General features: G+C 47.0%; 4 protein-coding genes across 5 annotated transcripts; 2 read left to right on the top strand and 2 right to left on the bottom strand.

The window, feature by feature from the left end:
* The first annotated feature begins 161,536 nt into the window (after positions 1-161,536).
* Positions 161,537-172,951, top strand: LOC8027408 (neurofilament heavy polypeptide). Its single transcript, XM_002408103.5, has 2 exons — positions 161,537-164,090; positions 171,976-172,951. The coding sequence occupies exons 1-2, from the start codon at positions 162,072-162,074 to the stop codon at positions 172,072-172,074; spliced, it is 2,118 nt and encodes a 705-aa protein (XP_002408147.4). The 5' UTR covers positions 161,537-162,071; the 3' UTR covers positions 172,075-172,951.
* On the bottom strand, positions 172,821-213,058 carry LOC8027401 (nucleolar protein 8). Its single transcript, XM_029982510.4, has 14 exons — positions 212,456-213,058; positions 202,584-202,662; positions 200,066-200,135; positions 198,831-198,965; positions 193,511-193,843; positions 192,226-192,453; positions 186,478-186,571; positions 183,438-183,558; positions 183,214-183,297; positions 182,211-182,389; positions 178,393-178,600; positions 175,990-176,087; positions 173,982-174,064; positions 172,821-173,026 (listed from the first exon to the last, which is right to left on the bottom strand). Exons 1-14 carry the CDS (start codon positions 212,640-212,642, stop codon positions 172,928-172,930), a joined length of 1,998 nt encoding a protein of 665 aa, XP_029838370.3. The 5' UTR covers positions 212,643-213,058; the 3' UTR covers positions 172,821-172,927.
* An 85-nt stretch (positions 213,059-213,143) lies between these two features.
* LOC8027409 (solute carrier family 41 member 1) lies at positions 213,144-264,520 on the top strand. Of its 2 annotated transcripts, XM_029982511.4 has the most exons (12): positions 213,146-213,514; positions 213,805-213,849; positions 215,599-216,039; positions 233,298-233,405; positions 236,173-236,244; positions 238,453-238,597; positions 241,548-241,694; positions 243,385-243,532; positions 249,140-249,213; positions 252,674-252,808; positions 256,160-256,308; positions 258,660-264,520. In XM_029982511.4, the coding sequence occupies exons 3-12, from the start codon at positions 215,632-215,634 to the stop codon at positions 258,843-258,845; spliced, it is 1,572 nt and encodes a 523-aa protein (XP_029838371.3). In that variant the 5' UTR covers positions 213,146-213,514; positions 213,805-213,849; positions 215,599-215,631; the 3' UTR covers positions 258,846-264,520. The 2 variants fall into 2 exon arrangements, with proteins under 2 accessions (XP_029838372.3, XP_029838371.3); XM_029982512.4 differs by lacking the exon at positions 213,805-213,849 and having other exon boundaries at positions 213,144-213,514.
* Positions 264,521-269,212: 4,692 nt separating this feature from the next.
* LOC8027403 (prostaglandin reductase 3) lies at positions 269,213-272,785 on the bottom strand. Its single transcript, XM_002408106.5, has one exon. The coding sequence runs from the start codon at positions 272,463-272,465 to the stop codon at positions 271,302-271,304; it is 1,164 nt and encodes a 387-aa protein (XP_002408150.3). The 5' UTR covers positions 272,466-272,785; the 3' UTR covers positions 269,213-271,301.
* Between the last annotated feature and the right edge of the window lie 15,573 nt (positions 272,786-288,358).

Here is a 288,358-nt window from a genome sequence, read left to right as displayed (position 1 = left end):
TGTTTTGTTCACTGAACTGGACTGGTCTGCAATTTCTTCTAACCTTTTTTCGCCCAAAACATATATTATTTTCTACGCAAGGTCAACTAATTGCGGGAGGGTATCGTATTTACTCGAGTAATAGCCGCACTATTTATGGACGAGGCCCTTGTGTCTACTTTCCCACAGAACACATATACAGCCAGTCATTTCGTTGCGCAAAAATAACATAGCGAATGATTAGATCAAGAACACGAGTCTCCATACAAATGCAACCTTCACAGATGGTTATCATCGCGCGAAGACGTTATCTCTGTCCTGTAAACCGCTTGAATCACGCTGTTGATCGCGGTGATTGGCAATTCGCGTGCTCCGCGGAAGAGCGAACCCTCAGGTTTTCCTCACAAACAGTGCGGCTATTACTCGAGTAAATATGGTATTTACGGTATTCTTTTTCCTACCTCTGCGGAAGAAGGAATCGGAAATTAACTTTGAGAATTTTACCTACTTTACCGTTAAGTGAACCGTGTAGCCAGATGATAGCTAAAGCAGGGCGTCGATTAAATGTTTTACCGGATTAATCGCCACCCTTTGATCGATAAACTAATCGATTAATCGGTTTCGTCCATTTCCATGCTGATAATATTAAAGCTAATCTTCCCCCCTTTGTTGAATATGTAGTAAAGGGTGTAATATACAATTTTGATTAGCAATCAACCTCAATGTGTAGTGAAGATCGTGTTCAAAGGCACTAACACTCGCAGAATATTGTTTCAGCTGCATGGAGAAGTTCACTGATATTCTCCGGCAAGAGCGACCTTTTTTGATAGTTTCAGTTACTCTCTGCTGCGCTAAACAGACTCTCTAGCGGCGTTGAAGTGACAGGGACACGTGCAACTTTCTGCAATTATCAGGAGTTATAAATCTTGCCCCTAAAGTTTACTTTATTCTAAATTTTGACCTGAAGTTTTATATTCACACAGGTGTATTCGTCGACGTGTGCGTGGTGAAAGCCCGTAATTTTAACTTTCTTTTGGTTCGTCAATTTTTCGCCAATCCGTAAAAAATAATAATGACAATTAAAGCGTTCATCGATTAATCGTTAGTTTAATCGATCAACTGCACAACCAGCTAGTGTCCTTTAACTAAAACCATGAAAAGCGTTATGATATTCTTCGTCTTTATTATTGTTCTTGCTTGTTCCGCTGCTCACCCTTAAAGCTTCCTCGGAACCCCGCAAAGTTATTTAGCGGTTTATCATCAGTGATACAAATGCACGGCTTATGGCAGAAGAAGTCGGAGCCGGCCAATCGCAGCAGACGTCGATGCCCCGGTTCCTTGGTCCCGCTTGGTCGCTCCGTGCAGATCAAGGCCTCTGAACTCGACGCTAGGCAGGCTTCCATCAAGTTTCTTTCCACTGAGCGTTTCCTGATTTCTAAGCATAATGACAAAGTAATACGAGATGCTCCGACAGAAACACAGGGCAAGCTAAGATTATCGTCTACGAGGTACGATAATTATCGCATCTTTCTTGACTTGCATTGTTCAGATTTTTACTTGGTCTCAGAACACGAGCTCGTTGCGTATCTGAAGTGTGGGAGATCCGCTATCTTTAAGCAGAGTCGAAATATAAATATGTCAAGTTTCCACCCGCACTCGTACAACAACCTACATCGCAGTCAACCAACACTGGTATGCCATCCCACAGAAATAAATTCTGCAAAGAAGTAATATTGCAACAGTGGGAAAATGTTCACTGCACCGGCCTTACTGCTCACCTCGCGTATAATGTCTAGTTACACACAATTCACGTAGTACGTGTCCTACATGTTGTACCAAATGGAGCGCGTGTTTAGTTCGCAAAACACACCCATATTTGTTTCAATTTTTCCATCTCTAGACATTATCTCAGCATTCTTTACTTATCTTCACCTGACTACCTCGTGCTGCAAAATGTTGGTATGAAGCTAACCTTTATTTTGTTAGCTTTGTGTACATTAATGCATTTTATTCCGTTCATTTTGTTTGTTTCTTTTTTTTTTCGTTCAAAGTCTATTGTTGTTCTTCACGTTCGACAAGGACGTTTGAACCAGCTTCCGTGACTTCCCAGGGTTGGATAATTGCGGCTGACCTTGTCAGGCTGTCGGAACAAAATTTCAATCAAAGTCACTTCGAAGCGGAATTAAAACGCCCACCCGTCAATCGCGATGAAGGGAGGAACGCTCTCCGTGAGGTCAAGAAGCGGGCGTTGTATGCCACAAGAAGGATTTGTGTTTCGTTCTGAAGGGCTCAAATCATCTCAGGTTCGTGAGTTCCTCGTCATCAGCCTGTCCATTGGTCGATATTGTCAGGAATAAAAAATAACAAACAAATGCAAGACAAAAGCAACAAAAAAAAACGCTTAATGAGGCGAATATGTGCCGTAAACGAAATACAACAAAGAGCCGCATATATTCTGCGACGGAAACAAAAGGGCGACTGTCCTAAGGCAGCGCGTTACCGCTGCTTTTCTACACACAGTTTGCGTTCCGACATGTTCTAAACCAGAAAGCACGATGGCAGCTGATAATTGACTGAAACTTTCTAGAAGGGCAAAGTCTGAGATAATAATGGAGCCGAGTGGGATTAAACTCAGCGTGAAAGCGGGGTTTGTTGCTAGCTCCACTGCCCACGCTACAATAGCACCGAATATCACCAGTTCACTGTCGGAATCCTTGGTCAAGTGGTAGCGCACCGCAGTTCGGAGCACGCTACCAAACCAATGGACCCTGGATTCAACCCCTCGCCCCCCCCCCCCCCCCCCCCTTTCATTCCCCTGCATTTTGTTATCTGCATGAGCATCGTACCGGCGTGAGGTCGTGCGTCACTACTGCGTGATGCAAACTGAAGACTCCGGGCTACCGGTCGTACTGGGGCTGTAATATGTACACTTGGCGAAAAAGTCGGCTAGGAATTCGGCTGCCATTATTGGCCGGCGCCGCGCTTGAGCTTGGCGCCGGTCAATCATGGCGGTCAAATTTCTCGATTTCCAACCAATTTCTACAAGTGTTCAGATTAGAGCTTTAGCACTGGCTAAATTTTTCATCCGCAACGGAAACACCAGACTCCCATTGGGGCTCACTGACTTCCCGCTGCATAAACATACATACAACACATACAACACAATTACTTTACATTGACCATTGGTCAGGCAGATGACGAACGCTTTGAAGCACGAATATAAAGCTAAGCTAGCGACAGCGCGACTTTCTACATCGTTCGAAAGACAAGCACTGCTGTATAGCCTTTGTCGGTTCTAGAAAATATATCTTTGGAGCCGGCGTTGTGCGCCCAAGCCCTTATAACGGAAAAAAACTAATTCAATTTAAATGGAGCTTTGTTGTCATTATTTTTTTTTGGGGGGGGGGGGGGGGGTGTGTCATATGTTAGTCAATGTTTGCAATAACCAGTTGCTGCCGGGGTCGTGTGCAGGGGCTGCTGGGGTCGTGTGTGAAGACACTTCAGATGGTTAAGGAAAGTTTAAAAGAAATAAAATATATTTTTTTATAAATATTATCGTGCAATTTTGCCACATTTTGAGAGATCAGCTGCGTTTCTGCGTTAATAAGAACACTAAAATGATGGCTAAGCATATATTTTTCGTATCTTCGTAAACCCCATTTAGAGGTGCTCATTTCGATTTATTTTCACTATTTTAAAAAAGTAGTTTGTTGGTAAAAAATATTTCAATATGTCTCTAAAACCTGTTTACTTGACATGTTCCGTAGCTTTCTTCTTCTTTTCTTTTTGAATAGAAGCTTTTAGTCGTAATATTTATTATTCTGTGCACATCTTGCAAACCTTTCGTAAAATATATAATAGAAAGCATTACTACGTGCATTCTTCGTTTTGAAATAAACACCTGTGCAAAACACCATAGTGAAACCTTGGCGAAATCCACACTTCGAGCTTCGAAATTTAATATCTCCAGAAGAAACTTATCAAGGGTCTATAGCTGAATTCTCCCCCCAAGAACATGACTTCCACATATATTTTTACATAACTATAAAAAGATATGAACCGGACCGTCACTGTACGATCTGACATGGGAACACCCTGCAGTCGGTCGCAACTGGTGAATAACCCGTCGAGAGAGCACGGCAGCGCATCGCATGCTACTCGTGAAACTGCGATCCTTGGTATTGGTTGGGCACTGCATCATGCCGATATCGTACCGCATGCCAATCTTATCATGCTGCTTATGCTATGTCATTCATACCACTGAGTCATGTCGTCGGTACAGCCCCCCTGTTTTCGGCTTATAGATGATGCTAAATAAACATTGGTTGTTGTTGCGTTCACGAAGCCAGCTTTGTCGGACTGACTTTCTTATCGGCCGAGAGGCAGCTGATACATGGTGTCAGGAGTGGGGTCAAAAATTGCTAGTAACGGTTCCTTGCCTAGTGCTTCGCACAGCGACGTCCATTCTTGTGCGTGGTTTTCTGTCCTTTCGAAGACAGTGTCCTTACGTATTAAACTTCGTAGAAGCATTGTTTTCTCGCTGAGCGCAGGTAAATATTTTCCAAAATAATTTTCCACCCCCAACATCCGCTGTACGCCGAGCTTATCGGTTGGTGCTGGTATCTCGCGCAGACAACTCACCAACCTATGACTGGGGCGGATTCCGGCCTCGCTTATGACGTCCCCCAGGAAAGAAATTTCCTGCACGCCGAACTTGCACTTCGTCAAGTTGAACGTCAAGCCCGCTCGTTCTGCTTCCCGGAGAGCGACCTTGAGGCGCTCGTCATGCTCGTGTTTAGAGCTTCATCACACCAAAATGCCGTCTATATAAACCCTTACCCCTGGTAATGGGTCAAATATCTCGCTCAACGTTTTCTCGAATACAGTACTTCGGGTGCTGACCAGATTCCAAACGGGAGCCGAAGGAAACGGTAGCGACCGAACGGGGTGCCGAGCGTACAGATCTTTGACGCAGCCTCGTCCAATGGAATCTGATGAAACCCCGAGTTAGCGTCAAGCCGGGGAAAAACCCGGCCCCGTGAAGCTCAGCCTCGATATCTTCGCGCTGTGGCATCTGGTAGTGTTCACGCTTCAAACACGCGTTAATATTTCTAAAGTTCATGCATAGCCTATGGCTGCCGTCCTTTTTCTTCACAATAACAAGGGGGCTTACCCAGCCAGTGTGTTCATCCACTTTCCTGATGATGTTTGCCTTCTCCATGCGCTGCAGTTCTTCCCGCAGGGGCTCCCGCAGTGCCAGGGGCACGCGTCGTGCAGGCTGGACCACTGGCACGGCTTCGTCAGGTAGTACCACTCGGTACTGTCGTTTTACACAGCCGGTGCCTTGGAACAGGTGGGAGAATTCTTCTGTCACCGGAACGGTGCTGCTCGTGCTTACAGATTTCACCGTTCGGGACACCAGTCCCAGGAGCTCACTCGCCAGTAGTCCGAGAATGGCCTGACTTCTTTTAACGATGAAAAGTCGACGCGGCAGTAATGCTGGTTGACCGTAACCTCCTGTGTTGTGATGCCGCTGTATTTGATGACATTCCCGCTGTACGAGTGCAAGAACGCGTGGCTTGGTCTTAAAAACGGCCTAGGGTGCAGTCTCTTGTACACCGACAGGGGCAACAGGTTGGCTTGGGAGTCGGTGTCTACCTTCAGCGAGACCACTTGTTCCGCTAGCTGGGCCTTGACAGTCCAGTCCCGCTCGTTCTCGATGCCGCAAACACCCACGTCCAAGATGTCGAAGTCCTCGTCGTCGTGCTTCACCTCACTGACTTGTATGTTGCAACAAGCTGCGAAGTGGTTGCGTCCCTGACAGGCGTGACAAGTCTTCCCAAAAGCGGGGCATTTCCTCTTTTCGTGTCTCCTGTTGCACTTGAAGTACTGTTAAATCTGTGCTCAACGTGACGGCAAACGCTCCCGCTAATAATATAGAGCTCTATAGTACCGGCTACGAAAAGTATATTCTTCGCCATAAGTAGAAGAAAACTCGTCGCGCAACGGTAGGTCGAGCAATACACATCAAGAATAGTTCGCGTTTTAAGGCCGTTACAAGGAACATGATCATCTATTCCAAGCAATTTAAAAGACAGAATACCCGTACTTGCTTTCAGGCAATTACAAAGCAAATAAAGAAATGCTCGAAGCATTTTAAGCGCGTCTGTGTTAGCCAGTCGTTCGTGACGAGAGCTTAGGACGGGCAGTTTTGGCGAAAGGGGCCGCAACGTTGCAAATAACACGGTACAAAAAAATACATGCTATATTAAAATATTTATTTTTGATAGAGCAAACAGTAAAACCCCTAAAAACACCGATTATGTTAATAGGCAGTTTTGCCTATTAACATAACCTATTAACCTATTTATTAAGTTTTGCCTATTAACAAGGCTACCGTTGGCTACCGTGCACACTAAAAAAAAACGTGTTGTCACACATACGACACCCCTAAACTTCAGTTGGACGTACAGCGCATTGACGTTCAACCGACGCTACCAAATTTCATGAGCGGCTTGATAGCCGACTTGAATGGGTTAAAACAGCGCTTAATAACGCGCTTAACTTAAGAAAATAGCTTAAGTGTAACTGATTGTAAAAAAAGTAATCGGGGTTTTCTTGGCCTACTGCAAAACCTGTTTTCTTTTTTTCTGTACTCTTTGATGCTTACTTTAGCTGTTTAATATCCTATATCTCACCGTCATCAAGCCTCTCGTAAAAGTTGGGGCCATCAGTTTGATGTCAGTGCGCTGCACGGCGAACTGAATTTTTTGGGGTGTCGTATATGTGACAAGGGGTGTATGGACTACAACCTTTTTTTTAGGGTGTGAGCACGGCAACGCTCCTGGCGCGGGCTGAAAATTGTGCTTCAAAGGCGCAGCGCTAGCTTCCGGTTGTAATGGTACACCGCGCGTTACCCTGCGGTAACAAACTTTCTATAAATTACCATAGAGCAGTTTGATCACGCGTTGCAATACACTAAAACCGAAACGGTGAGCAGCTTGTTGTGAGCCTGCGATACGAAGTCAAAAACATTGTGTACGCTGCTCTTCCAAAGCTTGACGGTCACCGTGCGCAGCTCACTCTTCAAAGCACTAATGGCCAGGCAAAGCGCAAACATGATATCTTCATCACCCTCAAAAATACTCTGCCACAAACAGTGACGTGGCTGGTGCCTAAAACGCGCTCGCCAACCACAAAGGTTCGCAAGTTGAGGTTTCTTGAACTTTTAAATGTCAGCATGCTCGTTTTCCTAATATGCATCAACATCTCCGTCACCTGCAATATGATCCCTCCCTTACCGCTTCGCATTTGTAGACAAATCAATTATATTTAGCGCGCTGACCAGCGTCAGCGAGCAGGCGCACGGGAAATCATAGAAAATCTATCCCCGTCTCTTCCGACGTCTTGGAACTACCGCCCCGACACCTATAGAGCGTGGGAGTTGCGAATACCTACGTCATGTAATGACTCTCGAGGTCACCTACGTTCGCTGGCTGAACCGCCTCAAGCTTACCAAATTCCCTGGGCTCGAAGCCATTCTCAGCAGTGATCCGATGACCATCTCGTCATTAGCTTGTATGCATATAAATCTACTATTACCGGCGAGATGTTTCGGCGGCGCCCTCGTATGGTTACCTTTCGTGACATCATTCCCTTGCGAACAACAAGTTGGATGGCGTTTGTAATTAGCATGGCGCAAGCTTGAAATCATAGCGTTCTTGAACCAACACTGTCAACACCGTCAAAATTGAAGTCCTCACGTTCCTCTAATTTCCGTCCATGAGAACTCCTTTGCTGACGTCATAGTCAGCATTCGGCCAATTGTGGAAGGCCGACCACCACGACGCTTTCGATGGCGCAGGTCGCTAATAGTCGCTGACATGTAAGAAACACATTGCATGGCGAGTCCCGACCATATCATTATTGTTGCGCAGCCAATGAGGTTGCGGCATTAGCCGATAACAACACCGAAGAACCAATTACGAAACAAGCAGCGTGAACATGGTAAGCCACGCCCTGCGTTTCTTAACCTGCATGTGACTCTGCAGAGCACAAGTTCGTCTGCTTCTTGCACAGGGGTTGCGATGATGTCAGAACGCCGAGCTTTTATTGGCAGATTTGTAAAAAATAGTGGGTAGACCTCAAGGCATCTAACATTGAGGTCTTTCCACTATCCCTTCAATCAAAGCCAGTCAGAGCCCGGCGTCTTTCTGAGGTCACCGCAACTCCTGCGCAAGAAGCAGACGACTTGATCTCCGCAGAGCCAACCTTACCAGGTCCGGCATCGAGGGCCTCTATACGGTGCAATCTGCTGTCTTTCCGCGCTTCCAATGCTCTCATGAACCAATGAAGCTCACAGTCCCTCACTAGACCTTAGACAATCCTCACAAAGATAGGATTACGTATATAATAATAAACAACCTAAGTATGTGTGCCAAGGGAGAGTATTTTTTTTTATTTATTTCCCAAAATACTCATTTGTAACAGCTGATGTAACGACCACTCTAGAAATTATTGGGTGGTGAAAGCTCTCGCCCTTTTGAAGATGATCACACGTATATTCCATCCATACGTTGCAAGTTGTCTAGACATCCAGGCGGCCGCTACCCGTGCTGTGTTGTCGTCACAGCCCAAGTGGTCGGGGCTTACGGAGGTCCTTGGGAGCAGACGCGGCGATATTGCGCAGCTGCCTTCCTGTCCGATGGACGATCGGACGGCCGTGCCATCGGCGCAGAGAGCCTATTTCCGTCGCCTCCGTCACGGCGGTCACGGCCGACCTTCGGGGCGCGCAGCCGCCCCTCGGAAGATCCGACAGTTGCGTCATCGGACCGAAGCGGCCGGGTCGTGCTCTTCGATCGAAAATTCCTTTGTAGAACAAGGCGGCTCTTAGACGGGCTTCGGTAATCCTCCTTTTACTATTCTTAAAGTCCGGCGTCACTCCTGGGGACCTTTTTAGCGCTCGTCAGCTGCGCCGCATGCTATAAATATATACCGTATAAAGTTGGAATAAAACTAAACCAAAAAGAGCGACCGTGCGTTTCCCGTTGCGATACATTGATGTCTCGTTAATATGAACACCTCCGTTTTTCCGAGAAGACGTCCATAATACGAGTTGTTCATATGAACGAGACAAAAATACACGCAGTTTGCCCCGAAAATGCGGGGGCCGAATTGTATTTGATCCCAAAAGGGCAAACGGCTCACCGAAAAGCACAACGAAATTCAGACTGAAAAACAAGTTCACGCCACGTTTGACTAAAATAACGACGAACGCCATCTGAAATCCCGAGCGGTGAACAACATTGTTCGATGCTTCAATTAACCGTTCGAAGACAGTAAATTTTCTTTTTAAAGCTTCCATTTTTTTTTTCTTGCAGATTAACGTATTGTATGAATGAGTGTGTATCAAATTCAACTCCTTCTGCTGCAAATTCAACGTAAAAACGTTTAAAACATGACGACGAAAAAATAAGACACAATTTCAGTGTGCCACGTATACCCGAAAACGCCACGAGTACTCGGAAGTAAAAGTACGCTGAATTTGCATGACCGATACATCATATATTCAGCAGAACTTAAAGATTGTTTTGAAATATATAATATTAAAGAGCATTTAATTAAATTGTCTGGCGTATGTTCAGGTCATCAGGGCAGATGTCGTTAAATCAGAAAAAGACAGTTTGCATGCCACTTATACACAAGGAATTTCCTGCATTGCATAATTACAATTTAGAGGAAGCACGTCTGTCCGAAGTGACCGAATGCAAGTATTTGGGTGTAACATTAACAAGTGATCTTCGGGGGGACATGCGCATTAGTGATATGAACAAAATAAAGAAAATGCTATAGGAAAACTTTGGTCGCTAAGGGCATTGCTAAAAATGGGAACACCTGAAAACAAACTGCTAGCTTTTAAAACGTTAGTAATTCTACGTTATAATATGCCAGGGAAGTATGGGGACTTCAACCCAAGAAACAAATCAGTATTGAAAGTAGAAATGATACAGAAGCTTGCACTTTGTTTTATTTTTTCACAGTTTTGGAGGTTCTATTCACCTACGCAACTTTATACCAAGGCAGGTAGCACCACTCTGGAAAGCAGGCGCAGGAACAAACAGTTCCAACACTTTACGTGGTTCTTGACAGAACACTTCTGACGGATAAACACAAACTCATTAGACCTCATATCTCTCGAATCACACAAAATAAACACATTAGAAGAATTAAGGAATACAAATTCTGGAAAGAATGTTTTATTATTTCTCACCCCGAACAACAAGAGATTTGAAAGCTTTGCCAGAAAACACTCTTGTAGCAAACACTGTATCGGAGTTTGAGAGGAGTATTAATATGTAAGAAACAGGGTTTCTTACATATTAACGACGAAAGGGTTTATATTATTCCAGTTATTACTGTTGCATACCTGGGCAGTATTTCATGTTGTTTCGTTTTAAAATGCGTTGGAATGACCGGAATGATTATACATATTTCTTCCGGTATGTAAAGAAAAAAAAATATTTTGATGTTTTCCGCGTGCGTGTTAGGAATGAACAGTGTTGTTTTCTGTTACTTTTTCTGTCTTTACTCCTATCATAGTACCCGCTGTGGGGCTAATCCACGTCTGAACTAATAGTATTTTCAAATAAAAAAAAAGAAAAAGGGAACCTGCTAGTAGCTATACTTCATCTCAGCTTAAGTCCAGACGCAGCCGACGCTGCAAGCTAAGGGGACCAATCAAGCAGCGTCAAAACCGCAAGTCACGGGGCCTTTTCTCTTAATGATTGGTTCAGCGATCCTAGAACACGTACAGAAATATGACGAACACCATGACGGTGCACTTTTGACGCTGTCTAATGGGTCCCATCAGCTCGCAGAATCGTCTGCATCTAGCCTTAAGGCGAAACGAGTCATATAGGGCGTGGGCATTGAATTTTCCAGTTTCTCCTTTCCTTTCTTTCTTTCTTTCTTCCCTTCTTTCTTTCTTTCTTGCTCTCTTTCTTTCTTTCTTTCTTTCTCTCTTTCTTTCTTTCTTTTCTTCTTTTTCTTTCTTTCTTTCTTATTAACTCGATAAAAAATAGCAAATTGACTGATGCTTTAGCGGTGCCAGCTACGGTCACTGACAGCTTAAATGGCCCATTCACACCTGCTGATTCGCGGGCGCATCCGCGCAGGCGGAAAGTAGACTCTGAAGCCTGGCGGCGAAACCGACTCGTCGCTGGCAGAAAATCCGGATCTGTCCGGGACCCATATCCAGATTTTCCGCCGTCGGTCAGTCGATTTCGCCAAACGGCTATAAAAATCCACTTTCCGTCTGCGCGGATCCTCAAGTGTGAACGCGCCGCAAGAGACGCCAGACCTGGCCAGTTCTGAACACCTTCTTATTACTCCGCAGCCAATGAGAGTGCGGCGTTAAACGATAGGAAGGCCGAACAACGAATCACCAAGTAAGAATTGTGAGCATAGTGAACATAGTATAGCCCTGCGTTTTTTAATCTGCTAGGGATTGTAGTGCTTAGCACTTGAGATGAAATGTTCTGCGTTCTCGAGAGTGCACAGACGTTGCCGAAGCCGAGCATTGTGCAACAACGCCCTATACATAGGCGGCCGTGTTAAAAACAAAATGTAGCCAACAGACCCCGCCGAGATAAATAAAGCTTTCCCGTACCCTGGTGAGTTATGCGATAGGCGAGAAAGGTCGCCTTGCCGCGTGCATCAACTCCAATGGGGTTTCTTAAGCTGGCTTACTTCCTTGTTTCTTTTTTCTCTCCGCCGATTGCTTTGCGTAACTCATCCGCTGCCTCTAACACCGCGGACTACAGAAGGAGGTACACGTTCCATCAAGTACTTCTCCCTCGATCTCCGTTCCTTTGCAGTCAATACGATAAAAACGTCGTTCCACGTACGAAAACTGAGTAAGCGCGCGGGGTAGAAAAAAAGTTGTCTGAGGTTTCGCATAGTATTTTATTGCAGTTGACACCAGCGCGCCGGAGCTTCAAATTCTTTTAGTTTTAAGCTTTAAGGTGAGCCTCTTAAGGTTACCCGCTGCCACCGTTAGCGGTGCCGACTGGCTGTGGCGTTCCGACAGGATCAAACCGGAGCTTGGAAAGCGTTCTGATTTGAGGCGAAAACCTCCGGGCCACCTCCAAACCGGTTGCGTTCTCGAACACGTTCGCGAACCAAGGGAGTTCGGGTGAGCGTGTTCGAGAACTCCAACCGGAATTCGCTCTCCCTTCCCCATGATCTCTTGATTGCGCACGTGACTCGGAGGACGGCGTAAGCGTTGAGAGGCACCGCGAAATTCAATCCGATCCTTTTTTTTTTTTTTTAACTAGTACACGCGAGCAAATACGGCTTTATGTTCTTAGTTGTATAAGCGACAATGACTTCCCACTATGAATGTATCCAAGTCCAAAAAATTGTTGCACGGCCGCCTTTAAATGCGTGCTCTCGGTACTGTTCCCACGAAAATTTACCGGCACATGACTCTTATTTTACAGACTGACGTCACAGCGGCGTGCCTACTCGTACTAAATTTTTACGGGAATAAACAAAAAGGGGAAAAATACTGCGACAGCCGAGGCCCTGCACACAGTTACACTGCATGCCGCGTATAAATTTACCGACCTAAAGCCGCGCTCACGCTGCTGATATACATCATAGGACAGACAGCTTTCAGGCACAATCCGAGGCGTGATTCTTCCTAGTATATCGGCTTTGACTTTGACTTTGACTTTGATTTTGACTTTGACGATACATGCTTCGAAGATGCCCGAGGCATGTTTCCAGTTAATTCGGTCACCGTGTCTGCTGCAGGGAGCACAGCGTCTCTCCTACAATGTACGAGCACTTTATTTAGCACGGAGGGCGTCGATGAGACACTGTGACGACGCATGACGTCACGTGACGTGGTCTAGTGACGTGACGCGACACAAAATTCCCGCTAAATTTTAGTGGAAATTTTTTTTCCCCGCATGTCCCTGGATTCGTTGCGAAACCTCGTCAGGAGCGGCTATCGCCACAAAACGTGTCTCAGACCTATCTGTATTCGGGAATTGAGCACGCAGTCTCGCCGACAGCGAGTACTTTGCAGCGGGAGCTGTATTTCTATAGGCGGGACCTAGCGCGCGGAAGCTTACCCTTGTGCGGTAAACACCGAAAGGAAAGAGTAGAACGTATACACGGTCGAATAAAGCCGGCTCATTCTTCGTGCGTCTGGACAAAGATCGCTATGCAATGTGCCAAAGAATTTCAATCATTCTCACGTCGCCTCCCGAAGAGACCCGCCGGGAACCTTGAAGAAAATCCCTCCGGCTTGAGAAACCAGTCGCTGAAGCCAAACGCCTTCCTCTTTTTTTACTTCACAGACCGAGGACTTCGCGTTTCGAAGTGACCGAGAGTCACATATTTTAGGAATCGCTGTTGGCACGCGAGGAGGTTTTCGCCGCTGAGCGCTAGCTTGGGAAGATGTTTTGATCTGGGGTATACTATAGAGGTAAACATGCTCCAGTCATCAAATCAAAGGTAAACTCATTCTATTTTAACTCATTTCATCTCTCCTGAAACGACCATTCCACCTGCTATGGAACGATATGCTGATTAATCTTATTATTTAATCTTGACAACGCTGACTTTCTTTTCATACTGCCTCGATTGCCACTTGAGCGTTATGTTGAACGCCTCTGGTATGCGAAACACGTCCTCTCCGAGACCTACAGATACAAACACAAAGCGCAATTACTTTTTATTTATTTTATTCACCCACTCATACATTGGAATTTACAACCCGCATTGTTTTATTACTTTCTTAAATTAACCTAACATATTTAAAATTTCTCTCCCTTTCGAGAACGTTGAAACCTCAAGGGGGCGATTTTATAATTTGTGTCTTTCTATGTTGTTTCTAAATGGAAGTAGTTCTCCATTACCGTTTTTTATGTTTTATCCTTTCACGTATTCGTACCTATAGGTACGAATAGTAGACATCTTAGACTTTATAAAGTCTAAGATGTCTACTTATTTTGCTTAATAGCGCGGCTTTACCGCGATCATCATTGGGGTTTTTAGTTTTGCTGTTCAAGCTTCAAATGAAAATACCTCTGAATACATTTAAACCATGAAGCTCCGCGATTTTTATGTTGGCTGTTTTGGTCAGTGACGAGCAACATCTTCACATGGAAAAGAAAAAAACAATATAAAAAGTACCTTAAAACTTTTTACGAACTTGTCCTTCAATACAAAAATGGCGATTTTTTTTTTCAAATGTATACTAAACGCGACAGAAAAATGTTTTACAGAACCACTTTCTCATACTTCTGCAAATACACGTGCCTAAAACCACTCCTTTAAAAAAAACAAAAAAACTGGTTATTTCCCTTTCTTAAACATAAAATCAAGTAGTTTACTATCCTTGGTTTCAGCTTAGGTCCGAGCGTGGCCGTTATTATAAGCCGAAGGTCCAATCAAAAAGCGCAAAAAGCGCAACGTCATGGCGCTCTCCCGTCTTAATAGGACGACCCAGCGGAAGAGCATGCACTAAGACGGCGAACACCGTTCGTCCAATTAACTGCGGAGAGCACGCCATGACGGTGCGCCTTTCTCGCTGTTAGATTGGCCCTTCGGCTCATAACATCGGCCACGCTCGGACCTAAGGTGACACGAAGTATAGGGAGACTGCATTTCACTCTGGTCATTTGCGTTAGACAGCGCCCCTACAGCGCCATATCCTCCCCTTGCGGTGTGGTTGTACGCTTGCGTCCGTCAACGCGTCCGTAGTCCGCGCCAAAGCGCTGTAGGAATCGGCTTCCCCCATCACCCGGCCAGGCCTGGCACACTCCGTTGCTTCGGAGTCAAGTTGGACGATACAGTCCCGTGGTCGCGCAACGATTGTAGAAGAGGAGGAAGCAGACCTACGAAAATATGGCAATGGGGAAGGCTGTGCGCTACGTCCCCGGCTGCAAGAACCGCAGTTCACAGTAGAAATACCGGTCTTTTTTTTCGTTTCCCTCGGGAAACACACATGCAAGTATACAACTTTTATTATCTCCTGTTTTTGTTCTGACTCGATGACTTTCAAGTAAATGATGGGGTGTATCATTCCAGCTGCTGGGAATGGGCAGTTCGCTGCGGGTCTGTAGCACTTGATGCCGTTTTCATAAAGCATGGATCGGAGCCTTTGCATAAAAACGTGTGTGCTCCGAGGACAATAATGTGTTTTGTTGGATGCCAGAACGGAGTTCGAGAAATAAAGCATACATGATTTCGTAAAATTACACAGGTTTTCTGTTATGTACCGGCGCCGCCGGCAGGTGGACTAAGCAGCCGATGCCGCGAGCCTCGTGACAATCGCGTGCTAGCGAGAGCTCGGGCACTTGTTCCTGTACCGAGAACCGCGAAGGACGCACCGTCCACACTGCAAAGCTGACAGTATAAAGCTTGTATTTATCAATTGGAGACGAGTGAGAAAAACGAACCTGCGGCTTTGGAGAAGATGGCGACTCACGGCACCATGGAAGCGTTCTCGGGAAAGGGCTGGTCATTTTGGGCGGAGCGGCTCATCTACTACTGCAGGCCAACAGCATCAGGGATGGCACCAAGAAGCGGGCCGTTCTGCTAACTCTGTGTGGTCCCTCCATATTTGAAACAATGGAGGCATTGGGTGGTTCCCAAATCTCCGAGTGAGTTGACTTTCGAGGAGATCGTGAATTTGCTCCAAGCACGCGCACTTTGATCCCCGGCCGGCAGAACTGTTCAGCCGTTGCAAGTTCCGACGGCGAGATCAACAGCCCGAAGAGTCAGTGACCGCTTACGTCGCTGCTCTTAAAGGGATACTTCAACGAAATTTGAAATATTCCCGTCGTGTTCAAAAATAGGTTGAATATGATCCACAATATCCGTAAATGACAATCGCACGTTTGAATTTTGAGCCTGGTGGCTGTATTTTTCGCTATAAACGGCCCACTCTGGCAAGTGCTCGGAGAAGGCCCAGCGGAGACCACGTGACATCCAACGCAATCGTGACGTAGGTCGTCTCAAGACGAGCAAAGCTACGGCGAGGCTGACGTCGCGAGGATGGCCTAGTCGTTCCAACCACCGAAGCGGCTGCTTTTGTACGAATTTTGAGTGACGGGTTAATCTTCTACAATCTTGTAGAGGGACAATAGCGACTTCTGCGACACACAAAAGGCATTCTCGGGAAGAGGGGAGTTCCTCCTGCCCCTCTTCTCTCGTTGTGGCCGGAGACGAGACAACCTCCGTCACTAGCTGCCAAGGTTCCTAGACGGGCATTACAAGTGAGGCGTTAGCGACATCCACCAGGTGCTCTTTGCTAGTCGTTTAATTCGTTTTAAAATTCCTTTTCGTGACTTTTTTAACAAGATATTGGTATGTTCGATGTGATGCTGCTTTTTTGAACACATATAAACCAAAAAATGAGCGCCGAAATTTCGTTGTAGTATCCCTTTAAGAAACTTGCAGCAGACTGCAATTTTGGGAACGTTACAGTGACTCCGACGACTAGAACAGCCAGCCCTCCCGCCTCAGCGCCAGCGGCTGAGGCAGCCGACGGCACAGTCAGCAAGCACGGTCACAACAGCGGTTCCAAGCAACGCGACGATGTTACCCATGGAAATAATGTTGCGCGATCGTTCTGTTTGCGGTCTTCAAAATGAAAATCTCCAGCAGCGGTTATTTGCGGAGCGGGACCTTACGTTTCTCAAGGGGTTCGACATTACTGTACGAGCCGAGAGCGCCAAAGACCACCAGCGGCAAATAAAAGCAGATTTTCAAGAAATAAACAAAGCGGAAAAAACGCGTCCGGCACACCGTAGCCAGGAGAAGACGACGCCATCATCCATGCCCTGCTATCGCTGCAAAGAACTCCACAATCCTAGTTCTTGCAAGTTCCGGACATCACAGTGTCGGTACTGCAAAAAGACAGGACACATCGCGAAAGCTTTCTTCAAGGGAGAGAAAAATGCCCAAAACTCCGTACAGGCACTCGACCGAGAGGAAAATCATGGCCCCTTTACGAAACCGTCAGGCACGCTGGATGACGTGTACGCCGTAACACCGCGGCAGGAGCCGTCAAAGAAGGTTATGATAAGCCTGGAAGTTCAGGCTGTTCCTCTCAGATTTGAAGTGGACTCGGGAGCGGCGTTTCTCTGATCAGCGAACAAACGTTCCGAGCAGCGTGGCCAAGGAACCCTCCGGAATTTACAAACGATAACATCGCTCTGCGTACCTAATCTGGGGAAGGCATCGAATCTCTGGGAACAATTCACGTCATGGTCCAGTTCAAGAAACTGGAAGTGAACTTGCCTCTTCTTGTGATGAAGCACCCCGGATGTAACCTTCTTGGGCGGAATTGGTTTCCAGCCCTGGGAATTGGCCTCAGCGGCGTGAACCCTGCAGGTGCTGTTGGACGGCAGCCTGACAGACACCATCGAAAGGTACGGGTCAGTTTTTGACGGAAACCTGAATGGCTACAACGGCCCAGCGGTAAGCCTAGAACTGAAAGACAACGCGTCACCCAAGTTTCTACGAGTTCGCACTGTGCCATTCGCGCTCAAACCAGCGGTGGAAGCCAAGCTGCAACGTCTCACTAAACAAGGCATCCTTGAACAGACTCAGCACTCGAATTGGGCAACACCCGTTGTAGTAGTAAGGAAGAAAAACGGCAGCATCAAACTTTGTGGTGACTACCGCAGCACCAACGCTGTGACGCTCAAGGCGCCATATCCACTGCCGACAGTGACAGAGGTGCTCGTAAAGCTGCAGGGAGGGAGAATTTTCTCCAACATCGACCTGGCTCAAACACACCAGCAGTTCCGAGTCACTGAGAACACAGCTGACGTTCTTACCATCAACACGATAAGGGGCCTGTATTGTGTCAAGCGACTTCCTTTCGGCGTCTCAGCGTCACCAGCCATTTTCCAGAAATGCACGGAGACATCACTTGCAGGGATATTTGGTGTCAGCGTATATCTGGACGACATCATTGTCAGCGGTGCCACAACCGCGGAACACACCCAGCGCCTGAACCTTTTCCTATCAAGACTCCAAGAAGCTGGCCTGCGAGCAAACCGTGAGAAGTGCCTATTTGGCGTTCCTGAGGTGACGTACCTGGGCCACACGATCGATGCGGTTGATGTTCATCCAACCAACGACAAGATCAAGGCGTTCAGCGAGTTGCCAGAACCAACGTCAAAAGCCACGTAGCAGTCGTTCCTCGGAATGCTCGCATTCTACGACAGGTTCTTAGAAAACCGAGCGACTGTAGCCTGCGATCTGTACAGACTACTAGCCAAGAACGTCCCCTGGCACTGGGAAGAGCGCCATGCCCTCGCTTTCTGAAAGTTGAAAGAGGTGGTACTTCGCAAGACAACGTTGGCTCACTACGATGAGTCAAAACCACTGCTTCTGTCCTGTGATGCGTCACCATATGGCGTCGGCGCAGTTCTTGTGCAGGTCGACCACAAGGGCAGGGAAGCTCCGATCGCATTCGCGTCAAGAACTTGAGGGGATACCGAGAAAAATTACTCACAGCTTGATCGAGAAGGGTTAGCTGTAGTATTTGGGGCGACGCACTTCCATCAATACATCGCCGGACGAAGTTTCGTTATTATCACCGATCACCAACCACTGCTCGGTATCTTGGGACCGCAAAAGCCGGTACCACAAGTCTTGTCACTCCGAATGCGGCGATAGTCCGTCAAACTATCGGCGTACGATTACGAACTCGTGTACAGGCCTGGAAAACGACACCAGAACGGGGATGTTCTAAGCCGTCTACCCCTACCTGGCAGTGACGACGAGCCTTGCTCACCAGGAGACGTCCCGATGATTGAAGCCTTGACAAGTTCTCCGCTGACAGCAGAGAAGGTAGCAGCCATGACATGCGCGGATCCGATTCTGTTCCGCGTCTACGAGGCTCCACAGCAAGACAAGCTTCATGAGCTCACGGAGGAGGACCTTACCACGAACAGAAAAAAAGGCGCAGAGATGTCCACCCAAAGAGGATGTTTAATATGGGGATCCCGGGTGGTCATACCAGCCTTAGCACGTCCTGAAGCCATGAACTTAGTGCATGCTAGGCACAAGGGAATTGTGGTCATGAAGTCATCTGCACGCAGCTATGTGTGGTGGCCTGGCATCGACCGCGACATAGGGGAAGCTGTTCGCAGCTGCCTCAGCTGCCAAGACTCCAGGAAGATACCAAGCAAGGCACCACTTCCTACGTGGGACCCCGCATCACTTCCTTGGGACACGCTACATTTGGACTTTGCAGGCCCTCTGGAAGGAAACATGTTTCTGGTCGCTGTAGATGCCTACACGAAGTGGCTAGAAGTGCGAAGCATGACAAATTCCACATCTGCAGCGGTCATCAAAGAACTCCGAGGTATGTTCGCAACTTTTGGACTGCCTCGCAAAATTGTTTCCGACAACGGAGGCGTCTTCGTATCCAAGGAGATAACGGACTCTTATGACAAGAATGACGTGAAGTTTGTGACCAGCGCTCCGTACCATCCAGTGCCAAATGGCCAAGTCGAGCGCATGATTTACGAACTAGAGCGAAGTTTGACGAGAGAGAAAACGGGATCGCTGTCACTTAGAACTGCTAGATTCCTGTACAAACAACACAACTCAGTTTCCAGCTCGACAGGAAAAACACCAGCATTCTTGATGTTCAACAGGGAGCTTACTACCAACATCAGTGGACTCCGTCCTCATCCAGAAAGTGGTCACAAGGAACGAGCTACGGAAAAGACACCGCCGTCTAGGGTGTTCCACGAGGGACAGGCAATCTATGTACTGAGCTTCAGAGGAACGTCCAAAATGGATCCAAGGAAAGTTAACCAAAGAACTTGGAAGTCGCTCCTGGCTGGTGGAGACGGCAACTGGATCGACCGGCCGTCACGTGGATCAAATCAGGCGTTGATTTACGACATCGACACCATCGGCTGAGTGGTCTGTTCCTGCTCATGTTTCGGACTCTCAACAGGATCACCCTACCGAGAGATCGTCGTTCCAAGATAATTCCGAGACGACACCGAAACCTACGACAGACGCCGGAAGCGGAAGAAGGGAGCAACCTCCTATACTCTGTTTCACCTCATGATGTACCGCAGGAAAGGCTACAAGCGCGAGCTCTCGGCTCTAGGGAACATCTCGGCGGCACAGGCTCTCGTGCACCAAGGGCAGCTGCCAACGCTACGAGCTCGCGCTTCTAGCCTTCGCTGCGGTACAACATAAGGTGAAACGGAGTATAGAAATAGGCACCCTCCAGAATGCTATGGGAGCTACATCTGAGGGGGAAGAGGTGTCATGTGCCGACGCCACCGGCAGGTGAACTAAGCAGCCGATGCCGCGAGCACGGCCATTCGATCCCTACTGCAAAGACACCCTAAGTGCAAACCTGCACCACCTCGTGTGGGAGTGCGGTCTCTTCGCCGACGAAAAAAAGAAGGCGCTTAGTCTTCTACCACCTGCATCGAGGCCGTCCAACCTGGAAGGCAGGGCCCGGCCTGAGGGAGACTCGGCCAGAATCGCACTGATCCTGGACTCATTGCTCCTGTACTTAGAGAACACGGGCCTGGAGTCGACGTTCTGAGCACGGCCGTTCCTTCACGCCAAAGACTTCCTCAGAACCTGTTCCCTCCTCGAACCACGCCTAGGGCGACCGTTCGAATGTTTCTTCCAATAAACGTTTACTACCTACCTACCTCGAGTCCTAATCGAGTGGCCGTGCCGCGAGCCTCGTGACAATCGCGTGCCGGCGAGAGCTCGGGCACTTGTTCCTGGACCGGGAACCGCGATGGACTCACAGTCCACACTCTAAAGCTGACAGTAAAGCTTGTACCTAACATTTTTTTTTTTTGTTCCGATTTTATCCAGTTTCCGTTTCTAGTGTGTAAAAAGAAAAATGAATATATGCCTGAATTATAGCTGTATCAAAGCTTTATAGCTCGTCGGCATCTACTGGTTATATTACTTTTAGGATATTTATCTATCCACAGATTTCTAAATTTGACGAGATCCAATGAGCTTTAAGCACTTTATTTCTACAGAGCGTACAGAAAGACGCTTCTTTAATTTAATAAAAAAAAATAACTCGTTATTTTTTTTTTTTTTTTTTCTGGCGAAATAAAGTGCCACACATCGACGAAACGGATCTTGGCGCGTCCACTGGACGCCATAGAATACCTAGTCGAGTGCTTTGAGCCGCAACGTCCACGACGATAGATGGTGCTCCCCACCCCTCCCAATTCAAAGGGAAATACCGCAACACTGCGGTCCGCCCACCCGTTTGAACTACCAGAAACATGTCCGCGCCAATGCTGTTGTATTTCCCAGGATTTGGATGGTACTCCCCCTAGTAAAGTATTTAATAAAATCCCAACCTTTAGTTTTTTTAATTACTCTACTGCTTTAGCGAAATGGATTCAGCACAATTTAAACTGACCGCATAACTTATTCTTATCTCAGCGCATAACTTCTTAACTTACCGCGCTAGGATCTACTACAGGGGTGCCTGAAGTTGTTGGAAGCTTTCCCTAAAATTGTGGAAAGATTTGCTCACCTGAGTAAATCAAGAAAAATTAAAAAGTAAGTTATCCCCTGTACCTTTTTATGTAAACAAAAAAATATTATGTGTTACTGTGGCGCTGATTTGGGCGAAATGAAGTGAAGAATAGGTAAGTCAATTCTATTTTCTTTTCATTTCACAAATGTTTCAATCGTATTAAGCGCCAGAATAGCCCACAAAGATTTTCTGATGATTTTGAGGTAAAAAGCTTAGCAATATTTATTCATATTTCTTTTTTTTTTTTTTTTTTGCTTTGGATATTTTATGTATTCATACTCTCAATTAATGAATGCACCAGCTTCGAGCACCTCTGTAGGAAATCCCAGCGCGATAAGTTAAGAAATCGATTTATACGATCAGTTTAAAGTGCGCTAAATCCATTTCGCCCCCGCTGTAGATTGATCCTGCTGACAAAAACCTGGGGCACAGAATGACTTCGGAATGAGCTGGGCACATACTATGGATGTGCGGCTTCATGCGACGTCATGAGGACACATGACTTGGACGTCACACGGCGGCATGGTGCCACGTGACATCACGGTGTCACATAACATCGTGGTGTAACAGAGTCACGTGACCTCGTCACGTCACGTGATGTTATGGTGTCACGCGACGTCATGTCACGTGATGTCATGGTGTCACGCCACTTTATGGCGTCACGGCATCACATGGAGTCTTGATGTCACATGATACCATGGCGTCACGTGACCTCGTGACGTCATGGTGTCACGTTGCATCATGTCACGGCGTCACATAGTTACAGTGTCACGTGATATCCTGGCGTTAGTGTCCTCGTGTAGTCATGGTGTCACGCGACGTCATAATGTCCCGTGACGTCATGGTGTCACGTTACATTATGATGTCACGCGACGTCATAATGTCCCGTGACGTCATGGTGTCACGTTACATTATGATGTCACGGCATCACATAGACACTTTTGTCATGGTGTCGGTGTCACATGATATCGGGGCGACAGGGAGTCATGTGAGCTCGTGACGTCATGGTGTCACTATACGAATGACGTGACATCCTTGTGTCATTTGACATCATGATGCCACAGCCCTTCGTGGCGGCTCTTCATGACCGTTTTCTCATAGAATACAGCTGTAGAACATATAATGTGTTAATATGTTTTAGCATATCAGTCGGTGTCAGAAATCGTACAGTTGCATACTGTTGTGGCCTGCATGTTGGCCTGAGTTCACCTTTGTTTAACTTTATTGTCATGCGATCATTAAACCGCTGAGCAGCAGCGGTGGTGGCTCGAAGCATGCACTAATCGACTTGTGCATTTACTGCATCCCTTTTGTTTATTTTTTTCTTTGCCACTACTGCCGATGCTGCTGCTGCTGCTGCCTTGTATTGCCTTATATTGTTATTTGCATTGCTCATTTCTTTTGTTTATTATTTTGTTTGTCACTACTGCCGATGCTGCTGCTGCTGCTGCTAGCTTGTATTGCCTTGTAATGTTATTTGCATTGTCATCGTTTTGATCTCTGAGTCGAAGGAAATGGCCAAGCTATACTTTGTCTCACCCTAGGATGGACTCAAGGTAAAAGCTACGGGCCACCACATCCAATCACAAGCCACTTAGAAATTCCGCGGTATTTCGCTTCGATGCACGTGTCGGAGCCTCCGTCTAGGATCACTAATGGGTATGGGTGGATACTGGTTCAAAATTAACAGCACTGAGTGACTCATCAATTTTACATCGCACAAAAGGCCACGACATATAGACTCTTTGCAGTGTCGAAGCTATAGAAATGATGCAGCGCTTTTTTATTCGGAGCATTATTCGTCCACCTGTAATCAATGTTAAGCGTGTAACGTGAATGGACCTGGCGGCCCGTGGCTTTGGCCTTTAGTCCATCGTAGGATGAGACAAAGTATAGTCAACGAACTAAAAGATGAAATGAAAAAAAAAAGTTTAAGGTATTTAAGGAATCTTTAGAAAGACTACCTAACTGAGCCCCGTCACATTCACATCAAGTTAAAGGGGATTAACGACGGGGTGAGTTTTATGAACAAGAGTGGTGAAGACATTAAAAAAAAACTTGACGCTGTCGTTGGCGAAAACACCGCCCTTAGGAAGGAGAATATGAAACTAGGCGGGGGGAAAAGTGCGATGCGATGGCCGTATCGCTCCAAGAAAATGATTTAAGACTGGTCCAGCGCGAGCAATATTCGTGGCGTCATAACATCGAAATTAAAGGTATTCCTATCACCGAAGAAAAAAACGTCACTGAACTGGTATTTAAGCTGGGAGAACTGATCGGGGAGCCGATTACTGACTCCGATATCGAAGTATGCCAGTACCGACCAGAGAAATGACATTGAGCAACGTAGTTGCCCAGTTTCAGCACCGGCAGAAACGCAAAAAAGAATCGCTTCCCAAGATCTCCGCCTGACTGAGCAGTCACCCATTGTGTCTACACTTACGTCCTTTTCCGAAAAGATTGCTCGGCATGACGATGTCGAGGAAGAGCGAACACCAATGGGGGCTTGTCTGGGTGAAAAATATCAAGATCCTAGCAAGGAAGGCGGTTGGAACCCCTGTCATTACAATTTTCAACAAAGGTCTTTACAATCTCACCTTTACAATCTCACCTTTACAATCTTATATTAACTCACCTTTACAATCTTATATTGTCAGCCAGTACACTTCCTGAAATAGCTGAATGTTCCTTCCAAGAACATGGCTTTCACATAAAGTTATTACAAAAATATCAAAAATATGACCCGGACAGTCATTGTATTATATAACTGGAAACGCCCAGTGGGTGGTTTTGTTTCACAGCAAGAAATGAAAGTTTGTCAAATATTGTAAAGTTTGGGTGTAAATAACAATCAAATAAATAAGAACGTGTTTGTAGAAACTGAGAAGCTTTACGGCACGTCAACTTAAGGGTACAAATTTTCCTACATTCTCAGAAACTGTCATGCGTCGTGTCACAGAACTTGACACATTAATGTTACTGACTGGTTTTGAGTGTCTTGCTTTTCAATCGGTGTCTTTCGTTTAGAACTCGCACTATTTTAGAGCGCAGCTCTTAGGCGCCCGTTTCCGGCCTAAGCGGCGTCGCCGTCGGCGTCGGCATAACCAAGGTCACTCCAAGGTCACGTGACCCCAAGGTCACGTGACCCCCCCCCCCTCCCCGAGGTCACGTGCCCCCTCCCCCCCCCCCCCGAAGTCACGTGACACCTCCCCGAGGACACGTGAGCCCCTCCCCCCGTCGGCGTCGGCGTAACCGCGAGTAACCCTCGTAACCCTCGTGAGGGTTACGAGGGTTACTCTCACAAAGGTTACCCTCACGAAGGATCACGAAGGCTACGAGGGTTAGTTGCCCTCAAAAGGATTACCCTCACGAGGGTCACGAGGGTTATGAGAGTTACCCTCATGAGAGTTACCTCACGAGGGTCACGAGAGTTACGCCTCACGAGGGTCACGAGAGTTACCCTCAAGGGTTACTAGGGTTACCCTCACGAGGGTCACGATGGTTACCCAGGTCACGTGACCCCCCCCTCCCAATGTCACGTGACCCCCTCCCCCCGAGGTTACGTGACCCCCGTTGACGTCATCGCCACTAATGACGTCATCTGTGACGTCACTGATGACGTCACCGGCATCCGCATCGACATCTTCATCATCACTGATGACGTCATTAGTGACGTCAGTGATGGCGTCACCGGCATCCGCATCGTCATCATCACTGATGACGTCATCAGTGACGTTATCAGTAACGTCACTGATGACGTCATCGGCATCGTCACGTGACACCCCATGGTCACGTGAACCCCACAAGGTCACTTGAGCCACCCCACAGTGCCCTTCCCTCCCTCCTCAAGAGCTGCGCTCTAATTCGGCGTTACAGGGAGTTGTAAACGGCTTTCATTTTTTTTACGTTTAAGCAAACATTGATTGGGTGAAAAGGCGTGAAACAAAAAAAAGTAGATAAAGAGAAAACAAAAATTCCGGGGACACCTCAGCACTTTTTATGAGTTGTGAATGCGAAAGCATGAATGTCGTTATTCCGCTCCCTTAGTTCGTCTGCGGTGTACTGGCGTGGACGGCCACGTCTAGCTACTGCCGAGAATGCGGCCACCCACGATATGGATGCCTCAGGCGCCTCCATGTTCCTCGGCGCCGTGAAGAGCATAAGCGGCCGCAGCACCCCCTTCTCTTTGTCTTTCTCTCACTCTCTCCGTCAACGCCCGACACGAAATTGGCGGACGAGCGCGCGATCTCCTGAAACGGCCGCCAATGCCTGTCTAGGAGCCAAGGAGGTTAGAAGTACTGGGAGGGGGCACGTTGCAATATTGGTGAAGCCTAGTCATAAAAAGTTTAAACGATGTTGTGGCCAACGTGACCGTAGATGTCTCTGGCAATTGGTGCGCGTGACATGTCACGTGTGAGACGGATGGTTGATTGTAGGAGGATTCCTTGCAGGCTTGCGCGCGCTCCGTCCGGTAGGTTTTATCAGATCAAAGGCTAGACTGTGGTGTATTCTAGTACCCCATAGCTAGACGAAGGCTAGCTACGGTCACGTGATGTGGTCACGTTACCCTGGTAAGTGAGGAGAGTAAAGAGGAAAATGAGAAAGAGGCGAGGCGTCAAGGGAGCATGGCTTGTGGAGGCTACGCGGCTGGCGTCATGCCCTCTCCTACCTTTCTATCCTCCTTGCTACGAGCCGTTTCGCTCAGTCAATGGGAGAACGGGCATTTCTTTCGCGTTCCTTCGCGGTTGCAGGCGCTTCCGGCTCCGCTCCATGAAATAGTTAATGCTTTCCCATTAAAAACGCAAACTGCTAAAGTATCTTTTTTTGTATAAAGGCGGTAATCGAAATGATATAAGCAATTATCGTCCCATTTCTATCCTGTCTGTTTTCTCGAAGTCCATAAAACAAATTGTGCATTCTCGACTTTCAAGCTTTTTTTTTTTTTTTCAGTTTGGCTTACTGACTGACTCGCACTTTGGTTTTAGAAAGTGTAGATCTACAGAAACGGCTCTGCTTGTACAGAGAAAAGATAATATTAAAAAAAAATTGACAATAAACCCTTGACGTCAGGAATATTCATAGACCGTTAGCAAGACGTTTGATAGGATGGATCACAAAATTCTTCTAGATAAATCAGAATGTTATGCAATTCGGGGTAGTGCGTTATCACGCATAACATTATATTTACAATACCGACCCCAATATGTTCAAATTTGCAATTATAAATGCACTGAGGAATGATTTACACAGGAGTTCCCTTAGTGCAAAATTTTAGGGCCTCTGTTGTTTCTTATATACGTCAAAGATATTGTAAGTATTGAACCTTCCGCTCAATTTATTATTTATGCGGACGACACCGGCAAATATTTTTCTGGATCAAGAAAATACTTACTTTTAAAGCAAACAACTTTTTAAATCAATTAAAATCGTGGATAGATATTAACTCCCTTGTAATCAACACTGCGAAAACTACGGCAGTTTTGTTCCAATGCCGGGGATCTCGTGTTAGATTATCATGCGATTAGCTTTTCCGATCATCCACGATAAAGTGTGTTGATAATATCAAAACTCTGGGTGTAATATATCTTGAAATCCTCAGGTAACATATATTTATAAGAACGCGTGAAAAGTCGTGGGAATAATGAATAATTTTAGACATATTCTTCCAGCAAACATTAAAAAAGCTAATTTATAATGCACTTCTTATTCACTTAGCTGCTACGCTCATCTAGCTTGGGGAACGACCACAAATGGAAACTTGAACAAGTTACGACTACTACAGAAAAAAGCTATAAAAAAAAGCTCTTAGCCCCAGAGAAGGGAAACAAGGGGTACAAAAGGACAAACACGAATCTCCAAACACAGCTAGCTGACTGCATGGTGCGCGACCGAAAAAATCAGCCTGGTCCTGATATCGAACCAGTGGCGTCTCCATTTCCAGTGGAGCGCTCTACCAACTGAGCTAACCAGGAGTTATGCGTCAATAGAGCAAAAGGGTTTCATCAGCTGCCACCACTCTTACACCAACAAGGGTAAACGGCCTGCATTTTAAGGTTATAATATTAATGTAACTAATGCAAATGTGCAAGCGAGCTGGACAAAAATGACGATAATAATCATTGGAGAAGGGGAACAAGGGGGACAAAGGAACACCAGTCACCTAGCTGTGTTTGAAGATTTCTGTTTGTCCTTTGTCCCCTTTGTTTCCCATCTCTTGGGATTACTATCGCCATTCTTGTCCAACTCGCTTGCGCCTTTGCATTAATTGCATTATCATTATAACCTTAAAATGCAAGCCGGTCACCCTTCTTGGTGTTACACTGGTGGCAGCTGATAAAACCCGTTTGCTCTACTGACGTCTAACTCCTGGTTAGCTCATTTGGTAAAGCGCTCCACCAAAAATGGAGAGGTCCCTAGTTCGATAACAGGACCAAGCGGATTTTTTTGGCCGCGCACCAGTCACCTAGCTGTGTTTGGAGATTTGTGTTTGTCCTTTTCCCCTTGTTCCCCTTCTCCAGCAATTATTATCGCAATAATATTTCACGTCGTGCACCACGAATTGGCCACGGCGAGTCAGCGTGGAGGCATACACCTCTATACATTGTTTCACCTTTCGATGGACTACAAAGAACGCTATACGAGCCACCGGGGCCAATTCACAGCTCGGAGGGTGTCAGGTGCCCTTCCGGTTCGGCGGAGCGACACGGGGAGCGACGTCACGTGTCAAGCTGCAACCTATGGATTGTATCGTGTAGCTCGTAGCGTCCACCGAGGTACATCGTAAGGTGAAACGTAGCATTTCTGACTATGGCGAGAGGCTAAAGAGCTATTCTCAGTGTGTGTATGTATGTGTCTGTGTGTCTGTCTGTGTGTGTGTCTGTCTGTCTGTGTGTGTGTTTCTGTGTGTGTGTGCTTCTGTGTGTGTGTTTCTCTGTGTGTGTGTTTCTTACTGCTCAGCGATATTCCTCGAAGAAGGAGAATGCGAAAATAGACATTAAAGTATGAACAGAAATTTACGGCTGTCGGTGAGTTTGTTTCGCTGTGGTGAAATCTGGAGGCGCCAAAAGGCGAGGCCGTGACGAGTGCGACACTGCGTCGCCGGTCGCCGGGACGCCATTCGCCTAGAGCACTGGGCGCTTCTAAAGGGAATTTGTTTGTCTATGTCTGTGCGCATTCTCTAAAAACAGCAAGTCGCCCGTTGCTTTCTATGTTTTTTTTTTTTTTAGAGCGCAGCTCTTAGGCGCCCGTTTCCGGCTTGAGCGGCGTCGCCGTCGCTGTCGCCGTCGCCGTCGGCATAACCAAGGTCACCCCAAGGTCACGTGACCCCCCACGTCACCCCAAGGTCATGTGACCCCCGAGGTCACGTGACCCCACCCAAAGTCACGTGACCCACCAGGTCACGTGACCCCCGAGATCACGTGGCCCCCCTCCCCGAGGTCACGCGACCCCCTCCCCCCCCGAAGTCATGCGACACCCCCCCCCCCCCGAGGTCACGTGACCCCCTCCCCCCGAGGTCAGGTGACCCCCCGGAGCATATTAAAGAATGAGGGGAGGAGGAGAAGGAGGAGGAGGAGGGGTCTACCCTACTCTCAGTACCCTTCCCTCCTCCTCCTCAAGAGCTGCGCTCCAATTCGGCGTTACAGAGAGTTGTAAGCGGCTTTCACTTTTTTTTAGTCGTTTTTCGACCGGCCTTTGCTTTCTTCAACTCAGTCGTTCGAGGAAGTCGTTCGAGCGTGCGGTGTGGATAGCCTGCCATTTTGATATGGCAGACTACCCACACTGCTGAACTCACAGGTGTTTGAGTTCAATATTCAAGATCACAAAACGAAATTAGGCGTATATTTGTTTTTGTGTCTTCGTTTCTGCACACATAATTTGTTTTAATGCTGTTCAACTCACCTTTTCTTCTTAACAACTGAAAGCTGTGGATTTTTTAATCGGTTTTAACTGCTTCGCGCTCGGTGAGGCTGGAAACCTATTGCAAAGGCATCACTAAACCAGAACCGAACCGGAACAAAATGCAAAGCTACTGAACCCGAATCCGAACCAAACCGGAAATATGACAGGTTCGATTCCCTGCTTTTAACCCAGCCGACCTTCTGCTGCTTGCGTAGAACGCAAATAAAGGATTGGATTGAATATGTTAAGAAATCTCAAGAATCGTACAGCAAACGTATAGTTTACGTTTTGAGGCAGGATCTATTATATGGTGCTACACTATTTTGTGCTGGTGCCATATGCCGATTGCACTTTGTCAACAGTTTTCTGTTCTTGCCGCAGTGCATAGACATTCTGGCAGGTATACGCGGCGTCGCGACTAACAGCGGACTATCACCGTTTCACTCAAGTTCAGACGCAGCCGAGGCTACAAGCGCGGGCTTCCGGGCTTTCAGCGTCCCTGCAGGCACGCGCGCCCGTGCGGTGCAAGCACAGTTCAAGGCCACATGCTCGCGGTTGTAGCATCGACTACGCCTGGACTTAGGCTGAAACGAAGTTAGCCGTGCTGTTGCGCAAGTATTCAGAGCACAGAGCAAGAGAGCGTCTTCTTGCGCCACGCACGAGCTAGACATTTTTATCCTTATCAAACAAACAACGCTAACCATGTGTCTGTGGAGGAGGGTATACGGTCCGTTTGTGAAGAAAATTTGTGATTTCAGTTTTTGAAGTCTGTTGCGACTCGCGAGCCTTTTACGCTTGATTGCGCGATCAGTGTCTGCAGTGCCACGTGCCACGATGCGCTTTGTGCGACTCCCTTCGGGTGAAATGAATGGTGCTTTGAGGAAGCTTTTGCATACTTTTACAGTCGTCTCGGCATTTAATAACGTCAGCAGCTTTATGCTGCTTTTTTCAGTAAGACAATGTAGCTGTCATTGGTCATTATTTTTCACACGTTTAGGAATTAGAGGAATGGTGTAGTGGAGTTTAGCCCCATACCAGGAGTGGGAACGGGCCCGATGCCTCCATTCCTATGCGGAGAGCAATTCGTCTGCTTCTTACGCAGGAGTTGTCCTGACGTCAGAGCGACGCCGAGCTCCGATTGTCTTTGATTGAAAGGATAGTGGGTAGACCTCAATGCCTCGAGGTCCACCCACTATTTTTTTTTTTTTAAGCAGCCAATGAGAGTTTGCCGTTTTGACCTAATCGCAACCCCTGTGCAAGAAGCAGACGAACTTGCACCCTGCATGGGATCTGATAGTAATGGAATCGTAGGAAACTCTAATCTTCAGGGAATTGAATTGGAATGGAATGGGGTGTGTGCCCATTCCGAAAACACACTGTCCTAAATGCAATGAGCATGCAAAAAGAAAACAAAAGTGCACGGTGCATGGCAACAAACCTAAGGCCGCGGTCACGATGCTAATATATATATATATATATAGAGATATACATATATATACATGGTACAAAAAACATTCTGCAGACATTGTCAGGCGCTTGTTTCTTACTCGCATGGCGGTCCCGTCCACTGATCTCTATGCCTATTTGCTGGATCGCGTTCGCCCGCTCCGCAAATCGGCCATTGGCGGCCATCTTTTTGGTAAATTATATAACCTCTAGCCACACCATTGTGTAGTATGGTGGCGCAATCTGCCGCACGTTAGATAGGGTACACAGCTGGTGCGACCACTGTCATCCATCCATGGCAGACAGTGTTGTGCCAGTTGCGGTGGCAGGCTGCCATAAAAATAGCCGTGGGTGATATTTCGTGCTTGATTGAAATTGTTCGACGAAACATTGTTGAAGCCCGGCGTGAAAGGTAGCCCTATTTTTGAGGACCAGGCGAAAGTTTCACGAAATCACAGCACCGGGCAAAAGCAACACAGCTCGTATCGAAAGCGAATGTGGGCGATAGCGGGACGCACACACGCTTTTGCTTATCTCCGGCTCCTCTTGTGTCTTATAGCACTATTGCGCCTTCGGCAAAGGGACCTCCCTCATCGATAGGCTGTGAACATCTGCTGGCTCGCCTGTGGATAACAGCAGGCTCGTCAAGCGCGTCAATTAGTACGATTGACAAACAGCTGATTTCGCACGACACTGACGACACTGACGACGCCCTGCCTGCGCTCTCTCGGTCGAGTGGAGGACGCTCTGGGCCTCTGCTTTTGACCAGTATGATCGGGAGAAAACAACAATTCACCTCGTTCAAATGCATTTTATTTAGAACGTCGCAGGCGAATATATGGTACAAAAAGTATATAAATCGCTCGCGGGCACATCGGCGCACAAGTTTGTAGAGAAACCCCGGTAAATATATACAGTTGCGAGAATTCCCCAAATAATCGCTAGCACAACCACGGCGACTCTCGATCCGTATCCAAGCGTTTGGGAGCACAAGGCTTCACCGCCAACGAAGTCACACCACCACCTATCAACCATGTCGAACTGCGGAGGGGCCCGTTCCCGCTACGGCGTCTGCTTTCGATGCGAGCTGCGTTGCTTTCCCCCGGTGCTGCGCTTTCGTAAATCTTTCCCCGGGTCCTCAAAGATGAGGCTACCGTTCACGCCGGGTTTCAAGAATCTGCTTCGTCGAACAACTTCAATCAAGCACGAAATAACACCTACGGTACACTGTACTAGACCCACGGCTACTTTTATGCCAGCCTGCCGCCACAGCGCTGTCCGCCATTTTACTATGATGGCTAGAGATACTATAACTCTACGAAAAAGATGGCCGACCGTGGCCGCATTCCCGTTCATAGGCGGAGCTGGTCAAACGCGATCCAGCAAATAGACACAGGGACCAGTGGTCCCGTCATATTGGTCGTACAGACACTGTATGCACACATGTTCGAAGGATCCATATGTGTACGAAGCAAGGATACTTAGGAAAGATGCATGAGGCGTGTCCACGGGTGATGCCGTCATCGCTTCTGCAGCCAACATCGTGTCCCTTGTACGGCGATGCAACTGCGGCTCTAAGAAGTGACGCAAGATAAATTGATCCTCGTGAACGAGTGAGTGCAAGGAACAGTAAAAAAATCAATGTGATGTGCGGGGGTGCCTCCTTTATGGTGCAATAAATAAAACTTACAACAAAAAAAAACAATTTCAAAAGGGCTTCCGAGTATTTCTTCAAATTTCCCTTACTATAGATACTTCCATTACGTAACCGAAACTTGATAGTTTGATTCTACTAGGTCCTAAAACATATAAATGACAAATTTCAATGCGATAGAACAATTATTAATAAATAAATAAATAAATAAAATCTGCGCTCGAACTTTGAACATTTTTTTAAAATAAAGAAAAGCGCATTTGAATATTAGTATAGATATGTAGTGACACCCTTTCGTGGCGGCGAAATTGTTTTTTTTTTATTATTATTAGATTTTGTGGGATACGAAAGCTGCCGAAGACTGCAATGGACAGAAGATGGCCACAGGGGCCTATACTTCTCAAAATAAAATCCGCTACCAAAATATTTGATGAACCGCGCACACAAAAAATGCCTCCAACTTATTCCCGCTTTTGGGGTCGTCGAGAGTACTTGAAACGCGCGTCCCACTATTTTGCCATTATGTCCGCTGCTGGCTTTTTGGTTCGTAAAAGATGAAGTTTCCGAGCTAATAAAACATCCTATAAACCAAAATCAAATTTTAGACAATTTTGTTTTTAACTGCACCTTCCCTTAAAATTAAATGTGTGGTTTTACTTAGGTTTTTACTAAGCGTCATTGAAAGCCACTAAATAAAGTTTAAAAAAACAAAAAACGCCCAAGTGGCGCGCAAAAAAAGAAAAAAGAAAGAAAAAAAAGCCGCTCGTGCCGCAGGCGGATAAGTCTGGCGGAGCGATAATGCTGATGGTAAGAAATGCGAAAAACGGCGAGGACCCCTAGAAAATAAATCAATATTCCGAGCCACGGATGGGCAGTATTTGAAATACAAGAATTTGAAGTACGTATTTCAAATACTTTGTGTATTTTGCATTTGTATTTAACTACAAAGTGGGTAATGTATTTGACGTGTGTATTCAAATACTGAAACGTGGGTATTTCAAATACAGTAGAATCTCGATAAACGGAAATCGCTTAAACGGAATTGCCGCTTAAACGGAAGAGTAGCCGTAAGTTGGTTGGTTATGTATTCAGATAAGGTAAAAAAACTTTCGGTAATCAGAATAAAAATTTGCGCTTCACTGTGTAAACGGAAGAGAAATCAAAAGTTCTGCGAACTGTGAAGTATTAAACTCCTCGTTAGAAAAATTGTCTAGATGGTGTGATGACTGGAAAATGTCACTAAATTTATCAAAGAATGTATGTATGTCAATTACTCGAAAAAAGGAGCCTATTATTTTTAATTATTCGATTGGGAACCGTAACCTTCAGAGAGTAAGTTCATATTGTTACGTTTTTAATTTACAAGAGGACGTCCATAGCCAAATTAGAGCAGATTAGAAGTGTCCCGCGCCGTCTGCACGCGCTTCGTCGTCGTCCTCGGTGGGTTCTAGCACGCGCCTCGGCAGAACAGCTACACTATTTCCCCTCTGAGTTTTTTTAGTGATGTTCCTTCGTAGGTTGGTTCATTCTGCTTAACAACCTGGAGGAAGACGACGAGGATTTGAGCTGACGTTACTGCGTTGTGCTCTGCGATTTCTCCTTCGTTTCTTCGAGTTCAGCGCCCCACCGGGGCCACGGCCTCCGCTATTCGATTGCCGTCACCTCCTGGTTCATCATGCGGTCGTAGGACCATTCATTGGAAACACCGTCGGCATCTACAGGTCCACCGAAAATTCGGTGGCCAGGTTAGGCTTAGCTTGGCCCCGCCAAGCGAGGCCACGCCGAACAAAGGCGCCATGGCCTCTCTGCCCTCAGCGGCCGAGGCTACATGTAGTGCCACTTCATCGACCTTCACCACGTCGGGGGCGTTCACAACATTAGCCACCGTCGCCACCACCGACATTTCGTCGTCAGCTGAAATGGACTGCTCAGGCCTGCCGGCCAAGTCGATCACTCTTCCGGTCGACCCATCAGCCTTGCTACCGCAACCGATACCACACGAGAGTGTCCATCAGCCCATCCCGCTTTCCACGCATCAGCCTAAAGCCTACACCGCTCCTCCGCGCTCCGAATCCTTTCGGGTCAAGATCAAGCCTACTCTGCGCTTCGACATCACCTCGGTTCCCTCAAGGAACGTCCAATCTGCCATCGATTCGGCTCTAGGAACATCTGGCTACCGAGGTTTCGTGCTACACAAGCCCTCGAACAGTATAACTGTTCCCTTGGCTTCTCTTCATGATGTAAAGAAACTCTGTGTGATCGACAAGATACCGCTCAGTGCGACGCATCATGTCCCTGTGCAAGCGTACTTCGCATCCGGCCCAAATATTCTTCGATGTGTGGTCTACCGTCTCGACAAGAATGAGGGCCCTGAGGAGGTCCTCGACAACCTCTACACTGCCTCTCACAAGGTGCTGCAGGCCAGGTGCTTGGGCACCAACGGTACCTTTCTGCTAACTCTTGAAGGCCCGGGCTCACTTCCCACGCACTTTTATTACCACGGGTCCGTCGTCACCCCTAAGCCTTTCCAGCCGCGACGTATGTATTGCTACAACTGTCTTCGTGAAGGCCACATCCAGAAGGCGTGCCCTAATCCTACTGCAGTTCAGACCTCCCCTGAAGGAGCAGCCGCCCCCAAGTGCGCCCTATGCAAGTCTGATGACCACGAAATTACGTCACCCCTCTGTCCACGTAAACGTCGTGTACCGCGTCGTCAGCCGCCTCCTGGCACCATGGCTAACCGATTTGCCCTCCTCGCTACAGAAGACGACGAAGAATTCCCACCGCTAACATCCGATTCATCGGTCCCATGTACGTACGCACAGAAGGCTCGTGCACTGACGTCACGGAAAGCATCTCGCCAAACCGTCTCGCCGTCGCTACCGAAGATAGCCGACTCCGACGAGTTCGCTTCACTTGATCAGGCGATAGAAAAAACGAAACAACACCTCGCAGAGCTGACGCGCCTCAGGCGTCAGCGGCAACCCCATACGGCGGCCTCCGCTCCGCTGACTGTTCCAGCATCACAGCTCTCGACAACCGCTAACCCCAAGCCCGCGGCCGCCCCGGTGGCTGCGATAATGACTCTCCTTCATCAGCTGATGGCCATGATCGCATCAGCTTTCAACCTTCCCAATGGCCATTAATACATCATCCATCGTGGTGCAATGGAACTGCCGAGGTTTGACCTCTAAAGTAACTGAAATTAACCTTCGCATAAAAGAAGGCAAGCTGTTTCCCTGGGCCTTTCTCCTCCAGGAGCATAATGCCTTATGTCGCATATCTGGTTTCTGTGGCTACCATACTCCTTCGATTCCGGACCGCCGTCACATAGATAATAGCCTCTACCCTGGCAAAGCTGCGGTTTATGTAAGCTCCTCAGTACCCCACACGTCTCTGAATCTACAGAAATGGCGCAACACTCGCCAAGAGGTCGTTGCTGCCCTCACCCAACCTGCCCGCACCCCTGTGATTCTCGTGTCATATTACGGCCGGCCCTCCTCATCATCCCCCAACCTAGGCTGGCTTCGTCATCTCCGAGCTGCACACCCCAGCGTTCCTATCCTTGTGGGCGGTGATTTCAATGGCGCCCACTCCGCCTGGGGTTACTCTGCAGACAGCCCACGGGGTACTCATATAAACGACACGTTTTCGGACCGTAACTTCCTCCTCCTCAACCTGCCAGGCACCCATACCCGACCACGCGCTGGCTTGTCGTCACCCGACCTCACATGGTGGCTTGGACCAAGCAATCCACGCTGGCACGTTGAACCCGATACCTGGGGCAGTGATCACGCTCCGATTTTTATCCACCTCGCTGAAACGCAACTTCGCAAGTTACGGCGCTTCGTTCGCACCACGTCGTGGGATGCCGTACGCGCCGATGATCGCACAACGACGTTCACCCCAGCGACGGCGTTACAAACGCTGTCTACGGTACTGTCGGCACACACAACCAAAACAACGGTTGACGAAGACCAACCAAATCCAGATACCTACCTCCTCAATCTATGGGCGCACCGTAGGCAAGCGGACCTTTACGTATCACGGAACCCGGATGACAGCTCAGCCCTGGTCGCGTTACACAAGGTTACAGCCAAAGCTCGCCAATATGGAAAACAACTTTGCCGTTCCCGTTGGTTGGATTGGTGTGACTGCCTCTCTTCAACCCGGGGGAACAGACATCTGTGGCGAGTATTCCACGCCATGGAAAAGTCCCCCACAGTTAAAGACTATGCCGAGAGCATCCGCCTAGCCATGGCACTGGACGAGGACGCGTTTGCCCAGCAAGCGGCAGCTCACTTCTTCCCGCATCACGACCGTCCTGCCATTCCGCCACCTCCCAATCCGGTTGAAGATTCGGAGGACCCCGCTGCATCTGATTTCACTTTGGCCGAACTTATCTCTGCCATAGAGAAGGTCAAAGCCAACACCGCTCCGGGACACGACGGTCTGCCGTATGCAGTTTTTCGGAATCTGGAAGGTGCTGCCTTAGAATCACTCCTCGAAACTTTTAATGAAGTGTGGCGCACAGGCTTCATCCCACCTGACTGGAAGCACTCGATCGTCGTACCCATTCCGAAAACCGGTCAACCACCCACTAGCCTCTCTGCTTTACGCCCAATTTCTCTCACACCCACAATCTGCAAACTGTACGAACGCCTCGTTGCAGCCCGTTTATCGTGGTGGCTCGAGGAACGTCACTGCTACCCCGACGCCCAGATTGGATTCCGTCCGCACTTTGGTACCGAAGACGGCCTCGACATCTTTGCTAGCGACGTCATCCAGTGCTCGCCACACAGCCACGTTGTACGCACGGTTCTGGCAACGGACATCTCGAAGGCCTACGACAACGTTATGCACCATGCTATTTTAGACTCTATGGCAACGCTCGGTGTCCCACACCGCCTCTGCCTTACCATTTACTCCCTTCTCTCGAATCGCACCTTTGGCATACGCATTAGGGGGCACTCTGTGGGCCATTTTGTCTCCAATCGCGGTGTTCCCCAAGGCTCGGTCCTGGCACCGACTCTTTTCAACATTGCTTTCATCCCAATGGTGAAAGCATTATCCTCACTTTCAGATATTGGCGTCATGGCCTATGCGGATGACATCACCTTGTGGTCTCGACAGCCGTCCTTAACAAGGCAACAGACTGCCCTTCAAGTGGCCCTTGACACCATGGCCCACCACCTTCAACCACTCGGGCTTACACTGTCGCCTACCAAGACATGCTACGTGCATATAGGCAACAAAGCAGGCCGACGCAGACTCACCACTACACCCATGACTTTTAGTATTGACTCCCAACCTATCCCAGAAGTGGACCGCGTCCGTATACTCGGCCTTTTGCTCCATGCTTCTGGCTCGGGCACCCCCTGGCTTGCTGACATCCGTAAGTCGTCCCGTACCACTCTCGGACTCATCCGCCGCATCGCGCGCCGAGCTGGCGGTGCCCGCTCACATACAGCGCGTCAACTTGTTCGTGCTATTTTTCAGCCCCGAATATTGTACCAAGCTCAGTTTCACAGACTTACTCAAAAGCAGTGGTCATCGCTTGAGGCCCTTAACCGCGAGGCCATGAGAGTTATTACTGGACTACCTCGCATCACGCCCATTCCCGTGCTGCAGGAACACGCACAACTTAACACACTAACAGAGCTCATTGAACAGCGGGAGACGAACCGGGCACGCAAGCGTAGCCTCGCTCTTCATCGACGTCCCTCACTGCCACCCTGGGCCTACTGCCAGGTCACCACTAACAGACCCACCACGAACAAGACTCCTCCTCTTCCTGACATTTACCCCGGCGTGTGCACTGTTTACTCCGACGCATCACTTGAGGGGTTCTGTGGGACCACGGCGTTCCACAGCCCTTCCCACCCTTCCATTACTGATCAACATAGGTATTCGATAAATCACCCATCCTCACTTGCACTGGAGCTGCAAGCAATCCTCGATGCCTTACGCTGCCTGCCCTCTGCCCCCAGTTTCTGCTCAGTCAACATTTACACGGACTCCCTCGCCGCCATTAAACATTTAAAGCTTACCCGCGGCACCCTGAAGGTAGCTCAGGAAATTCATACCTTCTGCTCGTCTTATCCCACCTCAGTCCGCATTCATTGGGTGCGCGGCCACAACGGCGATTCAAACAACGAGCTAGCAGATTCCCTTGCACGCGCTCCAACCGCTACTTCCTCTTCTCCTACCCCTTTCCCTCCTGACCCACTCCTGGCTCACATCTCCAGCTCTCACCTCCTCCGCATGCGAACACGTGCTCTCATTCCCCCGTGTTCACATCCCCTCCCTCGTAACCTCACCCGAGAGGAGGAGACTTCCCTGCGGAGGATCCGAGCAGGCGTGGCGCTCACCCCCGCGGTCCGTCACCGCTGGAGAGATCGGACGTTACCAGCGACGGGTCATTGTCCACACTGCAGTGCTCCCGCTGATGCATGTGACATAAAACATCTCTTGTGGTCGTGCCCCGAAACAGTCCCTGTGCGCGATCGCCTGCTCAGAGAAGTGGGCCTTCGCAGCAATCGTCCCTCGGACTATGATGAATGGACTACAAACGATTCATACACTGACTCATTGTGCGCGTACCTGCGCGAAACCGGGTTGCATGCCTACCTATAATCTTTACTTCCCTAACCCTATCCCCCTTTCCTGATGCCCCGTGGCAAAACTGACGCAATAAAAAAAACAAAAAAACCTCGCCACGTTCCATTAAAGATAGACAATTTTTTTGCAGGTGTCGTTGCCGATGCTCATTGCGACAGTTCCTCCGCAACACTAAAATCCAGCACACTGGCGCTTTTTGAAGTTGATGCCCGGACACTTGTCACTTGGCCGCCGCTGGCTAATGTTTTCGTCACCCCTGGTGACATGTCTAATCAGTACTCTGATGCCGGCACATATCACGTCGGGTGGAAAGCATCACTGCACATTTGCGCATTTTGAAAAGCAACACCGAAAATGAAATGCGCCGGTCAGGCCAAAGTCCAGAAGATAGAACGTTATGGTTAACGTTGCTTCTCACGACCTCATCCGCCGAATGTTCAGATCGACAGTCAGAAAAACATTCAAGTCCAGCGCGCACTTACGCGCCTCGATGCCTTGAATCTTTGGGATGCAAATGTGGCCGTAGGCCAACGCAGGATCTTCATTGTACGGCCACAGAACAGTCGTGGGGAACATGGCGAAGTGGTCACTTGTTTGTGGCGGTTCCGGCATGAAGATTTGCGGCGTCACGCAATCCAGCCGCCTTCCATTGGCTCCGTGAGACGCCGGCGCTGACCGCATTGCAGAGGATAATCTTCCCGAGAGAAGCTTTCCGGGTAACTTGAGGCGCCATGCCAGAAATCCCACTTCTGACGCCAAATGTTACGTTTTTAATTTACAAAAGGACGTCCATAACCAAATCAGACCCAATTCGAAGTGTGTCACGCGCCGTCTGCACGCGCTTCGTCGTCGTCCTCGGTGGGTTCTCGCACGCGCCTCGGCAGCACCGCTACACTATTTCCCCTCTGAGTTTTTTAGTGATGTTTCTTCGTAGGTTGGTTCATTCTGCTTAACAACCTCGCCGCGTTCCATTAAAGACAGTTCTTTTTGCAGGTGTCGTTGCCGATGCTCATCTGTGAGAGTTCCTCCGCAACACCAAAATCCAGCAGATTGGCGCTTTTTGAAGTTCATGCCCGCGCACTTGTCACTTGGCCGCCGCTTGCTCCTGTTTGCGTCACACCTGGTGACACGTCTGATCAGAACTCCGTTGCCGGCACAAATCATATCGGTGCAAAGCATCACTGCACATTTGTGCATTTTGAAAACCAACACCGAAAACGAAAATTGCCGGTAAGGCCAAAGTCCAGGAGAAGATAAAACGTTATGTTTACGTTGCTGCTGATGACCTCATACGCCGAATGTCCAGATCGACAGTCAGAAAAACATTCAAGTCCAGCGCGCACTTACGCGCCTCAATGTCTTGAAGCTTTGGGTAGCAAATGTGGCCATAGGCCCACGCAGGATGTCCATTGCACGGCCATATAATAGTCGTGGGGAACACGGCGAAATGGTCACATGTTCGTGGCGGTTCCGGCATGAATATTTGCGGCTTCAGGCAATCCAGCCGCCATCCATTGGCTCCATGAGATGCCGGCGCAGACCACATTGCAGAGGATGTTCTTCCCGAAAGGAGGCTTTCCGGGTAACTTGAGGCGCCATGCCAGAACTCCCACTTCTGACGCCAAATGTTACGTTTTTAATTTACAAAAGGACGTCCATAACCGATTCAGAGCCAATTCGAAGTGTGTCACGCGCCGTCTGCACGCGCTTCGTCGTCGTCCTCGGTGGGTTCTCGCACGCGCCTCGGCAGCACCGCTACAATATAAATATCTGGGGTTGACAATAAGGTCTGATCTGAAATGGAATGCTCATATCAATCAAACCGCTAGTAAAGCAGTGCGTAAGCTTGGTTTCTTGTGTAGGTATATGAGGCAGGCCTCCTGTGATACAAAACTACTACTGTATAAAACTCTTGTTCGGCCAGTGCTGGAATATGCTAGCGTCATTTGGGATCCACATACCTCATCTTGTATTTTAGAACTTGAGCGAATTCAAAGATTAGCAGTGCACTTTGTGTATAACATGTACTCCTCATATGTATCTCCATCAAAACTCTGTAATGACGCAGGCCTGGAAACTCTGCAGGAAAGAAGGAGAATAAACCGCCTTACATTTTTTTTACCTTATTGCCAACGACGAGCTTGGAATAGAGAAAGATAAATATAGAACTTTTTTTTGCCCAAGGTCTACCAGATATACACATAGCAAAACAATAAAGCCATATAAATATAAAAACGATACATTTAAGTTCTCCTTTCCTCGTACAATCATCGATTGGAACAGCCTACCACCTGACGTTGTAAATGCTACCACATATTCCGATTTTTGTTTTCTGTTGTCGCAGCAAGTGCATCCTGCTTGAAAGTATTTCACTGTACCACTCCTGTTACGATCTCGCAAGAGATTGACAGTATCAATAAAGAAAGAAAGAAAGAAAATAGAACTTCTGGCTGACCCATTGCCAAGAGCACCAACCTTTTCCGGTTCCAGCTTTCTTTTTTCTTTCTTTTCTAGCCTCGTAAGCCTCGTTGGCCTCGCCTCGTTGGTAGTCGGCGCAACGAATGCAACACTGCTGTTCTTGATCAAGTCGTTCGGACTCTGTTCGAGTCGCCTAGGTTACAGCCGCATCATTCCTGCCGTCGTGGTGCCTATCGTGCTTCATTGCCACGTTGGTGTCTTCCAACTTCGGTGGCTTGTAAGCGCTTGCGAAGTTGAGGCCTCACCTCCGTTGTTTCAATGGCGACACAGAAGCGGGCACACCATGCGCTGACGTTGGAAAAGAAGATAGACGTCAATCTTGACTTCGAAAGCGGCTCATATTTGAAGACGGCGCTTGCGACGAAGCACGGCGTCCCGAAAAGCAACTTAACGAGGATCCTGCACGACAAGGACAAGCTACGAGATGCCTTCGAAACTTCGAAACTCGGGCCCCAAAGGAAGCGTCTGCGACACGGCGACCACGAAGAACTGGAGAAGTGTCTGGTTTTGTGGCTTAGGAGAGCCCGGAGCCAGAGCATTCCCATCAACGGGCCACTAATCCGTGTCAAAGCAGAAGAGTTTGTTCTTCAGCTCGGGATAACGGACTTCTTGTGCAGTGAAGGCTGGCTGACAGGGTTTAAAGAAAGAAATGACCTCGTTTTTCGCACCATTGCGGGACAAGCTGCCGCAATGGTGCTGCCGCAATAGCCAGAATCGGAGGTGTTTCTCCAAAGTCTAAGTGACATGGACAAAAAGATTCTGAAGATGAAGATGCAAGGACTCCAACAAAAGAAAATTGATGCATTTTTCAGTCCACAGTGATTAATTGCTGCCTAATAAACTTGTGAATGCTATGTAAAAACCTCATGTAGTTTCCTTGCTTTCTAATAAACTATGAGTTACATTCACCTCATAGTGTTTAGACATCCATAAAATAGTATTAAGAGAGTTTGCACACATAAATCGGCACTTTTTTACATCTCTCTTAGTAAACGGAACTCCTGTTAAATGGAACAAATTTTTTCGGTCCCTTGGAGTTCCGTTAAATAAAATTTTGTGGACGAAAATACATCCCTCAAATTTATTGTCACGATAATCCTTGTTTTTATGCATGTGGTTGTAAGACATAGTCTCCATACTTTATTCGGCCATCGGGCTTTTTTCTTTTTCTCCTCCGGCTTTATTCTAAAGGCACTGTCCAGAGCAGGAAGAAAACTACGTACTGCACCGAATGCAGTGTCTCTCAATCAAGCACAAGCCTTTAGTGACTTTGTGATTACGGTGCCAGTCCAGGGCAAGAATAGTGACGAAATCGACGTTCACAGGCAGCCTGGCTAAATAAGTGCCTGTGACAACTTGTGATGCTTTCCAGCCTGACTTCCATCCATATGTTTGCCTGGAACATTGTAAATGCACGGGTCGTCCAGATTTTCATAGCTGGTGCGAGTTGCAACAATAAAAAATTCTCTAGCTAGTGCTGCATGTATTGGTCGTCTCGGTTCTTTGTTGGTCTATACCAGAATGTAATCGACAAAAAAAGCTGCTTGAAGCTCTGTACTTTTTTTACCTATTACGTCCAAGCTAATTACATTTTTTTGTGATTATATTTCTATTACGTTACTAGAGCCTCGCACGCTAACTCCCGAGTGTTCGATGCAAAATTAAAATGAGATACCCAGAAACCCATTGCAGGTGCCCTGAAGTCGCTGACGCAAATTTTGAGGAATGTATTTGGAAAAGTATTTGGAGGAGACCGAGTACATTTGGTTGTATCTGTATCTTGTATTTAAATGCTTTTTTTGGGAATGTAACTATACTTTTAATTAAATACATTTTTCACGAAGTATTTTGTATTTGTATTTCGATACATATTTGCATGTATTTTGCCCATCCCTGTTCCGAGCCAAAAAAAAAAAAAAAAGCAAAACAAAAAAATATTGCACCTATTTCTTTTTTTTTTTTTTTTTTTCTGAAGTCGATTTGAGTTTGTTTTACGCCAAGTCCGATCGCAAGTCATATACTAAGGTCCGCTGCAGCCAGTCAAGAAGCGCCAAAAGTGCATAGTCATGGCGCTCGTTGTTTTCGTGCGTCCGTTGTCGGCGGCTCGGCCAATCACGCACAGGGAAGATGACAGGATCATGCGGCACTCGGAGTGTGCCCATCAAGTTTCTAATTGGAACTCTCTTTGATTCTCGCTAAATAAAATGGTATTTATTCGAATATATTTTAAAACATAAATATCTTAAACGCAATTTGCCTGAAAGATATATATGGGCTCCTTGACGGTAACTAGACTGCGGGGTAGCAATGTCATTCCTGCGCGATGCGAACCTTTTATGCAAAACGTTTGGCCGGTGTTCGCGAAAACAGCGAAGAAAATCCTAGCAACGAACTAATCGTGGCCGCCAATGGACAAACTCAGTATGAGGTCCATTGGCTCTACATTCCAGGTCCGCGTAACCCATCGAGGTCCCGCGTAGGTATGTACGAAATTCCCACTTTTTCCCTGCCGCCGCCCCCCCCCCCCCCCCCCCCCCCACACACACACACACAAAGAAACGAGCGATAGCAATGCTACCACTCCAGATAAAAGTGAGTTTGCAGTATAGAGTATGCGGAGGCCGTGTGGTAGACTTAACAGTGTTTTCTAGGTGAAAGGGCTGTTTGGATCGTGAAAAATACTGTCTGCCTTTTGAACGTCTCGAGTGTCAGGGAAAACGAAATTTCTATGTGTTTTACGCGAATGTAAAATCGCCGTCTGACGGATAGTCAAATATACATCCTAAGAGTTGTCGACAGTACTATCTAACGCTCGAACCTCGTCTTGCGTTCACTTCCCTTTTCTTTCTTTTACTGTAAACCGGTTCAAGAACTTCTCGAGTCTAATCTAATCTTATAAAACGACGCTCTAGTTACGGACAAACGCTATCATTCCATCCTACATGTCACGAGAACACGAGAATAATCGAGTTCACCAAAGTAACCTACAGGTCGAGAGTAAACGCAAATCATTCATAGCTTGACGGGTGTACTATACGTTTCGATCGGCGAAAGCATTTTGATCTTTTTTAGAAGCGAGGAGGCCGATTTGAAAATCCCCTCTTCGTCCACACAACGCGTATATACATAGTAACCACTATTAATACGCAGTCGTTCATCTTCCCCTATTTATTTCTTTAATTATTTATTGCGGCTTCACCTGTACACAGTCGTTTTTTTCTGCCGTTCGAGTTAAGGAAGCAGAGAGCTGCCGATCAGTTATCGACAATGCGATCGGACCAGGCGTGCATCCAAGTACCGCCGGCCATCCAGACACCGCGTTCCAACTATCCTGTTCTGAAGACGACTTTCCTGCCTAGAGGCGTTAATTATTGCAGACGCCGCGATCGAAACCAGACCGTTTGTTCCTTTTTTCTTTTTTGTTTCTTTCTTTATTGATAGTGGTCTTGCGCGACGTTCCGCAAGGATTAATGGAGGCCAGCTCCGGACTGCTGTCACGCAGCGGCTCCGGCGAGCCGAATGAGAAATCGGGGAAATTGGTAAAGCAGACGTGCCTCCCGTATCGGTGGCTCGTATAGACCATTCCGATGTTCGTCTCCGCTGCCATCTTTGTCTACTAGGCTGTGAGGAACGCGCTTTGAGCACGCGCAGCAGCTTTCTTCCGCAGAATACCAGATGCCACGTACGCCTCCACAGCTCACTGGCTCGGCACTTCTGACCTTTGTGATAAGTGCTGCGTTTACACTAATGCCACACTATAGCGCCATCGAAGTAAGGAAGAACCAATCACACGCGCCCAGTTCCTCTGGTTCTTCTCTTCTACCCAATCATAATCGTCATATATCGATTCGATGTGCTATACGATGCGACCAAATACACATATAGCCTTTGGAAGGTCTGCTTTCTGGTCGGAATTAACGCGAGGGAGGGGGGAAAACTTCTCGTTTGCTGGTTGGGTTGCTTTACCAATAACGGAGCGGTGCGCGTGAGTTGCACCGGCTTTTCCTATGGGAACCGGCTCTTCATAAGGGGAGCCCCTGCGTCTACTTTCACGCACAACACTCGGAGAGCCAATCACCGGAACTTACAGAGGCAGCTCAGTGAAGGAAGATGTCGAAACATATGTTTAGACCGAAAAACGCAGTCTGAGCTGTGAGATTAAGCAATGCAAAACGTCACGCTTGCATTGCTTAATGTCACAACTCAGGCGTTTTTGTTCTATGTTTTGGCATCGTCATTCGCTGAGCTGCCGCCGTAAGTTTCGCTGATTGGCTCTCCGAGTGTTGTGCGGAAAAGTAGACGCACGGGATTCTTTTAGAGTGAACGTCTGGCTTCGAGATATGTTCTTTTGTTCTAATACTAAAGACGTAAGGAAAAAAACCGTGACAGTGCAGGGGAGGGTGGATGTTGATCAGGTGGGAAATTACTTGAGACTGGGAAAAGATTGGGAACTTGGTAGAAGAAAAAGGACTCAGGAAAAGGAAAGTCTTCAACTCAGCTGCTGGTTTATTAGCCACAAACCTAACTTCGACCATCGACGTCCAAGCACCATCCTTCGTTACAACGCTTCCCCTTATCTTTGTTATACAGATTGAATCGTTCCGCGGTGATCCCATTTCCGAACTGGGAACTTCGAGTCTTGAAGAATACAACCTCATCGATAAGCATTGCACCCTATCTAAACAAAAACCGATCTTCTCCCGAATAAAACCTTTGGCTGAAAAACAAAACAAAAACAAAAAACATTTTGCAATTATGTAAAAAAAAACATTCTCAAGTTTAACTGTTTGAACCCTAGCAGATTGAATCATTTGAACCTGAGCGGCGGTGAACCCCGATCCAAACTGGAAACTTCGGTACCTATTAGTTATTATTTATGCGTCTGTACATTTCGGAAGTATTACCAAGAAGTTAACTGGTTTTAGTTGTGTTCATGTCTTTTCGTCTTCATTTTTTTATAAGCATAATTGCGATTTTTTTTTTTGAGGGGGGGGGGGCAATTAATCAATTCCGGAGAAGTTAGGTTTATATTGCAATTAAATGCAAAAGTGCAAGCGACTGGACAAGAATGACGAAAATAATCCCCGGAAAGAACACAAGGGGGACAAAGGACAAACACAAATTTCCAAACACGGCTAGGTGACTGGTGAGCGACCGAAAAAATCCGTCTGGTCCTGGTATCGAACCAGGGACCTCTTCATTTCCAATGGTAAGGTCGAAGTTCGTCAAAGTTCGGTCTTTGTTTAGATAAAGTGCCATACTCATCCCTGTGGTTGTATCGTTCGAGAACCGAAGTTCACACTTTGAAAGTGTGGTCACCGTACTAAGTGTCAAATATATGCATAACAAAGATCGGGTGAAGCGTCATAACAAATGATGGTGCTGTGACGTCGGTGGCCGAAGTTAGGTTTGTGTCTATATAAGGAATTGAAGAAATAAACTAGTGGCCGAGTTTTAGACGTTCCTTTTCCTGAGTCCTTTTTCTTCTACAAAGTTTCCAATATTTTACCACAGTTTCGGGTAATTCTCAACATTATCGAGGGAAGCAAGGCTGATCCGGTATTATCTTGTATTCCTTTTTTCATTATACTTTTTGTTCGTGTATTAGGCACAGCGCGGTCTGCATTAGGCGACTCCTTAAACGTGGTTTTCCTTATGTGTTTTGATACCGTTATTGATAAGTTACATTGTAACATGAGTGGCAAAAAGGAAGCCACGACGTCATCTTGTTCCGTCGTCAAGATTTCGCTTTGAATGATGTTTTGGGAAAATCACCGCATAAGTTAGACGCCTATCCATGCAATTACGCTAGGTTTGTTAGAAAACATGACATAACCATAGCCAAAGGTTCGACGGAAACCCTTCTTTAGCGCCATTGGTCTCAAACTCTCTTGAGTGTTGGGGGCAGATAGCCCATACCAGAGACGTCGAGGGCCAGCGTAAATCGGGGAAGGGGGGACGGGGCGTTAAGAGATTTTAAAGAGAAGATATCTTGTGTTCTATACTTTTTGTAAACTCAATTTGTTTTAGTGACATCGTTACATTTGATTTGTCTATATCACCACTTTGAGCCCTGACATGATGTGATAACAATAATTACATTTCCACCGCCACGCCAACGTGCTGGCATTTTTTATAGAACAAGAAAACAACTGCACAGTGCTTATCGTTGCTCAATTCACTCAGGAAATGAACCAACGTCAACATATCTTTAAACAAAACAAAAAAGATCGCTTAATTCGACAGTTTTTGCTTTTCTGGCGATTTTTATTACAAGACTATAAACAAATACTTGGATTTTAATAACATTTTTAAGACAATAATTTTAAGCTTGTAGCACCTTCATTCTTGGCAGTTGCTCCTGCCGGTCGAGAATGCGCGCAGCCGAGATGCGTTCTTCAACGAAGAGCTCACGCTTGCAGCCTAGTAGCGGAATTGTTGAACATTACAAAAAGCTTGGAAGCAAAAAATAAAGCAAAAAAAAGGAAAATGAAAACAGATGAGTATAAGCTATGTGAACATGTTAAAAGAGCAGATCTACTTGTCGAACGAAAATAAATACGGAAGATGAGATCGCCAGGGCGAATGCCATTTCTAGCTCTCGAGACATGGGAACCGGGACTCGCCGCCGGTTGCCTGCGGACCGCGTGTTTGAGACTCCTGCGCCGATAAAAAAAAAACCATGTAGCCAGGCCACATGGTACCCATTCTAATGAAACACATCTCCTTCTCCTAGAAATTTGGCAGGGGTCTCCTTCCTAATTCAGTAAACGTACTCTCTGTCGTATGCAGCTCTGAGCCTTATTTGGTGAAGTGCACCCCCGAAAGTAAGATATCTAAAAAGCTGGCCAAAGCCAAGTTTGTCGTTGAAAGCTCTCAGAGTTGTTTTGGAAGGCGAACAAGATTTCGCTAACGATAGCGAGAGCTGGCCGAGCAACTAATCTTGCCCCATCCGGTTGGGTTTTACTGCTGTCAGCGTTGGCCAGTAACCGAACTTCATACCGGTCGGCCAAATAGGTTTTTACTAAACCCTACGTGACAGTCGCATCTCTGCTTCTTGAGGACGTTCAAACTTAGTGCCCCCACATTTCGTTATAATGAGCGCGTGAACTTGGAAGACTGTGCGATCACATTGTTAAATATAGGTCCCACTTAAAGGGAGCACTAAACCACTTTCTGTGATCGTCTATTATGGTCATAACTCAGTCTATGGGCTAGCATCCTACAAATAGCCAAACATTACATTCATGCCTGGCCTATTTTTCACACTGATTACCTCGGAGCTATTGCATACACCTACCTCTTTTGTCAGCGCCATTCAACTGTGTACGAATTCCGGGAAGGTTTATATTGTTACTGAGGAAGCGAGGACGCATGGCTAAAAACAGCAAAAGGTTTGCTCTGGCAAACGTGAGCCTCCACATGGAGACGATGTCGACGGCGGCGATGATGCTGTCACAGTTAGGGTTCAGCTGTAGTGCGAGGCTTTCAATCTGCAGCTGCCTTAGGCTAATTTTGTAGACTAGTGTTTGCTTGTAAGCTAGTTCACTACCGCCCAATGTTGTCTCTATTCTCTATTGAAGCCTTTGCGCATACTTAGGAACGATATTGGCCAAGGATCAGTCGGCTAATGAAAAGTGCAGGTGTCAATATAGTTATAGGATATTTTATTAGAAATAACAAACGCATGCACGATTTCGGTTGATGTTTTTTTGTTTGTTTGTTTTTTATTTTGTGGGTTTTGTTGAGGAAGAAAAATTAAGACTGCAGAATTAGCTGCATCGATGTGTTTTTTGTTTTTATAGCCTGGATGGTTGGTTCGGCAGCTGGTATTCTGGTCTCAATCCTCACTCCTTGCCGTTATGACCTGGATATGAGTTTCGTCCAGCGGGCGTTTGTGTAATTAACTATATTGTCTAAAACAGGTGGACACGCAGCATATAAAACGGAGGTGATGACGCCCTGCATGTCTGCATCGAAGTGAAAATTGCTTGAAGATATCCATGATATCAGTGTACAACAACAATGGCACCTTTACACCAGCTTATTTAGTAATGTTTTCGTTCAACGAGCATGCGTAGATTAATCCGGGCAAACCCGTGATATTGCACCTTCTTACCGGGACGGGGGCGCTCGCCAACGCGCTGTTACAACACAGTATTTTCTGTACCGTTTCTGCGGACATGGCTGCTAGCTGCACGCATGCGCAGTAGCGGCGTCTTCTTTGCGTATGGCGTAGCGGGTGAATAGAAAGAGCCTACGACAACTTCCTTTTAATATAGCGGAAAGCCACATACAGCTCGACGACTCTGACGCCACTTATTGCAGCACGCGCAGGTTCCTCCCGGCCTCCCATTGAAATCAGGGCTCGGTCACAACGCCCCCAAGGCGCTCGAGAGCCAGCAGCAAAAAGGCGACATCGAAAACCGTTGGCTCTGATTGCTTCCGTGTTCCTTTTTTGTACACCTTTAACTCGAGCGTTCGCAGCGACCGGGCCGGAGATTTGCGACTTTCATTTGTCTAAAAGCAGCCTCGTCACGACCATAGCAGACGCCGCCGGCGATGGGGGTCAATGAAAGTAACCCAAGCGCAGCGTCCAGCCGACTGCAACAGCGCAGATGTGGACACCACACCCACCGGGGGGTGTACGCAAGTAAACATCGGCCCACGGAACCAGTAGCCGTTCCGTTATTTCATCCTCGTAGAAAAGAACGAAGAAAAACGAGCGGCAAAAGTGAACGGAAGAACGAGACAGCGAGAGGAAGCCGAACGCAAACGGGCTTGCGCTAAGGAACGAGTGTTTCCATAGCCTAGATCCCGGGGCTACGAATAAGGAAAAAAACAACGTCGGGAGATCGTCATTACACCTTTCGCTCGCAGACGGAAGCAATACAAGCCGGTCTCGTGCCGCAATCCGGCGCGGGTGGCTCGCCAGGGCTTGGCTTGGCTTCACTTGGCTCGATAGGCCTGTAGTAACCCGCCAAGTGGGCTTCGCTATTGTTCTGTTCGTAATGGAGTGCGTCCGTGCTTCGGCTTCATGCAATAGGTGGGACAAGACGACTTCGGGCTAGAACGCGAACTTCCTCGCAGAAAGACACTTGGTCGGCAAGAATGGGACTTTTGGTTGCGGCTAATAACAGATTGGGTCCTGCGGCACGAGAAGCTTTAAATGTCATAAGAACAAACAAATATCTTCCGTACCTGGATAGCAAAACGGGCAGCGCTGTTCTGGTCTCCAGCTCGGTAGCGCGGCGAAAACTCGAAGCGCTGTACCAAAGGTTCCCTAGCTGGCTTCACGCCTTCGCAAGGCAAATCCCGGCTACCCGAATACACACATCATGCAGTAGATGTGTACCCGTTCCACAAGCAGAGATGAAGAAAGCTACCACAACCATACACTGTATCTGAATTCTCCCACCTGGCCGCTCGGGAACTTTTGAACCCCAAGAAAGCAAGGGGAAGGGTTCAAAATAATTTCCTGCTCTCGTCCAGTATCTCAGTGGCTTCGCTGGACGGCTCTATGTTCGAAGGCACAGGGCGCAAGCTGATATGGCGCTCCTTTCGTTAACTCGTTACCGCGGCCACCCGTCGCCTGAAGATCCACCTGGACTAAACATCCATCAGGCCACGCGACAGGCAAGACGGAATCTCAATGGAGACGGAAGATTTAATCAGAACGGAATATCCGTCAAACCTGAAGATACAACTGGGCTGGACATCTATCGGGTCACATGACACGCGAGACGAAATAGCAGCAGAGAAAGAAGATCTCATCGAAACGGAATGTCCGTCGAAACCGAAGATAGAACTGAACTGGACATTCGTCAAGTCACGTGACAGGCGAGTTGGAATATCAGTGGAGACGGAAGGTCTAATCGGAACGAAATGCCCATCAAACCTGAATTTTAAACTGGACGCAACCTTTACGAGGTCACGTGACAAGCGAGACGAAACATTTGATCGGAACGGAATGTCCGTCCGTCGAACCCGAATATTCAACTGAACTGAATATCCATCAGGGCCCCATCAGATCAGACGAGACGGAACGTCTAGTCGGAATGAAATGGCAGCCAAACCTGAATATCCAACTGGACTGGATATCCACTAGGTCAGGTGGCGGGCGAGGCGGAATAAATGGCGATAATAAGCTGCACGGGACTATATAGGCGTTACATGCACCGGCTAACCCAAAACCACTTAGAGTAATCGGAGCACGTGTGAACAACCCATAGCGTCATCACTCTCGCGCAAACTCAGGAATTGGGCCTAAGCCCGACGCCCTGCGTCCTTCGACGCATTGGCTGGACACGAGGACCCACCAAACACTGACGGAGCAGCGTGTCCAACCCGTGCCTGCGCTCGATCTCACTGGGTTGACGCCGAAATGCAAGTGCACGGGCTTTGAGCTTGATGGCTAACCCCGGGTAACTCGCGGCGCTGGCTCCAGCGGCTATAGCACAGATGAAGTGCCGGTCCGGTTTTGCCACGTGTTTTCCGCGATGACCAGGGCAATAAGACGCGCCGCGGGGCGCCCGTGCGCAGCGCAGCATTTGCATAACTGCACTCGTCGCCACTATGCAGGCAGGTTCCCAGCAGCACTGCTTCTTAAAAAAGTAACGGGCCGCAGCGAGGCGTGACCGCGGGGGGGAGGTGAAAGGATCGGCGCTGCTCTTGTCCCGACCACTTGGCGAACCCATTACGAACGCCTTTTCATTTGCATAGATGTCTCGGAAAGAGACGGCGTGTCATCGAGTTCGGCCGGGCGTGAAGTTTGCGGGTGCAGTGCTCCGAATCCTGCTGGGCGTTGGCCGACTCACGTCCACGGTACAGAACGGGGCACGCGCGCCCGCCGCGTTGCCTCGCTGATGTAATTTGTCGACGTCTTGTCGTATATCGTTATGCACCCGCGGTTAGCTGTTTGCTTTGGCCAGATGAGGACGTAACGCGTTGCGAGAACACGTCCTTCCTTCAACATCTTCTTGCACTGTATATATTAAACAAGACTAGTATAAACTATAGGTGGAAAAACTGCGGCTCTTCGCGGGATTAGGTGTGGCTCGCGAAACCTTGGCTAAAAAACTGCCCCCCTCCCCCCCAAGCTCAGAAGGAAATAGTTATAATGCCTTTTGGACGGCTATGCCTCGTGTCAACATACGCATACTGTAAGGCACCCTTCTCAACAATAAAGACGGTAAAATAAACACCGCGTTCCACCCTGTTGGACAAGCAGCCAACTGAGCTGTCCGAGGTTACAAAGACATCGTTCGAGCAATTTAGAGCCGAACTTCAAAGATTACGGACCGGAAGCGCCTTCACCCCGGCGTGGATAAGTCGCTTTAGACTCAATGTTGACCCCATATGCCAGACCTGCAAGGAAAGGGCCGACGCCGAACATCTCCTCCTGCACTGCACTGATCACGAAGAAGAGCGCACCAACCTCCGTGATGCCTTTTCCCGCTTAGTGCTACCTAGTACCAACCTGGAGGAACTCCTGCGTCCAAGAGCGTCACCAGCTACTACAGAAAATGTACTCAAGAGTGTAGTCAGCTTCCTGAGGAGCGCGGAACTTCTCGAGATCCTCTAAGACTTCCTAGAGGTCTGGGTTGCTTGCGGCTCCTGGGGCACCCGTAGATTTTACATCCAGAGTTTTTCAGGAGTTCCAGGAGTCGCGATTCTGTACCGAAAGCCGTAGGAAAGTTAACACTCTGAAACGATCCCCTTCCCCCCTCCTTACGCTTCCCCTCTCTTGGTAACCAAGAGAGCGGAAGCGTGCTTTCCTGACCCTTCCCCTCTTCCTCCCTCCGCGCACTCCTTCTACACCACCTGTTTCTGCTCCTCTCTTTTTTGGCCTTTCCGCCCCTCTCCGGTCCGTGCGCTTTCTCACACCACCTGTTTTTCTCCTCCCGTTCTTTCCAGCTGGGTTCGTAGCTCAGTCAGTGGCGCAATGGAATTTCACGCCGGTCGCCAGCGTTCGATTCCCGGCGCCGGTTGCCATTTCTTTCAAGATCGCATAGCGGATACGGACTGACCGACATACACATTTCGTGCTAACGCGGCTCCTGAGGTTGGTTGGCCCTATAAAACTACTGCTTTAGAATTTGTAGTTCTCTCAGAGCGCAGCTCTTAGGCGCCCGTTGCTGGCTTGAGCGGCGTCGCCGTCGGCGTCGGCGTAACCGCGCGTTGCTTTATGAGACGTTTGCCCGCTAAAGGTAGCAGGAAACTTTCCCAATAAATTTAGCGGGGAAATTTTTCCTCTAAATTTAGCGCTAATATTTTTCCGCTAAATATAGCGAGGAAGATTTTACGCTAAATATAGCGGGAAATCTTTCCGTTAAATTTAGCGGGAAATTTTTCCCGTTAAATTCAGAGGAAAACTCTCCCCGCTAAATTTCTCGGAAACTTTTCCCCGCCAAATTTAGACGGCAAATTGACGTCACGTGACTTCAACACCAATTCAGTTTCCCCGCTATATTTAGCGGATATATTTTCGCTAAATTTCCCTCAAAATATACCGAGGAATTTCGCGAAAGTTTCCCGCTAAGTTTAGCGGGGACGTTAACAGGGGGGCGGAGCAGGAGAGGAAGAGGGAAGGGTACGAAGGGGAAGGAGGGGCATACCCTCCCCTCCGTACCCTTCCCTCCTGCTTCTCAAGAGCTGTGCTCTAATACACAGAGAATTGTAGGACTTCTTTAATTTTGTTTCTTTCAGTTTTGTAAGTGTCGTAAACCTGTTCCTCTGTGTTGGAACGAAATAATAATGTCGTACCTATTGGCGAAGAACCAACAACTATCAATGCTTGTCGATAGTGAAACTGTAAGGCCATCTTACAATATCTCATAAGGAACGCTTACGGTGACATTGTATAGGCCTGCATACTTACTCCGCCTGGTGGTGCACGTCCCTCATAAGCGGCACTAGAAATACATAAGCGAAGACCTGGTCAAACTTTGCTGGTTCAGACGTGGTCATATCTGAACGTGCAAATATTTCTTGGGATAACCAAATGTAAGAGCATACAACAAAAGGGTCATCTGGTGCGAATTTCTCAATAATACACATGTAATAATGCATATGCAGGAGTACAAACATGTTATTCCTACCGAAAGACCCAATGTAAGTTTCCGCTATTTGGATTATGGAACTGAAAATCTATCTGGATTCTATCTGAAATTTTAGTTCTTCCGAAGATATTCCTTTGTCTGCAATCTGGATTTCAGGTTTCAGGAAAGAATTCCAGTTAGATTTTCATTTCCATGATCAACATATTGAATGTTATACTTGGTTTTTCGGTAAGAATATTTATTGATTTTGCGAAGGGTTTTGATAGAGTACCACGCAAACGATTAATTTCAAAATTTTATCAACTTCAAGTTGACCCATGCACAGTTCAATGGATATTGACCTTTTTTGCCAACGTTATTAAATCAGTTAAGATAAACAACGCTGTCTCCTCCCATGTACCCGCGATCTCTGGAGTGTTTCAGGCGACCGTCCTCGGGCGTTTAATATTTTAATACATATAAATGGCCTCCCACAAACATTGAATCCCCCATCCGGTCGATGACTGTGCGCTCTATCGTAAAATTGAATTTCCAACTAATCAGGTAACTTTTCAAACTGACCTCAATAAAATCAGCGAATGCTGCGCTTCTTGGCAAATGCAAATTAACTGAGGTAAATGTCGTCTATTCAGAGTTACAAATAAAAAAGAACAGAATTTCCAACATTCAATTGTAAACCAAGATATTGAAAGTGTAACCTTGCATAAATATTAAGGAGTTCATTTCACCCACAATTTGTCCTGGAAAATGCATATGCAGCGCACAATCAGTGATGTAGCTACACTCTAAAAAAAGCCCGTGCGTCCACTTTCCCGCAAAACACTCGGCGAGCCAATCACCGTAACTTACGGAGGCAGCTCAGCGAATGACAATGCCGAAATATATGTTTAGACCAAAAAACAGAGTCTGAGTTGTGACATTAAGCAATGCAAAACGTCACGCTTGCATTGCTTAATGTCACAACTCAGACTGTGTTTTTTGGTCTAAACATATGTTTCGGCATTGTCATTCGCTGAGCTGCCTCCGTAAGTTGCGGTGATTGGCTCTCCGAGTGTTGTGCGGGAAAGCAGTCGCACGGGCTTTTTTTAGAGTGTAAGACTGCAAATTTCTTGCATAATTATAATTTCTTGTAATTTTTACAATTATTCTTCCTGAACTATAATATGCTTGCATAATTTAGGATCACATCCAAAACTATTTAATGCTACAACAAGAAGCTTTTCAAAACAAAGCTGCACGTTTCATCCGTCACAAGTAGACGTGCACCCCAAACAAGCGTCACAGATGTGAAGAAAAACTTGGGACTAGTATCCTTACAAAACCGACGAAAAATTGCTCCCTTATGTTCTTTTCCTAACATGTATTACAGTGAATCCCTTTTTAAAACAAACTGCTTCATACCTACTCGGTTCATATCTGCCAGGGTTGATCATTCATGCAAAGTCAAACCAATGAAATCACTAACTTATTTTTGTTTCTCCCCTGGCCATTTTCATAAAGAACTGCAAAGTCTCATTGAAAATGTTGTCACTCTTTCAGATCCTATTTTGTTTAAACTAATTTGTGAAGAGCTTATTTGTTTACGTAATGTTTTCCTGATGATTTCTGTATTTGGAATAATTATTTTTGATATGCTTGTGATGCACTGAGTTCTGAAAAAAATGTATATATTTGCCCTTGAGTGTTTCATAATTTATAACATTTAACGTCGTTATATTTTTAATACTGACAGTTCACTTTTTCAAATTATTGTACATATACATATTTACTATATAACACATATATTACTCATATTTTTGCTTAGGCGAATGTATATGTCATAGTAGATAATGAATATTATCACGACTTCTCAAAATTTCTTACTGTTGCCCTCGTGTAATGCATGAATGTAATACATGCCTTTGGGGTAAGATGTATGATATGAATGAATGCATGAATACGAGAAAAAATTAGAGAAAAACCATTCAAAATGTCGCGCGAATTTCGTAAAATAAAAGGATAGTTCCCCCCACACAATTTAAACAAAACACAACGCGGGCTGGTTTTTATCGCACAGACATCTGAAATCTGCCTTTCACAAACTCATATATTCTATATTTCTGCAGTAACGAACTTCGTTTCTCAAAGATTCCATGAAGCGATTTTCGCTGCTCCGTGCGATTTTCGGCGCATTTTACGCGTGTGTTGTTTAGGCCTTAGAAGATAATATTGGTTTCGTGAAAGCTGAAACATATGTGGGCTGTGACGGTTCAGTGAAAAGAAGGCTCGCTCTGCAGCTTCAGAGATTAGCAGCACGATTGCTCACTTCGGATTTGACGTGAACGGGCGTAATCGCTAATGCTTGATGAACGTCAAAGACTATGTCAAAGGTCCTTACGGCGCTGGATACACTTCTCCAGTACAACCAAGAAATAGGACGCCATTAAATCAGTCAGACTTCCTGTGCTATAAAAACATGCATGCCCCGGACCGACTGCGTTGTCCCTCTACTGAGGTGGGAAATAAGTCGCCATGTTTCTGTGCAACCGTAACATCCCGGAGTATGGCTACTGACAGGAAATATATTACTTTATATTTTACTGCACGTGCGAATTAAATACAAAGCAAAATAATGTGAGTAACCTCCAAATTTATTTCGACTTTTGACTTCACAATAGCAGTCTGACTGTGCGAGTACAAAGAGGCCAATACATCGCCCCAGCAGTTTGTCATTTCTGTACCACAACTGAAGTGGCATTGCGGTGAGAACAGTCATAACTCACGGCGTCAAAGGCAGGGAACAATGCCGCACTAACTCACACCCTCGTTGGTGGCCCCAGGCTCCGACAGTGACGATAAATTTACGAGGTGGCTCGTCCCGTTAAGAGTCGAAGAGAAAACGCAATGTCGTAACCCAACGATATGGGCAACAACGCCTACTGGTGACAGGTGGAGTGCAGCTAAGGTTCAGACCAGTGGAACTAAATTATCGCTATAGGCATCCCTTGGAGTTCGCAGATGTTTACAGGCGCTAACTGTACACACCCTATCGTGTTTTAATTTATCATGATGCTAATTAGGTGCGGAGACCATTCAAGTCCACTCTGATGGCGAACCCCCTAACAACGGTCAGCCTTATCAATACAAAGAAATTAAAAAACGATTATACCGAGACTATCAAAGTGTGTGCTGTGGCATCAAGCGAAAAGGTGGCAAGAATATGTACTGTTATTATTATCTCTTCGGTCTTCCCGACATAAAGTTTGATTGTTTGAACCACACGCACTCCTTACAAAAAAACAATAACTAAAATTGGGTAAGTTTCAATAAAAGAAAGCCTATAGCAAACTGCGCGTGAGTAATGGGCATAAATTACCCGGCTAGTTTGAGGACCATATGACACCTGGCAGACGTGATAGTGTCTACAAAACGTGACTGCTGTTGCCTCAGAGCTCAGTGCGCGGCTCTCGCTCACATCTGCAAAGGGTAATGCGATTGACGATTCCTCTGTTGAAGTGATAGCGTAGAAAAAGAACTAAATCGAAAATATTCTAAATTACACTTCCCGTTTCACCGCCGAAGCTTCCAAACATGAATGTGTCTAAGGCGTGGATATGACTTAAAACGCTATTTTCCGAAGCACTGTGTTCCGAAGATTGCGTAATTTCAGGGCCAATATAAACGCAGAAGCCTTAAATTAACAACAGCTAGGACGCATGTCTGTGCTCTGATATACGAGTTCCCGCTTTCGTTCCGTTCATCTTTATTTGAAGATGAACCAAAAAAGGTGTTACAACACCGGCTGTCTATTTAAATTCATCTAAAACGCTTTGGGTTCGACATAATTGTGGAAGAATGAGAGCAGGGATTATAATGTAAAATGTTATAGAATTTCGTATTTCCGTCGTTGTCCTCGGAGTCTCAAAGAGAATACTATAAAGCACCATCTTCACTGGTTTCATTTGCGTCATATGGTAGCTTTAGAAAACGTCCAGCCAATCGGCAGTCAGATAGTCATCTGAGCAGTACAAGTCGTCGCCAGCACCTTCTCTTTTTTTCGGGGGATTGGCAGCCGAGTGGGCTTGCGCAGACTAAACTCACTGGATCCTGGGAAAGTAGAGCCATTGCCTTCCCTACCTGCCAGCCGGACACAAACGGATACTGACATACAGGCGACCAAAACTTCGCAAGGCGATTGGCTAATCTGTCTACGTTGCCTTGGAAATCGCCATTTCGGTTCATTCAAATCTTCGAAGATTCCAGAGGGTCGTTCTAAACGCAGTCGCGCCAAGATCACCATGGAGCATCATCGTACTGGAAGCGTTCCTGGCCTATATAAGCGTCTTTGGCACTGTGTATGCAATCAACTTATCAATCATACCCATCTCCCCGGATATCTTACAATTATATTGTTCTTTTCGCGTATTTCAAAACAGTAAAATAATTGTTCAGTTCCTTCGAGCACCGACACCGCATGTGGTGGTGGTACGAAGATGTGCGCTTGTTTCGCCGGTGTGTGGATAGCAAAATCTCGGTATAGAAGAAACGTCTCCATAAAGCTACCCGTCACCAGGGAATTTAGATCGGCTCACCAAGAACGGAGGGGTCGAGGAGAAAGTGCTAATTTCACGGACCAAGATGGTAACCGTATACGGGGAGCTTGGTGCTACTTTCCCAGGATCCAGTGACTCGAGGAGCGCACACCAGCTCGGAGCACGTGGAGTTCGCGCTGCAGAACCCAGGGATCCTGGGCCCAATCCCCACCACTGCCCGTTTCGATCTGGATGAGCATCGAACCGGATTTCGGTCGTGTATCATTACTGCGTGGTGCACGTTAAAGACCCCAGGCTAGCGGTTCTACTGCACTGGCTAAATTTCTCATCTACGGCTGAGAGACAAGTCGGCCGTTGAGACACACAAAGTTCAGGCTGTATAAACATAGACACACCAATTTACTTTTATCAGCGCGCTTTCACGTGTGCATGCGGGTTAAACACCGGGATTTATCGATTTTTTTGCGGGCGCCGTTATTTTGGTGTCTGGTGAAGAGCGGGCGCCAATGGCGATCGTTGTAACTCGAAAATGCGACTTTCTAAGCTTTGGGTATATACGGCGTCGGGAAACGCGGGCGGCAGCGTTTTGCTTTGTCGCGAACTGGCTTAACGTTTCGGGAGGACCGAGAAACGGTTTTCTCTTATTTCAGATAAAGCTTCGGATAACTGGCCACAATTACTTTAAGCCCCGGGATGGCCAAAGTATCGTCAACTTTGAAGTGTAGTGGAGCGCGTGCCATTTGCAACACAGCGCCCGCTAACCAGTGCATATATGGACAGAAAAAAAAAAATACATAAAGAAGGCAGCAATAAAAATAGGCAGCCGTTTGGAAGGTTTGCTGGAGCCACAGCCTCTATACAGGGTTTTTCTTTTTACATTTTTTTTTTTTTAAATTGGTGACACTTACATGGGTACTATTTGCACTGCGTATTTAACGGGCTCGGCGGACGTTAGGCGGAGCAATATTTGTCACGATCCGTCGACGAATTAACTGAAATTGCTTAATGAAGTTCTTAAGTATTGGTTTTATGAGTCATGTTCTAATTGCAGTTTTAAAGCCAATGGTCTTCGAGATATTTAGCGATACGTTTTTTAAATGATAGTCGGCAATTCAAAAAGTGCGGGCGCGAAGCGCGCCTTATTTCACGCACCCGCGCCGGTCGTCTCTTTATCTCGGCAGCGCGTGGTCAGTGTTGGGTAAAGTACACCTAAAAAGTACTTCAAATTAAGTACAAGGTAAATAAGAGGTTATGTACTTCAAGTAAAGTAATAAGTACACCGGGCGCAATGTACTTGAAGTAAAGTATACTACATACAATTTACTTGCAAAGTAATGTACAAGTACTTTTTAACAATCTTTCATGATGCCCTTTCATTCCCCTTTACAGTGTGTGTGCGTGTGCGGGCGTGCATGCGTGCGTGTGCGTGCGTGCGTGCGTGTGCGAGCGTGCGCGTGTGTGTTTGTACTTAATTACTATGCATTGACCCTGGGGTAATCGGGCGTGCATCAGTTGTTCTGGGAAAGCGTCCAATATTCGTTATCAGCTAATCACAACAGTGGTCTATCGTCATCAATAGTGAGCCGACAAACTTCGAATGGAGTGCTGCAGGCCCAGAATCTGTGACCCATCCCGGCTCACGCATCCTGCCAGCATCATCCGGATCTCTGCGCCCGAGACGGCCGCCTCAGCCACATGGTATACCATGGTGATTCTCTCTCTCTAGACAAGAGAGAAATGTTATACCCGATTTCGGATATTGTGCTGCTAGAATACGACGATCGGGACACCGAAGCCTAGCTCAGGCGGAGAGCGCGCGCAACGACTCGAAGCATCCGAACTGCCGGCCGGACTAGAATGAGTACGAAGATACAGGGATACAACATACAAGTACATAGTCATAAAGTGTGCTTTAAGTAAAATACAAGTTTGTTTAACCTACTTAAAGTAGTACCGGGTGTTAGTGAGAAATCCACACCCGGCCTTTTCGCACCGCAAAAATAAACTAGACATAGCGGAGAACTCAAACTCCGTCAGGACGTAGCCCCCGCCGTTCGAGCAAGATGCCAAAGTTTCAGCACCAACCGTTATCTTATTCAAAAGCTATAAGCGATTTTCTGAAAATTTCAATGGAAAAATGGCGGCCGGCGGAGCTCTCGAATACATGGAGCTCTATGGCGCCACAAACCGAAAGTGGGCGAAAATGGGCCCTATTTTTCCACTGAAAATGTCAAAAAATCACTTATAACTTTTTAATAAAAAAACGGTTGGTGCTGAAACTTTGGCATCTTGCTCGAATGGCTGGGGCTACGTTCTGACGGAGTTGGAGCTCTCCGCAATGTCTAGTTTATTTTTGCCGTGCAAAAAGCCAGGTTCGAATTTCTCACAAACACCCGGTACTTTAAGTACAATGTACTTAAGGTACTTTCGAACAATGCGCGTGGTTGGTGGAAGTGCCAAGATAACGACAAAGTGCCAGTCACTTTTCTCCGCTTTATTAAAGGGGCGATGCAACAATTTTTGTACTTTGCACCATATACCGCATACGGATTCCTGACGCTAATGACCTATGAAACACGCGTTCGTTTTTCACCCCACGCAATAGAATTCCCAGAAAAAAAATTGAAGAAAAACGAGCAGCGTTCGCCCCCTCAACTCGCAGACACAATAAGCGGCCACGTGGTCAGAAGCCGATTATATGGCGCCAGTGTTGATCATAGCCACGCGCTGCGGTTGGCAAAGCACAGGATACGCGCTGAGTTCCAGACATTCTTACGGCTCGGCTATTGTCGTCGTTGCAGCGATTGGACGCGGGCCACTACCCGAATGGTTCTCGAGCTGGTAATTATCACGAGCCCAAATCGAGTGCCCACGCAATGCTCGGGTCCAATCTATGAACCGCATTCAAATATCGTCCTTGGAGTGTACTGCGATCCCCACGTTACGTCATCAAATTTCGCAAAGGAGAGATTGAATGAAAGTGCTCGCTTTTGTCCTTGAAATTACACCGCAACAAAGGAGTTTCTTGGCCAGTGGCGTTGCGTGCGAGTTTTTTTGGGTCCCCTAGTGCCAGCAAGCTCGTGTAAAGTGAAAAACATTCCAATGGAATATCGTTGCACCGCTCCTTTAAGGGCGCCCCACCTTAAATAATCAGGAGCGCTTCTAAGCCCACACTTTTTTGAACTGCCGATAAGTATTCGAAAACCGATGAGTGAATGCCTCAAAGATCATTCCCTAGCTTTTTGCAAAATGTATAAATTTGTCTAGTCATTATAATTGATTGGCCTTAAAACTGCAATCGGAACATGACTCATAAAACCAAGATTTAATAATGTTAATTGGAAATTTTCCGTTAATTAGCCGATGGATCGTGATGAACAACATGGCCCTATCTAACGGCCGCCGAGCCCGTTAAATACACAGTGAGCGCAGCATGTAAGGGTTACCCACGTTGTTTTTGTTGTTGTTCTTTATAATTGTGTTACATATAAAAAAAAAACTATATAAGCTAAGGCTTCCAGTATAACCACACTTGAGCCATCGCGGTGCTCAAAATGATTTTTGCTATCATATCTAAAGCTATTACCTGAAATCGCAAGAGAAACAGATTTCCGGCATCCAGAAATGCTTAAAACTCTCCGAGACAGTGCAGAACGATATCGCTAGAGCTTCTCTAAGATATAAAAAATAACCTTTAGAAAAATGAAAAAAAAAAATCGTGACGACGGGCGATTGGGCTTGCTCTGCATCAAGCACTAAAATAGTAGCGCCCCCCCCCCCCCCCCCAAAAAAAAAAATGGCATGCGCAGTGCGACGCTCTAAGCTTTTTTTAGTGACTCTATACGCGTTTTCCCTTCAAGAAAAAAACAAGTTTTACGCATAGTTCATACGCCACGCGAAGTAGTTCTTACAAGATTGGGTTATCGGAGGAAGAAGCTATGCTTTCGGCTTATGGATTGTGTCCGTCTTGATAATATAAGATAAGATGTATCTTTAATCTAAAATGAGCCTACGTATATCTGAATTCTCCACATAAAGAGGGAAATCAGTAATGCTCCGTTATGAGCCGGACTTTTTTTACTGCGGTTCTTGAGGTGAAAACGAGTATAGGTTTTACAAGAGTCGCTGAACTCTGAGTGGTGGAAATTGATTTCTGTAACATGCGATGCTCTCGGGGCGTATCTACGTGTATCACAAGGGACGCGCATGTGTTCGTGGAACAAAACATTATATAGTAAATCGTAAGCCCAGGTACTGCAGAAACGTAGAATACCTTAAACAATCAAATTTGAGAAGTACTTTTTTTTTTTAATGCTAGCAGTCGCGGTTAGTCCCGAAAGAAAGTCAAGCATCATATTCTATTTGCATGTGTAACACCTTACAACCAAAGTGTCTCCACATTTTTTTTTCTTGGTGTTACGCCAGTGTAAATTTATTTCATTATGACTACCCCTGCCTTTTGGAACACATTTGCACCGTCTTTTTCGCTCTTCACTTCTTTCTTTCTTTTTTTTTTTTTACAAATAAGTAAGTCTGAATCTAATCGATTCCTCATTTACCGCAGCTGTCCTCATTAACTTTATTTCAATTAACTATTTTAAGCGGAGACAAAGATCATATTGACTTTCTTTATTTTATTGTATCGGAATCTTCTGGTATCAGGTTCTGCTGGCTTCAGGCCAACCCGTGCCCCCAGCCGAGATAATGTCAAAAGAGCAACTCGTTTTTTTTTTTGTTTTTTTTTTTAATTTTAGTTTAAACAGATATTTATCATGTGTTTGGTTATTTTGCATTTCTCTGGGGGTTAATTATATTCATATGTAGTGGGAGACATTCATTGAATAAATTTCTGTTTACTTAATTCTTCGTGCGCGACACACGGACCACGGAAACAGAAGAAACTTTTCGGTCACTCAACCAGCCGAAGAAGATTACACTAACTAGTTTTCAGCGGTTTTCAAACCTTTCTACAGCGCTGTGGCTCTTCAACGAATAAACATCACGGGTGGTAACGTCATCCTGTATTTCCTTCGAAGATATGCCCTATTTAGTCTGCGTTCTTTTCTTTTCGATACATGAACGACTTCCTTTTTATCTTACGATTACTTACCAAGTAATTCCTTAATATACCTTTCGAAAGGTATTGCTAAAACAGTTGAGCCTCTTAAGCAGTTATCCCCCACTGCAAAAAACAATATCAACCGGAACTTTTTTTTTTTCTTAAAATATCAAAATGTAAAATCGTTACACCTTTTTGCTTAATTATTGAAGGATCGCTACGGTAGTTCGAACTTACAAATGAGACGACGCGAATTCCAGTTTTACTCGATTAACCAATTCATAAATGAACCAAAACAGACTTATACCCCCCCTTTATATATTTATATATATATATAATTCAGCACATTGAGTGCGCGCGCACTATTGTAAGGTATTGACTCCTATAAAAAATAACCCGATGATTCTGCTTCCATTCTTCCACGTAACCTAGCACAAACCCTTGTATAAACCCGAAAAAAAAGAAATAGCCATCAAAGAGAAGGCTCTGTAGGGAATGCCTAATTAGTGAAGCTCCCCGAGTGCCATATTTAGTCGTACTATTCCAGATCATCGAACAGAACCAAACAACTCCAGGGAAAGACAGCAGCGAAAGCAAACAAGCACTGCGCAGAATGCCTAATTCCCGAGTCTCTCTTAATTTCTTCAGATATATCTATCTGGTCGTGATCCTCGTGCAACGTGCTCCCACGAGAGCACGTCTCGACTTTCCGTTTTCCCTCGGTCGGTCGGGTGGCCTCTCCCTCCTTCCCGCTTCACGCGCTGTTCGCGTTAGTTTCGCCGGCCGCTTTCGCTCTTGCGAGGGAGAGAGCAGCAGCAGCCTTCCTCGCAGAAAGAGGGCCAAGTGAGAGAGAGAGGGCGACTGCAGCTTGTGTGGCTTGGCGGCGACCACTACGCAGGAACCAGAACGGTGCTTGACGTTCAACGGTGCGTCCGTCCGCTGTTTGCGGGAACGGCCGAAAGCGTGCGCGTGCGAAAGTTCGCCACCGCGTTCGTGTCGGAGGTGTGAAGGATCCTGTGCGACATCCTGCGCGACGCTCGCTCGTTCCGCCGCTCCGGTGGTCCGAACTGGAATAGCACCAGCGGGGGTGTCAAGACACACCGCGTCGAAGAAAGGGAGTTTCCGATCGGAGTATACGGACGCATTCGCGGGGTGAGTACGCGCGTTTTGCGCCATTATCAGTCTCTCCCGATGTTCGCGCAAGAGGAAGAGGTGTATTCGCGGATGAGATGTACGGTTTATTCGACGTTTAAATTGTTTTGTAAGAACGTGCTGGAGGAGGCTTACGATAGGTGTGTGTGTGCGTGTGTTTGTGTGACGTAAGAGCGAAATTAGGAGAACACACTGACAAGCTTTATTTGGGGTTTTAAATAATTTATCAAAATCCAACAACAACAACAAAAAGCGAAAGAGCCGGGTTCGTGTTTGCGATGATTATTTTTTTTTTTTTTTTGTATAGCTAAAGCCAGGGCCACATTGCTCATAGATCATACAAAGGACAGTCTGCAAGCGCCAGTCACCGCAATATCCGTGGTTCGAATACCGCCATGCGGCATTCTAAGCAAAGATATTGCGGTGACTCGCGTTGCATGCAGACTGTCTTTTGTATGATGTATAAGCAGTGTGACGCGGCATATAGCTAGCTTATAGCAAACACTTTTTACTTATATCTTTTAAAATTTTCGCGCAAGGAAGTGCCCAATGAACACGCTTTTTATTGTCTTTGTTCGTACGCGTTTGCGTCCGTAATTTCTGCACTTGCAATAGACCCTTTCCGAAAATCAGCCTACCCACCCTGTGCAGAGCCCAACCCGACGCTCTAAAGACCGCACTACACAACTTCTCCGCACCAGAAAATGCGAACGTTTTCGAAAGCATAGAGCAAAAAGAAGAAAACATATTGGTCCTTTTACGTCCCCAACGATTCCCAAAATCGAGGGTGCTTGATTTAGCCAAGCACACCGTAGCCAAGCATGATCTCCTATCACCGCCATTGGAGCGGCAATATTGGAGCTTTTGGGACTGCCATAATCCAGGCAGGTTTCTTAAAGGCACTCTCCGGTGATATGTGGAAGTTACTAAGATTTTGCGCTGGTCACGTAGAGTCGGCTGAAATATAGTGAGATGTGATATTTATCTTATTAAAAGGCGCCTCAATATTTGTTCAATCAATTATGAACATCAATACGCAACTGCATGCCAAATGTCCCAGGTATCCATGGCTGGTCGTGTCGTGACGTCACATCCGGCATGCTTATGTCATAGTCGGGTGCGATAACTTGTTCCAGGTTTTGATCGACATGGTTGATGGTGCGTACAAAGGTCATCGTCGAAGAACTCAGCTGCCCTCAATATTGTGAATATTGTATTCCTCAAAACGGATGTTGTTTTACTGAGACAGAAGTCCGAAGAGCTGTCGTGGGATCTATTTGCGTGATGTTACGTCAGAGCTTCCGCTGTTGCCAACGAGAACGCCGTGTGTATTGCGGGTGAAACCTGAGCAGTTGGGCTCTATTGAAAATTGAATTAATCGTGCGGAGGAGCACGAAAAGTTCGGGTATTGTGCGAAATATATTCCTAACAACAAGGAAAATATAATTTCGATGTTTTATGAAGCACAAAATTTTACCGGGTAATCCCTTTAAAAACGCAGGATCATTCCAAACGTATCTAAGATTTTTGGCCAGACGTGATGTACGGTGCGCATTCATGAGCAACTCGTGAGGTTTCGTGAATTTCTTTATGAACTTTCCTCGACCTTGTTGCACGAGAGTCACGCTGGTAAAACTTTTCCAGTTCGCGGTTGGTCAGATTAGACCGCGTAAAGCAAATATTAAAATAACCCCAAAAACAAAAAGAAAAAACAAAAAAAAATATATTCGCGCAGCACCCCATTACATTTCGGCGCCAAATTATGATACACCAAAACATTACCCAAAATTTTAAAGTCCCCATATCAGAGGTCCGTTTAAGAATTCCATCCCTCTCTCTCTCTCTCTCTCTCTGTGCGTGTGTGTGCGTTGGCATTATTACGTCGGAGTCACGCATGAACAACACGGCTGAGAAGTTTCATCAGTTTGCCGCCATAAAGACACTGAGAAATAGGGGTTGTAGTACTTACACTCCTCGTCCCATATATACAACACCCCAAAAACCATAGTTCGACGTTCGGTCGTCAAACCGACCATACGAACTTTCACGAGCTGCTTGGTAGTTGAGTGATACAACTTATTAAAATAGCTAATGTACGCTTTTAAGACTACAGGAAGACACTCAAGGTGTTGTTGGCCCTGCTGCAAAAACAGTGTTATATATATATATATATATATATATATATATATATATATATATATATATATATATATATATATATATATATATATATATATATATATATATATATATACGTGCATAGCTATTGAATAAGTTACGTCACGCAAGTATTAAGCCGCCCGTAAAAGTTGGTATCGTCAGTTCGACGTGCGTGGACTGAACGTCGAGATGTAGTTTTCGCATGTTACTTGAGACAAGGGGTGTAAGTACTACACGCCCGGTTTCTGAGAGTGCATAGCCACCGAGAGTTTAAGAAACGCAAGGCGTGGCGAGCCTCGAGCATCCTATTGTCGCTCCGCAACCAATGGAATTGCGGCACTAGCCGAAAATAACGCAAAGAAAAAAAAATTACAAAGCAAGAATCGTGGATATAACAAAGCCAATCTTCGTACGTCTTCCCCGGCACTAGACAGCACCTGCTGCGGCTCATAGCTTTCGCAGTGGGCTTTAATGCAGGGTCAATATAATATTTCTATCACACAATGACTCGATTGGCCGCAACTGCGTGCGCGCACTACTTTTCCTCGGTTTCTTTTTTTTATTTTTATTTTTATTTCACGTTTTGGGATCAAGAGGTGAGCAGCAACTTGAGCGATCAATTTCGCTTAGTCGAGATCGGCGTGTTCGACCTTCGGGTGAATGCGCGCAGCCGAGTCGGAAAGAAATTCAGCCTGCCAGCCGTAGTTTCGTCTGTGCGTGAAGAAAACCACAACGCGCTGCTATAGAAATCTGACTAAATGCTTACCTTCACACCCCGGATTTCTTTCGTCTTTTTTTTTTTTTTCGTTTATACGTTGGCATTTTTTTGGTCATTGAGATCCTTCTGTTCTCGAGGAGTTTGTTCTTGCACCCTTCTACGCGGTAAGAAATCCTGTGACTCTACTTTCCCGCAAAACTGTTGTGAGAGCCAATCGCGGGGCACTCTACGGAAGGAGCTCGAGGAATGACGGGGCTGAAAATATGTTTACGCTGCAATCGTGTGCCGTGCACAAGATTGCAACGTATTAAAATAGCGAAAGAAGCCAAGTGAAACGCACACTCATTAGTAAATAATGACAAAAATAAAGGTATACATACACGTATATACACTTCATCTTTATAAAAGAAGCATACTGAGAGCTTTTGGATTGTCCCGACTCTAGTTCGATTTATTTTATTGACTTGGCAGGCGCGCACACGTATTGCACCAGGTTTCTTTGTTGTTGTTTTACACCTGGACAAGCCTGGGATTTCCAGTATGAGCCTCATATTTTTTTAGTGGACATCATTATTTTTTTATGATTATAAGCCATTATAGTGCAAGATTGAGACTTTCTTGTCCCCTCTAAGCTTGCCATTATAAAATGTCTAATGATAAAAAGCTATTTACTTTTAGTGTGTCCGAAAACAACCGTGCAGTCTTTTGTACAGTAGACATCATGCGTTAGATAACGCTCATTTTCAATTGAGAGATCAGGCAATATAGCAAGAGTCTAAAAAAATACTATTATAAAATATGATAATTACTCGAACAAGGTTTACAACGCCGCAATTATCACAATGTGTCAACGTTTCTTGTGTGTAGAATCAGGACATGCGATCCCGCAACTTCATACGGAATTCAGACGCAACAAATCAGCATCTCTTGATGCATTAAACATCATGTTAATTTATGTACTTATTTTATTGTGCCTTCAGGGCCGAACCATTTCAGAGAGGAATTCAGGACAACGGAGAGGGCTAGAAAGATAGAACAATGACGCCTAAGGGCTACATCGAGAAGGAGTGAAATATACTATAGACCTGCGGTCCACTGACGCTCAAAATTCCTTTTCCTTATCTCCTACATGCAGTTGGCCGTCGGTCACAGCAATTTCAATGGCATCTCGTAGGGCTCACCAAGCCGGATGCGCCAGGAACATGCCGGTTTTTCTCTGTATCTCTGCTTTTGTCCAAACTGGAAAGGTACCAGATAAATAGTAGAGGACAATTACGGTACAGGGGGCATGGGTTGAGCTTGGTGTTCCCCATGCCAGATATGCCTATCAGGGCCCACTTTTGTTCAGATAGCTTTATGGTTAAAGTATGAAAACAATGCCCTCGTAAAAAATCAGTACCAAAATTTGCACTAACTTTGTACTTTTATTAAACAAAAACTGCACACTTAAAATATACATTTTAGTTTTAATATACTTTTCGTGTGCTGCGTATTTTAGTGGTGTGATCCGCCCGTCGACCCAGCCCGGCAACTGAGGTGTGCGTGTCCTTTGCCAAGTTTCCTTCGCGAAGTGTTCAATAAAATTGCAAAATCGGCTTACATTTAGCATATAGTTATATTACGTTTTACCAAAACGAATGAACTTTGTATAAAAACAACATAAAAATAAACGGCGACTATTTTGAATAGTACATCCCCAGTTCTCCTTGGCGTGTTATCCCAACTGCATATAAAAAGCCGCCTCAAAAGTGAGGACAAGTGGATCCTTTGCCTTGGTGGCGTTTCTTAATCTTCGGGAGGTCAGAAGCATAAACTAGTCGCGCAAAGGGTCCCCGTAGAGCTGCCAACACTTCGTAAAATCACCCGCTCCATGCCACTTTATCGCGTTCGCTCCCCGCAGTGTCCCGTTGCGGTTCTTCGCACAAAGCGGAATTTCGTATTATCCGGAGTCGTTGTCGTGGCTCGCTTCTGGGTCGACCGCTTCGTTTCATTAGCGGTGTACCTAACTCGTCTGCTCTCTCTCTAACTTTCTCTCTCTCTCTCTCCACCTTTCCCTGCTTTTTTTTCTCTCCCTCTCCGCCTTTCTCTGTTTCTTTCTTTCTCTCGCTCTGCATGTAGAAGCGCACGTAACCGTTCTAAACGCCGGGATGACGCGTTCTTGAGAGGCCTCTTTTGTGGGAATGCCAGACGCCGTCTCCGGCCGTTGTCTGCATTCTCTCGTCGTAAAGGGCAACTTCACAACTATGCGCACTTATACCTGGTCATGACGTGGCGATTCAGCGGTGCGAAAACGAACGTGAATTAGAAATACCGGCAGTCATCACAAATGTCTTCCTTCTTTTATTTTTTTTTTAGGAATACAATTGAGTTACTAATTGATCGTAGATGCAAAGAGTGTAGGAGTCAAGAAGAATTCCCAAATAGAAGGCGTTTGTTTCGAAGTTGTCGGTTCTCCTATGAATTGTTTTGCTTTCCTTGCCTTGTTGCGTGAGACGAACACTATTTACTCTTGCAAATATTGTTCCGTTTGACGTCGTCACCCGATTGAGGTTGTGCACGTATTCAGCTAAGCGTATGGGGCTTAGCTGCATACATGTGATACTTCTTTGACACAATTCTGCCCAGGCAGTTGTAAGGAGGTCCTCGTAGCTGTCCTCGTAGCTAAGAAGGAGGTCCTCGCAACAACTGTCCTCGTAGCTAAGAAATAAAATATGTAGTAACTCTGTATATCGTTGTTTTCTAGTTGTTTTCTCTGTTTTGGGACATCTTTGCTTTGTCGAAACTGCAGGCTCGGCTGATGCTCGGCAGAATTACGTGTGCGGTTTCGAAACAGGTAGTCGCACGCGCAACTGCTGCCACAACGCGTTACAATGCAAGACTGAGGCAGTTTTAGGAGCCCTGTGAACAAAGAGAAAAAAAAAACGCAGAAAAACGTACACAAAAGAAATCCGTTCTTGAACTTTTTTTGCGACCCCAAGAATCTTTCAGCTCGTGAAGAACGGTTTCGCATCAAGCACTATCGCCCCCTGGTTCACTAGAAAGGCAACTAGGCGATGAAGAACTCTTTCGCATCAAAAAAAGAAGCTTAAAAAAAAAAAACCTTATAGGTTTTTTTTTGTGTTTTTTTTTTTTTTTTTGCGAAAACCTTTTTTTAGGGGTTGCTTAAAATATTGTTTTAGGGTGCAACATATGAGCAAGCCGAAGAACCCTTAAAGCCAGGGTCACACTGCTCATCATCATATACAAAAGACAGTCTCCAAACACTAGTCAGCGCAATATCCGTAGGTCGAATGACGTGTGCCAAGTTTCTCCTTGAACTCATAGCCGTGCGGCATTCGAAGCTCAGATCTCGTGGTGACTCGCGTTCGAATCTGTATGCAGACTGTCTTTTGTATGACGTATAAGCAGTGTGACCCCGGCTTAAAAATTTCTTTACAACCAGTTTTTTTTTTTCGTTTTTAGGGTTGGTTCACGTTTGTAACGGTTACGTTCGCGTGTAACCGAAACGACCAAAACACCGCAACAACCGTGACTCATGGATTGCTTCGCGGAGCTACCCCTTGCATCACTTGCCATGCTGTGTACGGCAAACACTTGACACGGTGACTTTGTCGTTCCGGTCGTTTCGGTTGCTTGCGAACGCAACCAACGGAGATGTGTGAACCAGCCTTTAGAGTGTGCATTGTTTGGGTTGGTGTTCGACCCCGAAAACTAAAAAAGCGTTGTTTCGGTGGCTTGGCATTGTTTCCGTGCTGCGTACGCACTAAAAATGCACTTCTGAGTTTGAGAGAATCGCGCTTCGGGTCACTGACAGCTTAAATGAGCGCACGGTGTTGAATCGGTCCGTTCGCGCGATTCGCTTCCCGATTTGTTCTTCGCCATCCTTATTGGCTAATGCCGCATTCTGATTGGCTGAGGAGCGATAATGAGATGCACGGGACTTGCCACGTCCCGCATGTCTTCGGCTGTCGGTGACTCTACAGCCGTTACAAGACCGTGGTCTTCCCGGAGCAGTCACAGCCAACTTTATTACGGCCGCTGATGCCGCTCCGTCTCGTGTCTTCCGTTTCGGCCAAGGTTCCACTTGTTCGGACATAGACAAAACGACGGCAATTCGGCTGTAAGGAATGGAGGCTCCGCGATCATAAGTCCACCAAACAGCCTTCGAAGCGCCGCAGTCGACGGGGGTTTAACGGGCACAGCCGAGCTCGGCAAACACTCCTCGGGAGCGACCATGCGCGCGCAAAGCGGCACACGAATTCTTCACGTTGATTGTTTCACGCACGACCGAAGAGCCGTCAAGCAACGCGAGGAATGTTCTATCCCCTGTTTGTTTGTTAGGTAGGTGTTGTTTCTTTGTTTTTTTTTTCAGATACACGACGTTTTTCGTTGCACAATCCACCGAGCACGTACTGAAGCTCCCTGTTTTCTAGTATACACGAGCCAACGAGCATATGGTGTGTGTGTGTGTGTGTGTGTGTGTGTGTGTGTGTGTGTGTGTGTGTGTGTGTGTGTGTGTGTGTGTGTGTGTGTGTGTGTGCGTGTGTGCGCGCGCGCGTCGCTGGTGTCAGTGTGTCAGTGCTGAGGATAAGGACCGACCAGGGGCGTAGCCAGGGGGGAGGGGGGTACTTACGGGGCTACAGTCGCACCCCCTCCCCCAAATCTAGCCGACCCTATAATATGTATACATATGCATTTCGACCTCACCTCCCCCTCTCCACACCACAAGCGATGGAGATCCCAGCCGCCTCACCCCCCCCCCCCTCCCCCCCCCCAAAAAAAAAAAAAAATTCCTGGCAACGCCACTGGGACCGACCATAGGAACCGTATTCTGAAAAAATGACTGGTGGAGAAGCTAACGGCACCGTAATATCCGAAGTGTTAATTCCGCTTGAATTATGCCGAGGTTGCCTCGATTCTCTTTGAGTACTTCACTACCGCACCACTGAGAAGATATTTATTTATTTATTGATCCTTTGGGAGGGAGGATGGCACAAGGCCGCTGGGGGGGTAAGGGGGTTGAGGGAGGGGGGGGGGGAGTGTCTGGTTTTTTCGAAATTGGCATCAGTTCCGCCGTCTTTGGTCTTCGGTGTCTTCTGCAGCACCTAAGTCATGCAGGCCATCCTGGAGCAATCGAAAGGAAAGAGTAAGTCAGCCTACACCATCCTGGTCAGACCGCTAACGCTACCAAAAGTGGCGAGAAGGTGTCTATTGGCTGGTTGATCGAAGAGGTGTTGAACGAGGGTTGCATGGTCGGAATGAGGGATGTGTACGATCGTGTCCCGGCCGGTCGTGAATGCGGAGCAATCCCATATAAGATGAAGGAGGTCTGCTTTTGCTGTCTTCTGGCAGTGAGGGCAGCTTAGGGGAATATTGAGGTCGATAGGGAGCCATTTTTGAATAATATGTGGTGTGTATGCAGCGTTAGTCATGATTTTGTTAAGAAATACTTCTTGTGCGCGCGTGTATTTGTCGGTGGGGGAGAAAAGGGTTTCGGGTGTCGCCCTCTGGAGGCGATCCTTACTATCTTTGCGGATACGTGTGCGTAGATAGTGCAGAAAACTCCGAGGCGTCATCAAGGTCAAATAGGGATTTGCGAAGGGGATCTGTGAGGAGGGTGGGGTTGTAGTTACGTTGCTCCCACGTGCCTGTGTGGCGGCTGCATGTGCTGCAGCGTTTCCTCCTGGGACCCCGGTATGGGCTGGCGTCCAGAGGATCTGAACATCCGCGCCCAAGTCTTGAAGCATCCGAAGGCGTTTACGGATTTCAACAGCGGTAGCATCTTCGGTCGTTGGTGTTGACAGTTCTTCTAGAGCTGCGACGGAGTCCGTGTAGATTCGGTATGTACGCGTTAGCGTCTGTTCTCTTTGAAGATCAGGGAGGTTGGGAATCGAGCAGGTCCCTCCCCATATTGCTAATAGTTCAGCCTGCAGGGCGGTGCCTTGCGGTAGAGTGCATGTATGAGCGCCTGTGAGCTCTGGTCGAGAGGTGCAATGCCACGCTAGTCCGGCTCGGTCCGCCAAAAAACTGGCGTCAGTGTAAATGTGAATGTGTCCATTATTTTCAGCGTTGTGGTGCTGGTAGGCCATGCGGTTACGGAGGTCGGAGTTTTGTGTAGGTATCGCTTTGATGGGTTTTAGGCTGATGACGGGACTATCCCACGGCGAAGCTTCATCAGGGCCGCTCCAGGCAACGTGACGCTGAAGGTCCCATGCTAGGGTGCTTCGCCCTTGTAAGGTATTTTCTAATCTAGAGGTAAATTGGCTACGTGCTTCAGCCATAATGACATCTATGGGAGGTATTGGCACCGTGGCCAAGAGCCTGTCGTTGCGTACGTGTTTGGGCAGACCGGCGATGGTGCGCAGCGTGGCCCTGTGCAGGCGTTCTATGTCTCGTAGCAGGGTTGGGGTGCAGTCGTAGGCTGGTGTACCGTATAGTATCCGGCCAACAGCCGTAGCACGCGCCAGTGTTTGACAAGATTGCTGCCGGGCTCCACCATATTTATTGGAGACCCGTCTAATGGTGTGTAGCAGTGGGGACCAGTGTTTGCGCAGATGTTTAGTCCACGCTTTAGGGCTATTACAGCTGGCGATCTGAATCCCTAGGATGCGAATCTGGCCATTGCTAGACTGGATGTCCTGCGAGCCGACGTGGAGGGTAATTTGGTGAACGGGGTTCGTCACGTGCTTGCCATCTACACTGAGCAGTTCTGTTTTTTCCGGGGATAGCTGTAGACCTAGCTCCTCGAGAGTTTGCGAGACGCTGAGGACCGCCGCCTGTAGTTCGATCTGCATTGTTTGACTGTCCGGGTAATCCGCTGCTTCAGTCCAAATTGTAACATCGTCTGCATATATAGTAAAACGGGCAGCAGTGTCACGTTCCAGCCGCTGGGCCACCCGTGTCATTGCTAGATTGAACAGCAAAGGTCCGAGGATGGACCCCTGGGGGACCCCCCTATCCAAGAAATAGGTTTTCGGAGTCCATCCCGAGGCCTTTCCATTGAGTTGAATAGGTCGCTGTTGGAGGAACGAGCGAATCCAGTCTTGGGCACGTTGGCTTGGGTAGCGCTGCGCTAATTCTTGGAGTATGGCCTCCTGTGAAACGTTATCAAAAGCCTTACGCATGTCTAAGGCTAAGATATAGTCGGGAAGCGCTTTCCTACTTCGGCGGTTAATGACACGGCGTAAGAGCCACAGACAATTGTGCGTCCCCATGTTAGGCCGGAAACCTGCTTGAGCCGGGTGCAAGCCGGGTTGTACATATTCGAGGTAGTGTTGAATGCGGGTATGGATCATTCGCTCCATAAGTTTGCAAACGGTAGAAGTCAGGGATATGGGGCGCAAATTACTCGGTGTAGACGGGTCCTTTCCGGGTTTAGGGATTGGGTAGATCAAAGCTAGTTTAATACTATCTGGGACTTGCGCAGATGCCCAGGATTCGTTGAGAATTTCAAGGAGCTGACGCAAAGTCGTTTCGCTCAGGTTGCGGAGTTCTTGCCAAGTTATACGGTCATGCCCCGGTGCTGAGCGAGCCTTCCCTTGTCTGAGAGCTGCCATGAGCTCGCCGAGAGAAAAAGGCCGTTCAAGAGGTTCATGTGGCGTTGAGATGGTGATTTCGGGGAGAGGTGGAGGGGGGTTGGTTTGTGCGTGCGGAAAAAAAGTGCGAATAACCTGGTCTTCCACTGCGATGGGATCGTTTCGAAGAAAGAGTTCATCGAGAGGAGAGGCACCTTTCTTCCGCCCTAGCATAGAGCGTACGATGCCCCAGAGATGTCGTAGGCCCGGTTCATGGCTGAGTTTAGAGCAGGTGTCCTGCCAGCGTGATGTTTCGAGCTGGCATTGATATTGGATGAGGACCTTATAGTGGTCCTTTAGGCGCATGAGGTCTTTGTGTCGCTTGCCTCCGTGTCTGTACTTCATAGTAAGACACTGTGCCCTTTTCCACAGGTTGGCGAGATGTGCATCTATGGGCCCAACCGTGTCGTCGCAAGTAATCTCTTCAGAGGCCGTGATTCTGGTCTGCTCTAGGACGGAGGCGAAGGTCGAAAAATCGTTAAAATCTGTAGTAAGATGACTCCGAAAAAGTTCCCAATTTTTAATCCGGCGGGTGATTTTTACTCTGAATTTCTTTCGGTTCAAAGTGATAAAGATTGGAAAATGATCGCTACCCCAGGTGGCAGTCGCGAGCTCCCAGTGACGGATGAGTTTCGTTGTTGACAACGTGAGGTCCGGAGAGGTATCTTGTTGTTTAGCATGAAGGCCAATCCGCGTGTAGGTGCCCGGGATGTTCCCAATATCGAGTTCTGTGAGTTCAATAGCGTCAGCCAGAGTTTTACCTCTGGTGTCCGCGTTTGGGTACCCCCAGTGTTGATGGCGGGCGTTGAAGTCGCCGCCAATTAGAAGAGGGGTCCCGTTTGCGTGCACCTGCAAGTTCTTAAGCCACGCAAAGTCGTCGTCTGCATGCTTACCCGTAAAAGGGCGATAATAGACGGATGCAATGATGAGAGGTTGTTGTCCAGGAGGACGCACTTTAGCAGCAACGATCTCACGCACCTCTGTGCAAAGGTTTGGTAAGTCTAAGGCTGCAGCTGTGCAGTCAGCGCGTATTAAGAGCGCTGCTTGGCCCTTTGCTAACGGCTGCGAGTGTCCCTTGTATAAGTGCGTGATGGATGGTTTCTGGAATACTGTATAGCCAGGAAGTGTACAGCTGCCTCGAGTCTCCTGCAGTAAAATGGCCAGAGGTCGTAGTCGCCGTATGTTCTCGCGTAGCAAGGCTCCTGTCTGACCAAAGCTCCGGCAATTCCATTGTATACAGATCGGTGAGAAACCTATTGCGCTTCGGAAGGTCGCCGTCGTTTGGGCTCATCATTCATCGTTAAAATATTTTTTTGGATTTCCGCTAGCATGTCTTGCATCTTTTTTTGAAGGACAGTGGTAACAGTATGGAATTCATCGCGGAGACTCCGTTCGAGACGATGATTCTCCGCTTGGCGCTCGCCCCGGATGATGTTGAGCACGCTCGTATACTTGGAGTGCTCGTCTAATAAAGGGATTGTAGGGGCCTGTTTTGAAGTTGTGTGGTGCGACTGAGAGCTTGCTGTGGATTTTCTACCTCGAGAGCGGGAGCGACTGTGAGCCCGAGACCGGGACCCGGCACCGGAGGCTGGTTGTGTAGCTTTGTTCACGTCAGGCGCCGGTGTTGGGACGCCCATGACCTTGAGGTGGGCCAGCACCTGCTCCATTTGGTCATGCAGCCGTTTGTTTTCCTCATGGAGGCGCTTATTCTCTTGCCGCATGTCATTCATCATTTGAAGAATCTCAGGAGGTAGAGAGGATGCCGGCTTGGGGGGCGGCGGGCCACTGACTTCGGCCCATGTTACGTTACGTTTTTCAGGTGGGGCCCGTGGGGTTGGCGGCTTTGATTGGAGAAGTCGGCTAGGGCAGGCAGAATTTAGAGAGAGATGTCCAGGGACGCAACACGCGGCACAGAATGGTTCCTCGTCACATGACTCAGTGGTCGGGTGACGGCGTCCACAGTCCCTACACACAGTCTCCGCTGGGCAAAAACGTGCGATGTGGCCGAGGCCGTGGCAATTGTAGCAGGCGACTAGTTTGGGACGGTACGGATAGACGTGGACCACCTCAAAATCAATTACCATCCTAGGTGGGAGCTCGGGAGCGTCGAAAGTGAGGAGGAGCATTCCTGTTTTCCCCAGTATTCGCATATCCAGAATGGTTGCACTCTCGCACCGCAGGTGCTGTTGTAGATACTCTAAGGTGTGCTCGGGGCGCACCCTGATAACACCCCGGCAACCGTAGGGACGGGTAGCAGGTGGACGTTCTATCTGAACCTCGTAAGTCTGAAATTGACCGTTAAGCTTACTGACTAGCCGAGAAAGTCCTAGGAGAGCTTGGGCATGCGCGTCATCTCTTACGGTGATTCGGATACTGTTTGCTCGAGTGTCGTAACGGTAGATAGCCATGAGGGCAATGTCTTGTGTGGGAGCTGTACTTTCAATAGCATGAGTTATGGCCTGTTTAGGCAAATCATGAACGTTTACTTTGTTGAGCGGTCTGACAGTCAGGATATGTGGAGGGCGACTCACCCTCTCCAGTCGTAGCTGCTCCGGCTTGGGCGGCTTGCGCTTCTTCGTCACGGTCTTCCATCCCTCGTCCTCCATCGTCACGGCGACGTTATCTTCAAGAGCCATTTCAGCGTCCGGAAGCTGAAGAACCGGTGGCCTGAGCGTAGACGCAGTCGCTTGCGGGGCATCGGTCAGCATTGCAGAGGCATGGATCGCCTTCGAGGAGAAACAGTCGAAGCGGCGAGCCACTTGAAGCCGGTAGGTTTAGTTGACTAGGCGGGCTGTGCCCGGCGACAGGCGTAATGGTACTAGGCCTACCCAGGGCGCGGGAGGCCCAGAGCGGCTCGGGGGGAAAGGACGTCCGACTTGCCGATGCTGGAGCCGTCAGCGTTTCGGGGACCAGCCGGGTTTCTGGGGGTGATAATTTCTCCAGTACCTTCTCCAGTCCAAGCTACAATTATATATAGATAGGATTCTTGAGAGCGATGAAAAGGTGACTAAACGCTGAGACACTTCGTCGTCGTCCCCGAGAAGATATTAATCAAAATATTTGGTCCTTCCAACGTATTAGAATTTAGAAAAATATCAGTCCCATAAAGTAATGTCTTATACGATCTCGTATAATCATATATGTTTATTGACACATCCACATAAGTTTCTACGTTAGGTGCTAACATTAAATTATTCTTCGTACAACCCGGCATTTTCTTCCTTTTTTTTTTCATTTCAGTGAGGAGTTTAGGTTTCATTTGAGCGACGTATACAAAAAGATGCCGCAACCACACTAGTTGCGGAACGATAATTATGAGGCTCGGAGGTCGCCCTGGGTTTCTTTAACTGTCTGTCGGTGAGTTGACAGGCGGCGTTGCTCCGACATCACATAATACAGACCAATAAAAGTAGCAAAAACGTTGATACTTGGATTATTCTAAAGTACCAAAAGCTTTCATACTTTTTGACGGAAAAAAAATTTAAACTATCAAAACCTTCGAACTGGCACCTTTTTTATTCTTTTTTTTTTTTATCTTGAAACGTTATTATTTTATGGGGCGATTTGATGGGACGTACTTCCGGCTTGCCGGACGCCATGTCCATGAACTTTTGCCATCAGTCGTTACATGCGCGGAGGCAGCGTTTTCTAGCTCGGTCGAGTTTTTATTTTCTGCGTCGTGATCGACAGCGTCTGCTAATTTATTCGGCAACAAAAACAAAATCTGATACTTGATTTTTTTTTTTTTTATGCGCAAGAATTTTTATTTGGACATAAGACGAGTTGGCCATTGAGAAGTCGACCCGTCGGCGGCCAAAATGGCCGGGAAGGGGGGGGGGGGGGGGGGTACCCCGATAGAAATAGACTAAAGTAAGCTTGAGCTCATTCGGCCCCAATACGTCCTCGATACTGAGTTCGGTCGTCGATGGAGCCACTCGCCACGCTTCAGCGACACCCCAGAAACCGGCGCCGACAACTAAGCGTCCGCGTGTAAACAAACGGCGAAAGTGGGGGCTACTGTTCGCACCAACATGGCGGAACGCGGCCTACCGGAAGCGAAATGGCGTTTCGTGAAACCGACGGTGGCGCCAGGTCGGCGATTGGGGTCGAGCCCGACACCGAGCGTCGTTCTGCGCGTTCACTGAGCGCGAGTTCTACTACACCAAACGCAGACGCAGCGCTCGATCGTGTCCACTCTCTGCCTGCGCTCGATTGTGATAGGATGACGTCAGACTTCGAGTACACAGGCCAACTCACGTTTCGGCTTCTAGCTCCCTGATCCGTCCTTCGGAGTGCGCATGCGCAGAGCGGATCTTGCGTTGGGGAAGCTCTCGAGAGATCTCGGACCGAGCGAGAGCACCAGTTTCAAGATGGCGGTTACCTGGACTGGCGCAGCGCAAGCGGCGTGGTGTTCGCGAAGTTCAGCGTTACGTGAAGTTACGCGGTGTTCAGGTCGGCAATTCTTTACTATATACACAGCTGAAAGAGTGCGTATAGCGAAAATGTTCGCCGCTCGCAATGTGCGTGAACGCTGCGATCCGCTCAGCCGCTAAACCTTCTCGCGCAAAGCGCTTGACCAGGCAGCTGTGGCTTGGCTTAATTTTAAATGAAGTCCTTGGAAGCGTTTTCACTTTCTATATTTCGTTCGAGGACCACGATGGCGCCGTAAGCGCGCGAAATCCTACGGCTCTGGCAAATTAAATCAAGAAGATCGTGCGAGATGTTCCCTCGGCCACGTTTACGGAACGCACCACTAAACTCGGTCCGAGGACCGAGCATGGTAGTTTTTAGCGTACGCTATATACTATTGCGTACTGGGCATGTGCTGTAGCCGTTAGCGAGAAAAAAAAAAGTTACGAAATACGTCACTCGTTACTTGCAATATAAAAGAACGCGTTACCATTACCGCTAAAAAGTTACGCACGTTACTTGTGCCTCACTTTTTTTTATAAATTAACGATAACGACCTCTTTTCTTTTTTTCTTTTTTTTTTTTTTGCGACAGCGTTTTTTGAGCTTGGGACTAAGGGCGTGGGCGTTGACTTTTTTTTTTCTAAGGTGGGACTTTTTTCGTCAAGAAACGACAGGCAAAGGTTTGAAAATATGTAGAATGAGTGAAATAATTAATGAGTTGTCGCTTATACTTTGTTTCAGCTCAAGTCCAGACGCAGCCGACGCTGCGAGCTTATGGGACCGATCAAGCAGCCTCGAAACCGCTAATTCTTGGGTCCTTTCTGTTTATCATTGGTTCAGCGATGATAGAACGCGTACAGAAACGTGACGAACGCCATGGTGGTGCCCTTTTGACGCATGTCTGATTGGTCCCATCAGCTTTCAACCGCTGGCTCCGTCTGAACTCGGGGTAAAACAAAGTGTAGAAACACGAAACACATTTAAGTGTAACGTCTTGGGAAGAAGAAGTAACGAGTAACGTAACTACGTTACCCGTTAATCTTTTGAAAACGTAACGAGTATGTTACTACGTTACCGAAAAAAGTACCGCATTACCGGTAACTCCGGTATTTAACGCCTTACCGCCAACACTGGTACTGCGTGAGGTAGAGCCTGCAGCTCTGTACTCAAGCTGTCCAATAAAATGCACGCAAAGCGCCATGTATGCGCTGCGTAGCTTAGACTGTCGCTGACTACAGCGTTTGATCAGGGTTCGTTAAAGGGATATACTGACAAGGTATTTACGCTAGTTAAGGTTTTTATTTGTACGTGACATATGAGAGCCCAACTACCCAGAAAACGATTCGCGGCTAGAAATTCGTTTTCTTTCCGCCCGAAAACCGCCGATCGAGAACTGGCTGGTTTGAGTCGCGCTCACTCTCTTCTCCGTGGTCACGTGCCGTTTTCTATGGTTTAGAGACAAGCACCAAGGATAATCAAAGCACAAGGGGCACCGAATGCACACACTCAATATTAAAAATAGAAAAGAAATATGATACCCATTTTTTGTGGCTTTTAAAGAACTGCAAATACATTGATTAGAAAAAAAGTCGCACAACCACGTGACTTCCGCCACATGTCTCCTCCTTTATATTTCTTCTTCCTCTCCAGTCGAGTTTAAGGGAAAATAAGCGCCAAAAAACACGGACAAAGGGTAGATTGACAACGACACAGGGCGCACTCTCAACTGAATTTATTAGGAAAAAAACACAAACTTATATACCAATGGGAGCACACTATCAGACACCACACGTCACGTTAGTCTCCGCCCAGACCACGTTTCAAATATTCAAACTCATTCGTAGACAGAGCCAATGATGTATCGCTAATGCATTTTTTACCCCTTCTCCTAATCTCAAATGCCTCGTGAAGCTCGCGTGACACTTTGTTTCTGTACCTCGCCAATATTTTAGTGCTGTCACATGATGGGTCGCAAGTGCATCTTTTGCAATGTACAGCCAAATGCCCTGACGGTGTAGTTCTAGTTGAAGCGGCGTGCTCGCGGACCCGATCATTAACACACCTTCCAGTCTGCCCTACATAGCTTAAACCACACGTCATTGGTATTTCATAAACGACGGCGGTTGCGCAATCAGTGTACTTATTCCTGTGCTTGGTATGGCACGGGTCAGTTATCGGTCGAGTTTAAGATTCCGTTTCAAACAATTGCGTTTTTTTTTTAATTAAAAATTGTACGTGACGTTTAGCAGACTCTTTTATTGGTTAGACTGCAGGCACCTTATAAATCACCTGGCAGAACATTAAATACAATTAATATTGGGGGGCTGTCAGTGTTCCTTTAACGTTTCTTGTTTCAAAAGATCGTGATGGGATGACGAAGACGGTAAAAACTCTCGTTTTACCATCTTCTCCCGTGTAATGCGCTACTTTTATTAGCTCGACATGTGTGAATCCCGCTAAAATAATGTATTCCAAATCTTGTAAAACTATATATATATATAGTTTTACATGATTTGGAATACATTATCTTATTATGTGTATGTGTGTGTAAGGGAAAGACTGTTTCGTAGGATGACGAAAAGTATTTACAAGAAATTAATTCCTAGCTCTGGAATTTGTTTCATTCCAATATGCCGTCTCGCTGTTGCTCTCATCTTTGTAACAACTTCCATTTTGATTTAATTGTTCGTCCTCAAACCGAGATGATTAATTAACTAGATAATGGGAGCCCGCTTTTCGCTGTTTTCGGCTCTGGAGCGAAACACTTTTAGCCTCAAGTTTTCACGGTCTAACACTCAAAGGAAAGATACTAAGCAAAAACAAACAACACAAATTCTGGCGCACATACCGCTTTTGATTCGAACTGTTCAGCGAAATGCACTCATCTATCCATGGAACTTTGCTCAGATTAGGCTAGTGTCACTGTATTCAGTGACACTAGTTCAGGCTCAGGTCAAGAGTGCTACCAAAAGATAGAAGCGGCCCGAATTCGAACAAACGAAATAAATTCGTAGTTTAATCGACGCAGTTTCCACGCTCGATTAGGCCGGCGAACGGCAACAGACATAAACACGCGTTTTGCACGGCTGGATTGTCCTTGCTGGTTTGCGACGTCGGCTGTGCTCGAGCTGTATTTATTTATGCCACACCCCAGACAGCTTTTGAGACCGGAGCCAGAGAGGGTTATACGATGGTGTTCAAGAGAAACCCAGTGCTTATTACGCTTGCGACGCCTGCACGCTCCAATTAGAGAGTACTCAAGTGCACTTCACCCATCTACTTTTAAGGCACCGAAGTTCTGGTACTTGCGCATGACGTATAACTTATAAGCCTACAGAATTCAACATAAGCTACCGCGGCCGCCATTTTTTTTTTTTTTTTTTTGCATTCCAGTTTAATTTTTTGCTACTTTTTTTTTTCATTTTACAAAACAACTGTCTCACAGAACCAGCCCTATTGTGAATCTTATCAGTACGCAGGCGACATCAGGCAGCGCAGTCATTCATTGCCTCAACAAGAACCATCTCTCGTCACTGTGTTGCGCACCTGGGCTGATTCATGAATACGCAACAAAGCACAATCGGTATCTCCAAAATTTAGTAGCGGAGGCTCCTTGAAAACGGCACGGTCAATTAACTGAAACGGACCGTGTGCCAATGGTAATTATGCACGTGCCCTACGGAAGTATATAATATACTATTGGCTGTCATTGCCCAATCGACCTGCTATACCTAAGGACGTTTAATGGTACTCCACTAAATATCTACACGGCACGTGTAATCCAGGTGGTGCTGGCTAACCATCGGACATGTTTGGTTCTAGCGCACGTTCCACGTTAAAGCTGACGTCTTACACGAACAAAAGATGGCTCGACAAAGCCTCGCTTTGTCCTTATCGTCATCTTTTCCTTAAGAGGTTCAGCGATCATCCATCTTGCTAAAAAAGAGCCAGGAGTCGACGCGAAGGAAAACAGATCGTAAAAGATGTGCCTGACGTTGTTCTTTTTTTTCGTGAGCACTTCCGCGAGACGTGGATATATTTTCAACAGCGCAGTCTTTCACTTGGCTGCGTCGCGTTTCTATCGTTGTTTGTTATGATGCGGGCTCAATTTTGCGCGAAATTCCCCCCCGCCACGCAGGCGGTGCCCGATCGGGGTTGCTTGTTGTGGAAAATTGGCCCCGTATGGGTGCATCGAGCGTGCAGGAACGACGCAGGATTAAAAAAAAATAAGCGACGTCTCGTACCGCTCGTACGAACCAGCTTCGAGAAAGGAGCAGAAAGAACAAAACAAATCATGACGTTAGCGGGAAACACTCAGCAGGGCACACGTTCGCACACGGGCACTGACGGGAGCGTTTAAGGCAAAGGAAGAAAAACGAGTCTATATTAAAAAAAAAAAGTGCTCACTTTTTCTTCGTATTTGTTTGTGCCGCGGTGAAGGACGTTCGCTGGTCTCACGAAACAGCTGGGCTGGCTTAACGACCCGTTAATGTCCTCGGTCATGCGTCACGCGGGGACTTGAAAGTAACACAACACACGCGGCTCTCAAAACGAAGCATCTATTGTACCATTAGTGAGGAGTTCTTTACTGGAACTACTCTACTCGGATCACGGCGTGGACTCGATACTTTGTGCGTGCTCAGGCGCAGACGCCAGGAAATTCAGCTTCAGTTGCTGTAAACAAACCGAGGTTTGTGTGTACGATTGAAACTCACTAATTCGCTCCATGTCACTCACCCTTACGCTTTTTTTTTTCTTCACTGTCAAACGAGATTTCAGTGCGAAATTGCAATCTACGAAAGTCGAGAAGATTTAGAAAGTAGTAGGGTACGTTGTTGGGCTAGTTGGTTCATCTTAGTAAAAGAATGTCAAATAGAAGGCCGGTTTGGGGAGTGGGATCGAGAAAAGAGTCTGCGCCCGGGCAGCAAGTTCGTTTACTGGCAGGTCAATCGATTGCACTTCACAATACTCGCCTCGCGCCAGTGAACGCGCAAACCTAATTGTGGAATTTAATTTATGCCCACACGCGTGTACCCGATAACCAGGGTGCGGGCAGGCTAACTTTATTGAATGAGGACTTACTTACCGGGCAGTGCAGTCATGCCGGAACACGATAGGGGCCGGCACCCTTTTATGTTTCCCGAGCGCAGCATGATACAGCATAATATGCGAAATTTTTGTTTTTCTCGCCCATTCGCGCGTTTCGTTTCTTGAAGTATCATTTTTCACGTGCGGCAAAATAGTTTTATTGCTCACTAATCGCTCTGCACACACACGGGCCGATTTACCCTGTGTAGAAGTCACTCTCTCTAGTTGGCGTTGCTTAACATTCGTCTCCCCCTCTTTCTCTAACACTTAGTCGTTAAAAAATCAAATTAATTTAGAGATTTTACGTGCCAAACTAACGAAGGGACCCTGGTACGCCCCCCCCCCCCCCCCCCCCCCCCCCCCCCGGAGACAAGGAGTAATTTCGTCCACCTGGTGATCTCTTGACGTGCAACCGAAATCTCGATTACCCGGCGCCTTCTCCGCAATACACCTCCGTCAGAATGAGGGCACCTCGGCTGGAATTCGAACCCGCCACCTAGAAATCCATATGCAGATGTCGCTAAAAACAAAATGCAGGGTGCTTCACCGAACATCGGCCAAAGTTTTTGTGGAAAAATTACGCATCGCACGGAAAAAAAATCGGTACCGTATCAAGGCTCGATCACACTCTTGCAACCGAGTACGACCGAGAGACACAAGACCGGTTTTTAATCCTTTTACGGCGTCTTAGAACCAGCTCCGCAGCAGCGCACCTGGTCCTAAGACGTCGCAAGAGGCTTAAAAACCGGTTTTGTCTCTCTCGGTCTTACTCGATTGCAAGAGTGTGAACAATCCTTTAGTCGATATCAAGAGGCATATTTATGGCAGCGTATAGCGCTTAGGATAATTAAAATGTTACCGTGTTTTACGTAATTATTTTTTTCATTATTTCGCTTAAATAAACATATAGTTCCAATTAGAAACTTTCTGGCATCTTCGAAAACCACATAATCAATTCTAGCTCAGGAAACTGCATCCAAATTCAACGCTCTTGCGCGTTTTTTTTTTTTTTTTTATTTGCATTTTTGTTCTTTAATCTTCCCAGCGGCTCCAAGTCTCTCATTAAGTGGTTTTCGATGACGCTCGGCATTCTTCTGATTGGAACCATACGTTAATTTTTATTCATCTGACATTTAATGATGAAAAACTACTTAGAAACGCAATTTTTCTAAGCGCATCTCTTCTTCGGCAACGACTGTTACGGCGGCACCAATAGTTTTTCTGTGCGATACGTATTTTTGGCGGTAAAAGTTGGCCAATAGGGAGTTTTAGTAGAGCGTGTTTCCCCCTCCGCTATCCCTCCGGCACGAAGAAACGGCCACTGCGCCTGCGCGCCGATGGCCTTGGCTGTAGAGTTCCGGGTAGCGGAGGGGGAAACACGGTCTACTAAAACTCGCTAATATTTCCTCAAACACGTACCCGGTATAGGAATTACATATGCTTAGATTGCGTCACATCTTTTGTTTACATTGCTTTCTCTCGCAAACACACAAACCGTGGCAATATTGTTGTTGTTGTTGTTGTTTCTCGTCTGTCTGTCTTTTTATATTTGTTTCCTGCAACCTATCTCGGTTGCTCTGTTTTCTGAGCCGCGCGTTTTGCTAGTGAAAATAGCTGGAAATCCGGATAGCATCGCACCAGTTGCCTCCTCGGAATGGAGCGGCCCTAAATACGTCGCATTTTAAATATTTCCCGCGGCCTGTTTCTAAAGACACGGCCTCCTTCTCCGTCATTTCATTCGACAGAAAAAGAAAAAACAAATTACCATTCCGGCCGTCTGTGCCCAGCTCGTAACCCGCACATTGCTCCGCCGTATAAAGGCCTCTCTCGACACTCGGAGCAGCGCGTGTGATGTTTCCGTGTTCATTGGCGAATTTAAAGAAATATCGTGGTTTAATTCCACGTCGAATTTCTGGACGGTGGAAAAGCCTTTTCCCGCAATATTTCGGATAATGCTTCGGATGACAGGGAACAATGATTTTATGCACCAAGATTTGCTGAAGTGCCGTTCCTCCGAAGCGTGTATAGACCTGTCCATCGCTTATCACCCGGGCGAAAAATGCTGAGTCACTGAGCTGTTGACGCGCATGCGCAGCGTTCGATATACCGCACAGCGCATGCTCAGAAGGCGTTCCACAGCCCAGCAGACAGAGATGGCATGCAGCGCGCAGAAGGCGATATTTCCGAATGTCTGGATGGATGAATGAATCGATCCTAACGGCTAAAAACGCAGTCTGAGTTGCTACATTAAGCAATGCAACACGTTCCGCTTGCGTTGCTTAATGTCACAACTCAGACTGCGTTTTTTGGTCTAAACATCTGTGCTGGCATCGTCATTCCCTGAGCTGCCTCCGTGAGTTGCGGTGATTGGCTCTCCAAGGGTGTTGTGCGTGAAAGTAGACGCAAAGACTTTTTTTAGTAGTATCGCCGAACTCAGACCGGAGCCCCCCTCGGCCGCTTTCGCATTTTCCGAAGGGCGCCTCGACCCCATTCCGAAACTAGGAAGAAAAATAAAAATGGCGGACTCGTGCGGCACGTCATCGCTCATCGGCCGCCGCATTCCTCGCTCTCGCGCACGCGGAGTATAAGCGGGGCTGACCCCTGGCCCCTTTCATTCAGCCTCCCTCCGCTCGGGCGGCATTAAGTCCGGAGCGAGTGGAAAGCGGACGCCGAACAGGATGGGCGGCTGGTGATTCCGGCGTCGAGTGATTTTTCCAGGTCGCTTCCACTAATCAGCTGTCCGGGACTGGTTCCCCGTGACTACCGTGAACGGAGAGCGCGCGGTCGCACGGACAAGAACTGACGGTCAATCGAACGGATCCCTTTTGAGAAAACCCCATCGAGCAACATTGGCGGTCGCCATTTCTAGGTGGCGCAAGCTACCGCCTGCTACAAAGAGTATCATCATTAACATCCATCCATCCATCCATCCCAAGGGCGCCAAACCGTGTGACTGGATCCGAGTCCTTGCCAAACGCTGACGCAAATATATATATATATATATATATATATTTTTTTTTTAACGAGTTGAGTTGAGTTTATGCCGACCGTGACGCAGCCGCGTCCAACAAGTAAACGGAGTACGTGTCCCAGCAATGGCAGACCCGCGGGTAATTGGCTCAGCAGCCGCTAGACGGCGCGCGCTTTTGAAAACCTTTCACTTCACTGCCAGCTTATGCGGGAGGCAAGTCGCCTGCTTTTTGCGCAGGAGTTGCGGCGACGTGTCAGAACGATGCCGAGTTCTGATTGGCTTTGATGGAAAGGAGAGTGGGCAGACGTTGAATGCCAGATGCCTGAAAGCCTACCCCTTTTCTCTTCTTTTCAATCAACCAATAAGAGATTGGCGTTCTGACGTAATCGCAACCCCTGCGCAAGAAGGAGACGAACTTGAGCTGCACGTAATACAGGGGTGGAACGGCTGCGCCATTTGCGCCATTTTGCGCCAGACGCATTTGTCTGCGCCATCCTGCGCCATTTCGCGGAAACTGCGCCACAGCTAATACCTTGTGCCATTATGCACCAAATCGCACAACGCGCGCCAAAGAAATTTTTTTATTTTGCCTTGGTTTCGGTTTCTATCGACTCGATTGGCAACAATGAGCGCGTTTAGCTTGGTCGGCCTTGCAATTCTTTGTTCTGTTTGTTCTCCCTGTGTATCCCGAGTCGGAAGCGTGTGAAAAAACTCAGGGATCGGATTCGAAGCGCTATAGCTGCGACTGGATTGTTATTCTTCAACTATCAGTGGTTAAGCAAGTCGGCCGAGGTGATGTCGAGTCGTTAGGCGTCATATTGTCTGAGGCTCTGCGGCCCGGGATCCGGGCGTCGGCCAGTTGAAAACAAATGAGCAAAAGATTCCTTTTGGTACTTCATTGTTAGAAGTTGGAACCGCATTCCCGCAAGATGAATTGTGATTTGATAGAACTGAAACGCGGTCCGATCCGAAACCTTGCCGGCCAGCAGCTCTTACCCGAGTGGTAGGTCTACTCAGCGTACATTAACCTTGCTTTTGCTGATCGCTTTGAATACGATAACTCCGCTAATCGTAGTCTGCTGCTTGGATATTGAGTTGCACAATAGGATAAATTCGAAATTTGTTGCCCTGTTCCTCCACGCAACTGCACGTCCGTCGCTTACGCACGTCAAAAGGTTCGCACGTATAATTACTATGTCGAGCACGTGTGGGTTGTGCGATAAGCAGTGCTGGTTTGCATTTTGAGCAGCTGAAAGCCACTCAGAAAATATCAAGGACACCATCTTCAGAAACATAGGGTACTTGCTTTTTGGTTCTCATTAAAGGGATACTACAACGAAATTTCGGCGCTCATTTTTTGGTCTATATGTGTTCAAAAGAGCAGCATCACATCGAACATACCTATTGATATCTTGATAAAAGAGCCACGAAAAGGAATTTTAAAACGAATTAAACGATTAGCAAAGAGCACCTGGTGGATGTCACTAACGCCTCGTTTGTAATGCTCGTCTAGGAACCTTGACAGCTAGTGACGGAGGTTGTCTCGTCTCCAGCCACGACGAGAGAGGGGGGGAGGGAGGAACTCCCCTCTTCCCGAGAATCCCTTTTGTCTGTCGCAGAAGTCGCTATTGTCCCCCTAGAAGATTATAGAAGATTAACCCGTCACTCAAAATTCGTACAAAAGCAGCCGCTTCGGTGGCTGGAACGACTAGGCCATCTTCTCGACGTCAGCCTCGCCGTAGCTTTGCTCGTCTTGAGACGACCTACGTCACGATTGCGTTGAATGCCACGTGGTCTCCGCTGGGCCTTCTCCGAGCGCTTGCCAGAGTGGGCCGTTTATAACGAAAAATACAGCCACCAGGATCAAAATACAAACGTGCGAAAACGAAAAATACAGCCACCAGGATCAAAATACAAACGTGCGATTGTCATTTATGGATATTGTGGATCATGTTCAACCTATTTTTGAACACGACGGCAATATTTCAAATTTCGTTGAAGTATCCCTTTAAGGCTCCCTAAGTTTCAAGTTTTCGCATCTGTTACACTGTTATCCCGTTACCTAGGTCCCTACCCACTCATGTTCATCTGTGCTGCTAAGCACAATCGAAATTTCTCCCGTGCTCGTCTAAGACACAGGCCGAAGTGCAATGAAAACTGATCTGAGCTGCTCCTAGCCTGCTCCAAAATGTAGTTTTAGCTGCTCCCAACCTGCTCCAAAACAGTGGATTCAGCTGCTCCCCTGGCTGCTCCCAAATCCCAAATACATTTCATGAGTTCCACCCCTGGTAATAAAATACCGCGGATTCGCCCACCTCGTTCAAGTGCCCACTATTAGCATTTCGGGAATTCTGCAAACTATATACGTTAATACCCGTGCCACACGGGCAACTCGAATGCCATTTACAACGGATGACATTTGTGTGATCAGCGAATCAGCTCGCAATCTGTCGCGCGTGGAATGGGCTACGCCCGGAGTGTCGCGCGCTGATTGGCTGTCCGCTCAAATGTCATTCGTTGTAAATGGCATTCGAGTTGCCCGTGTGGCACGAGTATAAACGCCTGATTCGACCAGAATTAAGCGCCCATATCGATGCGGAGGGCAAGTTCGTCTGCTTCTTGCGCAGGGGGTAGTCGTGACGTCAGAACGCCGAGCCCTGATTGGCTGATCGCGACCCCCTACCTGAGCGTCGTCTGCTCCTTTGCAACGTCGTCTGCTCGCAACATCGTCTGCGTCTGTCTTACGTTTCCTGCGACTTTCGGAAGTGCAGAGGCCAGATTCACGAAACGATCTTACGCCAAAAATGTGCGTAAGACAAAACTTAAGAACAAATTTGTATTCACGAAGCGTAATTTTCGTAAGTTTTGCGCAGGTTACGGCGAAATCTTACGACAGCTCCGAAGCTGTGTTACTCTTTCTTACGATCAAATCAGCATCGCCGACAGCGTCGCGGTCGCGACGACCCACGGACGTTTATTTTTCTACGTGAGCTTCTGACGCGTCCTGACTTCAAGCAGCAAGATAAAAATTACTCGAAACAGAGCACGACGAACAAGAACGCTGGATCGACAAACACCGGGGAAAAGCTCCAACGGCCACGATTCCGCCGAACGCGACCAAACGAGCTGGGCAGTTAGGCCTAGCAGGCACTCCGCGACTCGGCGACCGCCTCCCCACGACCGGCTGACGTGCTGAATGGAATATGCCCGCGCGACCCTTGTGAACCCTTCCCGTTCTATACTTTGATCGCTGACCTCAATTTAAGATTAAGAGGTCAATTTCTTCCTCTTGTTATCTCCTTGTTTGCCGAGGCAACGGTGACTCTCGCCGGTGACAAAGCGGTGAATCTCCGACAGACGCAGGAAAGGTAAAGCAGCCATCGCTTTGACTAGCAGACGTAAAGCAGACGACGTTAACTGCGCCAACCCGCCAGCGCCGTTAAAGAGTGAGGGGTCTCGCCGCACACGAATGGAGGGAAAAAGTATTTGGGAGGGAACTTGCGGACACTCACTCTCGGTTTTAAGCAAACAAACCTCGGCGCCCCGGGACACCTCGCCAGTGAGTCCTTTGACTTCCCTCCTTGATGCGCGTCTGCTACTTGTTAGACAAAAACAACGTACCGCTCGAGTTATTTTGTCTGCCCTCACTTAAAGGCGAAGTCGAGTTCGCTCCGAAAGTCGCAGGAAAGGTAAGACAGACGCAGACGATGTTGCCAGCAGACGACGTTGCAAAGGAGCAGACGACGCTGAGAAAGGGGGTAGCGATCAGCCAATCAGGGCTCGGCGTTTTGACGTCACGACTACTTCCTTTCTCATGCGCAGAAGACGAAAATGAGCCCACTTGCGAGGCGTATAGATTGACCCAGTTTTCACTGAGAGGGGGCTGGGCGCTCCTCCGGTATTTTGCGGTAGTCATCGACAGTTCAAGAAATGCAAGGTGTAACCTGTTATATGATCACGCTTCTGGCTTAGTGATTGGTTCTTGGGCCTTTTTACGATTTAATACCACCCTCTCATTGGCTGAGTAGCGATAAAACGATCCTCGGGATTCGCCTCGCATTTCTTAAGCTGTCAGTGACCCTGAGCAGCTTAAGAAGGGCGTAGTCAGTCCCGCCCATCTTCTATTATCGGCCCGCAGCCAATGAAAGGGCGGCACTATCCGATTAGAACGCCCGAGAAATCATCACGAAGCAGACTGTATAATAAGTAACGCCCTGCATTTCTTATTAAGCTGTCGGTGACAAAAAGAGTGAAGCCGGAGTCTCCGCGCGGGGAACCAGCTGTCAAATCACCAGCAAACTTTCCTGCCTAAATCAGCCGTCGTTCCGGCGCTTCCTGCTTATTTATTTCGAGAGCGCATTATAGGATATTCCGTGTTTTCGAAGTTTAGTGTTCGTCAAATTCAAACCTTTTTTTTAGGAGTTGTTTGTTGTTGTTCTTGTTGTTGTTGCTGTTGTTGCTCTTTCGCTTTTTAATTTTTTGAAATTTGGAACTTAATTTTGCAGACTTTTTTGTTTTGTTTTTATGTAAAAAGCGATATTTGGGTGTAAACGTGTGCTAGCTTCAAAAGAACGAGCTTATATCAATTAATATATCTTCAACTGGATTTGGCGTTTGCGCCACTGCCATTGGCAATACCACTTTGTCCCACGACAAAAGTAGCAAACGAGGGTTTCTTAGAAAAATGTCCAAACATTAAAATCAATAAGTTCCTGGATATAGTCGCTAGGAAGCTCGTAATAATACCATCATATCGGAGAACCTACCCCGCGGCTGCTCTTGGTAGAGAGAGAAGAATTCTAGCAGTGGTGGGTTCAACTTCCCGCCCCCTTTTTTCCCTTCTATGAAATTTCTATGGCTCACCACAACTTTCATTTTTACAAAACCACAACCCATGCTTCCTCTCAGAAGCACTATGGTTCAAACGGGGAACCGGCAAAGTGGTTTTCGGCGTGACCCAAAAAAACATCTTGTCCTGATGAACCTTGACGAGATAAGCGGTAAAATTATATTTGTCATTGGTCCGATATTTGAAAGAAAACTGGGGTAACATTTTCTCAAGACATCGACACTGAGCGCTGTTCAAAATTAGTTGTAAAATAGTCTTTGTGTGTGTGTGTGTGTGTGTGTGGAGGGAAAAAGGAGGGTGTACATTTAAATACAAAATTCATCAGAAAAATCCGAATTGACAAAAAAAAATTACCGGCGGGTGTTTTTCGGACCTTTTTGAACCGTCTACCTGTGGGCTGTACCCAGATATGGTTGAGTTTGGCGCAGAATGGCCATCGTTGCTGTCGCTCCAACCAAAAAGCTCCTCATCCATCCATTAACGGCAGCTGGCGTTCTGAAACTTTTTATAAAATCACTTGTCGAATCAAAAATAACGTGAAAACAACCTTTTTTTTTATGTATATATAGCACTTCTTTTATCCTCGTTCAGCCTTATTCATTTAGTCTTTGCAATGTTTTATCAGTATTTATTTTCTTAAACGCTGAAGCTTAGTGTTCCCTGCGCATTCGTCGAAGAACAAACACTGTCCCACCACAGTTGCCTCGTAAATAAATTAATTAAATGGACATTTATGAAAGCCTACTCAAATTGATCAGTCAGCGTCTAATGGGAGCACGGGACCTTGTGCTCGAGCTCCCTCGAGCAACTGATATCCCCCGCGGAGAAACGCCCGAAGATTAAGCGCACATTCCTCTTCAATTAAATTAAGGAAAGAGGAACGCAGGATTGGGATCTATCGGATGGTCAGAGGAATGCTTTATCGCGTAAACGATCGCATAAAATGGACTGTAAGGGTCTCTCTCTTGTAATGAATTCGGCGCGCCGGAGCGGACGAGCCCGCACATCCAACGTGGCCCCGCGTGCGAGGCTGCCATATAATGCAAGAAGAGGTTCTCGGTGCTTATCGCTTATCGCATTTTTCGCCGCATCAAGGCTGGACGCGAAGCCGTTCCCAATCCGCGCGTCCTTCGCTCTTGGACCGGACACCTTGGCGACGTTTTCTGCGGCACGCAACGCCGAACCAGGCCTTGATCGACGATTGGAACATCCCCCCTCCACCTGGATACGTGCATGTGGTCGATCATCGCGCTAACAAGGGCGTTTGCAGGATCGGAGATCGCAGCTCGCTCCTGCCTGACCTTTTAGCACGTCAGCAGTCGCACTCGCTTAAGCCAAGGCAACACTTTCTAGATAAAGATAGCAAACCCGTAGTGCTGAATGTTCGGCGCCACCTGCAAGAGGCCAACACAGGGCACGGATTGGACACGAGAGCTACGTCATCGTTCGGCTGAGACTCGTGTTTATTAAGTAAGGACACGAGTTCGAGCCGTACGACGACGTGGGCAGGGCACAGATTGGACACGAGGGATATGTCATCGTTCGGTCAAATCTCGTGCCCAGTAAGTGACGACACGATTTCGAGCCGAACGATGACATACCCATGGCACAGACTGGACACGAGGGCTACGTCATCGTTCGGCCCGGACCCGTGTCCAATAAGTAAGGGCACGAGTTCGAGCCGAGCGACAACGTAGGCAGGGCACAGATTGGACACGAGGAATACGTCATCGTTCGGCCGAAGATCGTGTCTAATAAGTGAGGAAACGAGTTCGAGCCGAACGATGACATAGCCAGAGGCCAGAGCACAGATTGGACACGAGGTCTGCGACATCGTTCTGCCGGGACTCGTGTTCAAAAACTGAAGACACGAGTTGGAGCTGAACAATGACGTAGGCAGGGCATAGATTGGGCAGGAGGTCTACGTCATCGTTCGACCGGGACTCGTGTCCAGTAAGTAAGGACACGAGTTCAAGCTGAACGATGACGTAGCCAGGACACAGATTGGACACAAGGGCTACATCACCGTAAGGCCAGGACTCGTATTCAATCAGTGAAGAGGCGAGATCGAGCCGAACGATGACGTAATCTTCGTGTCCAATCTGTGCCCTGCATTGGCCTCTTGTACGTGACGCCGAACATTCAGCACTATAGCTATACTTCGTCCCACCTCAGGTCCGAGCGCGGCCGATGTTATGAGCCGAAGGGCCAATCAGATAGCGCAAAAAGCACAACGTCATGACGTGCTCTCTGCGCTTGATAGGACTAGCCGGCGGAGGAGAACGCACAGAGAGACGGCGTATACCGGCTGGTCCTATCAACTGCAAAGAGCACGCCATGACGTTGTGCCTCTTTCGCAATTTGATTGGCCCTTAGGCTCACTACGACGGCCGCGCTCGGACCTAAGCTGAAACGAAGTATAGGAAGTACTTCCAGGTCCCCGGAGCGACTGAACTGCGGCTCCCGATCGGCGTATTGGGCCCGTTGCATGTCGGTGTGTGGCTTTCAATATCAAAGGGGTCGCAGCAGAAGCTACACAAGGCCGCTGAAAATAGAACTAAGTCCTCTTATTCCGAAGTCTGTGGTAAGCCATGCCGGTACCGTGAACGAAACAAGAACTGATTAGTTGCTTTACTCGATCCGTGTGGGTCCATGTGCGCGTGAATGTGAAGCGCCATGCTGAAACTGCTACCTTATATTATGTCTATATGTCAAAGCCGTCTGCCTTTTCATTTATCTGTAATCGTCTCGCACCTCTCAGAAATTGGTCTCGTAGGCACCGGGAGAAGGCAAATGCGGAATTTGATATTTGAATAGCGCACGTACACACGTGAGAGCTCGTTCACTCGCATTCACTAATGACTTTCGTTTTCGAATGCATTTGGTCCGTTGCAACGAATTCAAGTGACGCATGTACGCGTTTATCTATACGCATACAAAAACGACCAATGTCGTAATTGAACTTGGCAATAGACTCTCACCTCCTACAATGTTAATCTGACCACTCTAATCCAAAGTGTAAGCTCGTTCATAAATGTGCATATGTGACTCCCATCAGATAAGTACGCAACACGAATGTTGCGTGTTTCTGACAAAACTCGTATTTCGCAAAAAAATCTCCGCTAAAACTTCGAGAGGGTCGTCTAAGCTGAGACTTACAACGGTTTCTATTCGAGTAAAATTATCACGATTTCTAAACTTCTATTTTTATTATGATGACAGGAACACATAATTTATACCGGAGATGAACGGACGACAAGAAGAGAACAAACACACACGTCTGAATATGTAACCAGCTCGGCATGTTTATTAGCTTTGTCTTCAAAGACAGGTAACTCTCGAATTCGAGGAAGATGCAGACTGCGTGGCCAGGTGAAGCTTTCGTCGTGTATACAGCAGCAATTTCCACGGAGGAAGCGGGGATAATTTTAAGGTTTCCTCGAGTGGGACGCGGCGTTACTACGCAGTTAAAGAACAAAGACGGGTAGAAGAAATTGCGCGATGCCACGAAGTAGATGGCCCAAGGGCGATCCGCGAGCATTTTTTTTTTTTTTTAAGAAACAAGCGGCGTCAGCATGCACACGTACCCGAACGAAATCGCCACGACAGCCCACACGCAGGCGTGACCTTGAGCTGGCACCGTCAAGCACGGAGACCGCGCGCGGGGATCACGAGGCATCCGACGCCTTTTTGGAAACCGCGTGCCTCCGTCTGAGACTCGTAAGGAAAGTGATGCACTCTCTGTTGTGAACAACGTAAGAATGACACGAAAAACGTAAACGAAATAATGCTGGCAACTTGATTATCACGAAGGCTACCTTAACGGTTCACCCCGCGAGAGACATGGTTCTTCTCCAAGGCGCCTTGGAACACAAGCTGGACGCAATGCGGAGCTCAAGTTCGGCTGCCTCTTGCACATGGACTGAGATAATGTCAGCATGCCAAGCTCTTATTAACTGATTGAAAAAACAAAACAAAAACACCTGTGGGTAGACTACAAGGCATCTAGCATTGAGGTCTGTCTACTGGTACTGGTATACTGTCTACTATCCTTTCAATCAAATGCGACCGGTCAGAGCTTGGCGTCGTTCTGACGTCGCCGCAACTCCTGCGCAGAAAGCAGACGACTCGCTCTCTGCATTTCTCTTCAGACGACTTGCTCTCTGCACATGGGGTTACAGAATCAAACTGTCCATTTTTCTTCCGCGTTCAAATTAATGATAAGGCAATATGCGTGCAGGCATTTCTGAGATGGCATAACCTGCCAAGTTAATGCTGCGACAGCACCCGGCAAAGCACGAAGGCCGATACATATGGGTATCGGGCACTCCATTAAAATTACTTTACTGGTCAGCTTTCAAGATTTTTGTTGTTGTTGTTCTGGGCAACAGATGCTGTGAATCTTTAGGATTTTGCCTGTTCCTATTCCTATTTTTACATATTTATGAGAACGAGAGGCTGACCAATGTCCGTGTATATGAAAATATGTATAAAGCCATGTTTTGTTAACATGAGCTCCGTTAATATGGATACCCCTCTGTATGGACACCCTTTTGGGACACAAACTGGGAAAATACGTGCATTTATGTCTCATTATTATGGACTACTCAGATTACGGATGATTCTTTTGGGGGGAACGGAGGTGTCCATACTGGCGGGACATCATGTACGTATAGCGCGCGGCACTGTTAACGCAAACAAACAATCGCCGGTTTTCGGTTTTTTCCGTTTTTTTTTTTCCTTTGTAATTTAGACGATAACGTTTGAACTGTACTAGTATGGTGGGAATGTCTTATTTCGGCTACTACCCTAAGCGGTAAAAGTTTGGTGCACGTCGATATTCCTTCCAAGTAAAAAACGAGAAATCGCCGATATCGTGTTCGCGCTCTAAGACTTGTACGGCCCGCATTACGAGTAATCAAATTACTTGTAACCGATCACTTTTGGAAGAGATCGTGTAGGTCGTTTGAATACATTTATTAGGAACTAATCGCAAGAGTACTCTAATAACGTCTGGAGGTACTAAAATTACTCTTCACCGTTACTGTCCCCCCTCCTCTTGTACACACAAATGTCGCCATTAGAAATGGGGGGGGGGGGGGGGGGGGGCTTTCTAATGGCGACATTTTGTCTGTACAGGTTTCCTGCCTAGAAACCCTCGAACCAAGTTTCCGACAGGGGGTTGGTTTACCTACACTAGCGGATTAAGTTATTAGCTTATAATCTGGTGATTCTAATACAAAAATGGACAGCATGAAAGAACCGTTTTAAAACTGGTAGGAAAAACTGTCGTTTAGAAAATCCGAGGCCAACCGGAAAAAAAGTAACTGTTACTTTTTCAACTTCAAGTACTCAAGTAATCTAATTTGATACTTTTTAACTAAATGTAGTTGGAATTGGAATGGGTCACTTCTTTTCGAGTAACGCGTACAACACAAGGACTGACCCTAGCTGTGTAGAATGCTTAAAGAAAAACTGGGGGCGGTTCTGTATTTGAGGGAAAGCACTTAAATCGTCTTCATTGAGCCTCCAGGATCACAAGTATTGAAATTGTTTTTCTTCTTCTTTTTTTTTCAATTTGGTGCATTGTGGCTACAGAAAATCCCTTTCAAAAGTACCGCTGAAGCCGCTCCTTCTCGGAGCGTGACGTCAAATACAGAGTTTTCGGAATCTCTGCTCTCGCGCATCTTCAGGGCCTGTCAAAGCGATGCACGCGCACTCTCGCTATTTTTCAGAGGCCAGAGAAAGACCTCACGACCGGTGTCAGTTGGGGGGAATATCCCTGGCAAGCTTGCAATTGCACGCGCGCTGCTACACAAGCGACACGCGCTTGGGTGCCCGAAAGATATGTTTATGGCGTAAGGACTGGTCGGATGTTTTTCGTGTTTACTCGCGTTTAATTACATCTTCAAAAAAAAAATAAATAAACCGATATTCAGACTCATGGGATAAAAATACGCCAGAATTCACCTTTAACTCGTTTTATATTTTTTTTTTTTCAAAAAGTTTTTTTAGCTTTTTTTTAAGTTGATAGTTTATGAGATTTGCGACACTTGGCGACCTAAACCCAAGTTTTCAATTGCAGAACGTTGGAGCAGCGATCCACTGATACCGCGTGATGCATGCTCCCGTAACGAATGTCGCGCGGTTAGGTATTCGGTCCGAATACGCCTTTCCGCCGATAAAGGCATACAAGGTACGGTACTCCGAGCAGATGCGTGCGACCTTATGGCGTTCTGCTGAGGACGACCCATCAAAGCCAGTCTAATGATGCGTGAGCCGAGGGGCGCAACGTGCTACGTTCGCGGCGGCGGACTGGCTAGGATGACTCGTAGCGTCCACTGCGGTCCATCGTAAGGCAAAAAACACAAAGTATATATATATATATATATATATATATATATATATATATATATATATATATATATATAATATATATATATTATATATATATATATATATATATATATATATATATATATATATATCACTGGTCGACGCGTGCCAAAAATCGTGCGCCGGTTTCCCGTACGGCTAGTGAAGGCGACACCATTGGCGTCTGACCTTGCGTCTCTTCTTCTGGCACGGCTCCGTGCTATATGGAACCGGAATGTCCGTCGTGCCGCGCTTATCGCTCCCCGAATGGATGTCACGTAAAAAAAAAAATACCGATAACGAAAACTCGAATTCGAGTGCCTTCCTGGGAAGACCTTAAAGCTGTCGACGACACCATTACGCGAATTTCGTTCCAAATTGCTTATCCGTGTGAGAATTTTTTTTTCCTTTTTTTTCATTCGCATACTCAACGAGTCGAAGCGACGTCACCTAGCTTGATCAAATCCTGTGCACTAGAATTTCAACGTCATCACATTGAGATCGAGCAAAGATAAGCGGATTGGATACGAGTGCCGCGTGAGTGCTCGGCTCGGCTTCGTGTTCAATCAGGCGCGTCGAAGGACGCTCGGCATCGGGCTCGGGTTCAATTGACGAATCGCCATCCGCCATCCGACTGCGATGACGTTCCATGGAGGAATAGGGGGGCATCGCTGGCCTTCATTGTTCTCGATGGTATTGCTCGAAGCTACTACGCCCTCTTTCTATTTCATACAGCACGCAAAGCAGCCAAATGCTGCTGTTGCGAGAGCGTGGCTTTATCTAGCGTTTCATTTACACTAAAGCCCGCGAGCACGAAGCACCGTACTGAAACCACGAGATCGCACCAGCAGCTTTACCGGTTGGTTTCGGAGGGCCGGCGCATCGCTGCGCCAACTTTAGCCAAGGTTGGACGCCGCACGCCGCCGCGGTCCCTGCAAGAGCGACGCATGGTCGCCTCTCGCAATACCAGGAGGATCAAAATGGGATATTTATTGCGATTGCGACAGGCAGTTCCGCGAACAGATCATACTCCGTTAGTCTATGCCTCTAGCCGCATGCTAAAAGTCACCTCTTAAATAAAGAGGCCGTGTGCTCGATTTTTGATGTCACTTAGCGGAGGCCAAAGCGAAAGGCAGATTGAACACGAGGGCCGCGTCACCCTTCGGCCGGATGCCCTCACTGGTGGAGCAAGAGGCCCAAACAGAATGCTGACCCATCATCCACTCTGTGCCCCGCAGTGGCCTACGGTAGGTGACGTGAAAAGTCTAGCACTATACGGCCTTGAGCAGGTGTCGCTCTGTCGCATGTCGAGCCAGTCCGCCGAGCGAGATCGACGCCGCTCGCTTGTGGGACGGCTAGTGTGCCTAGATTTGAGTCTGCTTCCGGCTGCTCGATTGAAGTCACGTGGTTCATGGGCCTCGTATGCGATACAGGGTACGGGGAAGAGGCGAAAGCTTCGATCAAATCGGTGCGCAAGTCCGTCTGCTCCTTGCGCACCTCGTGCGTTTGTTTACCCCCCAAACGCGCCCACGTGCTTTTGTTTACTCCCAACCTCAACCACACGAACTTGGTTGCTTCGTCATCGCGCGTTCTTAATGCGTCATCTATGTTGCCGTTTGATTGCCGGGCCCCTACTGGCGTTTCAATGGGCCAGACACATTTTAGAATACCTGGTCGCCGTATACTTCGTTTCCCCTGAAAATACAGCTCCGCCTCATTTTTTTTTTTTATGCACTTCTTTTTTTAGAATAACCCAGGAAGGCCACACGTCAAATATGACGACGCAGTTTTATCTAAATATTTTTTTTTTTAAACTGTGCGGCACACTTTGCAATTCTCCAAGCTGCCGAAATCGGCTGACTCGACCGGGCGAATTGAGGTGCAACCAACAGCGCAGTCGAGGCTACGGCGTGGGCGTAGCCAACATTGAGAGAAACGTCAACACCATTGCCCCTTTTTGTTTGTTTTTACTTCTCCGAGCAAGCGTGACTGGTGACCTCAGCAACGTTTCCTATCGGCGCTCAGCAGTGTCCATGCGATTGGCGTTACGCCAATCACATGGACACTGCTGACCCATGGCGCCTGCGCAGCGCCATGGGTTTCCCCGGGAATTGAAATTATGGGAGGGGGGGGGGGGGGGGGGGGGGGGGTCTTAATTTTTAGGGGGTTGGGGGATTGAGAATAGAGGAGTCGTTGCGAATTAAGGGGGTGTCTTCAGAAAACCAAGGGGGGGGGGGGGGGGGAGGATGTAGGGAAATCACTGCGCAGCGCGCTTCTTGGGAGCCGTCCCGTCGCATAGTCCCGCCATTATAAGGCCGTCTCCCGCGTCACGGCCGCCGCCGTCGTCGTCTCACCGTTTGTGATTATTCTCTCCCGGAGTTTCGTCCACACTACGGACACTACGTGCGCAGACTTATGCCGCAGTTGTGCAGACTTCGTCGAATGTCGTAGACACCAAAACGCAGTGAAGAGTGCGGTGCAGACCAAACTTCCGCCTTGCACACGCCCGCCCCAATCCCGCCCGTCGTTGCAATAGGATCACGTGACATCTCGTACACGTGATAGCCATGTTCTTGGCGGCCCGATGCCAATGTTACCGGATGGACCCGAAGTTTCGGCTTCGATTTCTGCTCGTGTTTAAAATTATATTGAAACATGTATATCCTATCGTTTGCGAACCAAATGACGTAGTGTCTAAGTTTTACTAGTGATTTTTAATGCGAAATTACTAATTATCCCGAATTCTTCGGAATGGAACGGAGTTGCCCTTTAAGTCCAGACGCAGCCGACGCTACGAGCTGACGGGACTAACCGGACCGCGTGAGAAGCGCACAATCATGGTGTTTGTCACGCGACGCTATCATCGCTGAACCAATCATAAACAGAAAAGGCCCGGTGACTTGCGCTTTTGACGCTGCTTGATTGGTCCCAGTAGCTCGTAACTTCGGCTGCGTCTGGACTTGGGCTGAGACAAAGCATATTGTGCATATATTTGAGTACGTTTCCAGCTGCTCGATAGTGGTCACGTCGTTTATGCGCCTCGTTTGCCATACAAGGGGCGAGGAGGGGGGCGAAAGCGGACGGTCAAATACTTTACTATAAATGAATGCATTCTACTCCGGTCATTTACGTTGCGCAGAGTGCCTGCAGCATTAAATCCTCCCCTAGCGGTGGGGACAGGCCGCTTCGGGGAGGAACGCATGCTCGTCGGGCTATCCATGTTGTCGCGCTGCGCCGATGAAGAGGGCATGCCACCGACACGCCGAGATACCGGATTCGCCGAGACAGTAAAGACGGGTGTCTCCGCTGTCTCGAAGGCTGTCCGTGGCGATAGATGGCGGCAGCCACCCCTCCCATTTAAAAGAGGGAAGACGACCGAGACTGCGCGCGTCCAGCCGTTCCAACCACGCAAAAGCTGTCGGCTCCAAGGCCGTTAGAGTTTTGCGCTTCGATCGTCTGCAAGCGTAGCTCCGCCTCTCTGTCCGCTATCCTCCTCGCCACTCCACAAAGCACGCATGTGCACATGCGCCCCACATGCGCAGGAGGCAAGTAACGTTGCCGGAGGCGTACGACATGAAACTGCGAGAGATTTCCGAGGCCCTCTATTGTAGGACGGCCGGACGCCCGTGCGATCGGCGCAGCTCGCCCATACCTCTGGAAGTCCGACACAGCGCCCGTCGTATATTCCCCGGTTGCGGGCCGGGCCGTTGCGGTAATTCGGCGGAAGCGGAAATTGCCACGAACGGCCTGCTTTCCGAAAACGGGGTTAATAAGAGGTTGTGGATCGGCTTTGGGGCGCCTGCGATACAGATCGTGGTCTGTTCCGACGGGGCTTTCTCTCCTTTTCTCGCTTTCTCTCTTTCAATTAGAAATGGATTAATGAAGTCAGGTTTACCGCGCGATCGAACGAGACACAGCGAGGGAGGAAGGAGCTCCACGAGGAAAGACCTTCTCGTGTGAGTTCAGAGAAGGGCGCGGCTGCGCTGCGGCCATGCGTGCATATATCGGCATACTTCACATCATAATACGGTCGTGCATGTGGATGGCGACGTTGCGAGACCAAACAAACAACAACATAGTGGGAGAGATGTCCAGGGAGATTCGCGACTAAGACCTGGGCTAATTGGATGCGAAAAGTTTGGGGAGGGCTTGGCGGCAAAGGGTTGATCCAGATACAAGATTTTTTTTTTTTTTTTGGCGATCATTAATTGCGATTATAAATTGCGCGGATGCTAATGCGGCCCGACGTGCAATTATCTCCTCGCCAATTAGCCCACAAGCTTCTGGGGTGTCTTGGCTGCGTCGTCTCGGGCCGCAGTGCAGCTCACTGCGAAATGCCTGCAAAGATAGTACCGACATCTTGCGGGCAAAATAGGCGCGCTTGGCAGTGCGTGGAAAACATTCGCTGGTGGCGAGTGCACTGCACTATAGCCACTCATATATCCTTAGAAATGTAGGACGTGGTGAGTCTGGAAAACAACTCTTAGATAGCTTTCAAGCCTGCGCGTCACGTGACATGGCGTCACGTCTCGGAGGCTTGCCTGATTGGATGCGAGTGCCGCGTCAGCGTTCGCGTGTGACTCGTTTCCTATCATAGTCCCACGCGAACGCCGACGCGGCACTGGCATCCAATGAGGCAGGCCTCCGGTACGTGACGTGATGTCACGTGACTCGCAGGCTTGAAAGCTATCTAGTAGGTGTTGGTGTGGAGCATCTTACAATCGCTCAGGAGTCACTGAGATTGTGACATTATAGTCAATAAGGATGCCCTAGAACCAGTGGCGTCGCTAGGGTCAGCGGCACCCGGGGCGGTGGCCCGCGGATACACCACCCCCCACCTTTCCCCCCGCTTGTAGCCCGCCGCGACACCCCCCGGAGCGCTGCACCAGGGCCGGTCCGCCCCGCCTCCCCCCCCCCCCCCCCCCCCCCGCACCCCCCTTGTGACGCCACTGCCTAGGAGTCGACTAATTACGAAGCAAGAATGGTGGCAAACCACGCACTGCATGTGTTTAGTTGTTTATCTAACGTTATTCTGAGCTCTGTCATTCCCGTGGAGATCCTTCTGTTGCTGACTGTGATTGGCTCTCCCCGATCGCTCTGCAGAAAAGTTAGCATAGCTTTTTCGTGTTTTTCTTGTTTCTTTTTTTTTTTTTTTGTTGTTTCTTTTTAGAGTGTATATGTTTCCACAAACCAAATGCGTGCTTGTTTCTTCGCCAGTTTAATTGTTTGCATCTGATATTGTGTGACCGCCCTAGGTTCAAATCAAAGGAAAATGCGGCCCAGTTAGCTTGAGAACGTCTCGAAGCTTTGGCCTATGAAGCTGCTCCAATTACTAAAATAGAATATGAAAAAAAAAACAAAAAAACGTTTCGTTTTTGAACGACAACGGACATTATGAAGACAGGTAATACATTTCTAGAACAGCTTTATACGTGGACAGTCCAGAACTCTTTAGTGATAAATAGTAATAAAACAAAAGCTGTTGTTTTCAGGGCAAAGGGGGTAAAAATGAGCGGAAATCAGCTTCTCTCCTTAGACTCATGTGGTATAGAAATTCTGCAGAATGTCAAAGTTCTTGGTGTTATGTTTAATGAATACATGCGATGGGATGAAACAGTTCAGATGATAGCGAAAAGAACTATCGAAGGGGGTAGGTATAATTTATAGACCTTTTCTTCAACGGCGCCGCCATCTTGAGAATTGCGGCGCCGACGACGCCGTCTAGCGACTTAGAAAAAGAAATACCGGCTAGCTCTGGCAGCACAGCTATCTGGGTGGGCAATGGTGTGGGTATGGGGGGTACTTGGCTAGACTTGGCTATGGTGGGATGCAATAACTTGGTTGGAGCTTGTCCGGTTGAATCCAGCTGGCTACTCCCAGGCCATTACCTTGCCTCCTCGAGAGAACGGGGTGTTTTGATTGAGTTTCCACAGCGAAGTATATATGAGCAGTTTAATGTAGTCTATAGAGGTAAGCTCTCGACATTTGATAGCTCCATCTTGAGTGGTGGCATGTAGACATTTTCATACCTTTCACCTACCATGGGGCGTGCAGTGATAAGCTAATTAGACCACCTGCACCGGGAATTAAAATCGGTCCTCTTGTCGTAGACGAAGTGGTCGTGAGCTTAAACGTGACGTTGATTCTGATACGAATCTCTCGCGATTCAAGCTCGCAATCGACTGACTTCATAAATAAGGATTCTTAGGGAAAATGCGAAGCTCGATAACATTGCAGCCACACTCGCGCTGCAGCTTCTTGTGCTCATGGCACACTTGCTGCTATTGTTCTTATGCTTTTTAAAATTATTTATCCATCGACCACGCAGTGGTAGCCAGACAACCGTAGATTTTCGGAAATTGCAGCACGGTAAAAAGGAGTACTCGGAACTAACTCATGCACGTCGTACGTTTTTAAGCCTTTCGCCCGTACCCTTGGCGGTTGCATACCCTGTGTCAGCGGGCAATCCAAAAATGCACCAGGTCGAGGGTACGTCAGTCACTGGTTGGTTTGAGGTTATGCGAAAAAGGTCTATAAGCATAGCAGAACCTTACCCCAGTCTGTACTACGACTTCTTTATAATTCCTTATTCTATTCTTGTTTTAATTACTGTTTCTTGGTACGGGGAACTACAACTTCTGCAAATATTCATCGTATTCACATACTTCAGAAAAAAGTAATTCGTATTTTGTGTAATGAAGCACATGACAACCACACGCCACCGTTATTTAAAAAATTAGGAATTGTTCCAATCACGAATTATTATGAGTATAAACTTGCCCTAGCATATAAAGCAGCGACAAACCACCCGGGAAACAGTCTTCTTTCTCTTCCCTCCATTCACAAAGCACCTCGTATGCCACCCGCCATGCCGACGCCTGGACGGTCCCGCGCTCGAGAACAAACTACGGAAATCACATGGTGAGAGACCAGCTACCCAAAGTGTTAAACAATTTTTTATCGCGGAATATTACAATTGAGAACTGTTTCAACAAACGCATTCTATCTTTACTAGTTTCGTGAGAAATCTGATTGTATACTCTTGAGAGCGGTTTTGTTTTGAGTGCCTCTTCTGCTGTTGCTGTTGGGGGAGGAGAGGAGACTGTCAGGCAGTTTTGTACTGCTTTTTTCCCTCCTCCCTCTCTTCTTGTATGAAGATGAATAAAAAAACTTGAAACTTGAAAAAAAAAAAGAAATCGCAAAATCAATGACGCTGATGTAAATCTCCCTGTTAAGCATACGTCCAAGAGTTGCAAAGTTTTCGTTGTCTTAAGAACTCCCCAAACAGGACCCGTTTTTTGCAGTTCACAGCATTTGCTGTGCCAGAGTGGAGGTTTTCCTCCGTACGGATCCGCTTTCTGAGTTTTTTTTGCAGCGTCAGCTGTACTGGGCTTGTTGTATGGGCTAGTGTCGTTGCCGAAAACGAACGGAGCATGCGCGTGTTTATCCAACACCGGTTTATCGCAGGTGACTTTGCTACCGGGAGAGGGCAAGTACAGCAGTGACACTTTCGCCCTTCCGCTGATAATAGTCGCGGTTGAGACACAGTGCGTGTGACCCATCGCTATTGCGCTGGGGTTATGTGATCGTGCTCTTCGCCACCTGCTCTTTCTCGAATTCGGTCGCCCGTTCCCTCGGCGCTCTAGAAGCCTTTGCGCGCAGAAATGGGACGGCCGAAGCGTACGCCTGAGCGAGCAGCGGCTGCTCGACGGACGAAACGCGCCAGTGAAGGAGAACGTCGTGGATGCGTGGGCGACGACGGTCTCACCCTTGGTGTTAGGATGGAACGTATTCGACGTCAAGATCGTGCTATGCGTGACAGTGGAGCGGCACGTAAAAGAGAACGATACCGAGCGAGGAATGGACACGCTGATGGATGCGATCCAGCAGTTTGTGCAAGCCGTCCGCGGGAACGCGTTTCGAGCTAGCTGTCCTACGTCTTATCGGTTCTGGTTTAAACTTCCAGGGAATCAGGACACCATATAATCGAAATGTCACAACAGCTTACGCCGTCCATTTGCATCACGTCACGTAATCGACCGCGTATGTTTTTGTATTTTTTGTATTTGTTGGGGAAGTTATTTTTTGCTTCCTTTATTGGACAGAGGCTTAGAGCGTGCTCATCCCGTGGGTCCGAACAGCCAGTGACACGCTCTACCGGTTCTCGTCAAGACCTCCGCCGTTGTCAGTCCCATACCTCTTGGAAACAAAAAAGGGAGGAGACGACAGCGAAGAGGCGAGGAGTAAAGCCATGCTGTTTGTGTCTGAAAACAAAGCGCGTGCCACAACGTTTTTTTATTTTTTTTTTTATTTAATTATTTATTTTAGCAGCGTGCACATTTTTGTTGCCACGCACAACATTTGCTGTGTTCTGTTTGGAGAGCCCTACTAAACGTGCCACCCTCTGGTTTTTGCCGTGAACATTTTCGCTCCCCTCTTAATAGCGAGTTTTAGTAGACCGTGTTTCCCGCTCCGCTGAGCCCCTCCGCTACCCGGAACTCTACAGCCAAGGCCGTCGGCGCGCAGGCGCAGTGGCGGTTTCTTCGTAGCGGAGGGCTAGCGGAGCGGAAAACACGGTCTACTAAAACTCCCTACTCTCAGACGTTAATGCGCTTTGTGCGACGCAAACGCGTTCACGATAAAATCTGTATGCAAGAGGGGTTTGTGAGAGCACTCCCTTACACGGATGTCCAGTGGACTCACGGAGCGAGAATACTGGTTTGTTGGAATGTAAAAGAAAAATAAATACCAATACGTAATTATTCGCAGGCACGGCAATCCTAATCTATATTGTATCAAGTTCCTTAAAGGTCCCCTGAAGCAAAAAAAAAATGTTCTTTTTCTTAACAGTCTGGTTCGGAGTCTTGAAACAGGCCTGTAAAAAAAAAAAAAAAAATATTATGCGAAAAAGAATTTAGCGCAATATTGAATGCGAGAGGTTTATTTGGAATTCTGCGCGCGAAGCCCGTGACGTCACGGGTCATTCCGGAATGACCATCTCGGTCGTGAAGGCGAAGCCGATCCACTTCTCCACGCGCCCGAAATGCCGAGAGAGAAAACAAGTGGAAAGAAGGTGACTGCCGACTAAATTGCGTCTCGCGCCGTCAATATTGCTCTAAATATCTTTTTTCGCGTAAAAGTCATCTTTTGACACGCGCGTGTCCCTACCAGAATGTTAAAAAAAAAAAAAAAAAAAATTCTTTTTAGGGGTGTTTTGAGGCGATCGCTCTCGCGTTCCGTGCGCAATAGACCCTTTTCAAAAGTTCATCGAGCAACATTGGCACTCATCGGGAAGGAGGAGTCGTAAGCTCAATCTTTTCAAGAAGAATGAATAGGTTGACTCTTTCCTCCTTCAGTGGCAGACCCTCACACACTTGGATGTAGTTCCGCGGAGGTGCCGCTCCCACGGTCTAGAGTGTTTGGCAACCAGGAAATCAAAACCTGAGTCAGCCGTTTCGCGTTATCGATGTCAAACAAGGCGTTGGCGTTTCTCCATTAGATTACGCCACATTGTCTGCTACTATGCCAGGTTCACACATCTGCATCGGTTGCGCTCCCGGCAACCAAAACCACAACAACAGGGACGCCAGGACAATTGTGACTAATGACTGCTCCACGAGGCTACTTGCATTGCTTGTCATGCTGCGCATGACGAACACTTCTACATGTAAAGGCTGTCCAAACAGGACACAGCAAATGCCCCTCCTCCCCCCCCCCCCCCCACACACACACACACAAAAAAATCAAACACGTTAAAAAAAACAAAAAAAAAACGTGAACGTTGCGGCGTTTTTAGTAAGGTGTCAACCACGCAAACAGCACGGCTTTCCTTTTTCCCTTCTCGCTGCCGCCTCTTCCGCTTTCTTGTTTTCGGGCACTTTTTCTTGTTTTTCCCATAGAGTCCCATGTATTTCGTGGTGTTAATCAATGGCCGCCGGTGGCGACACTCGGCCCCAGCTGCCGAGGCCGCGATCCGCGATCCAGCCTAATACAATAGAGATCAGTGAGCAGTAGGTCTATTTGGGCTCGTGACAGTCCATTCTTCGACAAGCGCCTCGAGGTCGAACCGTGTCGCCACCGTGCGGCCAAAATCGGAAACGCGCGAAAGCGGGGATACCGCCGTGCGTCGTCTGCTACGGGCACGCAAAAAAGCATGGATCTCGACGACGCAAGCCCGTTTCAGGCTGAGCTTGACATTCCTTATTAAATGTTTTATGTTTTTGTTGCCGTTTCTTCTTACTAAAGGTTGTGTTGTATCGTTTCCCATGGATAAAAATTCAGTAAAGCGATTATTATTAAGTCGGAAGCTTCCATAATCTTAGTGTGTTGGTTTGTATACAATCGCTGGTCCCACATATTTTTGTTATCTCGCACAAACCGTGGCTTTCATAAAGCACTGAATCTTGAGTGGGTATGTGATTTGAGTAGAAAATTAACCAGGCTGATCGCTATCCTTTAATAGGCTAATCAATCAATGAATCCGTATGTTGATTTTTCGCCGGTCATAATGCGTGAAAGAGGTTAAAACTACACATTTTTTTACTGGTTTTACTATGCCATAAATGACATATTGCATTCCCATTCTAAACTTCACATTGTGAGTCCTACATAAATATGAACGCGGGAATTAAGCCTCTTAAAATGAAGTATTTTTTTAGTTATTATTTATATTTAAACAGTGTAATCACCCTCGGCGAAATGACAAGCACGCTGAAGTGGTTCACCGTGCAAGCCTGTGCCGCAAAAGAAATAAAGACATAAAAAATATTGAAGCAGGCATTTTTTACTCCTTGTTGACTTTCTCCAGCACAAAATTCCAATTATCCGGCAAAAAAAAAATTGCAATTAAAGCATTACTTGAATGATCTGAAAGTTAATCGATGAACTGCCCAGTCCCGATATACGTTAGGTGAGGGCGGAGGGTGATCGGAAAGTCCCGTGAAGGTCGTTAGCCATCATCAGTAAAAGAGTATCGCTGCGGCCGATGCTGTCTCTGTCGTGGTGCGCGTCGCTTGTTTGGGTTGCAAAGTCTACTGTGTTTAAATACAAGATTATGTAGGAGCAGAGGCTCGGTAAATCACACTCTACATATTTATTTACGATATTTACACTGTCCTTTCTGACTACTTCATCGAGGGGCCCTTCGCCGTTCAAGCGCTAGATCGCTGCCGAGAGCTGCCGCTACAATTATATAGCCAGAAATTTATAGTATTAGCCTCTTGACATCCGCGGCCCTCACCAAGAAAATTGAAGCGGGTGAACCCACACTACCGAGAAAAGCTTTTAATAGCAGGAACATTGCTGCGTTGCTCGGTTGCACCCGTTTATTACAGTCACGGCAGATATATTAGAGCAGTTGGTTTCAGTTGTCCTGCCAACCGTGCAGTTTGCAGATCGAAGAGACGCTCTCTCCTCATCGCAACGCACTAGATTTGTTCAGACTCCAAAAAAAACTTACACACACTATCGCACAGTAAAAGGGCAGAGGAACTAAATAGCATGGTAATTTCCAATACAGCGCTAACTTATCTTCATTTTAAATATGTATATTGCTGCAAAAGCTATAGAAGTTAAAAAATCATAGAAGCTGCGATTTCACAGCTTCTATGATTATGTTATCTGGGTTGGAATTTATTATTGTTTTTAATTCCCACGTTGATGAACCGATACATCCATTTTAAAAGAAACAAATATTTAACATAAATATTCCAGTTCAGCTGGAGACAGGCATCAGTCGTGGTGATCCATGCTTTCCAACGTCTCCGTAGAGCAGACGACGCACCCACAGAAGCGATTATATAAGTTTAGGCTGCACGCTAGCAACACGATTCGATCTTCACTGAAGCACCGAACAGTACTGCATCCTTTTCCGCAAGAATTGTTTTCCCACCGATAGTATGCGACAAAATAAACGGAAGAATTTACGCCGTCTCGCGCGCGAACGTGGAGAGCCTATGGGGCGGCCGTTCTCGTATCCCCGCTTTGATGATGATGATAGCGCGACCGTAGCGCCACCTCTAGGTCGATCTCGAGGCCAGCGCAAGTCCAGACTCAGCCGACGCTACACACGCGAGCATGTTGCCCTGAACAGTGCTTGCACTGCACGAGCGCGCGTGCTTCCACTGCACGGCGCTCGCGCTTGTAGCTTCGCTCACGGAGTATAGTGGCTCGCACCCAATCGCTGCGATGAAGGGAATAGCCGAACCGTAACAATCTGTGGAACTCAGCACGTGCCCTACCGTGCTTTGCAATAAATAGCCTGCTATATATTGACAAAACCTGGCAGATCGCCACGAGAAGCGGCCACCGAAATGGAAAAGGTGGAGCGGCAGAAAACGGATGAGAGGAGAGCCACGTGACTGGCGCCCCGCTGCGGCGAGACGCCGAAACATACTTCTCCCGAGCGTACAAGTGTGTTTCGGGCCCTCGCCGCTGCAAAAGCTGCACGCTGACGTCCAGGTTTTCCCAGAGCCGTATATTCTGAGCGTTTTGCCAATAGGAGGAGCACAATCACCCAATACGAGCTTAGCGTTCGGACATCATCGCGACCCCTGCGCAAGAAGCAGACGACTTGCTACCCCCATAGGCCTTTATTTTTTTACAGTCACCGACCTCTTAAGAACCGTAGGGCGTGTGAGACATCTCATTATCGCTCCGCAGCCAATGAGATCGCGGCATTAGCCGAACATAATAGGCCACGCCCCGAGAGTGGCCTATTATGTTCGGCTAAAGCCGCGCCGTGGTTTAATCCTACAAAAGACGGGCTGTTCGCTGCGGACATAATGACGTAATAAGCTGTGCCTCAAGCATCTTCGAAGCTTCATATATATGCTTAGAACATGTCTGCAGACCGTATTTTGCATGATGCAGTGCGACTGCTACTTTATGTTTTTTTTTGTTGTTGTTGTTGTTGTTTTTTTTGCGGAGGATGCGCAGATTGTGTCCCGTCTAAAATTTGCGGTGATGTCACAAAGTTAAGATGTCCCAGACCCATTACCATTGCCACCGGCAGACACGTCTTTCCCAGAATCACTTCTTCGACCCAATGGCCGACTTCACACGCGTGAACTTCCTCGGCTACCGAACAATGTACACGCGCGTCAGCGATGTCTAAATTCTCCGTGAACTGCACGAAAAAAGAGAAAGGCGGCAATCGTTTCCCCTCACGAACCTCGATAGCCGCCGCGCCAACACGAATCGCGAAACGCGCTCTCCTAACGGTCGGCGCAGCGACTCCGAAAGTCAGCAGCTGGCGGCACCCAAGCACCCGCGAGCTGACAGTGCGGGGGAAGGTATGCGTGCTCGCTGGCCCAGTCACACGTCTACCTTTCGCCGCGTGATCACGCTCCCGCCCGTAACCGCGCGCAGAGAGCGAGGAGATGAAAGGGTAGCTGCTGACTGGTCCAGCCAAGGCTTAGCTTCCACCGCAACGTCCGCTCAGGCGTCAACGGAGCCCAGTGGCACCTTGCACGAGTTTCCCGAGTTCGCTATCGTTCTCGCGTCATGACGACCTCCCACTCCCGCCAGTTCCGTTCGTCGGCTCACGCCGCGCGCGCACGGAGCAGCCGAAAAAGAAAACGATCGCCTTTCGAAAGAAACCACTGTAATCCGGCCAAATACTCCCGGCAGACACCCGGTGACCCCGTTCGCCGATGATCGCACGTCGCTGCGCTGGATACCTCGCTAATACCCGTCATCAACGTCCGCCAACTGAGCGTCGTTTCGGCTCCAGCACGAGAAACTGCTGGCGGTTCTACTCCGTTCCCCCGTGCGATGGACCACAGCGGACCCTATACGAAATATATATCTCAGACAGTCCAGCTCTGCGAACTGCAAAAGTCTCGTGACAATCACGTGACATTGGATCGACTGCGGTGGCACGTAGCGTATTCTGCGGTCCGAAACGAAGTAGTCCGCCCGCGGTTGTGCTTGCAATTGCAAACGCAATGTACCCAACGATTGACCAGTATAAGTCAGTGGTGCAAAACCTTCGTACGCAATGTACGCATAGAACGGATAACCAGTGCCGCGATGGTGACTATAGCTCGGCAAAGTGATCAGGCCCCCTTCCGTATTATGACGCCCATGCCAATTGAATCGATGGATATACCTTGATCAAGGCCAGGATTCTCGGACATTTGCTTTAGTTCTCCGGGGTGCCCCTAGACGGCGCGATGAGCAGAGTAAGTGGCGGAGAGTGGAAACGGCGGGCCGCTCCCCGGCTGCTCCGCTCTCCCTTTCGGGTGCCGTCACCGTGGTCAACTCGGTGGCTCGTTACAACAGTGGCGTATCGTTACGCTGGTCGTCTGCTTGAGCACATTGCTACATCCATTTTACCCTCTTCGAGAGGAAGAGGCTCTGAAGCAATAAAACGCACACGTTCTTTCGCTTGTGTTTTTATTTATAATTTTTGTAATGAAGGCTCTTCCTGCTTGCTAAAGATGTGTGTCTCGTCAATGTGTATTGAACCTAAAATATTAAATAGGTAAGAAATATTACTAAAACGGGATAATAATTTTCTTTGCTCCTAAAGTGAGAGCTCTCCGGCATAGAGGAAAGGCACAAAGTGTGAGATCTTCCGCGGTTCCGTGCCCTTTCCCCTTTCCTCTTTCTTATTGGAACTATGTAGGCGCTGTTTTGTAACGTAAAATTTAAGGCTGTTGTAATTGCAGCAGAGTGCACAACTGACTGCGATTACGGCGTCTCTGGAGATACAGTGTATGTTTGTTTTCACGTTGGTCAACAGTCACCACATCCCAGTGACGTACCTGGAGAAGAGATTTCTGAGCCCCTTTCCTTCCGTTTGACTACAACCCCCCCCCCCCCCCCCCCCCCCCAAGAAAAAATGCCTGGCTACGCTACTGCCAAACACTGCATAATATTTTAGTCGCGGTTTCCACTACAGTGTGTTTTCACCCACAGTCGAAACTCTATTTTTTTGGCTCAGCATCTGCATGCTTGAAAAGAATTTTTCGACTTTTATATGCGATTTTTTCCCCCACAAAGAAAATTTTCATGACCCGGCAACCCTGCAACCCATCACGAAATATAAGCAGTAATATCGCATTCACAGTGGCGGTTGAGGCGCTTTTGCGAAGCGGTTGCGAATACCGTTCGAAAAGCGGCGTCGTTCACATACACCGAGCCGCTTTTGGCGGTTACTCGGTAGTTATCCATTTCTTCGAGAGTTTACCAGACTTCCATCGGGCAACCTTGTTTTAGAATCCAAAATCCAGTTTAGTTTTCGATCCAAATCCAAAATATTTTCTCGGAAAGTCCCGCACACGCCGCACACGGCAGAGCTCGCATAGCAGCATTCTTTTTGCGCGCATCCGGACCTCGAAGATACCCGAACAACTATTTTTTTTTTCGATGTGGACTCTTCTTTTGTGAATAGGCTGACCTCAATCTCTAAATTAAAAAGCCAGCTTTGTCCTCCCGCTTCCCCGCGTCGCCCGCTTGCCATCTTCGGAGTGGTGTGCGTCTGTGTGCTTCGTGGCGAGTCTTTAGGGAGTTTTCGTAGATCGTTTTCGCCGTCCCGCAAGGCCCTCCGCAACCCGCTACGATAGCGGGAACTCCACAGTCAAGGCTATCGGCGCGCAGGCGCAGTAGCAACTGCTTCGTTGCGGAACGCTTAGCGGAGGGGGCAGCGCGGTCTACGAAAACTCCCTATTAGTCAGAACCTTCTAATTATTTAGCGAGTTGGTTGTAGTTTGGAGCGGATATGTCTTCGTCGGTCTGATGCTGTTGCACCCGTGTGTTTGTGTTTGTGCCTCATGGCGTGTGGATTGTGTTTTGAGGCGGATATATCCTCGTCGGAGTGAGGTATCATGGGTTGGATATGGTGTTTGTTTGACATAAAGCTCAAATAAAACGTTTACGGATTACCTTCTCATCATCTGGTACATACTTGTTTTATTTCTTAAGTTGACCGACTGATTGAGACGTGAGTGAGACGCTAGAGTAGTAGACCCCACCAACGTAACCAAATTGGGTGCTACGTGATTATGCATTTGACATCTGCTTCACCCTTCGTATTGACAGCTTTCCGAGTTTTGCGCGAGCAACGAGGCGGTCATAGAAACCTGTCACTTTGGGCGATCGGAGCCGTATCTTCAGTTTGCGGGGAAATTCAAAACGCGGCGACAAGTGTTTTCTCTTTCTCTTTTTTTTTTTTTTTTGGGGGGGGGGGGGGGGGGGGGATTGAAGTTTTGGGCTATCTGATCCGAGCAAAGCCCTTTTGAAGGACCGACCGTGTATTATTTTTACTTATTATCGCTGCGAACTCGTTACCTGCGTGAAAATTACATCGCATCGTTGATTTTGTTGCTTCATCGGAAGTTTCGCAAAAGGCGGAAGTCATGTTGCCTCAAAGGCGAACACGCCAGTCGAACGTCACATGAGCGCCGAGCTGCGATTGGCTAGTCATCTCGCTGCTGGCAAAGGCGGCTGAGAAAGTCGGTCCCGAAGCGGTTGGCCAAAAGCGGCTCCAGCCGCTTTTGCGGTCGAAAACGGGCCCGTCCGCTTTGCGGTTGGTGAACCGCTGCCAGTGTAAATGCGACATAAGCGATCGATTTCTGCTGATTCAGACTTGATTCAAATTTAATTAAAAAAAGCTCAAGACGGTGCATAACAATGTCTTGGGGTTATGGTGACTCTGGAGATCGGGATACAGGAACTTTTATTTACCTTCCCGCATAGGCGTTCACGGGCTAAAATCTCTAAATATTAGCAACGTCGGTGCAATAAGCCTATCCTACATAAAGAACAAAAACATTGCTTTGGTGAATACCGTTACAACCGCAGCGAGAGCTATGAAATTTGTACGTCTATTATTGTTTACGAGCATACAGTCGAAAACTCGCAGTGTGCTCCAGGGAGTTACAGAAACGTTCACAAAGAAAAAAAAGAAAAGAAAAACACACAAGTCGAACATCTTTCACAGTTACGACAGCTGATCCGGCAACAGTTGCAGGAACTTTTTCTTCTTCCAATGTAAAAATCGACAAATGAAATAACAGCAAGTCGGACTAAACAAGCTTACGACAATCTTATATTTCATGAAAGGCGATAGGTTGCCGTGCAGTTAAAGTGAGTTCACGTATATTGAAATATTCTCTTTTTAAATGAGTATTGTTTCTACTTAATTTTTGCTTCTCAGCTCTTTCTGGTGCTATTTACCTGTGCGACAATCCCGCTACTATGCCAGAGGCGTGGGCTCCTTGCTCACGGGCGCACCTCGGCTACACAAACTTTCGCTCAGGAGGAACAACTTTAAAGATAAAGAGCTCGAGTCATTAGCAATTAGCATTGAAACAGATGTATGTTACGGAAATTATCATGAAAGCGAAAAGCGTAAAATGAAGAAACAATTTTAGACACACTAAATTTGAATAATTATTGAATATTCACCGATTAATTAGCGAATAATTACCAAAATGCAGTCTGATCACCATGATCACCTAATGGTAAACTCTGCTCGTAGATTTTAAGCGATCCGAAAAAGATCCGCGCTCGTGCGTTTAGAGTAGTGTAAGCTAGCTCGCGTTTGCATGAACAAAAAAATAACGAACAAAGACCTTCAAAACCACTTCAAATCTACGAGCGGAATTCGACACGTGTATGGCATCCAAGTCATGCTAATTGCGGCCGGTCCTTCTTGTTCACCATCGAAACCGAAACAGACCGAGAAAGAACTTTATGATGAAAAACACGTGATTGTCTGCCGTTGACGCAGGAAAGTGACGCTGCAGGGCCCAATTGATATATTGCATTCGGATTACCGCCCTTAGCGTGTCTAATGTTAAACTGATGCTTGAGCCACCAGATGGCACTGTGAAATTTTCGAAAGGGTCTGCAGTGCCACAGGGCAACGACAGTATGCTTGTTCTCTTGCTGCATTGAAAATGCGAGTACATCTACGGAGCGGTGGCATTTTAGTTTTTGGTTACGCCGTGTAAACAAAGCAAAGCTAAAGATAAGCGCCACTGGCCCTTTGAGTTGAATGACTATTTCTCCAGGAAACATTTTTGAGTTGTCGCACTTTGTTGTGCCCAGATGCACTCAGGCTCCCCCCGACCCTACGTTGTTCCTCGACCTTTCTGTGATGAACGATGGGCCCCCACACTCGAACGAGTCTGTAACCTCAGTCTCATTTTATGGGTTATGTTATGCAATTCTGTAAACGTTCACCCGAAAGGGATAAGGGGCGAGATTAAAGGCGGACCTACAAAAAGCTTTTCCTAAGGAAAATCGTCCTCGTTATCTCTACAGCGGGGGACTCCTTTTCGTTGCTGCATCTTGGGGTGGGATAAGCCGGGATAAGCTCATTATCCGGGGTTAAGGGGGGTGGGGGGGGGGGGGGGGGGGCAGGGCTAGACGACGGCGATTTTGTGCCTTCGAGAAATCTTGCTACGTACCTCGAGTCGGCAGCCGAAATTTTTCCTCCGTAGACGCCTCGCCTGTTGGTTTCCCACTGCAGTGCAGGTTTTCTACTGGACATTTTGGCTATCATTTTCAATGCATTCGAACGTGGAAGTAAATACATCGCATGAACGTTACCCTGATTATTTGCAAACTAAAAATGTGGCACTATACTGTTGCAACCCAATCAATTTCATCATCGATCATTTTTTGGTATGATTCCATGGTGAATGTATGTTCATCGTGATTCCACAGACGTGCGTCGTTTCAGAGGCAGAAATAGGTCGTTGTGTTTATTTTCTGGAAATACTCGCTCCTTTGACGCTCGAGTGCGTAAGGACAATACACTCGAGGGAGTGCGTAATACTTTACAATTGTCGTTGGCGGCAATCAAATGTCTGAGGGAAGTGCACAACTTATTTGCACCATATTGGATCGCCTCTGAGCAGCTTTTGTTGGCTTTCGGATATCGTGGATATTGCTCACCGTGAGCCTGGAATGGCTGGTCGTCCTTTTATTTCGCACAGCACAAAGACGTTTTTCAAGCGTCATTAAAAACTGAAAAATACAACAATTGCAAAGAAAATGTAAAAAATGAACTTGCGAAATTTTTTTTTTATTGTTTTTTTTTCGTTTCCGCGCCAATACACAGAATAGTGACCGAGCAACGAATTTCCGCAAAACATTGCTCCTTGGAGAGAGGACTCCAGGGTATGTGGTAGTGAACCTGTCATTGAGTTTGTGGAGCTAACAGGCGACCTTTGAATGTAGCCCTCCTCACAAACAATGCCCGGGATATTTCCATTTTCTTGCCACGCTATTGAAAGGCATGAAGCTGGGAAAATTCATGTGCACAAACGCGCTGCTTGTAAGCGTGAGTACCTGGTTTATAGCGCAGGTCAATTTAGATGTAAATAGTTCAAACAGTGTGCACAAACATTCGCGTCCTGGTGGAAGACATGGAAGCATGGCGAAAAGCAGTTTGCTGAAAATTCGTCTCCATTGCATTGTACCGGTGTGAAAAAGTATTACATATTTTTGTTTTATTTCCGGGTGAAAATAATAACAGCGTTGAGAAACGGAACACTGCGTTTTAGTAACGTCGAAAGGACAAAACAAAAACAGGACAAACTATACGAGGCGTTTTGCGTCGCTCAGCTTCTCCTGGTTCCTTTTCCGGAGCCTTTAGAAACGGGATCAAAAATTATCAACCTACTGAAACGACTTACCACATTACAGCAGTTCATTTCCATTTCGGCAAGCCCTTTTCAAGAGTCTTGCATAGTTCAGCTTGTACTGTCCCTGTTTCCATTTTCGGTTTCTTTCAATAAAGTGAGCATGCAGCAACTGGACCAACTTACCATTCATAATTTGCGGAGAAGAAGCGGAAATGCGACAAAATAAATTGGTGTTTGCAAAAAAAAAAAAGAAAAATGTGTGTTGGAGAGGTGAGTGTCGGAAACATGGCGAATGATTACAGCAGCGATGACAATCAGGAAATAAATTTAAGCTTTACTCATTCGGCCTTTTTGGCCTTCGATGATCCCGTACCAGTCGATGCTTCTTTATGTCGCCCACTTATCCGGCAAGCGAAGTCGATCGAAATGTCCTTGAGCATGTCGAGAAAACAAGTATACCATTTCCCGCACTACCGTAGCAAGGCGGTGGTAAGAGAGAATGTTGTTGCACAAACACGAGTGGTACTCGCGCTGTCGAAAGAGGCCTATGCACGATCTTTTTCGTATCCCTGATGATATTATTATAAGCATTCGAAGATGGCAATTGCATCGAATTATCATACACTGACCTCACCTTACCGGTATAAAAAAAAAGGGGGGGGGGGTTGTTTTGGGAAGGTGATAATATTTATTCTAACTCAGGAGAGCTGCGGATCATAATAAAGTCGACTCGCTCATACCTGGAAAGCCTGTGGGGCCGGATCTATAGATATGAGTAAAATGTTTTATACAGGTTACAGGCTACTGAGAATTTATGATAGTGCAAACGATAGGCCGTCGTGATACCCATCTTACGACGGTGCCGTCTTCATTAGAAGCCAGAATTTCGGTTTGCTTGTTCCACCCTCCTGACGCCAGTGTTGTCCAATATTGGCTAAATCCGGTAAAGCGTTGATCGCACAGGCCTGTACTAAAATTTAAAGGGCCTCTATCAAGTTATTAAACAGTCACCAAGCAGAGGTAAAGACGAATAAATAAGCAAAATAGTCCAAAATAGGATGAACAACTTATGAGAGGATATATATGTTTCTAAGAGCAATGAAGGGATTAGGGAAAGCCACTTGATTGATATGTTTCGGAAGGAACTATCGACGACCCGAACCCTTTATTGCGCGAGCCAATCCTTCCGCAGACACGGCTCCAGCAGCAGCGCGACCCCTGCAGCTGCCCCGGCCCCTCGATCTTCACCGACCGAGCGGCCTCGCGCCTGCAGAAAGCGTTCGGTCGCGCTGGCTTCCTCGCGAATTGAGCGTGCCTGCAAGGCGAACACCAGACATGTACAAATTACTCAAAAAAGGTAGTTAAGTTAAGTTATTGAGTATCGATGCCAGAAGTAATTGGAGTAGAGTAGAAATTACGCATTGGTAATAGTAATTGAGTAAACTACTAACTAATGTAAAAAAAGAAGCGAGTTACTTTGAAGTTACTTTCGAAGTTACTTTTTATATATGTGTGGTAGCAAAATGAACGGAAGTTTTGATCCGTGAAAAATCCTGCGAACCTAAAATTAATACAGTAATTTTATGGTTTGCGTTTTCACCAAAATAGTTTATTTGCTCGCAGACGCAATTGTCTTTCAAAGTTCTTATCGTGGAGTTTTCCCCTTTTCCTCCTAAAGACATCCCCAGTCAAGCTAAAAAGACGTTCCACCGTGGCGCTGGATAGAACGGCAGCGTTGAATTTGAAAAACAGACTGTGCAGGGTCGGGTATGCGAGTGTCAGCATCTTTGGTGTCTATGACGAAACATGTGAAGTTTGTCTCCGCTAGAGGGTCTTTTATAACAAACTCGCCTCCTTTTTTTCTTTTTCTTCGGCAAGTTGAGATTGTTATGACTGGTTCCTCTTTATTCCCACGACGCTCGGGGAGTACGCTGAGTGAGCGCACCTGACCGTCATGGGGTAAAGTCTCGCGCCACGACGTTGAGATCATCCGGATGACTGCGCGTCTCGTTCCAGTCCTAATTAATGCTACGCTACAAAAAAAAAAAGAAAAAAGTTTTTTTCGAAACGAAGTATGTTTCGCCACTGACGCCGGGTCCAACAAAATGTTCTCCCAATGGTGACTCGCAATCCTCGCCGGCGATTACGGTATCTTGACACGCCTGACAAATAAATCGTCCTCACCAAAGAGGAGGTCTCCCTGGCGTGGAAGTTCGGAAGGACGCGAAGGATTACGCGAACAAGCATCCTCGCTCGTAGAGTTGCAGGTCGAAGCGGGAACGTGCTTGCTCAAATGAACGGATTATCTGTGTCTGCGTTTGTGCGCGGGGGAGTCCGGCTTCGCAAGGGAGTATGCGCTGACGACGAGGCGACCATGGGAACAGTCGCCCAGGTGCAAGGTCATCCCAGTGGCGTCTCCAGTGGAACCCCCAAACCGCTTGAGGCACTCACTAAAAGCAAGCAACACGCAAAAAAAAAAAAAAAAAATCCTTGGAGCGTTTTTTTTTTTTTTTTTTTTTTTTTTTTTTTTACGGTTGCAGCTGAAGGCGCGGCGCCTGCGTGCGTTGACCGGATTAGGTTAATACCCGACCAAGGCAGGACCAACTTGAATAGGGGGGAGACCTGTCTATCGCGCGCCCCTCCTATGGGAGAGCTACTGGAGCTCTAGTTGGCGTTGCGGCTACGAGGCGGCGCGCAAAGCCCTCCCATCGATTTGAACTGGAAAGGCTGCGCGATTCACGGTGCGATACTGAAACCGGTGATTTTGTGCAGCTTATGTGCGCAAATATGTCATTTTATTGAATTCACAGAGTAATAATTTAAAAAAAAAAATATATATATAGCTTTTTTCACTAATTACAAAACAAATTTTATGCGTGCTTTTTTATAGAAGTCCTACAGCTTCAACACAATTCGGGAAGTCGGTTTTTCCTCTTATGACCTACTTTGCCTGGTGCTCCTCCATCATGTTTGATGCAATGATCGTCAGAAAAGGCCTCGTAAACTTCCTGACGACGACTGCAGCCAGGGCCGGTTCTGTGATCTTGTCAGTCGTTGACTCCACAGGCAAATAGCAGGTTGCTCGCAATTGCCGGCAGAACCCTTTTAGTAAACGTCAGCAGTGGCTTCCTCAGTGCAAATAACCACGTCTGGGCAGAATTGGCTGCGCTCTCAAACGTAATCAGAAAGTTGACGAAGCGGGGGCTGGGGTTGCGCGGTACCCCACGGTCCAGGTTGTATGCTATCGTAACGGTTGTCCTGTTGTGTAGAGGGGACTTGAGCTGGTGCAAGCACTTTTCGCTGACAATGTTGTCTTCAGCCGCTCTCACGAGGAAACCTCCGATGTGTGCCTCCGCGCTGGTTTGCAGTCCTGGAGCTGGAAAACCTACCAAAAATTTTGTTTTGCGTTTTTTACTAGTTTAAATTTGTTATAAGCCATAAAATGGTTCCTTATCTGGGAACGTTTTAAGTTCTTTTAAGAAGGGTTGCAAAATATTCTTCATATTTCGTGGCGGAGCAGCAGGCTGCAGTCCTGGCTTTTGCAGCAGTGCACCGATATCGAACTGTGCCGCTCCTTTGTGGAATGCCCGTAAAAACCTACAAGGATAATAAACGATGATGAAAAGAATTTTGTGCAGAAAGGAGAGGGCGCCTTAGGCATCCGTTCAGCCCCACCGCAGAGAAGGGCGACTCTTCTCTGTGTGAAAAGAACTTGGACGTTAAAACGTACTTGACTCCTTGGTCCAACAGATTGCGTGTGCACAATGCAGTAGACAACGTTCTGATTGCTAAGGCCTCGCGCGTCTCGGACGTTAGAAATACGCTGAACAACGGTGCCGTTCTCTTCCAGTTGTCCACGCACTCGAAGAATCTGTTTTCAAGCGAAAATATAGAGGGGTCCATCGACTCCACCTCGGCCCCTCTGAGGCAGTATTCCTTTCGTTCACCGGGCTCGCCGTCCGTAGCAAATAAAAATCTTGTGTCGCCATGTATAACTGTTACAATTATCCTAAAAAATGAATTGCACGCAAAAAATAAAAAAAATAAAAAAAATAGCATTTTTTTTTTTGTTGTTTTTTCGATGGTGGTGCGGGCGTCGCCGGGTGTTTTCAAGTCAGCTTTGAATTGCACTGTTTGTCGATCGGATAAATCTCGAACACGGAACATCGTTGGCACCGCTCTGGGTTTTTTCTTTTTTTTCAAATTTACATTCTCCTCATCGTCATCTGCTGTAAAATTTTGAGAGCATAGGACAGTGCCCCCGCTATCACTTGGGCGCCATTGGGAGTTCTTTTCACATTTAAAAGAAAAGAACGAAAAAAAACAAAAACATTGAAACATGTCCTGAATGCCGTTTTTTTTCTTCTAATACAATATGACGCTATTATTTTTATTTTTCCAAATGACTGAGATGAAAAAAAAAGTCGAGACTTACCCGCTCTTGAGATTCTTTTAAGCCATTCTGCGGATACTTGGTGATGGAAATTTGTGAAATAGAAATCATTCGCCCTTTTGTTGTGCGAGGTACACAGCGGCACGCAACAGTGCACCAATTACCCGCAGTTCGAGTCGACACTTAAATGTTCGTATCGTAACACACAGATTCCAGAGGCGTAGCCACCTCGCTTCGGTGTTTCCCAAGGCGTCCCGGACTGGATCCGGGAGGAAAGGTAGGGGGGCTCCGAGCGCCACCACGAGCGTTCGTGAGGAATGCGCGTACTACTGAGCCGGCGCTGAGCCTCCGTTCAGTAGACAGGTCTCCCCCTTATTTAAGTTGGTCCTGGACCAAGGCTTGTTAAGCATCTCTTCCTGCGTTCGTGCGCGCCAGTGTTATGTTTTGGCTGCTCGTCGCCACCATGGCCCAAGGACGCCTGTGATGCAGTTTCTACGGCTGCCGAATAGAAGTGCGTAGGAACGGAATGTGAGGGGGCCCCTTGTTCGGGAATGCCACTTCATTTGCCGGCAACTTATTTACTTCTGTGCTCAAACGTTTGTGATCAGCAAAATTAGTACTACATTTCGAAAGTAGTACTAATTTTGCTGCCTGTATGCTATGGAATAACGGGAAGCGGAAACGATCTGCTAAAACTCCCTACTGTCTCTATGCTGTGAAATAAAGTAGTACTAATTTTGCTGCCTGTATGCTGTGAAACACGTGAAACTATCGTAAAACCAAGGTTTGACTCGGCTCGGGGTTCTAGTCTTTGGGCAGGACGATTGCGCGTATGTCGAAAAAATGGTCTTTCTGATATATTTCGCGCCTTTTCTTGGCAGAGTAACCTTTCTTAAATGACCAGATTCTAATTTATTTCTGCCGAAATCACGTTTGCACTCGGCGGGACGCCATTTTACACACATGAAACTATCGTAAAACCAAGGTTTGACTCGGCTCCGGGTTCTAGTCTTTGGGCAGGACGATTGCGCGTATGTCGAAAAAATGGTCTTTCTGATATAATTCGCGCCTTTTCTTGGCAGAGTAACCTTTCTTAAATGACCAGATTCTAATTTATTTCTGCCGAAATCACGTTTGCACTCGGCGGGACGCCATTTTACACACATGAAACTATCGTAAAACCAAGGTTTGACTCGGCTCCGGGTTCTAGTCTTTGGGCAGGACGATTGCGCGTATGTCGAAAAAATGGTCTTTCTGATATAATTCGCGCCTTTTCTTGGCAGAGTAACCTTTCTTAAATGACCAGATTCTAATTTATTTCTGCCGAAATCACGTTTGCACTCGGCGGGACGCCATTTTACACACATGAAACTATCGTAAAACCAAGGTTTGACTCGGCTCCGGGTTCTAGTCTTTGGGCAGGACGATTGCGCGTATGTCGAAAAAATGGTCTTTCTGATATAATTCGCGCCTTTTCTTGGCAGAGTAACCTTTCTTAAATGACCAGATTCTAATTTATTTCTGCCGAAATCACGTTTGCACTCGGCGGGACGCCATTTTACACACATGAAACAATCGTAAAACCAAGGTTTGACTCGGCTCCGGGTTCTAGTCTTTGGGCAGGACGATTGCGCGTATGTCGAAAAAATGGTCTTTCTGATATAATTCGCGCCTTTTCTTGGCAGAGTAACCTTTCTTAAATGACCAGATTCTAATTCATTTATGCCGAAATCACGTTTGCACTCGGCGGGACGCCATTTTACACACATGAAACTATCCTAAAACCAAGGTTTGACTCGGCTCGGGGTTCTAGTCTTTGGGCAGGACGATTGCGCGTATGTCGAAAAAGTGGTCTTTCTGATATAATTCGCGCCTTTTCTTGGCAGATTAACCGTTCTTAAATGACCAGATTCTAATTCATTTATGCCGAAATCACGTTTGCACTCGGCGGGACGCCATTTTACACACATGAAACTATCCTAAAACCAAGGTTTGACTCGGCTCGGGGTTCTAGCCTTTGGGCAGGACGATTCCGCGTATGTCGAAGACGTGGTCCTTCCGATATAATTCAGGGGTTTCTTGGCTGTTGGAACTTTTTTTTTTATGACCCTACTCTAATTTATTTACACAGAAATTGCGTTTGCACTCGGCGGGACGCCATTTTACACACATGAAACTATCCTAAAACCAAGGTTTGACTCGGCTCGGGGTTCTAGCCTTTGGGCAGGACGATTCCGCGTATGTCGAAGACGTGGTCCTTCCGATATAATTCAGGGGTTTCTTGGCTGTTGGAACTTTTTTTTTATGACCCTACTCTAATTTATTTACACAGAAATTGCGTTTGCACTCGGCGGGACGCCATTTTACACACATGAAACTATCGTAAAACCAAGGTTTGACTCGGCTCGGGGTTCTAGCCTTTGGGCAGGACGATTCCGCGTATGTCGAAGACGTGGTCCTTCCGATATAATTCAGGGGTTTCTTGGCTGTTGGAACTTTTTTTTTATGACCCTACTCTAATTTATTTACACAGAAATCACGTTTGCACTCGGCGGGACGCCATTTTACACACATGAAACTATCGTAAAACCAAGGTTTGACTCGGCTCGGGGTTCTAGCCTTTGGGCAGGACGATTCCGCGTATGTCGAAGACGTGGTCCTTCCGATATAATTCAGGGGTTTCTTGGCTGTTGGAACTTTTTTTTTATGACCCTACTCTAATTTATTTACACAGAAATTGCGTTTGCACTCGGCGGGACGCCATTTTACACACATGAAACTATCCTAAAACCAAGGTTTGACTCGGCTCGGGGTTCTAGCCTTTGGGCAGGACGATTCCGCGTATGTCGAAGACGTGGTCCTTCCGATATAATTCAGGGGTTTCTTGGCTGTTGGAACTTTTTTTTTATGACCCTACTCTAATTTATTTACACAGAAATTGCGTTTGCACTCGTCGTGACACTCTTGTGCAACATGGAACTATCGTATATCTAGGGTGTATACTTTCTGGTGTTTATTTATGACGAAAATCGGCGGGTGTTTATCAGTGTTTATTTATTTCTAGAATACCAGTGGTTTTCGCTGAATTCTCTCGTGCAGGTGCTAAAACGGAGATTATCGGAGGAAAAATTCCGAACGTAAACAACCACTGAAGACGAAGAACAGTTCAAATTTTATTTACATCTTTTAGAGAATCTCTTTCACATAATTCTCCCGTTCTGACTTGTATAGGACAAGGGCATTGAGGAGGTTGTCATCTCAAGAGAACAAGAGCCCCGGCTGTAGCTGGCCTCTCGGTCCACTAATAGTAATCTTCAAGGTCGATGACCCAGGAGGGTCGCTGGCCTTAAGGAACAGTAGAAGAAAGCTACTGTTCTCAAAGAGTCCAAGAACACGTAGGTCACAAAAGAAAGACAGGCAAAATGCATGATTCCGGGCAAGATAATGTGTTTGACGAAAGTTCGTGTTGGACTTTTTAAGTGAAAAAAAAAAAAAAAACGACAAAAACATTGCTAGAGAAAAGTTATATGGAAACCGGGGCATTTTTGTTTTGAACGATTTTTTTATTTCCGTCGCCGGCGGATGTTTATCGGTTAAAACTACAGGATTTATCAGTGAAAAAAAAAAGAAAAAAAAAAGAGACCAGCGTTTGCTCGAAAATATGTAAAAACCGGTGTTTTTGGGCTTTAACCGATTTCATACTTTCGACACCGGCGAATGCGAATCGGTGTTTTTCGGTTAAAACCGGAAAATATATAGCCTACGGTATATTCAAGGTTTGACACAGCTAGGAGTTCTAGCCTTTGGGTATAGGAATGCGCGTTCATCGTAAAACTGGGATTTCAGATCCATATCTCGCCTTTTTAGCTGTCTTACCGAGGTTTGAACCCCACGAGGGGTTCAAACCTTGTGCGGTATCTGCGTGTTTTGCCACTTTCCACGCAGCGGCCACGTGTAAGACGGTGGTACATTTTAATGGAACTAAGATACAGATAAAATAACTATTAATTCTAAACCCGGGCTCAAACCTTGAGTACTGTGACTGTGGTATTATAGGCTTTGTTTATGTAAAAGTGATGGTTAAGAAGTTTTTTTCTCATGTGTTAATTCGGCTCACCACAATCTTCAATATGCTATTTGCAAGCCGTAAACAGGTTGCGCAGCATTCCCTTTAAATATTCGGAGCAATGGCGGTCTACTTTAAAGTTAATTAAACTAAAAATGAAAGTTACTAAAAGATAGCTGAGTCCCTTGGCAACCTGTTACTGATGAGTGCAATCCAGTATGGGAGGACGTTTTCTGTAGAACAACGATCTTTCATTAAAACTCGGTCTTTTTCTTCGGGTCTTGCCATAGACGCAATGTAAATATTTTTGATCGTCATTTGGCTGTGTATAACGTGATCGTACGATTTCTAAATTTTTCCCAAAAAGTTCGGACACCGCACCTAACACAACCTTAATGAGTGCAAAGCGATTATTGGCCGAGTTTTTGAGTAAGTGAATATAAACGGCTTTCGCCCATTGAGTTACGGTGGCCCCCGCTTTTGGTAGCCGATAGATGGCGCAAGTTGTAGGGACGCGCTGATGTCCACCAATCTTGGGGTTCGTTCTGGGCGGGAGGCGGCGGCCGAATAAATGGCTGTTCGAACGCCCAGGTGGCACTTGCCGGTCGGGTCAAACTGGCGGGCAAGCGTCGTAGAAGGTTGTCTGGAGGATTAGAAACGGTTAGTCTACGCCGTTAATCTACGTCAGATTAGTTGTAACTTGTAACCACCTTATTTTCCCGGACATAATCGGCAGACTTGCATTCTTCGAATAATATTATTGTACCCGCAGTAGTATGTCTTTTAAAGTACGCTGCTGGGCTAGTTGGTGCAGAATTAGGTACAAATAAAATAATGCAAAAAAGACAAAGGCAAGAAAGTAATACCCATGTTGAATTAACCTGACACTGGGGTAGAGAAGAAACATCAAAACGTAGAAGGAACAAAAAATATGCAGGACGACGTCTCAAACTCCGCTAACTCGTTTATTTAGTCCACCTCCTTATATATTCTCAATCTCAAGGTCATTTCCACCAACACAAAAGGACGAAGTCTACACAGTTTAAGCGCCACAGTATCCATCACACAATGCTCGCCTCCAGTCTTACCATTTTTGCGAGAGAGTAGACAGGACAGGCGATATTGATAAGACCTATCCAAATACTTTTTTTTTTTTTAAATCGTTCGAACGTTTGCTTTTTTAAGTATGTCAAATCTCCTCAGGTTTGACATACGAAAAGTAGTCAGAGTCGTGGCATATGCCGCCCCACATTAGCGTTAATGACGTGAGAACTCGAACGACTACATATATTATATACGCACGTACATACATGTTTATTTCTGATCTATTTTGCACAGAGAAATATTGCTGACCTACGAAAGCAGCGTTCTGCTTGCATGTAGGGACAGGCCTCAAGGCAGTCGGCAACGAAGGAAACTGCTTTGCTGTCAACCTCCCATGCGAAAAACCCAATAAATAGCATTTTTATCGTAACGAATTTTCGTGTGGTAATTAACCTTAGCGATGAATTCCGAGTCGTACGTGTCCGTATGCAGGACGATGATGATGATGATGATTGGAGGTTTAGTGGCACAGGGACATGCGACTAAGGCCATAAATTTGTATATGTACTTCTAACGCTGATTACATCGAGAGTGCACTTTTTGTTTAATTTTAATGGCGTCGAATATGCACCGCGTACGGACTAAAATTCTTAAATGTATTTGTCTTGCCATCTGAAAACTTGTGACTCCGTTGTGCGATGCTAAAGGCCGGTTCACACATACAGCGGAGCGCTAAGTTAGCGCTACGTGAGCGCTCCAAGGAGCGCTCATGTGGCGCTTCCTGGCGCGTGATGTAGCGCTCTGTTAGCGCTTCAGAAGCGCTTTATTAGCGCTCTGTTCAGAAGCGCTCTGTTAGCGCTCTCACGCCCCTTGCGCCGTGCTTGCTGCTGCGGAATAGCGCGTGCACGGCGATTCCTTGGTTGTTCTATTTCCTTTGGCATTGAAAGAAGAGGAAGTAAAAGCCGCTCTCCAAGCAAAGGGTCCGGCAGGCGACCCAGAGTCATGGACTCTGGGCGACTAATTGATTGGGTACGACCTCATCGCTTTCTAATCGATATGCGTGACCCTGCTTTCAAAGACACACATGCACTTAAAAATAATCGCCTTCGAAAGAGCTCTGTGTCTCGGTCCCTCAGTCTATGAACAAGGTTCGCCGGGTACCCGTCGGTATCTCGGTGGCGAAAGATTTCGCGCACCCAGAAGGCTCTTCTGGGAGTTAAGCCATCTACACAGATATGCACTAATCGCGTATGTAAGAGCACTTGTCGCATTTCTATTTTAGCCTCCCACATGTCCGCCATGGTGCTGTTGATGCACACCCAACCACAGGAAGCGAAACCGCAGTGCACCTGCTAATCCGCAGCACCGCGGTACAAGAAGCGCTAATGACGCGCTAACACGGCGCTACTGAAGCGCTAACAAGGCGCTACTGGAGCGCTAACAAAGCGCTACTAAAGCGCTAACCACGCGCTATATTAGAACGAAGTCACGCGCTAGGAAGCGCAAGGAGCGCTCACGTAGCGCTAACTTAGCGCTCCGCTGTATGTGTGAACAGGCCTTGATTTTGACACGGCAGCTCCGAGTGTTCGCCGCGCCATTTAGTCGCAAGCGCATGGAAATTGTGATGAATGCAGACTCAATATAATTTCAAGTGGCACTTAGCTAACAGTTCGGTATGCAGCTAGTGGCCTACTCTACACTCTAAAAAAAGCCCGTGCGTCTGCTTTCCCAGGCAACACTCGGAGAGCCAATCACTGCAACTTACGGAGGCAGCTCGGCGTATGACGATGCCGAAACAAATGTTTAGACCAACAAACACAGTCTGAGTTGTGACATTAAGCAATGCAAGCGTGGCGTTTTGCATAGCTTAATGTCACAACTCAGACTACGTTTTTTGGTCTAAACATATGTTTCGGCATCGTCATTTGCTGAGCTGCCTCCGTAAGTTGCGGTGATTGGCTCTCCGAGTGTTGTGCGGGAAAGCAGACGCACGGGCTTTTTTAGAGTGTATAGTCGACAATTGGAAGATCTTCACTCTAGTGCACCACGCGGAATGCACAAGGCCTTCAAAGCTATCCTGGAGTTTCTGCAGAAGACTTGCCTTGTGGAACGTCTGTGAAGCGCCATCCCTGGCATGCCGTATTTACTCGAGTAATAGCCACACTATTTATGAACACGGCCCTTGCGTCTACTTTCCCGCAGAACACAACTACAGCCAATCATCGCGTTGCGCATAAATAACATAGCGAATAACTATATCGAGAACACGATTCTCCATACAAATGCAATCTTCGCAGATGGTATCTTCGCGCCAAGACGTTATCTCTGTCCTGTAAACCGCTGGAATCATGCTGTCAATTGCGGTGATTGGGAAAAGAGAGCCCTCAGTTTTTTTTCATAAACAGTGCGGCTATTACTCGAGTAAATACGGTATGCGCCGAATCAATTGCATCCGCTTAAAGTATACACCTTGAACTTTCTGCCATAGCAATAATTCAGACCCACACCCTCCCCAAAATGTCCACCCATTTTTGTTAAGCATTCTCAAGCTCTCCGTCCCCTACACTCTAAAAAAAAAAAAATAGCCCGCGCGTTTACTTTTCCGGACAACACTCGGAGAGCCAGTCACCTCAACTTACGGAGGCAGCTCAGCGAATGACGATGCCGAAACATATATTTTTAGACCAAAAAACGCAGTCTGAGTTGTGACATTAAGCAATGCAACCGTGACGTTTTGCATTGCTTAATGTCACAGTTCAAACTGCGTTTTTTGGTCTAAACATATGTTTCGGCATCGTCATTCGCTGAGCTGCCTCCGCAAGTTGAGGTGACTGGCTCTCCGAGCGTTGTCCGGGAAAGTAGACGCGCGGGCTTTTTTTAGAGTGTAACTGGGTAGCCACTTGCACCCGTATGCAGTAGGCCCACACCTCTCTCGGCTATCTTTTTTTTTTTTTTTTTTTTGGATTACTGGAACAACAAGAAACGTAGCTAACAGTTTGTGCATGTTCAGGAGATCAGAGACTCAGTTGGCGTCAATGGCTATTGGCGGTACGCATGGCATATACTATTCAGCCGTTCGTGAAGGGGTATACTTACACGAGGGAGGAATCCCGGGGATTTCTCCCCTGCGCGCGCATCACGCCACGAAAACATATCTTTTGCAATGCGGCGCTATGACGTCAGCTACTCGGCGGAGGGAGGGAGGGGTGTACAAGTGGCACAAACAGCCCCGCTTTGGCAGCGGATCCGTTTCTTTTTAATAACACTTTGTCGTGTAACTATTTGGTCTCAAATGTAGAGTTTGCTCAATTTGTCTGTGGTGGTGTCGAGTGGGGAAACCGCTCAAATGGACTGCGAACGCTGACATCCCTCTCCCCGGTGCTCTGCCGTAGTGAACGGCGAAGCTAGGGAAGAAATTGCGCCTGCTGTCGACGTCACGGACATCCCTGCGCGGAAGTTCTCCCTGGTGTGAATACTCCCCAAGGTGCTCCTGGTCGGCAGTACATTTGACTGCCCCTCCCTCATCCATTTCCACAGAGGAGGACCGATGCCTGTAAAACTTTGAACCTATATTTTTTTGTGAGGTTTTGTTGTTTTTGGTTTAGCTCGTTATGAACGCTATGAGCTGCCTGTGCTCATAAGGAAGTTTTTGAACCGTCATGCTTTGGTACAACCTCTAGGGCTCACGGAGCTCTGGACCATGCATCCGTTCCTCTACACTCTAAAAAAAAACCGTGCGTCCACTTTCCCGCACAACACTCGGAGAGCCAATCACCGCAACTTGCGGAGGCAGCTCAGCGAATGTCAATGCCGAAACATATGTTTAGACCAAAACACGCAGTCTGAGAGCGGTTTTGCATTGCTTAATGTCCCAACTCAGAGTGCGTCTTTTGGTCTAAACATATGTTTCGGCATCGTCATTCGCTGCGCTGTCCCGTAAGTTGCGGGGATTGGTTCTTCGAGTGCCGTGCGAAAAAATAAACGCGCGGTATTTTTTTTTTTTTTTTAGAGTGATATAGCGCTTGCGCAAAAGGACTGCACTCATAACACCACCGTAAGCTAAACATGCTCTTTAGACTCCGATTCTAGTTTTATGAGGACCGTCTTTAAAGGGGCCATGAAACGATTTTTCTACATTCGCTAAATACTACTCCGAATCACTCCCTAACGTTAATGACCGAATAAACTTCCCTTATTTGTTTCTTTCTAAACAGTGGCAGTCGGCCACTAAATGCGAAGGAATATGAGCATCGTTCATCCCCTCAACTCGGAGCCAGAACGAGCGGCAACGTGGAATGGTGCCCATCATATGCCACCGTAGAACACGCGTGCTGAGCTCTAAGCACTGTTAGAGTTCGGCTATTCTCATTACCTCAGCGCTTGGGCACGAGCCACTGCCCGAGTGTTCACCGAGGCATTGATTGTTCCGAGCCGTAGTCGAGTGCTCACGCAATTCTCGTGCCCATTCTATGAGCCACTCTCGATTGTCGTCAGGCGGGTGGTTTCGATCCCACAATTACGCCATCAAGCTTCGCGAAGGCAAGACTGAAAGAAATAGTCTTATTTTATCCTCGCAATTTCACCGCGACCAAAAAGCTTCTGAATCAGCGGCGCTCCGTGCGAGTATAGACGCTTTGCACACGAGCTATATTGCAGCCGCCATTACTGACCTTCTCTTGTCTTACCGAGATACCAAGCCACCGAAGCGCGTTTTGAGGAGCCTCCACAAAGGCCATTGCTGGGGAGAAGGACACAGATGGATCTAAAATGGCAATAACATGGCCTGCTGGGGCAATGATGGAGGGAAGTGATTAAAATAAAAGGAAACAAAAACTGAAGGTCACTTATGGCGGCGCCCATGAACAGCTGCTGAAAAGCGTCTATACTCGGGCCAGACTATAGGACCAGTGCGCCTCTGCAAAGTCATGAACATCCAACCCGCGATATCATTTCATCGCCCCTTTAAAGGGGCCATGAAATTAATTTTGGGCTGGGATAAATGATTGGAATCTTACTAATCGCGTATCGTTTAGTGGGCCAAAAGGAAGAGGGTAGAAAGTCAAAAGCCGGCTTTTCGGTACGAAAATGAGAAAATGTAGCAGCGAACTATTTCGTACCTTCTTTCCTTCAAAAACTTTCCGTATTTTCACTGTAATGCATCCGCTCTACCCAAAGCACGTCAGCCTACCCCAGCTCACGCATTGGACACGAGCACTGCGTCACTCGGACGTATGCGCTCGCCAACAATCATTCCGTCGACGAATAGACTTATTCCAAACCTCGAAGCGTCTCATCGCGGCGTAATGCCACGTTATGCATCCTGGGAATCAGTGGGCAGCAAAATTCGTACGCGCTCCGCTCCTAACCCACACGTTCCCAGAATGCAACGAGCGCGGTGACGGATTAATGGAAGTAGTCTATTGAATGAGCGTTCGTGGCCAAAGAGTTCCGTGACGGCACTTTCCATCGCTTGCGAATCACGTTGCACGGTGTGCTTGAAAAGGACGGTGGAAGCTTGGAGTCATCTAGAGTCATCGTACTGGTGCCCAAGCCCGGTCACGACCGCGTGATTTCTCATTTCGCTTTTGATTTGAGGAGGAAAGCTAAGGAGGAAGAAGTTGATAATCATTTCGTGGCCTCTTTATAACACAATTGTTGATTTCCTTCTTCCTTCTTTCCTTCACAATGCGAGTAAATAATTTAATGTGACTCTGCTGACAGGTTTCCTATTGGGCAGGAGATCGAACTATAGGGGGAGCTTCATCGAGCTTGTTGTCCCCACAGCCCGGTGTTTACTAACACAGAATAACAAAGAAATTGAACCTCGCCGAGCACGGTCTGGACACGAGCGCTTCACTCTTACCAGTGCTTTGGTTGCACGAGGAACGGCCATTCGAATCGTCACCATCGATATCGCTGATCAAAAACAAACAAGAAAATTCGGTTTGTTGTCCCCAGACTTGTACCGTACGCGTTACAAGTAATCGGATTACTTGTAATCGATTGCTTTTTGGAGTAATTTTGTAATCAGTTGATTACTTTTATTAGGCAGTAATCACAAGAGTTATCTGATTACTTTTTGAAGTAATACATTACTTCTCACCTTTACTAATTTTTCACGGGACCCCCCCCCCCCCCCCCCCCCTCCCCCACACACCTTTTTTTTTTTTTCTGAGATGACAAGAATAAATTTGGCACCTCTTTTCGAACGGAAAAAAAAGAAAGATTTTTGCGGAGCTGTAGGAAACGAGGTCAACCCCTTTGCACAAACAATTTCTGTGGAATGTTTTTTTTTTTTTTTAACTGGAATTGGGGGTGGGAAGCCTCAGGGAAGCCCCAGTGCGTCACAAAGGCCATTCGGGGCGAAGCTTGAGAGAGCAGAATGTAGCTTTGTAAGTCCTTCGTTTAAACTAGCCCCCTTACGCACACGTACACCGAAATAATAATAAAAAAACAATCCTGCTTACGGTACCTACTCGCAGCCCGTAGAAAAACCAGAACCCAAGAATATCTAAAATGAATGCAAAATATAACAAAGCCAGTTAAAATACACGCCAAGGTCCCGTATTTTCCCTACGTGGTGTTTGTGACAAGCAAGGTTTCGAGTTGAGAAGTGGTCGGGGCGATCTCTTCCGCTAATGGATACTACGCATGATCCGTTTCAAATCCTGGAGCTGCTGCTCTTTTGTATAACATGCGAGTTCATCCATATGGGAATAATATCTCGAGAAGCGCGTGTGTGTGCGAACGAAAGTAAGGGCCTCTTGGTTGCCAGTACAAGAAAATATATAGAGAAAGAAAACAAAATACCTTTTATTTGAAACCAGAGACTCCAAGAGGGTGCAACTACCACCGAAAAGGGAACCCATTTTTTCTTCAATACTTGTGAAAATGTGAAATATAAGTTGGGAGTAGTTCATTGTTATGAGCGCGAAGGATGTAAGTCTACACAGAATATAGTAATCGGAAAAGTAACGGTTAATGTCCAATTACTTTTTCTGTCGAGTAATCAAGTAATCTAACCAAATACTTTTTAGCAAGAGTAATAATAATTGTAATCGATTACTTTTTTTTTTTTTTTGTTTTTTTGTAACGTGTACAAGACTGGTTGTCCCCACAGCTGAAGCGTGCCGCCAGAGGCGTGACTGCTCGATCTCCTCCACAATACTCCTGGGCATGTGAGAGTACAAAAGAATGAAAAACAAAAATGGCCAACGTGCAGGCGAGCTCGTGCGCATTAATCATGATGTTTAAACCATGACAATGGGAAGGAAACTTGGAGATATATTTGCGGCCACAAGAAGAAAGGTGACAGACAAGCGTCTCAAACTCAGCTAACAAAATTTGTTTCTAACCACGCCTTTACAGCCCTCTTTCAAGGTCGTCCACAATGTCGAAAACACACACTACACACTTTGTTTTCAAGGTAACTCAATAGACGTAATGCTTAGAGTGCCTTCATACACACGCGCGCTTTTGCTTGAGTGGAGACATCTCAGCCATTTTTCCGCCGTTGGCTTCGGCGCTGGTAAGGTGTACTAGGTAAGGTGCGCTAGGGTGTACTACCCTAGCGCTGGCGTAGTTCTGAAGAATCCTTCAATCGCACAAGCACTCGCGCAGAGAAAGCGCTTTCGAAAACCTGGCTCCCACGCCCGTGCCTTTGACAGCACTCAAAGCCAAATTTCGAGCTCAAGTCTACGTCCGCCATACTGGTTGCGGCAAGAAACTGGCGACCGGCGGGGCGACGAGCACGTACATGCGCAAGAAGAGCGTAAAACAATACTAACTATTAGCTCGCAGGTGTGGGTGAGGATCTATGACGGTTTGCGGTAGGCCTCGATTGTTGCCAACAGCAGCGTAGACTTTCTATTTTTCCGGGGGGGGGGGGGGGGGGGGGGGGGGTCCAAGGGGGAGGGGGGTGTGCTGAGCGTTACCTTTTCGCCAGAACTGGACATTGAAGCAAACGAAAGCCTACTGGTATTCTATTTCCCATGTATTTTGTCAATAAAGGCAACGTGGGCGTTATTTTGTTTACATGCCACTACTAGAAGCTCGTCACATGGCACGTGAACAGCGTCTCGGTAAGAATCAAGGCTCGGGTCCGGGGAGGGGGGGGGGGGGGGGGGGGGGGGGGCACCAGCCTCGATTTTTTCCCGAAGTCTACGCCTATGGTTGCCAACAACGCTACAATATTTACAAACAGCGTAGGAATGTCGACACAACAAAGTGTGCAGCGCACAGAGTGTTTGTTGCCAGACGTTCGAACAATTTCGCATATGGTCGTCACACACAAAGGCATGAACCCCAACAGAAGGCCCAGGAGGGAACCCCGACCGAAACAGTTCAAACTAACCTAACCGCTCATTCACACTGGAAGCGGATCCGCGTTCGCAAAGCGGTTGCGAACGCGGTTGTATAAAGATCCACTTGATGTCATCAAGTGCGCGTGCAATTGCACTGGATCTTTATACAACCGCGTTCGCAACCGCTTTACGAAAGCGAATCCGCTTCCAGTGCGAATGAGCGGTAAGTCCTTTAATACACAGATACACAAAGGAATAGAAGACAAATGTCAGTTGATAACGCAAAACTTCCCCCATAAAAACGATGCAAAAAAATCACATTAGTGATTTAAAATTTCAGTTTATTCGTTCAGCAGACAACACTAACAAAAGGCCCAGCAGGGAACCTGACCGAATTTCACGGTTCTCCAAAATGCTATGTTAATGTCACGGTCCTACGAAAAGCTATGTTAATGTCAGGCTCCTCCTAAAATCTATGTTAATGCTTGGGCCTTACTAAAAGCACGTCATTGAACATTTCAACAACTAGGGTGTGTCTTTGTGCAACGCTGGCAAATGATGGACAAAATCATGTTGTTAAACTAGCTGTTTTCGTTTGAACAATGGTTTAACAGCTGGTTTTCGCATAATATATAGTGTGCCTTTCGAGCTACTCTACAATAACATCGAAAGAGTTCACAGGTTCAGACATCAACCCTCTCATCCGGGCACCCTATCAGCTCGTTGAACGCAGATAGCAAAACCTACTACACTGTATTTGAGAGCGGTGCGTCTTGGCTGTAAAAATAGCAAGGTCATATAGACACAGTGCCACCGAAATGTCAAGAATACTCCATACTAGTCTACGACTCTGTGTAAAATCACCCCAGAAGGCGTGTTTCTCGCCGTAGCCGGCGGATTCCACAAGGATGATTAGAACGCGAGCACACAGCCATCCGCGGCCTCTAGACAATGGCACGGAGACCTGCGCGGCAGGGGTCGATCCCGAAATAGAGCGAGAGCTATGTGAGTGACGCCCGACCGTAAAACGAAAAAAAATCTGACATTGAGCGCAAGGTGGACGCCCTTTGTCCAAGAAGCATTCCAGAAGAAAACAGTAAAATCTTCGTTGCGTAGCAAAAAAAAAAAAAAAAAGGCAAATAATACATTTATCTGAAGGAGTCAGGTACAAGCAAAACAATGCATCAAACGACTTCGGAATGATGTAGGCTAACGACCCCGCCAGTCGCCTTTATTGTATTCTCTTTTCTCTCCATAAATATCGGGGCGTTAACGGAACACTTGCAAAGAGAGCAGCGAAAGAAAACAAACCCAGAGAAAAGAAATGGCGTTAATGAACTGTTTCCCAACAACGCGAGCAAGCAGGTCACCATCGCCCGAGGGCGGAGTTCTGAGAGTTCTCGGAGATTGTGAAGTGCGGATCTCATCCGTGAGAGGTCTCTTCTGGCGTACGCCTGTCATCTGTTTACGTGCCGTCCTCTCGAACAGAAGAAGTGACGTCTTGCAATTACGGTTGTCTCGTGTTTCTGGGAAACTCTCGGCGCACCAACGTGCGCAATTGCACATCTGTCAAAAAAAAAAAAAAAAGAAGAAGAGAGATTTGTATTGTTTCGTCGAAATACATTTTGTTCGACGACTTCAGAGACACGCGTTTCATGGACACATCTTTCGTCGGCACTGTAACTTTTTGTGGAAACTTGTTTTGAGGGTACATGCTTTTGGCGAAGTTTCGTTCACAACATATTTCCTTTTGACTAAGTAGATTGAATTGGATTACTTGCTCCATTGCGTTCGCCGGAAGTATATTGGAACTATAGCAGAGCCATATCAGGCGGCTCCGCTAGAGCAAAAATACATTTGAGAGGCATAATTTTATGCTTTCAAACAGACCGCCCCACCGCAGTCACCACTCGCCTCGCACCGCTCGGAAAAAAAAATTAAATACACTTTTAGGCCCCAGCTGGCATCAAGATTCGTCGGAACGGCCTAGGGTTCGCCAACCTAGGCTACCTGTCATCTGGATGCCGGTGGCGAAGGCGATGCGCGCGGGAAGACTTTTTCGACAAAACGTCGCAAGCTGTATACGATTAAACAAACGAGGGAACCTTTCGATGAAACGATCTGTCAATAAAACCTCGAAGGGGGCTATGAAACATCGCGTCGATAAAACGTCCTTCGACGAACTGACTGCCACAAAACAAAAAAGGCGGAAAAAAAAGAAAGCGGCGAAGTTTGGTCAAAGAAAATACGGTTGGCACAGACACGAGCGGGGCGTCAAACAGCATCCAACGCCCAACCACGATAAAACCGATTTGCAATCGTCAACACAAAAAAAAAACACCTTTCTATCGCAAACAGAGGCAAAAGAAAAATAAACCGGAAGGAGGTGTGCGCCGCTCCCGCGTGCGAGGAAACATGGACGGCAAAACATAAACTGCAATTACAGGCCGGCGTATGGCAACAACGCAGCACACGCTCGCCAACGCAAAAACCAGAAGCCACTACCGGCCTACCGTGCTATCGCGAGTTCCACATCGCTCGCTGACTCGCGCACACCGGCGATCTAAGGTCCATTAGAAAGAGCCTTCATCAACGAACAGCAGACCGAGCCCCTCCTTCGTCGGTCTTTATTTTACAAACTTTCTTTCTTATTTTTCTTTTTTTTTTTATTTCGCGCTTGTTGCGATTTTTGACTGTCACGTTTACTCACTCGTAAGCTCAAAACAAAACAGAAAAAAAAAAAAAAAACACCGAATGATTGCGTGGTGCAAAGGACAAGCAACATGCGGCTGCCTGCACACAGGTTTATATACAACATTGGGTTTGTGTACACATTTAAGGTGGGAGTGTTTTAGTCTAAATCGGGTGGGCAGTGAAGCGGAAAAGGCGGTACGAGGCAGCAGAGAGAACCGACGCTCCGCTTCTGTAACACCGCGCGTCCTTGAATGTAATCGATGTTTCTTTAGTGCCGCCGCGCGCGGCATATTTCGGCTCAAAAAAACTCGCCGGCCGGCTTCACGGCGCGCCGCCGCGTTCGAAGGACTTCCAGCGCGGATCAACGAGAGACAAGGAGGAAGAAGAAACAAAATAAGAAAAGAAACGAAAGAAAAAAAAGAAAAAGGACACACATTCCCTCGCGGCGGTTTTCCGAGTTTTGTAATTAGGTTACCTCGCCAAGCCGACGAGTCGACTGACTCTCTCCCGTAGCCTCTGTGTCCCGACTGCCATGCGCGGAGTGCGAGTGCGCGGTAAAAATACCAAGGGTACAAAAAGGGCCCAAGCGGGAGAGCAAAGCGGTACGAGCGAGCGTTCCAGCAATGTGCCGTTGGGTTGCCGACGTTGCGAAAGAAGCCCAGGCCGTCGCTTCTGGTTTTTCATTCGACCCAGAGGTTAGCGGGCGAAACGTGAAAGCAACGAGGGAGACCCCAGAGGGGATGAAGAAACAAAAATGTAGATGGAAAGAAGAAAGGGTGTCGGAGCGAGAAGAAGCGAGACCGAAACTAAAGTGGCGAGGGAAAGTGGAAGTCTACTTGCGCTTGGACGGAGGAAAAAAAATATTACCAGCAGAAGACGGGGCGAAGGTTGTTTCTAAACTTGTTCCACTACCGCTGACTCGCTAGCCGTCCGTCCGTCGATGTACGGGTGGTGGGTGGATCAAGTGGAACGCCAGGAAAACGGGGAGCAGTGTTGCGACGAGCTAAGAGAAAGAAGAGCAAGAACCTGCAGCGACGGCCGAGTACGTCGGATTTAATATGCCGTGTGACGGCTGCACACGGAACCACTCCAGGACAAAAATGGCGGCATTTGGACGCGGGATGCAGTGCCCTTTTCTGGGCTGCACACTTCTCCGATTTCCCCCTCGTCATGCTGGCACTAAACAATGAACGACGTCGCGGTCCCGCCAAAGGCTCCTCCTGCCTTGCGGCCCGCTCCCGTCGAATCCTGATGTGGCAGGCTGTGCGGAGGACCCCGTTGTGGGAGGCAGGCCGTTTCGTGTCTCCCTCTCGGCAGGAATGCGCCCCAAATACGCGCGGGTCTTCGAAGGGCGAGCGAACGGAGTGGAACGTAGGTCCAAGGTGAAGCTTGTGGTCGGAAGGTGCTGAGGAAACCTGTTTGTCAGAGCCACTTCATTTATCTTTTTACGAGAAGTCATCAAATGGACAAGCGCCTGGAGCCACGTTAAATGAGTTGCGTTGCTCGGGGCTAGAAGTGAAGGTATTCCACGCGAAGAGCACTGATAAGATTCACGGTTCCCGTTTATTCCAAGCACCGAAAATCGTTCTTACGCAATCGAACGAGACACGCGTTTCACGAGCGAGTGTTGCGCCGCCATTGGCTTCTAAAGCCCGCTCATTTCGGTGCTGCGCCGCCATTGCTTCCAAGGGCAGCACGGGTCACCGGCCTCCTGTATTGGCGCCTCCACTTATAAGTAGAATCGAATGAAGCGCTACTCATAAGAACCCAGGGACCCTGCGTTCAATCTCCACCCCTGCCCGTTTCGACCGGGATAAACGTCGCACCGGCGTGCGGTCCTCTGTCACCACTGCATGATGCACGGTATAATACGACTTACGGGCTGAATTTCTCATCTGCAGCGAATACAGCAGACGCCCAGTGGGGCTCACTAACATCCCGCAGGTACATTCGTCAAGACAGGCACGTAGCCAGGATTTTGTTTCGGGGGGGGGGGGGGGGGGGGGGGGGGGGGGCGTTTATGACAAAATGTTATATGAGGGGGAGCGGGGAGAGGAGATCCCAGCAAACTGGAAGATTTCGGGGGAGGGGGGGGCGGTGCCTGGCTACGTGTCTGCGTCAAGATTAGTTTTTGCAAGAATCGCGCAAAGCTGGTCTCGAACTTTATATAGTTGCAGCCCTGATTCTACGTGATACGCACTAACTGGACGCCCACAGTCGGCGAGACCGGCTAGTCATCTGCAGACCGTAACCTCGCAACATCGCGTACTGCATGATGTCGAGCCCCGCCCGAGGTCGACGTCAACAGCTTCCGCCCCTGTCAAAGGAACCACACCGCTGCCATTCCGGGAATGCCCGCACGTCTGACCTCCGAGGCGTCGCCGCCGTTCAGGGGCGAAGCCCTCTACGACAAGGCGGACAACGCCCGCGTGAATGTAGCCGCATCGTCCGCGTCATCTCATTGTGCCAGACGTAAATCGTCCCGGCAGTGCATGCGGGAAGAAGATCGGATAATTAGGGTTGCACTTTACTCCTCCAGGCGGCGCAGCAAAAGCGGCCAACATCTGTTGTGTTTCATGCACGCAAATCGGGAACTTCAGGGTCCCTGACTTGCCTGAATATTTCCAAAACACAAGAACCAACATCACTGAAATTGTATCCGAAATACTAGGTAAAAAAATTGGTTTCCTTGCGAAGTTATTGAATTTACAATGTTGGGTCTTCGCCGTGTTTTTCATACCAAAGAGCTCTTCTGGCAACAACGAAAAGGCGACGCCAGTGGAAGGCATGAATTCACTCTTTAGGTTGTATATTTTGTTCTAAACTGATAAGGAGCAGTTTCGTGGAGTCCAACGAATGCTTTGGAAGCTCGCTCCCCGCGCACCAGGACGAAACAAATACTTGGCATAGTCTACCTTCCACTGACGTCACGGCACTGAAAAGTACGGATATATCTGAATGTTGGGTTCTACCACAATTTCATTTGCCGATTTCACAGTAACTATTATGACGAAAATAATCACTGGAGAAGAGGAAAAAGGGGCACAAAGGACAAACACAAATTTCCGAACACAGCTAGGTGGCAGGTACGCGACCGAAAAAATCCGCCTGGTCCTATAGTCAGTTACAAGTGAAGAAGGTAGCGGCAAATGCCCCTCAAAGGGAATCAGATATCCCTCCGCCACCTCCGCATCCAATAGCGTCCCACCGTTTCCGTGACGTCGCGGCCAACGCGCGAGGAGGGTCTTGCCTTTCTGTACATATTTGCTTTATCTTTCTACTTTGGCTTAGCATTGTGGAAGCCACGAGAGGGAGATTAGAGTTCTCCCCCACCGACGGAAACAAATACGACTTTCGGGGATTAGCTTCCCCCCGATGGATACAAAGGCTGCTTTCAGGGGCTCGGTTCCCTCTCCGACGAATACAAAGGTCGCTTTCTTAAAAAGTGGGATCGGAGACAAGTGGGAATCCATTGAAGCGGAACAAGGAGCGTTTCCAGTGAACTCTTCTTTCGACCGCGGAGAGATTTGAAACGGGCGCATCACACTTGTGGGAGGAGCTTCTCCTACCTTCTTGACTTGTAACCGACTATTCGCGACTCCAGCAAAACGGACGCCGCCAAGCGGGAAAACCGGGAACCAGCCGGTCCAGGTCGCTCCGCGCCCCTCCGCGTCTCTGGTGGCTTTCGCGGAGACGGGTTGTCGGCGCGGTGGCGAACAATGTAATTTGACGAAGGTCCGAATATTTCTTAAGTTTGCCTGAGTGATCATTAGTGTGGTGAAGCCTCAGTAGATTGTTTCCTTCCATCACCTGTTTGAAAGCCCGTTTACTCCACAGCACACGGTCGCGTGCTTTCGATTTCTTGGATGGGGAGGAATCACGGAAAACTTTTTGATTTCTTGTCTGTCTCGAATCACATTCAAAGTGACGACTTCTTGGTAACTGATACTGGAGGGAACATCAATGTTGCAGTCAAGTGAATGGGAACGTTCGATAGCTCCTTTTCTTGAGTTTGGTTGCGTTCGGTTAGCTTCAAGTTTGAGCCACCCACGCCGGTCGGTGCGTTGGCTATTCATCTTGGCTGCTTTTCGCCGAAAAAGCCTCTGGACCACACTGAAGGAGTTGGGCTGATTTCGCTATCACTTGATTCAGGAAAACTTGCTCACTGCGAATTATGAATGAGGGAAATTATCTGTTTTCAAAAGGTGGGAGACGAGTCTCGCAACGTTAGATGCTGTCACGGCATTTTGACCTATCGCGCCTCCAATATGTATACTACGAGGACGTCGAAGCCAGCAGCAATATACGTCTACATTGGTCAGGTTGACCGGCCACAGAAAAATACTAATTTTCTCCGTTCAATGCAGAGAGGTTCTGCGCGGATCTTCAATGAAGACTCTCTTCAGTTTGTCCCCGTGCTGCCGGCTATAGAACCATTTGGCTAAGTTTAAGTAGTATGTCTCCGTCTGTCAAATATACTTTTATTCAGCTGCTCACCTAATAGCTAGTCAACTAAGCTCATATTTCAACCCGAAGGAAGGATATACTAATATCGCTTTAGTGGGACCCCCCCCCCCCCCCCCCCCATAGTACGTAATATAATACATAACCCGCTCGTCAAAATGACTTCTCGATTGCTACTAAAACCTGAATTGAAATACGAGTATAAGCTGCTTAGTGGGGCGCCGGCGGGTTAACAGGGTTCTTGGCTCAAGAAGCGGTTGCTTAATTTTCGTAATTTTCCTGCAGCCTGTGTTGTTGGCCGAGCAGACGACTGGAGCTGTTTCGTAAACGCGGATACGCACAAAAGCTCGATTTCGCGGACAGATAAGTCGCGTGGTCGAGGCATGCGAGTTAGCTGAAAAGTTACTCTCTGTGGAAAAATTCTATAGTCATTGCCGCTTTCCTTAGATGATCAAAACTGATTAATATATTACCGTATCTCCGGAGCCCATAGTTCTGGTTTTGAGCGAAATCTCCGAAACGAAAGTTTGACACGAAAAGAACAAAAAAACACCGGCAAAACAAAACTATGCTTTGCAAGTTTATCTGCACCGGCTACACTTAACCGTCTCAGTTCAAATACCTATAAAATTGGGCATTAAACAAAAAAAAAATCTGTTAAATTGAACGCGCCACCTGTTAAGGGGGCCCGGCCGAGCCGCCGCGACCTGGACTCAGCCGCCATGTTTGTTTGGTGGGGGCGCCCCCTATAGGTCGCTGGAGTCGCGAATAGTATCGAACCAGAGACCTCTCTATTTCCAGTGGAGCGCTCCACCAACGGAGCTAATCAGGTGTTGGGCGTCAGTAGAGCAAACGGGTTGTATCATTTTGTTCTTAGCCCGAGACTGAGGCAGGAAAAGAGGAAAGTTTCAAAGTAGAAGAAAAATGAACAGTCGAGGACACGCCTCTACTTCCTACCTCTACTATACCAGCTCGACTGCGCACTCACTACATTATCATGGGTTTTATCGGCTGCCACCAGTCTAACACAAACAAGGGTGAACGGCTTGCATTTTTAAGGTTATGATGATAATGCAATTAAAGGCGAAGGTCCAAGCGAGCTGGACAAGAATGACGAAAATAATCCCATGAGAAAGGGAACAAGGGGGACAAAAGACAAAAACAAGTCTCCAAACACAGCTAGGTCCCTGGTTCAATAGCAGAACCAGGCGTATTTGTTCGGTCGCGCACCAGTCACCTGTGTTTGGAAATTGGTGTTTGTCCTTTGTCCCCCTTGTTTCCCCTCTCTAGGGATTATTTTCGTCATCCTTGTCCAGCTCGCTTGCACCTTTGCCTTTAATCGCATTATCATCATAACCTTAAAAATGCAAGTTGTTCACCCTTGTTGGTGTTAGACTGGTGGCAGATGTTAAAACCCGTTTGCTCTACTGACGTCTAACATCCTGGTTAGCTCAGTTGGTGGAATGCTTAATCGGAAATGGAGAGGTCCGTGGTTCGATACCAGAACCAGGCGTATTTGTTCGGTCGCGCACCAGTTGCCTTGCTCTGTTTGGAAATTGGTGTTTGTCCTTTGTCTCCCTTGTTGCCCTTTTCCAGGGATTATTTTCGTGGTTCTTTACCAGCTGGCTTGCACCTTGCCATTAATTGCATTATCATGATAACTATTGTGAATTTCGCGATTTTAAATAGTATACCGGAAATGGTAAACGCCGGCGATTCAGAAAATGTAATCAGTGGGGGTAGCTCAAGAAATCGCCGGAGTACCCTTTTAAAATAGTCGGCACAACCCCTGCTAGCAACCGAATATTCTTGGTAGGAAGATCCAGACTCCCGAGGACAGTAAGTCGTCATAGTCATCATCGCAAAAATTGTCACCATAGAGGTGATCGGTTTTTGACCGGCGCCCGAGAAAACGGACGGGCGAGACGGATCCACGCGCTTCGAAATTTCTCATCGTTTGGAAACCCGTGGGTCGTCGTCTCGCAGTTCAGCACGCTGCTGGCGCAACCCTCTGCCGCGCAATAGCACGGCATCCTGCACGCAAACGTGATGGATAAACACACAAGCAACACGGCTGTACCAAAGCAATCGCGCGCCGCGTGAGGCAGCGCGATTGTGTCACTGCGTTCACGGGGCTGGGGTGTCTATACGAGTACGTTGCACTGTCGAGGGTGGCGCCACTGCGGGAGGAGCAACACGTCACGATCCCCCAACAATGCTTCGGTGCAAGTGGGAAATCGTTTTATACGTTTCAAGATTACTTTTCTCGCGTTTACAAACCAATGATAGATGTTTCTCGGGTGCTGATGCGGCCTGGTATATACCTAAGCACTAAAATGAGCCCTAAAATTTCGTTTCGGTACCCCTTTAATGTTGCTCCGTTCACCCCTAAGCTGACAGCGAGGTGGGGGCTACGTACTCGCGACACCACTCGATCGCCTCCCTCTCATCACCCGAACCCCGCTCTCTGCGCGTGGGTACGGGGCGGGAGTTTGATGGCCTGGCAAAAGATAAGACTAACTGGTCGAACGAGCATTTTTACCTTCTCCGTAATGGTGCATTTACACTGGGGAATCCGCGGGCGGACCCGCACCTGCGGCCGGCGAGCGGATTTTGGAGCCGGGTGCCGAAATCGACTCGTCGGTGGCGGAAAATCGGGATATGGGTCCCGGACCGATCCCGATTTTCAGCCAGCGACGAGCGGATTTCGCCACCCGGCTCCAAATTTCGCTCGTCGCTGGCGCGGATCCACCCGCGGATTCGCAAGTTTGTACGCACCATAAGCATTTTCAGACAATCCACCATAACTCCTCTATTGGCTCGAAATCAACTTTTAGGCTGTTGGGTATACACACAATGAAATAAACACAGCGCAAAAGCACTACTAGAAGGAGACAACAGGACAAGTAGTAGAACACCGTGCTTGTCATGTCTATACTTCGTTTCAGCTTCCGTCCGAGCGCAGCCATAGGCTGAGGGACGGTTCGCAACTTCGAGAAGAGCATTCCTACGCACCACAAAGTAGTCCGCAAAAGCTTTTTTTTTTTCTCTAAATAACTGTTTTGTGCGTAAACAGTGCACAATATTCCAGATATCTACTGCTGATAATCATTTGCAACTAAAGGAACTAAATATCAGAAGTTTATGGTTTTATTAATATATGTAAATGCATGTGGTTTGGTGAAAGCACATACATCCGCTGGCAACACGGCTGCAGCGCTGAGTTTTTCTGTGTTATTTCGTTCCCGTAATGGCCGAATAATGTGCTTCGCTGCTTTCCTCACCGAGTCGCTTCAAAACTTCCTTTTGCAAAGGTACATTTGGGCGTCAGGCGCGAGAAGTCGTGATGAATGTCTGCTTTCAAATTCGGCAGGAGACACCGGCCGCATCGTACCGCGAATGCGTTTTAAACAAGAAAAGCGTCCGGGCCACTACAATTCACCGATACGCGGCGAACTCAGGGCGCCCCTTTTCCTGCCGATAACATTGAACGCTGAGAAGCTGGTGAAGTGAAAAGGACTGCGCCTCGAGCCCTGGTATATCCAGACAATACAAGGAAACAACGACGGCCGAGTCATCGGGCACCTTGCAACATGTACTTACATCTCGAAACTATGCCGAACAGGTGGAAAGCTCGGACGCAGACGGCAGCGGCCAGCCTACGTACTGACATCCCCTGTGACTAAATTTCAGAACGTGAAAGGGCATTTTTTTAAACCTGTAGCAGACGAAATACTCGGCGAGCGCGGGCGGGGCGGACGACCAGCGGCGCAGTGATACAAAGGTGCAGGCGAGATCGCGTGACCTATTGCCGGCGTCTGATTGGCTCCGGCCACACGTAGCTTTGGCTGCGCTCGGACGGAAGCTGAAACGAAGTATAGTCCTTCTACAAGTCCGTGTTCTTTTTGCGCTGTGTTTATTCCCTCTATCGGCATTACGCGATCATTGAGGCACTGACACAGTACCAAGGATTGCTTACTCACTCGAGGCGGTCTTCGGACGTATATTTATATCTGAAAACAAAAGAAGCCTACTTAAACAGCAGCCTACCCTACGGCAACCCCGCGAAGCACGCCTGTAGTCATTCAGCCGCCAGCCAGGGCCATTGGGCGTTCGCGCAACTGGGAACGGCAATACATATACTCACCTTGAACAAAGCTCACCCTGAAAAATAGTGCGCATTGATGGCCCCCAGTCTGCCGCGGTGGTGGGTTTTATGGACGCCTGTGACCTTCTGCTCGTGCTGGGAGACAAGAGGGTCTCTTCAAGCAGAACCGCAGAAGGTAATGCGTTCTTTTTTTTTTTTTTTTGATACAATCACCGTTGGTGTGGCACGTAAGCAGCGACAGGCGTCTTCAATGCTGTCCAAGATACTCTTTTCGCCATGTGCGGAGGGCGTTCGTTGCAGGGAATGTCAGATCCCAGTTCATCGAACCCCTCAATGAATGAAAGTAACATCGAGATCATGGAGATCGAGTTTTAATGGGCCTTGCTTTTTCATTTCAGTTTTAAGAAGACAGTACTTATTCACAAACATCAGAGCCCTAAGGTTTCTTTTGGTTTTGTTCGTGTTTTACGAGCTTATTGGGTGTTTGCTTTGTCCATACAAATGCCAACTGCAGCAATTTTCCAGGTCAAGTTGGTTTTCGCAATAGAAAGTCACTGGCAGATACGCCCAAACTTCATGCGATGATGCCCCAATTCGACGAAATGACAAACACTCGATTGGTTAAACATGTCGTTAAATGAAAAGCTGTCAAGTTTTAGTGAACCCTCGGCGCCGTTCCTTCTTTGAGACGTATTCATCGAGTCCCGAATTTCCGTCGGCTGTGCGGCAATCGGGATTATATGGGCGGTCTACACCAGGGTCTACACAAACAACACGGAATGACTTAAAGACAGCAACCTACATTTTTAGCCCATGCCGGAAACGTCATAACCCAATCGTAGGATAGACACATAAATCCGAATGGCGGGACGTCACTCGAGCCCCCAAATAAGCTGCGCTTCAGAGTAACGGCCCTTCAACCATGGATGGGTGGATGCTAACGGCTGTACCCTTTATAACGAGCGGTAGCTTGCGCCACCTGGCTATCTTGTTGCCTCAAATCATCATTGCCAGTGATGTTATCCTTTATTTGAAATCGTAGTGCACCTGTTGTTTTTGTTGTCTATTTGTCCTCCAGAAATGTTCAATACAGGCCGCGACAGGACGAAACGAAATCGCCTTTTTGTATCGAAACAGTCGTCAATGGCGCCCATTCTGCACTAAGCACCAAGCTGGCGGCGCCCACAAGAAGATCGAAGAATGGGGCGCCAATTCTTAGTGGCTCCAGGTGTCACGTATCATCTTCGTTGTCATTTACCTTCTTAGCCGTGAAACAAGCCAGCCGTATGCACGTATGCGTACATGTGATTAGCCAAGCAAGCTTCGCCGCACGACTTGGCCTATAGGGTTCGACACGCTCATGCCCAGACAAACAGCCCAGTCACGTGGGATGCGCGTCCTTGCGACGCGGCCGTCGCGGCGTCCGTGGCTTCCGCGTTGACGTTAAGTACCGTAACGCGGAAGATGACTTCCGACGACCCCGGAAGCGGTCGGCGACAGGCCACTTCCGCGCCGGGGCGCGTGCGCCGGACCCTGTCGTGCACGCGCCGACGACACGTGTTTTTGGCGGGTGGATGTTCGAGTGGGTGCCGAGTGTTAAAGCCAAACGTGTCCGTATTCTCTGTGCGCACGCGTGTGTATGCACCAACACGCGGCGCTGGCGTCACGTCGCTGCGGTGGCGCTGCTGTTGGCAGAGCGCATGCGCAGACGGTCCACTTCACGCGGTTCCTGCGCACGCGCAGTGCCCACACCTCGTAAGGGCTTGTTTGGAAATAGCGCGTTGGCCTATGCGGAGAGCAAGTTCGCCTGCTCCTCTGGCAGGGGTTGTGGTGACGTCAGAACGACGAACTCTGATTGGCTCTGATTGGAAGGATAGTGGGTAGACCTCAAAGCAGGCTGCCTCGAGGTCTACCCACTATCCTGCAATCAGAGCCAATCAGAGCTCGGTGTTGTGACGTCATCACAACCCCTGCAAAAGAAGCAGACGAACTTGCTTCCGCATAGGTATTGTACACGATTACGTTGTTTGTTTACGCGGCGAGCAAGCGTTCCGAAACGCGTCTTCGGCGTATCGGAACGCAACGAGGGGCACGTCAATCAGGGGCCAATGTTGAGAACGCGCAGGCAACAACCGATGACGAGGCAGCCGAGCGCGCGCCGCCATTTAAAGAGACCGCGGGAAAAAAGATAAGCACGTGGGCGCATTTGGCAGGTAAACGAAGGCGTGAGGGGCGCGAAGAGCAAACGAACTTACAACGCCGTATGGATGTGTGCACTGTGTTCAATGTTTTTACTGGACTTACTGAACAGATCAGCATGACTTTTCACACGCTATGCTCAGTGCCACAGACTACAGTGCAGACATTTGTACTTTTTAGGCCTCAAGTTTTTTTAACATATTTTCAGCCTCGTCATCTTATTGGCTCTCTCAACGGCGTTGCGGGAAACTAGACGCAGCACGTTTCTTAGGGTGTGCGTATGCGCCTGTGGATATACGCGCGGGGATATGTGATGCCAAATTGCCGGCGGAATTTGTCGTTCCTCGGGACGTCCCTTGCCTCTGCGCCGTGTCGGACGACAGATCCGCTGATTTATTAGAATGCATAAAGCTCTAGTTTTATAGGCATTGGTACTCAAAATTAACGTATTGTGTACCAACAGTACACAATGGGCAGTGCCAAAGGGAAGAGAAACACACGCCTTGAGGCCTCTATAATGCGATGGAGAAGCAAGTGTCAAGGGGTACTAAATCGCTGGGGCTTCAGGCATCTCTTCATAAACTCGCTGACTATACTTCGTTTCATCTTAGGTCCGAGCGCGGCCGATGTTATGAGCCGAAGGGCCAACCAAAGAGCGCAAAAAGCGCAACGTCATGGCGTGCTCTCTACGCTTGATAGGACTAGCCGGCGGAGGCGCACGCACAGAGAGACGGCGAATACCGGCTAGTCCTATCAACTGCAGAGTGCACGCCATGCCATTGTGCCTCTTTCGATGTTTGATTGGCCCTACGGCTCATAACATCGGCTACGCTCGGACCCAAGCTGAAACAAAGTATAGACGTTCTGTATACCTTCCACACAATCAGCCAAATTAAAAATAAAAAAAAATAAAACCCTGAACTTTCAAGCTGTTGGAGCGGAATGCGATAACACAAATTTCAGACTCATCTCCTGTTTTGTTCGCGTAATCTGGAAATCTGGCAACATTGTAAAAGACAATGTTGCTTCTTCACGAAATTTTTTCTCATTAGTGTTCTGCCTTAAGTAACAAAATATCGTTACTCGTAAGTTCGTCAAAAACTAACGCGCTACTGAGATTTGTTAGCATTCTGAAATGGAATATTTGTACCGCTACTTTCTAGGAATAACGAACAATACTTTTGCTTTAGATTTCGGTAATATTATTTCGCGGTGAAAATCACGATTGAATACTACGACAGCAATTAAACTTTTACATAGTGGTCTTAGTGTTTATTATCCTTTTTTTAATAAATTTGAATATAATGGTCTTTTAGTTCGAATTGTATAGACTTCGCTTTTGTTTGCTGAAGGAGTGGCCTTATGAGCGATTTTGAGAAATTTCTCACTAAACAATTTTAAAATGACGCCGAAGGAAAGAAAAAAAAATATTACGGCTTTTCGACGCAGTTTACAGGATGCGATTAATTTGATTTCCAATTTTAGACAAGACAGATCATAATCTAAGTAACGAGTACCGTAACTTTGTAGGCGGTACTGTAAAATATTAGTGAAACTACTTGACTCGTTAGTAATTTAGAAAGGCAACGATTACGTTACTGCGTTACCAGTAGCGTCGTTACACTCTCAGAAATAAGGGGTGTAATATGTACACCCCTTGTCCTATATAATACGCCCCAAAACTTCAGTTCGACGTACAGCGATGCCGTCGAACCGAAGGTACCCAATTTCACGAGCGGTTTGATAGCCGAGTGGTACAACATAATAAAATAGCTAATGTACGTGTTACTATCTACAAAAAACAATAATAATAATTTCCCCTCTTTTCTTGTTAATTTTTTATACGTACTTTAGCTGTTTAATAAGTTACATGGCACCGTTATCAAGCCCCTCGTAAAAGTTAGGGCCGTCAGTTCGACGGCAGTGCGCTGTAGTTTTGGTGTGCCTTATGTATGGGACAGATGGGTGTAATACTACACCTTTCCTTGAGGGTGTACTTCCAGCTCTCCAATCGAGGTGTCAACACGGCTTGTCAGGGAACTGTGCAACGTTTTCAGCTAATCTAATTTTTCGCGACTTCAGTTTGTCATAGTTTACTTTCGAAATCCGATATTTTAAAGTCGGACAGTGAGCTGGGTGAGTTGGTAGACAATAGACATAGTGAGAAAAATCTGTCCCTTTTCTGTGTCTTCACTGTTTTTCTTATTATGTCCACATATTTTTGTCGGCACTGATTGAAGTTAATCGTCGACGGAGCCAATGCTGAGCCTTTGTATTTTTCAATGAAAATATTTATTATTTGTTGTTGCTCCCCAACCAGAGAGACTTCTCTCAAATGTTCACCTTCAAATAACAACTTTGATTGATACTCAAACAGAAGAGAAGCCGTAAGAAGTGGTGAAAAAACAGTGGGTGCACAGCCGAGCTGGTGGATGTTGATCATGATGTAGAAAACCCGAGACTGTGGTAAAAGCAGGGAAACTTGGTCGAAGAAGAAAGACATGTAGGGGAAAAGAGACGTTCTTTTCCCCTGTCTTTCTTCTTCGACCAAGTTTCCCTGCTTTTACCACAGTCTCGGGTTTTCTACATCATGATTAAGAAGTAGTGTCAAGATGGTCCCTTTCATGAGACCCAGATAGACAACTAGGCTTTTCCTCAACGCCACCGGCCGTTGGAAAACAGACGTTCTACAGCCGCGACAATGGAGCACAATTTGTTTAGACTGCGCGACGTCGTAGTAAATTTCCCCACTGATAGCCACTAATTGGTCCACCTTGCCGCTATGACAATTAAAGTATACTCCCCGCAAATAAAAACGTCGCGCCAGACAAGCGTGTGATTATAGTCTACATTTGGGGCTGGAGGCTGCAATCCTTATAAACTTAATTACCTACGCTCAGCGCGCAAGGTCAAAGTACATGATAGAAAAAAAAAATATATTTTTTTTTTTCGCCTCGCCTAGAATTTTTGTAAAATGCAATGAAGACGCGATAGCACTCGATGGGGCTTTTAACGAGCAGTACTTCCTATCGAAAGAAGGGAAATATAGCCGCTAAATTTAGAGGAGAAATTGTGACGTCACCTTAAATTACACTGTAGTCACGAGAGATTGAGGCGTCATGCAGCACCACAATGGCACGTGACATGTGACGTCATGCGATGAGACCAACACGAGCAAAAGGGCCCCGTGTAAGGTTCGCCGTCTTTTTAAAAGCTCGCGAGGGCTCCCTCTAGACGTGCCTAGAGCGACAAGGACCGAAGCGGATCGGTATACTTTGTTCCCGCAACTTGGTCCACTGACGCCGCCCTCTCTGAACGCCGATTGGCGGCATCTACACACAAACGCCATCAAATGAAATCGATAGTCGGTGCCACCGAATTCCACACGACACGCGGTCCGCGAAGCGTACGTCCTTGAGGTGTGCGAAGCGCGTAATGGAGGCAAGAGCGCGGCGTGTTTGGAGTCAACCGTGCGTTGTGCAGTCGACTCGACACGCTTCGCCGCAAATCGCTTTTCTTTTCCTTTTCACATTTATGTCGCCTCGTCGCTTCATCGAGCCTGACTAAAATAGCGTACAGCCCGCTCGGTTTCGGGCAAGGTATACAATTCGCAGTCAGTGTTCTCTGGAGTTCGTTCTCCGGGCATAAGGAGTAGTTTTCGACGCCGTTTTCATCCCATGAAACACTACACATGATTTAAGGCGGGTGAATAATATCGTTTGAAAGGTTAAAAGCGCGAAATGAAACACGGACGAGATCAGAAACACGTACGACAAGGACAGACGGTTTTCATGGATCACTTGCACAAAAAAAAATATTAGAGTACGCTCTGTACACATGACAACACGCACCAGAAAGGCATGTCTAATGCTTCACAGGATGGTGGGTTCTCGTACAACACACTGGAACACTTTTTTTTTGTTGTATGATTTGGGACTGTAGGAGGAGTACATTGTTCGCAGGAAACTACTTCTAACCTTTCTCAATCATACTGGACCGAACAGGAGACTATTACAAGCAGATGTATTACCTTGATCTTAGATCCGCAAGACACAAACAGGAAGACTACGAGGCGGTATTTTCTTTCGAATTTAATCGGCGCGCCCTCTGTCAAACCGGGTGCGAAGAATGTCCCGCCAAGAGCGCCTGCATCACACGTCGTACAAAACGATATAGATGACATTACGTCCCATTCCTTATTCCTGTGGTCACGAGGTATACCAAAAGCTTAACAATATTAGACACTAGATCGTGCCCTCTGCTGCTTATGTATCTTTCTTGCCGAATGATCCTTGGATTTAAATGAAAACAAATGCTCACAGAAAGCAACGTGTGATACACCAACCGTAATCATAAAAACTTTTTCGATGATGACTTCTAGCTGAAGTTATTGTATTTAAATAATTTATAGACAATCCGGTATGATTTCCGCAATTTATATCATGATTTAAATCACTATATAAATCGTATTGATTTTTATTCTCCACCCTGGGTACAACTATTTTTAGTGCGGCTGGTCAGAAATATATTCTGGCGGCTTTTCTCGCACCACTCTAAAAGTCAAATTTGGGGGTTTTACGTGCCAAACCAACGACGGACATCTGGCATGCCCCAGCGGAGGACTGAGGATTAATTTGGACCACCTGGGGATCTTGTGACGTGCAACCGAAAGCTCGGTTACATGGTGCCTCCTCCGCAATAAGCCTCCGTCAGATTGCGGGCACCTCGGCCGGGATTCGAACCCGCCACGTGGGGATCCGTAGGCCAGCGCTCTCGCCTCGGAGCCACCGAGGCGGCTTTCGCACCATTCTCATGTCACACACGTCCCCGTCTTCGTTGCTTGCACAGAAACAACTGACCTTCCGCGTGTTGTATTTACACTTCGTAGCCATCCTTTTTCCTGGCTCGGCGGATCGCGTGAGCGTGGTTCGGGTCCCCGACGTTCGCGAACAGCCTCGGATATCAAAGCGGCCAATTATCTAACGGCGGCGTAATTTAATGAAATAAGTTTCCGCGAGGCGTCGGCTCTCTCTCTAGAGTGATGGTGGTCCGCGTTCCTTAGAGGCGCAATACTGTCAAGGCTGTTATCGGTCGTCAAGGTGAGGCTTCAATTATAGACCGCGGCGTCCAGTCAGGTCTATAATTGGCACGACACGTTCGCGCGAATCAACCGATCGCCATGATCAACTTTAATCACCCGGCGTCTCACACTGAGTGCCTCTCCGTGGCTGCCGGGGGGTGCGCAGTGAGAAAGACTGATCTGTCTATTCCTACCCTTCGCAATTTTAGTAGAATTAATTGTAGTCTTAATTTTTAATTACAATTGGATGAAAACACATTTCGACACTCTCCGGTTCAATAGGGACTTTAGGTGGATCCAAAGCAAAAGCTTTCAGTTATTGCTAGCGGGAGGTCCTGGTGTTATCTCGAGTGAGGGTTGTGCCCGCGTGGCCTGCAGTCCACTGCGCACGATCGAAGGTATACCGTGTCCTTAACGCGTACTCCTGACGAGGTCAATGTCCGCCCACCGTTTCATGCTAGGGTGTTTTAGCGAACGCGAGTTCCGGCAACACGTCAAGCGTCGAAATACGGACAATTTAAAAGAAAAAACATTATACGTCCGCACTCCTGCGCTCAGATGTCGAGAAAGTGAAGGACGCTATTCATGTGCATGTTCATTTTGGCACACGCTAGCTCGATTCAACGAAGAACGCGTCCACCCTGTAATAATTGTGTTGCGTATGTGCAGCCGGAAGTTATACCCCATTCACACGGTAGCGTAAAGGTACCTTTAGCTAAGGTCCCTTCAGTAGAAGGAGCTGGACATCGTTATCACACGGCGCATAAAGGTCCCTTTAACCGAGGGTGGGTCTATGTCAAAGGGAGCTCTCCAACCGGATCCATTTACAGCTACAGGGAGTAACCTCAGACCCACGAACACAAAATAAAAATGACATATTAAATTTTTGCTCGCGCTCTAGAGATCAGAGATCCCAGAGATCCTGGATTCAATACCCCTCACAAGAAACAGGTCCCAACAGTCTTTTTTTAATTTTTCTAGGCTTCTTACTGACTTTCCAGGATCCTACCGAATCTTTAAAAACGCACTTTCTTTTTCTTATTGTCAAAAAACATTCAAAAGAAAATATAATATTTTTGTACTTGTTTATAAAAAAATAAAAAACAAATTGTAATGGCTATTTTTAAGGTTATTTTCTAAAATAGTATGAGAACAACCAGTAATATTCTGTAAAAAAGATTCAATAAAAAATTGAGAAACATTTTTTTACATTATTTTTATATTATTTTATTTAAAAAAATATTAATGTTTTATTATTTTTTAAATATTGAGGATATCTTTTTTTTTATAAATATGAAGAGAGTTTCGAAGAATAACAGCTCACATTTGTTTTGAAAATATTCAAAGAGAAAAGACATTTTCTACAGATTTTTCCCTTATGACATATTTGTAAGAGTTCTAAAAATGATCGTAAGTTGCTTTACACTTCTTTTTCCTTTAATCTGGGATTCTTTTGTTTTTAATCAGAGGACAAAGACAAATTAAGAAGGACCTTTTTCATTCCCTTTCGTGTCTCTGTTTAATGAAACATTCTGATGACACAACACTCCTAACACACGTTGAAAAATGGCTTCATCTCGACATTTGTCTATAGGAAAATTCTTATTTTTATGGCAGTCTATATCGTTATGTCCGACGTAACAAAGAAATTAAGTAATAATAATAATAATAATAATATTAATAAATTAAAGTTATGTCCGACGTAACATAAAAGTTCGCTGTGCCTAGCGTTACGTCCGGACACACCGCTAAAACGCGTTAACCTAACACTCCTCTCTTTCTCGTTCTCGCCCGTAAACACTGAAAAGCGAAAACGTTTCGTTTAGGAGCTGCTTTGGTGGATGTTGTTTTAGCGAATGCGCCGAATTATTATTAGTTATACCAGTTTCTTCTAGTAAGAGATAGAGTCCACGAACTTCGAAACACTGTGTTCCCCTTGACAGACTCCTGAGAAGGAAATCGGACATTTGGAACTTTTATAAGTGCTGAGGTGATCACAGGCCAAATGATTACCTTCAATATGTAGGCTATATAAGGCTCTGGAGCAGTTAACGGGACTGTGATTCTGGTGTTGAGTTTTTCATGGTGTTTATATATAGTAGATTATAAATATATATTAAAACGATTCGAGTGTATTTCTTCTTTTATGTTATTCTGCGTTTCCGTTAAAAAGCATGAAACAGAATTTATGTTAGAAGGAATCCCAAAAACTTTCAGTGGCCAATTTTAACCAGGAATTAAGTAAGTTGTCGAAATGAACTCTGGGAAACATAAAAAAGTTTTAAAAAAAAGTTACAATACGATTTTAGAAAATTTTCAACAGAAGTTTAGAAGAATTTAACTACAGAATTTCGTAAGGAACCCACCCCTGCTTGTTTCGATCTCGATGAGCATCGTACCGGCGTGCGGTTGTGTATCACTAGTCTGTGATGCACGTTAAAGGTCCCAGGCTAGCGGTCGTACTGCACTGGTTAAACTGCTTATCTACAGCTGATAGAAAGGTCGCCGTTGCAGCAGACTAACTTCAGACTGTATGAACATATCTTTTTTTTTTTCGTCTTTAATTTTACGTTGTTGAAACGGATCCCGAGCAGTGAAGACGAATCCGTTACGTCAGTGGACGCTATTTTGGAACTAAGATCAACGTCTTTCTCGTCTCTGAAGAGAGCGTGGAACAATCTTAAACGCATAATGTATCCTCCAAAGCCGTTATCGGGCATTCCATCTTCTATATTTTTTGTTCGAGTATTATCCCATACGATTACATACGCGCTGACAATACTGTAGTGTGATCCTAACAGAAAAGGGAAACTAGTGGTACCAGTGTTTTGTATGAACGGTGCGTGCACGATTGCTCACATTGTAGTTTTCTTCGATATTCAACCACTCCTGCAAAATCCCCACCATGAGCTGAGAATATAACTACATAAGTCGTAATTAACTAAATAGATGCATCTATGTCTCGGCTGGTTTTAGGGCATACTCTTTTCGAGTTTTATTAGTGAAGAGCCCCGTATGCCCGCGGATATCCACACGGTATCCGCAGTGACACAGACAAACGTTTATAAGATAAGAAGAAAAAAAAAGATTTTTACGAATGCTGATACGCTTTTGCAGCGGAGAGAGGTTGGATCCAAATCCCCAAATTTGCACATCTGATGGGAACACGCTTCAGATGCATAAGGCTGCAGCAATACTCGAGTCAACTCCCTGATGTATGAGAGCAGATCTTGCAAAGGAGCGGATTGCGCAATCGAGCACACGGGACTGTTCCGAACATAGAATGGGATCTTCCGATCCCATTCTATGTTGTCTCTTCCGGTGGACAACGATCTCTTCATTTGCAACGCTTTACTAAAAGCGCTGTTCAAGCCTAGAGTGAAGAACAAGAAGTTGCGAATTGGGGGGAGAGAGGGGGGGGGGGGGGGGGGGGGCGCGGGCAGGCCGCGACTATAAAGCCTGCGTACGCGGGTGCAGTGCAGTTAAAGCGCGAGACACATGGACGGCAGAATCGTCCGATCCGACGTCCGATCCGACAGTCCGAACGCAGCTCCGATTTGCCGCACGCGACAGTTTGAGACACACGCTTGTTCCGACCTTGCATGTGACACGACGATCCGTTCGGCTTCGCCCAAGAGATCCAAGCGCTCCAGCGGGGGTCCGCGTTCCTGTACAGATTGTCCCAGATTGACGGTTCAGCTCGCACGAGCGAAATTACGAGCTAGTTCTCAATAGCGCGTGTATTCCTTGCTGGGGCCATCTTTCTCGAATGGGTCAGCGGGATTCACGGGTCCGGCTTCCCCTCGCCCGTCCCGTTATCGTGTTCGTCCCGCCAGACCCAGTACGTCATCATGACGTTCGTGCTAGCTGCCCGATGGTCCGTCCGCCGTGCGAAACTATCTGGCACGTTGGACGCAAGCCGGATCGCCGATCCGACGTCTGAAGCGACCAAATTTTTCGGATCAGGCAGTCGTACTGCCGGATTGGACGTCGGATCGGATGCATTTTTCGCGCATGTGTCTCGCGTTTTACTGAAGTCACTCTCCCCATGAATTATTAGTCATAAAGGCTCAGATTTTCGAGTAGGTCGGGCCCTACGCCGTATGAACATCGACACCATTATATGCTTGAATGCGTCATATTGAAATAAAGGGCGGTTCTTCGCAACAAAACCCATTCAAAGCGCTCAGCTACATGGATCCGACGACATCAAAAACAGCGCCGCGGCGACTTTGCTGGCGGTCGCAAAAGTCAAAGTGCGATTTATCCCCTTTTATAACCGACAACTGCTCAGTCGTCGACCAATATGTCGAAATTAGAGGCTCGTTTTCAACATTTAAGTTCACTTTGCGCCAACAGCACCATGTTTCATTTGTTTCGTTTTTGTTTCTGATTGAATCTGCCAACATCTTGGCAGGCTAGTAATTGTACTTAAAGCGGGTAAATTAAAGGAAATGTAGAAAACAGCGATTGCAAGCGCACTCCTGCTACTAAAGTGCAGATGTAAAATTTCTACAGGATTCCACAGTCGCTAAAGCGCGTGGAATTTCTACTGAATATAATCCATTCTAGATTGGTGCCTTGGGCGTCCAATAATTAAAAAAAAAAAATCAAGTGATCTAGCAACATTCCATTCCACGCAAAGGTGTGTTAAGCGAAATTACCCGAATAATTCACGCAAGAACAGTAAACATGGCAATGTTTACTTCGCTTCGAACGTTGGAATCGAAAAAGAAAATAAAAAAAAAATAAAAACAACTATTAGCTTATTAAGATGCTGAAGAAGCGTTATTCATAAAAATCTGTTCTTCGCTGTTCCTTTTTTGTTTTCTGCCATAAAGCTTTTTTTTTTTTTTTTTTTTTTTGCCGTTTTGTATTGGCCTTTCTTCTTAACGAAATGATATACGCGCTGGACTACATATAGCTTTTTCCAGCCATCACTGGCCTATTGGAAATAAGAGAAATGTTTAAAATGTGAACACACGAGAAACGATTATTATTCTATACTCCGTCTCACTAAAACCGTGCAGTACAGCCAAAGCTACAGGGGAGAGAGCGTATGCCAACCTGTTCAAGAAGAGGGAAAGAAGGGCTGGGATTCCCCCGTTCCTCCTTTCCTTCCTCTTGAACAGGTCGGGACACACTCTCTCCCCTGTAGCTTTGACTGTAATGCACGGTTTCAGTGAGACGGAGTATAATGGAACCAAAAACCCGAAGTAAAATAAAATAATTCCGCTTGAGACGAAACGCTGAGTAGTTTTGCGAACTTCAGTCTAATTGGAGAATTGTAGCGTTGGTAAAACGACTTCCTCGAGTGCTTGGGAAATGCTGTTTACGTCACATACAGAGCGCAAAGCAAGCGGTCATGAGGAAAAAAAGGCTGTTTACAGAAAAAGGTGAATCGCGCAAGGCGCCGTCGCAAATAGCCAGCCGTTTGTAAAACGTTTACGAAAAAAAAAATATATATATACGGGCGCATTACACCTTGGAAAACACGATATTTTAGACCCAGATATGGCAAGCGCTCCTTGTCACGTTCCCGATCTGGTATACCAATTTGGCTCGTAGATGCATAAACGGTGGGTCTCTCAACGGATTTTCCGGACCTCCAGTCTCGAGGCGACGTGCGTGATACCTTGCGCTACTTCCGTCACCGAGAGAGCATCTTCTGTTTCCTCCCTCTCCTCCCTCCCTACACCTCACGCACTGCTCTTCTTCTTATTATCTTTATTATTTATCCCAGAAACAAAGCGAAAACAATCAGAAGACAGGTCTCATTGTTATGTAATGCGCGTCTCCTACTCGAAGACACGCTGGAGTGTCGGAAGAAGGAACGCTCGCATAGTGTGCCCCCTCTTTTCCGTCTCTGTTCCGTCGTTATCCTCCTCGCCGATTCACACACCTTTAGCCTCTTTTCTGTTTCGCGGTTGCCTTCGCGGACAAGAGTCAATCCATTTACGTTCTGCTCCGCAGAGGACGCGACGGAGAGAGCAGCCGGGGGAGGCAGCGACTGCAAAGCCCCGCCAGCGGCGTCGATAAGAAATCTGGACCAGGCAAGAACGAAAGGACCAGTTCCACGGGGGAGGAAAAAAGCGCTCCGTCGTCGTCGAGAGAAAAACGCGAGACTCGCGAAAGGGTACTCCGAAAAGGAGTCGGCATCGGAGGTTGCAATCGCCGCCGGCTTCCTTCCTTTCTTCCTGGCCAATGTCGACTGCGTCAGCCGGGCACGAGGCACGAAACCAACAAAGGTGCTGACTCCTTGCGACCAGAAGAAGCGGGGAGAATTCATTTTCTGTGTCAACGCCGGCCAGCGTTTCCGGTCGGCAACGAACCATCGCAACGGTAATTTCGAGGCGACAGCTACCGCGAGACCTCGCGTCAAAGTCCCGTCCCTGCAAGCGATGTGGACGTGACAGGTCCGGAGAGCACGAGGCGACCGGCTCCGCAGGACCGATCCGTCTTCCTGGATTCTCCCTTTGCCGCTTAGAGTGAAGTGTCGGGTGCCGCCATGCCTCAACGCGACGTCGCCATGTTTGAGCTGGGCCTGCGGGACTACGGTTCCAGCTGGACGCGGCTGCAAGAGGCGCTTAAGGTCCAGCAGCAATTGTACGGCCCTCCCAAGCAAGCCCGCCCGTCACAGGACCCCAATGTCCACAGCGAAAAACCCGTAAAAGAGCGCGAACAAGAGCACGCCGCTGAGGATAAGTCTCCCGTGCCGGTGACGTCTTCGTCGGACCTTTCGGACCATTCAGGAGAAGGCTCGACAAGGACCGGGGGCAACAAGACGTCTGCGAAGAAGTCGAGGGGAGGACTGATGGGCCTCATCACGAGGAAGAAGGACAGTGCCAGCAAGAAAAAAAGTGCAAAGAGGAACTCGAAGTCACCGGAAAGGACGGTCAAGGAGTCGGTGGAGAAAGCCACCTCAGCAACGCTATCGTCCGAGGAGGACACAGAAGTGGCAAGGGGAGTTGATATCGAGCACTCTGTGGAACAAGATGGCAAGTCGTTCAAGAGGATGAGTAGCAAAGATAAGACGGCAGCTCAGGCGCCTGATGCAAGCATCCCTACCGATGAGGCCGCGGTTATGAAGAAAGAAAAGTCCAGAAGTCTCAAGACACGAGAGGAGTACGACCAGAGGAAGACAAACGGAAAACACGAGAGAGAGGACTATCTCCCTGATGGGAACACGGTTCCCCCGACGCAGGGAAGAGACTATACAGACTTTTCTTCGAGCAACAGCCGAAAGACTTCTAGGGGAGATTCTCCCCCTGACGGCAGACCAAGCTATCCCGTCCAACAGAAAGAACAGCATCACAGGAGCAACGGGAAACTTCACCACGAGGAAGCCCCGAGGAGCAGGAGACAAGGCAGCCCTGTTTATGACAAGGATGTGCAGCGGAGATACGGGAGAGATTCTTCTAGAGACGATTCGTTAAAAGAACCACAGAGCAACGGTATCTCAGATCACAATGACCAGTCACCCTACTATCGCAGAAACGGCGAGGCGACGGGGGAATTCTCTCTGAGGCAACCGGTTACCCCAGTGTATTACCAGGAGCAGTCAACACATCCTCGGGCTAAACGGGAATCTTCGAGACAGCAGCAGTTCTCGAGAGAACCTGACTTCGGCAGCTTGGCGTACCACAGTTCAAGCTCAGAACGTTCTCGACAACGCCCCAGAGAACCGTTGCCAAGGGACAAGGAAGCCAGCAGCACGGACAAACAGGCGCAGCATAGATCAAGCAGGGAAAATTCAAGGCAGGAACCCGCCAGAGAAAAAGAGGCAACGAACCCTACGTACCCCAGGGACCAACAGAGGCATTACAAGAACAGCAGAGAGTACCCGAGGGAAGAGCCGCCGAGAGAAAAAGAAGCCGGTAGCTTCCATGCCCCCAAGGAGCCCGCCCCGACGTACAACAAAACGAACAAGGACATCCAGACAGCCTGTTCTACCAGAGAAAGGGGACCGGTGAGCCCGAGGTACCGCGAGGAAGAATTTAAGTATCCCAGGTCGAACAACGATAGATCTTCGTGGGAAAGCCCGCCCAGAAACGGTGACGTCCCCGTGCCCAGCTCCCCCAAAAGCCGGCCGCGGTACTCGCGAGAGTTCACGGACGAGGACGACGATTTCATGCTCGTCGAGAATCGTCAGTTCGTCCCAACGACGGGTCAGTCTTCGAGGAGGCCACCTGTAACAAAACCAGCGACGAACGGCGAAGCCGCCAGGCCGAACTCCTGGTCGTCGCCGACCCTCGGCTGCACTCGCTGCGGCGACAAGGTGTACCCGAAGGAGATGGTGACGCCCAAGCCCGGAGTCCTGCTGCACAGCGGCTGCTTTAAGTGCCGCGAGTGCGGGGTCAAGTTGACACTGCAGACGTTCTTCACTAACCAGAGGGACACGAGAGACGTCGACGTGTACTGCCGGACGCACGTGCCGCGGTTGGGTCCCGGCACGGTGGACGGCAACGCCCTCAGCATCCTCACCAGCAAGAACAGCAAAGAAATCAAGTTCTCCCGCTACGGCAAGGTGAGAGCGACACATTTCCATATGTTCATCGTTGTTTCGGTGCCCGGCGAAAAACGCTAGCATGCCGTAATTTCCAGTCCGCGAACTAAGAATCTTCAAAAGTTTATATTCCGCGCTTTGCGGACTATCAATGCTACGGACCAGTGACCAGTGCAGACCATAAAATGATTTGTTTTCCAGAATTGTTCATTGTCGTTGCGGTTGTCGAGATCACATTAGTTCACGCTAAACATTAGTCAGCACAAAAAAAAAAAAAGTGGAGGATGGGTGTTGCTTTTGTCCTCGACGCTCCCGCGTGTGACGCCCAAAGTATATCTGCACCCAAGCGAAAAATATGAATCAAGCTTGATCTTGATGGCACAAATACGCACTTCTTGCGGTTGTAAAATCATTGGGGGTGTGCGAATATCGTTTCGAATCGTACAGCGCAATGTCATAGCCAGCTTCAACACTGTAAAGAGAGCCGATGTACAGTGACTCGATCTCCTTTGGAGTGTGAACGTTATAAATTGTGAAGCCCTACAACCTAGGGGTATCAAACACGCGGGCCGCAAGTATACGGAGACTCTAGTTAGGGTGGGCGCAACTCAAATCCTGGATAGCGCTTGCAATTTAATGGCGGCGCCTGAGGGAAAGCATTGGAAAAGGACATGCGCCAATGTTGCCTGCACGAGAGCAGATGCCCACTCTGTTGCCCCATGTGCCTTTCCTCCTCTCGCCTCCCGTTGCAAGCAACGAACGCCTTGACGTAGCCTTTCTCGCTTCCTTCTCGCCCCGGGAATTGCAAACGTCGAGAGGAGAAGGCAGGGTTGCCAATCAAGCAGCAACGTCCAAGATGCCGGAATTTACCATTTGCCGCCTTAAACAAATACTTAAAGGGATGCTGAACCTAAATCTGGATTCCACAAAGGACGGCGGGAAAAGCGTGCAACGGGATGCTACAAACATAAAAGCATCACTGATATAACGATATATCGAACGGACAACAATATTTTCCAAAAAAAAAAAAGGAGGCGCATTTGACAGATATGTACACGTCTTGTTTCTCCGAGGAGAGGGAACGGCCTCGCGTCTTCTCCGCCTCGCCGCCTTGAGGGGGCGAAACGAAGAGAGGAGGAAACAAGATATCTTGACGTCACGCGCCTCGTCGGCCTCGTTCAATCTCGACCTTTTTTTTTTTTTTTCAAGAAATACGGCCGTCGATTCGAAATATCGCCTTGCGAGTAGTGTTGTAGGGATTGTAGCGTCCCGCCTACAGCTCCTGCATTGTTTTCTGAAATCCAAATTTCGGTTCACCATCCCTTTAACCTATCGGAACAAAACTGGTGGTTGTGGAAAAGTAATCATTTATACCTTGCGTAAATGATTCAAGCAGATTAATGGGCTCTTATGACCTAAGTGAGGAAATAAAAGGACCCTTTGCTCCGTAGACTCCCAGGAGAATTAAGCAATTAATTGGCGTCCACGTCCCGAGATCCCCGATCTTGCAGTTGCGCCCATTCTCACTAGAGCCTCCCAACCCGCAAGAGTCCCTTGGCTGAGAGCTCCCGCTTCTATACCTCGAGAGCTGCATTCGTCATAAATATTGACCTCCTGTCGAAACGTAGCTCTGCTCTTATGACATTCTAAGATATTTAGCACTAATCTGTTTTCCTTCAGATCGAGGATTTCGTCTTACCGTTATGACATAAGCATTTTGTGATAATTATGCTATGCAAATTGTCAGGAAAACAAGAACTAACGTATGAAAAGAATTTCTATCCCGAAATATTGAACTCGGATACTCCCCGAGTGAAATCAGCTAGAACCACTAAATATTTAGTGGGACTAAATTGAGCGGCAGAGTAATGATTCTGTGTTTGGCTTCTAGTTCCACTGAAACAATTTCAGCGCGTTGGCTGGATGGTGGTATTTTACAAAAAAGCAAATAGCACGAGATTCTCTCCGTAGTAAATCCGGGTGTCGCTGAAAGACTCGGCTGCTTTACAACGTGAAACACTATAGGTTTTTTTTTTTTTTTCCTAACATATATTTATTAATTCCCCTCGACATATTGGGGGTAGGCTACACGGGCCACACACTCATATGAATTTGAGACCCCCTGCCCTACACGATTTTCACCATCATTCTCACACCCCTAAAAGCATCACTACAGGTAAATAGGCGACGTGGAGTCTTTCAGGGACGCACGGTAGCGGTGCCTCGAAAATGGGGGAAAAGAGCGTTTACGATCATTTTTGTTTCTGGTAAAACAAGACGACTTATAAACTCAATAAGATATCTATGAAAAGAATGCATTTGCGGTGCTTTATTGGTCAGCATGGAGGGCTATTTGTCGGGGAACTGACGACTAGTCACATTAACAGGAGTAAAACATCGATGAAGTAAACATCTAGAGCGGAGACAAATTTGACGTCGTACCGAAGCTCTTATCTCTTTCAGTAATAACACTTTTTTCCCTTTTCTGCCAAAATTTGTCTTGCACTATAGATCGAATGAGAACGTAAGGGGACACATCACGACGTGCCTTGCCCAGCGTTCCAACAATTTTATTCGAGTCCATTTGACTTTGCGCGGCTCAAACGGTTAGCTGTATGCGAATAGGGGGTACTTTTAGCAGACCGTTACCGTTTTCCGCGTACGCTAAACCGCCCATGTTGGTTTTAATCCTGCATCTCAACTACTGCATATTTTATTGTGAAATTTTATGTATTCAATGGTTACACCCTTGGGATTAACTTTCTGTCGCTTTTTTACTAAAGCATTTTTTTATATTTTAGTAACGGAGTTTCAAATCTTAGGCCGAGTTCGTATTAATGTACCTCTTCTCGGCAACAAAAAAAAAATATGATGCTAATTTAAATTGGCACGTGTATTCAGATGTTACTGCGTTTAAACTAAACCCAAAATACATAAGTTTTCACAGGCAACCATGCAAGAAAAAAAAAAAAATATATATATATATATATAAACGAATATGTGCAGATGAATGAACTGACTTGATCCAATGAATTAAAGAATCCAAGTTTTCAGGAACCCGCCGAAAGCCAAAAAATGGCGGAGCCAGGATATGAACTCTGGGCCTCCCAATGTCCGGTCGGGTGTGCTAACCACTACACCACTCCACCTTAGCTTTCTGGCGTTTCCTACCTGTCTTATTAATGCACAAGAAACGAAATGTGTCCAATCGGAGGCGTTCTGGAAACACACGCCGCCGCGTGGAACGCGGTACGACGCTTAGTGTCACGTGGTACGTGCTCGTTTGTGCTCCAGAAATCCTCCCACTGTTTGTCTCGCCCCGTGTACATGTAGTCTTCTTTGTTTATGAGCTTTTAGAGACACGGTATCATCATCATCTGCGAGAATCAAGAGCCACGTTATTGAATATACAACACGGGCACTTCACGTCATCGTACGTGGTCTCCGAGGGGGATATAAACGAATATGTGCAGATGAATGAACCGTTCGTTCATTCATATTCGTTTATATCCCCCTCGGAGACCACGTACGATGACGTGAAGTGCCCGTGTTGTATATATATATATATATATATATATATATATATATATATATATATATATAATGTTTTTGTCGTAAACCAAAATATGATAACTTTTTTTTTTTTACATTACAATGTAAAATTTTTTTGCAATGTAATTTTTCGAACTTTTAGGTTGGAACTGTTGGCAAGATATTTTACTGTAAGCTGTAAAAGTTCTGGTGTAATCAGATAGATAGTTTCTTAGTAAAAGTACATTAAAGTTATGAAAATAGAAAAAAAAAAAAAAAAGTCATTTTGAGCAAAACACAATTTTATGTCTGCACACAAAGGCAAATGGGCAAAGGGAGCTGATTGTGCGCCATATTGAGGTGGCTCGTTCGCGCTCGTCGCTTCCTGGTTTTGTTTCTCAGACCGCATATAATTTGTTTACACCCAAACTGCAAAATTATTTTTTTGCTCGGTTTACCCAACAATGCGTCCCTCAGTCGCGGTATCACCCGGGGGGCGCGGGCATAAAAGCACGCTTCAAAGGCTCCAGTCGTGCGGTACGCGGAACACGGTAACAGTTTGCTAAAAGTCCCTATTGAAGCAGTTCTGTTTCGTGGTGTCGTGCACCGTCAGGTGAGCCAAACGGAGAGGCATACTCATGACGACCTCGAGCGTGTAACTCGGAGCCAACTAACCTACTTTATTAATTCTGCACGCCAAATATCAATATGATCGACGCTGGCAAAGACCTTGTTCAGAGCACGTGCGTTGAATTAGTCCATATCCACGCGGTTGCGTACATTTAATCGGAGATCATTTGACTTTCAAAGAGAAGTCTAGAGCGGTTGAACCAAAAGCGGTGCTTATCAATTTATTCACTCATTCATCCACTTTTACAGTGCGAGCGAGCATTTGGATACGGCCCACATTTTTGGTGAACCGACAGAGGCAAAAAAGTGTAGCGAAAAGAAACTTGCACAATGCATCTAGAACGATGAAGCATTAATGTGTGTGCGAAGAAACCATCAAATTTCTACAACGCTATTTTTTTTTTTTTTTTTGATAATGCGTATTGCATTACTAATCATGAAACGCTCCGATGCGATCCATGATTTCGGGCGGTACGTTCCAAAATAAAAGTTGTCTTTGGAAGGTATGCACATCTCACTCCATGAAGACGTGAAATCACAAAGTCTCCGATCACCGTACCAAAGTACTCTACCTTCCAGTGACAAAGTGCAATTGAGCAAATCAGCAGGCACGAGAGAACACGAAAACCTCGAGACGTATGCTGCTCAGTCATGCGGGTACAACGGAGATCGACGGGACGTTGAAAGAACGGTCAACAAAGCAGCCCTTGCTCTTTCACAACTATCTTTACTTGAAGTTGAAGGGTAGTGGAGCAATCACTCTTCCAGAAACGTTTGGCGGGAATTGGATTTAAAAATACGAAAGAGGTTAGACAAAAAGGACGGACAGGACAAACATCTTTCGTGAAAAGCTTGCGAGGGAAAAACGAAACGCTGTAGTAGGCGATAGAGTTCCTGTATAGGCTCCCTACCAGAGTTGCACATTTGTTTTCCCCGCGCCGCCACGCCGCTATTCGCCGAGATCCATCACGTGAGGAGCAAAGCATCCGGCGCCGTGTAAGAGAGCCACCTTTACGGTCGCTCCGCCGACGTTTCTCTTGCCCCGGCGTATGTTTCCCTGCTCTCCGCCTCCTTTTCCTCCTCTCCTGTTTTCCATGCGCGGCGGCGCGCGCGGCGCCGCTATTCGCCAAATTTAGCCACGTGAGGAGCAAAGCATCCAGCTCGTGCGGGAAAGCCGGCGCTACGGCCACGCGCCGAGGCTGAATGCGCAACTCTGCTACCGTAGGTAGCTATACAGGAACTCTAGTAGGCGACGAAAAGGAGCGCGCTCTATTGGTTGGAGCTGGTTTTTGCGCTCATTTTGAACGACCTTGAGCGCAACGAGAGACACAGTATTCGCCACGTTGTCTGTTCGGCAGCCGCTGCCCAAGCCAGTTTTAATTTGAAAACAAAACTTTTGAGCCAGTATGCAGCTGAAGAACGAATGCAAGTGTTTTCTATGATGCAGTTGTTGTTAAAAGAAGTTGATACAAAAAATTGTCCAATCGGCAAGCAACATGCGGTTCTCTTCGATTCCACTCACTATTTCCATAATTCCCCGCGGCTCCCATTGGTGGCGTTAGCGTTTCAAAAATCGCAGATCGATTGCGCCGGGGTGAACCAAATCCAGAAACTAACCAAAACAGAACCATACGATACATGCTCTGCTGCAATACATTTTGCCCCAGAGCCATACCACAGGACAAATAATGACGGTTTCGTATTTTCAGCGTTTTGTCTGATGTCGCTACGTAGAACAAAATATTTATGTTCATCCGCCTTTATTACCATCAAATATCTGAAAGGTTATGTAAATGTGTGAGCAGTGATGCTATAAAGTGAGCAGAAGTGCAACAGCAGGAGTATAAGAAACATTTACTGCAGATGGTTGCTTGGGCCTTTCCAATTTGACATCCTCGGAGAGGCATCATCCCTATCAACTCTCATTTTTGCTAATACAGCATAAGATGACAATAAACACCGAATAATCAGGAAAACTTTTGAAGTTTATTTCTAACAATCCGTCAACAATGTATCCAGTGTAGTTTTTTCGGTGTTTTTCTTTAAATACCCCGAACCCTAAGATACCGGTTTAGAGCACCAACTGACATTCTTGAAGCAGACGCAAACATATGTTAGCCCATCACATGAACGTGAAAATATGATAGCATCCTTAATGCCCGTTGATATCTGATAATGATTGAGGGTTCCTTTCTGATACTGAAGCATGTTACCGATAATCTTCTGTAGTAAGAATAGATAGGACCAAGAACATACAGCCTTCTTTAGAAATCAGGCTCAGGTCAGTCGGAGTAGGTTCAATTTACAATGGGTGTTTAAAAATGAAGCCTATCACAACACTTCAGTTAAGATAGAGTTTTTCTGTCCCTCCGTCTTTTACATTAGGTAGTTAATTTAGCCTGTAAATATAATTCCTGTAAAATTCCGGCAAAAAATCAGCATACCCGCTAAAACGTCTATCAATAAAAAATACCCCCCCCCCCCCACACACACACACACATACACCTCAGTTTCTTGTACTACAAAAACAACCACCCGCAAATATTATGAAAACCTACATTGGTACTTTAAAAGTAACATTGTGCTTTAGCGCCGTTAGAACCAGAGTTGAGCCAAAGTTTGCTGCCCTTGCGATTGCCCGCTGCACTAATGTATTAATTCAAATAGAGTACCACACTTTTTTCTCCTTTCTCGGCACAGCTTTTTAAATCAGAGATCAAACTACACTTTACATTTTCTGAGCGAGAGCTAAAATGAATAAGAATTAAATTAGTCTCTCTACCTGCACCACCAAACGGTATAACAGGTTTAAACCAATTAAGAATAAATATATAGGGTCGAATAGGACCAAAAAGAAAATTTGGATGTAAAAGCCAATCCACCTACAGTCGAGACCAAAGAAGGTCATAATTTCCGAACCAATCGCGCTAACCCATGCGCTCCCCCACGTCAGCCACTGCTCCTAGCACTCCGGTGCAAAGCGGTGAAGCTCGACGCGCGCACGCTGGTACGAGACCATGAACGTTGAGGCGAGCGGCGCACGTGCTACGGTAAATTGTAGCCACGGCATGGAGGCATGTGGCAGACACGATAATCGAGTGATATCATTGAAAGTAAAATACCTTGGTTCTGTCTCGTTACAGTAGCCGCCATCCATATATTTTGCACATTTTTGCTCGCGACTCTTAGCTCCCGACATCGCCGACATTGTCTGGAAATTCAGCCCATGACGGAGTCAGAGCAGTTGACGAGCAACCTCTACACTTCATTTCATCCTAAGTCAAAGCGCAGGCGACGCTACGAGCCAATGGGACCAATTAAACAGCATCAAAAGTGTGACATCATGACATTCGTCACCTATCTGTGCAAGCTCTTTCATACACTAAACAAATCAAGCGCAGAGAATGCCCCTAGACCTGCACTCTTAGTATGTCTTTGCGATAGTATGTTTTTGAGCTTTCAACTGTGTTTTGACCTAAGGTGAAACAAACTATACGGTGGTAGGGCAGATGCTCTGAAGTACATATTTGTACCATTTTCGTTTCCTTCTGCTTTTCTGAATGTCAGAATCGACCAATAATAAAATATATTTATTTTGCGCTATGTTTAAGGATTGCCTCGGCGCAGGTGTGGTGCAATTCTTAGCAAAAATGGCATTTGGCGCAAAATGTAGCAGACTCTCGTTTGTGGTGCAGTTTGGCGGCGCAGCGCTGAAATCACTGAAATCATATGTTTTGGATTCCAGGTAAGCGACGAGCAAGCACTGCTCAGCTCCAAGGTCATAGCACAGAAGGAAGAGACAGAGGGTCCCAGGGGAGATCCAACAGGACTGCGCTACATGTGAGAACTGCAGCGATCATCGTCGTTGGTTGTGTCGATCCCTCTGCAACAGACTGCGCAAGTATTTCGTGGAGCCTCTTCGGACTGAATCGGTCGCCCACAAGATCCAACACAAGTGTCACAATGCGGACCAGTCCATGTGTAGTGCCAGCACCGTGTAAAGTGCTTGTTTATGTGCGTCCCAGTGTTCTGTGAAGATTGCATCATTTGCAAGTAGACAAGTGTGGACGGAGAGCGTGGGCAGAGGCATAAGCAAATCGAGTCTTTTATGTGGATAATCAATGTCTTTTTGTGTAGCTTCGTGTAAAATTTGCGTCGTGTGTTGTTGGGGGTATTTCATCAGCCACAAAAGTTTTGTGTATAGATGAGAGAGCTTTATACGATAGCAAATGTACAAAGGAGAAGTTCCCGTAAGTGCATCCCCCACCACTGTCAAAAGAAGATTTTGACGGGTGGTGTTCTTAGAGAAAAATTATGTTATCTCTGTTGACCGTGGTTGCAAAATGCTTCATTTAAGTCTTACTAGAGTAAACAAGAGACAAAAACATGCGCAATGCCCCAAGCATATCCGATCGAGAGAAATACTAACATCTCAGACCACGACAGAAATGAACACCCACGTTTTATGTCATAGCATTCTTAGCAACTCTAGAAAAAGGGTATATGCGGTAAATTTAAAGCTATTTGCTAGCTCCCAGAGAATGTGACAGGAAGCAGCTTTTTAGTAGACAGTGAGAAGACTTCTAAACATTTGTGTAAAAATAATCGGCACTGCACCCATGTGCACTTTATTTAACCAGGCTCCTCGGACAATGAATGGAGTGTGCAATGAACAACCGGTTCCAGCAATAAAAGGTTCATTTCTTTTTGAGTTTCCCAAGTCTCCAGTTTGCTTTCTTCTTGCCAAATTTGCGTTCTGCTGCCCTCCTTGCCAACTTCCGCTTTGACATCATTATCTGGAACATGGGAAATGCAAAGTCAAATAGAAAACTGTATTAAAACTGTTTTCCATTTGTGCCTGGCACCTAAACAGGTGCAACGAAGGGAAGTTAAAAAAACACAAATATGATCAAGCATTTGGTTATGAGAACAATAATGTATCGCTGTCATAACCATTACACACTTTTGTCACATCACATGTACCGGTTACGACACCAACGCACGCCTTCAACCAATGCTCCGAGCGCACAATCCCTCGTACGATCCCGCACGTCGTGTCACAAAACTTTTGAAATCCAACTTCGCACAGCGTGGCATCCCGCTCTACGCTTCAAGAGACCAGGTCCCTCGGAACACTTTTAGGGTTCCCCGAGGACCCTAACTTTCTCTGCCGTCCCCATTCTAAAGTGTAATCCTTCGCCAATTTCCTCACAACGCAATCAAATCCGAGCCACAAACCGAGGCATCGTCGTGAGCCAAGCAACCCCACCTTTGTGCCTGCTCTGTGCAGTGTCGTAAACGAGGTTTCTAAGTGCGCAGGTCTTTATCCTAACGATAACACCAAAAAGGTGATGTTTGCCTCTTGGCCATCCTTGGAGATAGCTACAGGTTAAGGCTGGTTCACACACTCACGTTCAAGTAGACTTGAGTATGTTGCATTCGCTTGCGAAGAGAGAACACACAAGTACACTGGTGCCTTTGATCCATAACTAGACCGAAGGTTCTCCAGCATCCGCAAGATCGAATCTATGCACTATCTATGAGAAATGGTTGCTTATAACATTGTCGGAATTACTTCGAGCCCACTGCGAAAGAATGATGCGTAAAAGATAATGAAAATACACCCGCCAATCGAAAGGGTTCCAGGGGCCAATGTCTGTTCAGCGGTTCAGAGAAAGCACGTCGCACGTGAGCCGTTATGCCGGTCTACGGCTAAGCTGTGGCACTGGAACGGTCGCGCGAGTAACTCACAGGTAGCAGCTTTGCCTTGGTGGCCTGCCAGTTCTCTCGGATGGTGTCCGGGTCGCTGCGGCAGCGGAAGAACCGGGCGCCTTCTGCAAAGCACGTCCACGCAAGAGAGCATGAAAGTTAACTGCCCGGAAGCCTCGGAACGGCTACCGACACCTTCCCGAGATGCCTAGCTTCTTTAAGAGTTTAACGAAAAGCATTTTTTGTGTCATCAAGTACCCGCATGCCAAACTTGAACCTCCGCGTCACATCAAATTGGAAGTGAAAATTGCCACTTGAGCAATTAACTGCAAAACAGGTGACAAAAAAAGTTATTTGTTTACTTTCATTTGAAAATTGCCACACTATGTGACATTACTGTAACGGGGAAAGGAAATGGCTCGCTGAAACTCCCAACCTTTAGGAAATATGCCGGCTTCTTAAAAAGAGCATATTTTTCTAAATGAAGTGCCTGCTTGCTTTGCATTGGCTATTTGCACACAGGCAGGAGTAGGACACTTTCTTTTTCAGTTGTAGAAGGCAACATGATGTCTGGAAAAAAACTGTGACAGGCTGGCGCAACCCAGGTCTTAACGGAATACCGACGTGTCACTGCAAAAGAAAAGTCCTCACAGACTCTACTTTTCACAACCTGCAGTCAATAGTATACTCTAAAAACCTTTATCTTTGCGGCCCCAATTTTTTGTGGATCGGGGTAGAGGAGCGATCCCTAAATCAAAGAACCCCTCCTGGCTAAGGCCAGGAGGGGTTCTTCGACAACGAAAATTTTGAGAACACCTTCTCGAGACGATGAAAACATTTGCGTGCCTTGAAAGTTTGCACAATTTTCAAATTCGCAAAAATTCGGGGCTCATAAACATTAATGCCAAATGCCACAATTTCAGGACACAAGAAGCAAAGCAGCAAGCAGAGAATTCACAGCAGCATCAAAGAAAACTCTTTGCTGTCACAAACTTGCACTAATGACCAGACGTTTCGGTCCCTCCTCTGCACAACTCCGTTTCTAGGTTTTGAGATCGCAACTCAATGGCGGTACAACAATGACAGCACTACACAAGCAGCGTGAACTCCTAGTTATCCTTTCATATATTTAATAAAGAAGCTTGAAGTCACTCCTCGGCAGCATTAATTGGGATACAGAGGACCCCATAATCATAGTTCATTAGCTCGCTAGGACGTTTACTCTGTACCAGAACCCCAAACATGGAAAGTAAACTCTGACCATGCAAACAATTCTTTGCTATCCATGGACAGGGCAAGGCAGAAATAAAGATATTAAGCGGCAGTATTTCTTTAAACACAGAATGCAGCAGAGCAGCGGGGAATAACTTAATAAAGAACTCTAAGTTGCCTTCGCGGAAAAACTTGAGCCCAGCTTTTTGTTTCTTTTGGTAAACTTATCCAAGTTACCTTAATTATACCAAAGTTATCAAAATACAGTCATGTCCCATTAATATGGACACCGTTAATATGGATACCACGCTAATATGGACACCACTTTCGGGGTCAAACAGGGAAAATACACCCATATTTGTCTCGTTATTATGGACAACTCAGATTAGGGACGATTTTTTGGGGGAACAGAGATGCCTATATTAATGAAAAATCACTGTACCTTTCACCTGCTATGCCTGTATCATACCTGTTGCCCTTAGTAAATGTTCCATTCAGCTGGAGTTTATCAGTCAAAAAACAGACCACTACTAATATAAAACCTCTGACATAACAGTGCTATGCAAATTCCACTTTGAGGCAAAATAATGTGCATCTAAAGCACAGTAACCTGCAATGACACTGTTCAATAATCACCCTATAGCCAGCAGGGCAAACATACTGCAATGGCGGAAGTGTGCAAACCCAAGAGGAGAAACACCTTGCTTCCCGCTGCTTAAAGACGACGGTAGGTAGCTCGTGCAAGCCGGACCAAATGGGACAATTCTCTAGTTCTCTGACAGACGGGTTCAGCTGTAACACGTCCATCAGCACACGGAGCAGTGCCAAGGTAACTTACCGAGCAGCCTCCGATCTCCGGGAACAAAAAAAAAGAGCGGCCGATCCACTTCTGTGGCAAACCGCTCGTCGTCCACCTCCTTGATCACTGCATCATTGCTGCAAGAAGAAAAGGAAGGGGACTACTGCTTTAAAGGGGCAGTGCAACGGTTTTAAAGTTGAAAGAATTTCCAGTTTATATTTTTTATATTGTTTATACAAGCCCAAGTGACCAAAAACGCGTCACCTTTCCCCAAAAAACGACTATTCTGCTACGTTATCGCAAGGCAAAAAAACGAATTATTTGCCGATCTGCAGCCGCCAGTGGCGGCTACGGGAACTAAAATGACAGTGTCTCTGGGGGATACGCGGAAGTCAACAAACCCTGTCCCCCTCCGCTGCTACACTCGCCGTCAGCCTCGTGGCGAAGTGTCCTTTGTGTCGATCGCTCGCCGCGACCTTCGACGAGGCTAATCCTTTGAAAGTCGACAATCGCAGAGGAAGCGGCTGGGGTCTCTGAAGAGAGGGCCCAAGGGAAAACCACGTGAACCCCCAGAGACGTCACTTGAAAGTCGGCGTGGAGTTGAGAGACACTTCGACCTTCGATTTGTTCCATTTTTTTAAAATAAGAACTAGCGCTCGCAAGAAAATGCGGCTTTCGGTTTTTCGTTCCATAGGTGACGCAGATTAATTTACGCAGTTAATTGGCCAAAGTCTGAAAATTGTTGCACAGCCCCTTTAAAGGCTGGCCGTTCCTCGGCGAGTCTATTACTTGGTGATGTGCATGCCATCATTCCTCACATCAGTCAAAATGACTCAAATAAAACAATGCTGAACCAAGTGGTGGACTGCCCCTGACCCGTTATTGAACGTCGAAAGATTGATCAGTCCTTAGAAGGGTAAATCTGTGAAATTTAAGTATGGTCAAGGGGAAGCAGACAGATAGCTCTTTCAGATGCAAGGTAGAATTAATGTGCAAGGAAGTGAGCGAATTAAGAAGGAACACTGGTCTTGGACCTTTCTTTCCTACTATTTTTTAGCCAAGCCCAATAAAACAGCACAGGCTCGTTCACATTTCTGTGCTGATTTCAAATATCTGTTACTTTTTTCAAATTGGTAGGTTAGTTGTCAGGATAATTATAATTAACAAGACTGTTTCCAGAAACAATAGCAAAAAAACATTTTTAAAAAGGAATGTTTTAACATGTCGTCAGATACTACAAATTATGAAGAATACAATGTTGGGAGCACTTTTTAGATTGAACCATTATTAGTGACTTTTCAGCACATTGAAGTTCAGTGCTCAATGCGTGGCTACCAAGCAATAGAACAATAGCTTTGTTCGATTTACCTGCACTGGTGCAAAAAGTCATATCTCGGTACACATACCGGAATTCCTTACACCTTTATGCACCGTGCAGGAGGTGCAGGTAAATCGAACAAAGCTAATAGTTCAGTTAAAACTTTTTTTAGACCTATGTCGAAAAATCTGCTTCCAACATTACATGCTTTGCACATCTAACTACATGTTGCTAAACAAGTTATATTTCAGTCTGCCCTAGATGCTGAGATATTCCTCCTAAAAATTTATGACGAGTCCAAAATTTGTGTTTTGAGAAAGTGTTGTTTTAGCATCAGCTTCAGTGCAACTTCAACTCACATAGACATTATATATAAATGATATGTCTCAAATATTAATCTTCAAAATAAGAAACTTTGCAGATCAAAAGAAAAATACCTGTAAATTTAGAAATCACCATTTTCCAATTTTTTAGCGATTGTTTGACTCTATGGAGACATGTCTACCCTTAACAAATAAAAAAAAGATTGGCCATCCCGTTTTTCTGGCTAAATATTTGTGGCAAGAAACTACCAAAATGTCCCACACCGCATTGAATTCATGCAATGTCCAACAAGACTCCCCGCAGCCGCCATGCTCCAGTTAATATAGAATGCGCTCGAGTTCAAAACCGATTAAATTTGGAGGGAAATGCTGGGTCACGCCTCCAAGGTGATAAGCGGACAGCCAGCACATAATTTTACCGCAAATCAGCGTAGCTAGAAATATGATAAACATAAGAGAAAAAAAAAAGAACTGCAACCGGCGAGTTAAATTTTCTATTCACCGATGCCACCTAGCCAACAGCACCAGAGGCATGCAGCCGATTTCATATAAAGAACCTTGGAAAACAGCAGTCAGAAGATGCATATATGCGCACCATATTCACCAATGTATGATCGTACAACGAGGCATAAAAAAAATGGAAACACCCAATTTTGCATGCTGCCCTTAGCCCATTTTGGAGGTTGAACAACAGCAAATGTGTTCGATCTACACACGCCTTTGACCTTATCCAAGAAATTCCTGAAGGGCATCGCTGAAGCACTGGGGCGACCCAGACACCAGAAGAGCCCCGCCACTCACCTCTGAGGTAGTGGCTGCCTGCCCGCCTTTGCCGCAAATGCCGCTCCCTCCGTGCCGACGCCGTCTTCCTCCTCTTCCGAAGAGTCGTGCTCAAAGGGCGTTTGCTCCCACGGATTTACCTTGAGTCTGGACTTGTCCACAGACTTCACGGTGTCTCTGTACTCCTCCTCTTCCATGCCCTTCGCCCTTTCGTTCTCCGCAAAAGGGTCTTGCAAGGAAAACAGTCGAATGAGAGGTTACTACGTGACTATTTCCTATTGTTGCAATGTGGCAGTCAGTGTCATTGCTTAGCATATCGGAGGCACCCTGTGCGGAACTTTACCCTTTCGGCTAGACGTCAACCGCGCCGGCTCGTATTGCCATTGACTGTACCGCAGGCAACCATTGAGATGAAAAGAAGACTACAGTGAAAGCTCGTTAATTCAAACCCCATTTATTCCACATTTTTTTAACAATTCAAACAAACTCTCGTGGTCCTACCCCGCTGCATAAAGATCTATATATAAAAAAAATTTATTCGCTCACGAAATAGTTTTGGCACCGATAATTCAAACTGCGTGCCGTGCTATGGCACCGCCGTGCGTGGCTTAGGGAACTGCCGATGGCAGCCTTCGCAACCGAGTCATAGGTGGCATGGCCATCGTAACTCACATACAGAGCCTGTATTACAGAGTTTCCAAAAGCTCGATCGGGATCATGTGGCTTAAGGGTCGCAATTGCAATACGAGCTGCAAGGAGGGGGGACGAACACGTAAATTGTCTGGGAGTGTCTCCACTCTCCACCTTTCTGCCTGCTTTCCTCCTCGCCATGCGACAACGCAGCGCATGCATACTTGCGACCGATCGGCAAGGGAGGCCTCCAGCATTAAATTGCAAACGCTTCACATTGTTTGAGATGTACCCTCTCTTTAATCTAAGCTCTCTACTATCCCACCTTTTTTTTTTCTTTTTTTGTCATCTCAGTTTACTGTTTTTTTTTTTTTCTTCGAGTCTTTGTCTGGTGTGCGGGTTCGAGCACATCTGTCTGAGCCATATCAATATCCGACTGCAAGCTGTGTCGCCGTGCCACCTTCACCTTCGCGATGTCATTGGTTCGTGGAAAGTACCGTGCCAAAAACGTTTAAAGAAAAAGTAGAAATTCTGTGCAGACTCGATACAGTCGATCCTCATTATTTCAAACTAAGAAGCAGGTCCCATCTTATGCGTCTCCATGGGAGGAAACTCCCAATAATTCAAACTTTGCTTTCTTCAAACAAGTATTCGGCCCCCTCGAGTTTGAATTAACGAGATTCAACTGTACTGGGAGTGCGAGCAAGTTTGAGATCGCAAGGCAGTATGAGATCCCCAAGAGCATGTTGTCAACGTACCGTATTTACTAGAGTAATAGCCGCACTATTTATGAACAAGGCCCTTGCGTCTACTTTCGCACAGAACAGATATAGAGCCAATCATTGCGCTGCGCAGAAGTAACATAGCGAATAACCAGATCCAGAACACGATGCTCCATAGAAATAGAATCTTCACAGATGGTGTCTTCGCACGAAAACGTTATCTCTGTCCACTAAACAGCTGGAATCATGCTGTCCATCGCGGTGATTGGCAATCTGCGTGCTCCGCAAAAAAGTGAACCCTTAGGTTTTCTTCATGAACAGTGCGGCTATTCCTCGAGTAAATACGGTACGTTCGAAACAAGAAGAAAGTCTAAGATGCCTACAAAGCTGAAGCTTTTCCTTCTGAGCAATTGTCCCACTAATTGTGGACAATTGCTCACCTCACAAGGTTCACATAGAGCCGAAGGCTATTAAATTAACTTTCCTTGCACCAAATACGGCTGCAGTTCTGCGAACGACGAACCAGGGTGTCGTAAAGAATACAGTCATTCTACAGGCGCCACATGCTCGAACGGCTGATTTTGCACACAAGGAACCAGAACTACTACTCCGTGACACTCCTCACTGCGATGCAGGTGCTGGTGTAGTTCTGGAATCAAGTTTCAGCAGCAACAATCGCCAATTGTCTTCGCCACTGTGGCTTTAGCGTTGCAAGCACGGAGGCGACAGGTGACTCCGTACAGCACATGGCGGTTTCTGCGAATGTGCTTGAGGTGCTGGAAGGCGTTAGTTGTCGACGCGGACGGCAGTGTGTGGTGCCCTGAGATACAAGGGTTGCCGGTGAAGAACCCACTGAGGAAGACAAGAATGACGAGGAAGACGAGGAAACACCAGCCCGGCCAAGCGCGTCGCAGGTTATGGAGGCGCCCATTGTTGCGATCTTCTTCTTCGGTTACAAAGAAGGTGAAGACACGTTCCGCTACATTCGCGCACTTGAACATGGGTTGATGCAAGTCACCTACCAAAAGAAGACGCAGAAAGTGATGACTGATGTTTTAATAAAGTTGTCAGTTTCTGGCGTTTCCCACTGCTTTAGATGCAGATATGTGTCTTTTTTCTTCGACTTTCGTTGGTTTGAACTTAGTTTAATTTACATTTTTTTAACGTCCCCTTGAAATTCGAATTATTGAGCTTTTACTGTATTCAGTTATACTCCACGAGCACGGAGCTCTGGTGTCTATTTCAGCAGGAGATGTCGCGTCCTAATTTCAGAATTTGCCGAAAAACGTTGGTGCAAACCAGGCTTCGATAAACGTGAAGTGTTAGCTGCCTTTTGACCGAAGGCAGTAACAAATAAAGAAATAGCTTTGGTGGAGTAACTAAGACAAATCTGTACAAGGTACTCAAATTCCTGGACTGAATCTCAAGAACAACCTTAACCAGACACTCGTAACCATTAGGCTAATGCACCATGTACAAAGGCCCAAACGATTAAAACTCTCGAAGGTTAGTTCTAGATATTCAATAGATTTAAGTGACTGCGACATAATCCGAATTAATCCCTCGGTTGCTAATCACGAGTGTTTCTTATGCCGTCCATTTAGGGCCAGAATGCCCGACCAGGAGTCCGGCTTGTGTTTCGGTTTCAGAGCTTGTTTTCTGTGCCCTCTGGCAGATGGTGGCACTACCACTATTGCTCCACCCCATGTTATTTTAATGTTTGCTCCAAATTCCCAACAAGCAAAAATTTTATTATCTCAGGAAAAAAAAAAAAGAAATTGACGTCTAGTCTATGTACTACGTGTGTAGGGAGAGGTAATACAGCCTTAAAATTCAAATTCATTGTGAAGATACACTTTAGCTGAAGACTGAAGAATAAATACAAAATAGTTAATTTGGAAGTTATGAGTTTTTTCCGCAATGAGTCGTGCCACCTCTCTGATGACTCGAAAACTTTATTTAAAATCAACAATTTGCACGAAAATTTTAGAAGCCTTCTACATAGTCTCCAGATGTTGTCTGCTGCTCTCCATCTCCCTGCACGGTTCCAACATCGTACAGTGAGGAAGTACCAAATGGACGCATCAGATGGCCAGGAATTGTAGCGAGAGCAACTGACAACAACTGGAGGCAAAGTGCAAGTTTTCTTTCATTCCAGCGCAAACTGCCGATTTTAAAGAATGAGTCGTGGTATGTTTCACGAACACAAAAATTAGCATGCAACGGGTTAGGAGCAATTCAAATTACCCGAAAGACGCAAACAGACTCAAACTTGTGGCTAACGCATAAACGGTAAAAGCCAAGGGGTGGGCACGCAATTATACACAAACACGCGAGATACGGGTGCCGATGACGCAGACTGCAGTGCAATCGTGCTTGGGACCTCTCGGTCTCCGGCATAAGCTTTTGCTCCGCGTGCTCTAAACTGCAGCGTCGCGACATGCTCGGCCGAGGTTCTCAACGAGATGCCTACGTTCCCGGACTCACCGATTACGCCGTTTCCCAGCTTCCGCTCGAACAGGTGGGAGAAGCTGAACCCTTCCGCCCCCTGGGCCCGTCCCACGTCCAGGGCGCTTTTGAGGGCGCCGCTCACCTCGTAGAACTGCTCTCCGGACACCTCGGGGGGCGGAGCCGTCTCGGGCACCTGCTCCGCCCCTTTCTTCTTCCTGCGGGAGGGCGGGGAACGCCAGTCACTCGGTGGCTCCCTCCCCCAGTAATTTCGAAGATTCGACTGAGTACGCCAAAAGCAAAGCTTCTAGGGAACCGGGGAAACGTGAGCCTCGGTGTTTCAACGAGACTTCATCGCCTTCTAGGGCCCGCTTCGGAAAGCCAACTTCTCCCAGCAACTTGACGTCGCAACGCCGGCAACACGGGCCGCCCGCGTTCGCATGCAGCAACCGAACTGCCACCATTTGCATGATCAACATTGTTAAATTTTATTTTTCTTGGACCATTTAGGTATGCAGTTACACATTATAAAAGAGTTTTAATACCTATAAATGGCATTGAGAGTACTAATTCGTCTTTTCAAAACGATTTATTCCCAAAATATATCCATTTTCATACCAGAACAAAGCCTTTAGTTGTCGTCGTCACCGCCACGGGAGTGTCACGTGAAAATATTGCGTCCCCGATTGCTGTTGCCACTTCAAACGACTCCGAGTTGTTCGAGTTAATCGTCCGTTTCGAGCCGGACGCGACCTCAGCAATTTGTGTCGCAGCGCCAAAATCTAGGGACAGCCAGGGAACAACTTGCCAGCAATACCGAAATGGCTGGGAAAGCTGCCCTGTCTGAAGCGGGCCTAATAGAAACACCAAGACGCTCATCTTCGACTAGAACCACGCCCCAAGCACTGTTCGTGTTCATGTTGGCGATTCGTTCGTTGGACCCACCGCTTGCATCCCATTTTTTTTGCTCTTTCGCCACGTATATTGTGTAAATACCAATGCACCGTGAAACATTCAAAAACCGCAGACAAGAAAGTCATACTTGGGCTTTGGCAAGGCATCCGACTTGACCACAAACTTGGAAGACGCCTCTTTCGCCGGGTCGAAGCGCAGCCGAGACGTGTCCCTGGAAAAGGAGCGGCATTCGTACAGGCATGCAAAAGCGGCTTTGCAGAATACGACACTACTTTTCCTTTCAGATATTGTTGGCTGAATCTGTTCCGGTAGTAGAGGCACTCTAGTCCAGCGAGAAGGGCAGTCTCTTACTTGAAGACTGGTTTCGGACGAGTCTTGGGTCCCTCCCCCAACTGGCCGCCCAGAACGTCCCGCAAGATGTTCAGGTTCCGGGATCGCTCATCACCCACCTCCGCAGAGTTGACTTCTTCGTCTTTGGTGGACCGGAAAAAATGCGAGACAGCGCTCGTCACTTCTTGTTCGGGAAACAGAAGTTGCTGGTACGCTCCGGGGCAACAAATTTCCCCAAAACTGCCGTCGGGCTAGCAGCAGGACAGGAAAGCAGCAGAAGGTAAAACGAAAACCTAGCCCAGCAGGGTTCAAACCCTGCGCCTCCGCGTAGCAGCTGCTTGCACTGCAAACTTGACCGCGCACATGGCGACATGTCTCTAAATGGAGATCTTGTCAGCATCAGCCTCACGCCACTACCACGCTAGAAGTAACAACAAATATCAGCTGATTGTTACGAATAACTAAGAGAACTAGATCAATAAAACAAATTCTGTAAGGAAACTAAATGGCTAGAAAACAGCTGTACAACACAGAACTCTATTTGGAGTACCGTATTTACTTGCATAATGAACGCACCCCCCAAGTCGGCTCTCAAAATTTTGACCCCCTCCCCCCACGCGCGCGAAATGAACGCACTTTTTTATCCTGGTGCAGCGAGGTCGCGAATGCATGGGCAGTGTGGGCGAACAAAACACCTTGCAAAAGGCGTTAAAAAATTCGCAAAGATCCAACGGAAGCAAGAAAAAAAAAAACATGGAAAGGAGCTTTTTCTTTTTTTGTACAGCACAGTCTGGATTTTAGGGTTCGCGCGCCGCCGCGCGCAAGGAGGTAAGAAAGAGGAGCGGAGAAGCCCTCTAAGCAAACGAAACAACTTGCGAAAGGCGGCAAAAAAAAAAAAAAAAAAAAAAAAACACGGAACTAAAAAAAAAAAGAAAAGAAAAAAAAGAGGAGCTTTTTTTTCTTTTTTCTTACAGCGCAGTTTGGTTACGGGGGGGGGGTCGTGCATCGCGCGCACGGAGATAAGATAACCGGAGAGCCCTCGTCTAAGCAAACAAAACAACTTGCGAAAAGCGGCAAAAAAAAAAAAAAAACACACAAAAAAAACAAGGAACTAAGGGGAAAAGAAAACAAAGAGGAGTTGTTTTTCTTCTTTTTTTTTTTTACACAGCTTAGTTTGGTTACGGGGTCGGGCGCCGAGCGCAAAGAGATAAGAAGTTACTTCGATTTTTCAGGATAAAAGGTCCGTTCATTATGCTGCGAGTAAATACGGACGCAAAAATTTTACTTCGCGTAATGAACGCCCCCCCCCCCCCTAACTTTGCATCGATTTTTCGGAAAAAAAGTGCGTTCATTCTGCGAGTAAATACATACCGTATTTACTCGCAGAATGAACGCACTTTTTTTCCGAAAAATCGATGAGAACGTCCAATGTCAAGGAGTCCTGTAACCTAAACTTATGACACTGTGCTACTAGAGTATAGACCACTTACAACATAACCGCTTATAGTGCAGGACCGGGTATAACGCGGCTTTTTTAAACCACCGGTTCGCCTCCCATAGAACTCCATGTAATTACATACCGCTTAAAATGAAGGCGCGCGAAGGGAAATACCGGTTATAGTGCGGTTTCTGGAACAGCCTGCCGACCGCAGCGACCAACTGACGCAGCGAGCACGCTTCCCTGTGCGACACTAGATAACGGCGCGAGTTGCAAGCGGCACTCGCGGGGCAAGGAGGTTGCTCGAAGAAGCGGGGAGAAGCGAAGAGAGAGGCTTCAGTTGCCATAGCGATGAAGGGACGCACGCACGTGTCGTTCACGTGCGTGCTGCGCGTCCCTCTGCTCTGTGCGTTGGAAACAACCGCAACGACAGACCAATCGCAGGTCGAGGAGAAGTGTTCGTGCGCGTTGCATGCCGGTCGCGGGCCGGCCGGCCGGCTGCTTCTATCCGCAAACACGGCGTCGGTTGCGATCGTCGACATAGACAGTGTGGTGGACGCTCATCGTTCGCCGTAAAAGCGCTATCCTTGACTGTGAATTTTCGTTGTGTGTCGCTATGATAACCCAGCACGTACTAGGAGGAAAGATCCACCTATCCGTGCGGCGATGTTGGTGACACTCTCAAGACGGCAGAAACGCCCGTGTCATTGTGTTTGTTTACTTCGACTACAGTGGTGCTTTCTAAGCATTTGTGTTTTCGAACATCGCCCGGATTTCTTATTTGGAGCATTTCATGCCCGTGCTCAAGTTGATGGTATTACGGGCACGTACCGTAGAAGGGATGCGAATTTTCACGCGTTTTCATCGCCGGAGAAAAGTGATTAGGGTTAGCAATCCTGAATGCTCACAACGACCGTCCGCAACCCGCGACGCCGTTAAAAGGCTGCGCCAGGCAAAAGTCGCTCATTTCTTTCAAAATGTGTGACACACTTGAGAGAGAAGTGTACTAGTCTGGTGAAATAAAGACTTTCCTCAAACTAAGCTTTATTTTTCATCTAACATAAAATAAATTGTTTTCAAAGGTAAGTTGTCTCATGGCATGTATTTTGGCCTGAAAAATTGATGTTTTCGTTATAGCGTGGAACCGCTTATAGTGCGGATTTTCGCGACTCCCGCGACATACGTCATACGCGGTATACACTGTACTAGGTGGCTACCCTCGCATTTCTTAACGCCCAATGAAATTAAACTCGCGCATTTTTTTTTGCCGGGGTTTGCAGCGCAACACGGTGAAAAGAGGGTTGGCATCAGGAGGCAACAGGTCCAAAGCAAACAAACATAACCACTTCTGGCAGTAAACTTGTCATGTCTTGTTTCTGTCACGCTAATACACTCGCTCAAATCGCTCTGACCGGCCTAGACCAGTCCAGAAAGTTTACTGGGAGTACAACCGGTGCAGCACAGCTTATTTTTGATACACTAGGCTACATTCAAAAGTCTAATCAGATGGCGCACGCCAGGAGTACAACAGTGCAGGTGTAACTAAGTCAAGTGAAAGTAACGTCGGTAGGAACCTACAAAACTTATCCCTCAAAGAAAGAAAAAGGACACAGCTTCACCCACCGTGAGAGTCGTCACCATCCTCGTCACTCTCTAGAAAGCGTTCGTTCAGCCTGAACCTCTCGTCCGTTCCAATCCTTGATTGGAGGGCCAGCACCTGAATGGAAAGATATTGCCGGCTCTGTCATATTCGGTACTAAACACACGCGCGCACTCGCATGCGCCACATTCCCCACCGTGCAACGGACGAACGCGGCTACGCAAACACCGTGTCAGTGGTTGGCTTGCACTTGGTACCATTCAGTTTGTAGAACATTAAGGTGTGCATTTCTGGCTGTTCAGTGCGGTGACGATCATGGTGAACTATAACAATATCCGCGGCACAGGACATTGTCCCGAATGAAAATGAGCGAAGAAATTTAAGACCGAAAATAAATGTTTGATTGGAGGACTTTGTGCTTGCAACTCAAACAAATTAAACTATTGTGCATCCCACGATGGCAACGAAGGGGCAACCAACCCGAAGCGGTGTGCTACCACTTTTTTTATACATGCAGTGTGTTTAGTAATGCTCTAAACCAGGACACTTGAGACAGACAAGAATGAACTAGAATTTTCTGCAGAAGATACGAGAAAAAAAAACTGGGCTGGCAGGGTTTCGAGATTTCGGTTCAGGTGTCAAAAGACCCCCGGGTGGTTCAAATTGGTCCTTAGCTGAAGTATGCCAGTTGCCCATTTTTGGTTTGGCACGTAAAACTGACAAATTTGTTTGACAGAGATGAGACGGAGGGAGGTCCCTCAGCTACAATTCAATGTTCAAACACTCTGCGGAAAATCGGGAAGTGATCCCAAACTCCGCACAAAGTAACAAACATTAATTTTAGGAATTGGTCGTCCTTCAAGACGACAAATTTTTGAAACAACCTTATTGCAGCAATATAATTGGCCAATGCAGGCGCAACTACAAACTCTTGTTTACATCCCCAGACAGGAACTCAGTATGCTCCCTGGGAGCAATTCGAAATTAAATCCCCATGTCAAACTATGGACAGAGCCCCCGTTGGAATGATCTGCTGGCTCAGTGTATGCATCAGTGACTCCAGTCTTTTTTAGAAGTGCTGTATCATCTGAAATTGTTATGAAATCATTCTATCCTCTTGGACTGGCCACTGCAAGGCCCACTCACAATGTTCCTAAATGTTTTTCCTTTTATGTCTATGTATGCCAATATTCAACAGGTATTCAACAGGTATACCTAGGGCCCCTGCTTGGGCCCTTGAAGAAAGACTAAACCTAGGAAAAAGAAAATATTTTTTTTCCCCTACCTGGTTAGGACAAGCAACCTCAAAATTAATGTTTGTCTAAAAAATTTTTTGTTCCCTACCTTAGGCTCGTCTCAAAATTAATGCCTGTCGAAAAAAATAATAATTTTTTTCGCTTAATGTATATGCTACAATACATATTTTTTGATTTGCGGGCGAAACTGAAACTGTACCCCTGTGGGATGATGATGATAGTGTTTGTAACCAACCAGTGTGTGCTCTGAGGTCCAGTGAACTCGGAGCACACACAAGTTGGGTACAAACGCTATCATCACCATCCCACAAGGGTAGACGGTAGTTTCGGTTTTGCCCACAAATAAAAAAATTTGTATTGTAGCATATACATCGGGAAAAAAAAATTTTTTTTTTCAACAGACATTACATTTTTAAAATTGCATGTCCTTCCCAGGTAGAAAATTTTTTTTTTCCCTTGGTTCAGTGTTTTTTTAAAGGGCAACTCCGCTCAATTTCGGAAATTTTGGGATGAGTGATTTCACACTAAAAAGCACTAATAAAAGAAACCACATCATTTGCTTTGCAAAAAAATGGTATACATATTGTTAAATTTTCCTTAAAAACATGAGCAGAAATCGAAACCGAAACCTTGGCTCCGTCTGGCAGCATTGGCCTTGGGCCGCCAAAAACATGGCTATCACGTGGTACGAGATGTCACATGATTTTCTGCGCAACGACGGGCAGGATCGGGGCGGGCTGGCGGGCCACATTTGGAGCGGTCGTGTGTCAGGTGCAACTGTCATCTGCACTGCACTCTTCCCCTTGTTTTGGTGTCTACCACATTTGACGTCTGCACAACTGCGGCATCAGTCTGCGCACGTAGTGTGAACGAAACTCCAAGTAACGATAAACACAAACAATGAGACTATGAACGGCAGTTGTGGCGCAGGAAAGGGCGGGACGACGGACGGCTCCCAAGCAGCATGTTGTGCAGGTGTGTTACGGCAATTGTGTGGACACCGCTAAGCGTCGAGAGGAAATGTTGCTGACGACACCCGTTACGCTTGTCTGGAGAAATAAAAACAAACAAAATGGGGCAATAGTGAAGGCGTTTAGCTCAATGTTGGCTACGACAATGCCGTAGCCTTGACTGCACTGTTGATCGCACCTCAATTTGCCCACTAATGCTGGAGAGGAGACAACCTCCTTTCCAGCATTTGCTCTGCTAAAGTGGAAAGGGATGAAAGAAATATCCCCTGAACTCCTAACTTGTCACTTACTATAGTTACTCTCGAAGCGAATATTGCATCATTCGAAACTGATATAAGAAAATTCGAATGTCACACAATCCTAAAATATTGCATGATTAATGTTTCCTTTGAGAACAGTTTATTTTGTGACATACATCCGCACCAAGCACTTAAAGGGACACTGACACCCCCCCAAAAAATTTTTTTATTTTTTGCCAGGGGCTTCATTATGGTGTCGGAGGACTACCCAATTAATATTTTGCAACAGAGTAGCGTATTTTTTTAATAAAGCCAAAAGACGCAACTCCTCGAAACCGAAACCGAAACCCGACGGAGGTCGGAGAAGTGGAGAGAAGAGAGTGAGTGGCGGAAGTCACGCGGCTACACCCGACCGTGCGTTTTTTTTTTTTTTTTCCCTCCTCTCCGGTAGCAGACGACAGGACATGCGGCGCGCGATGCGGCGTGCGGGAACTGCTCGCCGTGCGATTTTTTTGCAGTTATGTTTGTTCCGCTCGTTGTTCTGTACTCCAAGATGAGTTGTTTTGTACATTGAGGAGTTGGAGATGAGTAGTGAGTGCCCGTGGTGAATTTCCATGATCGGCTCCGAAAAGAATACACCCAAGATGTTGCGTGAACAGCTGGCTCACATTTCCTGCATCCGAAAAAAAGTGGCATTGTGCGACAGAGTTTCCGAAAGATCAACGGGATCGGGACCAACGGCTGGCTGCAATTCCTGTAGAACATATACGGGCACCTCGGAAAGCGGACGTTACCTGATTTATATGCTCCTTGCATTTTGTGGAAAGTGATTAGATTGAGCTCGCAGGTGTCAAAACGGAAATCCCATACCATTTAATTCAGCGAAGTATCGTCCACAACATTAGTTTGTTATTTTTTTGCTTGTTTCTTCAGTGATGATTGTAAAAATATATCTATATATATATGTAAACATCAAAAAATGTTTGAAAAAAAAAAAAAAAAGTTTCACGGGGGATCGAACCCGGTCCTACCGCGTGTGAACCGGACGTCTTTTCGACTGAGCTACTGGGGCATCGCCTTTCTGGTGAATCTCTTTCCTTAGTAATAATGCAGCCGGTAAACTGTAAGTTGGAAAGTTTGCTGTCGATTTTTCTCTAGCAAAAGCGCTCCCGGGTCGAAGTCGGGAAGCACCACGCTTTGGGGACATTCGCACCTAGTAAAGAAATCGTACGCGTGCATATTGAACTCGAAGTAGACACGTCGTGCTTGACGTTTGCGGGAGCGATGTCTTCAGCCACGAGAAGGGAGCGACGGCTCGGCGACGTCTTCGTACAAATCGGCTTGGTGGCCGGGCGTGTCGTACGGGATGAATACCAATTCTTCTGATCAGTCCCAAATTTCTCTTTTAACGGTAGACAGAATTCGCCGGTACCGCGAACGACAGTTCTGAAATAGAGGTCCCACGCCCGTCGTCCGCTGCCATCACCGTCCCCGCGAGTCCCACGATGATACGCGAAACGACGAACGCACAGAATGCTTCCGGTTGTCTGTGGAACGTTTTTTTTCAATCAACGTATTTACAGCTTTTTAGAAGCCACAAAAAATGGGTTTCATATTTTTTTCTATTTTTAATATTGCGTGTGTGCCTTCAGTGACCCACGACTTCGATTAAATTTGGTGGTCGCATCGATACCTTAGAAAACGGCCCGTGACCGCGAAAAAGAGAGTGAGCGAGACTCGAACCGGCCAGTTCTTGGTCGGCGGTTTTCGGGCGGAAAGAAACCGAATTTCGAGCCGCAAATTCTGTTCTGGGTAGTTGAGCTCTCATATGTCACGTACAACTAAAAACCTCAGCGAGCATAAATACCCTGTCAGTGTCCCTTTAAAAAATGTATTGTTTTTTTTAGTTCAGTGCTTTTAGAAGCAATTCCGAGACAAACATATCCTCCTATTTCGAGTCGATGTGCCGAAATATCAAAACTGCTCCCATCTCAAAGTTTGTCTAAAACGTAATTATGGCATTAATATACTATATATTTTTTTTTTTTTAGCGAAGTTTCGTTTTGTGACATTTGTCCTATGCAGGCAGTTAAATATATAAGTATTTTTGTGAGTTCTGTGTCTCTGTAAAGCTTTACAAACGAAATGAAACAAAACGAACGGGGACTACCGATGGGCCTGGGGTCTGGGACAGTATCACGGAATTCAGTGGGTTACTGGTTTTATTTGTGTTGCTTGGCAAGTTTTGTGCTTCCACATGTGCTTTTCTTTTTTACCTCAACTTTTGGGATCATCTTTGGGAGCTAGACTTGCTGCACCGTCACCAGGACAAGGCCAATTCGCAACTTGTTCCCTTAGAAGGGGCCGTGTAAATGTGACTCGGTCAAGGTCACTCATTGCGAGCATTTATATGTCTTGAAGGACATGTATGTCTGTAGGATGTGCCTCTCCATGACCTTGCCCTTGGCTGAGTGGTTGTTGGCTCAGAGGCCCTGGCCGCAGATCGGTGTCTCAAAGAAGCGTTAGTTAGTCCCGGCCGGTTCCCTGACATTGCACCCAGAAAGCGACTTGTGTTGCAATGTTTTGGGGCTGCCGTAGTCTACAATAAATGCAGTCTTTTGGTGGGATGAATGCAGTGAGAGTGGCGGGTCTGGCCGGCACTCTGCTCGTTTATCCGCTGGTCCCGATGCGAGTCTTGAGTCCTTTTGTTTTGGGCAGGTGCCCTAGTTTAAGCCCAGAGTGTTGAGTTGCCTTTAAGGGCGTGTCTGCCTCTGGGCAGTATATTTTGCCCCGTTTCAGAGTATGCTTGTGTGCCTTCAGAGCCGTGCATACAGACACAGAGAAAGTTCCAAGGCTCACCAAAGTCCAAGGTCTAATGGACAACTTTGGAACTTTCTCTGGGCCTGTCGTCGGACAATCAAGACTTGGGTATCGTTTATTAGTTTTTGCACCGGCACTCTCATTCCCACTTGCAATTTGTTCGAGCTGTACCAAACGGTTTGAAGCATTTTGTTATCTCTTTGATGGGTTGCTTTTAACTGTGTGTTCATGGTCAACGGGTTAGATAACCCTTGATTACAGTTTGGTCGTTGTTCTTCGTGGCCACGCTGCACGAAAATCTGTCCGAGTTTTGTTTTTAGAGTCGAGCGCTCGCTAGCGTTTCGTGTGTCGAGTCGACTTCCATCGCCGTGCGTGACTTTTTATCACTAATGAAGTTTTGCCATTTTTTTAATTTTTACCTTTTCGTATTGCCTTACGCCTGGCGTGGTTAGGACGAGAGGCGACATACGGTCGTGGGGACTCACCTTCTGTCCCTTCTTGCCCTCAAAGTGTGGTCTGAGACGGAAGTCCCTCTCGAGCTGCTCCACCTCATCTGCCGGCTCTTCTCCAGAGTCCTCTTCAAACAGGGAGAACTTGGTGAGGGGAGGCGTGCGTGCCGCCGCCGACGGCCCTGTCGTCCGGTGGCGATTTCCCTCTTCCTCATCACTGTCCTCAAACAAGGTCTTCCGGTTGTTCTTCTGAGCCGCGGCATCCTGCAGGGAAGTGGCAACACTTTTAAGTTGCCACCAATGTGGGGGGAGGGGGTAATCAAGGCCAAAAGGGTTATGCCGACGATTAGGCGATGAAAAAAGCAGACCGCATACGTTCCGCTTCACTTTACGACAAATTGCAGCGGAGGCTACGAACCGCCCCAGTGATTCCGTCGTCGCAAATGTATCAAGCAATGATGCGCTCCGCACGTCGCCGCATCCCTTCCGCAAGTCGTGTGACACTCTCGCGGCATGGGATCAGCTCGGGTGGCTCATTGCGTCCTCTGCAGTTCGTCGTAAGGTGAAAACCGGGAGAGTCGATTCAATCGGCGCGGTACGGCTGCCAAAAGGAAGTCTGCAAAAGTGAGCAGAAAGGCAGACATGGAGTAAAATAACACCCGTACAACGTCCGCCCACACGAAAACCAGAAGAGGTGAAGATTGAACTCGTCACCTTTTGGGTACCACGAGTTTAATTTCGAAAACGAGTAAGAAACTTGCAGGAGCCGTATACGTGCTTTTATTGTCGGACTTCAAAATTCATTAAACTCGCATATATAGAGGAGGAGGAGGAGGAGGGGGGGGAGACATTTTTTTTACATCAGGATGTGGGAATAAACAATACAAGGCATACTGAACCTACCCAGGCTTCAGCTGTTTTTGCGGGAAAATGCCAACAGTAGTTTCTGAACAGGGAGGGCAGAGTTCAAGTTGACAAACAAATCGTGTGTCTTCAACGAGTGGCAGCTAAACTAACATGCCCAATGATCACCAAGAGGAGAATGACAGGAAGGTCTTTTGCTTGTCCCGCCTCTGTCGTGCGTGTACAATTGACGATGCTTCTGCCTCTTGAAAGCTTCAAGCGAGCACGTCTGTCTAAAGCGAGGCTGGAGGCAACAAAGCATACTAGAGGCCGGCCATCTCTAAAGAGACGGCTTGCTGTTCCCATCCTGTCAATGATGATAGTCTGCTTTGTAGTTTCATAGCTCTATTGTTCTCTTTTTCCTTCGTTCTCTCGGGGCCACCGGCGTCAGTGCTACCCTCGCAGTCCGGCGACTCACCACCGAAGTGAGGGCAGACCTGAGGAGCTCCTTCTGAGACCTGGCCTGGGCCACCCGCCGCTCCAGAGACGCCAGGCGCTTGGCGTTGTCCGCCTGGTGCTTCTCTTCCCCGCTCGGCCGGCTGGAGGCCTCCCAGAAGCTCACCACGCCCCCCGAGGACCAGCCCCGGGGGTTCCCGTCACCTCCGTCGGGCCCAACTTCGTCGCGAGACGCCGACGCGTCCGGCGTCCGGCGCAGCCCTCCGACCCCGGAAGACGGAGGCGTGTGTGCAGCCTCGTCGTCTTCGAAAAGCGACGCCTTTGCCTTCGCAAAATCTGTCGCAGAACTTGCTGCCTAGTAGAAAGAGAAAAAGGAAAGCTTTATACATTTAAATGCAAAGATAATAATACAGTCTTAGCTCATTAAAACAGACTTTGATTTTGACCACGATTTTGGCCTGTTGTAAAAGGAGTATGTTGTATGCAGATATGAAGTTAAAGGGGCCCTGCAATGATTTTTTTACTAATTTTTAATTTGCACCGAACCTGAGTGCACTGAACGTAGTAACTTAGTGAAACTTTTCTTTTCTCGAAATTCCCTTTATTTTAAAAGTTATAGGCAAATTAAAATTACAAAAGCAAGCAAAAAATAACCTCCCTCATGACGTCCTTGGTTGCTTGAGAGTGGCCGTCAACTAGAAGAGGGGTAGTGAGCTTATCGAGCGCTCACGGCTGCCGCACTCTGAGTCGACGGCGCGAGAGGGCGACATTGAAGCATGTTCTGGATAGGCTGTATGCAGCGGGCAGCCAGAGCGGCTCTCATTGCATTTGCTGTGCGATTAAATACTAATTCGGCATGACACTTCATTGGTCACAAACGACAGCAAATACGGGCTAAAGATCAGTTCACAATGGGAGCTGCTTTGCGCTGCCATACCGCGAAACGGCCAAACCGCAAGACAATGCTTTTCGCCGAAGGCCTTCGGAACGCTCGGAGCCGGTCGGATCCTCCTGCCCAAACAACCGCAGCGCTGCCGCGTACATCCGTAACCTTTCTGTGTCGGCGCCTGATCCCACTACTCCTTTCTAGTATGCGTCGCCTTTACCACCACTTGGTGGCGGGTATGTCGACGGGTCATTTCTTGTTTCCGTACTTTATGAACTGCATTCGTTTCTTTTTTTGAACTAAAATACTGAACAAAAACTACTTTTATAACGAATTGAAACGGTTCGCGCCACTTATATTTTGTATTTCGACTAAAAAGAAGCTTTTAGCGGCTCTGACCAGTAGTAAGCCCAGGACCAAAAACGTCACATTTTGCGCGCTTTCGGTACCGCGGGTCGCCCTCGTCGGTGGAGAAGGTTTCCACGTCGTCCGGTTAAAATATGACGCACTGATATTTAGTTACTCTCTCCGTGCCCGCTGGCTTGCCTGAACCCCAAGAGACGTGGAAACCGCAAAAAAGGTGGACGCTTATATATGATTGCAGGGCCCCTTTAAGTCAATGGTATGTAGAGAAAAACTAACCAAACTTCACAAATCGGTATGTTATATCCAAATGTCTGTTGTAACCAGGTCTGTTATAATGAGCGTGCACTATAATAATTATTATTATTGTTACTTCTGGATGCCTCCTAAAAAAATACAATGGTCTTCTGTTTACAGTCACCGACCGATTTTTCAGATGCCGATAATTTGGACTTGTTCAATATTTTCAGGGAGTCTAGCAAATTATTATTTTAAAATTCCCCGACTTTTCCAGGTTTTCCCTGACAATTTCAGGTGAAATTCCCTGACCACTGTAGAGACGGGTAAATATGTAACACCATTACAACACAAGGCATTTTTTATTTACAGGACACAACTATAATCAGCACAAATTAGGGTATCTGACTATAGTGTCTAATATTGCACAAAGTTTATGCAAAAAACAATGAGATGCACAATGGCGATGCCTGATAGCAGCTTAATCCGAAAGACGGACGCAATACTATGGCAGATGGTATATCCTACTCGTCCTTCTCTAACTGAAGTTTTGCAGCGACTTCACAGGCGGAAAACATGAGAGGGAAGAGTGAGGCCGATGCTGCTGTAAAACGAAGGAATCCGTGAATCGCTACAGAGTTTAAACTCCAAATAATCTCGGCCTTTGTCACAGCACTCTTCAATAGAAAGCTGCTCATCAACGTCTCCACACTTGTTGTGGAAACGCAAATGAGAGAAGTCCAGATTGGGAACAGTTTAACTGACACTTCAAAGCAGCAAGGTGCTTTTTGCTCGATGCGTAACTCAAAACTGCTGTGCTTCCCATGTTGCTCAAAGAAAATGTTTCGTGGCACATTGAGCATTGAGCACTGTGAGGATCATTTTGCACAGGCTTAATCAAACTTGCATGTTCCGAAACAGTCCGCTGCAAACGAGCACTTTCTTGCCGCCGACATCGTCAGTGAAGATGCCGCTTCCGGAAACACAATGAAAACACGATGCTCAACCACACACGTCAATAGCTGAATGGCAGCATCGCCACGCTTATGCAGCCGTAGGGCATGGCCACCAGATTCACACTGTCGGATACTATCGGCTTAACGCTTAGATTGGATTGGGGTCTGCGGCTTTCCCATCTGTTGCTAAATATAGTGGCTCTAACTTGATCTAGAATAGTGTCGCGCCCTCAATCCAATCCAATGCAATCCAATCTATGACTTGGACTGGATTTGTCGGCTGTTTCCTTTGCATCGGGTAGCACACTCTAGATCGGGTGAGCAGAGCCCGCACTCCACCCTAAGCAGGATTTCTCGCCTATTTTTCTGTCCCCCAAGTCCTCAAGTCTTTGCCCAGGGCACTCGATGGTGTTTCCAGCTCATTTTCCCTGACTGGGCTCGCTTTTTGACAATATCCCTGACAAATCCCAGATTTTTCCCGGCAATTAAAATTTCCCTGACAATTCCCGGATTTCCCGGTCGCTAGACACCCTGTATTTTGGACCTAAAGGAGGAACTCTGACCTACCCGATAGAAATAGTGCATATTCACAACCAACGCTTCGAGCAGCTTGAAGTCCGAAAATTAGATTCTTTGGACAAAATCATTGCGAGCAATCAGCAGGAAACACCACCGAAAAGCCGCCGGTTTAGGTTCTTTGTTTGCTGCACATGGATTGGCTTGGTTTGGCAGTGCTACTTGAGCACTGCTAAGCCCTACCACTAGGTTCGCTATGCTATGGCTTTTCTTTTCTCTAGCTGCACGTCATTATCGTCATCATTGTTACCATTTTGCTTTCTTCATTCACCATTCTGCAGTTGTAAACTCACACCTCTCATCTCGTCTCTGTGATCGTGTTTTCAAACTACGCTGGATCGGACGTCACGGCCCCATCGATTCTTCCGCCGCCGCAAAGTGTCGCTAAGAGGCACAAAAAGCACTCGACCATAACGCTAGAAAAGAAGGCAGTGATTCTCAAGTTAATAGAAAGTGGCCGAACGCAAGCGGAGGCGTAACCTGAAGCAAGGAAGTATTGACAGCTTTTTTAAGCCCTCTTTGATGTAATAAAAGCAAGTTTTTTAATCTGCCGATTTTTTCGACTACCCTATTATTCAATGTTTTTTTGGTCCATGCGAAGTCTGAGAGATTGGTCAGCGACTGTAGTGCAACAACACAAATGCGATAAGCAATAAAAAAAAAGTATATATATATATATATATACAGTGTAGACCGCATATAACGTATGTCGCGGGAGTCGCGAAAATCTGCACTATAAGCGGTACCGCGCTATAACCAAAACATCAATTTTTCAGGCCAAAATACATGCCATCAGACAACTTACCTTTGTAAAACAATTTATTTTATGTTAGATGAAAAATAAAGCTTAGTTTGAGGAAAGTCTTTATTTCACCATACTTCTCTCTCAAGTGTGTCACACATTTTGAAAGAAATGAGCGACTTTCGCCTGGCACAGCCTTTTAACAGCGTCGCGGGTTGCGGACGGACGTTGCTAACGTCAGAATTGCTAACCCTAATCACTTTTCTCCGGCGATGAAAACACGTGAAAATTCGCATCCTTTATACGGTACGCGCCAGTAACACCTTCAACTTGAGCACAGGCACGAAATGCTCCAAATAAGAAATCCGGGCGATGTTTGAAAACACAAATGCTTAGAAAGGACCACTGTAGTCGAAGTAACAAACACGACGACACGGGCGTTTCTGCCGTTTTGAGAGTGCCGCCACAACATCGCCGCACGAGTAGGTGGATCTTCCCTTCTAGTACGTGCTAGGTTATCATAGCGACACACAACGGAAATTCACTGTCAAGGATAGCGCTTTTACGCGGAACGATGAGCGACTATCACAACCGACGCCATGTTTGCGGATAGAAGCAGCCGGCCCGTGACCGGCATGCAATGCGCGCGAACACTTCTCCTCGACCTGCGATTGGTCTGTCGTTGCGGTTGTTTCCAATGCAGCGGAGGGACGCACGCGCGTTTACGACACGTCCATGCCTCCCTCAGTCGCTATGGCAACTGAAGCCTCCCTCTTCGCTTCTCCCCGCTTCTTCGAGCAACCTCCTTGCCCCGCCGAGTGCAGCTCGCGGCTAGCGCCGTTATCTAGTGTCGCGCAGAGAAGCGTGCGGTCAGCAGGCTGTTCCAGAAACTGCACTATAACCGGTATTTCCCTTCGCGCGCCTGCATTTTAGGCGGTATGTAATTACGTGGAGTTCTATGGGAGGCGAACCGGTGGTTTAAAAAAGCCACATTATACCCGGTCCTGCACTATAAGCGGTTACGTTGTAAGTGGTCTATACTGTATACATATATAGTATTTAAAATTTAAACAGCCCACAAATAAATACATAATGCTACGAGTTTAGGAGGAGAACCTCTAACTTGGGAGTCCTCAAACTTTTTGTGATATCGAGGAACACCCATGTCTTCGTTTGAATGGCAGCCAAGGATCCCTTCCCGGTTCCTCAGGACCATTTGACCACTGACACATAGTGAGAGAAAACTAGAAAATGACCCAGACTCTTTCTTGGGCGGTTGCTGAAAGGGAGGTAACTGATACCCCTTTTCTATGCATATCACCTCATTCAAACTGTAATTTATAGGAAAAAATTTGCAAGTCAGCTTTGAGTGAGCGTTACAGACAGACACTAGATCAAGAGTGCCACAAAGCACACTCCGACGTGCTCTTTCCTAAATAACGACAAAAGCAAAAAATATGCGAGTGGATCGTGCAAGGTCGCACTTTCTTTCGTTGAGCCACTGTCCCATTTGCTTCGTCCACTCCCAGATTCTTGCGCGATAGAGTAAATGCAAGCGAGCCAATGTGCAGGGGGCACCTACCAGCCTCTTTTTGGCACCGGGTGGCATGGGTTTGGCGACACGTTCGGGCTCACCGGCCAGTCTTCTGAACTTCTCTTCGATGTTCTCGACCTTCACACGGACTGGGTGGACAATCCCAGAGTCGTTGGCCTGACACTGGGCAAGACGTCAAGGGCAGGGCGTCGCGGAGGAAGTGAGATCTCGTGTAGGCCAAAAAATTTCCCAGCCAACGTGGCAGGGACGGTCCCCACGAGAGAATATTTCTCCAACTATACCACTTTGTAATGGGACGGCCTGTCCTGAACTAAGGGAAAATTTTGCTGGGAAGAGAGAGTAAACCAACTTTGATATTCCTCATAAATATAGCCCTTTTTGTATTTTCGAAAAAAAAAAAAAAAGCCGTTTACAATTTCCCGTAATGCCGAATTAGAGCGCAGCTCTTGAGAAGGAGGGGAGGGCACAGAGAGGAGGGTATCCTTTCCTTCTCCTCCCCTCCTCCCTCGTGACATCACTCGTGACCCTAGTGACGCCACTTGTGACCCTCGTGACGTCACGAAGGGCACTCGTCAAGGCCTTTTGAAGGTCACTGTTAAGGTTGTGACCTTCGTCACGTCACTCGTGACAATAGTGACCCTCGTGACGTCACGTGCGACATCATTATGGGAAACGTCCCATAATGCAACGTGCGGTTACTAAAAGTTGGGCACGAGATCTGGGTGGGTGATCTTTTAAGGATGGTAAACTCTCAATAAATTAAGGGTATCTGACTTTGTCCTCAAACTTAGTTGTTCTACCAAAATTACTTCCCTCGATTGTATACGAGTCTTTGAAAGAACTATATAGGTTTATTGAATATAATGTTTCTAACTAGCAACTCGTCCTTCATTAATGGCTATGGAGACTAACGTTTTAAGCCCCTCCCCGAATTTCTTTTATTTTCTGGGTACACTTTAGTTTTATTCTACCTAGGAATTCTGTTGAGTACTATTTAGGCCCTTATACTCAGTGTAAACTCTGAAGGGAAAATGTGGTCCAATTCCCATCGAGCTTGAGAGCAACCGAGCAACCCGACTGAGAGCACTCACACTGCTGTTGTTTTTCAGTGTTTCACAAAACTTGTGAGACGGTGATGGCAATGTTCCCGCAAATAAAAAAAAAAACATGTGCAGCGCAATGCCATTTGTCACATTATACAAAGCTGTAAAAACGAATCCGGCAAAGTCGGTGTCCCTGCCGCCAACCCCGGCAAAGGATACATGCTGGGACAGAGTTGCTGCACTGCTTTCTTCTTTCTTCTGTTGCAGGCTCTTGGCTTCTCGTTGGATCCTGCAACACCAAACGCACCGCTTATTTGCCGAGGGAGACAGACGGAGAAGAAACATGAACAAAGGTCTGTCTACACATAGAGCGCAGTGCTAAACCAGCGCTGTGCAGTGACTTTGCGCCTCGAAAGCGCTGTATCAGCACTCTCCGCAGCACGAGACCCGGCTTTTTCCCATTTATAGATGTGACCAGGGCCGTACCCAGAAAAAAATTTCGGGGGGGGTTTTCGGGGACAACGGCGGCCATTTTGAAAGTGTCTATTGTCTTATTTGCGCCTATGATTCATGTGCATCGGTGGCATATAATGGAGAGTTACAGCAAACCGGAGAACCGGTCCCGGTTTGGTACCCGGTAGCCGACCGGCGCCACTGCGCGTGCGCAGAGATGGAGATTAAAATCGGCTGGCTGCCAGTGCACCGACCAGGGCCGCACCCAGAAAAAGATTTCGGGGGGGGGGGGGGGGGGGGGGGGGGGGTCAGAACCCCCTGACCCCCCCCCCTGGTTACGGCCCTGGATGTGACACAGTGCTAGCTCAATGCTGACACTGGCACTGATGCAGCACTGATGCAGCGCTATCTCAGCACTGTGGTGCACGTGTGAGCTGACCTTAAACAAGTTGCTTGAGCCTCCTGCAGAAATGCCAAGAACATGTGATGCACTTAAGTCACTGAAATTACTAGCTTTTGTGATGTCAGATGTCACACCAAATTTCTACGAAAAGTTGGCTGGAACAAATTTTCAGCTGTTGTAACTATATGTAATTTGACAGAGATTTCGAGGGTAGTGAACAGATCATGGTTAAAATGAGCCTTCCTGGCCAAATGTTGGATCGTAGGAAAGCCGTTTCTGTCAGAAGCACGACACAAAGGTGACTAAGCTCTCCAGTATTAAATTTGTCAAATTAATGTCTGGCATTTACAGCAATTCGGAAGTCCTATGTATACCCCCGAGTGAAAATTCGGCAAAGTGCGTAACTACGCCCTGCAGGTATCTGACAAAGAATAATTGATATATGAAAGTCAAATAAACATCACGAAAAGATACAGAATTTCTCAAATTACCTCCAACACAGTAGAATATTGCTGTAGAAAGGTTAGCACTCAGAAGAAGATGGTGGAAAGTAGTACCTTCTACTTAAGTAGGTGACAGAAGGACAAGTGAAAGCAGATCAGCAGTGGAAACTCTTTCCTGTTCTTTTCAAGTTTCAAAGTCTATGCAGTTGGCCACCAGTCTATTTACCTCTTTAGCCAATATAACAGAACCAAACACAAAGTGAAATGTGCTAAGGGGTCATGAAAGTTTCCAGGTTAAATGTAATTATGATCCCAAAGTGTTATCTCCTAACTTGATGTGAATGCTGAGAACTTCTTCATGGAATCATGTACACGAATGATGACTGGTGTCGTATGACTCGAAAAAAATACCTTTTCTCGGTCGACAAGCCCGAGCTAATGTAACCACACTGACGGCTACTAGATGAAAGAGCAGCAGGATGATTGGTTCCGCTTGCACTCGAAACATAGCCAACAGACGCTCACGAACACAAGCAAAAGAAATATTTTGTGGTGATGTAACCATAAGCAGAAATAACATAACCTGCTGTTTCAAAGAAAACACAACTTACACCTGCTCAATGCCAGATTCAACCCGCGACACCATACCTTTGGCAGTGGTTTTGGTTTTCTGACCATGAAGCTTCTTTTCCTATTCAGAACTAAAGATGTCTTCTGATATTAGTGATGATGTTTTTATGCTTATCCCCATATCCCAAAGAACCAGATCTTAAAAATGCACCTTTTTCGAGTAAGCCTATGCACATGCGTACACCTTCTTTCCAACCCTTGCTTCCTGCTGTCACCATTTTTGGAAGGCGCCGTCCAGCACGACCAACATTGTCAGCACCTATCTTTGCGCGTATCTAGTGTTTTTTGATGATTCTATTTTGAACGTCGGTAGTAGGGGGCATAAAAGTCAATGAAAACCGATACAATGGCACTATGCCAATCTGTTCAGACAGGTGAGGGAGCAGGAGGGTGCCTTTCACTTGTCAACCCAATGCTCCACCACTTGTACTTTGCAAATAGCACCCCCAGACGGCGCTCGTTGCTTGAAAAAGGTCCGTTGCAAGTCGACTGCAAAATATTCTGTGTTGGAAAACATGTCAATCTCATTAAACAGTAACACCTAGTGCAACACGATCACCTATGTGAATGTTGTATCTCTGGTATCTGGTATTTTTGGGGAGAACAGATCTGTTTGACTGTTTTTTCAGTTTCCAGTTATTCGAGCCTGCACCACTGAAAAGCCCCAGCAAAGTGGCCTGTGAGGTGCCCCGTAGGGAAAGTGGAAGAATGTGGGGTGCCCGATAGGGAAAGTGGAAGAACACACAAGACAGATAATAAATATCTCCCCAGGCTACAAGAAGAGTCCAAAAGAAAGCAGAACAGATACCTCTGGATGTAGCTCTCCTTTGCAACCTGCACCAACATCTCGCTGCCTTTCCATTTGGCACCGTGGTAGGTCTTGATGCCTGTTAACAAGAAGCACTCATTGTCAGCCAACTAATGGAGGGATCGCTTAACAAACATGAGATTATCTAGTACTACTAGGCAGACATTCAAACTATTACTACTGTAATGTCTGGAGAGATGCCCCAACCCCGAAAGATAACCCACCTTACTTTTGACACGATTCAGTATTTTTCTCAAAACACTGAAAGATAGCCCACTTCTAGTAATTGCAATGCACCGGCCAATGGCGACCTCAGCGGAAATGAGGACAGTTAGGCAGGTGATAAAGGACAACTGGGAAGAATGGTCCTCTTTGGTTCGTAGCACCCCTGCTGCGATAACAAGTTCGAAAGATTACAGGACCTATGTGACGAAGTGATCAACATTTTGTTTGACAGTGATAGCGACCGCTCGTTTAAAGGCTTTGATGCTGAGTGAATGAAGCGTAAACACACCTTCACATTCTTTTGCTACAAGTTTTTTTTTCCAACTTCTCCAAAGTTTAGCCACAGCTAAAGTCTGGTCACTAAGAAGATAATTAAAAATGGCAACCACTGAAACTAAATTGCTAGCTTATAAAATGCTAATAAGACCTAGATTGGAGTATGCTAGTGAAGTTTGGGATCCTCTCACAAAAGGTTTAATATTGAAATTAGAAAAAATTCAGAGAATGGCACTACATTTAATTTTTTCGAAGTACAGAAGACTGGATACACCAACTGAGCTGTATTCTAAGGCAAGTCTTTCCTTTTTAACCGAGAGGAGAAAAAATAAGTGTTTAAAAATGCTTTTCATGATTTTAGATGGTACGTACACTCCAGATTGATAAACAAAGTTTCATCAAACCCAATCTATGTAGAATCACACGTAATAAGCTTACTAGGACGATTGAAGAGTACAGATTCAACAAAGAATGTTTCAAGAATTTGTATTTCCCTCGGACGATAAGGGAATGGAATAATCTTCCTCAAAGCGTCATTAAATCCAAAACGGTTTTGGATTTTGTAAAGTGTCTCCCATGTAACCAATAGACCTCATGTTATCATCGTTGTTGTACTTTTGTGCTTTTTCATGAGTATTAGGTGTCGTATAGTCCTTCATTTTTTGTCATAGTGTTCTGCATGTCTATTACATTGTCTGTTGTTTTTTGTACTCACTCCTATCATAGTCCCCGTGGGGGGGACTGATAGTATTGTGAAATAAATAAATAAATAAAATATATATTGAAAGTTAGCCCACTCCCCGTTTTCACCCAATTTACTCTCGATTTTAGGTGGGCTATCTATCGCTTGAAATATTACAATATGCACATAGACGAGATGGAAAAAAAGCCTTATTAATGACTGGGCATGCTACCTGAGAAATAAGTCTATTGGCTCCCAGTGGCAAGGGGAAGGGACTGGCAAACAAAAAACTCCAAACACAAGTATTCACTGCCTTGTCTGCGCATTCACCCTTCTTTCAGACATCCGCTGTCGCAGAACCAGCGTTTGTGTCTGACAGGCACAGAGTGGACAGGCAATAAAGAGGGAACAGGTAAAGCTGTCCAAACGGAACACGTTTTCTGCAGTTCGCAGCATTTGCTGTACTAGAATAGGAGGTTTACTTTCGGTTCCAGTCCGCTTTGGGACATTATTTTTTGCCAAGGGGAAAGCTACCTTCCACTTCTGTCCTTGGACAAAGGCTTAGAGCGTGGTCATCACATGGGTTCGAACAGCCACGTACACACTCTGCTGGCTGTTATCAGACTCCACTGTTGTTGTCAGTCCCGAACCTATCGAAAACAAGGAAGGGGAGGAGACAATCGCGAGGAGGCAAGGGGAGAAGATGTGCTGCCTGCACGGTTGACGTCTTCCCAATAAACGTGCATGCACACCGCAACGTTCACACCTTTCTAAAAGCTTTTTTTTTTCTTTTATTTATGTACACGGCATTTGCAGCAGTGCCCTGTTTGGGCAGTCCCTAAAATAGCTGAATTTTGCAAACGCTGCGTGCTCCCCCTCTTCCTACCTGCCTTCCTCTTCCTTCCGTTTCAGGTTCAGCTCATGAGAAATATACAGCAGCCTGACTCTTCTTTCAGACATTGATTGTCGCAGAGCCACCATCGCGTCGAACCAGGGGTGGACGCAGGTATTTCGTGAAGGGGGGTCAGGTGTTGGTCAGCGTATCATATGTTCAAGACCCTCCCCCCTCCTCTCGTTTCCATGCCCTAAATGTTTACACATGCAGAATTCAAGGGGGGGGGGGGGGGGGGGTCAGGACACCAGACCCCCGACCCCCCCCCCCTCTATAGCCCCCCCTGCGTTGAACTGCCGTGTAGTGCAGGCAACGAAGGGATGCTATGCAGAGTGCACGTTTGTCTGCTTCTTGCGCAGAAGGTTGCGGTGAAGTCAGATTGTCGAGCTGCAAGGGCTTCTTTACTGGTTTTCAATTTGCACCGAACCTGAGCCCACTGAACGTAGGAACTTAATGAAACCTTTCTTTTCTCGAATTTCGCTTTAGTTTAAGGGGAGGCACTCCCTTGGAGGGTCTACTTTTTAAGTATTTGTGCCAGGTCAATGAAATTTTTAGGGTATGTTAAACGTGGAAACTTAGGAGGCTACACCAACTTTCAACCCAAAAGGTTTATTTTTTTGACAAGTTACAGCCTTATTCGTTGAAAAAAATGTACATGTAGCCGTGCCAAAGGAAAAAAACTATCGTTTCAAAATATGAATAAAAAGGCACAATTTCTTTGCTGGGATATAACGCTGAATGACTAAACTAATCGGTAGTAGGCTTGAAATAATTTTTAAGGCCATATTTCATGTAAAAATTAACTTCCAATAATGGTATGAATTTTTAATTTTTTTCTTGTTTCACAAACGTCAACATTTTTGTGTGAAGAAATAACAATTTGCAAAAAGTAAGCGCATAGCCGAGTTCTCCAGTAAATTTCATGCCAAAAGAGCCATACATTAGACTTGGGGGCGCTTAACTCATCGAACGATAGTTTTAGAGCTGTGAAAAAATGGTGAAAACATGAAGTTGAGAAAAACGGGTTTGAAAGTTCGAACAGTGTTTTAGTTTAGATGGGGCTTGCCATTTCATCTAAAATGCTCCAGGGGCATATGTCACTCCTTCCTCTGCACGGTCCCTCTGTGCCTTGGCCACAGCTTCCATCTTTCTTTTTTTGTGGGACATCTTGGAGGACTCGAGCGCTTTCACTTGGGCCTTCGCAACCTTCATCTTGGTGGCATTCTCTCCGTATGACGCTTGGTAGCTCCCTGGCTGTATGCCAATTTCCAACAGAGCTTCCTGATTCGCTAGGACGAGCCACGTCACGTGGCTCGTCCTAGCGAATCAGAGCTCTTGTTTTGCCAGCTTGACCAGCTTGACAAAACATAGCGTGCACAGCTATGTTTTCTACGGGGTTTTACGGTCTGTGAGCGCGATATCGCGAACAGAACGAAAGAGGGCGAGACGCTCATTCCAATGAGGGGGGGGCCTGTCCATGCTAGTCCTAAGAAACGCGGAGGGAGCGCGCTTGGAAAATGGCTCATTTTCGTAATCGGCCGCGTCGTCGGCGCGCACGTGCGGCCGCCAGCACGTCGAAAATAATTTATTTCGGAGTAAATACTTTACTTACAGAAATAAAATTTTTGGAGAGCATTCTTTATGAGTTGTAAAAGCTGGTCAGCCTATTTTCCAAAAATGTGACTTTTTTGAAAAAATCGCGATTCCTAGGCCGTGCCTCCCCTTAAAAGTTATAGGCAAATTAAGATTACAAGAACAAGCAAAAAAACCTCCTTCATGATGTCCTTGGTTACTTGAGTGGCCGTGAACTAGAGGAGGGGTAGTCAGCTCAGCGAGCGCTCACGGCTGCCGCACTCCATGTCGACGGCTCGAGAGGGCGCCACTAAAGCATGTTCTGGATAGGCTGTATGAAGTGGGCAGCCAGGGCGGCTCGCATTGCATTTGCTGCGCGATTAAACAATAATTCGGCATGACATATCATTGGCCACAAAAGACAGCAAACACGGGGTAAAGATCAGTTCAAAACAGGAGCCACTTCGCGCTGCCATACCGCAAAATGGCCAAACAGCAAGCCAAACCTGCGCCGAAGGCCTTCGGAACGCTCGTAACCGGTCGGATCCTCGAGTCCGTAAACAACCGCAGCGCCGCCGTGTACATCCGGAACCTTTCTATGCTCGCTGTTCGTCAGAGCCTGATCCCACTATTCCTTCCTAGTATGGCCCGCCTTTTTTACCGCTTGGTGGCGGGCATGTCGACGGGTCATTTCTCGCTTCCGGACTTTATAAACTGCATTTGTTTCTCTTCTGATCTAAAATACTGAACAAAAACTACTTTCATAAATAATTGAAATGGTTCGTGCCACTTATATTTTGTATTTCGACTAAAAAGAAGCTTTTAGCGGCTCTGACCAGTAGTAAGCCCAGGACCAAATACCCCACATTTCGCACGCTTTCGGTACTGAGGTCGCCCCGTAGGCGGAGGAGGTTTCTGCGTCGTCCGGTTAAAATATGACGCACTAATATTTAGTTACTCTCTCCGTGCCCGCTGGCTTGCCCGAACCCCAAGAGATGCAGAAACCGCAAAAAAGGTGGACGCTTAAATATGATTGCAGGGCCCCTTTAAGAATAGTGGGTAGACCTCAAGGCAGCTAGCTTTAAAGTCTGCCCACTATCCTTCAATCAAAGTCAATCAGAGCTCAGCATTCGGATGTCACCGCGACCCCCCGCACAAGCAGCAGACAAACTTGCTCTCTGCATGGTCACTGAGAAGGTGAAGACAGCCTCGAGCATGCATGCTTTTGCTTGAGGCTGGGCATTCGAAAGAGAAATGCCTTCGTTCTCACCTCGTCTGTTACTATAGACCATTCCATTTAGCACTCTCTGGGCGGCACCATTTTGTTCAACCACAGCGCCCTCTCCACACATCCGGGAAGTTCAGCGGGTTCGGCGGGGTAAAACGAGAGAGAGGGCACGCGCCCGACTCCGCTAGCAGACGACAAACCGGGAGGTTGCCGTTCTCCATCTTTGGGCTGTATCGGCAGGCAGTACGGAACATCGAACTCCCACTCGTGGCTGCCGTCGTGAAGTGGTTCACATTCTTAGAATAGTTGTGGCTACTCCAAAATCAGCCTATAGCTCTCTGTTGTTCTATTTCGCTAAATGATCAACTCTCATATCTTTTTTCCGTTACTTAAATAGCAGCTGAGTCAGCCGGCAGTACTACCCTCAACTACTGCGTGTATTGCAGCAGGAGAGCACGTTTTATTTATTATTTCAGACTTCCAATCATAGTCGCTAAAGGCCTACACCAGTACGAACTTTGTATAGTAAAAAAGGTACAGCAACCGGATTTACTTTTCACCAAAAAGACTGGCCAATCTGCCACAGTTTTCCCTATTTTTTTTTTTATTTGCATGCAGGTAACAGCACAATTGGACCCTGTGAGTCGTTTTATCTAGCATAGTATTACACGACAACCGGCATACCAAACTCTGCGCATCTGCGCCTGGAACTTCCAAAATGATGCGATTTTAAACAGAGTTTGCACGCCAGCTGGACGCTAGCTACAGCCAACACCACCTAGACAGAAGGCCTCCGCATGGTTTCCTCTTCTTCTATGAAACGTCATCACAGTCGGATCGCGCTCGGTCGGCTATTGGACCCGAGCCCGACCTTCGACGCGCTGATTGGCCACGAGCCGCAGCCGAACACTGATGCAGCACTCGTGGCCAATCTCTCGCCTCGATCGATCTGACTATGATGACGCGTGTGGAGGCCTTCTGTCCAGGTGGTGTTCCTACAGCCCACTCAGCGGAGCAGACGATGTGCGGGGTGAGAGTAGGAGTGCATTTTTTTTCTCTTTTACTCTCTCTGCTATGACCCTAATGGAACGGTCTATAGACCTTTTTTTTAAAGGCGCCGCCATCTCGAGAATTGCGGCGCCGACGACGCCGTCTAGCGGCTTAGAAAAAGAGATACCGGCTAGTTCTGGCAGCACAGCTATCTGGTAGGCAACGGTGTGGGTATGGGGGGAACTTGGCTAGACTTGGCTATGGTGGGCTGCAATAACTTGGTTGGAGCTTGTCCGGTTAAATACAGCTGGCTACTCACAGGCCATCACCTTACCGCCTCGAGAGAACGAGGACGAAGACGGTGGGGTGTTTTGATTGAGCTTCCACAGCGAAGTATATATGAGAAATTTAATGTAGTCTATATATGTGCAGCTAAGCTCTCGGCATTTGATAGCTCCATCTTGAGTAGTGGCATGTAGACTTTTTCATACCTTTCACATACCATGGGGCTTGCAGTGATAACCTAATTGGACCACCTGCACCGGGAATTAAAATCTTTCCTCTTGTCGTAGACGAAGGGGTTGTGAGCTTAAACGTGACGTTCAGTCTGATGCGAATCTCTTGCGATTCAATCTCGCAATCGACTGATTTCATAAATAAGGATTCTTGGAGAAAATGCGAAGCTCGATAACATTGCAGCCACACTCGCGCTACAGCTTCTTGTGTTTAAGTATATGGTCAGCTAGAACGAAAGGGACAAACACAGACAGAGAGAAACAGAGACATACACACCGCTGACCATCAACTAAGACTATATTTCTTCTTCATCACTGTGACCCACAGATTCACACTTAAAGTAATGCCAATAAATGACCCTACATCCTTACAGTACACTACTAAATCAAAATACTGATTAAATAAAATTAAGTTAAAACTGAAACTAATTAATTACATTAAATTATTAATTATTAATTTTCGTCCAACCCACAGACCACCGCCGAAACATATCCCTCCTAGTCCCTTTCACGGCGCCGTGCCACACTGCAAAAACTGCCTTTCTTTCTTGCTGACCGTGATGGAGGGCATGCTCACGCAGTCGTCGCCGGTTTGCTCAATGGCCAGGGCCTCGAGGATCTCGCGCGCAAAAGCATTCCTGTGTCTGTTAATAATGGAGACGCTAGTAAACCGTGGCCTGCACCCGCACGTGCGGCAATGGGCAGCAAGGTGCCCAGCTCCCGTGCCTTGCACCGACGCCGCGTGCTCCCTGACTCTGTCGTTAACGCAGCTTCCCGTCTGCCCAATGTAGCAGCTCCCACATGACATAGGAATCTTGTACACCACACCAGTCTGGCACATGGTGTACTTATTCCTGTGTGCAGTATTGCTGCACACAGGAATACTGCTGATGCTGGGACCTTGATGCTGGGACCTACGGAGAGAAGGCCAATGCTGCGGTAGCAAAGAACTTCATCCAGGTTGATGGGAAACAAAGCCAAAAAGCGAAGCTTGCCGTTAAGCGGCTGCTTGAAGATCACAATCTACCCAGCCTGGGCACCAAAGTGAAGGCTACGAAGGGCGGTCACCTTGACGTTTTCTTCTCGGCCAAAACACATAAGGTGGGGGTACCGTTTCGTGCCATTGTCTCCGAGAGGAAAACCTGGCAAGCTCATGTGTCAACGTATCTTGCAAAGCACCTGTCCCAGGTGCTTTGCACCTGGGACAGGTGCTTTGCACCTGTACAGACCCGTACAGGTGCAGAACGGGGGTGTACGGGTCATCCCCGTTCTGTACGGGGATGACCCGTACAGAATTTCCAACTCAGAAGAGCTTATTGCCTATCTTCAAGTACATGGATCCCAGGTAGTATCTGGATTTTCCATCGACATCCAGGACATGTACTATTCTATTCCTCACACTAGCCTCATGCCAATTCTACGAGAGACCATCGAGGAACACGGCGTAACGCCTTTTCAAACCTCAGCAGGGATTAACATAGACGCCTTCTTGGAACTGCTCGGGGTATATTTAACGGCGACCGTGATCTCGTATGAAGGTCTAGACTACGTCCAAAAGAGTGGGATATGCATTGGGTCTAGAGTGGCGCCACATCTATGCGATCTGTTCCTGGTGGCGTGTGGTAGGCACATCCAATCCACACTGAAAGATGCTAGAGTAAAAGCCATCTTCAGGTACGTGGACGACTTCTTGATCCTGTGCAGCACAGACATCGAAAGTGAAGAAAACGGATGCAGGAGCACGATCATGAAAACATTCCACGAATGTTGCCCCGACCTGCTCTTCACTCATGAACTACCCGTGGGCAACTCTATTAAGTTCCTGGACCTCGCACTTGAGTTTAAGGATGGACATGTATGCTGGAGGTACGAACCTCGTTCCAGTAAAGGTTTTCTTCCGTTTGCATCCTGCCATTCGAAAACCGTAAAAAGGAGTGTTGCCAACACGGCACTCATGTCAGCGCTGCGCAAGTCATGCAACCATCAAGCTGACGCCAGCTTTCAGAAGCAGATGGCCCGGCTTCGTGACTCCGGGTACCCAGGTGTCCTCCTTGGAGCCGTATGTGAGGCAATTTGCAGAAAATTTTCAAAAGGATCACCCAGTACCGAGCGAAACAGACAGACTTCACGAGCGAACTTCGCAGTAGTCCCCTACATCCACGGTGTCACCCACCGGCTCAAAAAGATTGCTGCACGACAAAACGTCAAGGTGGTGTGCTCGGCACCGAACAGAGGTAACTCTATGTGCCGCCAGGTAAATCGGGCCACAAACCGCCAGCCAACCTGCAATACTGCACACAGGAATAAGTACACCATGTGCCAGACTGGTGTGGTGTACAAGATTCCTATGTCATGTGGGAGCTGCTACATTGGGCAGACGGGACGCTGTGTTAACGACAGAGTCAGGGAGCACGCGGCGTCGGTGCAAGGCACGGGAGCTGGGCACCTTGCTGCCCGTTGCCGCACGTGCGGGTGCAGGCCACGGTTTACTAGCGTCTCCATTATTAACAGACACAGGAATGCTTTTGCGCGCGAGATCCTCGAGGCCCTGGCCATTGAGCAAACCGGCGACGACTGCGTGAGCATGCCCTCCATCACGGTCAGCAAGAAAGAAAGGCAGTTTTTGCAGTGTGGCACGGCGCCGTGAAAGGGACTAGGAGGGATATGTTTCGGCGGTGGTCTGTGGGTTGGACGAAAATTAATAATTAATAATTTAATGTAATTAATTAGTTTCAGTTTTAACTTAATTTTATTTAATCAGTATTTTGATTTAGTAGTGTACTGTAAGGATGTAGGGTCATTTATTGGCATTACTTTAAGTGTGAAAGTCAGCGGTGTGTATGTCTCTGTTTCTCTCTGTCTGTGTTTGTCCCTTTCGTTCTAGCTGACCATATACTTAAATTATGTACCAACTAGCTCAACTTCAACCTGTTATTCAGCTTCTTGTGCTCATGACACACTTTCTGCTGTTGTTATTATGCCTTTTGAAATTATTTATCCATCCGACGACCACGCAGTGGTAGCCAGACAACCATAGATTTTCGGAAATTGCAGCATGGTAAAAAGGAGCACTCGGAACTAACTCATGCATGACGTCCGTTTTTAAGTTTTTTCGCCCATATCCTTGGCGGTTGCATACCCTGTGTCAGCGGGCAATCTAAAAATGCACCAGGTCGAGGGTACGTCAGTTACTGGCTGGTTTGAGGTTATGCGAAAAAGGTCTATATGGCAAGAAATTAAACTAAGGGAGAGGAGAAGATGAGAGCGTGCGGTGGCGTCAGAGCGCCAAGCTCCGATTGGAAGGATAGTGGGTAGACGCCAAGGCTGGCTGTCTCTGCCTGTCCACTGCCTCTCCTCCAATCAGAGCTAACAAGAGCGTCGTCTGCTCCTCGTGCAGTCTGGCGTCCCGCGCTCTGAGGCCGCCCCACGCTCTCGTCTCCTCCTCTCCCTCAGTTTCTCACCGCATAGGGAACAATTAACATGACCGCTCACAGCTGACGAGGTTCTCCTGGCCCAGCTCCATGTCGAGGTAGGCGAACGTCTTGAACGGGTTCCCGCACTCGTCCCGCTTGGTGTGCACCTCGACGTTCTCCACGTGCCCGAACCGCTCGAACTTTTCGCGAAGTTCATCCTGCTTCACAGTCGACGAAAGGTTCCCCACGAACAGTCGCTTCTTCATCGCTGCGGCCGCTGGCGAGCCTGCCGACTGGCACTCGCAAGTTGAGACAGATCAGTGGTTGAGACGGTGTGTAACGGGTCGTTTACCAGCTTTTAAAACTAGGGTAATAGGTTACCGGTGTTCAACAGCTGCTTGGACGAACGTGGCATTCTTGTTGAGTACGAGGCGAGGTTTGTCAAACACTAAACTACAGTGGTAACAAAACACTGCAGCGGATGATCTCCTACACGTGTTTCCGCACGATTTTCTTGCGATTTTCACATCGTACGCCTTCACTTCGTTGCTAGGAGACGAATTGAAGCGCAACAAATTACAAATGTAATAAAGAAAAACTAATTAATTTGAGTAGAATGTTTAAACAAATACTATCGTAGTAAATAAACATATTAATATTAATAATATTAACAGTTGTGTAGAGGACGCTAGAGGGCTATTGTTGTGTTATTGCGTTCACTTGTTGCGTTCCAACAGTCCTTTTCGTTTCCTGTGACGTCGTTTATTGCAGTTTCGGCTTCTAAACTTGTTCGAGGCACTTGTATCGAAACACTATGTTCGAAATAAAAATATATTTTTGAATAAAATATATTTTTTTCGCAAATTTGTCTTAGTATATGTAGTTAAAGCGGTGAAAGGTTAATCTGCTCCGTGACAGAAGCCGAGCTATCGACCGCATCCTGCTGCCGCCTGCGCCGAACCAGCGGCAGCCAGCGGTCAAAGGGAATCAAATTCGTCAAGTAACACAAAACAAAATTCGAGAAAAAGAAAAATTCTTCGGCTTTTGGACGGCGAGCGGGCAGTGCGACGGTTGCGGGCGATGCTTGTGACATATTTCCAGTTCTAACCGAAACGAACTAATCCATCGACAGCCATCGGTGAGTGGAAACTTCTCTCGGGCTCCCGACAGCTCATCACTAGTATTCAGAAGTGAGCGCATAAATTTCGGCACAACCTCTACGTCCAACAACAATCGCCGCGAAAACAGTTGTTGCAGACACGTACGCGGCAGCTGACCACTCGTTTGTTACGCAGTATCCAGTGCGGTCCAACTTATGTGCTGATGATCGCGAGCTGTCGGGTCCAGCGGACGATAGCGAACCTATTTTCGATCGCCACATGTCAAGCCAACACACTTGTTGTATTTTTTTTTTTTTTTCGCACCTAGGCAGCCTCGCGGTTAGCGAGCGGTACTGCTCCACGATGAGTCCACGTAAGTGAAGTCGTTCTTTTCAGATCTCATGTCATACGACCCGTTCTATGCTTACTCTGTCCTGGGATCCACGCTGTTGTCGACGTCGTATCTCCTATGTCTCGCTTCGTCTGCGTGAATGCTTTTCTTCCTGCGAGCTATGGTGATGTTGGTGACTCCTCACTTTGCTTAGGAGCCATGTGTGTGACTGCTTCTTCCGTTGAAAAAAAAAGCGCACCTCGAGCGTGTTATGTTGAAACTCAAAAGACTCTGCAATCTTTTAAATTAATGGCTGTAGAACGCACTGAGCGCCAAGTAAAACCCTTTGACGCCTCTCAAAAGACCAATTTTTAGCTTTCTAAAAGGCATATGTTTACCTCGAACGTTTCTGGCGTGTGCACTGCCTCTTCCGCAACAATGTTTCCTGGCAGAGTTCTGATTTTTTTTTTGTTCAGTTTATTAATGTGTCGAATTATTTATTAAAATGTGTCAAATTATTAATGCGTCGGCCTTGTCATGCAACTAATACAGTAAGGGACAGCAAGCTATTTGATCAGTTGAGAAGATCCCATATTTCACGTTTGTTGAGGTCATGAAACATATACATCGTACCCGGCAGATTGTAGAAAGTGGGAGTTGCCTATATAGTTACAAGGTGATTAAATGATTGTAAACATATCACCAACGTACGGCCGAAAAAAATCCAAAGAGCTAACCGGCTGTTAAAACATTGCCCACCTAGTTCCCACCTTGATTTTTTTTAGGGGCGAAGATCCTTAGGGTCTAGCCTTGTCCGTCTGTCTGTCCGGCTGGCGTCCGTGCTCATATAAAAAGAAAAGAATGTTTGTGCAGTCGACAGGAAATCCATTGGGGTCTCCCCATTGGATTTCTAGTCCATCGCCTTAACCACTCGGCCACGACTGCGGGACAAGTAGGGGGCTCTGAGATGTGGTAGTAACTCAAGAGCTGGGGTTTCTGTCATGGATGAAACATTGCATGTAGCTGCTCAATGTCTATACAGGAGAGGGCACTGCAGTCAAATGCGTATATAATCACGATAAACTTTGCATGCATTGGCTCAATGTTTATAGACGAGAGGGCGCTCCGGTCAAATGCTCAACCGCGTATATAACCACGTTCCATACCACACATTCTCTTTCTGACATGGACCATTGACTTAAGCGGTGGAGATGTGTTCTCACGGCTTCTAGCGGATCCAAGCTGATCCACTAGAAGAACCACTGGCTCTGCATTTCACTGGCCATAAAGCAGTAATAATGAAGTCGAAACGCAACCCGGAACTCAGCACTACCTATGAGCAATAAAAAAAAATCAGCACCATCAGCACTACCTACGAACAATAAAATCAGTATCATCAGCACCACCAGAGCTTCGCCCCAATCAACATCATTCACCATGTGGAGATGCGGTCCTTTTTTTTTTTTTTCTCTCTCTTTAAAGCCTAGATTTTTGGGCCATTCAGCACACACAAAGTCCACCCATTGCCTTTCTGGGGACAAACTGCCCCGCTGTGCGTGATATTGAGTGCTTGGTTCAGGAGACGATGGCATGTAGCGGGGAACTTGGCAGAGGCTTGGGTCACTGAGGCATTTTGAGGGGAATATAGGATGCCACTAACACATCCACAGCCCAGCGACTCGGCATTTTTTTCACACCTCTCTGTCGCAAACTATGCATTAGCATGTTTAATCCTGGTCAAGGCTTGAGCCTGGTTTCCGCACCGATCTCGAGTACCTCGTGCTCTTGCAGGACTCCAGCTAACCCGATGCCAGCGGGACCACGATGGGCTCCATAGCCCCGGCCGAAGCAAGTGCCACTAGCCGATCCGAAGACGCCAAGCCGCGACGCAGGAGGATGGTGCCACGCCTGACCGGAGAGCCCAAAAGGGACCGCCACCGCGAGGGGGCGGGGGACGCGGGCTCCGAGATGGTGGCGCTGTCTGCCAACTCGGACGACGACTGGGCGGCTGATGAGGTGGTGTCTGTGGACAAGGAGCCGCTGTTGCCGACGGAGAACGGCGAGCTGGACAACGGTGACTCGGGGCTCAAGGGGAGGACTCGTGCCAGAGAAGGGAACTTTGGCAACCCGGCGCCGGAGCCCTTGTGGTCGGTTGCAATCCAGGTGTTTGTGCCGTTCCTCATCGCGGGGTTCGGAACTGTCGGAGCGGGCCTTGTCCTCGACGTCATTCAGGTGAGTCCGTGGTGTTACCGACCGAAAAACACTGGAGCCGGTCCCACCGGCCTCAGCATCCCTTCAACCTTCTCGTCGGGCCCGTAGCGATACTGAAATAGAGCTTGATTTGAGTGGATCTACCTTAGACGTTGTCGACGAAGTTCCGATCTACCGGGTGGTACCTTAGTTAACAAATCTATTTCTTAAATAGAGAATGTGACCTAATCGCATCACGTAGCCAAACCAAATGAAAGCATTGTCTGGACACTTTGCTGTTCCTCGTAGCTGCCCTTACAGCTGCCCTTGCAGAGTTCAACCTGAGTGTCACATCTGTCTATTTCCCTCCTGGGTTCTCGGCAAGCGTTCCACTTCAAAAATATTTGTCTACTTCCTTTAACCTGTTCGCGTTAGTGTCCCGGTACGTGCGATGACATCGGTTGGGTTGGAACGCACGTTTACGTAGTTTGAAAGGTGGCTGCAGGATTGCTCCACGGCCCCGCTGGCAACCAAGGATCGCCGGATGCGTTTCCTTTCGTCGATTTTGGTGCCGCGCAGCAGGGGATGGTGGGCATATCGCTGGTGCGCTTGTTAAACCCCTCCCTGCCCCTTGTCCATGCCGCTTTGCGGTGACAGTCTGCGAATGACTCATTACAAAATATTAACCAACCTTGGCCCACAATACAGGCGGCTTCAAGGTGCCCTGCCGGCATCCCAAGAAGTATGCTCTAGCCGTGCTGTCCCCCACTGCATCTTGGTTGCTAGGTGTTACGTCGTGCCGTCACTCTTTATAAGCACAATCTGTTCGCACATAGCAGAAAAGGAGTTACGGGAACGTTCACATTGCAGAAAAGTTCCGAGAGGCTGCATTCACCATGCTTTGTTATATATAACCACTGCGCGAAATGCCAGTGCATTTCTTCGAGAATCAAGGTGGCGGCAGCAACAATTTCAACCGACTTTTTCTTTTTTTTGAAAAATAATTAACAAAAGCATTTTGGAAAGAGAAGAGCAGTGTATCAAGCCCCCTGGCAACCACTATTATGTTCCTTTTGGAGAGACTGTGAAATGAGTTTTGGACTTTGGACGCACACTTGTCACACTTGCACGTGTGTGAGCAACACCACATAGAAAAATCAAAGCCAGTGTACGAGCATCTTGACGTCACGACAGCAAGACTGAGCGCGGGCGCTGATTGGGCACGACTGCTGCCCCAGCGTTCCAGTAAGCCTCGTGTCCAGTCAACATGTCGAAGGACGGCGGGGCTCGGTCCCAGTCACCGAGTTAGTGCTAGCCGTGCGTGATCACGTCACGTCGACGTATACAGTTCATGGGCTTTGATCATTCTATGCTCCGCGTCACTAGTTGCGTGCAGTACAGCAAAGGCAAGGCCAGGTGAGGGGAGAAAGAAAAATTGACCGCATCTCCACGTGGTGAATGATGTTGATTGGGGCGAAGCTCTGGTGGTGCTTGTCTGCGTAGACGCTGAGCCGCAGCATGCCGAGCCTTTCGTTAGTTTTCATCCATGTCAGAAAGAGAATGTGTGGTATGGAACGTGGTTATATATGCATTTGAGCATTTGACCGCAGCGCCCTCTCGTCTATAAACGTTGAGCCAATGCATGCAAGGTTTAACGCGATTATATACGCATTTGACCGCAGTGCCCTCTGCTGTATAGACGTTGAGCGGCTACATGCAACGTTTCACCCATGACATCCCCAGCTCTTGAGTTACTACCACATCTCAGAGCCCTCTACTTGTCCCGCAGTCGTAGCCGAGTGGTTAAGGCAATGTACTAGAAATCCATTGGGGTCTCTCCGCACAGAGTCGAATCCTGTCGACTGCGCGAACATTTTTTTTCATCATTTTTTTTTTTGCCCTGCACGAGCATGAGCACCAGCAAGATTAATGTGAGCACGGACGCAGGACGGACAAGGCTAGACCCTAAGGAGCTTCGCCCCTAAAAGCACTAGGAGGGCTGGGGAGTAAGAGAGAAACTTCCTTTTCTCTCTAACGTGTCTAGTGCTCTTCCTCTCTCTCCTCGCCCTCCACTGCCATCCTCTCCCATCCCGCCTTCCTTGTGCTCGCCCTTTCTCTCTTTGCCTGGCATTGCCTTCGCCTTCCCTGCACACAACTAGTAACATAGGGTATAGGTTGCATTGTTGTGGGACATGACAGGTGTTACTGTGTGGCGAGGCTTAGGTGCATTCTCCTTTGCTTTATTAGCGTTGGTGTTGGCAACTTTTTAACTCAGTTTTTTTCCCCAAGTTCTGGATTTATTTTATGCCAAACAGTATACAAAAAGCTTTTGTTAATTCGACCTCGACAGGGCCTTGAAATTTGGTTGAATTATCCGAATGATCGAATTAAAAGAAGGACAGAGAAACGGTTAAGATTAAACTTCCTTTTATTGTCCATAGTAGTCACGCGCCTGCGCTTACAACATGTGTCCAAAAGCATGCTCCGGAGAGCAGCGTAGCTAACTGTCACGTCCCCAAAAAAATGGCGTACAAAAAAAAAAAAACGAAAAAAGAAAGTTTTACGAGCCGACTTTGGCGCCAGGCAGCCAGTCCAGCTACAACATAGAAAAAAGAAAAAAAGGAAAAGAGAACTTGCGCTTTTCGGCGTGCAAGATGGACCACACACAATGCTACAGAAAAGCGCTTTGAGGGCGCGCTGAGAAAGCTTTACGAGCTGACTTTGGCGCCAAACAACCAGACAGTCAACAACAACAAAAAAAAAAAAAAAAGGAAAGAACCCACGATGTGCAGGGAGAACAGCGCACCCGGAAAACAGTCACTCAAGTCACCATACACTCAAAAAAAGAGACACTTACGCAGCGCTGACTGACAACTCTCGGTATATTTACACTTTCTTTTCTTCTTCTATTTGTACTATAGGGTGTTTTCACTGACGTAATTTTGTCCCCCATTTTGTTGTTATGGGCTGTTTGGCGTGTGCCGAAGGCAAGCTTTCCAAGGATTTACATGACCCCTTAAATGCGTAAAGCACTGAAGCTTATAAGTCTTACCACGTTGACATACTCTCAACAGGTTGCGATGTAATCCTTCATATTACCAAATTTGTTTGAAAAACAAACTAACAACAAAATAGCAGATTGACGTCATGTGAAAACAATCTATAGGCTAGGGCGAGGGAGAGTAACTGGTCTTTTTTTTTTCTTTCGATATGGAGCTAAAGTTAAAGCAAACTAAATTGAAATTAATGTAACGCTAGGTTCTTTTTGTGACAAGGTTGAAGACTGAGTACTAACACACCTGCCGTTATGTTTCGCAATGTTCTCTGTTTCGATAATTTCTCTTGTGAGCTGGTTGTGGTGCTTGCCAAGCACAGCGCAGTTACTCAGCAGCACTGAGCAGCCACAGTCTCGACAGTGAATGCCTAGATGACCGGAGTTTCTGTTGGTGAATGTGTTCTTATGCTCACGATGGCGATCGTTAAGACACCTTCTGGTCTGACCTATGTAGAGTTTTCCACAAGAGAGGGGAAAGGAGTACACCACCTTCTCTGTACAAGGGACAAAGGTGTTCTTGTGCTTCTTTTTGCAGCCAACAGTTGCAATTGGTGGAGTATTTACTTTCTTGGTCAGACCGGAAGGTGTCTTAACGATCGCCTTCGTGAGCATAAGAACACATTCACCAACAAAAACTCCGGTCATCTAGGTATTCACTGTCGAGACTGTGGCTGCTTACTGCTGCCAAGTAACTGCGCTGTGCCTGGCAAGCACCACAACCAGCTCACAAGTGAAATTATCGAGGCAGAGAACATTGCGAAACATAACGGCAGATGTGTTAGTAGTCCGTCTTTAACCTTGTCACAAAAAGAATTAGACTACCTAGCCTTACATTAATTTCAATTTAGTTCGCTTTAAATTTAGCTCCATATCGAAAGAAAAGAAAAAAGACCAGTTATTCTCCCTGGCCCTAGCCTATAGCACAAATAGAAGAAGAAAAGAAAGTGTAAATATACCGAGAGTTGTCAGTCAGCACTGAGTAAAGGCCCGTTCACACGATACATTTTTCTCGCGCATCTAGTTTCGCGAAATGGTTGCGCCGTCGGAACAAGTCCGAAAAGGTCGCACGTCCTTTTCGGACTCGTTCAGACGGCGCAACCATTTCGCGAAACTACGTTTCGCGACACTAGATGCGCGAGAAAAATGCATCGTGTGAACGGGCCTTAAGTGTCTCTTTCTTTTGTGTGTATGCTGACTTGAGTGACTGTTTTCCGGGTGCGCTGTTCCCCCTGTACATCATGAGCAACCAACTTGCCCGAACCTCTGTGTTGACGAGAACCAGCCGCACACGATGCTACAGAAAAGCGCTTTGAGAGCGTGCGCTGCCTCCGCGTCCGACCACATGTTATGTTCTCCGCGCTACTCCCCGCCACATTGGTTGCGCTGGCAGTGTCATTCGCTACGGTCCGCATATTTGCGCACGTTCGGCTTTGCAGCAAAAAGCCTGTGTTTCGCGATACGTTGGTGGTTTTTCTGCCGTGGTGCTGTGCAATGTGAGCCCACGCATATTCGCTCGGAACAAAATATCTGATGCGGAGTTTTCCCGCGTTCAAACTATCAAACTTTTCCTCCCATAGAAATGTATGGGCACTTGCCGGGGCTTTTGAACACGATCGAATTAAACGAAAAGTCGAATTAACCGAGGTCGAACTAACGAAAGTTTACTGTATTGCCACATCATATAGGTATGCGGATACTTGTAATTGACCAAAGAAAAAAAAGATTATGCTATATCGCCAGGTTGCAAAGTCTCTTGCACACTTGCGACTGCTTTTGACCGAATGCGTCACAACTTCTTTTGATCTCTTACGACGAGAGAGGGCACTGCATCGGGCAGCCGGGGAACACTCGCCATTTCCGTATATTAACGGGAAACGTTTTTAGGATGGGTTTATGGAATAAGTGAAGCTACAAAAAGTGTAACCGCAAATTTCCCCGCTAAATTTAGCGGGGAAAATGACGTCGCGCGACTCCACGTCACGTGGCGTACACACAAATTCAGTTTTCCCATTAAATTTAGCAAAGAAATTGACACATGACCAGCCACAAATTTTTTCGCTAAATTTAGCGGGGGAAATGATGCGAGATGGCTTGATGTCAGGTAAACTACACACAATTCAGTTTTCCCGCTAAATTTAGCGGGAAAATTGACACGTGACCGGCCGCAGCCCTTCATTCCCTATGCTCTGTAGATGCACACCGATTGGACGGGGAAAGTCAATGGGTCAATCAGTTTATGCGGTGAAGAGTCGTGGAGGCGGAGCTCGAGAAGAAATGCCTGGAAGTTATTGGCGCTAAACCAGGAACGTTTCATGTAGCAACACAATTGTGGGGCAATGTTCAATACATTTCCGTATATTTCCCTCTTTTTTTTTTACGCGTCATTCTTTTGCTATATGCTTGAACATTTTTTAATGTTATAGACACCTATTTCTCAAAGACGGTATGTAAATTAAATCTTGCAAATACTGTAAAACCTTCACTCTAGTAAAATGCAGTTCCAGGGCAACCTCGTACAAGTCACCAGCACGCCGGTGGGTTCTCTCGTAAGATGCCACAAAAGGTTGTAATCCACTCGGTCGTAAGCAGAGGCAAGTGTGTGAACTGGCCCTTGCGGCGGGCTCGTGCGCATTTGTGACACTTGATGGTTATCCCTTCATATGATACACCGTTTGATTTCGTATTTGTGCAAGACGGCAACAATATTCGGGGGTTCCGCAATATTTGTCATTATCTGTGGTAGATTCGTGCGGTTTAAGTAGCTCCGTCGAGAGCGCTTCTCTGCGCACTTCGCTGCGCTGCGGAGAAGTGACAGTTGCGGAGTGGACAAGGCGACTTTTGCATATCTCGCTTTGCCTCAACGCAGTCGCATGGTTAGGGTAAAACTGGAGCCTCTCTCGATTGTATCTGGTGAACTCTGTGACCTACAGAATGGGCTGCAAATGAACTGGGCACATGCTGTGTGTGCGTGTTACATCACATGGCTCCGTGACATCAGGTGACATCCCGACTACAGTGTCTTGCGACACCCTAACATCAACGTCATATAAGCAATATATGGGTAGAAATTGAGGGAGAGGAGGAGGCGAGAGCATGCGGGGGCACCAGGGTGCCGAGCCTTGGTTGGAATGATTAGTGGGTAGAGGCAAAGCTAGCCACCGTTGTCTCTACTCGCTGCTCGAGCGCCTTTGAACGCGAACGGCAGCATTTGGCATTGGAGCGCCTTTGAAGAGTGTGTTTGTGTCCTTAGAGTGATAGTCTTTTGGGTGCACTGTTACATCGAACATCAAGAATTCAGGCAAAGGGGTCGTCCTGTCATAGCACTTTCTTTGGGGCCAGAGATGTGTGCCGTCTAACGAATACAAACTCATAAGCGCACAAGGAATGAGCAAGTACTTACCGGTCCCTCTCCTATCCATCGTTCGAGAACAGCTGATCTGCACTACCGCTTTCAATAATTGAAACAATGGAGCAGCTCTTTGCGAAACATCAACGAGGCATTCTTTCTGAATTTGATTGCAGTCCCGCATTATACATTCCTTTAAAAGGGCACTGACACCCCAAAAGTCGTATTTATTTTTATTGTCTAAAACAATGCAAGTTACAGTCATAAACGCGCAAAAAAAAACGCATCGCGAAAAAAAAATTTTTTGCGCGGGCGCGCGCCTTTTTATTTTTGGCATTTCATTCTCCCGCCTTCGCCTCCTCGCTTCTTTTGATTCGTGACGTCAAGAATCATGAAATTTAGAAGCTTTGTAGGCGACATCTTTATTAGCCCCGAGAAGTTCGCGTGGCGCCCCCTTACGGCGAACCGGGGTGACGTCACGGCGAGGAGAGAATGTTTCCCCGACTCGCCCCGGACGCCCTGTGGAGGCTGTGACGACGCTAGCTGTCGGCGCGCTCGTTTCTATTTAATCTTTTTTTGGCGTGTTTCTCGTAGGAAGTGTAAATTTTTATATTAGCCTTTATTGAGGTATGGCCTGTAGCTACAGGCGAAACTTTAACCAACATTTGAAGCATGGTTGATAAGGCAGGCAACGCATGAATCGCAGCTGGTATATGAAAATGAAGAAATATAGCCACAATTGCAGGAGCATCACTATAGATTTACATTTCGCACAATACATGCTGATGATGGTCTGAATAAATTAGCAGGTTATGTATACTATTTTTTTTTTGTATCTCTGTTTTTAAACAAGATGTCCGAAACAGAAAAGCAGCATGTTGTTCGAGCAACATACTAAATACAGTCTGGGCCATGGGGAGAGAATCACAAGTACGACAGCCCAATTGGGGTGGCAAAGTAGATAAAAAAGAAACATTTATAATATACATTGCTCGCATTTGACCTTGGTTGGATTCGGATATTATTTCAATGGACTACATGGCTGGTACCTGTAAACTTGTTTATATCAACCCTTGAGTAATGCATAACAAACGTAAGCGAAGGTGTCTAGCTTGTTATTAGTCCCTTAGGCCCTAAAATTGAGATTTTACTTAATTTGAATTGTCCTGAAGCTAAAATATCAGAAGCTTTTCTCACGCAGACTGTCGCCCTTCACAGGTTCCAAATTTTCTGCTAATAGTGCTGCACCTACCACTGGACAGCCGTTCGAATGCTTGCTTTTACTCCTGTTTTCCTCTGCTGTCAGAGAATCCAGCTGTAGAGAGTGTGGAGGCTGAGGAAGCTTTTGGGGACCCGCAGCAGTGTCTCTTTTAATTGGAAATGACAATTCAGACTCAACGCTGTATTTTCCGAATACCAAAGGCTGGAATAAAGAATGTCAGGAAAATGTATAGCCATTCAAAATTACGTCACTATTGCTGTGCATATTTTTGGCAGTTCAATACATATCATACAGGCAACTGGGGGCAATTCGGCCGTTTTTGCTGCTACCATACAAACTAATTTTCAGTAATTGTGCATCTTCTAAGAAATATGCCTGCATACGTGTATAAACTATATAATTAATTCACGAAGAAGCTACATTTATGTAAAACAACCCTGTTCCACGAGCACTTCAAAGATCATCAGACGCAGGGCCTTTAAAACATCTGCGAACCAGCGCATACAGAGTGGCAGCGCAGAGTCGGGGTCGCGAGCTAATTTGCCGACCACCCAAAGGCCCATGATATAAATGCCACTTGAAATGCCTTGAAAGCGGGATGTAATATCGTCCTAAATCATGAACATGCAAGGAACAGAATTCTAGCGTCTGAAACACTTGCGCCACCGCTTCACCGACCCCTCGCAAGATTGCCGTGTGTCTGGACGGACGAGGAGGTTCATCGGCGGAATTGCCTCCGCCGATAGCTGTCGAGATTTGTAACCCAATTTTAAAGGTAAAAGGGACAAGCAGGCTTATAAAATGTACGGAAGCACGTCAATATCGGCCTAACTCAACCTCTCGTACACCGGGTAAACGAAGTCCAGCTCCTCGAAGAGCTTGCGGCACACAACGCCAAACCAGGAAACCGGTGCTGGGAAGCGAGCCGATGCGAGATCGCGGAGCGGTGTACTCCCCCTGACGTCACGGTACACCTCACCCAATCAGGGCGCGGCGACCGCAGCGACGCTTGTGTTCGCTCTCGGGGCTAATAGCATTTAATAACAGCAATCCTAAAACATGTTTTTTAACACAATTGCAAACGCACTACAGCCCTTCTTTTTGAAATACCAAAAATCGGGAGTTCGTTGTGGTGCCGTCTCCTGGATTTGTATCCTCCAACGGAAAACAGGCGACACCGCTCAAAACCGGTCCGCCGCAACGCCGGCGCTCGCTCCTTTCCTCCTCGCTTTGGGTCGCCATGGCAACAGCAGGGAGTGGTAAAAGAAAGTGGACTCTCAGGACTCCGCAATATTTGACGTCAAAGCACCGGCGCCGATCGCGCGGGAACTTCGAATTCGGCATTTGGAAATTGTTTTTTTACTTCACAAATACTGAATTCCCAAATTTCTAATTTTGAGGGTAATGTCCCGGCATCGTTTCGGATAATAAAAAAAAAAATATTATTTTGATGTGTCAGTGCCCCTTTAAAGGGCAACTCCAGTCAGTATTTCTGAATTTTGGATTACGACTGTTCTCAGCTAAAGCAATGTCCCTGAATTAAAAGGTATAATTTATTTTTTTCGTTATTGTGTGCAGTTTTATAAATATCACGGTTCAAAAGGTTTCGGACGTCTATGGCAAAACCAAAGCTATCTGCTAGAGGGATGGCAACACTGATCATCAGCCGTACAACCACGACGTGATGTCACAAGGGTGCTGCGCCAGTGTTCCTTGTCCAGAAGCTAACCTGCCTGCCGCCCGCTAAAGAGAAACTGGTCGCATTTTAAAATCGGTTTTAGCGGAGTGTGCGGCTTCAGTTTGACGTAATATTTCGGCTGTGATCATACTTCGTGTGTCTAAAGCGATACCAGTCATTTATTTTGGCTTCGTTTTCGACCGGAGTTGCCCTTTAACCTCAACTATAATAAAATCTCAACTATAATAAAATCCTAGTACAAGTGTAAAGTATAAAACTGAGTTTGTAACATATTTCATTGCATGGTGGCTCTTCCAAATTGTGAATCATTATTATCATCATCATCATCATTTATTTTTCCTTGAGCACCCCCTAATGGGTATTATTTGAAAAAGTCGGAATACAAAGATATTTAATAAAAAAAAACAGTCAACATGACATGATCACTGGAATCAATATAGGGAGGTTAGAGAGGAAGAGGTATAGTGGCTGTGGCAAATAATGTTAGTGTCATTTTCTGAAACATAATGGTCAGTTAGTGCGTGCTAGCCTTCTATAGCCAGTGGTAACGTCGACATTTCATAGAAACTGTGGATGATGAAATTTCACATCATTTACAGTCAAGATTGTTGTGACGTTTTTGCTTTGATTAATTTTTTTTTTATTGGAAACAAATTGATTAGAAAACATGCTGAACATACAAACACGTGCAGCATGCTCATGAGGGTGACTTTGGCAGGCTTCCAGTAACGCGTGCTCGCTCGCACGGGCGAAGACACGCTGGCGGTTAGACGCCCCGCTTGCAATCACGTATAGGGCTCCTCTGAAAGTTTCCTACGCAGCTTGTCCTATAGCCATTTCTTTTGTACCTCAAAATAAGGCCATAATTAAAAAGCCTCAAGAGTGAGGCTCATGTTCTAATTCTTGGGGGAAAAACTAGGGTAAACCGATTTCGACACGATTGGTGGCGCTCAAATATTTAATCAAAATTCCTGGGTGGTGGGCTGGCAGGTGCACTTGCGTACGGGTTTTAACCTTTCTGCACAGCCTTGCACGTCACCCAGGTTCAGATTTTTGTGTGCAAATAAATATTATTATTATTAATATTGTTATTATTATTATTAAAAGAGAGGGAATTTCAAATGCCCGAGTGGTTCAGTGGATTGAATTTATCACATGCTTTCGTGCTGCCATTCAATGAAGTAAAAAACTGTGTTGTGCTGTCGTCACTTCCAAAACGAAGAGAGAAGCTATCTGTTTACAAAACGGTGGACGTCCACGTACTTGACAAGTGTTTTTGCATTTACTGTGTGCATGTGGATATTTCCGTTTGTGTCGTAGTCGTCAAAGCTCCTGACAGCACAATTGTGCGGTGTCACAGCCATTTGCTGTTGCAGATTTAGCGTCTGCCCTGACCTTTCTCTGGGCCTGTGGGTGAAAGGTCGGCAACAAAATTGGACGTACAATAGGGCAAGCTCGGGTGTTCGGTACGCCGTGTGTCTCATGCTTGACAACGCTGCAAACTTCAAAATCATGAGTTCAAGTCCCACTCTTGCCGGTTTTCATGCGAGCACATATAATAAATGTCTTTGCTGCCACATGATGCACCTCGGCAGTTTTTTTGAACTACCAAAACTAAAGACATTTTCGGAATACCCAGGCTTCACTTGTCCTGGCATGCTATTTATTTTTTCTAAATTCAAGATAGCTATGGAGAAAATAGAAAATGTAGGTTTTACCAAAACCAACATTCATATTTTCCCGCTCTCTTCTGTGGTGTGCTGTGGCGTAGCCAGAAGGGCGAGAAGGGGGCAAAGGTTCTGCCCCCCCCCCCCCCTCCCCCCAAACCCAGCTGACCCTTTAATATATACCTACATGTATTTTGATCCCCCCCCCCCCCCCCCCCCCCTGCTACCTCACCCCAAAAATATAAAATAAAATTTGGGGGTTTTACGTGCCAAACCAACGACGGGCATCTGGCACGCCCCAGCAGAGGACTGAGCATTATTTTTGACGCGCAACCAAAAGCTCGGTAACACAGCGCTCTCTCCGCAATAAGCCTGCATTGGATTGCGGGCACCTCGACCTCCCTCATTCCACCTGGCTATGCCACTGGTAGGGTGACGTTGCATGCTGTATGACTTGCAAGCCAAGCGGGCACTCTAAGAAAGCACAATTATTTGGGCATCCTTTTTTTTTGTTTTGCTGGCGTGAGTTTAGTTGATTTCACCGTGGAGACAGCGCGAATACACGAGGACGTAGAAGAAACACATGGGACGAGCGCAGGACCAGCAGGGTTAATTTCAGGCCATCGAACTTCTTATAATCTGTCGGAAACAAGCTGATGTCAGTGTTTTCAGTGTTGCCAGTAGAGCCTGTCAGCTCCTCAGACCAAGTTTGAAACTTGAATAACTTCGCAAAAGAAATGATTGTGATTTGTAATTCCGGTTACTATACTCCGCGACAACTTTTCTTGGCAATGCAGTGGAAGGTAGAGGCCCGCGTCCCCTCTCCCATTTTGAGTGTGCGCAGGCTCTCCTCCTCTCCCCGGAAAAGGGGGAGGAGGAGAGCCTGCGTACACTCAAAATGGGAGAGGGGACGCGGGTCTGTACCTTCCACTGCATTTCCAAGAAAAGTTGTCGCGGAGTATACCATGATATCCTGGGTCATTGCCTACCCCCTGCGACCTGAAATTCATAAAAAAAGTGGGGCAAGCCATGTATTACCGTATTTGCACGAATATAACGCGACCACGAATATAACGCGAGGGCAGTTTTTGATGCCCCCCAAAAGAAAAAAAAATATTATTACTATTATAACGCGAACCGATGCCGCGTCAATTTCTCGCACTCGGGGGCATAGCAGAAGTGAAAAGTCAATGGAAATAGAAGAAATATCAGTTTATGTTTTGGCTGCACTCATCCTCACTGCTCAGGTCCTTCCGTTTACAATCCACTTGGAGACTACGCAGGTATGCAGCAGCACGGCACCTGCTTGTCTGGCAGTTCTTTTTTCTTCCGTGGGAGCTCCTCGGCAGCCCACAATCAAAACAAGGCGCGGAAGCAGAAGCACCAACACACAAACACCAGACCACTCTGGAGCAGAAACTAAACAATGCGCAGGCAGAAAAAAGACTGCTGAACCCGATACACGATCACACTTGTTCTGATCCCTCTTAGTAAACAGATGCCTCGTGTTGCACGATTGCGTAAACGCGGTCGGTGGTCTTGGCTTGGCTTGTGTTGACTTGACTTGGCCCGGCTTGGCTTGGCTCGAATTGGCAGGTGCCCGCATTCCCGCATGGCGCGCGCGCGTGCGGCGTGCGCGCGTTGTAAAAACACAAAAGCGATAAAAATGCTTTTTTATGTTTTCTATTCGCCCCTTCACGTGGCCCCATGGCTAGAAAATGCCCCTCCACACCCCCACTTCTTTTTTCATTGGATATTTTGCATTGAGCCGGAGGGATGACTTTCTCCCTGACTCGCGCGCCTCGTGGCTGAACTTGATTCCGAATATAACGCGAGGTGCGTTTTGGAGCACGTAATTTCGAAAAAAAAACTCGCGTTATATTCGTGCAAATAATGGTTAAACAAAAAAACCTTTAAAAGAAAACAAGAAAAACTCACATATTTTTGTACTAATCTAGCGTGGCTCACTAGAGATGCATTAAGCTCAAAGCTTGGAATAGTTTTATTGTTTTATGCAAGAAATTCTCATGAAAGAATGTTTTACTATCAGAAAGAATGTTGCCTTGCTTACGTGCGATGAACCCCGCCGATCGGCATACAGCGCGAACGTTCCCTGAAAGCACATTTGAGCACAGCTATGTTCTCTTCGTTAGTAAAAAAAAAGAGTTAAGAAAAAAGAAAAACCACCCGGGCTCAAAAAAATGAGCGAGCGAGCTGGTGAAAGAAGTGACAAAGAGCAGTGTTTGTGAAGCAGGAAAGCCGGCGATTGCGTTGGGCAAATACCTTGGTGTCGGGTCGAGTTGGGTGCCTTGTCAATCACAAGAAGCAGGCTATCATTCAACTTTCCTGTTTGATGCATACATTCGTGCATCCGTGCAAGTGTGCTATCGGCACAATTTGAGCCAATGTTGCTGCATGGTGTGGACGGCATTACGAACACGGAGCTTGCAGTGGGATGCTCTACAGACGTCTGATGTGCGGCGTTTCAGCAAATCTTTATTTACCTGTCAGCTTTGTCTTGAACATTGCACAACCTTACCAACCACAGTCGCGACGTTCCCAGAAGTAATGGATTCGCTGACCTCGCGATCCCTAAATGCATTACTGCTTGTGTTATGTCTATAACTTTTTTTTTTTTTGTCTGAGCAAATTTTTTTGTGAGCAAAACAAAGTTTTATTTTGTTATCTCCATCGCTTTCCTTTTGTGCGGATGTACTCCAACTTGGGGGTGGCTCAAATCAGGGAGGAAATGTGTAAACAATGTGAAGTGTCTTTCCCTCTTTCGTTTTACTCAGAGCCGTATATTGGGAGAGTTCGGCCAATCCATGATCTCGCCGCCATAACGCCCCCCTCCCAAGTGAGCCCATCTGCCCGCGGCACAAAGCGAGAGGTGTGAGCGCATGCGCGTGAACTCCCGGCTGCTCCCAGCTGAGCGGGGAGGGCCGCCATTTTCACTCGTTTGCCTGGCGGAGTGCATGGGATCGACATCCGAATTTCGATTCTTTCCCTTTATTTGGCAGGCTCTGGCAAGAAAATGATATAGTGTTATTGCTCGGTGACTTAAAGAGCTAACGAATGAAGTTTCTTCACGTTTGAATGCAAACTTTCATTCAGGTGAAAAAGAAATAAGCCCGTAGCAAACGCTCTCGCTCCTTCGGCACTCTCCTCCCTTTCCTTCACTTTTCTCCTCTCTGGCGCCTTCGTCGCCACACCCCCTGGCCAAACTCTCCCAATATACAGCTCTGGTTTTACTCTGTCACGGACGTCCTCCAACCGTAAGGTCCGCGGCCGCGTCATTCGGATAGGATGAATGTTCGCAGATCGTGGACTTAGGGTATTTTAATGCGAAAGCATTAACTGTCCTATGAAGCGAGCCGACATCATCAGTTTGAAGCGCTAAAATGGCACCTTAAATCCTTTCTCCAAGTGAAGCCAGCTCCCAGCTATGAAGCCACACGAAGAGCCTAGACAACGGCACCTAGTTTCCCTTATCCCAAAGGAGCAAAGTAAAGCTGATAGATTTTCAGCTTCGGTCCCATTGCCTGCTGCGCGTTAGTTTCAACGACCGCACATCCCACGACGCTGTGTGTCCGTCAGCACACCATTAACATGGAGCGTCCAAGGTCAGCGCGCCTAGGAGGGCGTGCACGCTGATTGGCGACGAGGAGTGTGCAGCAGACGAAATAAGGGAGCGGATGAGCGGCTTGCATGCTTCCGCATTCACAACTCATAAGAAGTGCTTAGGTGTACCTCAAGCCTTTTTGTAGAGGTGGTCGATCACTCTGTGTTTTTCTAGAAATCGACATTTGCCCAAAAGGTGGGGTGGGTGATGACTCAGGGATGCGTGATGATTTAGGATATAACAATAGTTACTATTGACGTGTATAACTAATTTTGAGGCAGATCAGTGACTATCAAAATTTTGCTGGAGCTCTTCTCTAGAAGGGGTCATGAAACAATATTATTGCTTGTTGCCGAGTGCTGCTTGAAATGAATCCTGACGTTCATAACCTTTAACAACCTCCTTTAGCTGGCAGTTGGTTAAAAAATTTGACAAAACCAAGCATCCTTCACCCCTTCTGTTTGCAGCCAGAGCAAATAGCTGCCCGATCTGCCACCGACTTTATGTCGTCGGCATTCATCATTGCCTTGCTCTAGGGTTGGCAACGTACCATGCACTCGTTGTGTTCGGAACATTGTTAGGGTTTGGTTATTCCCGTCACTGCAGCAATTGGTCACGATCCCCAACCCAAATGTCTGCCGAAACATTGATTGACACCAATCGGCCATGCAGTGCTCGAGTCCAGCCCTCAAGCTTCATTCAATTATCATCAGCTTGGGGTGAATCCCGTGCCGCCATCCACACTGCAATCCCCAAGACTATGTCAGCAAGCTTTCTGAAGGAGAGACAGAGATATAAAGCCGTTTCTATTCTAGAAATTACCCTTTGTCAAAGAAGCTTCTGGCCCTGTGGCTTCGTGTGCAAGCATGCTTTTATTACACTTGTGCCAGTATATTTTTGTAATGTAACTTTCATACTGAATATCGTTTTATACCATATTAGCAGTCTCATGTCAGAACTATTATTTCAAGGCAGGCTAAGCTCCTATCTATGCCTATACATTTTTTTTTTTATTTTGCTTCATGGGGTATGGGGGGGAAGGCATCCCAGTTACTGATATGTGTGTGGTAGCGGCCTGAAAAGATCCTGTTTGAACAATGGAAAGAGTGTCGTCTGGGCGATGCGACACAAGCTGGAGTGTGGGCGTCACAGGTAACATCTTCACATACTTTTGCACCATATCCCACGACATCTGTCAATCAAGTGTGATACACCCGGAGAAACTGCCAATTTTCAGGTCATTCCCCGCTGCCCTATGCATTTCCTTGAGTTTTCTACGTCTGGTGTATTGGGCTGATTGCATTTCTACCACCCCTCGCTGCATTTAAGAAATTAAAGTTGAAAAGATTGAAATTCTTGAATCAAGTTGAGATGAAAATGCCATTCATGGGAAACAGAAGACCATTTAATTTGGTCCTTTTTTTCCTTTAAGATACTCTTGGATACACAAGCACTCCTATCTTTTGGGCCGGTTGACACAAACTTGACATGACGCAAAGACATAGCATGATATGAATTGAACTCTTTGTTGTCTGCTTCTTTTACTATGTGCACATCTGTGTGTACTCCGTTTGTTCTCTGTTGAGCTTTGAAAAATTTTCATGCCCGGAAATGGCTTGTTGCCCTAGCTGTCAGTTATGCCGATTCAGAAATCTACCTGTCATCAGTAGTACCAGTGACTGTTATTTACAAATATTAATCTGAATTACATTTTGCTTGACTGCCGAAATTAAATTAGAAAGTTTGCAACTATAGTCCCAGAGCCTGGGACAATGGAAGAAAATTGTTGAACTTCTAAAGTAAATTAAGGCTTGCATCCCGTATCTTTCATTCTTCCTGTGCCATCTGCACCGAAAGTCTAGGCACACAGCGTGAGACCCGTCTGCTTCGTCTGCTTAGGAGTGCTTCTGTTGGTCAAAATGAGTGTGAAGGTAACACTTCTTCATGGACAGCAGAAACCTACTCAAAGGCTCTATTACTTGAGGCTAGCCTATGCAGTGTCTGCAGGTTTTCACATCATGGGCCAAGTGTGTGCTGTGGGAAGATGGGTTGCCTTATTCCGCAGTTGTAGCAGGGCAGCAGGGCAACTCTACCTATGCAGTGCAACCACTGACCCGAGGTCTTACGACACATGTCACTCATTGGCGACTGCATGACAGCAAACTGGCTTTCGCATGTGCCAAAGGGAAGAAATTGAAAGCCACCAATTGTCTGCCTGCGACCACATTGATACCCGTTGAATTATCCGAACCGTGAGGTTTCGTCTTTCTCGGAACACCATGCAAGTGTGCTTTTTTTATTTCATAAAGGGTTCAATTAGTGTACTTTTATCTATTGCTTTTTTGCCAAATGAATGCTAAGAGACTGCAAACATGCATTGCATCACCTTACAATGAACTGCAGCGAATACTACGAAGCAACGAAGACAATCCAATGTGATGTGAGCGTCACATTATCTGCACGTTCACAACGCCGAATGGGCTAGGGTGGCTCGTCTGTTGCAGTTCGTCGTAAGGTTAAGCAGCGAATGGATGCTTGACATTTTTGGCCGTCTGCGAGCGTGTGTTTGCTCCCACCCGTCCACATCCAAACAAGTTGTAGTGGGAACCGAACTTGTGACGTTCGAACTTGCGGTGCAAGTGTGTGTCGTGGATGTTGTGCCATTGCCCCGTGTGCCCGTTTCCCGCAGCACTGGCAGGTGTTCCAGAAGGTCTCGGAGCTTTTCATCCTGGTGCCCGCTCTGCTGGGGCTCAAGGGAAACCTCGAGATGACGCTGGCCTCCCGGCTCTCGACACAGGTGACGCTCCGCCTCCGACACACTTGTTCCCAATTGTGCGTGTAGGTAGCATCAAGCTCGCGTGCACTTGCACCCGCTTAACCGGCCGACGCCAACACATAAGCTTCCGGTTCAATGCTAAAAGTGTGTGAAGAATCCTGGAGGGCAGCTCTGCTTCATTTTGACTACTGGGAAAATAATGCAGTTGTCGTTAGTGTCATCTAGAAAGGCGTCAAATATTGAGGGGAAATTCTGCCTAAAAGTATATTGAACTGGCTGACAAAGGTTGGGATCCGCCAAGTCAACTAAGTTTTCCCGTTTTCTTGCAGGTGAGGTGTGGCGCATTCAGTTGGGAGCCATTCATGCGACAAAACTTTTACAAAATAGAATGCATGCAAAGTAATGCTGTACATTTTATTTTCAATCACGATCGATCCATAGGCTCTTTCTTCCTACTGATGTTAGATTCAAACTTCCGGCCTATAAGTACCACGGTCATGTTGACTCGGATGAAATTATTTTCGAACTTGCTACATGTTCATTATTTTATTGATATTTGCGAATATATTGTGTGTGCAAACTTTCATAATGCAACTAGAACAAAAAATAGAAAATACATTTTGCCTTGTGGCTTTGATACAAACTCTTTTGGGAACTCATTTTTTGTTGAATGTAGTGACAAACAGGACTGCCTATTAACGAATGCTGTCAATAGTGCACGTGTGTCTGCTTTTCTCAATGATATTTTAATCCTTGTGGATGCTTCTACTCTTAACGTGCCTAGAAACCTGCTTTTGCCTCATGGCTGGAGTATGTTCAGAATAAATACATAAACAAATAAACATCTAAAATAGTGTTGTGCTAACTACAACAACAGCATTCAAACTTTTCCATGTACTTTTCTCTGCCCCCTGCACTGGGCACTCTGTCTCTTCGTCAATTTCGTCGTGAATAAAATAGCTAACCCGCTATGTTTCGATAGCAACAATCTTAGTTTGTTTACATTGCGATGGCATTCTGACGCCCAGCTGCGACGGTTGCCAAAAAAAGCAGAGGCTCTTGATTTTGTGTCCATAGCTGCTCTGGCTATCAATTGTTCAGTACTGCTTTGCACCGGTGTGCTTAGAGAAGCGACTGACTTGGAGAAGCATCTTGATTAGCAAGGTGGGCTCAGAAGCCTGGGGGATGCTTGATACATCCTTCGCTTATTTTTCATACATTTCACGAGTATAGTGGGTGGGCGTTCACCGTGACTCAGGGGCATGCTCTGCATGTTAAGATGGTTCTTTCAAACGGCCGTCGAATTCCGAGTCTGGCTTACGATGTGCACACGCTGGCTTCCTTACCACTAAGTACCGACACCATGTAGAGTATAGTTGTGACTCAATAATAAGGACCCCTTAAAGGGATACTCCACCGATTTTTTGAGCTACCTCAACTAACTATATTTTCTGACTCCCCGGCCTTTAGCCTTTCCGGTATGCTATTCAGCATCGCGAAATTCATAATAGGTATTGTGAAATCGGCAAATGAAAATGGTGCAAAAACCAATATTCAAATATTCGCGCACTTTTCAGTGCCGTGACGCCAGTGGCAGGCAGGCTTGCCAGTCAAGCAAGTAGTCTAAAAATAGAATATGCCAATCATTTGTTCCGTGCTGGAGCGCGAATACGGGAGCGAGCTTCCAAAGCACTCATTTGACACCATGCAACTGCTTCAAATCCGTTGGGAACAACTTCTGTAGTCCAAAAAGTTAACCCCTGCCTTCCACTGACGTCACTTTGTTGTTGTTGCCACTAGAGACTTTCAGTTTGAAAAACATGTGGAAGACCAAAACTGTAAATTCAATAACTCCGCGAAAAAACAATATTTTGACCTAATATTTGGGATACTATTTTAGCAATGTTTGTTGGTTAGTTTAGCAAACTTTCAAGCAAATCGGAGACAATAAAAAAACCGGTGGAGTACCCCATTAAAGGGGTACTCCGCCAATTTCTTCATGGTCCCTGATTTTCTTGAAAGTTTGCTAAACTCGCCAAACAACATCGCCAAAATAGTATCTCAAATATTTGGTCAAAATAATTTTTTTTCACGAAGTTATTGAGTTTACAATTTTGGTCCTCACCGTGTTTTTCAAACTGAAAGTCTCTACTGGCAACAATGAAAAAGTGACGTCAGTGGAAGTGCAGGGGTTCACTCTTTGGACTGTAGAATTTGTTCCCTACTGATTCGATGCAGTTTCATGGTGTCAAATGAATGCCTTGGAAGCTTGCTCCAGTCCCCGTGCTCCAGCACGGAACAAATGATTGGCATATTCTATTTTTTAGACTGCTCGCCTGACTGGCAAGCTTACCTTCCACTGACGTCACGGCCCTGAAAAGGGCGGGTATATTTGAATGTTTGTTTTTGCATCATTTTCATTTGCCGATTTCGCAATAACTATTATGAATTTCACGATACTAAATAGCATACCAGAAAGGGTAAAGGCCGGGGAGTCAGAAAATATAGCTAGTTGAGGTAGCTCAAAAATCGGCGGAGTACCCCTTTAATGTGGACATGCCGCTATAATAAACAAAAATGTTGAAGGTACAAACTGGGTAAATACGCTCATTTTTGTTTCATTATTACGGACAATTTTTAGGTAATTGGAAGTGTCCATATTGATGAGGCATGACTGTACCCATTCAGCAAAACTTGGAGGCTTCTAAAATTGGATTGCACTTTGTATTTGTGCGTGGTTTCGGAAGGGGCAACTCGTTTGGCTCGATGCATTCAATCTTTCGCACAGGCCAACCTTGGCAGGATGGACACGGCCGCAGAGCAGTGGAGGATGGCGACAGGGAGCCTCGCACTCCTTCAGGTAACCGCAAGGGCCAATTTTTTGGAAGCCCTCCGGTGCTGCAAGGTTTTTTAAGAAAGGCACGAAACTGGCAGTGCTTTCTCCAAAGTAGAAAGTTTCGGGACGAACGTGGTCGAGATCCCTTCTTGCTGGCACTCGGTTGTACGAGCACCGCATAGGCTCTCCAGAAAATTCCACAAAAGAGAAAGAAAGTGTTGAAGAGGCGTTCGTGACACCTCTCGATTTATTCTCCGTCGGTGAGAGGGAGATTTCTCTTGGTGTCACTAATCTTTGTTTGTCTCGACACCAGGGGAGTCCTGGCAATGCATAACGGAGGCAGGAGCCGGCAGGATACCTGCAAATGAAAGCTGCTAGTGAGCCGACGTTTCGGCGTGCCACGTCTGTCGGCGAAATTTCAGCTCCCATTTTGTCATCCTTTTCGGGGGTGTCTCTCCGAGCAGGTGCCGAAGAAACAACAATCTAAATGTCTTTGTTTCGGCGGTGCACGTGGGCTGGTTCAAAATGGGCAAATTTTTTTTTAATGAAATACAAAGTCCCCGACATGCTTCGAGCTTCTGCTCAAGCTTCGGTTTTTTGCAGTACTTAATGGTACTGAGAAGCGTGTTACTTTGTTTGACAAGGTGGGTTATATTATGCTATCCTAAAACGTGTCCAGAGGAAAAAAAAAAAGAGCAGTCTTGTGTTCACCCTTGGCACAGTCGCAGCCATAGCTGCGACATGTCAAGTTAAAGTCGTTGAGCATCAACGTCGTGTCCATGCATCGTGGGGTCTCGTCGGCGAAGTCTCTCGGCTCCATCCTCACAAGCGTGCGCCTCGCAGTTTTCCCCACCACGAACAGCGAGACGCATCAGCGTCGCCGCCAGTTCGTCCTTGGTGTCTTGCAACGAGCGCAACGCCATGCTCTATTTATTCCCAAGCTTAGACCGCGGCAGAAGCTGCGTGCCCGCCGGACCGGTCGGCTGCCTCCTTCTCGTCACCCAACACGTCTCACCGAGTGTGGGTGTGGGCGGAAGCGTTATGACGTGGCGAAAGAGAGGTGTACGACCGATCCAACGAGGACGTAGCTTCTGCCGTGGTCTCTGCTCGGGGGCTAGCAGAGTACAGCAACGCTGAGACGTTCGCGTCTGTTGCTTCGCACCGTACCCTCGCCGAGCTTCGGCGCGTTTGCCGCTTGGGGCAGATCAGGGGTCCGCCGCCGACAAAGTGACGCCGCGGGCCCATCTTCCAGACGGTGTCAGACGGGTGGGTACGGCTGCACCCTCCTAGTCGGGCGGCGACTCGCACCACCTGGCCGAAGCTTTTAATTTCAGCGATTAACGCCGATTAAAATTGGAATTAGGAACGACGAAGACTTTTGGCGGTGACTGTTGCCACCTAATGGGCACTATGCGAGACTCGTGCACACATGTGTGTCGCAAGTACACCGCGTATGAAGCGGGCTGTCGAAGCCACGGCGTAGCTGCGTGGTGACGCACCTGCTTTGCATGTGGCGGACCCGGGATCAAATCCCGATAGCACTGCGATGGCGGGCAATCTTTTTAAAGCCTCTGACCACGTCGACGATGGAAGCCCTACTGAGAGGACTACGAGAACGACGGACGTCACTTCGGGGGTGGGAAGACCCCACAACGGCTATCGCGGCAAGAAAGCATCGGCGTAAAAAAGTGTCGGTGAAGCCCAAAAAGTTGACCTCAATGCTCGCTGCCGATTGGCCGGTGGAAAGGTCAGTCATGGGATAATTGCCAACGGGCTGATTCTGGCGAGTAAAGGGGGTTCTGGAAAACCGCCGGGCTTTATGACCCGACTAGCGCCAGTATTTTCATTCCAGGAACTGCCGTCAAGTTTATGTGCCACGTGTTAAGTGATGCAATGAAGCGCGCCGTGAGCATAGGTGCCGGGCTTGGTAGCGTTCAGGAGAGACGCCGAGACGTTGAACTTGTTATACAATTGCCCAGCACTTTGCTACGCATATTTGAGCGGATTTCATCAATCCCATCGGACGGAAGAACTGTTGTCTCATAGTTGAGACTGGCAAAACGGCAAAGAGTAATGACAATACGGTTCACTCTGAAGAAAGAATGTGGACGATTACTCTGAAAGTTATCTAAACATTTTTAGTGAAAATAAAGAATGACCTCTTGAAGAAAATGTCCAAAGTGGTGTCTGCCAGGCCAGGGTTGCTCACATAATATTTCTCTACTGTGCCAGATCCAGGCTACAGTGGTGGGCTTCCTGGCATCTATATTTGCGGTGGTGATGGGCTGGATTCCGGACGGAGAATTCAGCTGGCAACACGCGCTCCTGCTCTGCTCCAGCAGTCTCTTCACGGCCAGTGTGGCCAGCCTCGTGTTGGGTGAGGGTGCTCCCATTACTTTGGCGGGGGCCATGATGCCCTTAGATCTGCCTGTTTGCAAACAGCGCCACAGACTCTGCAGCAAATGCATTCAAAATTGTGCAAAGGTTTTCAGGCCATGTGTCTAGAAGATTCTCGCTTAAATACCAAAATTAAAATAAATATTTAAAAAAAAATTTAATTGAAAAATAAATTGTTATAATGAAGTCATAGCCTTTAAAGTTAGGAGGAGTCTATTTTGCAAAACTTGGTTTTATTCTAAGAACACTCGCATCCCTGGAGAACAAGCCCTCTAAAGTGTGGAGTGCAGTAGGTGGCAACCCGTCGTGCTGTCTTTAATCGAGGGGAGACTGGGTATCCTACTCTTAAACTGTGCGAATTTCAGGTTTTGCTTTTTTCTTTACAGATGTTCCACGAAAACGTGTCATATTTCGTTGGTTGAGTCTGGTAACACTTTGTCATTTTGTAGCCTATTGAGGTCTGCTGAGCAGATAGGTTATTGTTCTTAACTATTTCCGAAGCCCTTGTTTCGGCTACAAAGCTCATTCCCGAAAAAGGGTCGCCTTCATCGCGAATAGTCCTCGGGACATAGGAATGCTTTCTTCTTTGTGTCGTACACCTATATTTTCTGTAGTCGGATGTGAGTTATGTGCCAATCAAACAGCACTGCACAATGCCACGGTATTAAGTCACTCCACGGGCCATCCAGGAAAGGTCACGGCGAGTTATGCGACACCGATGCAGCGTTTTTCTAGCTTCGCCTCGGAAGCGGACTATGTGTGCGCATCGTGGAGGAACAGTGGCTATTGTCACTGACAGAATGGGGATGGCAGGGAGGAGGTTTAGTAGTCCCATCTCGAGTGCAAGCTCCTTACCTTTGGTAGCACTTCAATGCCTTGTGCGTCTCGAGCGCGCTTATACTGTCGAGGCTGGTTATAACGAAGTCAACAGGAATCGGAAATCAGTTCGCAATGTCCGCTATTTCGTTATAACCGACTTCGGTTATAATGAAGTGCAAAAGGGAATGGGAAATCGTGATCGCTTTGCTGTAGCCGCTATTTCGTTATAACCGACTTCGTTATAACCGGTCTCGACAGTATAGCCAAAGTGTGGCGGAAGACACGGAGCTTGGGTGACCATAATCCTCACAGTAAGAAGCAGGACATAGAGAGGGGTGGCAGAAAAGAAAAAGAGAGTTCTGCTTTGCATGAATGTAAACACGCACATCTATCCAAAGTTCTTCCTTGAGAACAGAAGTGCATTCCTTCCCCCATTTTTAAACAGTGGGGAAGAAATGTTGCCAATTGAAGCACGTCACATCAGTAATATAGAAGAGTCTCTCACGGACACGTTTATGTGAACAAAATGTATTAGCAGATGCAACTACACTATGTTTCATAGCATGTTTCTTTTTATAACATTATGTCTGTAACGAGTAAACATTCTTTCCATTTTCTTTCAGTTCCTTAGTACTAATTTCGCAACTACTATGCATGTTCCCATGGAAATGGGACATGAGGCTTCGTTAGACCAAAAAGACCGGATGGCAGGAATGAACCTCTAAAACGGGACTGTCCTGGCTAAAACAGAACGTCTGGTCACCACCATAGGCTTGCACAGCGGGAGGCCAAGCATGCTATGGCCTCCCTGATGACTCTGGAGGGGCGCAGATTCAGTAAGGTTCTCTTTTTGTTGTGCAGCACAACAAATAGACTAAGACACTTAAGACTGCATACATGTAGGAATGCGAAAGCATTTTCTACACACAGCGCATTCCTACAAACAGCTCGCCACGTCTTTCTTTTTCACTCGGTGCTCCGGCAGTGACATCACGCTGCCCCACTGTGCAGGCGCAGCACCTGCGTTGGCTCCACGGCATCTGCGATGCATCTGCGTTGCTGTGCTTTTCTTTATGTTTAAGTGCGAAAGCATTAACTGTCCCAGGGAGCGAGCCGACATCATCAGCTTTGAAGCCGCACCAAACGGCACCTAAACTCCTTTCTTCAAGTGAAGCCAAGATTTAATGGCTTCCAGTTTTGAAGCCGCGCGAAAAACCTAGCCAAACGGCACCTAGTTTTCCCATTCCCAATGGAGCGCAGTGAAGCCGAAATCTAATAGATTTCGGCTTCGGGCCCATTGGCTGGCACCCGTCATAGTTTCAAGGAACGAGGCTCCCATTGGCCGCTGCGCGTCAGTTTCAACAACTTCCGCCCCGTCGCGCTGCGTGCCCGCACCGCCAGCGCACCGGTACGAGGAATCGGCTGGCGCGCTCGGGCAGACCGCCTGCGCGTAGGAAACGATTCAGCTGTGCCGCCACTCAGGAGAGCAGCGGCACGGCCGATGTCAACGCAGCGCAGTCACTTCACGAGGATGCGCGCAAGAGCGGGATTCATGCTTTCACATTCACAACTTGTAAGAAGTGCTTAGGTGTGCCTCGAGCCTTTTATTTCTGAGGTGCGTCTGCTTTGACCTGGAGCTCCCCGCCGGCTTCCGTGACGAAGCATCTGCATTGCTGTGCTTTTGGCCAATGGGACTTTAGGTGCCATTTTGCTCAGCCATTGGGAACTTGAGTGCCGTTTTTTGCTGCTACAGACAATGCCGGCTTCGTTCCATGGGACAGTTAATGCTTTCGCATTAAAACAGAACCTTACTGAATCTGCTCCCTTCCGGAGTCATCAGGAGGGGAGCGAAGCTGTACATGCGTATGATGGTCACCCCACATGTAGTGAATGCTGGAGGTTGCATGTTCAAAAGACACACCCTGCCATTTGCATTCTGTCAGTGGCCGTAGCAGTAGGGATGATGTGGGAGGAGCTTCTGATCAATACCTACTGGCTACAGTAGGTATTGCTGCGCACCAGACGTTCCCCAAGGCAGACACGCAGTTATAACCACTTTAATGTACAGTTCAGCGACATTCACCAACTGCCGCACCAACACGCATCCGCAGGCATGGTGATGATTGGGGTGGTGATCCTGTCACGCAAGTGCCACATCAACCCCGACAACGTGGCCACGCCCATTGCAGCCTCCCTCGGGGACCTCACCACCCTGGCACTGCTGGCACTGGTAGCAAGCTTCCTGTACACACGCCTAGGTGAGAAGGACCGAGGGCAATGATCCCCATGTGTACCAAATGTTAATTTTCTCCGATCATACATTTTCTTATTGCAGTCGTAGCGATTGCAGAGACCGGCTTCGAAATTCAGATGGAGCCCAAATGTGTTCAATCTCGCGCGCTCATCTTCTTCCTCGATGCTTGGGGCTGTCGCCACATAACGTATTGTCTTAAAAATGTGTCAAGGTTGTACCGCAAAGCGTTGAGTAAGAGTAGTGTTGTGTCATATCTATAGCTCCCCAAAAGCATTATTAACTCTTACTTTTCTCGGGTCCTAAATTATTTGTCGCAATCCTACTGTACGAGCCTCTACCGTCTCCACTCAGGTCTTAATAATGTCGATACTTAAGTGCCCCTACCTTACCCCAACCAATCCGCTCCGATCGTGGCATCCAGAGGTGAACCTCTGAGGTGCTCTAAATGAAAATTTTAATGTACCTTAATCATATGGATCGATCCTGAAGACGCGGAATGTGCAGTGCGTTTCAAGCTGTGCTATATGTGCTTACGGTCTTTGTGAACACTTCAAAACTCGAGAGTCCGCTAGACTCCACTAAAATAGAGTGGACGGATGTCCCGTCAAATTTAACAGGAGACGTGTCCGCGCTAAATCTAGCAGAAACTGAATTGGTGCATAATTATACTGAATTGCCATATAATTATATTGAATTGTTTTGTAATTATGTTGAGTTAGTATATAATTATATTAAATTGGTGTAGAATTATATTGAATTGGTGTAGAATTATATTGAATTGGTGCGTAACTAGATTGAATTGGTGTAGAATTATATTGTATTGGGTTATAATTATGTTGAATCGGTGTAGAACTATTACAGCGGTGCTGTTAAGGGCTAGTTTCCCCAGGGTCGTGTCTGCCGGATTAGAAATGATGACACCGAACTCTGGACAGCTACCACCATCTCTGAGCGGTGGCGGCAACCAGACAACTGGTTGCCGCCGTCGCTCATAGATGGCGGCAACCTTTCTTCGGAGGAAGAAGAGCAGGAGCGGAACGAGTGGCGATGTGTGCAGCAGCGCCGCAACCGCCGCTAAGCCGCTATTGCCTAAAGTTGCACTGCGTCGAGCGCTTCAGATTCCCTTGCGAAAGAAGAGCAGATCGCTTGCCTGGAAAGCCACCGCCAAGAACAGAAGCTACAGCTCCACTGCTCTTCCTTCTTCACCAGAGTGGAAAGGCTGAAAGTTTTATTGAATCGGTGTATAATTATAAACCCAATTCGTGTTGCCCACTAAACTTAGTAGGATGTAAATCCGCTAAATTTAGCGTGTTACACTTTCGTGACGCACGTAATGGGACATTCTTTTTTTAACGAAACTCTAGCCCTACACACGCACACGTAAAAAAAAAGCCGACGATCCCACCGCTAATTCATTATAAAAAAAAGACAGCCTGCAGACAGCGCCCGTGGCACGTTTCTGCTTCGTACAAAGATTGTATGACATCGGTCAAACAAAAACTGTCTGCAGGAACGTTCGAAGCATACGCACCTGCGAAGCAAAGAGGTGCATCCTCGGATAATCTTATCACCGCGTCTGCATCAAACGCCTCATCTTCCGTACGGGGACGGTTCAAGCGGGCGATGTGGACGTTGCGCCTCGTCAACCGCAATGCGAAGCGTCCGTGACACGGAACTCCTCGCGTGCATTTCAGGCGGCCAGGAGTGGCTGGTGGGGGGCATCCTGGTGGGCTTCCTGCTGCTGCTGCCCCTGTGGGGGGTGGTCGCCTGCGCCAACCCCCACGCCCGGGAGGTGCTCTACACGGGCTGGTGCCCCGTCATCTCGGCCATGGCCATCTCGAGGTGACGCCCTGTTTCCTTCGCACTGCGCTCCGCCTGGCCCGAATTGGGGGGGGGGGGGGGGGGGGAGGAGGAGGAGGAGGAGGAGGAGGAGGAGGAGGAGGAGGAGGAGGAGGAGGAGGAGGAGGAGGAGGAGAAGAAGGAGGAAGAGGAGGAGGAGGAGGAGGAGGAGGAGGAGGAGGAGGAGAAGAAGAAGAAGAAGAAGAAGAAGAAGGGGGAGAGGGAAATTTGGGAACTCTGGCAATGCGACGCTTTACGAGATCACGCTCCCGCCCCCGTACCCGCGCAAAGAGGTTGAGATTGGGCAACGAAAAAGAGGTGGTAGATTGGTCCGGCAAGCCCCTGGCCATGTAGGGGGCACACAGAGCGTGGGACGTGCCGTGGCTTTGGTGGAGTTGCAACACGGCACCTAGAAGGCGTGTCCAATTGAAGTGTTTACCGCGTCCAAAAAAGTGGTTCCTTGATTTCTGCCCGACGACATCGTACAAGTGTCATGCTTTTCGCCGCCCCCTTTACGTCCAGCCGCCAGGATCGCGGCGTCCGGCAGCACGACACTCCGGCTTTCGTCATGTCATTTGTAGCCTCTCTGGGACCTCTTTCGATGTGTGGGCAGAATGCGTTCCTGGAATCATGGTTGCGGCAAGCTTGAAAACGAGCCGATTCACCGTACACGGTTCCACCCCGGAGAACGGAGACCGAAGTGCGTCGGCCGAACGGGAATCTTGAAACGTGGCTGCAACAGAGCGGATGGATGCAGACAGCTCGCGCTGCTGGCTCTAGCTCGCCGACGTGGCCCTTCTGTCACGCTAATGCATTTTCGCGAAAAGAGATCTGACCTTACAAACTTCGATCGAGCCGACGAGCCCGGATGTAGAAAAAAAAGATGGAGTGTGTTGGACATGGTTGGTGAACGGCAGCTTCAAATGAGAAAACATTCACAGTTTGGTATTTTCGAAAAAATTGCTGAAACGCAACACTCGTGTGTGGTGCGGCCGACCAGTGGGTTGTTGCCGACGATGCGGAAAAGCGCGGGCGAGCGCGTGGCTCCGGAGACCTCCGGTGCTATCTAGCGTATGAAAACTGGGTTCCCATCGAAAGTATTTTGTGAACTAGCTACATTTCACCGGCTGTTCGATCTTCGTCTTTACTCTCCATGCGATCGGCAAACGATCGGGAATCAATGCCGATAGTAGTAGTGCTTCCTGAAATAAAATGTAAACTGCTTATCGTTATTTATTGAGTGAACTTATTATCAAACGCTCAAAAACTTATTGCTCAGCCTGCCGACTTGGAGGTTTCAGCCACGCATGATTTTGCCTTCTTGTCGCGGAACGCCTCTACATTCGGCGCTGAAATCGGCAATCACTCGTCGGCAGCTGGTCAGGGTAGTGACGACAGAAAATGAAGAGCTGCTAAAGCCTCGGTAATGGTCGAGCTTTCTTTTGATAGATAGCGCTGCGAGCCTTCTGAGCCACACGCTCGCCTGGGCTTTTTCCTACGATCCACGACTGTACACAAATCACTTCCTGCTAACTTCAAATTTCCCTTGAATGAGGCAAAATTACATGCCTGTGCACTTTGTTGTAATTTTAGTTTACACTGCTATTGAGGCAGCATTATCAAATGCCATGTAAGCCAATACTGGCAACTCCCGTGGGATCGCAGTGCCTCTGGCGAGCTCGGAGTCTCTGCTAGCAGACAAATTCTCTACAATGCATTGATTTTGCCTATCTCCATGCGTGATGACCAATGAAAAAAAATTGTCACGGGTATTCGCTGCTTTGAATGTTAAAAAATAGGTGCAACATCATGAGTGAAGGACATTTTCTTCGCGTGGGAATTATGTTAAAGCTTTCAGGGTGCAATTTTAGGGCTCTCCTGAAGAAAACACTCTGTCACAACTTATGTAAGTCAAGCAAAACATGAACATACCTTCGCGCTGTTTCTTGAAGAAGGGCAATGTACAAAAATTTCAGAACATAGCTGCATTTTAACTTTACTGTTCTTATCAATTAATTGTTGCAATTTTCATTTGTTATGAATGCCTTACTGTTCTTATCAATTAATTGTTGCAATTTTCATTTGTTATGAATGCCTTGCTTGTACAATTAAACCTGGATGTAACGAAATCCTCTATTTAACAAACTTTTTCAATTCCCCGACGCGATCTTCATAGAAGTGCTTGTATTTGTGAACTCCATGTAACGAAGTGCTCGCACTGGATAACCTTGATTTAACAAACTCGCTCCGCCGCAACTCCATTTTTTTTTTTTTTTTTTTTCGGACTCTGATAATTCAATCCTTTTCGATATTTCGGACCTAAAAACGGAACCGTGACTTACCCCATAGAAATAGTGCATATTCACGAACAATGTTTCGGACAGCTTGAAGTCCGAAAGTTTGGTTATTCGGACAAAATTGTCGTTAGCAGTCAGCGGAAAACACCACCGAGAAGCGGCCATTTTAAATTCTATGTTGGCTGCAAATGGATTGGCTTGATTTGGCAGCGCTACTGGCGCTACTTGAGTACTTCTGAGTCTTACCGCTAGGTGACGCTATGCTAACCCTTTTTTTTTTCCATTTAGCTGCACGTCAGCATCATCATCATTATTATCATTTTGTTTTTCCCGTTCCTTAGCTTCGCCATTTTGCACTCGTGATTTTGCGCCTCTTATCTCGTTCGCACAACGCTGGCTTGGACGTCCTAGCCCAATCTGTTGTTCTGCCGCCGCGATGTGTCATTAAGGAGCGCAGAAAGTACTCGACCATAACGCTAGAAAAGAAGGCAGCGATTCTCAAGCTAACAGGAAGTTGCCAAATGGAAACGGAGGCGTAACCTGAAACAAGGCACTATTTACAGCTTTTTTAAGCCCAGTCGGAAGTAATAAATGCAAGTTTTGCAATCTGCTGATTTTTCCGACTGCTCTATTATTTGGACGTTTTTTCGGTCCCTGCTAAGTCCGAATAATTGGTCGGCGACTGTACCTAAAATGCAGATATATTCTTGTCCAATTGCCACCAAAGGCGAGCAGCCTTTGGTGCCTACCGCGAGGGAGGTCTTGGATGCCATCGATGTATTACGCCGGGTCGCCGGCTCCCAGGACGACGACAGCGCTCTAAACGCTTTGGTGTCCTTTGAGCGCTGTGTGCTGCCTTCGCTCGCGCGAAAGACACAAGGCAAGCTTACAGACTTCTTTTCCACTAAATAAATGACGTGGTGAGTTTGCCCACGTGGATTTTTAATTTTCGCTTTCTTTCCACGTGTCCTCAATGAGTTTTTCCACAAAAACTGTATGTAACGAAATCCTCCATATAACGAATTATTGCAAACTTTTATCCATTTCGTTATATCCAGGTTTAACTGTAACCGTTTTTGTCGAATAGGCGAGCTGGCTAATCCCGTTAAGATTGTCTCCGAATGAAGAAGCAAACAGCAATTTTGAACCCCATACATTACTGCGATGTCAGTATGCTCTGGAAGAAGTCGATTGTTGCCATGCAAATCTGATGCCATCACTGAAATTAATAAAAGCAGAGTAACAAAAAAGCACATTTCTTCCACATGCAAAAAAAAAAAAAAAGAGGAGAGCGTTGTAGCACAAATAAAGGGGATTTCAGTCACATTTTCTGCTTTCAATGTATTCAAATTAAAAATGTTCTATCAAGAAAGCTAGAAATTAAATGTGGCATCCCTCAAGGTTTCATTTTGGGACCAGTGTTATTGCTCACATATATTAATGATATCATGACCATTCTTGATTCACCAAAGTTGGTCATGTTCGCCAATGACACAAATGTATTTTTCACTGCTAGGACTAGGACTCGCAGGGCCTATACTTTTCCATTGCGTCATCTGCTTCCGTATACTCTGAGTCTGCTAGAGGCACCACTGTCGCGTTCGCCGCTGCTCCCATGAGTTTTCGGAGGAGTTTCCAGTATCGGCAAAGCTGGCGTTATGTTGGAGAAAGAAAATATAGAGTGCTACTTTAAAACAGTGCCTTGATAAGTCAAACCCGTTGAAATCGAACTATCAAAAAATTGTCTACCAGTGCGATGTAATGGGTGATTCAATATAAAAGTTTTAATGAATTTGACAACAGACAAGCACGCCACATTTAGGAAAGTTGTTTACTCTCAAAAAATCACTTTCTGCTGACTAATTAGCCGTTGATAAGGGTGTCTGTACGTCATGAGGGATGCGCCATGCGGTTATTCAGTGGCCGCTTCTTCGTTTTTCAAGGTCTCACCGACTCACCCTATCCCCACTCCCTCCACAAAAGATTATTTTTTTTTTTGTTCCAAACAATCGACGCGGTTGCTGAAAAAAAAAAAAAAGAAGAAAGCCACCGTGCTCTGCAAGCTGGCATTCTCCCAATGTGGCCACCCTCGTTGGGGGAAAGCCAGCTTGCAGAGCAAAACGGCGCTCTTGGCAGTTCGATGTATTGGAGGGGGGATCGGTGGCCGAGTGGGCTGAAGCGCACACCCAGCTCGACGCGCGTGGAGCGAAAGCTCGTGCTGCAGAACCGAGGGATCCTGGGTTCGAGCCCCAGCCCTGCCCGTTTCGATCTGGATGAGCATCGTACCGGCGTGCGGTCGTGCATCACTACTGCGTGGTGCACGTTAAAGACCCCAGGCAGAGCGGTTGTACTGCACTGGCTAAATTGCTCATCTACAGCGTGTGACTCGTCGCAACTTTAATGGCAGACCAACTACACGCTGTATAAATATCCCCACAACCCAATTATTATTATTATTTAATGTATTGGGAGACGCTGCAATTTTTGTTCAATGTAACCACATTTTTTGCTATGCATATTCATTGCAGCTACTAGTCTGTTCAGAAATACTTTGATACAAGGGATAATTCGAATTAATCGGATTTGACTGTTATAATAAAATTTTGTTAAACATTTTTTATGATCTTAAAGGGACACTGACAGGGTATTTATGCATGCCAAGGTTTTTATTTCTACATGACATATGAGAGCCCAACTACCCAGAACACAACTTACGGCTCGAAATTCGTTTTCTTTCTCCTCGAAAATTGCCAATTGAGAACTGGCCGGTTTGGGTTGCGCTCACTGTCTTCCCCATGGTCACATGGTGTTTCCTATGGTATGGACACGACCACCGAAGAAAATCGAAGTCGTGGGTCATCAAAGGCACACACTCAATACTAAAAATAGACAAAAATATAATACCCTTTTTTGTGGCTTCTAAAAAAAAATGCAAATACGTTGATTGAAAAAGAAAAAAAAGAAAAGTAGCACAGCCATGTGTCTTCCAATAACTTTCTCTTCCTTTATATTTCTTCTACCTCCCCAGTTCAGTTTTGGTTTCAAGCAGTAGTGTTTTTTTACTTTATTAAAAATATATGATGGTGTAGCAATATATTGATTGGGTAATCTTCTGACACTGTAATAGATTGCCTGGCAAAACATAAACAATATTATTTGGTGGGGTGTCAGTGTCCCTTTAAATTATGGTCGTTTCAAATTTCACAAAACTTGAAGCTCACGGAAATTGAGGGTTTGCCGCTATTTTACAGGATTCTTGCCCTGCGAAGCTGGTCGTCACCTCAAATTCAAAGCAGTTGCTTTTCTTTTCCAGTGTTGGAGGATGTATTCTGGACTTTGCAGTATCCAGGTTTCATGGAATTGCAGTCTTTCAGCCTGTTATTAATGGTTAGTAGCGAGTCGACTGCATCATTCTGAACGTAAGGCAGCAGTTAAACATTGGACTTGTCTAATTTTTAATACGTAATAGTATTTTGAAATGTATAGTCCTAAATTTTTTATACTAACAGTTTTGTGAACAGCAATCTCAAAAATGTATTAATTTAAATCCAGAAAGGTCACTAGTTCTAAGAGGCAAATCGGAGCACAATATTTGAGCCACATTGCAATTAGCTTTAACATGAAACTATCTTTATGAAGTGGGGACAGGGTAGTGCTCTTCCACTGGCAATACATGTGTTGAATCTGAAACATTTCAAATTATCAATTAGATTTCTAAATGCGTGGAGTCAAGCCATAGCTACGGTAAAACCTATTTTCCGTCTCATTAAAACCATGCAGTACAGCCAAAGCTGCAGGGGAGAAAGTGTATTTTGAACTGTTCAAGAGGAGGGAAAGGTGGAATGGGGGAATCCCAGCCCTTCTTTCCCGTTCCTCCTTTCCCTCCTCTTGAACAGGTTGGCATACGCTGTCTCCCCGGTAGCTTTGTCTGTATTGCACGGTTTTAATGAGACAGTATAGTTCTTCTACTCTGTCTCTTTCGGCAAGCTGCAAAGGAAGAAAACATGGTAAGGAATGTTGTAGCGGGGTTGTGGAGAGCCATTATAATCGGGCAGAAACAAACTAAAACTCCCTAATAATTACATCATATCCGCTGTTGTTTGCGTTACAGCCAAAAAGAAGGATGAGAGAAAGCGGCCTTGGCAAACCGCAGCACATCTTTAGCTGTAAACAGTGATTGCATACATAAGGAAATTGCAAGTAAAAAATTATAGTGCCCTTCCACTTCACGTGAAGTTGGAGAACCTGCAAAGCTGTTATTTTACGACCTCGAGGACGATGTCTAGGATGTCTTGGACGACCTCAAGGATGACCTCGAGGACGATGTCTAGGACGACCTCAAGGACGACTTCTAGGATGACGCCTAGAGGACGACGCCTAGGACAACCTCTCGGATGACCTCAAGGACGATTTCTAAGATGGCTTCTAGGGCAACCTCGAGGACGCTGCTTAGGACGACCTCCTGGGCGACCTCAAGGACGACGCCTAAAGATGATAATGAGGGATCAGGACCTCACTATCTAATAATGCTAAGGAAGGCTGACTCACGCTGGTTGCCCCATCTTTTAATCTTTATTTATTCATACTTGCCACGACCAATGGGGAGGTTTCTGTCAACATCCGCATATGCATTTTTTCCGAGATCCTAGCGCATAACAGCTTCGCTGTAAAAATGCGCATGCGTAGAACCCCCTGCAAAATTCACACTCCCGACCAGCAATTGCCTTGCGTGCGCGCAAAGCTACTCAGCTCTCGTGTCAGGTGGCGTGTTGTGCGGTGAAGAGGCACTAAGAAGTGATGGCAGGTTGCAATGCAAGAGCTCAACTTCAACGTTTTTACAACGGAGCTGTTAAGGGCTAGTTTTCCCAGTATTCTGTCCGTGGACAAACAAATGTCGACACAAAACTCCAGACAGCTACCGCCATCCGTGAGCGACGGCGGCAACCAGACCAATGGCTTGCCAGTTGTCTGGTTGTCGCTGTCGCTCATAGATGGCGGCAACCTTTCCAGCGTTTCCACTCTGGTTTTCACCAGAGTGGAAAGGCTGAATTTCTCTAGGCGCCGTCCTAGGAGTCGTCCTTGAGGTTGTCCTTGAAGTCGTCCGAGAAGTCATTGTAGAAATCATCCTTGAGGTCGTTCGAGACGTCCTTGAGGTTGTCCTAGATGTTGCCCTCGAGGCTGTCCTTGAGGTCATCCTAGACGTCATTCTTGAGGCCGTCCTAGACGTCGTCCCTGAGGTCGTCGTAGGCGTCGTCCTAGTGGACGCCCTTGAGGTTGTCATAGATGTCGTCCTCTAGGCATTGTCCTTGAGGTCGTCCTTTAGGCATTGTTCTAGACGTCATAAAGATAACTGCGTCGCTGGTCTTCCATTTTCACGTGAAGTGGAAGGGCTCTACACTTTTTTTCTTCTCGCTTTATAAAAAAAATTTTGATTAAACTTTTAGAAATGAAAGGCAATAAACTCTTCTTCTAAATTCATTTTTTTTTATTTTTACTTTAGGCAGCAAAACTGACTTTTTCACAACTTTAGAAATGTTTTTTTTCTGTCAAGTGTTTTGTTCCACAGCTTCAAACATTTTTCATTTGTAATACATCTACAGGGCTTCTAATAGAAAAAGTTTTAATTGTCAGGTGCAAAGTGATAATTACACAAAACAATTAAGAAAAGTGCTAATGTTTATGGAATTCGTTGAAGTTTTTTTTAAAAGTATTTAACAATAAAAAATTGTATAGTCATCGAAACATAGGAAGCTCAATGTTCTTCTAATTACAAAAAATAAATGGAGAAGCATTTTAAAAAGAAATTTGTTTTTTTACTAAATTATTGAATGATGCCTAGTTTTATGCCCATTATTAAAATTCAAACCACGCTCACGTCATTAAAAAAAAATTTGGCAAAAATATTTTAAAAAAAGGTGAAAGGGCAACTCTGCTTCATTTTTGTTTTTGAAAAAAACAATGCAGTCCTCTTCAGTATCGCCTAGGAAGACCACACATCAAATATTACGACCTAGTCCTGTTTAAATGTTTTTTAAACAGTCCGGCAAACATTGCAACGTGCCAAGTTGCCAAAATCGGCTGACTTCAGCGGGCGAATTGAGGCACAACAAACAGCACGGTCAAGGCTGTGGCATTGACGTAGTCAACAGTGAGCTAAATGTCATCACCATTGCCCCTTTTTGTTTGTTTTTACTTCTCTGTCAAACGTAACGGGTGACGTCAGCAATGTGTCCTCTCTGCGCTTAGTGGTGTCCACGTGATTGGCGTTGTGCCTGCGCAGCGCGCTTCTTGGGAGTCATCCAGCCGTCCCACCATAACCGCCGTTGCACATGACGCTTGCGCCTGGCATGCGCCCACCTTGATGGTGGCCCCTCGGCCCGCCCCAATCCTGCCCGTCATCGCATAAAAAATTACGTGGCACCTCATACCACGCAATTGCCGCATTCTTGGCAGCCTGAGGCCTACGTTGCCAGACGGAGCCGAAGTTTCGGTTTCAGTTTCTGCTCACGTGTAAAGTAAGATTTAACAATATATACATGTCCCCTTTTTCACGAAGTGAATGGCGTAGTGTCTTTTATTAGTGATTTTTAATGTAAAATTACTCATTATCCCGAAAATTTCAGAATTGAACAGAGTTGACCTTTAAGTACCTCGGGGTAAAGAGCCACAAATTTTCTCCTAAAAATCGTAAATGGTTGAGCGTGCAACATCTGGGACGTTTGACATGGAACGACCCGTACGTGAAACAGAGTAATACGAGCTTTGCTTCTGCGGTGCTATACGTGGAAGGTAGTCTCTGGCCCTCCGTCTTTCGGGACTGCGAACACGCCTCCATGTGGACGTGCAGGTGTGGGTGGCAACCTCGTGGCGGTGCAAGCCAGCCGAATCTCCACGTTCTTGCACCAGAGGGCGGTGCTAGGCACGCTACCTGCTTCGGATCCTGCCATCTGCATCAACCCCTGCTCCGCCTTCTTTGGGAAGAGTGAGTGTGCCCTGCCTCTCATTTATCCTCTTTATTTACCCTTTGGAGAAAGGCAAACAAAACCAGTCTTTTAGGACACTTTGGTCGAGCCACTGTAGCCCACTTAATTTGCCAAGATACAATCTGTGTGTACCATAATTGCCCACTCTTGGATTACCTTTTTCTTCCATAAATGCGGTGCACTTTTGGAGGGAGCGCTTAGAGTCTGGCGCAAACGGATCGAAGGCAGAATTGGATTGCGCACTCCAGAAGGAACGAAGCAGGCGAAAGGCACCGGGGGAGGCGAAGACGTCGTCAAATACGGCCGTGGTGGGACTTAAACGTAACAATTATGCAGTTTGGAGGAGATTGTGGTCGGCACGACATGAGGACGACGCTTGCACGCCTGTAGGAGCGAACCCTGTGCTGAAATACTTGGGAGATGGCACGCTTTGTGGTTAAAAGTGAAGCCCGGGGATTTCATTTTCTTTTCACGGCCCTTTTAAAAGCGAAGAACCGGGTAAGTGGTAGAATATTATATCCGTTAAAATGCTGCTAAAGTGTACCTGAAGGTCTTTTTTTATGGCTCAAGTCCGAATTACGCACCCTAAAACATCCTAGACGACCCAAAATCACGACCGTGCGTAGACTTCTTTTTCTCGTTAGTAATGTGAGTAAGCGTCGCATTTTTTCTGAGACGATTGTAATATTGGGCTTTTTAGAGGCTTGGCGCCATAAAAAGACAGTCTTAGAAACTGCTCTAATGCCCTTTTAAAGCGAGGGCTGCCGCGTGATGTGACCAGTATAATCTATATTTCTTTCTAATACCGTAAAATTCCAAGAGAACGCCCGCCCCTGAGAGTTCGCCCATCCTGTTTTTCTGGCTAAATATCTGTACCATAAAAATTCCGAAACATCGCCCGCCGAAACATTCCCGTCGGACGTCACGCAGTGTCCGACGGGTATCGCATCAACCGCGCAATTTTCTGTACCGGCACGTCTGACAAGCGAGTTTATAGCGGGTTCCCGCGTTTTTGTCCGCGATCTGCGCGTGCGATATCGGCTCTTGTATCACGCGAGTTGTTCCCACGTGTGTGTTGCTCTGTGAAATGCGAATTTGCTGCGTCCGCAATCTGTGGTAGCCCTTCCCGTGACAAAGTTTTTAGCGGATTCCTGCGTTTCGTCCGCGATCTGCGTGTGCGATCTTGATTTCACGTGAGTTGGTCCCGCGTGTATATTGCATCGTAAAATATTAGGGGTGTGCGAATACTCGAATATATGAATTTGAATCGAATAGAAAGTTCCCGAATAATTCGATTCGCGAATCGAATTCCTAGTATTCGGTCACTCGTATATTCTATATATTCGGCCAAAAACGCGCAGTCGGCGCGGAGCTAACAAAAAAGACGTTTTTTCTCCCGATGTAAGTGCCGTGATGTTAGACAGACCATGCGAAAAACTGCTCTTGGTCCTACCATTCCACAAAAATTTAACGCACACGTTAGAACAAAGAAAAGTAACGAACGCTACAAACTTTATAGCACGCAGATTTACTCGCGATCGTGACACAATCTAGCCTTGAATCGCAACCGAAACATCCCGTTTGCGCCACTTCCAGAGAGGAATTGTTGGGAGGCCGGAATCTCACGCCATGCCCTTCTTTTCACGAGTAAAGCCCCTTGTTTCAAACTGAAGCACCGATGGAAAACATACTTGCTGCACTCACAGAAATCGGCGACTGCACGATCACAAAAAGAAAACCACGTTAACCACGCCGATGAAACCAGCCGAGTTATCGTCGTCATTCTTTTGGAACCGCAAGCTGCAAATTCTGATTCGGAACGAAACGGAACGGAAAAATAGTGTGCCTAGATTTGAGAGGGTTTCCAATCGTTTGATAGCCGCGTTTGAATTACGAACTGCGAGAAGATGACAAAAAGACGAAAGCGTCGATCGGGATCGGGCAGGCAGGGCAGGGAGGGCAGGCGTCGTCGCCCTTCTGCTTGCTCGCCTTTTTCCACGCGACAACACAACACATGCACACTTACGACCAATCTGCGCTGGAGCCTTCTCCGTGGTTTTAGTTTTTAAATCAAGGCTCTCTAAAACAGGATAGACAGACGGAAAAATGAAAGCGTAGCTGCAGAAAGCGTAGCTGCAGTCTTGCGCCATCTAACTACATTTTTTTTTTGTACTTCACATTATATTGTTTAAGCCTGTTTACTCAGATTTTACACCTATCTGTTTATTTATGTGAAATAAAATCCCGGGTGCCCTTTTTTTTCCTTAAAATGGAAACCAAATATCGCAAAACGCCCTTTTTCGGAGGTATACAAATATTTATAAAAAAAAAGTCAGTGTTAGGTTGTGCTTTTAACAGGAAAAAAAGGCATGCATGGCTGTAACTTTGGTTTTTTTCTGACGTTTAGGGTAGATAGATTATATTTGTGCCAAAAAATTGAATCTTTAGTGCCCAACATACAACAGCAACTGCTTTTATTTTTTTTTTATTTTTTTTTCACCAGAATATTTTTACATTTTATCTTTTGTTCCGTACAAGATGCATATTCTGCAACAGGCGCATCCTCTGCACATATACTAATAATCTCATTCGCAGCACACTTTGAAAAATTCTTACAAATAAAATTACTATTCGATTCGATATTCGGCTTTTTTTTATTGATTCGATTCGGTAATTGATTCGAAAACTACTATCCGGTATTCGCACACCCCTATGAAATATGATTCTGCTGCGTTCGCGACCTGCGGTATTTTTTCCCGTAACATACAAGTTTGTAGCGGATTCCTACCTTTTCGTCCGCGATCTGCGCATGCGATATCGGTTCTCGTGACAGACAAGTTTGTAGCGGGTTCTTGCGTGTTTATTGCACCATAAAACTTGCATCTGCTGCGTCCGCGATTTGCTGTATTCGTTCCCATGAGATGCGAGTTCTCGGCGGATTTCAGCAGGTCTTTAGGACCACGAAACGCGAATCTGCTGCGTCTGCAACCTGCGGTATCCTTTCCCATGACACAGGAGTTTGTCGCGAATTCCCGCGTGTTTATCGCATCGTGACACGCAAATGTGCGGTGTCCCCGATCTGCAGTATCAGTTCCCATATCGTGTGGTTTGTAGCCGGTTTTTGAAAGTTTTGCTGTGGCGTCCCCAAAGGTAGCCCGCCCCATGTTTTTCACCATTTATCTCTTCATTTTGGGAGGATGTTTTTTCGGAACTTAACGATAAACTTATTGAGATGCACGCGAGTGAACAGAATGCCTGTTCCAAACGCACGTGACCCAAGGCGAGGGGACGCTTGGGGAGGTCTCGCAGCGTGCTGGATGCACATATGCTCCGCGTGCCCTCTCCCCCAGGTGTCCACGCGAGGACAGCGATGGTGCTGCTGCTCATGGTGATTCCAGGCCACCTGGTATTCACGTACGGCATCCGCCTGCTCCAGGCGGGGCACACATCGGTCACCCCCATCTTTCTGGTCGTGTACCTCACCGCAGCCGTCATTCAGGTGAGCGGGGAAGGGGGGCGGGGGCATAGTCGCACTCCCCGGCTGGCACCGGAAATTACCACGTCCTCCCTTGGGGTCCTTCCATCTTGGCCCAGCGACATCATAAATACAGTAAAACCTCGTTAATTCGGATCTCATGGGACCGGCAAAAATGTCCGAATTATCCGAAAGTCGAGATATCGAAAGGGCAAAGAAAACTGTGCGAAAACGTCTCCCTGTGACATATCTTTATTTTGAGAAGAAATCTGTTATTACCGCCTGCTTTCTGGACGACACTTGGGCGGAGACGACAACTTTCCTTAGCGCAGTCGAGTGCTCCACCGCACTCGCACTGACGGAGCTATGCATCCCGTGCGCTGACAATATAGCACAGCAAGGCCTCTTCTAGTTTCGGGTGCACCACCTTCCTCGGTTGCTTTCTTTTCGCGTTGAACTTCTCGCTCTCGAAAGCCCGTAGGATATCGGCCTCAATTTTCACGTACGTGGCCAAACTGTTTCTCTTGACGTCGTAACTTTCCATCACTTGTCGAGAAACGTCGTCCTTCAAGGCCCTCAGTATTTCCACTTTCGTCGCTAAATTCTTAGCCTAGTACAGCTGCAACGGAAAACGAGTAGCACAACTGACCAATAATCGGAGCGGCAAAATCGCAACACCCGGCGCTAACTTTCCCGAGCGCGCCGATAACGAGAGTGCCAATCACGTTGCATTTTTCAACGCGGGGGTGGCCGGCGAAAAGTTGAGGAATAAGATAGCTGTTAAAATGGTGGGCTTTAGGATCCCCGTGTTGAGGCATAAAACGTGACTGTCACTCTCGCTATCGGCACGTTTGGGAACAATAGCCTTGCGTGTCACGATTTTGCCATTCCGGTCGTCGGTCGCTTGTGCTACCCTTTTTCCGTTGCAGCTATGTTTCTGGTGCTTCCATGCCAGGAGAGTAACGCGCTGAAGCACGGCAATCCAGAGCAAAACTGGTGCGAAACACGGAGAATTGGAAGAGCGAAGAACCATGGGAAAACCGGAAAAACCACGTGTGCACCTCGGATGGATAGCGGTCATACCCTTTGGAACGGACGGTAGCTAGCACCAATTGCCGAATTCGTCCGAATTAACCATAGTGCGCCGCGTTCCCTCCGAATTAATGAGCATTTGCTGCCATTGACTAATACATACGTTCGACGGGACCGGATCGACAGTTCAAATTATCCGAATTTCCGAATTAGCGGGGGTTGAATTAACGAGGTTTTACTGTAGTGTAATATTTTTATCGACCGCAGTCTCGGCGGTCGAGCAGCAGCGAAGGGGATTGTTGCAGACGCTCGTTCTGCCGCATCATGTTCGGCAGCCAGACAGTTGTAGGAAACTAAAGCGAAAACGAGATGAGGCACCACATAGAGAGCAACACTTGCATTCCTTCGTACTTTTTACGAGAACATTTTTGACCAACCACAAGAATCGCGGCGTTTGAGGGCACAACAGGCCGGCCTCTGTACGTAATTTGTTGCTGCTTCAAGACCACTTTCAACGCATGGGTGGTATGGGACGCCGACACGCCGATTAAAGACGTGTTCGAGGCATTGTAGCCCGTGGCCACCCATTTTCGAAAGGGCAGAGCCAGCAGCCGCCCAAGTACGACGGAGCTGGTAGTGGGTGGGGTAATGTGGAAAGCTTGCCGAACGTTTTGTGAGCCGACTTCGTACACCGAGAAATGGTTCCGCCATTTCAGTAAAGTGTTTGGGGACGTCCTCAGTTGGCCCCCCATGTCCCTTGTCGCCCCTAGTCATGCCAACATCCCTAATTGTCCCCACGTCTCTATTCATCCCCACTTCCCTGGTTGTCCCCCTATCCCTAGCTGTCTCCAGTTCCCTAGTTTCCCTCACGTCCAGAGTTTTCCTGAACACTAATTTCTATGACAATTGCTGTGTCGCGCCTCCCTGCTCCGCAAATGCGCGGCCACCGGACGACCATCTTGTATGTACTGAAGTCGATCCTTTTAAGTGTTGCAGAGTTTGGGCTGCGGCGTGATGAAGACACGTTTTCTTGCTTGCCGTCATTTGCCGAAGGATTCTTTTTTAAAACGTTGTGTAAACGGTCGTTGTTACTTTTGAGAACGTGGAAATTTTTGCAAACAAGCAGCACTGCAGGAAAAAGGCATAACTCATCGAACATAAGTCTCACCGATGTCGCGGCGTGATCAAAGCTTCCTTGGCACGCCAAAGTGCTGCGTCTCTGTGCCTTTGCATGCTTGGATACCGATCAAGAATCGACGCCATGTAATTGGGTTTTACGAGTGCAACGTGCCTGAAGGCGACCCTAGTTAACCGCCCAACCTTGCCCCACCACCCCCGTGCAGGTGTTCCTGCTGCTGTACATTGCCCACGTGATGGTGCACTGGATGTGGACCCGACGAGTGGACCCGGACAACTCGGCCATCCCGTACTTGACCGCCCTGGGCGACCTGTTTGGCACCGCCCTGCTGGCCATCTCCTTCTTGCTGCTCAGCGCCATCGGCGACGGGGACTCCGACGTGGGTGACTGAGGCGGTTGTCCCCGCTCTGCTCTTTGATGCACACTCTCTCCCCTCCGGTCGGTGGGAGCCGTTGCAATCTGGACTTGTTGGGTCTGCAGCACATTTCGACTCGTTAGTTCGCTTTCGCTGGATGCCGTGGGACGGCGGTGCGTTTTGAAGGCACTCTCGTACAGCAAGCACCCACAGAACCAAACTGTGTACGAAAATGGGCCTCGTGAATCGGTGAATCGACAGCCGACTCGAGAACCGTGCGACTTAACAACCTTCCACGATGATCGTGAGTCGGGGAAAGGCGCTATGGTGGAGAAGCAGGACTCAATTGGCTTCCATTTGGGATGGAGCGTGACTTGTGCCCTCCGGGCAACTGGTGTGCCGCTGAAAAAATTCACCTTGTCCGGGACTAGCGGAGCATTTTACCGACTGACCTAACCAAGCTATGGTCTGTTGCAGGCTAAGAAAATTGGGACAGGCTCCTGCCACAAAGCCATCTATTCTTTTCACTTTAACAGTGGAGGGAGAGAGAAAAACCACCAATAATGACGGGCAGAGAGCTGTGTTTTGTCATGCTTTTTCCCGCAACAGACTGTAGCCGTCGATAGGGCAAACGTTGGCTCTATTGACAGCTGGGTGCTCGCCCTTGTGGTGTGTATGGTCAAGATAGGTGGCAACTGATAACACTGGTTTGCTCTGCCGACGGCTAATTCCCGGTTAGCCCAGTTGGTTGAGTGTTCCGCTAGTCTTGGAACAGTCCCGGGATTAATGCCTGGACCGGGCGGATTTTTTCAGCAGCTCGACAGCAGTTGCGTTCCATCTCAAGTCAAAGACAGTTCACTCTTTCAAAAAATTTTCAACGAAGGCATGTTCTGGCGGTTTATTTAGCGGACAACGAAAGTTTGGTCTCGTCGACGTGTGGCAACGAGCGGAAAATATGTTGCAACTTGGGAGTTTGGTTGGCATCTGCGAATAGTAAATTTTGAGTTTGAAGCAGATTATTGTTTTGGCCAGATATTTTCGAATCCAATATCGAAAGTTTCTCCAGAGCTTTCACTACTGTTGCACCATGCTTAAAACGAAAACCCAGCTGAAATCATCAACGTTATTCCCAAGCTGCCACTCGCAAATTCTCAGCTATGTTAGTTTTAATTTAATGATATTTATGGACTGTGGCCTGAGAAGGTCCTGGGCTATATTAGGATAGCGAGTAAACGATGGCTTTGACATAAAATTAAGTCTACTGAGATGGTGAGCTATACCTAATCGAGGGAATTCATAAATCTTGCTACATGCAGATAAGTCTGCTTTTCTCCGAAGCATGCAACTGCGATATTCATACTTTCTCAAATGTTGATAGTGGCGGGTTAGCCCCGTTAAGCGTGCTTCTTACCAAGCACCGGTGCACTGCGGGGAAGCAACGCACGTGGAGCTCGCTTCCTCGGGTGTTGCTTTTCTGCAGTGTGCTCGGTAAGAAGTGCACTTAACGTGGATAATTCGTCGCTATCAACGCTTCAAGAAGTATGAATATCGCAATTCCTCTCGAAGCAAATATTGAATAGCATATTATTTGAAAATAGTATTACACTAGTATATTTTCACAGCCCTAGAGTTTGGCATCCGAGTCTGAAAGCGGTGATGAGGCGAACCTACCGCATGAATGCCTCTTTTTTGAAGAGATGCTTCTAACTGCGTCAAACCAGATTAATGATTTCTTTAACTTTTTAAAGTTGTGTATTTGACTGCTGATTTACCTGGCCCATTTTACACGGGCCTTGGCACCATGCATGTGCAGTTTTTTTTATCTGGCAAGCCTCGGCTGACAAGTTTTTATTGTGTTTTAAGTTCTGCAAGGGCACCTCTGCGTTTCTCAATTGGGCTACTGATTTTGAGGTTGCGGAGTCCCTTGTTTTACCCTCGATTAGTAAGCTAGGGTCCGTTTCATTGTTGTGGCTTAATACACCTCATTTTTATACTATTTATTCACGAAATGTGGAGGTAATAACGTTTTTTTTTGGGTTAAAAAGGCTTCTTGCCCCAAATTGGAGTTGATGTGGACGTCATAGTAAGGTACCATCTGATTTGGATTAGCTTGCGAAACACTGGCAAATGAACAGGGTAAGCGCGGCAGAAAAATGCAAATGCTTCCACTAGGAACAGACAGACTGACGACTTTATACAGTGGCCCATTGCTCCTGGTTGTGTGTTTTATTTCTTGTCCTACCTCTTGTAAAATTTTCACTTCTTTTTTTTTTTTTTTTCATTTTTTATGTTGCACTGACATACAATAGTAGGCCTAAGTGAAATATGTGTGTAGACTTTTTTGAAGGCAGATTTTAAAAAATCTGACAGTGTTTGTTTCTTTTTTTTTTATGCAGCTACATATATTTTTTTGTGGAAATTGAGTACTATTTACCTATCTCAAACAATCCAGAAAGAAAACTCGGGCCTCCAAATCACGGAGGTTGCACTGCACTTTCCGCGCAGATCTTTTGTACCCCTCTAATGCTTTTTCAGCGTTGGCGGCCAGTGGATAGGTCTGCTTCTTGCGCAGGAGTTGCGGTGACGTCAGAACGACGCTGAGCTCAGATTGACTTTGATTGAAAGGATAGTGGGTAGATGCCTTTAAGGTCTTCCCACTACTTATTTCAATGAGTCAATAAGAGCTAAAGGTTCTGACATCATCGCAATCTGTGTGCAAGAAGCAGACGAACTTGCTCTCCGCACAGACCAACGCGTGAACCAGACGTCACGCTTTGCGGTGGCGCTGCTGTCGGCGCAGCACATGCGAGACATTTCATCTCACACGAATCTAGTTTCTGCACATGCGCAGTGCCCACGCCTGGTGTGGGCAAATGCAGGCTTCTTTTTAAACAGCACACTGGCATATAGGGATACAGTGAATTTGTAATCATTGTACTTGAAGGTTTGAAATGCAAGTGGCCAGGGCTCAAAACCTCTATTGTCTCGGCATAGTTTACGTTCCATTCCACGATTAATGATGCAGTACGTCTCTATTATTTCAACCGAGAAATTTTTCCGTAAAAGAGAAAGGTGGTCGGGTGCAGGGCACAAGCCCCGCGTGTGACCTCCTACCGCGATCATTTGCCATGGGTTTTCACGGCAGATGCATTGACTCAATTCAAGGCGACGCAAATGTCTTCCAGATTGTAAGGCCCCACCGGCCGGGGCACTGTTCGCAGGCATGTTTTCGTTTTCGACAGTTCTTCTTGCGACCTTGTCAGTTTCTAAGATGTATGTTCCTCGGAGAGTTGCACCTATCATGGCACCTGCCAGGGACTGCCGTGCACGGGGTCATGGTGTGGCACGGTAATTATGCGTCGACTGTGCTGGAGTGTTTTTGCAACTTTCCTTTTTGTTCGCTTTCTTTGTAGGAAAGAGTTTACTTTTTAAACCGGGATGCCGTCATGTTTTGAATTGTAAGTACCTAAGAGCACTCTGTGATCACCACCGGCGTCTCTTTGGGATGTTGATGCATGCCGGTTGGTAATGTGTGGGGGATGTTTCGATACTAATGCGTGGTTAGACCAAATAACTACAAATTCTGTCAGCTTGGTTGCTTTCTTTTGTGTTTTGTTTTAGCTGGACATTGCCTATAACCCAACTCTCGCATGATTTTATGCTTTAAATAGGGCTGCACTTTGCTGTTAGCTGCTCGGGATTTCAGCGAGCGTATTACTTGCAGTGGGATGTTTTCAAATACTATAAAATATTACTCCTGAACTTTTTTCCTTTTTTTTTATAGTTTTTTATTTTAGTTTGTAGTTCTTTGTTTCTACATTTCGTGGGTTTTAAGTGGAAAGCCATGATACTTTAAACTTCAACTCAACTCATTATTATTATTTCTTTTTTTGCATGCTTACTACTTTTTAATAACCTAATTTTTGTATGATGATAATCTTCCTACTATTTATTTTATAACATCTCAGGATTCGATGTTGCAAAAGTGTTCATACATGATGAAGAAATTAAGAAAAAAAACAGTTATTAGCTTCGGTGCCCTTTTAACCTTTGTTCAGTCATCTTTGTTTTATGATCACATGCAACTTTTTTTGCCCTCTGTACACGGATGTGTGTGCAAATTGTTTCTCCGTTTTCAGGTGTTTGAGTACTTGTTTTAAAAAGAAATGCCCAGTGCTTTACGCATACAATTTTATGGGAATGCCTCTAAACAGTGCAAAGGACACATGCAAGTTCAAGCAAGTTTCAAACTTCATTCATACTTCTAGAGCACCCTCGGTTTACGAAAATTTTATTTGCATTGTGTTTGTGGGGAATGCTGTTTAAGGTTCCAAACTCTGCTTGCACTTGCACGTCTGCCGTCACACGTGGATTCGTGGTGTTGCATGAAGCGGGGATTTCATGTTTCTTGCTGTCCCGCTGTCCGTCGTCCTCTGCATTTCCTTCCGTTGTGAAGAAAAGGTGCCGACACGTTGTGTAGAGTGCGCGCTGCCAACGGTGTTGACCTTGCAAGCACTGTGATGGTCCTCGGCAATCAAAGGAGGCCGGAACCCGGAGCACTGTGAGAGACAGCTCGAGCTCACAGCTCCGGGAAATGTGCGAACAAATTGTAGTTGCGTCGTCGTCGCCGAGGGTACTGGGGGGTTTAGGAACGGTTCAGATTCATGAAACGTACCAGTGTGCAACTGTGCAGTTAACACCAAAAACATTTTGTTTCTCATACGTTCCGCGTTCTGCAGCAAATGGAACACGTTTTGCCTCACCTTGTTTGGTGGACTGTTGCTCGCTGCTCTCGGGTTGTTTAAGGAATGTGTGCAACTGTGGCAGCGATCAGTGCTTCAGGAAAATGGCTAGAAGTCTGCATCGGGTGCACCACGGTTTTAATGCTTTTAGGCAGAGATTGAACTTTCACTACACCCATTTGTTTTGTATTATATCACTGCAGAAACAGTTATGCAGTAGTACTTTTCTTGGAAGTTCTGAATGCGACAAATACTTGTCCAAAACCTTCAAGGGCGTTTAACCGACACATTCTCCATCTCCACCGTTTATGTGGGTGGGCAGATATTCCAGCGGCTCTCGTGTGCTCATCTTCCAATAAAAATAATTAAATTTTTACTTTTTTTTTAATTTTGAGTTTAGGATTTTGGTGGGTTTTTTTTTTTTTTGTGCTAGATTTAAGTGTCTTTTCTACCTAGACTTTGCAGACCTTGCAGTTTCTGCCAACCCACCTCGCTTCCGCGACTAGTCATGCTTGCGCAATGGCGTACTCCACCGATGGGAGAGTCAAAGATATTTTTATACCACTGTTGAATCGTGTATTTTTGCATAATGCAGTACTTCGGGTTACTGAGACTGAGAACTGTTGACCGTTTGAAGAAGAACAGAGCCGGTTTTCGTGACGTCTGTTTGCTTGCTCGGCCCAGCGTCGTCCGAGCACCGAAACACTCAGCCAGAGCTCCCTTCTTACGCGCGTTTCTAAAATGATGTATGTTTGAATTGTGCTGAATACGTTTTTTTTTTCCCTCCTCTAAGCAGGAAAGGACTGTTTAGAAATTCCTTCCATTTGTATCATGTTTCAAGGTGTTCCAGATGTACCATCATGTTGTGTACTTAATGATGCAAAGTATGAACCACAAACACCATCAAGTTGGAAGTAACCAAAACTGTTTCTTTTTTTATTTGCAAATAAAAGCCAGTTGGTTTATGTCTGTACCTTGCAATTTTATGCGGAACGAGCGTGAATGGCGATAACACCATTTGGTGTCATCGGAGCACACTTCATCGGAGCACAAAAGGGGTTTTCCGTCTTGCATTAAATGAACTATAAGTTTTCTATGCTTGGTATTTTTTGGTGACACAATTTGGCATAAATTTTAAGCTGAAAGCCTTACTTTTCCTATTGTGCGAATAAGCGGCGTCATTGTGCAAGAAAGATGGCCATAAAAAATGAAAGCCATTTACAACTCCCTGTAACGCCGAATTAGAGCGCAGCTCTTGAGGAGGAGGAGGGAAGGGTACTAAGGGGAGGGTCAAGTGACCTCGGCTCGCGGGGGGGGTCACATGACCGTGGGGTGTCACGTGACCGTGGGGGGTCACGTGACGATGCCGATGACGTCATCAGTGACGACGATGCGGATGCCGGTGACGTCATCAGTGATGTCATCAGTGACGATGACGATGCTTATGCCAGTGACGTCACTGATGACGTCATCAGTGATGATGGCGATGCAGATGCCGGTGACGTCATCAGTGATGATGACAATGTGGATGCCGGTGACGTCATCAGTGATGATGACGATGCGGATGCCGGTGACGTCAACGGGGGTCACGTGACCTTGGGGAGGTCACGTGAGCCCGGGGGGGGGGGGTGGTCACGTGACCCTTGTGAGGGTAACCCTATTAACCCTTGTGAGGGTAACTCTCGTGACCCTCGTGAGGGTTACTCTCGTGACCCTCGTGAGGGTAACTCGTAACCCTCGTGAGTGTAACTCTCATAACCCTCGGGGGGTAACCCTTTTGAGGGTAACTAACCTTCGTGAGGGTTACCCTCGTAGCCCTCGTGAGGGTAACCCTCGTGAGAGCAACCCTCGTAACCCTCATGAGGGTTCCTCGCGGTTACGCCGACGGCGACGCCGCTCAGGCCGGGAACGGGCGCCTAAGAGCTGCGCTCTAAAATATGTCATCAAGCACGCGCCGCTGAATCATATGCTCAAGGACAATGCCATGCTTGAGATTGTTCTCGACTTTGACGCCTAGGCGTCGTCCTCTAGGCATCCTTGATGTCGTCCTCGTCCTCGTCCTAGACGCCATCCTTGACGTCGTTCTACAGGTTACTCTTGATGCCGTACTGGGCGTCAATCTCTAGGACGTCGTCCTAAACTTTAATGCGTGTAGAAACATTACTCTAAAACATTTCTCCCGTGGAACTATAATGCTTTGCCTTTCTATACCCGTTTTCACCTCAAGAAAAAAGCAAGTTTTGCGCTATGTTCATACGCGGCGCGAAATAGTTTTTACGAGATTTGGCTATCGGAGGAAAAACCGATGCTTTTGGCGATTGAAGCGTGTTCGTCTGGATAAGATAACGTGCATATAATCTAACATTCACCTACATATCTCTTACTTATCCACATAAAGGGGGAAATTAGTAATGATCCGCGTGGCGCCGGACTTTTTTTTACTATGGTTCTTGAGGTGAAAACGGGTATACATGTAAGCAGTCTTAAGTGTCCCCCTATAATTTTGTTGATTTTCGCGATGTAAAATAGTAGATATTAATCGGCCTTTAGTCAACATGAAAATGATACTAACACATAAATCGGCGAAAAGCAAAGTAAATAAGCTAGCATCTGTACACAGAAGCGAGCAGAAGTGCAACAGTATGAATTAAAAATGTTTCACTGGTTGCTTCAGCCTTGATGTTATTGTTATTATGACTGCCATTTACATTCTTTGAACTCTAGCTGATCAGTAAGATTTTTGGTGTTTAGTTTTACCAACTATCTGTGGAAAGCAAATTTTTGTTTTACATTTGTGGGCATTTCTTGGCTTTTACAATCGCCAAAGCTTGTGAGCTTGTGCGTAGTTGGTGACAATCCGGTGGACTACTCTGCATTTATTTTAAATGTTTTTTTTTTCTTGCATCACTCAAATTTTACATTTTTGTTTATGTCCACATTACAGCATTCATATTGGGATGGTGGACCGGTATCGGCTGGGACAATGCAGAAGTTAGCTGACTTTTGCCGCAAGAATAGACCGCACCTTGTCGCTAGATGAATACGACGTCCTCTCCCGTTTAGTGGGCTTCTTCCTGTTTATAAAAAGACAAAGCTAAGGATCTCGCAAACTGTGCAAGGTTTCACTTAAAACGCCAAGAGCTTTGCGAGGGTCAACTCGAACATGCTTTGATTTAAACAAATTTTTGCGTTTAACACTCCAGAGCAAAAATGTCCAAAAGCGTGCACCCTGGCACACATACAATACTACTGGAAACCCACAGACTACAAATTCTGTAAAGGTTTTCAATCGTGAAACTTTTCAGATGCCATTGGAAGTTCGTCAACTGTGGGTTCTCAAACTTCTTTTTTTTTCTTTCTGCTTGAGGAATACCAATCTCGGTCTCGATTGATGGCCGAGGAGTTGCCTCACGGTCTTGGCATTGGTGCTATAAAGCAGTGCAGGAGCCTGCGGACCTTGTACAGCAGTAATGACAGGGTGAGAACAGCAAGGCAGGTCTTTGGAACACCAAGCTTTCAGCACACTCCCCATAGCTTCCGCCATGTTTTGGCTGCACGTGTGCGCTCGAAGCGCATGAGACGTCAAGGCGTAGTCAAAGGTATAGAAAGCCGGTGCTGGAGGTGAGACAACCAAATCTCCCTCCCGTTCTCACCTTGTCACTTACAATAGGGGGAATTTTCTGCATGCTCAAGCTCCAATGGATGGCTCGGATCTTCTAAAACAAAATTTTGCACTGAAAGAAAGCTACTTGGAGGCAGAGACAACCGAGGAAGTTTGCAAGCTCGAGGAACCTCCTCAAGGATACGCTGGAGGACCCATTTTGACGACCCGTGGCCCTGTCGGTGGATCAGAAAGTTTGGCATCTACCGAATCCATAGATCAATAGTTTGAATACTACAATCTTTTGAACCTCGCCCTTCCTAAAAAGTTTCGCCATCCTTAGACAAGACCGATATGAGAAGGTCTGCTGTCCCGCATTCTTGCCACGTTCTCTATCTGGAAGAAGGGCAGAAAGTCGGATTCTGAACAGACAGTGCAAGGGAGGATTGCAATAGGTTACGAAGTTGAATTTGCTGGAGCTCTGGACAGGCACAGCAGCCATCCTACGCGGGACGTGGTCCGGAAGTGTCAATACACCAATGATTGGGTTACGAAGTCCGCAAAAATTTCAAGGTGTCGCAGGTAAAGGTTGCCAAGTATTTCGTATCTGAATGCTGCAGAACCGACAATATCAATGTACTATCCCAGCTAGTGCGAGGGACAACGCCGCAACGGATGGTGCAATAATATACGTACCAGTTGTGAAATGCTCCGCTAAGGTTGACGGACGCAACAAGCACACTCGTGCCACTCTTAACTTCGTGCCTTAGTCTGTTAACAAGACGGCGATCGTGCAGGCAGACATTTGTTTGTGGACTCAATATTAATTGAGAACTCTTGAGACTTTTTTATGGTTTATGGTACCTCGAAGTCCACGAATTCTTTGGAAATTTTTGTAGGCAGAGGGACCTCTACATCAAAAGTGAGGTGCGAAAGGTAGCACTATGCATTTTCTTTGAGGTGGCAATAAACATCCTCTCAGTTCATGTGAAGGCCACTACCTTCGTCGAGCAATCTTGCACAAGTAAGAGCGCTGCTTCCAATGCATTTTAGGGGCGAAGGTCTTTGGGGGCTAGCCATGTCCGTATGTCCGTCTGCCGTCGGGTGCACGTGCTCCTGCTCGTGAGCTCACATGCTCGTGTAGGGAAAAAAAAAAATGCATCTCCACATGGTGAATGATGTTGATTGGGGCGAAGCTCTTGTGGTGCTTGTCTGCGTAGATGGTGAGCCGCAGCATGCCGAGCCTTTCATTCGTTTTCATCCATGTCAGAAAGAGAATGTCTGGTATTGAACGTGGTTATATACGCATTTGAGCATTTGACTGCAGCGTGACATGGATGAAAACGAACGAAAGGCTCGGCATGCTGCGGCTCAGCATCTACGCAGACAAGCACCACCAGAGCTTCGCCCCAATCAACATCATTCACCACGTGAAGATGCGTTTTTTTTTTGTTGTTGTTTTTTGTTTTTGTTCAAAGGATTTTGGCAAGTCACGACAACAACAACTTGCATATCTATCATTTTGTTGACATAATTTCTAAGGCTGACTGGCACATCTGCATAATTGCTTTTAGAGATGCATCTTGGAACCAAGTAAATGACGACAAGATAATTTTAAGCAGTGTTTCTTCATGTTCAAATTTCCTGTATGAATATTTAGAGTGAAAAGTTGGATTGCCTCAAGGGGTGCTTGGAGTCTCCACTGTAGATGAGCAATTTGGCCAGGGCAGTATGGTCGCGCATCTTATGTCTCCAACACATGTCATGCAGTATTGCTTACACAAATGAACAGCCAGTACGAGTACCACTCCGATCAAAACGGGCAGGGGCGGGGACCAAGCCCAGGATCCCCGATATCTGCACTTCAAAGGTCCTAGATTTTTTTACAGGATTACAACCTACAACCAAGAAAAAATATTTGCAAATAAAATTCTTAATTAAAAAAAATTAGGGTCAATCAAATGTAGTGTTTCAGTTTTATGACCACCAAAAAATATTGAAAGCATGTTGGTTAAAAGAAACCTTGGATGCAGAGTTGTGGCGAGTGAAGCCCAAGCAACTTCCGGAACCTTTTGCCACATTCCTCTGGCTTTATTTTCCTTTTTAATCTGACAGCATTAACTGGTCCTATGGAGCCAAGCTGGCATTGTTTGTAGCAGAGAAACGGCACCTAAATTCCCATTGGCTGCTACGCATCGTGTGGCTCCATAGCAACGGTGTCGTCATTGCTAAGGAGCCAGCCGAACTGCTGGCAGTGCAATGGGAGGGGTTGGTCACAGGCATGCACTGGCCTGACATTAGGCCTATCGTTATGCTTTGAGGTCTAATGTCGTCAAGCAGTACATGCAGCTGTTCGACGCCAGGGGGAGACGCAGGTATGCACTGGCCGGATGTTAGGCCTAGCATTGCGCTTTCAGGTACAACTTCGTTAACTGGTACCCGCAGCTAGGGCGATGATGAGAGGACACACAATTTTAGTAAGTGCCGCGCCGAGCTTTACACTCCCATCAGTGCTTTAACCAGCAGCGCAGCAGTCGCTAGCGGGCCAGGGCTGTCTGCGCGGTGCACTGCTGCACTTCCTGCCAGCGCTGTAGCCGCTTCTTCTCTCGGCGCCGAGAATGCTTTCGCATTCACAAGTCATAAGAAGTGCTTAGGTATCCTCAGAATTTTTTTTCAAGCAAATATACGACACTGTAACAAACGAATAATTAACAATACATGGATTCCCAAGTTCGGAACCTGAAAGTGAAACCTTGAAATTTTCTCAATTGACCCTACAACTGTACTCCGTGTCACTAGTTATGTGCAGTGCAAGTGAAGGCAACGCCAGGCGAAAAGAGAAAGGGCGAGTACTAGGAAGGCGAGACAGAAGAAGAGGACAGTGGAGTGCGAGGGGAGAAAGGAAGAGCAGGTTTCTCCTTGTCTCCAGCCTTCCTAGTGTTTGCCCTTTCTCCCCTTGCCTAGCGCTGCCTTCACCTATACTGCATGCAGCTAGTGACCGAGCACGTCACGAGCCATGCATTGATGCATAGCTCCGAGCTCCACACAGCCTAGCATGTACATATCCGAGTCGCTTTTTGCAACAATAACAAGAAAGTGGAAAGCTCCTCGACTATCCCCCAAAAAAGTTGAGTCATCCTTGAGAACAAGAAGTTTGAAGGGGTGCTTTATGAAGAAATACCATTTTGATTCTCCCCAGTGTTACGTTCACATGCACACTGGGAACGAGATCTGGACTAGAGAAAAGGAGGTAGACAAAATCCGTTTGGTGTAAATATAGCTTTCAAGTGTGGTGAGGCAACTGTGTTTGTTTGAAATCGGCAAGGCAGTCGGCCCCAAATGGTGTCTGGCATTGCTGCCGTAGATGAGAAATTGAGCCTTTACAGTATGATTGCTAGCCTGGGGTCATTAAAACGCACTACGCAGCAGCGATACACAACTGCTTTCCGTATTTAACCAGATCGAAATGGGCAGGGATTAAGCCCAGGATCCCTGGGTTGTGCGGTGCAAGCCATTGTTCCACGTGCTCAGAGCTATAATCATGAGTAATGGAAACGTCCTTAAATTTTATAGGCCTCTTTCAAGCGCCCGTGCGACGGGGGCATAAATTGTACTTAAATCTTTCAGCAAACACCAGATGCAGCGGCAGTCGCTGCATCTGGTGTTTGCCATAACTGCGGTGCCTGGAACGTGACTCCGACCGGTGTGCGTTTACTACGTCCTCATTTGTGGTCTCTCAATTTCTACCTGACGACATAACGCTTGTGTCACATAGTTGCCCGCTGAAATCCTGGCGGTAGGCAGCAGTGAAGGTGAAAACGACTGGTGCCTTTTCCGCTGCAGGTAACTATCCAGATTGACAGTCCACGGAAGCTTCAGCAGCCAGATGTCGCTGCGATGACGGCAACACTTGAGGTCGTTCGTCTCTTTTGTCAGTACTTCTACGACCGACCAACTGCCAGGATCGCGACGGCACGGCACTCCGGTCCCTGTGAAATTTGTTGCTACCTCGGGACTACTTTCGATGCACAGTTTGATTTAGGATGAAAAGAGACTGGTTGAAGTTCCAGACATTTTACCGCAGCAGTTAGATTCCCAAAATGGAGTCCTTGGGTGATGCGGAACCGCCATCTGCCAATCATGCCCGGGCTAGGAGTCGTGCACTTTGACGACGACCTTACCGACGCTCTTCCCTGAGTGAAGGTACTCCACGCCTCGAAAGCAGCCGTCCAAACCCAGCAGCTCGCCGCCTTCGGCGTTGGCTCCAAGGTCCACCTTGGGCACCAGCCTGCCCTCCTGAAGCATCTGTGTGAGCTTGGCCACGTACTGGGGTATCAGGTGAGCATAGTCCGACAGCAGAAAGCCGCTCACACTGGTCGAACGACTCAGCAGCTTGTAAGGGAGGTCGTGGAGATCCACGTCCGGGAAGGGCTTGTCGCTGTTCTGGTACCCCGAGATGGCGCCTATCACCACAAGCCTCCCCCTTCTGGCCAGCCGCTTGAGGAGGGTGTCGAAAGTCTTGCCTCCTACAGTCTCCCAGACCACGTCCACTCCCCTGGGGTAGGCCTTCTGCAGCTCGGTGCTGAGGTCCTGCGTCTTGTAGTTGATGACCTTGTCGCAGCCGATGCTCTTAAGGTAGACCTCCTTGTCGGGCGAGGAGCACGTGCCTATCACGTGACACTTGGCCGCCTTGGCCCACTGCACGGCCAGATGACCTAAGCCCCCGGCGGCTGCGGTGACGAGGACCGTTTCACCTTCCTTGATCCTGCCCTGCTGGTCCAGTCCCATCGCTGCGGTGAGTCCGCTCACGAGAAGCGGGATGACCTCGGGCACCGCTGCTGGGATCGGGAACGCCTTTGTGGCTTCGGTGAGCTGGTACTCGGCGAAGGCACCGAACTCCGGAAAGTTGAGGGTGGCCACGGCGTCGCCCACCTTTAGGTGTCCCACGCCGGCGCCGACGGCCACCACTTCGGCGACGGACTCGAAGCCGATGTCGAAGGGTGGCTTGGTGGTCCCGCCGTACCGGGCCGCGGTGGCGTTGATGTCAGACGCGTTCACGCCCGCGTACTTGGTCTTCAGAAAAACTTCGTTGGCATTCAGCGAGGCGGGTGCGGGCACCGTGACGACAGATACCGCTTCCCTGAAGTTCGGCGACGTCTTCGTACAGACTAGTTTTTTGTACTCCTTGGGCAAACTCATCGCAGCCGCTGAGGAGTGCAGTGGCGATGCTTTTGGTCTGGCTTCGGGGGCCGCACCGCGACAGCTTGGCTGTCGAAGCGCTAGTAGTCTGACTGACACATATCGCGCAAACATGATAGAGCTCAAACGTTTATAAAGAAAAGCAACAACAACAGATCACAGAATCCCACCAGACCAAACGCCGTAAACAACGCTCACCGCACCTGACGGTATCTTATCGTTCGAATGCAGGCGTCCGAGACCTGTGAGACTGTCTTTTGGCTGACCTAAATGCCGCCGTGCTCGAAGATCGGTCGTGTTTACGAAATGGTTTGATGATATCTTGTTTGATTTTGGATCTCTGGAGGAAAACGGTTATCGCTGCCCGTAGCAGGACAACGTGGGAGAACGTAGTTTGGTGGTTCAAGCAAATGCCGCCAGAGGTCGAGACACGACACACCTAATGAAAACCCAACGAAGTCAGGAGAGGCACCCAGGGTTAAAAAGAGGAGAAAACATAAGAACAGGTATAAAAAAACAGCACAATCAGACATTGGATATATTAACATGCAGGGTGGTAGAAATAGGTTAAAATGGGAAGAGGTAGAGGAGCAACTAAGAAAGGAGGATTTAATGGTGTATGGGTTTGTGGAAACACATCTCAGAGACATGGAGCAGCCACCTTGCAACCCTGACTATGTGTGGGAAGAATGCAACAGAATGGAGGGAACGAGGAAGGGAGGTGGAATTGGAGCATTTATTAAGAAGAATATGAACTTTCAACGGATCAGAAAGGATTGCGCCGAACATTTGTGGCTGAAAGGAAAAGTCGCTGGGGAATCAACAGTCCTTGGAGTGGTTTACTTATGGACAGGGACAGGTGCTAAAGAGGAAAACGGAAAAATGATTGATTGCATATCAAGAGACATTAGTGAACTAGGGGAAGGCTCCGAAATAATTATTATGGGAGACATGAATGCCCATATTGAGGGTCTGGATGGGTATACGGACTCAACTGGAAGCATATTACTAGAACTGGTGGAAAAACATGACTTAGTTTTATGTAATACCAGTCAGAAGTGTGACGGGCACATAACTTGGGAAACTGGCAATCTGCATTCAACTATAGATTACGTACTCATGTCACACAAAATATATGGTAAGTTACAAGTAATGAAAATAGATGAAGAAGGTTCCAAAAGTCTTGGTAGGGATCACAAACGTATTAAGCTGAATTTTGCCAGAGAAGTAAATCCTGAAACTAGACAACATAATTCAAAGCAAACTTTCTGCAGCGACAAAGAGTTGGAAATAGTTGTTGAAAGAATAGAGGCAGCAGTTTCAGGGCACCGGCATACAGATTGGACCTATGAGAGCCTAACTAGGCTTTTTGCTCTAGAACTAGACAAAGTTGAGTCAACGAAAGGGGAAGCAAGGACATAGACCAAAAAGCTGGTGGGACAAAGAAGTGAAGCAAGCGATACAAAAACGTCAGGAAGCCTCTAAAAAACACAGGTATTCCAAGCGTAGTGGGGAGTCCGAAACAGAAGTAAAAAGAAAATGGGACAATTTTATAACATGTCGCCGAGAGGCATCCAGTTTGATCAATGCGAAAATTCAGAGAAAGGGTGAGGAATGGATGAGTAATGTAAGTAAGAAAGATAGAAACGCTGCCAAGAAGTTTTGGGAGCACTTGAACTCACTCGGTGAAACAACGCAAGCTAGACAGAGGTTCATACTCTCGCATCAGGGAGATCAATTAGAGGGAGATGATGCGATACAATATATAGGAGCAGTGATGGAGGAGAAATTTCGGGAACGGTTACATGTGGAAGATAGGAGAACCGAAGGAAGTAGCAGTCCAGTTTGTGACATCGCGGATTTTGGACAAAGAGAATGGGAAAAGGCGGAACGAAGAGTCCCTAGTGGCACGTCGACAGGCACAGATGGTATCCCTATCAAGCTGGTGAAGAATTTGGGTCCTAAATCTAAGGCAAAACTAAGGGAGGTAGTGAGTACCATGATAACAAAAGGAAATATTCCAGATGAATGGAGGCTTAGTAGGATGAGTATGATATATAAGGGAAAGGGAGATAAGTCTGATATTAGGAATTATCGTCCTATAACCGTGACACCGGTTATTTACAGGTTGGTAATGCAGATTATAAAGAACAGACTGGAGGAATGGGTAGATTGCGAGGGCATACTGGGCGAATTACAGAACGGGTTTCGAAAACAAAGAAGGTTGGAGGACAATTTATTTTCTCTAACACAGTGTATAGAAATAGCGCAAAAAGAAAACAGACAGCTCTGGCTGGCATTTCTGGATATCAAGGGTGCCTATGACAATGTGAACCAAAGAAACCTGTGGGACATAATGGAGAACTTAAACCTAGATGAAGGACTAACAGCACTATTAAAGGGGTACTCCACCGATTTTTCGAGCTACCTCAACTGACTATACTTTCTGACTCCCCGGCCTTTACTCTCTCCGGTATGCTATTTAGAATCGCGAAATTCATAATAGTTATTGCGAAATCGGCAAATGAAAATGATGCAAAAACCAACATTCAAATATACGCGCGCTTTTCAGGGCCGTGACGTCAGTGGCAGGCAGGCTTGCCAGTCGAGCAAGCAGCCAAAAAATAGAATATGCCAATCATTTGTTCCGTGCTGGAGCGCGGGTACTGCAGCGAGCTTCCCAAGAATTCATTTGACACCATGAAACTGCTTCGAATCAGTTTAAAACGAAATCTACAGCCCAAAGAGTGAACCCCTGCCTTCCACTGACGTCACTTTTTCATTGTTGCCAGTAGAGACTTCGAGCTTGAAAAACACGGCGAGGACCAAAACTGTAAATTCAATAACTTCGCGAAAAAACAATATTTTGACCTAATATTTGGGATACTATTTTCGCGATGTTTGTTGGTTAGTTTAGCAAAATTTCAAGCAAATCGGAGACAATGAAAAAATCGGTGGAGTAGCCCTTTAAAGGGACATTGACAGCCCCCCAAAAATTTTTTTCATTTTTTGCCAGGCGCTTTATTATGGTGTCGGAGGACTACCCAATTAATATTTTGCAACAGAGTAGCGTATTTTTTTAATAAAGCCAAAAGACGCAACTGCTCGAAACCGAAACCGAAACCCGACGGAGGTCGGAGAAGTGGAAAGAAGAAAGTGAGCGGCGGAAGTCGCGTGGCTACACCCGACCAGGCGTTTTTTTTTTTTGTGTTTTTTTTTTTTTTCTCCTCTCCGTAGCAGACGACACGACATGCAGCGTGCGGGAACTGCTCGCCGCGCGATTCTTTTGCAGTTATGTTTGTTCCGCTCGTTGTTCTGTACTCCAAGATGAGTTGTTTTGTACATTGAGGAGTTGGAGATGAGGAGTGAGTGCCCGTGGTGAATTTCATGATGGGCTCCGAAAAGAATACGCCCAAGATGTTGCGTGAAGAGCTGGCTCACATGTCCTGCGTCCGAAAAAAGGGGCATTGTGCGACAGAGTTTCCGAAAGATTAACGGGATCGGGACCAATGGCTGGCTGCAATTCCTGTAGAACATTTACGGGCACCTAGGAAAGCGGACGCTACCTGATTTATATGCTCCTTGCATTTTGTGGAAAGTGATTACATTGAGTTCGCAGGTGTCAAAACGGAAATCCCATACCATTTAATTCAGCGAGGTATCGTCCACAACATTTGTTTGTTATTTTTTTGTTTGTTTCGTCAGTGATGATTGTAAAAAAAAAAAAAAATGAAAAAATGCTTTACGGGGGATCGACCCCGGTCCTTCCGCGTGTGAACCGGACGTCTTTCCCACTGAGCTACTGGAGCATTTTTTTTTTTTTTTTCTTTAAACAGTTTATTTTTAGTTTGCAGAAATATTTGAAAATGTTCAAGTACAAAGAGCATTCGCCACACTATTTACAACATACTAACATGAATGGTGAAGTATGAAACACACGTGAGGTATGATACATGGTAGACATACACGCAGTTCTCACTCATTCTAATCAGTACATAAAGAATGCACATCAGCGTCGTTGGCTTGTAAAGTTCAGCACGAACATGTCACTGACACTTACAAAAAGTCATTTCAAAAGAGTCCCAAACAGTGATCTTTAACAACTATAGCACATATGTGACCGATGGAAGAATTACTTTCAGAAAGGTTTCATTACAATGTTATTACAGCTGCTTCATTTGAATGAGAGTGTCTAGTAAAGGTGCCCACTCGGGGGTCCCCTCGGCGGGGGCATAAATACTCTTAATCTGCGTGACAAGTTCAATGAAATATACATCCACGGTGTGGGCGTTTATGTCCGCGTGTCTAACAGCCATGCGGGATTTCCAAATACTGAAAAGCCCCAGAAGCACAAATAAGTCGTAAGGGATCAACTCATGTTTGTCAACTGGAAGAAAACGAATGTAATAGGGTGTGATAATCAGATCTTTTTTCAGTGTCCTCTTTAAGATGTCCCAAAAAAGTACGGCGTCCCAACAATCAATGAATACATGCTCAACACTTTCTGGTTGTTTACACAATAAACAGTCAACCGACCATGGAACAAACATTCCTCTTTGTTTCATCCATACTTTCACAGGTAGTGTTCCGGTGTGTAGTTTAAAAAAGAAAGTTTTTACTGCAGGAGGGATATACATCTTTTTGACTCGACATAGTACATCCTGACCTGGGCCATCTGCGAACAAGGCGCGATAGATAGGTACTGGAAAAAGTATGTCCAAGAGTGCCCGTGTAAGGTCTTTTCTGTTGGCAGTGGAAAGGTACTCCCGTGAAAATCGTGCAGATAGAAAATTAAAAGAGTCGACGACCTCTTTTAGAAAACCTACGGCAACCATAGGTTTTAAATTCTCGGATGAAACCAAAAAGGATGGGAAGTGACAAGCCAATTTTGTCTGAATCATTGTACGAAGAAATGGCTGTTCCTGATCTCGGAGGAAGAAAAACCTCGACACTAGTTGTCGAACATACAAATGTGGTAAGCCAATCCCACCAACGGAAATACGTCGGAAGAGGTTGTCTCGCCTCATCAGTTCAGATCTGGACTTCCAAACAAATAAAGCACAGATTCTATGAATTTTTTGCACGTTCTTCCTGGCACAATGCAGAACTTGCAATACATACATAATCCTAGCAATAAGAAAAATATTGCATGCAGTCGCTCTTGCAAAAATGGACAAATCTCGATTCGGCCATTTTGACACTCTCCGTTTCAAATCATTAGTGACTTCGGACCAGTACGATGTGCTATTACGATATTGGTGGAGTGGAACACCGAGATATTTACAAGGCGTATCACTCCACCGGACGCCTTCGTATTCGGTTGGCCGCATTGCCCATGAGCCATGCCAAAACCCAGAGCATTTCTCCCAGTTCACTGCTGCACCAGTTTCATTGCAAAACACCTTGGTTAGAGAAAGCGCCTCGGTAATACTTTTTTTGTCAGCGCAAAAAATGGCAATATCATCAGCGTAAGCTAAGACTTTTACCTCAACCTCCTTTAGGCTATAACCGCGAACGTTCTCGCTTTTAGCGATGCTCAAGCAGAAGGGTTCGAGGTATAAGGCAAACAATAGTGGTGATAGGGGGCACCCTTGTCGGACCGAAGACAGAACTGGGATGCTTGTAGTAAGATTATGGTTTATAATGAGTTTCGTTGTGCATCCCTTATAAGCCATTTTTACTCCATCAAAGATAACTTTACCTATTTTGACATGTGTCAGCACCTGCGAAAGAACTTCATGGCTGACGCGGTCAAATGCTTTTTGCAAGTCTATTTGGAGCATGGCAACCTGCTTTGTTTCGTCTGAGCAACATTCCAACACGCTTCTTGCGATATGAATATTTGTTTGTATACTTCTTCCTTTAATGCCGCAGGTTTGGTGGCTACCAACTAGTTGGCTAATAACACTTTGAAGCCGACGTGTCAGTATTTTTGTGAATATCTTATAGTCAGTATTGCACAACGTGATCGGTCGATAGTTAGTAAAGTTTCGCAGTTTTACGGGGTCATCCGATTTGGGAATTAAAATGGTGTGAGTCTTCAGGAAGGATGGCGGCAGCATTCCCACCGCGTACGCTTCTCGTAGCACACCCAGGAGCGCTGTGCAACTGCGATTTTTAAACTTTTTGTAGAATTCCGATGAAATTCCATCTGGCCCTGGCGCTTTGTGATTGGGCAGTTCTTCTACCGCTTTCTCAATTTCGCCGAGCGTGATTGGTCCTTCGAGCCATTCCGTTATGTCATCTTGCAACTGAGGAACGTTCGCTATCAAACCGCATAAGCCTGTTGAGTTAGGTCGTAATACTTTACTCCCAAAGAGCTCGGTGTAGTATAGAACGAAGGCTTTTTCAATACTGCTAATGTCAGTTGTAATCTGATTATTAAACTCGATTTCGTAGATATCTTTTGCTAGCGCGTATTGTTTCTCAGAAGCCAACGCTCGTTTTGTAGGCTGCTCTCCAAAAAGAAATTTGTTCGTTCGAGAACGCACAACTGCACCTTCGTAACGCTCCCGATGTAAGAGCTCAATCTCTGACTTCAGGAATTGTATGTCCTTTAGCCCAGCACCAGGATTTTCACATTCTGCCTTGTGAAGCACGTGCAAGTCCCTATTCAGTTGCCGTTCTTTAGCTCTCGCTTTTGACTTTATAGTAGTTGACCGTTCAATTGCGACTTGCTTGAGGTCCTCTTTAAAGTGCTCCCACCTTTCCAGTAGGCACTGTCTATTTGTTCCTGCATACTTTTCGAATAAGTCGTTTACGTGAGTAACAAAAATTTCATCTTTGAGAAGTTTTGCATTTAGCTTCCAGAGTTCCCATTTGAACTTGTTCGTCGACCGTGCTCTCTTTCCAAATGTCGCCGTTACTAAGCAGTGATCAGTAAAAAAGAGGGACTTCACGTTATACTCTTGAAAATTACTTATCAGGTCGCATGACACGTAGATCCTATCGAGCCGAGCATGCATGGATGCTTGGAAATGCGTGAACTGAAGCTGTCCCTTCCGTCCACTCATTTCCGTTACGTCGACCATGTTGCATTCATCGATCATATTGCTTAAAAGGTTCGCGCTGTTGTCATTGGTATCTCTACGCACCGACCTATCTGTAACGTTGCATACACAATTGAAATCTCCAAGAAATACAACGATGCGGTCACATTCAAGGTACTGACGGAGATAGTTAAAGCAAACCTCTCTTTCTCTTGTCCTATTTGGAGCATAAATACAGATAACTCGCCAGGACAGATCTGACATAGTGAAATCACATACAATGAAACGACCTTGGTCATGAGAAATTACCGACAAATTAGTAAGCTTTAAGGATTTTTTTAGGAAGAGGAAGCATCCTGCTGACGTACCTACGGCATGACTGACACACACTTCGTATTTTAAAAGAAAGGGTTGTAAGGCTCGTTCAACTTGCTCATCTTCAGACATTTTGGTTTCTTGAATTGCTAAAATATCTAGTTGTTCTTGAGCTAGCAACCGTTGCAACTGGTACTGTTTACGGCTAGAATTCAGTCCCCTAACATTTAGAGATGCAAAACAACAAGGTTCTTGCATTTCGCACATGTCTCAAAGTTATGGATACTATGTATGCGAGCTACCCGTAGAGGTTATTTTCCTTTCGTTTCCGAATTACTTGCCTTATGACCATGCTTTTGTAAGTTCGAATTGTCTGTCGTCGGGTTTCCTTCGTAGGCGTACCAGGCTTCCGTCACTGTTAGCTACTGTGAGTTCTGTCGGTTGCGGTGCTTTGCATTGTAGCGTCCTTTCTTGGTGGTAACAAAATTCCACTTGGCCTCCTCTTCAAGGTCTTTGTCTTCGGTCTCCAGGCTTTTTACGTTTTCAAGGGGTCTCTTGTTTACCTGACTTGCGTCAGGCATTTCTTCAACGATTTCTGGTGATTCTTCTTTTGTTTGTTGGTCTTCAAGGTCGCATTTTTCCTCAGTTTCAGATGCCCGTAGATCTGGAATACTTTTCACTTCAGTTGCCAGAGGCAGATTCTGTACAGCAACGGTTTTCTCTTGACCAGCCGCCACTTCTTTTTCTTTGGCGGGACATGCATTCCCACCTGTACCTGGAGTGATGAGAGCTGCAGGGGCAGTACTGGCTGCCGTACTCTCTGCCTCGTCAGCATCCATTAACAGTTCATGCACCGGGTCGATTTCTTGGCGTCCAACGGCAGTGGCGTATGTCTTCATACAATCGTCTGACTCATGACCGAAGCGGTGACACTCCGAGCACAGCGGTACACGACAGTCACGACGTATATGTCCCGTGTGCTTGCATCGCAAGCACAAAGGCGCGCGCCCGGGAACCACAATCAAGGAGTTCGCTCCAAACAGCCGTAACTGGTGTGGTATACCGTCAATAGTCGTTCCCTCTTTGAGGTTGATCCGCACAAGTCTTGTCGCTGACTCAATGCCTTCAAAACCTTCCGCTTTCCAGGTTTCTCGTGCGACTTCTGTGACTTTGCCGTAAGGTTCCATAGCCTTGCGTACCGCATCATTCGAGACGTGGAAAGGGATCCAGTGTATCTTGAGTCTGATCTCTGCGTTGCTCGGGTCAATGACGAGACACCGTCTGCCCTTGACCGTGAGCTCTTTGGCCGAGACTAACCTGTACGTGGCCGCTGATGACCGAAGGGTTACGATCCAGACGTGGTTCATCTGGTACGCTCCTATCGAAGCCACTTCCTTCAGGACGTTCAGGCGTTCCAGCTCTTGTTTGAAATCTTCGATCCTGTACGGGCGGTTCTTGCTATCGCAGTGAAGAATGACGGTGTTCAGAGCAAGCGCTCCGCGCGGCAGTGATGGCAATACAACCTGGTACTCATCAGTGGGTGCAGAAACAGAAAATCCACGGCCTGCAAGGGCCGTTGTAGACACTCCTTCGGAGCTCATATTTGGTACGTCTTGCGTGACCAACTTCTTCTTCTTCTCAGCTACTGGAGCATCTCCCCTCTGATGGATCTCTTTCCTTAGTAATAATTCAGCCGATAAACTAAGTTGGAAAGTTTGCTGTCGATTTTTCTCCAGCAAAAGCACTCCCGGGTCGAAGTCGGGAAGCACCACGCTTTGGGGACATTCGAACCTAGTAAAGAAATCGTACGCGTGCATATTCAACTCGAAGTAGACACGTCGTGCTTGACGTTTGCGCGAGCGATGTCTTCAGCCACGAGAAGGGAGCGACGGCTCGGCGACGTCTTCGTGCAAATCGGCTTGGTGGCCGGGCGTGTCGTACGAAATGAATACCAATTTTGATCAGTCCCAAATTTCTCTTTTAAAGGTAAACAGAATTCGCCGGTGCCGCGAACGGCAGTTCTGAAATAGAGGTCCCACGCCCGTCGTCCGCTGCCATCGCCGTCCCCGCGAGTCGCGAAACGACGAACGCACAGAATGCTTCCGGTTGTCTGTGAAACTTTTTTTTTTTCAATCAACGTGTTTACAGCTTTTTAGAAGCCACAAAAAATGGGTTTCATATTTTTTTCTATATTTAATATTGAGTGTGTGCCTTCAGTGACCCACGACTTTGATTAAATTTGGTGGTCGCATCGATCTTCGATCAACTCGCACCGGAATCGCCCTGAAACCAGCACAGTGCACAGCGCTCCTCGGTCGTGCAGCGCGATGTCGGTGCAACATCGAGGACAAACTGCGGCGCGCCGGTGCACCGCGGCGAGCTCCACCTTGCGTCACTTCGCGTTTTGTTCGTTTTTTCTTGCGTAGGTCAGCGCACGATGCCCGTCTGCTGTCAATTTCTTTTATTTCTTTACTCGCGGATTTGACGGTCCCACAGAAATAAACATCGTGGACGTGATTGTCGATGGGTTCACGAAGCGGGTGACAATTCCACATGTATATGTTGGCCATCATTATTGGTTCAAGAAAACGAAACGCCAGATAATACGGATAATACCGTACCTCGCTGTCATCGAAACGCCTCGCGCCGCTTTCCACGAAGTTCGTGCTTTTCGGGCGCTCCTTGCCACCGCAGCAATCGCCAGTAATCGCGGCGATGGTGAGAAGCTCGTCGTCTCGCCGTCAGAAGACCCGAGGAAATCATCTAGTGCAGCTGCAAGGCGTGTTCGTTGGCACATTGATACTTTAGACCCATGTTGTTGTAAAAAAAACTATCTCCAAACTCCGGTCTAAAAACATGCTTTTCGTGCAAGGCTCGTCAAATTATGAGGCGCTGGAGAAATGCAGCCTTCTGCGTTAAGTCCTTATTTCGAACTCTTTTTGTTCGCCTTCCGCCCATTGAAAAGCATGCGGGAAGGGCCTTAGAACGCACCTGGTATCGCTGCGCCGCAGCGTTCTTCCGCATCAAAAAGTTCGTCTGCTTTCCTAGCCGTCACCATGGCAACGAACACCGAATGAATAGAAGCACGCACGGTACTGCCGCGTGAAGCTAGCAACAGCTGACGCCATTTTACGAACGCCGTCTGCTAGCCAAAGCCGAACGCGGCGTGTCAGATCAACCGCCTCCGCCGGTGCGCCGCTAGCAAAGACGACGAAGCAGAGACACGCCGACGGCGATCGAGCAAGCAACAACACCACGGGACGACTGCAACGGCGGCATTTATTTGGATCAAAGGCCGCCTTCGCCGGTGCGCCGCTAGCAAAGACAACGAAGCTGAGGCACGCCGACGGCGAATGGGCGAGCAACAGCACCGCCGGACGACTGCAACGACGGCATTTATTGGGATCAAAGGCGCGAAATAAGCAAGAACAATTTTTATTTGAATCATAACACCCGATATCCAAGTTGGGGACCACATACCTTTGCTGGGTCTTTCCTGTGAACTTTTTACAGAGACACGGGGTGCCGCATTCAAAACACAGCTCCGTTTGCAAAATATGGGGGCCCTGAAAAGGACCGTTGAGACCGCTACCAGAACCTATAACTGACGTAACGAGCACTTGACGAGCGGCTGGCGCAGAAGTCGTCTTTATGCATTTTTTTTTTATACGTGGTGCAAAGTAATCCCGCCCCATATTTTTATGGCGTCAGGAACGAAGCAGCATAGAAAGAGTACCCTTCAAACGACAATAATAATAATAATTAAAAACTGCCGGATCTCCGCTGGAGACTCCGAGGCACAGTGGAGTAGTCGTCACGATAAAAAATCTAAAGAAACAAAATAAATAGCCTAACGGTCGTCGGCTGCGTCATAAGGCCTCGCCAAGTGCGGAGTATAACGGTCTTGGCATACGGTATGTATTGTGCATTCGTTATTTTCTTTTCTTTTCTACCACGTCAAACTCTGACGCCAAGACTCTCTACCTCCTCCGTTCCAACACGTTGTTTGTTATTATTTTAACAAATCAGCTTCAAATAAGGGTCGTGGCACCCAGTAGAGTAAGAAAAAGAATAAAAAAGGAATATTCCGAGCAGCCATAGCAGCACGGCTGCTCTGGCCGCTCTGGCCAGAGCAGCTCCTCTCATCAAAGAAGACGCCGTCCGCAACTCCAACGGCTCCCTTCTTATTTTTTTTATTTTTATTTACTTTGCTACTTCATTTTGTTGTTGGGTTCGACTGCTCCCTTCTCTGTGACGATGCCGTCCGTGGACATACGTTTGGCGTTTTTCTTTTTTTTTTTTTTGTCACGCGATGGTGTGGTCCGACAGATCAACCAATGAGTTTGTTAGAATTGTGTCACGAGGTATAAAATGGCGGATGAAATAAATATAATAAATGCAAAGAAGCGCGCAGTTCCCCTTCGGCGCTTTATTTTTCCAGAGGCGAGCATCGCAGTGCCATGGCGTTGAACTTGTGCCGTCTTCTTGGCGCCATGAAAGACCCTCTTGAAGCAATTAATTTGCTTCAGCGCGTTGGCCTGCTCCTGGCGCTTTTCGTGCGTGTCCAAAGTGCGAAGCTGCGATGACAAGCTGCAAGTCCGCGCTAGATCTGCGGATGGCTACACGGGGGGGGGGGGGGGGGGGGGGGGGGAGGGGAGGGGGGGAGTGCGGTGTGTGGATGTCTCGTGAGGTGCCCAAGAGGAAGCCGGTCAAAGTTCAGTGCCGGGGCGAGGTCTCGGTACGGAGCGGTTCCTTTTTCGAAGGATCGCACGCACCTGACGCTTCTCCAACTCATGAAAATCATCCTCCGGATGCCAGAACCTACCGTGCGCCGTCATTCAGCGGGAGGCTGATATCGCAAGTAAGACAATAACTGATTGGGCGAGCCTTTGTCGGAAGGTTGTGCTAAATACCGTCTTTAAGCATTCAGACATGATTGGTGGCGACGGCGTGACTGTAGAACCAGACGAGAGTATGTTCGGTCGGCACAAGTACCATCGCGGGTATTTAAGGCCTGGCCAGTGGGTTTTCGGCGGTGTGGCGCGTTGCAGCGGGTGCTGCTTTCTTGTTCCCGTGGAGACCCGTGACGCTAAAACCCTGCAAGGGCTAATAGCCAAGTAGGTCCGCCCTGGAACAAGAATAATCACAGATTGTTGGGCTGGCTATCGCAAGCTTGCAGATGACGCTCGCTTCACGCACCTCACCGTTAACCACAAGCTGCACTTTGTCGACCCGAACTATGGTGCGCACATCAATACGGTGGAGGGCACCTTGGCCCACGTCAAATACTCTTCCACCTGGACGGCGCGAGAGCCACCATTTCACTGGTCACCTTGCAAAGTTCATGTTTTGGAGGAGAGAGAAGGCGCGCGGAAACACTAATAGATTCCAGTCGTTCGTCGCCGCGGCCGCCAAACTCTAGAGCCCCGACGCAGACAGGGCGAGGATTCTGACGGCCCCGGTGACTTCGAGGGATCCGCTGCGCTGAGCCCGTCACCTGTCTGCATGCATAAAGACGACTTATGCGCCAGCCGCTCGTCAAGTGCTCGTTACGTCAGTTATAGGTTCTGGTAGCGGTCTCAACGGTCCTTTTCAGGGCCCCCATATTTTGCAAACGGAGCTGTGTTTTGAATGCGGCACCCCGTGTCTCTGTAAAAAGTTCACAGGAAAGACCCAGCAAAGGTATGTGGTCCCCAACTTGGATATCGGGTGTTATGATTCAAATAAAAATTGTTCTTGCTTATTTCGCGCCTTTGATCCCAATAAATGCCGCCGTTGCAGTCGTCCGGCGGTGCTGTTGCTCGCCCATTCGCCGTCGGCGTGCCTCAGCTTCGTTGTCTTTGCTAGCGGCGCACCGGCGAAGGCGGCCTTTGATCCAAATAAATGCCGCCGTTGCAGTCGTCCCGTGGTGTTGTTGCTTGCTCGATCGCCGTCGGCGTGTCTCTGCTTCGTCGTCTTTGCTAGCGGCGCACCGGCGGAGGCGGTTGATCTGACACGCCGCGTTCGGCTTTGGCTAGCAGACGGCGTTCGTAAAATGGCGTCAGCTGTTGCTAGCTTCACGCGGCAGTACCGTGCGTGCTTCTATTCATTCGGTGTTCGTTGCCATGGTGACGGCTAGGAAAGCAGACGAACTTTTTGATGCGGAAGAACGCTGCGGCGCAGCGATACCAGGCGCGTTCTAAGGCCCTTCCCGCATGCTTTTCAATGGGCGGAAGGCGAACAAAAAGAGTTCGAAATAAGGACTTAACGCAGAAGGCTGCATTTCTCCAGCGCCTCATAATTTGACGAGCCTTGCACGAAAAGCATGTTTTTTTGGCCATCCCGCGTCCTGTTTTTTTTATCCGGAACATGGGTCTAAAGTATCAAACTGCCTGTTCGTTTTTGCAAGATCGCCATCTCGATAGTCTGCGCGTCTGCTACTCCCGCCATCTTCTCGATTCCCGCTCCCGGCCGCAATGCCTGATGGGACTGCACCCCGGCGCACCGCCGATTTTCTTGGTGCACGTTGGGGCAACGAAAAGCCGCACCGGGAGGGTGCGCTTCGTTGATCGAGGACGTACGGTGCGCACCGGTGCACTTGATCGAAGATGAAGGGGCGCACCTCAGTGCCCCGGTGCGCACCGGTGCGGATGATCGAGGATGCTATTAAAAACGGCCCGTGACCGCGAAAAAGAGAGTGAGCGAGACTCGAACCGGCCAGTTCTTGATCGGCGGTTTTCGGGCGGAAAGAAACCGAATTTCGAGCCGCAAATTCTGTTCTGTCTGTCTATGCTAGATCGCAAACTCAACGATGAAGTTAACTCAATCGGTCGCTGATTGGCTGCCCTTTTGGTCACGTGATATGACGTTGCGATTGAGTTTTTCCCTACGGATTCCGATGGAGTTCGAGCTATGCTGTTGAAATAATGAAGTTCGCGGTGACGTCAAAATGTCGTCATGATTGAGTTTGGCGATGGAGATAACTTTGTAGTAGTCGGGCAGCAAAAGTTGCCAAAGTCAATGAAGATGGCGACGTTCAAGCTCGCGGACGGGGCGGACCAAAGCGGACTATCGCTACGTTTTTATGTGTTCGCCGTTCAAGGTTCGTCAGGGACGTAATCGGGGAATACTGCCCGACATTCGCTGGTGCTGACATTTGCCGTGGAAGCTTTGGCGGCGTCGCGAGGGGCCCCATATGGTGACCGCCGAGCAACAAGTGCTCTCTTTGAGCGTTGCTGGCGGCACATTTTGCTGCGACGAAGACGTCACCGTGCGTCGGTGTGCTTCGAGTCGCATTCTTTGGATGCTACAGAGGCGATAATCGATAACCCGGGGCTGAAGGTGGGTGGGCTTCGCGCGCCAAGTGAAGACGGAAAGACGACGACCAAGAAGTTCAGCGATGCGAATTGAGCGGTGTTGTCGGTAAGTGCTCAATAAACATTTTCTCAATGCGCTTGCACGAAAGCTCTCGGTAGAAAACGGGTGCCTCGTTCACCGTGATGAGTGTCGTGCGAGATAGTCGCACGGATTTAAGCTTACTCGTGATTGCATGTGTATCATCCAAATGTCTCGGGCCTCAACATCTGGAAATTGTTCTGCTGCAGCACGTTGTGTACGTTTTCATTTTACGATTGCAGGTTCAAACTGGTACAGTATCTTGTTCTTTGCTTGTGTTGTCTGAAACGTTTCTGCTGCTTTTCTGCCACACCGGGTAGGGCGCCTCGTCAAGCTACAAGCCATGCAGCTTGACGTTTGACATTATATGTCCCATCTCCCACCTTTGTATATAAAGGAAAATAAAAAGATTATAAACTCAATTGACACCTCTTTGCTGTGAAGGCATAATTTTGGGTATTTTGCAAGACAGGTGGAATATCTCCACTTTTTTTTTCAACTTTTTTATTATTACATTTTCAGCCTTTTTGGGATGCTATGCAACTACTATCTCCAAGTAGAGGCTGTATTAGCATATAGAATTTCTATCTAGTCTTGATGTGCTTTTGGACAACTGAAAAGGTTATGAAACATTCATGTCAGATACCGCCTCACTGTTGTGTGCAGGTGACAGCGACAAAACCCTGAAGCCACGCTTGCACACCAATTCCTCGTAACCCCAATGGATGCTCTGCTGTTCTGAGGCCAAGCTTTTTGCTTAGGATTCTGTCGTAGAGCAGTGAATAGGATGCTGAAAAGCAGGTTCCGGTGGTTGCAAAGGTGCTAGGCACAGCAACATCATTTGACTTTCTGCACAATGCGGGCTTGTATAGCTCTATTTTGGGGCCTCTCCCTTGAGCCCCAAGAGTCCGACCCTGAGGACGGTGTAAGCTTTGACAGCAGAGGACACGCTGTGCAGTGCTCAAAATCTGAGAGGTGGCCGCCTCTGCAAGTATGTGCTGCCTACCAGGGTCTCCCTGCTCAAACTTGAAGCCTGGCAGCTGTTGAGGCTACTACGAGCTTTGTCTCTCGTCGCATCTGCGAAATATACTTGTGTGTATCCGCTTGCAATGTTTTGTCATACTTTGTAACTTGCCAAATCAAGTAGACACGGTAAGTCCCTTAGGGCTGCCGAGTGGTTCTTACTAAAAGACAGTTCAAGCGGAGTTTTGGTATGGCACCTAAGAATGGAAATTTGTAATAAGGTGATGTTTCTGAAAAAGCTTTTTAAAACAATGTTTTTGGCAGGTTAACCTTGCAAAAATGCAAACCGCATAAGTGAAACGTCGA

This window comes from Ixodes scapularis, unplaced genomic scaffold (assembly GCF_016920785.2).
Source record: "Ixodes scapularis isolate PalLabHiFi unplaced genomic scaffold, ASM1692078v2 PGA_scaffold2__306_contigs__length_199485367, whole genome shotgun sequence".
Lineage (NCBI taxonomy): Eukaryota > Metazoa > Arthropoda > Arachnida > Ixodida > Ixodidae > Ixodes > Ixodes scapularis.
The sequence above is the reverse complement of the archived record's forward strand: the minus strand, read 5'-3'. Positions and strand labels throughout refer to the sequence as shown.

Coding starts and splice junctions, on each gene's coding strand:
- LOC8027408 (XM_002408103.5), top strand. CDS start 162,072: ATGCCTCAACGCGACGTCGCCATGTTTGAGCTGGGCCTGCGGGACTAC. Junction 164,091..171,975: donor AGTTCTCCCGCTACGGCAAG/GTGAGAGCGACA, acceptor TTTGGATTCCAG/GTAAGCGACGAGCAAGCACT.
- LOC8027401 (XM_029982510.4), bottom strand. CDS start 212,642: ATGAAGAAGCGACTGTTCGTGGGGAACCTTTCGTCGACTGTGAAGCAG. Junction 200,136..202,583: donor AAGGAGAGCTACATCCAGAG/GTATCTGTTCTG, acceptor TTGGTGTTGCAG/GATCCAACGAGAAGCCAAGA. Junction 198,966..200,065: donor CAGCAACTCTGTCCCAGCAT/GTATCCTTTGCC, acceptor CGTCTTGCCCAG/TGTCAGGCCAACGACTCTGG.
- LOC8027409 (XM_029982512.4), top strand. CDS start 215,632: ATGGGCTCCATAGCCCCGGCCGAAGCAAGTGCCACTAGCCGATCCGAA. Junction 252,809..256,159: donor CTCCGCCTTCTTTGGGAAGA/GTGAGTGTGCCC, acceptor CCTCTCCCCCAG/GTGTCCACGCGAGGACAGCG. Junction 256,309..258,659: donor TCACCGCAGCCGTCATTCAG/GTGAGCGGGGAA, acceptor ACCCCCGTGCAG/GTGTTCCTGCTGCTGTACAT.
- LOC8027403 (XM_002408106.5), bottom strand. CDS start 272,465: ATGTTTGCGCGATATGTGTCAGTCAGACTACTAGCGCTTCGACAGCCA.